This window comes from Diabrotica undecimpunctata, chromosome 2 (assembly GCF_040954645.1).
Source record: "Diabrotica undecimpunctata isolate CICGRU chromosome 2, icDiaUnde3, whole genome shotgun sequence".
NCBI classification, from domain to species: Eukaryota; Metazoa; Arthropoda; class Insecta; order Coleoptera; family Chrysomelidae; genus Diabrotica; species Diabrotica undecimpunctata.
The window spans coordinates 149,090,256-149,378,613 of NC_092804.1; the positions used below are offsets into that span (position 1 = coordinate 149,090,256).

At 32.7% G+C, this 288,358-nt stretch overlaps 2 protein-coding genes and 1 pseudogene across 3 annotated transcripts; 1 reads left to right on the plus strand and 2 right to left on the minus strand.

Annotated features, from left to right (window-relative positions):
* Nucleotides 1-8,575: 8,575 nt before the first annotated feature.
* LOC140435035 (uncharacterized) lies at nt 8,576-207,199 on the minus strand. 2 transcript variants are annotated; one of them, XM_072523715.1, is made up of 6 exons: nt 207,032-207,199; nt 181,032-181,251; nt 143,853-144,154; nt 132,762-132,974; nt 127,886-128,451; nt 8,576-10,498 (listed from the first exon to the last, which is right to left on the minus strand). In XM_072523715.1, the coding sequence occupies exons 2-6, from the start codon at nt 181,181-181,183 to the stop codon at nt 10,295-10,297; spliced, it is 1,437 nt and encodes a 478-aa protein (XP_072379816.1). In that variant the 5' UTR covers nt 181,184-181,251; nt 207,032-207,199; the 3' UTR covers nt 8,576-10,294. The 2 variants fall into 2 exon arrangements, with proteins under 2 accessions (XP_072379816.1, XP_072379815.1); XM_072523714.1 differs by having other exon boundaries at nt 180,954-181,251.
* Nucleotides 207,200-213,201: 6,002 nt separating this feature from the next.
* LOC140435036 (chymotrypsin-like) lies at nt 213,202-222,862 on the minus strand. The gene is made up of 4 exons (XM_072523716.1): nt 222,731-222,862; nt 218,372-218,607; nt 215,488-215,711; nt 213,202-213,630 (listed from the first exon to the last, which is right to left on the minus strand). The coding sequence occupies exons 1-4, from the start codon at nt 222,785-222,787 to the stop codon at nt 213,296-213,298; spliced, it is 852 nt and encodes a 283-aa protein (XP_072379817.1). The 5' UTR covers nt 222,788-222,862; the 3' UTR covers nt 213,202-213,295.
* LOC140433088 (small ribosomal subunit protein uS5 pseudogene) lies at nt 214,218-215,092 on the plus strand (annotated as a pseudogene).
* Nucleotides 222,863-288,358: the final 65,496 nt, after the last annotated feature.

Sequence of the window (288,358 nt, forward strand, 5' to 3'; positions counted from 1 at the left end):
TATTTAAAAGGAAGATGACACTATCTGCTTTATCACAACTAGCTGACTCCTTTGTGGAACCAATACTGGTAACAACTCTGGTAACTACTTGATACCAACTAATCTAAATATGAGCATAACTTTGGGTGATACTGACTTGCAACGATATGATAGATACTTGGTTTATATTATATACTGACATCATTTTTAATGAACATACAATATACACGTATGTACGTTATATGTACGTTAATGTTTTAATAAAAACAAAAATATTTGTTTACTTATTTTTTTTAATGACCCTGTATCAACTACTGAGAGTTATTATCAGGGGATACAAACACAAATTACAAGTATTCAATTTCTTACAATGTATACGACTTAAATATATTACCATGCGGTCCACATGTATGGAATAAATTCATTTTTATCGTTATTATGTACTATCTGAAAAAAACCTGAAACAGGTCAATTTTTATTCTTAAATTGACAATTTACAGTATGAAAATATTATCCCCTTTCAGCACCCCCTTTGAATTATAAGCACCCCCTCGAAAATTTTAAATGACAAAGGGGGTCGTGTGGCACCTTGTTAGAAAGGGATTTTAGTCCTCTGTTCAGCAATATAAAGTTTTTTGAGTTGAGTGCAATCATAACGGAGAAAATTGATTTTTACAATTAAATTAAATGTTCAACTTGAGCACCATTATTCACTTCTTGACAATAACCGAACTGATTTTGAAATTCTCGTACAACATTTTGTATGGCCTCGGGAGTTATTTTGTTAGTTTCTTCCGTTATCCTAACTTTTAAATCAGCAATATTGCCTTGTCTATTAAAATATACTTTAGAAATAATCAGGTATTTTCGTATCTGTTCTGCTAAACATTAGGGAAATAACTTTGAAGATAATAATATTAGTCAAAAAGCCAAATAAACAATTGATATGAAACAAGTTGGCTGCTGTCATTTAGGTATCTAAAGTTACTAAAAGACGTCAGTATATTTGTGCGCGTATTAAATTTAATTATGGCTCATTTGTCCGGGACTCAAAAAATAGACATTTTAATTTTGATTGGTTTTGTTAATAAAACAAGAACTCAAAAGAAGGTTTGTGAAATGTTTGTTTGATAAATACCCTGGTCAACAAGTTTCGCAGTCTACAGTAAGAAAAATTTAAAAGAAGTTTCGTTATACTGGACATGTAAAAAATATTGAAAAACCAGATACAAATGTTAAATTTACTGATGAAAAAGAGTTAGATGTACTTCTAGAGATTGAGGAAAATGCACACAAGAAAACTCGAAAACTGGCCGCAGTCAATGATGTAAGTAAATCATATATTTGGAGAGTTTTGCATAAAGAAAAATACCACCCGTACAAAGTTCAGTTGGTTCTGGAGTTAAATGAAGATTATCCCGATAGAAGACAAGAGTTCTGTAAAATAATGATGTACAGAATGAACGCAGATTTGCAGTTTATAAACAAAATAGTTTTTTTCTAATGAAGCGACGTTTCATTTAAACGGAACGGTTAACAAACTCAGAGTTAATCCTCACTTAGTGTGTGAGACTCACGCAATATCCTACGAAAATTAACATTCGGGCTGATATCATTAACAATACAATTATTGGTCCTTATTTTTTTGAGGGCACAGTTGATGGTGAGGTTTATCTAGATTTTTTGATTAACTTTTTAGTGCCTACATTACGAAGATTTTTTCCTATTGTCAATCATCCAAATAAGATAGATCGAACTATTTACTTACTACCAACAAGACAGAGCTCTTCCGCATTTTGCACCTATAGTTAGAAATTATTTAAACGAGGTTTTTCCCAATAGGTGCATTGGAAGACGTGGAACGATCGAATGGCCGGCTAGATCCCCGATTTGACTCCTCTTGATCACTTCTTATGGGGTTATTTAAAATCTAAAGTATATTTTAATAGACCAAACAGTATTGCTAATTTAAAAGTTAGGATAACGGAAAAAATTAACAAAATAACCCCCAGGTCGTACAAAATGTTGTGCGAGAATTCCAAAATCGCCTCGGCTATTGTCAAGAAGTGAATGGTAGTCATTTTGAACATTTAATTTAATTGAAAATTTCATTGAAAAATACATTCTAAATATTATGTGACATTATTATCTTTATTCAACCTAAAGTTTTGTGAAAGAGACATTATCAAAATTTTACATCTTCAAAATCAATTTTCTCAGTTATGATTGCACCAAACTTAAAAAACTTTATATTTCTGAACAGAGGACTAAAGTTGCTTTCTAACAAAGTGCCACACGACCCCTTTTGTTATTTAAAATTTTCGAGGGGTGGTTATAATTCAAAGGGGGTGCTGGAAGCGGATAATATTTTCATACTGTAAATTGTCAATTTAAGAATAAAAATCAACCTGTTTTCGGTTTTTTTCAGATAGTACATAATAACGCCAAAAATGAATTTATTCCATACATATGGACCGCATGTTATATTAAATATTGTAAAATTTAATGTCTTTTAAATATTTCAGTACTTGGTTGAACTGGCAGCTTAGTAGATCCTTCATCTTGGTAGTGATGTTATTTTTTCTTCTTTCGTGGATGTATGTTTTGTATTCTAACAGGATATGTTTAACAGTGATTGGGATCTTGTAGTTGTGGCAGAAAGAAATGGGTTCTTTATTAATTAAGTGGATATGGGTGGGTATAGTATGTCCTAGTCGCAGTCGAGTTAGTACTTGCTCACTACATTTGAGTGGGAATGGTAATGTGGTGCCGACAGTTTCTATAAGTTTAAATCACATATTTCTGGTAAATTAGGAATAAGAGGTGGGTTTGGGGCAGTGATAATTTAGAATAATTACATTGGTTTGGTCTCTTCCGTTGAAGATGTGTGAATGGGGTTAAGTTTTTTCTTTAACCTGGTGATTTTATTTTTTAATTTTGAGTTGTGAGAGTAGCAGTGAATAATGTTAAGGATATCGGTTAATTCGGAAAGTTCATTTGAGTAATTTTTTGAGATAATTTTGGGATGTTTAGCATACAGAGTATTGACTAGAAAGTAGCATACTTCATTATAGTGTATTATAAATGGGGGTGATCGGTTTTTAATTTTTTTTAATAATTCCTGTAAAGAAATAATGTCGTAATCAGAGGTTTTGGTTGGTTTTTTCCTTTGTTTGTGTGTGGTAGAGGGAGTAAAGATTTGTGCGTCTATTTGTGGGTAATTTTGGTCAATGTCAGGTAAGGATGAGATTTGTCTTTTAAACTGAATAGATACCTAAGTACGTTGTTTGTTAATATTAACTAAAGGTTGCAAAATTTTCTTTTATTAAAGAGGGTTTTCTATAGTTTCAGTTATGGTGTAGTCCGTTTCCATGTTTTTTGTATTTCAGAGTCTTTACCATGTGTTTCAAGTGTCGTATTTGGAGGAATTTCTGATGGTACGTTTGGGGAGTTAGTTATTTTTGTATATCCTATTCATTATATGGCAACTAAACTTTTCTTTTATATTAATATACAACTTTTACAAGATTACATTTTTTTCCATTGTTTGTGTTTTTTAAAGATAGCGCCAAAAATTTTTCGTCCAAAATTTACTGCTCCATGGCGGACAGTTAATGTTGTAGCATGCTGCATCTGGTACGAGGTGTTTAAAAATTGACTTAGTATTAGAAAGTTTAAGAAAGGTAGCTGACAAAACATTTCTACAGCACTTTAGAGTCTGCTGATGGAATAAAGAGAAGACTGTTTACAAACAAATGAAAAAATAATAGCCGAGGGAACGATAGAATTAGAAATAGAACAGGTAGAAAATAAATAGGTTAAAGTAATAAAATTTAACAAAATTCTCAGGCTCAGAGCTAGACCCAGAAATTATTAAATATGGTAAAAAGAAACTGTTTAAAGTACTTTGAAATTATTCTTAATGAAAGCGAAAATGTTCCAGAGGAATGGAAACAGTGCTACATGTCTTCAATGTAAGTGTGAAAGGCACAAAAACTGTTCCAGCAAATTATAGGGAAAAAGCAGTAATACTAACAACAGGCATATTATACTCAGAATGAAATCATATACAAAACTTAGTAGAAATATCCACAATATTATGAAACATAGTAGAAGTAGACATTAAAGACAAACAGCCTGAAGAATTAGCCCGGTTCAGAGCTAGATGATCTACCATAGCTAATTTATTTACATTAAAAATCGCGGTAGAAAAAAAGGTACAGAGAAATATTGATAGTCATTTCACCAAAGAAATCCTTACTGAAATCAGACGGCAAATCCTCAGAGTTGAAGGTGAACACACTGACTATGTGAAAATCGTGCTTGGAGTGAGGCAAGGCTGTATTTTGTCTTCCCTAATCTCCAATATGTACTCTGAAAGAATATTAATCAAATCTTTGCACAAAAATGAGAAAAAGTTTTCTACTAAATGGTTACCGGCTAAACAATATCATATATGCAGATGACACCATAGTATTTACAGACAACTTAGAAGACCTACAAGTTCTTATGAACAAAATCACGTATTACAGTCAACAATATGGACTCAATATAAACGTTAATAAGACAAAGCAGACAAGATAATTAGCACGAAAAGGATAACAGAAGGTCAACTCTACGTCAACCAATCCCCTATAGAAATAGTGACTCACTACAACTACCTCGGCACCATAATAAATGAAGAATGAACCACTAATAAGGAGATTAGAGCATACATCGGAAAAGCTGGATCCACCTTCAATCGGATGGGGGCCTTCTTCAAGAGTCACAACCTGTCTCTTGATATAAAAGTAAGAATGCTGCGATGCTACGTTCTCTCTGTGCTTTTTTATGGTGTTGAATCGTGGACCTTGAACGAAGATATGTGTGCAGAAAACTGGAAGCATTTGAGATGTGGCTATATCGGAGAATGTTTAAGATCCCGTAAACTGACCGAGTCATGCTCTCCTTCAAGCCATCCTGCAAGGAAAAATATTTGAAAAACGAGGTCCAGGAAGAAGAAGAACATCTTGGTTAAAGAACCTCAGAATCTGGTTCAATTCAAGATCTGTGCAGCTTTTCTGCACTGCTGCAGATAAGATAAAGATTGCCGTGATGATCGCCAACATTCGTAACGGGTAGGCACATCAAGAAGAAAAATATCATCAAAATACACTTAAAAAAGTATATGGTTTCGTGCTGATTTTATAGTTGTGAAAGGAAATGATGAACTTGAAAGTAAATCCAATTGTTATTAAGGCTACTTACAAATATTATGGGAAAAACTCTGTAAAAATTAAATTTAAAACAGAAATTACCATTCCATTTAAAACAATAAAGGTTTTAGACAAGAAAGTAGTTTACCATCCACTCAATTTTAGATTTATCTAGACAGATCTAAACCGATATGTAAAAAACTGTCGGTGTATGTCCCTCATACACTACTGCAAAATTTATATCAACATGTTCTAGACATATCTTAATAACTTTTTCTTCTTCTAATGGAGCTGCAACCCTTTATAGGCCTTAGCCTACCTAACAATTTTCTATGATTCTGCCCTGTCGGCTACTTTCCTTCGCCACTGCCTGATGTTCTTGGTTTAAGATCTCTCTCTACATCGTCCATCCACCTCTACGGAGCCTTACACTTATCCAATTTCGTTAGAGTTTTCATTTCTAAATTACTTTTACAGCTCGATTATCTGACATTCTTTCTAAGTGGCCAAGCCAGCTTACTCTTTGTGACTTTACAATTCTAACGATATCTGCACTCTACTTTAATTCATCCAGCTCATAGTTTATTTTTATTCTCCACTTACTAACGCTACAATGAATTGGTCCAACTATCTTTCTTACTATTTTGCGCCCAAATATTTTTACATAAAATCAATGTACCAAAGATCAGGTCTCAAGTTTCAATTGTTTTGTTTTGTTGGATACAAATTCCTGTATACAAAAAATTTTTAAATACTTATGTTGTTGACTTCTTAGATTAATCGTTTAAGCGATACTCTGAATTTAATATACGTTTGTTATTTTTGTGGTATACTTGTTGAGATATTACTTTGCAGTCTAACTTGGTAGTTAATGAAAAACGATATAAGTCGATTTACAATCTATTCTATTTATCAATGCAAAATTAGCATTGAGTGGTACACACTTAATAAAATTTTGTTTCTGTTCAACAATGTGTAGATAAAAAACTATAGATTTATGATAAGTTTCCCGGGAAGTATATTGTAAAGAGAATTTTGCAATATTCTGAAAAAAATATATAGTAAATAATAAATAAATTAAACGTAAAATAATTGGTTAACTATATACAATGTCAAGCAAATTTATGCAACAATTAAACATTTTTAGAAACGGGACAATTGGGATTATTTAATTTTATTTTATTTCAATTATTTCTATTTAATTTTAATTAATTTTATATTTTTTTTTAATTCTGTTTAACTCTATTTAATTTTATTTAATTTCTTTTTTTTTTATTAATTTTATTGAATTTTATTTAACTAGCGGACCAACTCGACATCGAGTTTTTTAAATGAAATTTTTATTTTGCGAGAAAAATATACAATATATACAATAATCGGAAGTAAAAATATTTTTGTCAATAACTCAAAAACTAGAAATGATAATTTCGTGAACTTACATTTTTGAACTCTACGTTGAATTCTCTATTGATTTGACTAATAAAAACGAAACCGGAAGTCGACCTCAAAACCGGAATGCAATTTTTAGTTCATCAAATGTCGACATGAATATCATATAGCAGTTAATTTTGCATGCTGATCACGAATCCGGTGTCAGATTTGCTCTATCTTGACGTTTTATGCGCGTTTCGGGTCACTTCTGGTGTCGGATCGCAACCGGAAGTACATATTTAGATTCGTCTCGACAAGACCTTTCGATCCATATATACATTGTGGGGTCTAAAACTTAAAGTAAATTTTATCTTCCGGTCATCTCAAAACCGGAAGTGAATTTTTGTACCAAAAGTATATTTTTCAATCACATACGTAATACTAATAATATTCCGAAAAAATATTTTAATTATCTAATATGGTTTTTGAGTAAAGTGGTGGACAAGAAAAGGGCTTAGCGTTTTAGTATATAAGATTTTATTTCATTTTAGTTAATTTTATTTAATTTTATTTATTTTTATTTAATTTTATTTAATTTTATTTAATTTTATTTAATTTTATTTAATTCTATTTAATTTTATTTAATTTTATTTCATTCTATTTCATTTTATTCGATTTTGTTTAATTTTATTTAATTTTATTTATTTTATTTAATTTTATTTCATTCTATATCATTTTATTTGATTTTATTTAATTTTATTTAATTTTGTTTAATTTTATTTCATTTTATTTAATTGTAATTAATTTTATTGAATTTTACTTAATTTCATTTAATTTTTAAAACGTTGACGTTTTGTTGAACGTCATTTTATTTTTATAATAAGTGTATATAATTGTTATAATAATCTTACCTTACAGTTACAGTAACCTACATTTTTAGCAAATTTTAACAACAGGACAAACAGTGTGACTTGTCGTCCTAGCATTTTATATAAATAGATACAGTTATTTCTTTTTGAATAAATAGCCCAGGCTGTGGGGGAAAAAAGGGTGATTTTACACTATAATCCAGGAATTTATGTAATGTGGCCTAGGTTATAAAGAGCAACCTCAGGAGCAATCTCTCAGTTCATTCAACAAAAATTTTTTGGTTATTGTTTATTTATGAGCGTTTATAGGTGCAAAATACGTATTTTTTGAGTTTTTTTCATATTTTCCTAAAGTAAGTATTTCTGTATAGATTATGAAAGTACACTAAAAGACCTTTAATTTGAGCCGGTATACGTTCAATTCAATTTATTTGGTATTTCAAAAATGACGAATGAATGTCAAAATTAAAAAACGTAATATTTACTGCAAAATTGCTTTTTTTATTTCAAATATATTACATTCAAGCCTATAAAATTACGAATCGAATGAGCCGTAGTATAGGTACCTAGATCGCTTAATTTGTTGCTGAGATACGTTAATTAGTTTATCCCACGATCTTCAACTTTGAATGCTCATAGGATTGCCAAAAAGAAAGGTAAAGGGCTAATTTTTGTTTCATTCTCTTCCTACAGCCGTAAATTTTTATATTCCATAGAAAATAATGAAAAAATTTTTTAACCCGTTAAAAACAATTATTTATGAAGTTGTAAAATTGCAGTTATAAACATTTAGAGCTGCAGCGCCCCCTATGTACCCTACAAATTTTTAATTTGCAGATTATTGTAGCTGGCTTCGAGACGAAGATTAAAAAAAAAGAGTTTTCTATGACCAATTGGAGCCGAGTTAGGATAATTTTTTTAAAATATCACAGAGGCTTTATTAATAACAATTAAGAAACGAATCTGGCGACGCTCGGAAAAATTTGCAATATCTCGGTGAAAAGTGAACCGATTTCGATGATTTTTTTTTTAAATTAAAAAATTACCCCCAACCCCCCTAAAAAAATTTTTTAATTCAATTTTTTTTTCAGTTTTTTTACTTTTACAATACTATTAAACGTAATCTACTAAAAAATTATTATTGAGAACATCCCCATGAAACATCCCCATTTCTAAAAAAATTTAATATTCTAAAATATAATGAAAAATTATGTTAAAGTTCAAATGATTAAAATTTCTATTTAAAAACAATCTATTTTTCAAAAAAAAAACTCTTGATTTTAAAAACTTTTGGTCAAACTAGATTTTTAGTATAATTTCATGAGAAATTAAATAATTGGTTTAATAAATTGCTTAGTTTTTATTTGTTTTTCTTTTTTTAGTAGGTTGTACAATTTCCTCAGAATCATATAACAATTCATCCAAACCATCTCACTCTCACATTCTTTTTCTGCGTCATCTAATTAATATTCAGCAGTATGACAATTTTTGCAACTCTCTCCATTACAATGTTCGCACATTCTCGTACATTTTAGGCCGTGCTTACGGCATCCGCAATGTTTGCCACATGCGGTTTCGGTACTACATTGAAAAAAGGTAAACTTTATTCGTCATTTTTAACAATAAATAATGATTTTAATTTAAGGCAAATACAAATACTTGAAAATATAGGTTTTTAAGTAGTAAATGACGCCAGGTTCGTTTCTTAATTGTTATTAATAAAGCTTCTGTGATTTTTAAAAAAAAATTATGCTAATTCGGGTCCTATTGGTCGTAGAAAACTCTTTTTTTTAATCTTCGTCTCGAAGCCAGCTACAATAATCTGCTAATTAGAAATTTGTAGGAAACATAGGGGGCGCTGCAGCTCTAAATGTTTATAACTGCAATTTTATAACTTCATAAATAATTGTTTTTAACAAGTTAAAAAAATAATTTCTTTTTCATTATTTTCCAGTGGATTATGAAAATCTACGGCTTTAGGAAGAGAATGAAACAAGAATTAGCCCTCTACCATTTTTTTTTTTTGGCAATCCTATGAGCATTCAAAGTTGCAGGTAGTGGGATAAACTAATTAACGTATCTCAGCAACAAATTAAGTGATCTAGACCTACTATGGCTCATTCGATTCGTAATTTTATAGGCTTGAATGTCATATATTTGAAATAAATAAAAAAGCAATTTTGAAATAAATATAACGTTTTTAATTTCGACCTTCATTCGTCATTTTTACAATAACAAATAAATTAAACGTATACCGGCTCAAATTGAAGGTCTTTTAGAGTACTTTTATAGTCTATACAGAAATTACCCATAACAATACTTACTTTAGGCAAAAAATGAATAAAACTCAAAAAATACGTATTTTGCACATATAAACGCTCATAAATAAACAATAACCAAAAATTTTTTGTTGAATGAACTGGAAGATTGCTCATGAGGTTGCCCTTTATAACCTAGGCCACATTACATACAATCCTGGATTAGGGAGTATTTTCTTCACCACAACCTGGGCTAAAAACCTATATCTCTTTTCTGGCAAAAATCTATTACCAATTTAAAAGTCTCAAATAAAAATGGAAGAGTGAAAATGTCAAAATGTGGTCCCGAGAAATCGTTCTCAAAATGATATCCAGAATAGAACTCTAAACATCAAAGTAAACGTATTTTTAACTAAAATTACGTTGAATTTTCATTAAATACAGTTAATTAAATATTTTATTTGAATACTGGCGATATTTTCTAACGTTTAGCGGGTAGTTTATTTCATTTAGTAATTTAAACTTATTCTATTAAATAAATACTAGTATTTTAAAACAAGGAAAATAATAAGGAACCACAGAGAATAGTATTTTTCATCGTCAAGTCAGTATCACTCTTTACCTACACCATTGAGCCGAACATCCTCTTTCCCCTCGTGAGGATCAGGCTGACTGCCATTACGGATAACAAGAAAAATATTAGGCCAAAAAAGGAAGTAAGAAGTCTACATCGGCATCGCCACTTCTTGTCGTTTTGCATTCTTTTTAGGAGATGTTCAGATCGTGGCACGTCCAACGTGAAATCTGCTTCGGGTCGACCACCAGGCTAAAAAATAAAAAGCATATTTTAATGCTTAAGTAAATAATTTAAAAAATAAATTGTTCATAGTTGGTATGTTTGAAGATTAACAAACAATTTCTTAAATTCAATTCGAATATTTCAAAATTTTATAAAAATGTATCACTAACGTTATCGCGATAAGATGTTACACCTTTATTACTTGGTCAAAAGTAAAAATAGTTTAGCCGGGATAGCATTTGACCTTTTATGACGAGCTGTCCCAAATTTTATTTGTTTAACTTTTAGGGGAGGTCAATAGTAGTGTAAATTTAAAATAGCGACTTATCTACACAATTATTTGTTGCTTAAATTTTTTCATGTAACATTTACTATATTTTTATTTAAATTTAATTATTATTTAAAGTGAATAGCAGGAAGTCTTTCTAAAATTAAAAAACATGACAAGGGGTCTACGAGGGAAAAAAGTTTGGGAACCTCTATTCTAGATTATGAATTTTTTACGACCAATCTAATAAAATGTCACCTAATGTTAGTTAAAATTAAGTTTGGTTCAAAAGTCAGGAATACTTCGCAAATTAAAGCAGTTACGTCTAGGGAATGCTTAATAAATAATAAAGTATCATCACATATCATTTCAATATAATACTAAAATACAGGGTGTTCTATTTAAAAAAATTCAGAAAATATTCATTCCAAGTTTGAGTAACTCTGTATAGAAAAATTAATAACGTTGTGTTAAATTTTTTGGACGATAGAAGACTATATTAAAAATCATTTAACTATAAATATTATTTTTAATGTCAGGTCTCTATAATTCCACAGGTTGTTACTTATGCTACGAAATTATATATAAAAAACACAAAAATATCGGGTCAAGTTCAAAAATGTACAAATATGCAAGGTGTTCCATTAAAAAAAATAAGTTTGTTCCACACTGTTAATATGGGTGGCCCTGTTTATTTGAAAATATTTTTAAAGTATCATCAGAGGTTCTATCAATGTTGCAACTTTTACCTAAATTATGTTTTTCTTATCTCTCTCGACAAATGAGTGAATGAACTTCCTTGCACTACTGTCGCACCCTGTATATGTACAGAGAGTATGCAGCTGCAATTCATTTTAACCAACATTTTTAAGAAAATCTGAAATGTCATTGATGAATCTAATATTTTAGTTAACGTATGGTCCTAAAGTTTTGGGAAAAATTTCACCTGGTCTGATTGAGAAGCAAAATGCATTTAACAAAGAAGGCCATGGAATTGAAATGTCATCAGTTATTGACATTTAATAAACAAAGAAGAATATTTTGGTTTATGCTCTGCAAAATGTCTTATAAAATTGATATTAGTCGAGGTGTTTAAAATATGGTTGGGCGAATGTCGAAACGAGATATTGTTAATATTTATCGAGATCAAAACATAAGCAAATCGACAATTTATCGCACAATCAGAGAATGTGAAGAAGATATAAGTACCATGTGTTAACTTGCGTAAAAGTGGCCGACCGCGGATTTTGAACCATATAGAAGAGGCAAGACTGATTGAAGCAGCTAAGAACAAAATTGGGGTCTCACAGCGAAAACTGGCCAGACGATTTCATGTTGGAAAGAATACAGTATACAGGACGCTATCGAGTAACAATATTATCTACCGGAAAATAAGGAAAGCTCCAAAATACACAGAGAATCAATTAGAGAGAATTCCGAGATGTTGCCGCGCATTAAGGCATGCGTTGATCGTGATGGACGATGAAAAATATTTTATTTTGTCCAACTCTGAGATGAAGGGTAACGATGGGGTTTACACGAACGATTACGAAAATGTACCTGATGAAAGAAAATTCAAAAGTAAGAACAAATTTGAGGACAAAATTTTGGTATGGTGTGCAATTTCTGAGGCTGGCTTTATCTCACAGCCCTACATTCAAAGATGTCTCTTTAAATTGCTTCAGTTTGTGAAGACACATCATGCAAATGATCAAATAGTCTTTTGGCCAGATCTTGCTTCATGTCATTACGCGAGAATCACAAGGGACTGGTAAGAAACTAACAACATTACCTTTATACCGAAAGCAGACAATCCCCCCAACCTACCTCAGGCTCGTCCAATTGAAGAGTTCTGGGCAATATTAAGTAGGAAAGTCTATAATAATGGGAAGCACAAAATCAGGAACAGCATATATACAAAAATTAGAGAAATCGACGCCAAGGTCGTCCAAAGGATGATGCAACGTGTCAGGGGAATTATTAGGCAAATCAAAAATAATGGTCCCTTGTCTGTCATTTGAATTTTGATTTATAATAAGGATAGTTAAGTTAAATTGTTGAATAATTTAAAAAATATATAAGATTATTGTGGTCAGAGTTATATGCTTTTGAAATTTTTGCCAAAACTTTAGGACCATACGTTAAAATTTTTAATCATCATCATCTATATATTTATTTAGTCTTCTTAAATTAATTGCGTAAAACAGTGACCTATAATATATTTTAAATTATAGTGGACATTTATTAGAGTAGAGTGTGTTTTACATAACATTACTCCTTATATCATAAAACAGAACATGATTTCGTACTAATAAAAGACTAGCCTTAGCTCTTTTTACCAAACCGTCAATTACTTAAAATTACCCACATTAATAATACTTTGCAATTTTATTAGTTAACTGGATAAATAGTATGCTAAATAAAGTGCTAATAATAAAATACACTGGAAATAATAATATGTTGTTTAGTAACCGTCTTTTTCTTTGCACATATCCTTATCAAGTAGTTTTAAAAATGCTGTAAACTTTTTAAAAAGGAAAAAGAATTTGGGTTATACTTATTGCATGTATAAGAGGTTTAAAATATAATTTAGAACTATGGGTACCAACACACTACCGGGTTTGCAAAATATTAGTTGTCACAACAATCTGGCATATAATTAATGAGATCAATGCGTGTAGGAATTACAATTAAGTTGCATACAAGATTAAACGACATTAAATCTAGGACGTGCAATGTACACAATATACACCATATAGGGTTAAATAGCTTCGTTTCTAAATTGGAATATAACTATTCACTTCCTCAACATGAAATGAATTGTCGATAATAACACAAAAGAGTTGAACTTCAAACATTTATATCATATATACGCTAAGAAGCATAAAAACAAAAAAAGTATTCTCAAATTCTGACTTTACAAAACTTTTTATTTCTAGCTCAATGTTGATAATTTTTTGAATAAGTAGAATGGAAATAAATTCAGATCATATCATCAAACTTTAGTTTACAGTGTTCAGATTTCGCGGAAAACAAGATATAGGGCCGATTGTTCGAACGCTAATCAAAACTTGATTTTAATCAAATATTTAATTACATTCAAATACGCCACAGCAGTTGTAAAAATTATTAAAAATTGCTTATTATTATTATTGATTTTTAAATAAAAACATAGAATTAACACCAGAAAGAGCTTAATTATGGTTTATTTTAAATTAAAACGCAAAATATTAAAATTGAATCAAATAAATCAGTCAACATAACCTCAAAATGTGACGTAATTGATTTTAATTAAATATTTGATTACAATCAAGTTTTGATTAGCATTCGAATAATCGGTCCTATAATAACAAAAAAATATGATACTATTTATAGTATGTTCTATTTCTTAAGTAAAATAGAGTAGGTAGTGGAATTTACACTTAAATGTCCACATTTTTATCAAACTAAAAACATTTATGACCCGTCATTGTTCGCGTATCAGGAAATGACGCGATTGTTCGCCTATGAGCGCTGCGCTTTGTTGCCATTTTACTCTCATTTAATTATATTTTATTAGGATACTCAATAATTAACGAAACTCATTCGGCTGCTGGTTCGTTAAAAATTATAGTAGTGATAATAACATAAATGTATGTACCTTTTATTAATGAAATAATTCATATAGAAAAAATTATATTACATAAAAGAAATGTAAACACTTTATTCACTCTCATAGCATTTACTGTAGCATATTTGAGATATTGTAATTATATGTTGACTACAAATAGGTTTTGAACAATCTGCACACCTTGAAGTGTTATTTCTCTTTTTACTTCGAGGACAGTAAAAACATTTGACTCAATCTTTAGTTTCTCCACTTACTACTGAAGTTTCTTCATCAGATAGACCTGCCTGGCGTCTTATTTAAAGTCGTAATAATATTGACAATGTTGTTATTGATGCACGACTTATCAGGTGAGGCACCAGGGACTATTATGTATCTCTAAGAGGCCTTCTGGCTGCTTTCTAGCATATACAATTGCTGTACAATTTTTATCTCATATTTTGCCGGCCTACTGAGTATATATTGACAAAAGTTAATTTCCCCCAAAAAATTTTAAGTTTCTCGTCAATGCAGCAATACATTCCAACTATAGCAAGCCATGCACTTTTCCAAAAACGCGTCGAAAACCTAATGGATGCAAGTTTGTCATGCTTTCGTCATTCTGCTCTGGACTTCTTTGATAACTGTCCGAAAATATTCAAAGCTGATCCATTTGTAGCCCAAAGATCGTTCAGATTTACAAGAGAAGCTTTGAAAGTACCAGATAAGTACAACAAGTCAAATAGTGCTCTAATTGCATCACTATTGGTACATAATACATCCCTTTCACGAGAAAACTGGTAACGCATCTTTACTAAATACGTATTGGTATGTTGCATAATTTCGTTTGTCATTTCGTCAGATAAAAATAATTTCCAGCATTCAATTGGTGTTCAACATATTTTTCACTATTTGTTTTACACCTGGTAGACGAGTAAATATGAGTGAATCCGATGAGAGGAAAAAATTTCTCTAGTTCTTTCATATTTGAATAATACTTTAAATATCTCGATATTATTAAATCGTGCATAAATCGTCACCTTCAGCACTTATTCTTATTAATGTCATAATATTGTCATTTCTACACATTTTTTTATTATATTGTAAGCAAGAAAACTAATGTGTCATATCTCAAATCCATATTATAAATATTGTTGATTAAGTGCTCACACAATTCAGTCCCTCATCCCTCATATCCTGGTGTTCCGCGTGGAAAAAAAATTTTTCGTTTTCTATCATTTTTTTTTTCTATAAATCATTTTTATTTTAAATTGTTTTCTTCCAATTTTTAATCAAGAGGATGAGTACTATTTCATGAGAGAAAGTCTTTTGTCAATTTCACTATCGCTGTAGGAGGTTATAATACTGAAAACATGACTTTATACGCGACCTTTGTTTTCAATAGCAATTGTTTATGCGAAGTAATAATTTTCAAGCTAATAATTTGTTTAAAATATTTTAATGATTTATAATAATGTTTTAAATTTTTGTTAATTACTAGGTAAATATTCTTGTATTTGTTGAAATATATTTACTAATACAATACATTAAATTATATATAAGCAACTTTAAGCTTATATACTTATTATATATATATATATATATATATATTATATCTGTATGCCGGAGGTAAAGGGCACTATGTCCATTTTTTTTTGTCAATATTGGGATTATACTGCAGTTATAATGAACTTTTAATTCTCCACACAGAGGTATAAAGCACTGTCCTACGTTATAAAATAACGAAGATAATAACACATTTTGTTTAGAGGCAGAGGGCACCATGTGGACATGAAACCCTATACCTCTGTATACATTGCTAACATTGCAGTATCATCTAGACATAGTGCCTTGGAATTGATTGTTTACATTTCAGATTTTGTTTAGTTATATGCAGTAAATAAGTGATTATAATAAGTGAATACAACTGATTATGGAGTGCAAAAAACATTCACGTGTTGCCAAAATATTGAATTTAGGTTTAAGGCAACAAAATGAAAATAATACAGGTAAGATAATATCATTATATTTTAGAGGTTATGTTTCGAGCTAAACAAAAGAGACAATTTATTAGCCTGAGTAAACTTAAGATAAAGTTTGTAAATTCAAGAAAAAATATACTAAATTTAAATTCCTGTGGAATCTTAGTTTTCATTAATAAATATTGTATGCATTTACGGACTATGTAGAATAGTGCAAAATGTTTTAACAAAAACTATTTAGTTTAAAAAATTGATTAGTTTAATAGCTTATTTTAAAACTCTCACATTTATTGCATTGAATGAATAACGTTGATTATGAAAAATTATTTTGGCATGTTTAAGGCATTTACGGAATAACGTGTTCTTAAAACTATTTTTCATTATTTGAAAAAGATTTGTTGTAAAGAGATATTTTTTCCAGATGATGGACTATTTTCCCAGTGATACATCTAGTGATACTGATGAAAAATTAAGATGTTTTTCGCCAGAGCTAAAGGCGGGAATCAGTAATAAGAGAACAGGTCACGAGTTAAGAGAACAACCAAATGATCAATTGAAAAAAGATCTCTATCCGATGATGAAGTATGTAGTACTGGTAATAATTCCAATGACGAAGATAGTAGAAATACCGACTATGTAAATGAGAACCCAACTAAGAAAAGGAAGTTACAAAATAAATTCAGTATTAAACAAGCCGGTAAAAAAGGAATCCGACATTCGGACAAGGCTGTGTAACCTAGGAAAACAAAACTCAATGTCCGGAAAAGAACAAAAGCGTATTAGAATGTTGGCGTTTGCAAAGTTATATTTTTGAATACTTTAGATATTTCAAATAAAGTGGTTGTAAACGTTTTACGAAAGACAGAACAAGGAGGTCTGGTACAACCAAACCTAAGAGGGAAGCACCCTCCTAGCAATAAAACGTTATTGAAAATGTTAAGAAACATATTTCATCATCCTCTAACTATGAGAGCCATTATACCAGACAAAAAACCGCAAAAAAAAATTTGGGATCAGAATTAAATATCAAGAATATGTACAGACTTTATACAACCTATTGTGCTGAAAATAATGTTGATTCAAAATTGGTTGCTAAACACTGGTTGTATTCTGATGTGTTTAACAAACAATTTAATATTTCCTTTAAATTACCCGGTACAAACACATGTGACGTTTGTGATTCATTTAGTGCTAGGCCCACGAATGAACTAAATCTAGAGCCAAGAAATAATATAACAGTTATTCTTGCAGAGTCAAAGAAGAGATATGATTTAAAAAATCGAGATATTAAACTTTCCACGGATAATAAAGAGATATAAAGTTTTGACTTGTGATTTCCAGAAGTGCTTACCTACACCTTTGATTACAAACAGCATCAGTTTTTATAAGAGAAAATTGTGGACATTTAATTTTACGATTTATGATTCCTTCGACTCTTCAGTACACTGAATGATGTGGGATGAAAGTAAAGCAGCTCGTGGCAAAAAAGAAATGACTTCGTGTTTATTAAAATGGGCAAATAGTGTAATACCTGACACTACTATTCAACAAATAACCATATGGACGGACAACTGTTATGGTCAAAATAAAAATACGTTTATTGTAATGCCATATTTCTGGATTTTGAAGACCTTCCCACAAATTCAGCAAATAGATCAAGAGTTTTTGTTAAAAAGCCATACTCATATGGAAGCAGACACTGTTCATGGTCACATTGAAAGAAAAAGGAAAAGAGTGCCAAACATGACAATACTGACTCCTTGGGATTGGCAAATTAAAATCGGCCTGTGTTCATCTTCAAGTTCGTCGAGAGGCTATAGGAAAGCTATTTTTTAAAACTTCTTTTGATGATAATAATTTCAAAGAACTTGATATGATGCGATTTCAAAGAAGTGAAAAAATTACATGGCCAGACGTTCTACTGCCTATTACTAATAACTTATTACCGATTTCTCGCCAAAAGTTCGATGACTTGATGTCACTGCTACCATATTTACCATCTGTATGTCATCAATTTTATAAAAATTTACCTACATCTAACAACGCTAGTGATTACCCAGAAGATGATGAAGAGGAAGTTTTTGATGCATGAGGGATATACATTATGTTTCATTTAGTATTCTAACAGTATTCCGGTCATAAAATGTAAACAAATATTAAGTTTTATACTTTACCCTGTAATGTTTGTCATGAAGGAGAAACAAATTAAAGTTTAACATTGTATATTGCATTTTTAGTATACATCTTGTACTATGACCCAAAAGATCTTGAAGAAGTAAACAGCACTATGTCCACTACATTGTGTTTTAATTTCTTTTATTAAAAATAAACCAAGTTTATTATCACAATATGTATTTTAAATAATATAATTTTGAAAGTTAATAATCTGAAGAATAAACTAGACAAGGGTTCGTGACATAATGTGTATTAACATACATCCTGTGAATAAACAAACACAAAAATAAACTTAAAACGCTTCTCCTGTAAAATTACAAATTTGTGACATAGTGCCCTTTACCTGCGGCATACAGATATAGCTTATAAGCAATTTCCTCTGCCAAGCTCGTATTCCCATATTTCTCATGTCTTCATCGATGTTATTAAGAAACCTTGTTATTTTTTTACATCTTTAAAGAGAAGAAGGCAAATCTGCATACAGACACCTGTGACTCACACAGGTAGTGTTGGGTTCCTAATACCCTAAGGAAGCTGCGCCAGGTCGAGATACCCGAGAGATTTAGACCTTTGACATTTCGTCCCGTCACCACTTCAAGACGGTCGGCGTCCAACTAAAAATCTCTTCCACCATATATATATAGATCCACCTGATATCTTTGGCAGCTCGACAGGCAAGGTTTGGGTCTACCCCCAATGTCCCCCGTATTGCCAATCGAAAAGCCGATGAATTGATGCTATGTGCCGGTATATTCCGCCAGTACTGCCCAGTCCTTGACACATCGGGCGGTTCCCTGCATAGCGAGGGTGACGTCGATGTACGATCTGGAATCGCCTCTCAGAAAAGTCGGCTCCAAACCTGTGTTTAAAACCACTAGATCTAGTGCCTCGATTCATTGCATTAACATTTGACCCCGAGTGTCAGTGATCGGCGAGCCCCATTCAGCAGATTTTGCGTTGAAGTCGCCGAGCACCATGCACTCGTTACCCAGTGGCCTCACCTCTTACATAATTGCAGTTAACCTATTCTCATACTCACCTACCACTATATTCGGTGAAATATAGCAGCAGCCAGATCCAGTCTCCTCTTCTTCTCTGAACAATAAGTCTATTAAGGAGCGTTTTTCTAGCTAGGTCATTTTGTTCCATCCGCATTACATGCCCTATTCACCTTAGACGTTCTATGTTAATATGTTTTACGATGTCTGATTCCTGGTATATTGTATAAAGTTCGACGTTGTTTCGTCTTCTCTTCACTCCATTGCCATTCACTGCTCTATAGATTCGCCTTAGTTCTTTTCTTCCGAAACATACTAACATGTTTTCATTATTTTTTGTTAGAGTCCAGCTGTCTGAACCATATGTTAGGACTGGGCGTACTATTGTTTTGTAGGATCTTATTTTGTATTTCTCGATATAATTGTGGATTTAAGGAGGAGATTGAGAGAAGATTGAGCCCAAAACAGCCCAAAATATTGGGCATTCAAATTCTGCGGTTTATCTTAAGAACATCCTAAAAGCAATGATGTTAACCTTGGGAATGCATCATTGTCCCATTATTTGATTTCATTGGATTGTGTAAACGAATTTTATTATTTTTTTTAGGTTAGTGGTCTAAGAGTCTTAGAAACTTAATTTTAGAGAGTCTTCTATAAATTTCTTCTTTTATTATAAATTTCAATTCAACAAGTTTTCAATAATTTAAAAATCTTAATTTTCTAATGACGTATGTCGATTGTCATCTTTAAATTTGTCATCAACTCCAATAAATGGTAGGGTTCGGACATCCGTACCATAACCAATTTTTTTAATGTGTTTTTATGGAGTCTAGTGTACAGTCCTTTTGGTGTTTTTTCAATGAAAAAGAAAAAGTAAATAAAACCAGGTTTTGTGTAATTTTGTTCCAAACGATCTCTCCAAGTAGTGATACTTAAATACTTGACGTAAATGAAACATTGTAAATTTAAAATTAGTTATTAATATCATTGTTTTGTTTTAGAAGCAGAGCTCTCAAGATGGCTTTGTAGGCCGAAAGCGCTCAGCTAGGAATTAAAATTGATACACACTTGGAAAATACTTTTCTTTTTCCATTTCTTGAATTATTTTATTACTTCCATCATATTATCTCTTTTTTCAAGTTTTTTTCTCCCTAGCTCTATGCTTCTCATAAAAACCCCCTTCTCATCATCTTTGTTTTCTTCTTTTTCCTCGTTCGTTAATTGATCCGACATTTTTAAAACTTTCTAAGCTTTCTGGCTAACCAAATTTTCTCGAGAGGCGCGTAAAAATATTGGTCCTATTCCTCCGTTCAAAGACCTCTGGTCCACAGTTTCAGAGTATATCTCGTTTTTGCCTCTTGATTGGCTTAAACCATATTTCTTCGAATTTAGAATATATTTCTATTCAGAATGGTTTGACAAAAACACTAATTATACTGCCGTTCTTCTTTTTCTTCGCGTGCCATATCAGAATTATCCGACGTTGGCGATCACCATTGCAAAGGCTTCTCGATCATCTGCAATATGTAATAATTGTCCTGCATTTGATATCTGTGTCTATTCTCGAATGATTTTTAACCAAGAAACTTGTTTTCTTCCTACACCTCTACGGCCCTCTATTGTGCCTTTGAGGATCAGTTGTAATATTTTATATCGACTTCCTCTTACTATATTTCCCAGATAAGACATTTTTCGATGTTTAACGGTCTTTAGCAGTTCTCTATCTTTGTTGACGCTCCTTAGTACTTCTTCATTAGTTTTCCTTGCTGTCCAAGGTATCTTTAGCATTCGTCTATGAACCCACATTTCCAATGCTTCAATTTTATTCATGATCGATACTTTTAGCGTCCACACTTCTGCACTATACAAAAGTACAGACCAAACATAGCACTTAACCATTCTTTGTCTTATACTGCCGTTAATTTTGCTATTTTTGTAATAGTAGTCAAAAATGAGTAAAAATAAAGCTGGGTCGAGTTTGGAGAAAAATAAAAGCAAACAGTAAAAATAATGTAAAATTGTTTTATAGAATACTGAAAAACCGACAAAGCAACAAACAAATAAAACTATCACAAATAATGACCAAAAAGTAAAGAATATTAACTGATGACAAGGATTTAATGTAAAGGTAGAGAGAAAGTTTCGAATAACTGTTGAACTAAGAGCAAGAAAAAGTAAACGAAAATGAAAACAACTTAATTAGCGGATCAGAGGAAAACATAGAGAACATAAAAGCTATACTGAAAGAAGAACTAGAGAAAGCAATAGGAAAGATAAAGACTGAGAAATCTCCTGGGAGCGATAAAGTTAGTCCAGAGATGTTGAAATACATAGGAGAAATAGGAAAGAAAAACTTATTTTAAATATATCCTACCTTTAATATGAACGAAAAAAATTCTGCCGAGTGAATGGTTAAATGCAATAATTATACCCGTGCATAAGATAGGAAACACAAGAGACTGATAGAACTATACATGTGTAGCATAAAACTATGTATACCAGCAAAACTAGACGAACTAATATTAGAAAAAATCAGGATAGAAATAGAACATGGACTAGAAGACGTACAAAGTGGATTCAGAAAAGAACATAACACACAAGACCGTATATAGAGATTAATAAAAATCCTTTGTAAAAGGTATATATTTAAAAACCCAAACGGGCTGTGTTAGACAGAACGTTTTCGGAATACATCATTCCATCATCGGTGTCCTAGAAAATATGTAACCACTTAATTGAAAAGGAACATGAAGTTAAAATTTTGACCAAGGTTAAAGAAAAGTGTGGTTTGGAATGCCTCCTGCATTCTTTCCGTATCTCACATTTTTTCAAAAACAATATAATTTTCTTTTTTCACTTAATTTCAACAGAGCCACCTGAAAACCATTTCTTTTTCATAATTAAGGTTTATATACACCTGCAAATCATCCAACTTATAACTTATCTCTTTACATTTCTCATGTACCTAGTGTTGCTTTATGACAGATAGGTCCTTTCTCAAGTTATAAGTTGAGTACTATACATACAACATACTACAAAACCATGATCCAACCATCAAATTCTGTTTATTTTATATAATAGCTTAACGAACACCTTAAGACCTTCATATCCATTAAGAATTAAAAACAAATCCCACAACTTAATTACCAGTAAAGCTGACACCATAAATTTTGTTTTACTTAATTTTAACAGAGCCAACCCACAACCATTCAATTTTCACATTTCAGATAATTATACACCTGCAACTCATTCAACTTATAACTTATCCTTTTATATTTCCCATGTACCTAGTGTTGCTTATGACAGATAGGGCCTTTCTTAAGTTATAAGTTGAGTACTATTCTATTAACATATTACAAAACCATGTCCCAACCATCAAATTTTATTCATTTCACATAATAGTTAATAAAATAAAACTTCCACACCACTTAGTCTGTTAACACCCTATCAGATATTTAATTTTCATGTACTTATAACTTAATAAGTTTTACATTTACCAGGTACCAAATGTTGTTTTTTGACATACAGGGCCTTCTATAATCGAGTTATAAGATAAATTTCACATGACCATTACACTACAAAAGTTTTATTCCATTCACACAAGTACACTTTCATATTTTAAATACATTCATTCTTATTCCACCAATATCAACAAAATATCAATAACTCAACCTTCTACATGTGTCTAGTTTCTATTTTCCAGGTACCAAATGTTGAAGAAACATAAAGGGCCTTATATTAAAATCTCTATTTCACTACACTACCACACACATGTATAGTTGGTTGCCTAACTATAACCACACAATCTTTTCTCCACATTTTATCTCATATACATAATTTAAAATAACAACATTGATGGTTGATACTGTTATATTAATTTAAAAAAAAAAAAAAATTACTCTAACAATTTTAATTAACGTTGGCTTTTGTCTTAAGTAGACACATACAGTTATATTGACTACTCTGTTACGACTTCCGTCCTAACTTGTCAACATTGTCATTTCAATCAGTTGCTTCCATAAAGTCCTCGTAGACACACCGTCTCAGGACTTGCAACTTCAACGTGGAGTCATATGTCGCCATGTTACCTAATCCAACGGTAACTTTAACATCATAAGTATTTATAAGATATAATGTCGAACAAATGTAACTAATTATTTGTTAACGGGATTTTACCCATATATTTAGTGGCTACATTCATGTACTCCTAGTAAGTATTAACCACACTTTTCTTTAACCTTGGTCAAAATTTTAACTTCATGTTCTTTTTAATTAAGTGGTTACATATTTTCTAGGACACCGATGATGGAATGATGTATTCCGAAAACGTTGTGTCTAACACAGCCCGTTTGGGGTTTTTAAATATATACCTTTTACAAAGGATTTTTATTAATTTTTTAATATATGGTATACAGCCAAATACAGGAACGTAGATTCCTTGTGGATATATAGAGATGTTATAGATGACACTACGTTATAGATAATAGAGAAAGCCTTAGATAAACACAAAGAAGTATACGGAAGTTCTATAGATATAGCTTTTTCCATGAAGACTACTCTTCCTATCAAAGAGTAGGGCTTTTCTGTAATTATGCATGTATAACGCGCAGTGAAACAATTGCCCTAATGGAGCTCAAATAATGAATAACGAAGAAGATAAAAATGGAGCCGAAAATGAGAACAAGGATAAGGTTCATCTGGAAAAGAATGGAGGTGAAGAGAAAGAGGAAGAGATTCTACAGATCTGAGTATATTTTAATAAGGGTTGTTTTTTAAGTTAAAATAAAATAAAATGATAACATTTTGATTAAAAAAATTATTGTAGTTATAGTTTCACTGAAAAAAAAATACTACAACTATTTGAATTTCTTCGCAAGGGGTGGTTTTTCTAAGGGTAAACATTATGTGGTAAAAAATTAAAAGAGTAGAGACATCTAAATTTACTGTCACTGTAATATTAAATAATTCCAAATTGCTTGAATTTACAATTATATGATTTTTTTCTAATATGAGTAGTTTTCACTCCTTAAAAATAAAAAGCGACCAAGAACACAAGTCCAGTTTTTAAGTGAAGTGTAAGTATAACCTCAATCCAAATTTCCATGCAAATCAGTGGAGTCAAGGTATTCGATGACATTGTTTTAATTATAACTATCCTAGGGGATCAGATTTAGGGGTTAAACTGTGATAAAATCTCAAATTATGTTATTTAATAATAATTGACATTTATTTACTTAATTAAAAGATGATTTGAATTAATTGCCCCTTTTTATTTACAATTATACGATACTTTTCTAATAGGAATAATTTCCTCCCTTTTAAAAATAAACAGCAACAAATTGCACAAGTCCATAAGTGAGATGGAGGGTAAGTAGATCCTAAATCCAAATTTTCATGCAATTCGTTGGTGACACAGAAAATTACACGGTACCTATCGCCGTATTTCACGTTCCTTTACTGGAGTAAAAGGCCCATGGTTCAAAATGGATATAAAAAGGCTTAAAAGTCCCGTGTCTCAAAATAGATAAAATACAGGTAATAATAGGGTTTTAGACAGTCATTATTTCACGTTATTATGTAATGTTATGAGAATACTTTCAAATACTATATTATTTTACTGAAAGTCATTACTATAATAGTTACGATGCTGTGGTTTCATTATTATGTTGGTTCTTTATTAAATTTATGTTTAAGTACACAATTATCATAAAAATTATTTTATTATATTATAAAACAAATAAAATAAAAACTAAGCAGATAATTAAGTTTACAGGGCTCACTCATTAACGACATACGACGACTAGAGTATTTAGCAACGGTTAGTATTTATTGTTTATGTCCATATTTCCTGAATCGTATCGAACGATGTAATATTTATCCAAAGGCTGTTGGGAGAAAGTATTTCTGATTGGGTGTAATCACAGCCGCATCAAAATACATAATAACATATTACAAACTTATTACAAACTACTTTCATTATATGGGAAGTTTGCACCTTTAAATAAAATAGTATACATGACATCTAAATTGAGTATAGATACAAAAAAAAATATTTAGCAGATCGATTTCCCAACGGAAGAAAATGTGTCCCCAATATAAACAGTTCAATACCATTATCAACAGTTTGGCGCAACACTCGCGAAATATGAGGAAAAATAAATTTTATCTAGTGCCTTTTATAACTCGTAATACTAATGTAGTAACAAAACTTAATGAAATAGCCAACGCTTTTACTACATGTTGAAAAAAGTTAAGTAGTGGCAACTATTACGAAGAGTTTATACAACACAAAATCGTTACAGAATACTAACAACTCGATTGTGGTGTTAAAAATACAAGTTTCAGTATCTCTTTAACTTAAATGAATTTAACTTTGCTCTTAATTCTACAAAAAACTCGTTCTTATTAAAATTGTCAGACAATACCAAATATTTTTTCTAAAATAAATAATGTCTTTCTAACCTTTTGGAGCAACTTAATAATTAAACCTATTCTCAAACCTAACAATCCACAAATTAAAATTTCCTCATACAAACCCATTTCACTCACTAATGCAATATGCAAAGCCATGAAAAAAATAGTGAATAAAAGATGGGTAATAAAAGAAAATCACCTCCTGGTTAATGAGCAGACTGGATTTCCATTAAATTGAACAACAAAAAAACAGACAGGAAATTTTAAACAAACATGAAACTATTGCAGTGTTCGTAGATATTGCAAAAACCTTTGACACAGCATGGCGCTACGATATTATCAAATCACTACACACATGAAATATTAGAGATAGTGTCATAAGTTGCATTGTAAATTTTTTTCTTTGTTCATTCATGCATGGTTCATGATAGATTATATGCAAATAATCTGATGTTATTATCTTCAGTGAAAAATATATACTTAGTTTCTCGTTACTTAAAAGCTGCTCTTCATCAAATCGAAATCCCGTCGAAGAGAACAGGATTGCTGTTTTCTTTCAGTAAATTAAAGTGTTATTTTCAAAAACCGCAACACTAAATATATATATATATATATATATATATATATATATATATATATATATATATATATATATATATATATATATATATATATAAATATATATATATATATATACAGGGTGGTATATATATAGTAGATTTTGCACTTTAAAATATTATGATTTAAGCCAACTTGCTTTTATAAAATGTTGATATTAAGAAAGATACAGGGTGTTAAAGTGGAAATTAAAAATTTTATTTTTCGCTATAACTTTTAAGTTTGTAAATATTTTTAAAAAATAATTTACAATTGAATGCTTTTGAGTATGATAAATTATAATTTTATACATATTTTAATATAACTGATAGAGGGCGCCACATATGTCACATATGTGGCATACATTTGCGCTTAACTTTTTTGCTCTTTAAGTAAGCTTTATTTTTTCAAAGAAAAGGTATACTTGTAAGTAACCTCAAACTTCAACCGTTTTCGAGATAATTGCATTTTATGCAATTATCTGCATTATGCAAGTCAGCTGCATAATAATATTTGTGCCTAAAACACTGAATATCTGTAGATAAGCATAATTCATAGTTTATTCTTATTAAAACAACTTAAAGATGATAATGTTACATCACAAAATGCTTTAATATGACTGCTAAATGTCTTATTGGAGCAAAGATTCTTCGTCTTCTTCTTTAGGTACTGTGTCCCTATTCAGACGTTGGTCGTCATTATGTTTACAATTTCCCTTTTCTATCGCTTCTTAAGTTTCCATACTGGCGTTATATTACTTTTTTTCTATTGTAAAATACTGGAAACCCAAAATATGTAATTTATGCAAGATGGTATACCTCCACATTCTAGGGAGAAGGCAGTGAGACATACTTAAATACAACTTTTCTGAAGGTTGAATTGGTCATGGTAGTCATATTCCTTGGCAATGTGGTAAGATATTGATATAATTATTTAATTCATAAAAAACCCAAAATAATACTTATTTTTCATTACACAGTAGAAACACAGGCAATTTAGTTCAGCATAATATTAGTTCGTTAGTAAATCATAATAGTCCATTTCTTCGAGATGTAATTATAGTTACTCGTAAGCTGTAACGTAATCATATAAATAAGTAATGTCATCGATAGGTTATTCCGTGTGTATATAAGTAACCAATCACAGTTTAATACATTACTTAACCTCTGCGACAAATAAGATGTAGTTCCACAATATACCATAAGATTTGGATATGTAGCCAAAAGAATATATTCATCCATTATACATTCTAGCCACTACGTAGCCCAGAATTTAATCCGCTTGATTTTGGTGTATGGGGCGCATTAAATCAACGTGTTAATAAGAATCCCATAAACATTCGCAACCAACTATGGGAAGAAATAAATACTGCAGCAGTTTCTTTAGCATCAATGATGCTATTTAATATGAGACGATCTTTTATGGAATATATTGACAAATGAATTAAAAAAAATGGTGGACATATCGAACCCTTACTTTAACAAAAAGTTATGTTATTTAGTTTAACTATTTAGTAATTTGGTTTTTAAACAAAATGTTTTAATTATGACTTTAATTTAACATAAAACGTAAAATGTTTGATGTAAAATCCTATTATTCTGTTATTTTGTCAAATCCTATTATTAATTATCCTGCTAATATATTTATTTTATTGAATATTTCGTTAACTATTAACTTTATTTAAAGGTATTTTATACCAAAGTTCCGAAGTATTATTGTTTTTGTCTATTATGTTATTATCTAATATGTATCTAATATATTATTATCTTGCTGCCGAAAAAAAAATTAACTTACTTTGGTTCATTCATCTGTGCTGATTCCAAAAATACGAACCTTTTTTTGTATCAGCTCTAGTTTTCGAGATATAACATAATCATCGAATACTTAAATATTCTTACATTTCTGTATATTCCACCACTATAATTGCAATATGTTTATTATCAAACTTAACAAATTCTAAGACAAATGCATACTAATGACTTCTAATTAAAGTGTAATTATTGGAAATGCCCATAACGTGAAATTAGCGCTAATTACTTGTTAGTTATTGTCCGATAAGTAAATAGTATTTTCTCTTAAATGGCCTTAACAAATTCCCATAAAGTTAACTGCATTCCATTATAAAATATAGTTTGAACTCGAGTTTCGTTGCAAGAGTTTGTTTTTGTCAAATGAAAATCATGGCTTCTACAAGCAGGCGTTGTTGTGTGAATAACCCGGACGTTTTTTGCTACATATGTGGCGAATACATTGTAAAGGAAAGTAGAAAACTAGTTTGAGATTTTATAAAAAGGGCATATTAAGCCTATTTTGGTAGCACATTTAAGAGATCAAGACAAATTCTGGGCTCCACATGTAGTGTGCAAAACTTGTCTTGAAAACTTGCGACAGTGGACGAAAGGACAACGAAAATGTTTAAGTTTGGTGTTCCAATGGTATGGAGGGAACCAAAAAATCATATTGACGATTGCTTTTGTGTCTTGTAAATATAAAGGGCATTAATCGTAACAATCGAAATATGTAGACATATCCTAACCTGGATTCAGCAATAAGACCAATTCCACGTCAGTTTGAGCAGATACCCATTACAATATTTAGCAGTCTACCTACGTTACCAGAGGATAATGTCGAAACGTTATCTAACGAACTACAGACTAATAGATTTGATGAAGATGACAGTGATTTTAAAGGGGATTCAACACGTCCTGAGCGCTTTACTCCGGAAGAGCAAAGCCATCGTATCAGAGATTTAAACCTTACAAAGGCTTCTGCCAAGTTGCTTGCATCCAGACTCAAGGAAAAGAATCTTCTTCACCTTGACACCAAAATTACATACTATGATAATAGAGAAAAAGATCTTTTGTCTTTTTTTTTTCTCAGCAAGATGATATGCTTCTTTGTAACAATATTAAAGGATTGTTAAAAAAAATGGGTGTATCGGAGTATACACTAGATCACTGGTGTCTATTTATCGACAGTTTCAAACGAAGTTTAAAATGTGTGCTTTTACATAATGGCAATGGAAGTATACCAATTAGGCATTATACATAAAGGGAAAAATAATATATCACGGATATATAAAACAATATCGCTAGTGCTAAAAACATGAAGTATGACCAACATTAGTGGACGATCTGTGTTAATTTTAAGTTGGTGAACTTTCTCCTGGGACAACAAGGTGGCTATACAAAATATCCTTATTTCCTGTGTCAATGCGATAGCAGGGCTAAGGACCAACTCTGGAGTAGAAGAAAATGGCGTTCTAGAGATGCTTTAGTTCAAGGACAAGCAAACGTAGTTAATGAAGCATTGGTCCACCAAGAGAAGATAATATTATCTCCGTTGTATATTAAACTAGGGCTAATGAAACAATGTACAAAGGCCCTAGGACCAGAATCGTCGTTGTTTTGAATACTTGTTCAGCAAATTCCCTGCAATTACTAAAAGAAAATTGCCAACAGGAATATTTGATGGGCCTCAGATACGACAACTTATAGAAGATTCGCATTTTACAGAATCGATGACTGACATTAAATGTAATGCATGGTGCTCTTTTGTGAAAGTTGTGGAAATGATTTTTTGAAAACAATAAATCGGAAAATTACCAGGATATAGTGAAAGAAATGCTCAACAATTTTAACAAACACGGTTGTCATATGAGTATGAAAATGCATTACCTCCATAGCCACTTGTCCGTTTCCCAGGAAATCTTGGTACCTTAGTGAGGAACAAGAGGAACGCTTTCACCAAGATACCAAAACGATGGAAGAGGGGAATACGGGACACACATGATGGCTGATTGGGCTACCGCTTTTAAGGTTTATCCCAATATTTGTCCTATTATCAGGCCGTAGTACATTAGTCTTATCTATATTTAAAACTACAAGATATCAGATACATGAAAGCTCTATAAACTAAACCACACGCATGAAAACACAAACCAATTTATTAAAATTTGTCAGCCTTTGTTTCAAAAACAGCCTTTGTCCTATGTTATATTTAACTAGAGCAAATCTTTTTGCTCTTAAATGGGATAGTGCAACCATCTCCTTATAGTTTGACAAGCAATCACCCTGCCAGTTGCTTACCGAAAAAAGCTATTAATCCTTTGCCCTTTGTATAACCTGTTTCTTCTTGCGGTGAGGACTATGAGACGATCTTGAGCTTAAGTTGTGGAGTTTCTCCTCATATTTACATGTTGCATATCCTGTCTCTAAACAGCGGTTCAATGCCCGGCTTACAACACTCGGAGACACATTTAGCCGCATATCGATTTCCACTTGAAGAAATATGGAGAATGATCAGAGGACAAAGAAAAGAGATAAACGAACTAATAAAAACGAAACACATTTAGAAGGAAACATTGGTAGACTACTTTCGATACCTATTTGCTAAAGGTGACGATAATTAACCACCAACATCAGAGGTGACGACAAACTAAGAAATAAATATTGAGGAGAAAGATGTAAAGGAAGCATTAAGGAAATTAAAAAATAGAAAATCACCAGAAGTGGACAGAATACCGAAGGAACTTCCAAAGTACGGAGGACCAGATCTAACCAAACAACTATTAAAACTTATCCAAAAAATTATAGAACAAAACAAAATTCTTCAAGAATGGAGATCAAGGAAAATTACAGAGAAATTAATTTATTAAACACGACACTAAAATTAACAACCAAACTGATAACAAATAAATTGAATGAAATGATAATACTAGCAGAAAAACAACAAGGTTTTAGGTCGGAAAGATCATGCACCGATGCTATATTTATAATGAGGCTAGTGCAAGAGAAATCATTAGAATACAACAAACCGTCATATTTATGTTTCGTGGACCTTACAAAGGCATTTGACCGAGGCAAATTAAAAGACGTTATCCACTTACTGTACGTAAGAGAAATACCACTAGGAATAATCAAAATGATCTAAAATATCTACCAAAACAACACAATAAAAGTAAAAGTAGAAGAAGAACTAACCGACCCTATTCAAGCTAGCAATGGGGTAAGACAGGGAGATTTATTGAGTCCTTTATTGTTCAACCTGATTATGGATAAAATAATAAAAAAAAAGTAAGAACTATAAAAGGATACCAAAGGGGAGAAAAACAACTTAAAATAATCTGCTATGCAGACGACGCAATACTACTCTCTCAAAGTGAAGATGATTTACAGCGTATGCTGCACCAATTTAATATAACCGTCACAAAATTTAACATGTCAATTTACCCAAAAAAGACAAAATGCATGGTTACAACATCAAATTTACTAAGATGTAAATTGGAGCTGAAAGGTCAGATAATAGAACAAGTGATGGAGTTGAAATATCTAGGTATCACATTATTTAGCTACGGAAAGCTCAAAACCGAAGTGGAAGATCAAGTGAATAGAGCAAACAGAGTCGCAGGCTGCCTAAATAAAACAGTATGGAGAAATAAAAATATCGGTAAAGAAACGAAAGGCAGAATTTACAAAACAGTCATCAGACCAATAATGACATACGCGGCAGAAGCAAGACCTGATACAGAGAGGATAAAAAGGATATTAGAAACAGCAGAGATGAAAACACTTAATGGTAAGACACTATGGGACAAAGCTAGAAGTACAGATATACGAAGTAGATGCAAGGTGGGGAACATCAAAAAATAGAAGAGTAGAATGGAACGATCACATAAGCCGAATGGCAACAAATAAAGTAGTAAAGACGGCAAGAGACGGTTCTCCAATAGGAAGACGATCAGCAGGAAAACCACGAAAACGATGGAACGGCAACTTACTGGAGGCACATTGAAAAACAGACAGAGTTATGTCTATATAAAAAGAAGAAGAAGAAGAAGACTTGGAAAAAAAACCTTATGTCTTCAAGCACTAGCTGTTTAAGTTGCACAGTCTCTATCGTCTAAGATCCGCTGTCATTATGCTAATTTCAGTACTGATTCCAGTACTAAAAATAATAATTAGTTGCGCGAGTCGATTTAATATCAAAAATGTGGGTGTGTGTTTGCAACTATCTTAATTTTATTTAGCATGAAGGCATGCTCTCTTCCAATTTTGTATTGATAACCTAACCTATCTGAAGTTTGTTTTATGATTAGAGTAAACAAAACAAACAGATAAATATTGGTCGTGAAAAAGAAGTTAAAATTATGTGTAGTAGCTTTAATTGTAATAATGATGCTTAGGAAAAAAAAATATTATTTCTATTATTCCATAAATATTTATATCAGGCAAATATGTACGTTGGCTCTATGGGAAATAATTAAATCTATTGTAAGCGGCATTTTCTCATATTTGCATCGTTTGCCTAAGATCAAGTTTTCTTTAATTACCCGCCAGATTTCGTATCTATATGTTTGTTTTCTTAACAATAGCTGATTGCTGTCATAAGTGTTATGAAACTTTTTTAGTCATCGATGGCAAAGTTCATAAGCATCATTAGCGTTATGCAATTCAATTATTAATAAATCTATATATCATTTAAAGTGAAAATATTCCAAGTATGTCAATAATATCATTTAGCAAGACGACTCAGTATATTCCCAGGTTAAAAAATTTATTTACGTAATCCACAATCATTACATTGTTACTAAATGTTCTTTTTACTAATAGGGCGTGGTAAAGAAGCTACTTCAATAATAAATCACATTATTTCAACAAATAAATAGTGTAATAAGCATTTACATTAAAATATGCCAGAAAAGGTCAAAAATAAATAACAAAAAATATGTAAAAAAAGTAAAACAACAAATGAAGCAATTGCTGACGTTATGAAAAATCCTCAGAAAAATGCGAAGAGGCGAGTCGCGTCCGCGACTCTCTTATGCGTTTCTGCCTTTAACGTGTCTTGGCTTCTTTATTTCTAGTGCATGTTGATTGTGATTTTAGTATAGGTAATTATTTTTAAAACAAGAGTTTTGTTAATATCATTTGCGACTTTCGATACCTATATAAATGATTTACCTTGCTCTTCTTCAGAATATTGAGTCTGTGATAGAGGAGAAGAAGACTGTGAATATTTTTTTATAGCCCTTTTTTTATCCGAATTGTCGAATAAAGGCCTCTCCCACTTCTCGCCACTCATCCCTGTTGTGTGCTAGGCGTTTCCACATTGGTCCTGCGACTCTTTTGATATCGTCGCTCCAGCGCATTTGAGGTCTTCCTCTTGGTCTCTTCGCATCGTACGGTCGCCAGATTCCGACTTTTTTGTTCCATCTACCATCTTCGAGACGTTCGTTGTGTCCAGCCCATTCCCATTTTAATTTAGCTGCTTGTTTCGCGGCGTCCTTTATTTTTGTTTTGTTCCGGATTGTTTCATTCGTTTGCCGATCTATTAGTGAGATACCAAGTATCTGTCGTTCCATGGCTCGCTGGGTTTTTCGAATCTTGTCCATGTTCTTTTTTGTGAATGTCCAGGTTTGAGCTCCGTAAGTGAGAACGGGAAGGATACAAGAATCGAACACTTTGGTTCGAAGGTTTTGGGGTATCTTTTTGTCTTTCAGTATGTATGAGAGTTTTCCAAATGCGGCCCATCCCATTCTTACTCGTCTGCTTATTTCGGTAGTTTGGTTTTCTTTGTTTATCTTGATATTCTGACCCAGATATATGTATTCTTCTACATGTTCCACTTTTGTTCCTTGGATGGTTATCGTCGGTTGATCATCTTTATTCGACATTAGCTTAGTTTTACTCAGATTCATTTTCAGTCCTTTTTTTATGGATTCCGTATGAAGCCCATCGATCATCGTCTTCAGTTCTTTCCAGCTGTCGGCTATTAGTACTACGTCATCTGCATATCTTAGATGGTTTAAATACTTTCCGTTTATCGATAGTCCCTTCGTTTCCCAATTTAGTGTTTTAAAGATGTCTTCAAGTGCGGCAGTAAATAGTTTTGGAGATATGGTTTCTCCCTGTCTTACTCTTCGGTTGATTTTTATTGGCCTGTGAATATTGTTTAGAACAAATTTGTTACTGATCGTATTCCTGGGTGAATGTATGTCTTTTAAATATGTTCGAGAATATAAAGATTTGGAGAATCGGGTGTGTGTGAGACATGTAGAGATATTAATGAAGGTGTTTACGTTTATTCAAAACGAAACACATCGAAAGTAGTCGATGACAAACGAAATTCAAAAATGTTTCAGCATGACTTCCGCAGACCTTCACTTACTAAAAATAATGCAATACAAAGCGCCCCGAACAGAATTTCTTTGTCTAGAATTCTACGGTTGCGATCCGTGTATCTTTTTTTCGATGTGCCGCGCGTTGCATCGCACAGATACGCGCTGATACATTTAACTACATGAAGAAAATTCCTAACAGTCTTTTTCTCCGTGCTTCACTTCGTAGTGCAGAGCATAAGTGAGCGACAAGCTTTATTTTCCAAATTCTTTTTAACGTATACCTGAATAGTTTGCTTCAAATGGCAAAGAATTATAACGATATAAATTAATATGGAAGACCACAAGATATACACTTTACATAATGAGGATGATTCAGTTATTTTTTCTCAGGAATACAATAACATAGAAAGTTATTTGAAGTTTACATAAAATGAGGACTAATATTTACTAAAAATGAATATACAAAAGTTAAAATCTGACAAGTTTGCATATTCATGCTCTCTTCACATTCAGTTCCCTTTTTAATATACAGAAGCAAGGCTAGACAATTTAATCATCGAATAAAAATCAAGCAGAAATCAGGCAACAAAAATCACTTTATGTTCTGAAAGATCTTATATTGACGACAATACGGCAGAAACAGCTTAGAGACATACAACTTACAGGCATGGCACCATATACCAAAACAAATAATAATCTTAAATCCAATGAGAATAAGGAAAATATGATACTCGAGGTTGAAAGAGATCTGAAGAGTGGATATGGACGGATAAAAACCTACAGAGAATGAAAACCGGAAGGTGACCATATTTTCTAAGAACCCTAATTAAAAGACAATGACCTTACTTAAATAATAACCTTATTTAAAAATATCATAGTTTATATTTACAACAAAAAAGATCACGAATTGGAACGACTTATTTCTTGATATCTTAATTTGCAATCGAATTTCATAATGTTATAACTAAAATTTCTAGAGCGAAACAGAAAATAGGTTAACAGAAAAGAGAAAATCTAATTGATAAAATGTACGTAGAACAATAGTTGTTACTCTTCTGCAGATGAAATTATTATTGTGATAATTATATAGAAGTGTTGCGTGTAATCGAGGTAATGAACTTGAGCTCTAACATGCAATTAAATAAATAAAGCAGAACGCAATGTATATAATGTATATATATATATATATATATATATATATATATATATATATATATATATATATATATATATATATATATATATATAGACATTTATATTTGAAAATCAACAAATGGGTAGGCCTTATATTCGAGGTGTTCTGGAAGACTTTTCACGAGGAATTAGAGAATATTTTATGTCAACTTTGATGTCTTTTTAAACCCATCTGAATGGTATACATCCTAGCATCCAGTTTACGATAGAGGGGGAAACTGATTTATCCCTACTGTTTCTCGACGTTATTATAAAGAAATACCAATCCCAAGGATTTCATCATTCTGATAATCGAAAACCCACCCATACCAATCGTTTCTTGCATACTAACTCTCATCATCCCCCTTCACAAATTAATTTAGTCATTAATACGCTTGTCTCTAGATCTGTACTTGCATCATCTGCAAAGTATACCCGCTGAGCTCTGTAGTTTTAAACAAGCCCTAATCCAAAACGGTTACCGCGAAAATCACAGAAAAATTATTAGGAGTATCCACAGACATCAATCTTCCACTCAATCTTAACTCAAAGACTCAGACCCTCATCATACGAAAGCTTTTCTTTCTTACATCAAAGGTGTCACTAACAAAATCGACAAAATTCTAAAATCAAGAGGAACAAAGGCAATATTTACCCACCAACAAAAACTTTTATTTATTGTCCTATCAATCAAAGACAATATTTCAAATGAACAACACGAAGGTTATAAAATTCCTTGTGCAGACTGCCCCCGATTCTATATAAGCCAAACAAGTCCTAGAATCTAAAAAAAGGATTTATGAACATTCCATTTCTATTCACAATTCCAACTCAATTTCAGCTCTCGGTCAACACTATCTTCATACAGATCTCAAAATTGATTTTAAAAACTCCAGAACCATACCCCCCCCCCCACTTCTATAAACCAAGTATTATCTGAGAAGCCATAGAAATTGGAAAAAGGTCAAATTGTCTCAATAAAAGAGATGACGGCATACGGTTACCCTCGACTTGGAGACCACTCATAAAGAAATTGGCGTCCGCTCCACTCGTCAATCAAAATCGTACTGTCAGAAATGTTCGAACCAACCGCCGCGCCAATCCTCATGCTGGCCTTCACGCCAACGTCCACCTAAGCCACGTCACCATCGACGGTATAAATGACCTTTCCTCTATTCTCAGCACCAGTAACGCATTGATAAGTGATCAGTGTAGTAGTGTTCGGGGGTTCGGGAGACTGAGACCTCGGAAGCCCTGAAGCAAACATCGAAAAGGATGTCGAAAGCTCAGCGAAACGATAACCAACGCGGTTTAACCCGGAAGACTGTTGAGTTTAATTCTTGTAATAGTTCTCTAGTATTATACTATTACAAGAATTAATATTAAACTCAACAGTCTTCCGGGTTGAACCGCGTCGATTATCTCTGCGCCGAGATTTCGACATCCTCCCTGATGTATTCTTCAGGGCTTTTTAAAAGATAAGTGGTCTTGCTAGATAACTGTATTTAGTTTTTAGATATGTTTATAGTTTCGTCTATAGGAATGTTTGTAAAGAGTGAAACGATATCTAGATATCACTAGAATGTCTAACGGTGAGATTAGTGATAAGAATTTTAATGAAGGATTGAGATTGTTTAAAAAGTTCGATAAAATGAAAAGAATTTTTGACGAATGATGAAGCATTTTGGATAACGAGAGGTTGTAGAGTCTTGGCCAAGTACTTGGCCAATGATTGTGTAAGGCAGTTGTGACTGTAGACACTGAAAGTGGGACGTAGAATATCGGTTTTGTGAATTTTGGGTAGGTCATGTATTCGAGGTCTTCTGGAAGACTTTTCACGACGAATTCGAGATTGTTTAATGTCAACAGAAAGAGAGGTTTTATTGATAATGGCTTTTGTTGTTTTCTCTAGATAGGTTATTAAATTATTTGAAATTGGTCTGTTGTCTGGACTATTATTTAGATTTGAGAGTTTATTAATGCAAGAAGAAGAGTTTAGGATGACGGTGGCATTTCCTTTATCGGCGGGAAGAATGACTAGATTTGGATTTGACTGAAGTTCTTTTAAGGTTTTTTTCTCAGATTAACTAACGTTCGAAGTAGGAGGCTTTGAGTTTCTAAGAACTCTAGTGATATCTTGTCTTGTTATTTTAGCATCTTCGTAAGCTAAGCTGTAAATGACGGCGTCCGGTTACCTTCGACCTAGAGATTTAAATTTTAAAATTTTAAAACTGCGCGTTAGTTTTGGGGCACAGTGTATTTTTTTTATTAGTGCCGATACTACTCTTTTCACATGTAATTATTTAAATATTTTCTTACTTATCAATATATGTTTTCATATTTACCTATATTTTGTGTCCCTTGACCTATTCTCTTTGTTTGCGCTAGTACTATAAGGTCTGTTTTGTTTACCAGTTTCTGTTAATTTTCCTTCCATCTCACCTTTGCATACATTTGTTAATACCATAAAATTAATAAAACAAGAATATTTTTGGTTACCATAAAAAAATATAATACTACTTGAAACAATATAAAATTTGATCGATCGTTGTGTGTGTGGTTGGAAATATGACTGTGGATTACTAGATCCATTCGCCTAACAAATTTGATTAATCGTTATTTTCTTTAAAATACAATTTCTTTTTTATTTAATTTAGACCATCGTGACCTCTATTAGCGTGCAAATATAGTATTTTTTATGATGTACCTTTCTAATTGCAAGTAATGTAGACCACATAGTAATTTACCAAAATCACCGGCGCCTAAGATACAAGTCGACAACAGCATTCCTTAAACATAAGTGTTGATAAATGCCTTAGGGTAAATTTTAACACCGAAACATACTCTATTAACATAACTGTTATATAATTATTTTAAAAAATATGTTACTAATTTTATTAACAAAAATTTGTCAGTTCTATAATTTATTGATAGTTACTTTCAGAAATATGATTCTTATTTCAGAGAGGTTTATTGTAAATTATACTAGCTGACCCAGCCACGCTTCGCTATGGCTTGGTTATTATACGATTATTATTATGTTTAATAATTATTTAATACAGTTAAGTAAATATAATGAAACCCAAGCATAAGAGTTGCCAAAGACTAGAATTAAAAAATAAAATTTTTGATAATAGCATTGAAATATTAGTACTTTACGTAACATTGTTTTTTTTTGTTTTTATACTTGTTTTAGAACCTTTAGCCACATAATTACATACAAAATATAGGTATTTATTTATTCAGGATTGTACAGGAAAGATACTTTTTATGCTCGAGGTCCATCAGACCGACTTTATTGTAACACACAAGACATAAATCACGGTTAGATAGGTGGGTAACAAATAGGTACACATGCAAAGAAAATATCCATGTAAACGATCAATATTTTACTCACACATACTATTGTTAATATTATTACACACGGCATAATAAAAATAAAATCTCAATAATAATAATACTTAGGAAACTGAACCCACGCGTTGGTTGTGCCTCAAATTTGTGTAATATATGGAAAAAGTTTATTTATAGTTTAATTATAACATTAAAAAAACATCCAGAATTTAACACAGCGCTATCTTTTAAATACTTATACCATCTCGATTTAAGAAAAACTGTATAACATTTGCTGTCGCCTATTGAAAACTTATGAAACTCAAAGGTAATTGCTACCTTTTGTTATAAAAATTTTGTTACAATTAAAAATAATATGGGTCATTTATCGAAATAACAAATATCCATCTTTTAAGTTTGAGCAAATAATACACGTTTACAAAGTTGCATTGGAATCGGTTCAGTGGTTTTGTAGATTAGCGTAAACGAACATCGTGACATGACAATTTTATATATAAAAATTATGTTGCTATATAAAATTGGTATTAAGAACCTGAGGCTCAATTACTAGCAATTTAAAGTCAATTGATCATTAATTTAATCCAATTATCTTCAGCTTGCTGTTTATAAGAATTTTGACTCTTTTTTTTTTAAGCTTTCTCGTTATTGTGTTAGAATCTGTTTGTTCATTACTATAGTAACCATAAATAAAATGATCAGAAACCATAGTCAATTATGCATTGAAATCTCGGACGTTGAGAGAGTTTCGAAATGGACTATTATGTAGATCCTCCTTATTATTTTTTTTTTAAAGACTAATACCTCAATAATAGAACAACTAACAAGTTTTGTCAAGTTATTTCAAATAAGAGATAGAATTTATACGAAAAAATTATTTATTTATAAAAACATATGGTATTAGTCGAAAAATAAAAAAAATAATAACTATTATTTCCTCCTCGGGTCCTTATAAAAACCTACATACGTCTTATCATTGTGGTATTACATTTTGAACATGAAGTTGCTACAATTCGTCTTATATTATCGGAAGAACCGCGCTAAGCTTAGACAAGTTATTTGGTCGGAGTAGACGAACTTAAATTCATCTTCATAATGTGTCCCAAAGATGTTTGATTGGATTGAGGTCGGCGCTGAAAGCTGGCTAATTCATACGCACAATCTTGTCGTCTTCTAAGTATTAATTGACGATTCTAGTACGGTGGGGACGCGCGTTATTGTCCTTAAAATAAAACTAGGTTCTATGAATGGAGCAAAAGGTACCACTTGTCCATTTATATGGTTGGTACATACCTTGCTCCTGTCATAGAACCTCCATTCACGAGAAAACAAAGGTAGTACGGGCTTCGGAACTTAGCCCAAACGATAACTGAGCCTCCCCGATAGGTTATCCTGTCGACAATATTGCAACTGTCTGGTGACCTCAAGAAAAACCTGGACTTATTCTAGAACAGAACATTATTCCAATCTGCGTTATTCCAATTTTCGTAATCCCTTACATACTTGCATTCACATGTTGGGCTTCATTCAAGCGATTTGCAAACTCAATTGAAGGTAGATATTTATTTCTTCACGAAGAAACCAAAAATTAATCATCGCGTGCGGATGTTGCTCTCCTACTGCCTAATCCTAACGTTTTTGTATAGTTGCCGTTTTGATTGTACCGCTTAATGGCTCTTTAAACAGTACAACGACTTAGCACTGGGGCGGCATAATATTGGCCACGACCATCTTGCACTAAAGCCAAGGCTCTTGCAGCATCGGTTGGTGTTAATGTCGTTTTAATGCAACTAAAAATTTTGAACCCAAAATATTTAATGCCAAATTGGTCTGGAATCATACTTCCTATGTACAAAGGGGGAGACAAACGACTCTGCAAAAATTATAGGGGCATAACAGTTTTAAATGTCATCTACAAGATATTATCAGGAATTATATATAGCCGCCTGGAATCGTTTTCGGAGGAGATTATTGGTGAATACCAATGTGGCTTCAGACCAAAGAGGTCAACTGTTGACCAAATACATATGTTAAGAGGTATACATGAAAAATGTGTTGAAGTGTTGAATATAACATACCTATTTACAACTTGTATATCGATTTCAAACAGGCGTTTGATGAAGTAGACGGATGGAGTAGATGGATGACAAAAGATGTTAAAGCAACTATCTATGTTAGGGATACCCAATAAGTTGGTTAAACTTATACGAATGACTCTGGAGGGTTCCAAAGCTATGGTGAGAATAGATGGAGATATGACGCAGGCCTTTGATATTGAAAATGGAGTTAGACAAGGGGATGCCTTATCAACAACACTTTTTAATCTAACTTTAGAAGCTGTTGTTAGAAAACTGGATATAAATGGCTGTATTAATACAAGATCTATGCAAATATGCGCATATGCGGATGATGTTGCCATAATAAGCCGCAACAAAAGTGTATTAAGCGAAAAAGTTATAGAACTGAAACGAGAAGCTGCTACGTTTGGTCTATACATAAATGAAAGCAAAACAAAATATATGGAGTGCACAAAATCGAATGAACATGAGAATCTGAAGGTAGACAACCATACCTACAAATATGCCTCCACTTTTCCCTACCTAGGCTCAATAATAAATGATAACAACAACATCAGTCAAGAAATACAAGCACGGATTCTTAGCGGTAATAAGTGCTTTTATGCATACAAAGACTTAATGAAAAGTAAGTTACTGAATCGTGAGTCTAAGCTGAGAATCTACAAAACAGTAATTAGACCAGTGGTCACATATGGATGTGAAACGTGGACCCTCTCAACTACTGATGAAAATCAACTGAGAATATTTGAGCGCAAAATACTAAGGAAGATATTTGGACCAACCCAATGCAGCGATGGTTCGTGGAGAATTAAAATGAATCACGAGCTGGATGAACTAATGCAGAGCGCAGATATTGTCAGATTTGTAAAGTCCCAAAGACTAAACTGGCTTGGTCACCTAGAAAGAATGCCAGATAATCGAGCTGTAAAAGTAGTCCAGAGATGGAAGCCCCAAGGAAACAGAACAAGAGGAAGGCCCCGTAAAAGATAAATAGACGACGTAGAGAGGGATCTTAAAACCATGAACATCAGGCAGTGGCGAAGGAAAGTATCCGACAGGGCAGAATGGAAGAACATTGTTAAGCAGGCCAAGACTCACAAAGGGTTGTAGCGCCATTAGAAGAAGAAGAAGAAATTGGTCTGGATATTAAAACCTGTACAATAACAAATTAATTTCTTGCTTTTTAGCGAACTTAAATTTTTGACAAAAACAAGATAATCGAAGACTCTACAAAACCTTCTACAGCTCGCAAAGCCAGCCTAATAAATCAACAAAAGAGAACGACAAAAGAAAAATAAAAATATATGAGTCATATGTGGCATATGACGCATATATACGGGTTTATGTTAGCCAGTGGGCGTGAAAAGTACAGAATAACGTAACTACGTAAATATTGATCTTATGATCATTATTTAAAACTTGGTTTTTGATATAAATTGTTCAAGTAAAGTACAAATGGAAAAATTTAAGAGTTAATTCCAAAAGACATTTCAAATAAATTCTAACTTTTTCTCTAGAGGCTTCCATATAAAATTTCTGTCTAGGTCAATTGCTTTCGTAAAAAATATCCAATAACAAGTTTCATAGATTTCGGATAATTATAAATAGTTGTTTCAAATAATTGTAAATCTTGAGGTTTTAAACAAAATTATGTAATATTATTGCAAAATATAAATGGAATTAAATTTTTTTTTAATTTATTTTGGTTAGTTGCATCGAAAGTTATTATTAGATTAGATTATTTCGTAATTATCTAACATCTTAGCTACTTCTGTACTATTTCATATTATTGAAATTTTAACTTAATAAACGACGTGATAAAAAAGGCAGTTAACATAGTAAGATTGGTTTAAGTTTGTAGAAAAATTTATTTAAATTTAAGTAAGTATTATTTGAAATTCAGAAAAGATTTGCCAATTAAAAATACATTACGTAAGGACGTATCGTAGACCTGAATGTGACTTTTAGACTATTTGATGAAAGCAGGTGTTCGTAAAACTCATTTACATAATCAATATGAACATTTGAAAAAGTGTAACTTATAACACGAAGGCAACACGCCAAAAGACATAAAGATGTAACAATATATCAATATAAATACGAGGCGTGTTTTTTAATTAAGTACCGTTTTGGAATTAAAAAAAGACGTGCAAAGATATGGCAATAATTTTATTTTTACATGAAATCCTGTACCTTAATCTACTTTTCTACATAATTTCCGTGAACATTGAGGCATTTGTTATAACGTGGCACCAGTTTTTGAATACCCTCCTGATAAAATTCTGCCGCCTGACTTGTTAACCACTGCATCACAAATGTTTTGACTTCGTTATCGTCTTGAAGACGCTGACCGCTCAGGTGTTTCTTCAAGTGCTGGAACAAATGGTAGTCGCTGGGCGCCAGATCAGGGCTGTATGGAGGATGATCTAGAGTTTCCCATTTAAATGATTTGATGAGATCTTTGGTCTGACTAGCCACATGTGGACGGGCATTGTCATGCAGCAACACGATACCCTTACTTAACTTGCCACGTCTTTTGTTCTGGATTGCACGACGCAGATTTTTCAATGTCTCACAATAAGACGCTGCATTGATTGTCTCATTACGAGGTAGAAACTCCACTAGCAATACTCCTTTTCTGTCCCAAAAAACTGTGCACATGATTTTCCGGGCAGAAATTGTTTGCTTAAACTTCACTCTTTTGGGTGATAATGAATGTCGCCATTCCATGGATTGTTGTTTCGATTCTGGTGTGACGTAGGCTACCCCCGTTTCGTCACCAGTAACAATTTGGTCTAAAAAATCTTCACTTTCACTGTGGTATCGCTCAAGGAAAGTCAATGCACTGGCTAAACGTTGGGTATTGTGCAAATCCGTCAACATTTTTGGAACCCAACGTGAACACAATTTCCGGTAATTCAAGATCTCGGTAACAATGCGATACAAAACACTACGAGAATACTGAGGAAAGCAGTCGGACAATGATGAAATTGTAAAGCGTCTGTTTTCTCTCACTTTTTCGTCCACTTTCTGCACCAAATTTTCATTAACGACCGAAGGACGTCCACTCCGTTCTTCATCATGCACATTTGTGCGGCCATCTTTAAATGCTTTCACCTATTTTCTTACCATTCTCTCACGATGAATATCGATCGGTTTTACGCCTTTAGCACTAAGAAATCGTATAACAGCCCGTACTTCACAATCAGCGTGACTCACGATTGTTGGAGGCATCTTAAACACTGGAGTAAACAAGTATACAATGAAGAATCATTCTGTAATGGCATCAGTGCGTAGACAAGAGATGTAGGTAACAAGCGCTCATGCGCGGAACGCCGACCGTAGCGCTGCGGCGGCGGAATCGCAAAACGGTACTTACTTAAAAAACATGCCTCATAGATAAGTAACCACAGTAATTTATAGACGAACAATAAATGAAAAAAATATTGTACAGGGTGTCCCAAATTGGTATGTTTTGCAGGGTATACCGAAAACTATAGGAGATAGAAAAAAAGTAGTTTGGATAGCATGACTTCTTTTTGCGGTAAGGTAAAGATTGCCCAATCAAATCATCAATAGCTCCTCACAGTAGCGAGATATAGGGCGAATATTGGAAAATGTATTATGGAATTACATATTATGGAACATGGCGATTATTCGAAAAGGTTAAATATCTTCTTTATTAAGAGAAATTTTAAAAAACTTCATTGGAATTTTTGATAGATATATTAAGGAAGAGTTCAGTGGCTCACGAGAAATTTTTTAAGGGGGTCTCACCAAAGAAATATAATATCATATATATATACAAGGATTTCCACAGTTTTCACTGTATTCCTTCACTCAACCATTTTCTCCAATTTTTCCTGTTTAGCCAGTCCCCTTCCTGTAGGTTTCTTCTACTCATTGCTTCGTCCACCTCATCTCTGAAAGATCTTCGGGGTCTGCCTCTCTTTCTTCTTCCTATCGGGCTCCACTCTGTTATTCTATTTATCCACCGATTTTGGTCTGCCCTTCTGACATGTCCGTACCAGGTTAACCTCTTCTGTTCGATGTAGTCTATTATGTCGGAGTTCATGCCCATTCTCCTCTTAATCTCCATGTTATTTATCCTATCTCTTCTTGTTACTCTGCAGCTTCTCCTTAGAAATTCCATCTCTGTTGCTCTTATTTTGTTTTTGGTTTTCTTATTTATTGTCCAATTTTCACACCCATAAGTGAGGATACTTCTTGTCATGGTATTATATATTTTTTTCTTTGTTTTCATGCTGATGTTCTTATCCCATAGTACCGGGTTCAATTTTCGTATGCAGTCTCTTGTTTGTCGTAGTCTATTTTTTATATCTTCCTCCGTTGTTCCTTTGTTTGATATTATGAAACCTAAATACTTATACTTGTCTGTTCCTTTGATTTGTTTACCTTCGTCTATTTCCAGCTGTTTTATTTCTGTATTCTCCGTTGTTAGGTATTCAGTTTTCTTTAGGTTTATTTCCATCCCATTCTTTGTATATTCCTGCTCCAGTTTTCTCATCATAAAACTGAGGTCATCCTCGTCTTGTGCGATCACTATTTGGTCGTCGGCAAAACTTAGCGTATATAGATATTCGTTCCTTACTGGTATACCCATTCCTTCGCACTTTCTTTTCCATGGTTTCCATGGGTTTTTTCCAGGAATATTTTGAACAGGGTGGGGGATGTGGAGCAACCCTGTAGTAGTCCCTTTGTCGTCTTAAATGGACTGCATATTCTATTGCCCGTTTTGATAGCTACTTCGTTATTCTTGTAGAGTGCTTTTACCGCGTTTATTAATCTTCGTGGAACTTCGATGTTTTCCATTGCTTCCCATAGCTTGGTTCTAGGTATTGAGTCATATGCCTTCTTAAGATCAACAAAAGCCAGATGGACGGATCTATTTTTGGCCATTCTTTTTTCTATTAGTTGTTCGACCGTGTAAATGTGATCTAAGCATGCTTTCCCCGCTGTGAAACCTGCCTGGTCTTCTCCGATTTTATCTTGTACATATATTTCTAATTTTTCCTTTATGGTCTTTCCATACAGTCTGCCTATAGACGATATAATGCTGATTCCCCGATAGTTTTCGCAGTTTTTTCTATTTCCTTTCTTGTATATTGATGTCATATATGCTTGGGTCCATTCTGCCGGTAAGTCTTCTCCATTCAGTGCTCTCTCAAATATTTTATGTATCATACGGAATAACTTTTCCAAACCGTTTTTTATCAATTCATTTGGTATTCCACCGGGACCTTCTGCTTTTTTGTTCTTTAGAGTTTTGATCGTTCTTTTTACCTCTGCTAGGCTTAATTCGATTTCGTCATGTGTGTAGATTTCTATTCCGTCTATTTCTGATTGTTTGAATTCGGGGCGGTCTTCGGTTAGCAATTTTTTATAGTATTCTTGCCATTCGTTTTCTTTGATTTGACCGATCTTGATTTTCTCTGTCTTATTTCTTTGGAGCGATTTTAAGATGCGCCATGACTCTGAATTTCTCGTTCCTCCTATGTGCTGTTCTATCTCTGTGCATGTTTTTTCCCATCTTTCATTTTTTTCATTTGCTACTTTTCTTTTCACTTCTTTATTTTTTTTTCTGTATAGTTCCAAGTCCTCATAGTTTTTTGTGTTCAGGTATTTTATATGAAGTTCTTTTTTCTCTTTTATGCATGTTAGTGTGTCTTCGGTTAATTTCGTAGTTTGGTGGGTGTATTTTTGGTCCGCTTCTCCAAGAGCTTCTAGGGCTGCTGTCTTCATGCAGGTTTTATGTGTTCGTATGTTTGTTCTAATGATTCATACCGAAACTCTTCTAGCTTTTGGTCCAATCTTTGCTTATATAGGTCTTTTATTGAGTCTTCTTCTAATAAATTGATTTTGAATTTCTTTTCTTGTGTTGAGCACGTATTGACAGGTGTAGCCGGAGCCGTAACTTGGTCAGACTCTCCCTGGGTCGGTTTCTGTTGGGTCCATATGAAGGGGAATTCCATCCAAGTGATTACTAGTTTGTGATCTGTGCCGCATTCTGCGCCTCGCTTTACTCTCACGTCTTTTATTTTTATCGAGCTTTCGTGGTTTACTATAACATAATCAATAATAGACCTCAATTTTCTTGTTTCTTGTGTCCAAGTGTATTTGTGTATGTCTTTATGTTTGTAGAAGCCGTTTGTGATCTTTAAGTTGTTTATTTCGCATAGCTCAATCAATCTCTCCCCGTTATCGTTCATTATATCTTCTCCAAATCTACCAACTGTTCTGTCGTTTTCTTTTCTTCCTGTTCTTCCATTTAGGTCACCGGCGATAATTATTTCTTGGTTCTTCTTTCTCTTTTCGATTTCTTCTTGCAGTTGTTCTATGAATTGTTCTTTTTCTGCAATTGAGCTGTCTTCTGTTGGACCGTATACTGCTAGTAAGATAATTTGTCTTCCGTATACTTTTAAGTTAAGCTTGGCAATTCTTTCGTTTATTGGTTCCCAGTTTTCGATTGCGTGTTCCCATTTCTTTTTCAGTATAATTGCAATTCCTGCTTTTGCCCTTTCTTTTTTATCTATTCCGGTCCAACAGTAAATGACTTCTCCCATTTTTTCGGTACCGTTTCCTTTCTTTTTCGTCTCAGTCATTATCATTATATCTAGTTTCATTCTTTCGAATTCCGCTATTACCTCTTTGTCTTTTGTTCGCCATCCTTAAATATAATATCAACTTATGCTTTTTTATATGGGACACCCTATATATTTTGACATTTTTCGTTTACATTTTTTATTGTCTTAGCTAATATAAAATATTATATATAATTTTTTAGTCGTTGGAGCTACTCTGCAAATACATTGGTTATTTGACATCACGTTATAGACACTTAGAAACAAAACGCTCAGTAAAACATTCTAACATTTTATTAAGTGGATAATAATCCTTCAGTTTTATTTACCAGAAATAAGATCAATCAACTTAAAAAATGGAAATTACAAATTTCCCCAGAACAAAAACTATTTAACAACCAGAAATAATTTTACAAAAATATTACCATTATAATAAACATAAAACCAACAATAATAAACAACGGAAAAACTAGAATACATTTTAAAAAAAATTTAAAAAAAGCCTTGGACAAAGGCAGATCCACACCTTCAATATCACAGCAAACAAACTTAATATGAGAATATCAGTAGAAAAAACTAAATGTATAGTGATCAGTAAAGAGCCGCGTAGATGCAAACTAGAAATAGACAGCAAAATTGTAGAACAAGTAATAAAATTCAATTACCTAGGAGTAGTGATCACTAGTGACAGGGATATAAAAACAGAGACCACAAGGCAAGCATCAAAAGCGGCAAGAGTAAGTGGTTGCCTCCGAGAAACCATATGGAGAAACAAATATCTGACCATGGAAAGCAAAATGAAAGTATACAAGACAACAGTAAGACCAATCCTAACATATGCAGAGGAGACAAGGACCGATACAAGAAAGACGAAACAACAAATCAACAATATCGAAATCAAAGTATTAAGATCAATAGCGGGCATATCATTAAGAGACAGACAAACCAACAGAAGTATACGCGAACAATGCAAAATTCAAAATATTAACAGGTGGATAAAAACAAGAAAAAAAAACTGGAACGAACATGTAAACCGAATGGGACCAGATAGATTAGCGAACATCTGTAAAAACAACAAGCCGTATAGCAGAAGACCCGCCAAAAAGGTAGAAAGATAATGTACAGTCAACAACGACTGAAACAGAATAAGAGGCAGACAAACAGGAGTAATCCTAGTCGAGCGAAGAAGAAGAGGTTTTACCTACCTCTGTATAGAAATATCGAAGTTGTCACCCGACCCCCGCAAATTCCTTGCAATAATCAGGTATTAAAAATCGAAATTTTAGTCAGTATAACATTGTATCCCAGCTTAGCTGGTCGCTCTCGCATATTAGTGTTTAGTTTCGTATTCGATTAAATTCGACGCATTTCTGGTTTAAAAGTTTAGACTCTCGCGTACAGTAAAAAGTTGTCTCCCAGCTGAGCTGGTCGCTTCTTGTTTAGAGTTTAACTCTCGCATTTTAGTTATTGTTACATAGATTATAGTTAAAAGCTGAATGCTCATTATTAATCAAGTATATTCATATTGAAGAAAACGTCCTTAGTTGAAGTTATAATTATTAGTAACATTTGAATCTGTATCAGTGCTAGTGTAGTGTGTCGCGGATTAGTGTATGGACAGTGATCGGCAGTTTCAATAAAATAACTTGTGCTAAAACTTTGGCTAGATATTAACTTAGTTGTAGTAATATTCAATTATTAAATTACGTATTGTTTGAACTGCTTGTGTTCTTAATTTCCACGCCATTGGGTGGTCCTTTGATTTGGTAGGACGCTCTAAACGGTAGGAAGATCGCCATCCTAATTTGTTGGATAAATGTCCGTTTAATTCTATCATATGTCTTGCATAAAAAATACAGGCATTGTGATATAATTTTGGGGTATATATATTCGAATAAAATTGTTCCCAGACGTCTACCTCAAGGAAAGAAATATTGTGATTTTTCCGAAATTCCTTAATCACCAACCAAAATGTTTTTGAGTCTTAAGTCAAAAATTGAGAATATAAATTATGAATGTATGTATGTTTTTTCTTTTTAAATTCTTTGCCTATAGGTTTTTTATGTTAGAAAATATGTTTTGTAGAAGTCGCAGAATTATATGGTTTAGCACTTTTAAGTCTTTGTTTTATATTATGTTTAGTTAAGATACATTTATGATCAAACCATTCGGGTCATTGTAGACTCAGACATTTTTTAAGCGCATGAACATTTATTGTTGTTCTCTATTTCTCTGTTTTAGACTTACTTTAAAAAAGTTAACACCCAATTTATATGTCCTACTACATTAGTATGTGAAAATTAATAATGGAAATTAAAAAATTAATCATATAAAACTTCATTTGTAATTCAGGTGATCAAAACGACGAACTGAAGATTAGCACCGCTACGTAGATGTGGTAAATAATCGAGAATTGTAAACAACTTTTACCGCTATAAAATCAAAATATCATCTTATTCTGATTCTTAATAAAGAAAGAAAGGGGCACAATATTTTCAGTATAATATTCAGTAACCTGTTTAATTTCGCATTGCAAAATTACTTTTATTTTTTAATGAAATTATAAACTCTTTTTCTCATATCACTTTGCAGCCTGGTAAGAGCTAATAGTTATAAGCTAGTAATAAGCTACTAATATGCACCATTATCAGCATCCTTATGTATATTTTATTAAAACTTTTGGTTATATAATAGTGGTCAGTGTGCCAATTGAATCTGGTGTATATTTACCAATAAAACCGCACCTCACAAATGACGAATCCTAATGTTATTTTATTTGAACTTATATCTGAAGTAGTTTTTATAGTCATTGCAACAATTTTATTGTATAACTGCTTTCAAATTTTATTATATTTTTTAATAAATAAGTTGACTTATTATAATGTGAATATATTTAGTCATTTAACTTGATAGAATAAATGATTTTCAAACAACGAAAACATAAATAACAGTATTAACACTGAACAAAAGCAGAAATAAAATTAAAAAAAAACACACAGAAGAGCTAGAAAGATAAGTATCAAAGAAAAATTTAATAGTATATGTTAGTACTTAGTACTCCTCTGGTAAGTACCTACTGAAGGGTCTTCTTTAAATCACCTATCTTCTCTTTCAAAATCGGACACTTCGATTGATAAGCTTAAGTAGTAGGTAGTTGAACATCATACTGCCCTGGCTTTTTTAAAGTAAACGTACTCCTTATAGCGCCACGAATAAAAAGTTCTAAAAGGTTCTTTCCTTTGTGCTTTGTTAGCGATACATTCAATAGAATTGATAACTTTTTTGTAGAGAGTGGGCTACCATTTTTGAAAATCAAGAGTGTCTGTAGTATCAACTAGCTTTACTAAAAACTTATGTTTCTTTCCAGGACGCAGTATTAGTTCCATGACTTCTATGACAGTGTAATAGCGATCTGTTAGATGTAATACACGCTTAACCATACCAAAGTCTCTATCATTCGGGAGGAATGAATGACCTCTTAAAGGCAATCTATAGAAATTTTTTTTGAATCAGCCCATATTTATCAATGACAAGAGAAAACGTAACATCGAATGATTTTTGTTTTGTTCTGCACAATTGTCACTGCACAGGCAGACATTTTCAACATTTTCAAACCTCGTTTGGTTCTTTCTTAGCAAGGCCTTCATGGTATAGGTAAAACATAGCAGTTCCATCACCAACGTTATTAAATAAGAATGGAAGCACGGATAATTGCCTGGATACACATAGTACATTTCCTGGATAGAAATGCATGGAAGTGAAATATTCTGCATATAGTCGAATGTTAAACAAAGTGATGTGCCCTTACTCGCTTTACATAGTTCTGTTGTATCCCTTATATATATATGTAAAATTTGTTACTCCGTCTTTTGTGGACAAGCAATTCGGCAACAGCAACACGTTTTGCAGTGTTGTGTTTTTCAGTCTTAACGTTAGTCTTTCACATTCACAGCACGTGTCCTCTTGTTGACGTCCAAAGCGGTAGTTAAACCTCTCTTTTTTTGTATTTAATTTTGTAATATAGTGGATATCCTACTTTTGTGTTAGGGTACCTAGTTTTAAAAAGATCGTACACAATTTTTATGTTCAGGGTTGAACAAAGATATTCGACTTCTTGCGTAGAATAATGACTTTTTTAAGAGAAAACATTAAAAATGTGATCCATTATTTGAGCAACAGTGTTGACTGGAATGGTTTTCCTGTTATTCTGCTGCCCTCTCTTATTAGCATAGTAATCTCAAAATTTAGAAACGTAAAAAACATAAAAGTTAAAAATAATCACAATACATTAATTATGGAACTTCTCGTCCTGTAGATAACTCAAGTACTTAGTCATGACCCTTAAGTGTTGTAAAATTATGGTAAATTAAAAGTTTTAAATTTTGAATTAAACGTTATCATTGTCTTCAGTTGTGTCAGGTTCTGGAAGACAATCTCTGGAAGTACTAGATGTACTAGATGTAGGTAAAGGTTGGTAATATTGGGGGTATGGTCTAGGTATTAAGTTTTGTTCACATAGTAATATGAGGTTTTTTTGTTCGCATCCGTGATTGGGAGCCTTTCTTCGTATGCTTTAACAAAGTTTATACTATTTTTTTTGCCTCTTTTTTGTTTGGTTTCAAGAGATACAAAGTTTTCGACAATTTCCGATACCGGTACCATATACCATCACTATATTTAAAATTAGTATTTCCATTACTTGTTTGGGCTTCATCTTTTACTTGATTTTCTTTTTTTATATTGTTCTTGCTTGTTCTCTGGACGTCTCCTAAATTATAAATGATCAAATTATAAATGGCAAGTTTTCTCGGATAAAAAAAGTCCCGCAGCTTCTTTAGGCATTGACAAAACAGATTGCAGATCAAAATTAAATGCTAATATTTTCATATTCTCCGAAGCCGACTGTTTATCTTCATCCCACTTGCATCTTTTCTTTCGAGGTGTTTGTGATGGGCTTCGAGGTTTAAAACCTTTTCGTCATTGGACTGCCATCATAAGTGACACAAACTTTGCAAAGTCATTTTTTCAGCTTGTGAAATTTCATAAATGTGACACATTCGTTATTTTGAGTTACACAAATATGCATTTAGTTATATATATAATATAAATTATATAGATAACAAAAGTATCGAATATTCCATTTTCGTCAGTTTGCAGTATATTCGATATTTTAACCAAAACAAAATGTTCATATTCGATAGTTTAAACAAAATATTTCCCGCGTTCTTTATCAAGCTACAATTTCGATATTTTGCTACAAGGTGTATCACGTCTAATGCAAGGACAAGGCATCGAATCTGCAAAAACCCGATTTTTCACATTCGATAGTTGGAAATGATAGGGACGATATGAAGTCGCTAGTCTACGCCGATAAGCCTGAAACGATTGACCACTTGGAAGGACAACATTCGTCGCGTTATTGGCGATATACAGCCATCAATGTTGGAAAAAATCTTTGAAAATTGGACCTTCAGATTAGACTACTTCAGGGCCACCCATTGCAGTCATATGGCAGAAATCATATTTAAATTATAATATTAACCCTTAACTAGTCGCTACATGGTCAAAAAGACCATGCACGTATTAAAAATTGCTAATATTTCGGGAAAAAATTACATTTGGCAACCACCTCCTTTAGTAGCTTACTCATTCGATACAAGAAGCCTCAGTACTAAATCAGAGTAGCGGGAGGTTTGTTGATTAGGAGTTACAGCGCAAAGGTCATAATTTCCGCGCGCGTCTTGTCAGCTAAAAAGTTTTTATAAATCGTTTTATTGTGTTTCTTATCACCTTAAGGTATGTATAAACGATAGTTTTTTTAAATAATATACTATTATACTTTTGTCTTATTGTTTAGTAACCTTTTGAATATACCTCTCTTTCTTTTACTATGTAATTAGTCATCAAATTTTAAATTACTTTGCAGCAAATTACTATTACGATATTTCATAATTTTCTTTGTTCGATTATTGAGAATCAAATATTGAGAATTTTTTTAAATTTTAAGCTACAGCAAACTTTTCTATATAACTTGTTTGGCTTTATTTTTAGAATGGACTCTGAGAAGCAACAACGGAGACTTCAAGCCCTCATGGAAGAAGAACCGCTTGATATAGAATATGACGACGACGATGACGAGAATGAAGTAAATCCGGAAGTTATTGATGAGAGGTCGGAAGATTCGGAAAGCGAACAAGAACAGGATTTAGAGGAAATACGAGAAGTTTTACTGAATAATGTACAAGAACAAAGTGTTTTTAGGGGAAAAGATGGTATAGTGTGGAGAACGCATCAAAGAAGGGATGCAAAGCTTATAAACCCATCTGAAATTCGCGCTCTAATAGGCCTTTTATATTTGGCAGGGACATATAAAGCCCATCACCTGAAAACAGAAGATATCTGGCAAACTAATGGCGAAGGTATCGAAATATTTAGACTAATTATGTCCTTATCCCGATTTCGGTTTCTTTTAAGATGCATTAGATTTGATGATAAGGTCGATCGTGAAGAACGTAGGAGACTGGATAAGATAGACGCCATCCGAGTATTTTTTGACAAATTCGGAGAAAAGTGTAAATCGAGATATAACTCTTCGGAAAATTTTACATGCGATGAAATGCTTCCGGGATTTTTAGGGAATTGCCCTTGGATACAATATATTCCAAGCAAACCCTCAAAGTATGGGTTTAAAATTTTTAGTTTATGTAATGCTGAAATGTATTAAAACATAAATATGGAGGTTTATGTGGGTCGTCAACCAGATAGCCCATTTACTGTAGACAATTCCCCGAAAGAAGTTGTAAAAAGAATGTGTGCGCCAATAAAGAATTCTGTGCGAAACATTACTCTAGATAATTGGTTCATTAGCATTCCTCTAATAGATGTTTTGAAAAAAGAATTTGGATTGACTGTTGTGGGGACCATTAGAAAGAACAAAAGAGAACTGCCCCCTGAATTACTTCAAGGATCTCGTCCTCTAAAATTAAGTATGTTCGCCTTTAGCGATACATGTACCTTAGTGTCGTATATCTCCAAAAAGAAGAAAGTTGTATTGCTTGTTTCAAGTCTACATGATGACGACGCTACAGATAGAGAAACATTTGAACAATATAAACCAGAAATTCTGACGTTTTATAACAAAACAAAAGGCGGGGTTGACGTCGTTGATCAGCTGTGCTCCTCTTATGATGTTTCGCGAAAAACAAGACGTTGGCCCATGGTAATTTTTAACACCATACTAAATATCGCAGGCATTGATTCGCTAGTGATTCATGCAAGTAACAACCTTGCTGATAATAAAATGCGTAGAAGAAAATTTTTGAAGCATTTAGCATTTTCTCTTATGGATGAACATCTACGGGTCCGAGCAACAGTAGACAATTTAAATAGAGATCTGAAGTTACGTATTAAGGCCATATGTAATATTCCTAACACAGACGGTACTCCAACGAATGAAGGAGTACATGGTAGATGCTACTTTTGCGACCGTAAAAAGAACCGGAAAACGACTGTTTCCTGCTGTAAATGTAAAAAGTTTTTATGCAGAGAACATACACGTGCAGTATGCGAAGAGTGCCAAACTGAACTTATTCGGATTAACTAAAAGTTTCCTTTTTTTTATCGGAGTAGAAAATAGTTTTTTTAATGTTCTGTCCAGTGTTTTTAACATTAGTTTACTTTTTATATTATTTTTAATATGTTACTCTACTTATTAAACCTTAATAAAATCGTGTTTTACTTAAACTGGTTCCAAATATTTTTATTAACAACAATTAAGAAGTAAAAGACCAAACAGTCGTTTCGACCGCGCGCGACTACTAATTTTCAAAAATTCCTAGCGACTACTGAAGGGTTAAAAGATTATCTTTCTAATAAAGGCAATTTGATTAATTTAAAAAAATCGTCGGTGTTTTATTCCATCTCAAAGTTCTATACCTCTAAAAAACACCCTTTATTAGAATTTTTAGGGTGTGCAAGTTCACAAGGGTCCCAAGTTCTGTACTCTTTTGTAAATCCATTCTGTTTTAATGGTTGGTATTTATCAAATTTCCGTGTAATCCTGTTGGTACTGACATTAATTTTTTGGGCCTGTAACCTTATCAATACCAAAATAATATATATGTATCCTCACAAAAGTATCTGGGTCATGGACTTATAAACACAGATATAAGATGTGATGCATTGTCTACTGGTGTATCTACAAATAATCTCTTACTACTAGTTTCTGATCTCAAAAGCAGTATGTATTACTTTTGTTTCAAGTTTTGCAATAATGATATTAAATTTAAAATTCTACTTATTACTTTTAGATTTATATAATTGTTGTGTTTACCTTAACACTAATTCTGAATCAACTTCAGACAATGGAATAGCACCAATTTTCAAAAAATTTTTGCCACTTGGTTTAATTTCAAAATCTCCTAATCTGAAGTGGGTAGAACAGATCCTGGAATATTTTGAAACCTTTATGTTTTCTCCTAAATTTGCTACCCAAATAGTTCGATCGTCAATATTATTTAAAAACCTACACAGAAAAATAAATGAGTTTTATTCATTTCACTAATTTATTTGAATCCATGAGAAATATTGAATTAAAAAGCTACTAAACAGATCTTTTTAATCAGATGATGTCTACTTACAATTTAAAAATGTCTATACTAATTTCATGAACTAATATCTTGTTCTTTACATTAATTAATATGAATAAACCCAATGGTACGCCTATGAAAGACATATTTTAAAATGTAAACACACAGGCTTCCTCAGTTCCTCATCTTAAATAATGTAAACAAACAGTACTTTCAAATTAAATGAGACATTGGGATGTAAATATTTCGTTTTCTTGCAAATGCAAAACTGTAGCACCATTATTATAATTTGTTTATTTCACTATTTACTAATATCACTTAAAATACAGCCAAAATATCGAAAAACAACTTTTCCTCATCTTGGGTAAAAAGTAAACAAACATGGACATGACATGGAACAGCATTTGAAGTTTGACGTAGAGCCATAAGACAGAGAAATGTAAACACCGTTGCCATTAATAAATAGGTTTCAGTGCTTCTACATATAAAATAATTGGTTGATATCTGTTATACGCTATAATTAAATGATATGCACACTATGTGCACATTTGATGTTTTAACCCTTTAAACGCCGAATCATTAAAAACTGTAAACAAATTTCAACTATCCATAAAAAAGATGTTATTGGGATATCTTTTATAATTTTGTTTTGTGAAAAAAAAAATAAAATGCTGTTTTTGAGAAAAAAACCATGTTCCCAAAATGGGAACGTTGGCATCTATAAGTCACAACATATAACAAAGTAATATCATTGCAGTAAAAACATATTTTATTCCATATATTATAACAAAACTAACAAAATTTAAAATAAAACTATAAATCTAATGTTACAAATAATATGTTAGCAAGGTGAGTGATATTTATCAAAACAAAAATTTTTATGTAGACGCTTTTCACATTTAGTACACTCTAAGCGTGTGTTTCTTTGGCATACAGTACATCTACCTTGTGATGTACTTTTAGAAATATGATTTATTCCATCAAATCGTATATCTCTAAGAACTGGACAAGTTGGACCACCTTTTCTTTTTCTTGAGCTTGCTCCAACTTTGATTAGCGCCATAGCAACATTTCTTCGAAAATCCAAATGAGTTATAGTACTTTCAGGATTTACGTGTTGGTAGAAACGGAATGCTGCTACCACCGCTAAATTTAAGGAGTGAGAAAATAAATTCCACCACCATTTTTTTGATCTTAATCTTGGACGATAACTAGCACACATTCTATCGCAAAGGTCGACACCACCCATTCCAAAATTGTACTTCTTGATCAAATTTGGTTGTGGAACTTCTTTTCTATTTTCAGATTTTACTCTTCTTGTCGCATTTTGGAGCGGACTGATGGAGAAATGATTGCTTGCTATTGTAACTGCAGCGTTGTCATTCCACTTGACGCAAATAACTGTACCATCGGATTTGTAATCAAATGTTCCCCGATCTTGCTTCTTTATTGTTTTTGATGATACCAATGGACATTTATTTATTCTGTTCTCACGCACAGTTCCACATGCCCGAATACCTCTATCACACAAGCTTGACAATAGTGAATAACTGGTGAAGAAATTGTCAAAAAATATATTATGGTTGTTGGGGTTCTCAATTACTTCTAACATTTTATTTACAACGTGGGAACCTAAAGGCATCTTTCTATCTATTGTTTTACCGCAGTATATCTCTAAATTATAGGGGAATCCATCTTGTCCGCATAACATCCATATTTTGAAACCGAATCGTATTGGTTTATTTTTTATGAACATCTTAGCCGAGTGATGCCCATGATACGGAATCATCGATTCATCTATGCTGAGATTTTCATGGAAAACTCCAAATTTTTTGAAGTTTTGTTTCAGCATATCATATAATTCTGCAACTTTTGCAACTTTATTACCAACTGGAAGGTTGGCATTATCACAAATATGAAGATAACGTTTTATAAGTCGGAACCTTTGCCGACTCATTATTTTCGAAAAAATTGGAGCCTGCATGTCATCTGCAGTAGACCAGTAATCATCCTCAGAAGGAACATGGTGATATCCGCTTATCAAAAGTAACCCCAAAAACTGACGAAGTTCTTCCTCAGAAACAGTAAAGTTGTGAATATTTTTATCTCTATGAGCGTAGAGTTCGGTATTATGACGAATAAATTGAACTATTTCAGATGTAAAAAATAATGAAAAAATTTCGAACTCAGATTTGCCCAAGTGTTCATCGCCTACTCTTGGTGGTGTGGAAGCTTGAGCTTGAATTCCAACCTTCTCACTCTTTTTCCATTTACGTTGAACCGATACATTTTCTTCCTTATCTTCGTCGGAAGATTCATAAGCGTGAATTTCTACTTCACCGGGTACTTCGTCTGGTATATCAGGAATATCTAACACCTGATCGTCAATAGTATCCTCGTCGCTTTCAGTACCTTGATCAGCTGAATCAGGTGGAAGAATAACAATATCCACTGGTTCTGCGGACGTTGAAGCTTCCACATCGTCGAGTGCATGTATTAGAAATCTATGCCTTCGTATAGATGATCTAAGTGTATAAAAATATATCTAAGTATTATGCTTTTTTTTGTTGCCACCAACTTACCCATAAAAACTTTTTGGATCCAAAGATATATCCATTTTTTCACTGAAATAAAACTAAAACTCAAAATTATTATAAACACCATGTGTTTTCTTCGTCGTAACGTCGTGACGACTAATCCAAGCCGTTACAATTACGCGCGGTCATTCTCTAGGGAACCTTGAATAACAGTGTTTCGCTGTTGCCAACGTTCCCATTTTGGGAACAATGAATGCTGAACGTGATATCTTTAGAAATAAGTTACGTAAATTTGTTTTTTGTAAATATTTCCTTTATATAATTCATTTACTGTATTTCTATTCAAAAATAAATCACAGTTTGGTACATATCGACTCCCAGTAACAACTTTAGCACAAAAAAGCAAGTGATATGAATTTGGACGTCATTTTGCGCGGTTTCTAGATGAATCCCGTACCGTAAACAGGGGTAACTTTGCCCCTGCCAGGGTAACTTTGCTCCATTACTAAAAAAAGTTTCATTTTAATTTACCTTTGAATTAAAAACCGTCTTCACAAAACGCGCGTCGCCGTTTTACTGGTTGCCTATTGACAAAGTCTCCCCATGTGCAGCATCGACTTGCTCTTCCATTTACATGCCTACATCGAGTCGAGAAGGTGGTGGTGTAAAAACTTCGGTAAAAACTACGTATAAAATTTGGTGTGTGTAGAAAGTTGTGCTATTATCTCACAAGTAAGTATTTGTGTATGCGTTAAGTGTATACTGTTTATCAACTTTTTTACTAAATTGTGACTTATAAATGAACAAATGATAAACTTTTCTTTTTCTAACCTAATTTTACAAATTATCAGGTGACTCGGGGTAACTTTGCTCCAAAAAAGTGGCGCAAAGTTACCCCGAAATATATATTATGTTTAATATATATTTTTGTTACAGATATGCCTAGAACACCTAAAACAGTACTAGGATCACGGCGCTATGCTGACTATAGACAAGAAACACTACAAGAGTGTTTAAATGAAATAAGAAGAGGTGAAATCTCACACAGAAGAGCAGAAGAAAAATATAAGATTCCAAGAAGGACCATTTTAAATAAACTGAAAGGGAAACATTCCAAAACGCCAGGGAGGCAAAACGTATTTACTCCCGGCGAAGAAAACCAATTTGTCAATTGCCTGATTTATATGGGAGAGTATGGGTTCCCTACTAACGCAAGGGAACTGAAAAACATTATCAAAAATTATTTAAACCGTTGTGGAAGAGATGTCAAAATTTTCAAGGATAACTTCCCTGGAGAGGATTTGATCAAAAAAATTATGGTGAGACATCCTGAAATTTCTCTACGTTTTGCAGAAAATATTAAACGTGTACGAGCAGGAGTTGATGAAAACATATTGAGAAGCTTTTTCGAAAATCTGGCAGTCGAGTTAGGCGGCGTTGCTCCAACAAATATATGGAATTGTGATGAAACTAATCTCACTGTTGATCCCGGCAAAAAGAAAGTCATTGTCAAGACAGGTTGCAAGTATCCAGAACTAATTAGAAACGCTTCAAAGACCTCTGTGTCCATTATGTTCTGTGGAAACGGCAAAGGTGAACTTTTACCATCCTATGTTAATTACCGGGCTGCTAAAATGTGGACTACTTGGGCTGAGAATGGGCCAAAATGATGCCGTTACAACGCTAGCAGTTCCGGATGGTTGGATGCAAATATTTTTGCAGATTGGCTTGAATTCCAGTTGCTACCTATGTTTAGGAAGCTGAATGGTAAAAAGGTATTACTATACGACAACCTCTCTTCACATATTACAGTACATGCACTTCAACTCTGTCGTGAAAACGACAATCATTTAATTTTTCTGCCTCCAAACAGTACACATTTGACGCAACCTCTAGACGTGGCTTTCTTTCGGCCCTTAAAAATAGCCTGACGAAAAATTTTGTCAGTTTTGAAAAGTACTGAAGATGGCATCCGCAACACTAATATACAGAAGCAACACTTTCCTCCATTTTTGTCAAAGGTGATGGACTTGCTTGGTCCACAAATCAAATCTAATTTAGAGGAAGGGTTTCGAAAATGCGGAATATTTCCCCTGAATGTTGAGGAAGTACTCAGCATAATTAGCTGCCTTCTTTTTTAGTTTTTTTTTGCACAAATAATATTTTTGGGGCAAGGTTAATATAAGCAACCCATTAGCTTTACTCCAACTATATGTTACTATACAAAATGGAGCAAAGTTACCCCACACTATAGGTAACTTTGCTCCACTTTTTATTAAAAAAAAATATGTAATTAATTATTTTTGAAATAAAAAATACCACACAATAATTACATTGTATACCTTCTTCATCAGTTATTAAAAAAAACCTAATACTAGTAGAAAGTTTATACACTTTTCCTCGCAATTCCTTTAATAACTCCTAAAAGTGGAGCAAAGTTACCCCAGTTTACGGTAAGTAAAAAAAACATTTCAGCTAACAGAAAGTAAGAATGGGATATACAGAAAGCATATTTGTTACAATATTTGAAAATATTTCAATATTTTCTGAATCCAACTTATTTTTTACTGTGTTCCCAAAATGGGAACGTTTAAAAGGTTAATTACAATTAAATATATTAATATAAGTAATAAATTATTATTTTGGTTTGATAGCACCTGTAGAGTATAAAATAAATATAGTAATATTTTCAGCGATACGTGAATAAGATATTTTAATAAAAAAATGTGACAACATTTGAAGGTGCTGAGAATGTGACCTAGTCAAATAATTTTGGCTTCACATTTTTATGTAAATAACTAAGTCCATCTGTGTTTATACGTCCATGTAAATAATTGAGTCCATCTGTGTTTATACGTCCATGATCTGGGTTATTTCCAAGAGTAAAAGCCTGCTCTGAACTAAGAGTCGATGTACTAATTTTTTCACATTACCATCCTATCTGATTTCAGATGACCTTACGATTTGCGCGATAGGTGTTAATTTTAAATTAAAGGTATGTCGTCGAAAAATCAGAATTACATAAGAGTACGGTATTATAACAATCACATGCTGCAAGTGCGACCGGTTCCTCTTAAGGTAATGAAATTTTTACAAAGTTGAAATGAAACGAGCTCTGCAATATACATGGGCGGCGACAAAATAAGCACATTCTTCACAATTTTACACATGTTTGACCTCATACGGAGAGACTGCTTAAATGTCGTTTTCAATATAAGAAGAAAGTGAATTCAATTTACTTATGATTGCATGCAGAGCTGATGTCACCGTGTTTTTAGATGCCATCATAATAATTTTTGCTTTCAAAAATTTAATCCTCAGCTACCAATTGCTATGTTTTGACTGAAAGTTATCCTACAGTATCTTCTTTTACAGTATTTACTTATTGAATAATAGTAATAGTCCAAAAATTAGCAAGTAATAGTTAATTTGTGTATGAGACAATTTTAGTGCCAATAATATTAAAGTACTAATATCAAACCCTAACAAAGTTCTGGAAACTTTAACTATGGGACAAAACAAAAGCAGCATAAATAAAAAGAAATTACTAAACAACCCAATAATTATTATACTATTAACCGAAAAGTAATTGGAAGCAAACTGGAAAATGTAATCAATATACAAAATATACAAACAATATGAACAGAAAACTTATTCGGTTTTATTCTGCAGAACTTTAAAAAGCTTTTGATACAGCTCAATATAATAAGCTAAAGAAACGTAAATGGAAAAATACTGGCATTTAAGTTATAAAAATTAATTTCATCTATATTACCGAGGTAAGAGTTGAAAGCCGGAACCTCCGAGAAACCGAAATACAGACAGAGCCTGTCAGTGTTTTGCAGTTCACTCGTACTCAATCTCTATAGTGAAGCTATTTAAAAAAAAAAACAATATTATCTTTAATAGACAGAATATCAACCAATGGATAACTTGCAAATAACTTAAATAACAATTATTTTCAGAAGTAATGAAAAAATTTAATGTATGCTGTGATAAATATGATCTTAAAATTAATTGAATGCTCAACATCAAGCCAGTAGCTCCGTGCCGATATAAGACTGATAATGAGCTCAGCTTTAAACTACGCAGAACAGATTGGGCGAGGAAGTACTCATCACAACACGGCTCTACTGAACACGTCGCAATAGCTAATAGGGAACTCTTCATGGATTATATAGGACCTATGGTATGTGAGAATAAGGTATATCCAAATAAACACCCATGGATCTACTGAGAACAATACATAAGGTCTTCAGCTATGTCATAAAATGTAATTTTTTTGATTAAAGATGACTTCTTCTTCTTCCTCAGCTTTTCCCTTTTCAGGGGTCGCTGTTTCTTATTCTTTTTCGCTACTTATTTCTGTCCATCACTTCTTCTCTGCCACACAAGCCTTCAATATTTTCCTCGGTTCTACATTGCTTTCCCTATACTTCTAATAGCGTTATCCTTCGTGCCGTATAATTTTTATTTCTACGTCTGGACCACCAACCAACCAATCAACCAATCAAACTTTTTTTCTCATGGAACCTTTCAAACTTTCTCAGGTATTCCATAAGGTTTTACGGCCTTACCAATCTTCATCCTATTTAACGCTTCCACAACATCATCTTTCATTATCCCCGGTATTACATTTTTATTTGTGGTCCCGCATCCTTTTTTTATCCTCTGGTTTTCTTCATTTGGCATGTTCTAAAAACCCCATACCATCTTTGCTTTATTTCAACATCGGATCTTAAAACTAGTCCATCCGCACTCTTAATCTCTTGCACGTCAGTCAAGTCTATTAATGACGGACTTGTGCCTTGCTTAAGCAATGCTGTATAACCTTTTTATCCCGTCGGGTGTTTCCAACTCTTTATAAAACTGTGCAGACGATATTTCCTTAGCAGCAGCTACAGCACGCTTTTCCTCCCTCGTTTCTACCCTGTATATATCCTTATCTTTCTCCCTTTTAGACCTGTCATACCTGTTTCTTCTTCCTAAACTTCTGTTGAACTTCATCAATTAATCTCCAAGTTTCTTTCTCCCCAGGAGGGCCTTTACCACATTATATTACACATAACATATACTAAAAAAATAAATACATGCTCACATAAACATATAAACATACACCGCCCATCAGCAGAAAATCATTAAAAAGTCACAACACAACTGACTGATCACTCCCTGTGCTCATGAATTCCGAGATTTAACACCATTGTACCCACAGTATGCACAGATACAGGTGGGAATGTATGCTTAAGTAATTATCATGACAGCGTGAGAATTCTAAATGATTATATGAGTGCATTACTGTGACAAAAAGAGATAGCTTTGAAGTGGACTCATCTTCATTTCAAATCTAGAGGGAATCGTCAGAGATTCAATTCCGGCCGCATACACTATCTCTTCAACTTATTAAGCAAGGTAAAATTGTAGGAAAGACGACTAAGGCTAGGAAATTGAAAACATATTTCAGACGCATGAGCACAATGTTATTTAAATAAATATATAAAATAAAATATTAAAGGGCAAAATAGCCTCTTAGTGGCATTTGAGATGTGGTTGTATAGAAAAATACTATAATATAGTGGACGGCGCAGCAGATCAACGAAGCAGTTCTGCAGTTCTCTACAGAGCATAAGCTACTCAGAAATTGATTGACAGCAACAAACTAAGGAAAATAGCATATCTTGGACATGTAATGCGGTGAAATAGTATAATATAATGAGAACTAAATCACTGTACAGTTAAACAATAGGTAAATTTATTTACTAAGACCAATGAGGATAATAATTTAAAAAAAAATCACTTCAAATGATTAAAATGCTCGCCGTTTACCTCCTGAAAACTCACTCTTTTCAAGACGTATTAGTTCACATTCATCAAGAATTATTTGTTTTAAATTCTGTAAACACGTTGATCGCTTAATGTAAACACGTAATTTTAGATAACCTTAAAGAAAAAAATCTAATGGATTAAGGTCCAGATAACGCGTAGGCCACCCTATGAATCCTCTACGTCCAATCCATTGATTTGGATAATTCGCGTTTACAAAATTTGTCGATAATAAGTTTTCATCTATGACAAATGGATCAATGAGCCTAATTTGGACAATTTCCATACAAACATTTAATTTTTTCTTTTTAATTCAAGTCCTTCCTTCTCTTATACTTATTTCATGTATTTTCAAGATCAGGAGGACTTTGTCAGAATCGCAAATTTGTGTGAAGTCAATCGATGAGAATTCTTTTGACTTCTGTTTTGACTATTGACATTATTGACTACTCTCAACTGTACATTATTCTTACATCTCTAAAAATCATCTAAAAGACAACATAATTTGTCTATATTTCCAATTGCACACTATTTAGTACAAAAATTTATTCACACAGCGTTTTTCTTTGATTTTGCCCTGGCCGGTCAGTCACAGTAAGTGATATTAAGGTTCCCTCAATGTATGGCCGAAATATTGGACCTTTCTTATTTTGATGATGTTGATCAATTCTCGCTCTTTGTTCATGGTCTCTAGGACACGTTCGTTAGAAATGTGTGCTGTCCACGCTATTCTGAGCATGCGACGGTAACACCACAACTTGAAAGCTTCTAATTTATTAGGATTTTTAATTTTTGTTGTCCAAGTTTCACATCCATATAACAAAGCGGACCAGACGTAGTACTTCAATACTCTGAGACGTATGGTCAATGACGGATTTCTATTGCACAATACCGAATGTCAGTTAATAAAGTTTTTTCGTACCCTTTCCAGGATTTTGTTATCTAATTTTAGTATTGAGTCTTCGATATTATTATTTCCGACCACCATCCATTTTCTTTTCTTTACGTTGATTGTTAATCCTTTTTTAGTGCATTCGTTGTTTATAGCATTTAACAGGGTTTAAAGATCTTTTAGGCTCTCTACTATTATGGCGGTGTCATCCGTGTATCTGATGATTAATAATTTGACCACTGATAATAACACTTTCGCGACGATTATTTAACGCTATCTCAAAAACTGGTTCAGTGTAGGTATTAAACAACATCGGACACATCCTTGTCTGATACCACGCTTAACAGAAACTTTGGCTGAAACCTCTTGATTCACTTTAATACAAGCGGTCTGATTGTAGTAAAGATTTTTAAGCAATATAATGTCATACGTGTCCAGACCAACTGTGTCCAAGCATTGAAATAGTCGTGTATGTGGTACTCTATCAAAGGCTTTTTCGAAATCTATAAAACATACGTAATTATGTTTCCTAAACTAAATGCTCCTCTGTAGGAGCCTCCCGAGTACCCATACCGTTTTGGAAACCAAACTGCTCATCACCAGATATCCCATCCCCTTACATAGTTTATTTATGCGACAATGCAATACTATCATAAACATTTTGAGCGTGTGACTCATTAAACTGATAAGTCGATAGTCGCTACACTGTCTGACATTCCTTTTCTTGGGAATAGCTATAGATATTAGTTCTAACCAGTTATCTGGTAATTTACCGCTGCTGTATATCTTGTTAAAGAAGGTGATAATCGATAACTATTACGCTAAATACCATTTTAAAATATTTGTTAACAACATAGACCTAGCCAAACTTGACATTGAAAATATCAAATCAAAACGTTATTCAGTACGATCAGTAGACTACTACTTAGCCGTATAAATATGTGATTCCATGGCCTACCTCAATTACAATTTTTTACGGTAGCTCGATACCTGAGATGCATGCATCTCAAAAATACACACGAGATGTTTTTCGGAACCCTAGACTTAGGCTCGTAAACGTACAGTGAATTGATGGTGATTAAATATATAATTTTAAATACTTTAAAATCGTCTATTAAATAACATTTTTCTTGTGCTAATGATACCTAACCGTTCTGTGTGTTGACGACCAGTATGGGAACTTGTCCTGTATGTAATTAAAAATAAAGATAGTGTTGGGTTATATATGTTATGCTTTATTCTTAAACATTAATTTCCAACAAGTTTGTTAGCAATCTGGTTCGGCTATTTTTCTACTTTTGGTTTGATTTATAGCAGCTTTTACTTACTAAGTTACACTTTGAGTTCCTATCATTTAATCTTAAGTACTATTTATATGATCCTTTAAGTTTCCTCGATATATTTGTTCCATTTATCTTTCATTTATTCAATATTACTTAATTAAATATTTAATTTCCATCATTATCAGTCAATATGCCATTTTTTCTCGTCTTAAATAACACTGCTATCTCTTTTTATCTTTTTGAAAATTTAATAAGTCATAAATCTACTAAAGCGTTTCTATTTTGATAAATTAATCAGATAACTACTATGTAGCAGTCGCATATAAATTTAAATTCTCTTTAACCACCGTATTAACCCTGCGGTGTACGGGTTGGGTCTGTCAGGCCCATTCAGTTCTTCTAATATCTCTATTCAGTCAGCGAGTCTAAGTACGGTCCTGGCGGTCTAGGTACCTTTCGTCGGCATAGCTAGCTATAATCCCTCAGTTACGAATGCGCATTGAAGCAATAGTGTCGATGATATATCTGTTTTCGTTCTCTCAGACCCAACCCGTTCCTTAATGTAAGTTTTTTTTTTATGAAAGTACAAAACAAAATTTGCAGTGTATTGTTTTTAGAGCTTAGCGAAACAATGTATTCTTACGAGAGAGAGGCAAAATATTTGCAACGTCTCTACGAGGAAGTTGCAACCGACGAGAAAGAAAATTATGAAGATTCAGATTCCGATGAGTCTATAGTTGGCAACTTAGAACATGAAGATGCTAATCATAACTCAGAGTCTGAATTGGATTTATCAGATGCCGAATTAAACGTACAAGAATGTATTCCACAAGGTAAGTCAAACCAACACCTTTATTACAATACCAAAGATGGAATGAAATGGAATAAGATATGCGGATTACGAAATGTTAGAACTAGACGAGAAAATATAACAAAACTGAACTGAATAAGTTATATACAAGGTGTTCTTTAAACATCTGCCATATTGTAGTATGTAATTTCTTTTATATTTTTAGTTTTAATATTATAATAGCAGTTCATTTTTGTATGTACATGTAAGTTGTCTTTAGTAGTAGTTCTAATATATGCAACGCAAACCTTTTGTTACAAAATTTAAGATAAAAAATTCTTAGTTTAATTTTTGGGCTTCTCAGACAAAACCCGTTCCTTCGTGTATCAAATTATCACCCGTTCACCGTAATGTTAAGACGTATACCTAGTGCCAAGATAATCAAGCTAAGCATTGCCACTTGGTGTGTTGTTCTATAAAGAGATCACAGAAAATATACAGTTAAGCTTTATGATATATTTGAACTAATATTCGCCGTAATACAGATCCAAAGAACCCAATAAAATAATTACTAGAGTGGGCCACTCATATTCGAAAATTCTAAATGTTTTAAATTTAAAACTTTACAGAGTAATAAAATGCAAAAAAATGCAAATAAGAACAAAGTTGCAATAAAACACAAAAAAACTGTTACACCAACTTCTAATAATGACATTAAAAAGTTATATTGTTCAGTTACATTCATATTACGTAAATCTTTAATAAGAAAAAAATTATCAATGATAAAAAAAAGAATAAAAATAAAATTTGAGCTAGTCAGTCTCTGTTCATAAGTACCCACTGCTTGTAATATAAATTGATTACACCACACGGTGAATAAACGTCCTTCTAAGGACGTACCAGTCTCTTGTTTAAGTTCTAAACTAAAATTGGATTTATTTACAAACGAACTTTAATTTGAATAAGTTAACAACCAGAATATACTACTGCGGTCAAGGTTAGTAAGATTTTTGCTTTGTGTTTATGTAGGACACTAGAGATCTCCAACATATTTGCAATACTAAATCAATAATTGCACTCTCTAGAGTTTTTTTATTTACATCCAACATCTTTTCAAAACTAAATGACATTTAAGACTTCGCCTTTATTATATCTAACGACACTGTACCGACAAACTTCTTAATATGAAGATAGTAGTAGTATAAAAGATAGTTTATGGAACTATGGGAAAATTACAAATGAACACTATACGAAAGAAACGAGACTTAATGGAACAAAATCAGATTATAATATTTCATCGGCGTTATAAGTGCAATTTGAACGATTTTGAGTTTTATCTTTCATTATTATATTTATGCTAAGATCTGTTATAGGAAAAATTCATTATAACAGTAATATGTATTAACCAATTGTCAGTTAGCCTGAAGTAAATATCATTAAGCATACTTTAGGTTGCCGCCTCTAAATATTGGTAAAACTTACTAAATTAAATAATGAAAAGTTGTCTCCTTAACCTTTCAGTAGACGAAGTTTAATTTTGTGTATCATTAGTTGCATAAGCTTTTACTTCTTGTTTGGCATAATGAGACCATGCCTTGTGAATGGTCTCAAGGCGTGATATGCCCGTTACATAAAAAAGGTGACCAGCTCCAGTGTGACAACTATAGAGGTATAACCCTGTTAACAACTGCTTACAAAATACTAGCAAATATTCTCTACGAAAGGCTGCAAGTTTACACAGTGGGCATAGTTGGTAAATATCAAGCTGGATTCACTCCAGAAAAATCAACAATTGACCAGATTCATTCAATAAGACAGATTCTCGAGAAAACATTAGAATTCAATATTGAAACCCATCACCTATTCGTCGACTTCAAGGCCGCATACGACAGTGTCAAGAGAACAGTGCTATACCAATCAATGCATGAGTTTGGTATACCAGAGAAACTTATCCGACTAACGAGAATGACAATGTCTAACTTAGAAGCCACTGTTAGAATACAGGGAGAGAATTCTAGATCCTTTGAGATAAAGGATGGACTCAGACAAGGGGATGCTCTGGCTTGTCTCCTATTTAATATTGCCTTAGAAAAGACAGTCCGAGATACACGAATTAAGGACGGCGGTACTATTTATAATAGATCGATACAAGTCTTAGCATATGCTGATGACATTGACATAATAGGGCGTAGCAAGCGAGATGTTGAGCAATATCTCCTAGAATTGGAAACAGCGGCGAAACAGGTCGGTCTAGTCATCAACGAAGACAAAACCAAGTACATGTTGGTTACAAAGGATCCGATAGCAAATGAGGAACGAGAAACAGTCTTCGGAAGTCATACCTTTGGACGTGTTGACAACTTTACATACCTTGGGTCGCTATTGACTGCTACCAATAAAACAAGCGAAGAAATCAAAAGACGAATAAATCTTACAAAGAAACATTCAAAGAAGAACTAAAATTATTATATACAAAACATTGCTGAGGCCGGTCCTCACATATGGAGCAGAAACATGGACTCTAACGCAGAAAGATGAAAGACTTTTGGGAATATTTGAGCGTAAAATACTCCGCAAAATATTTGGAGCTATAAACGACCAAGGGCAGTGGCGCAGAAGATATAATTTTGAATTGTATCAGCTCTTTGATGAGCCAGATGTCATAACGTTCATTAAAACACAGCGACTTAGATGGGCTGGACACATAATACAAATGCCAGAAAATACGATTGCTAAAAAACTAACCACAGGAACACCTGCAGGAAGAAGAAGCAAAGGCCGACCGCGAATTAGGTGGTTAGATGGAGTTGAAACCGACTTACGGATATTAAAAATCAGAAGATGGCAACATGTTGCCAGAAACCGAACAGAATGCCGACGAATCTTAGAGCAGGCCAAGATCCACAGAGGATTGTTGAGCCAAAGATGACGATAATGATCATTAGTCGCACACGGTCTACTACACCGGTCATAAAAATACTCATCTGGATGCATTTTGTTTAAATTTCAATAAAATATTCTATTTTTTGTAATTTTTTAAACATTATTTACTGTTATTGACATATTTTGTTTATTTAAAATGTTTATTTACGTAGCACAAAAAATAGTCCACGATTTTTGAAATAGTTTAATTTATTCTTTTTTACTAAACAATTTAAAATTAGATCATAACATATCAGTCTTTAATAACAAAAATAAAACATTATTTCAATAAGACTTATCATAAAAAAATTTAAGAGATGGCAAAAAACATAATAAAATTAAGCCGGAATATTTTTACAGTCATTGCAAATTAGATTTACATATTCCAAACAAAAATACTTTTTACAAATCGAACAAAAATATTTCGCTTTTCGATTCTTTTTTCATCCACAGTCACCACATCTCCCAATTGCTCCCGGAGTTCTTTGAACTGGCACGACATCTTCATCCAAATGACAGATCTCCTTATTGTCTTGGGTATATAGGCATTTTGGCTTCATGCTAAATGCTAAATTCGTCGGGTCTTTGTGGAATTTGAAATGTTACAATTGTAAATAACAAAGGAATTTATTGCTGTAACATTTAAAAGGCTGTACAAAACAATCATAAACCATCTTCTACTACAACGTGCCACATTATATTGTGCGCATAAATTAACACCGCTTTTGTGTTGTTGTATCCTAATATAATTTCCGGTTTTCCAGTTACAGGATCAACGTCCTCCCCATGATGCATAATGGAATAAAGCAGAACGTTTTTTTTTGTTTATATGACACTAGTGTTCCTCTTGAACCAAACCCAAATGTACTAGAGACAATAGGTCGTCTTTGATTCTTAGAGAAATATGCTGGAATTTCTTTTAAATAATGAGAGGTAAGATGAACAACTACCTTTAACTTCCACTAATCCTAACAAGACTAAACGAATACATGAGATTTTAGAGATATCCAATTCTCCACAGAATACACCATCAACTTCTAAAATGTATGATGACTGTTAAAAAAAGTTCTAGTTCTATTTTGGAGGAGCGCATACAAAAATACAAGCGAAATAAACCACGCCTTGTTGATTATGATGTGTCTTCACATGAATGTTACGATTTAGATGCAGATCCAGAATATGAAATGACAAAGATATTCAGAAATATGTTTATATAAATGAGATTTATAGAAACTGACTTCATTTACGGCAAAATACAAAAATTGCACAAGAAAGCTGCACTCTGTATCGTTAAAATGCATTTTGATTTTTGTCAATAAGACACTATGATCAAAAGATATCACATTTTTACCGTTTACTTAATACACATTTTATTTTACATTGATTTCGCGCGCGCGCAACTGGCATTTAAAATCGCCGGTCGCTGAGCAAGCATTGTTTCTGAGAGAACGGTTCATTCTACAGTAAAAGTGCTTATTAACATTTTTGTTCAAAATCATCCCAGCTACATTTTTTATTTTAAACATTTTTTTCTACAGCGTACAGGTTCTTGGTAAATGAATTTTTTTTTAATTTTTACCCCTCTACGAGGGGGTTTTATGGGGAAGCCCGGGGGTAAAAGTTGTAAACTTTGTTGCAAATCAGCGCTGACGAAAACCCGTTAAGTTGGATGAAGTCAAAAAAATCCTCCGCAGAACTGTACCGGGTGGTCCAGTAAGCCGATCTCTCGGCTATATATTAAAAACTATTTATGTTATAACTTTAAGAGAAGAAATTTCTTAGTAAAAGTGACCAAGAGAAATCGCTGGAAAAAACTTTTCCGGTTAACACAGAAAGTTTCTGTGTTAACTGCTAGGGGGCGTAACCTGTGAAGATAACAACTATGAAAACCAGTTTTTTGGGAAATATGCCCAATTATACCAAGTGTTAAATAAGTAAACTAGAAAGAAGCTTAAATTCTGCACAAAGTTGTTCAAGTACTTTTTTTTGTTTTTTCAAATAAAGGGTGGGGGAGAGTGGGAAAGTATTTGTGAATAAATACCTATAACTTTGGTTTGGATCAACCGATTTTAACTAAATTAGTGTCATTAGAAAGAGTGTAGATGAATTAATTTACATCTACTATAAAATAATTGCATTTAGTTTTAGTTGTCATAGGTAGAGGGTACTTTCGAATAGAAAAAATTAAAATTTGTTTTTCTCTAAAATGTTTAATGGAAACACCTATTAATTGTAAATTATAATAGAACTGGACTAAATTTGTAACAAAATAGCGCAAACCGCATGTTAATATCTTTTGTCGAACTCGAGATCTGAATAAAAACGCATAAATATAAGTAAGTATAGTATTGACTCACCCTGTATTATAAATTAAATTACAAAATAAGTCAGTAAGTACTTTCAAATTTTTTTATAGCAGAAGAATCTTAATTTTAAATGTGTTAAGCGTGCAAAATAAATTTTTTAAATTAAATTTCTCTACGGTAAAAATTCGATAGCTTTTGATGAGAGTGTTCTATTGACAAAAATAAAAATGGCTTTTAAAGTTGAAGAGTACAGTTTTCGTAGGTAATTTTTGCATTTTACCGTAAATAGTAAAAATCGTCAAAAGTAGAAAACTTTGAAAAAGCGTATCGTACTTAAATAATTAGTCTTAGAGCCTTCTACAGCAGACTATTTTAAAGGTAGATTTTTTCTTTCTCTTTAATGTACCATTGCATATACCTAAAAGTACGTAGAAAAGAGTTATAGAACAATTTTTGCAAAAAAAAATAGCGAAAATGACCCAAAATGGTGTGAGTGGCAAACTTTGAAAAAGTGTACCTTAGTACCTTGATACTGTGAATCCTAAAGATATCTTTTAAATGTCTATTTGAAGAGGAAGGATAAAAGTTTTCTCTATGTAAAGCAATGTCTATACCTATAGCCTCACCTTCGTGGAAAAAAGTTATGAAAATAATGGACCGAATAATTCGTATTGATAGTAAACAATGTGGTACCTTAAGCGCCCCTAGTTTAAATTGGATGGAAATAATTGAATTCCATATAACAATTTTAATTACTAATTGTTAGTTAATTTTTTTACTTTATTACTTCATTTCTTTCTCAATTTTTAAACTTCTTACAGTTAATATTACTACGGCGCAGCGGTAGTTAGTAAATGTTAGCTATAAATAGAAATATAATAAACGAAGTTTTATTCCCTAGGCTGTTACTGCAATATAAGACTCATTAATCTCGCAACAAATCTTATTACACTCTAGGTCAGTTATTTAAGAAAAGGAAATGTGGGCAGACTACAATATGTTACGTATGGTATGGTAAAATTTAAACAGTTTCTTTTTATATCTAATAACAATAATAAACTATGTAGGTGGAACTTTCATTCGACCGGTATCAAATATTGACTCCAATGTAATAAATCAAAATAATTTTCTCCATGCCGAATGGTAATATAAACTCATTAAAAACATGAAAAATGCAATTATCGACGTTTATTGTAAAAGTGTTACGTGTCCATTAACTTGATCATAGTAAAATATTACTAAAGTTTAGTATTTATTAGTCTTTTTCCCTAAAAAATTGTTCGAAACTTTTAGCGTGTTCACGCGGTTTTTTACACTCTTTATTTGAAAATATTTGAAAAAATTCATCGCAAAAATCCACAGAACTAAACTTAAAGTCAACGTTTTTATCGGCCACGTATTTCTTAAAAGGTGCCCATACTAATTCTATGCGGTTGAGATCTGGATGATACGGAGGCAGCCGTAATACCGAATGACCACTACTACCCAGTATTCTGTCAATTTCATACACCTTAAATCTAGGTTTATGGATTTGTACAATGCTTTAAAGATCTACTTTTAACATATCTTCTGAAAAAGGTAGATTACATTGTCTTAGCCACTCTTTCATTACATTTTTCGTTGAACTCATATTAGGACACTTTTCAACTTGCACGTTTTGATAAGAAGTATTGCCAACAAAAAATACACTACGTGGAGGAAGATTGGGAATAAACATTTCCTGAAGCCATTTTTTATAATTTTCGTAATTCATTTCACTGTGGTAGTCACCTGTTTTCGTGTTTGATTTAAATTTCAAATAAGCATTTTTTACAAAACCGTTTTCACCACCTGCATGCACTATTATCAGTCTCTGACCTTTTGAAATCGGAGCACGTAATCCCTCATTGGAATTGCCGCTCCAACTTTTCGAGTGAGTATGGGAAGAATGAATGTAGGTTTCGTCCATGTATATGATAGGACGCTTCTCTTCTCGGTATTTTTTAATATCTGGTTACGTCTCTTATCCACTATGTTTGTATTTTGAGAACGATTTCCGAAGTGGAAATTGAAACATCAATCAACTTACTTTCCGAACGATTCCGAAGTGGAAATTGAAACGTCAATAAACTTACTTTAACCTTTAATTGTGTCTTATTCCCATTTAAATAGAAATTATCTTGATTAATGAATTATGTTATATTTACCCATGCATAAATAAAGCCAAAAATTAGCCAGGCATAAATAAAACGATAAAACAAACAATAAGAAGGAAAATCAGAGAAGCAAAATAAAAGAAAGCAATGGAAAGACACTGAGAAATTGAGAGTCTGCAGTCAAAGTATGATAGTCACAATATACATAGAAAAGTCAAAGAGCTCAAAGGTGGACTAAGACGGAGACAGAAAGGGAATCTAACTGATTCTGGAGGAAACCGAGTAAAATGAGAACGTGAAAAGATCACCTAGAGAAACTATGTGAAGACCAAAGATATAACACCTTTGACCTAGGAGAAAACGTAAATGATGGACCAAGAATATTAAAACAGAAAGTTTATTCTGGAACAACCCTGCTGATATACAAGCATAACTACTTAAACTAATGGACAATGAATCAATCGCAATAATCATAAACATACTTAACAACATATACAACTCTGGAGAAATACCAACAGAATGGCTGAGTCTGAGTTTATTGTACTTCCAAAAAAAACCAGGGGTCAAAAAATGCACCATACGATAAGCCTCACGAGTCATCTCCTAAAATTATTTCTTAAGATAATCCATAAGAGAATTTACAAGTTCATAAATGCTGTTGATACGAGAGAGGCTTTATTTTAAATACAAGTCTTATTCTGTAACATTACAACGTCCATCTCATTTTATAATTTCTCCTATTGCTTTTCTTTGTATTTTATTTTTCATATTATAGCTTTTCTCTTCATTTTGTTTTTTTGACATTTAAGTTAATTTTCGTTTTAGTTTACATTTCATTCTATAGCTTTTTCTTTTCAATTAAGCTCCCATTCGCAATCCACATATTATGTTTAGCACTTTAATTGTTCTAGCTCTTGTTCTATTTTTTAAACGTAGGTACTTCACATACATTAACCGCTTAAAAACAAGTGCTTTCGTGAAATTAGTTCTCTTTCAAATAAAATTTTAAAGGTTTAAAATCAATGAAAGTATAAAACAACAAGAAGTTTTCTCCAATTTTTTGGGTATTATCCTAATTTTATTTTACCTTGTGCTTTTTGGTTAATGTTTCTTCCTTGGGCAAGGAAATTCTGTTTAGTGGTATTAGTTGCAACCGTTTGACTTTAGTAAGACGGTATACTTATACTCGAACTGGGTCTCCCTATTAAACGTGGATCTTATGTGCTCGTATGTCCCTAGTAATACGCACTGAATTTTGTTTCTTAGTCGCTGGGGAGAGCCTCATAATGACTATAATACCAAGACAAAAATCCAGCCGCCACGTTCCGTATTGGTGCTGACAACGTTACTATAAGAGCTTTCATCTGGGCACACCTTCATCTAACGAAGCCAAAGTCCCTCAAAATCTAAGGACGACAACCGAGATCCCTTGTCTGAGTCAACACAGATAAGTAGCCTTCTTGATGTCGAATATTAGCGAAAAATACTACTGAACAATTAGTTCCTTGCTTATCAAACTTCATTAATTAATAACTTTAATTTTCCTTAAAAATAACCATAAATGCATATCTGATTTCTTTCATCAGTGTTAATAAACAAATATATAAAGTTATTTTTGAATTTTATTGATTAATCTTATATCCTTGGAAAGGTAATTTATTTTCGCACAGCACAGAACCTACGCCCGGCTATAATAATCTAGCCACTGACCGTAATAAGGGTTAAAATTCAATATTTGCAGATATGTCAACTGCGAAGTATTCGCTTGGCTGGTTAATTACGAGAAGGCGTTTGACCGAGTACAGTATCACCAATATCTAAAAATAATTAGAAATCTTTATTGGAATCAGAGAGCAAATCTCAAAGTTTATGGTGAACACACTGAATATCTGAAAATCACGCGGAGAGTGAGGCAAGGCTGTTGTCTCCTCGAATCTTCAATCTTTACTCTGAAAGAATATTTATCCAAGCGCTGCACGAAACTGAAAAAGGCATTTCTCTAAACGGGTACCGGCAAACAACATCAGATATGCAGATGACACCATAGTATGTGCGGAACAACCTAGAAGACCTACAAGTCCTTATGAATTAAATCATGCAATAAAGTCAACAATATGGACTCAATATATACGTAAAAATGACCAAGATAGTTAGCAAGAAAATGATAACAGAAAGTCAACTCTACGTCAACCAATTCCCAATTTGTCATTTTTTCTGGTGTTGAATCTTGGACCTTGAACGCAGATATGTGCAGAAAATTGGAAGCATTTCAGATGTGACTATATCGGATAATACTTAAGATCCCATAGACTGACTGAGTCACAAATGGGGAGGTCCTCAGAAGAATAAACAAAATTAGATGAGTACTAACTACCATCAAATCTCTAAAGTTACAATGCTTCGGACACATTATGCGAAATGAATCTAAATTTTCTAAAATCTGAAATTTTTTTGCTGGTAGCAGTCTAAAATAATTATTTTTGTCATATTTCAGCCCTCTGAGCACTACAGCTCGAAGGGCAGAAAATCATAGATCGTGTGCTGGTAGCTGATATCATGGATAATGTTATTTTTGGCCTAGACTTCTTGTTTCATCATAACCTTAACTTTGATTTACAAGCAAATATTCTTTAAATTGAAGATAAAGGAGTGGCGTTGATGGCAACAAAATACAGTAAAACAATGTGCTGCATCTGTGTTGAAGAAGATGTTCTATGAAGCTATGAAGCATGAAGCTATGAAGCAAGAAGTCTAGTTAGAATGCACGACAGTTCGTACCCTATTCGAATAATTAATTTCAACGATTACGATGTTCGATTAAAGAAAGGAATTTCAATGGGTACACTCAGAGATTGTATTGTACAACCATAAAAATCACTGATGACTTCAAAATTAACAGCATCGATTTAAATCCTGTACCAAAAGTCTAGTAACCATCTCGACAAAAATCTGAAGAACAAACTTTACAACCTGCCGTAACAAACCCAACATCGAATAAACACTGCAAATGCTACTGACATCAAACAAGTTCCTAGAAGAGTCCCTTGTACAAAACGAGAAGTTGAGACAATGTTAAAGGAAATGCAGGAACAAGGTGTAATAGAATCATCGCAAAGTCTATGGAGTTTCCTAGTTGTTTTGGTGAAAAATAACGATGGCTCTACTAGATTTTGTGTGGATTACAGGAGATTAAATGTCGTTACGGTTCAGAATAGTTATCCATAATTTGTTTCGCTGATATTTACAAAGAAAAATTATTTTCGTAGCAGTTTTTTGGAAATTACAATTTTCACCTGTGTATTAGCATAAATTATATTTTTCGCAGTCACCCACTGAAATATAGTTCTTTTCCCTGCAAATATTTTACTAGTTATAGACTTCGCGAGCACACAAATAAAAATAATTTCTTTCACCGACGAGTATAATAGATAAAATCTAATTTGATCAGCATCAACTTTATTATGAATATATAGGCGAGTAGAACGAGAGTATTGATCATTTTTGTCTGATTGTTTTGATAAAACCAGTAATGGTATGTGGACTAGTTTGCAACACCAATTTAACATTCATTGTTTACAGTGGCGTGATAGAAAGGATATTTTGAAGGGATTTCAGTATTTAGTTTGTTTCTTTTTTCTTGACTGTAAAGTTGGCCATACTACCGTCATTCATATGTTTAACCCTTCAGTAGTCGCTAGGAATTTTTGAAAATTAGTAGTCGCGGCGGTCGAAACGACCGTTTGGTCTTTTATTTCTTAGTTTGTGTTAATAAAAGTATTTGGAACCAGTTTAAGTAAAACACGATTTTATTAAGGTTTAATAAGTAGAGTAACATATTACTAAATAATATAAAAAGTAAACTAATGTTAAAAACACTTGACAGAACATTAAAAAAACTATTTTCTACTCCGATAAACAAAAGGAAACTTTTAGTTAATCCGAATAAGTTGAGTTTGGCACTCTTCGCATACTGCACGTGTATGTTCTCTGCATAAAAACTTTTTACTTATACTAAATAACGGTAATCCTGCGAATTGTTAAAGGTGTCATGTAATGGCGGCCAGCTATACATTCTGGTTTTAGAACACATAATATAAATCCATAGCTATTAAGATAACATCGGGTCAATAAACATAGTTCTGACAACTACTAGTGTTTCCGGTAAAGGTCTAAAATAAATACTTATTTGAAAATATAAAAGAAAAAAGAATTTTTCGGATTACCTCGTCAAGAGACCACACAAAAAAATTTCGTTTTGTATGTTGGACCCAGATAAATTCCATAAAATATTTGGGAACAAATATCAATAGTCAGTGTAATCCAAAAAAAGAAATCCTATCAAGAATCGAACAAGCAAGGAAAACATTCATGAGCATTAAAACGTTTTTTACAAGATCAGACCTTAGTCTACAGCTTAGAATCCGAATGATCAGATGTTACGTTTTTTCTGTCTTACTGTATGGCTGTGAAAGTTGGACAATGGACTCTGAAATAGAAAAAAGAATAGATGCCTTTGAGATGTATATATACAGACGAATGTTGAGGATTCCATGGGTACAAAGAGTTACTAATGTTGAGGTACTTCGTCGCATGTGTAAACAGAAAGAATTACTAAGAATAATCAAAGAGAGGAAAATGCAATACTTTGGTCATGTGCTGAGAGGCGAAAGATATGAATTACTTCAAGTTATACTGGAAGGAAAAGTACAGGGCAAAAGATCAGTAGGAAGACGCCAGAACTCGTCGCTGAAAGACCTGAGGAGATGGTTCGACGGCTCATCCGCAGAGATCTTTCGCGCAGCAGTTTCCAAAACTACAATTGCCATTTGGATCGCCAACCTTCGAAAGGAGACGGCGCAATGAGAAGAAGATGTTGAACCTTCAGCGAGAGTAAAGGGAGATAATTTGCGGAATGCTCGGATTTTTGAGGCCAAAATCGGAACTACTATGAACACAGATGGATTTTTAGAGGCAATTTAGATGCTTCCGCATTCGGCGGATAAGTGGCGGCAGCAACATTAATTCAAATATTTACTAAAAATTATGTTAATAAATTTTTTAAACATTGAAAAATAATTTGAAACTTTTGAAACGATTACAAAAGTAGCCAAAAAAGAGTGTGTCATAAATGTGGCAGATAGACATTACTTACATGACACGATTTGCAATAAGTTGCCACCTGGTTATCAAAAGCACACAATTTGCTAAAAACTATATCCACAAACCAACACAAATATTAAACTATACAAGAACAATTTATCGTGAAGGCCAAACTTAAAACTTGAATCTGGTAATGATTTTTTGTATTATAAAATACTGATCGGTTACAATATACATCAGTCTATAAAGAGAATAATGGAAAAATTCTGGTCTAAGAAAATGTTTCCATGTAGCAAAACGGTGTATTGTTCCAAAACTTTGTAGACGTTGTAGACGTATTTGTCACTCCAAATATGTTGGAAATAAACCACAATTATTGTTAAATATTTTTTATTTAAACATTTGGACTGCATGCGCTAATTAATTTTTAAAATGAACTTTTAGTTTGAGATAGATCCACATCAAAATGTTAAATTTTGTTTATTTGTTATATAAAAGTTAATGAGATCGGCGAATATCAGCTTCCGAAATAAGCCGAATGATTACTGATATGAGAATAATAAGAATATATTCGCAGAATATTATGAAATCAGATATTGGTTTCAAACTCTGTGTAGGTATACATTAACGGAGGAAAAAAACAGAGCCGATTTTGTGAACATACACTACGCCTATGTTTATTGGCAACACTTTAAGCGACCGTCTAAACGGTAGACGGATTAATTGGTGACCGAATGGCAAGCCCAATCCATCCAACACAAATGTATTTTACGTAACATAAACTTTCTGTGAAGAAAATATTAAAGCGATTGCTTTAAGGAGTAATTGTGAGATGAAGTTTTGATTATTTATGTTGAAATGTTGGATTTTCCAAAAATCTCTAATAATTTTTAGTTTCAGAGAAACAGTTTTACGCAGCTTGTCTATCAAACGTTGAAAACAAACAAACACTACACAAATTGGTAAATAGAATCGTGCGAAGAGGAGAAATAATATGTAGTATCAGAGCCAATGAAAGAAAATAAAAACAATAATTATTTCTAAAACTAAATCTTAAAATAACCCTCCCTCGATAAATATATTAATTAAATAACGTTCTATTACAGAAATATTTAAATACTATGGTTGTATAATCAACAATACATTAGATCCAGATGAAGAAATAAAAATCAGCAGAGAATCAAGCTTGAGTTTATATATTTCATTTTTGTAAATAGACGAATGTTTTTTACTTTTTTGACATAAAATCACACAATATTATCATAATATCATCCAAAGTGTATGTAATGTAAAATGGGTAACCATAAAAATGCTTGAACAAATTTTTAAATCCCTTAAACTGCTTAAAAGTGCAATCAGACAGAACGTGGAGCTTCGTTCTTCATCGGCGAAGAAAAATAGAAAATACAATAGAAAAAGACAAAATATAAAAACGTGAACCAATCCAACGTGAAATAAAGGTTTTACCCCCAATATTTGTGGTTTATGATCCCTGGGATAAAGCAAAACTCTCTATTTATGGCCAACGGTTTAAAGGAAATTGGAAGCTCATGTATAGCACTTATACTTAAGTAGCTCACGTACTTACCCTTTCAACGTAAGTTCTTAGAACTATTTCGCTAATTGAGTTACAATATCCTAAAAAAGTGTTTTCAGAAACAGTTGCCACCAAAAGATCCCTTACTAAAGTACTTTACAAAAAAATATGTATATCATTATGTATAAAGATGTTTTTCAAGATATAAAAACTCAGTTCTTATACATTTTTGTGAATGAAACGATAGATGTTTGTGGTCGCCATATTGCAAAATTTTTAAGTTGGTGTTATTAATCAAAATATATTGTTCTAAAACTATGTTCTTGTGGAATTTTAAAGTAATTACTATATTATTGGGAATAAGCCACAATTAAAGGTTGAAGTAAGTTTATTAATGTTTTAATTTCCACGTCGGAATCGTTCGGAAAGTAAGTTGATTGATGTTTCAATTTCCACTTCGGAAATCGTTCTCAAAATACTATACTACTATACAAAATAGTATTTTGAGAAAGATTTCCGAAGTGGAAATTGAAACATCAATAAACTTACTTTAATCTTTAATTATGGCTTATTCCCATTTAAATAGAAATTAATCAAAATATATTATCAAAATCTTTCTTTAATCAGTACAAAAGAGGTAGAGAAACCAATAGTTACAGATTGTTCGATTTGTTAATGAAAGCTTGATGGCTATTGATGAGTCCAAGTACACAAAGAAAGGTTGCCGGATGTTCTTCTACCGTCTGAATCGGTGATTACCTGATGGATAACATGCTTAGATGCAGCTATACTTTATGCGAAAAACCATCATCGAATAATAAACATTGTATTAGTCTTTTTTTTATTCAGTTCAATTCGTTATTGGAGCTAAAAGTTTATTCGAAAAACGTGAGGGTATACATCAGTTGACGTATATTAAAACTCAATATTCTTTTTTAAATGAATTAATCAAAAAATTAAAGACTGATCAAATATATTTACTTTATGTTATCTAATACTATAAAAATGTATTCAAAATTTTTCTAGGTTGTACTGGTACCGTTATATTCGATAAATTTTATAATGTAATAAGAGAAAATAAAGGTTTTCAAATGGTGAAAGAAATATAAAAATATTTTTATTAAGGACTGTTGGTAATTCAAACTATAATTTCCAGTTAGGTAAATTGGATCTCGAATAACTGGCATCATTTAAATACTCACCAATCACTTCTGTTGACTTCGAAAGAACAGTTTTTCGACAGTTAAAAATATTTTTCCGTCGACCGTCCATTTATGAACAATTTTAACACCCTCAAAATCATTGATTAATTACCCCTATTAATGAATGATTTTCTATTAATGAACGATTTTTTTATAGGCAACACAACATACATTGCTTGCATAAATTAAACGCTCTATGATTGGCAGTGACCGGTGGTGTAGGCAACCAAACATATACCTATTTTTATTCCCACTAAAAAATTAATTTAAAATGAAGTAGCCGCTGTTAGTACTATCTGTCATTGTATGTCATTATTTACTTTATTGTTTAAAATTCTGTGTATTTGAAAAATCAAAGGATGGATATTGACGAGGAATTTAATTTAACTCCACCAGAATTTAACTTCTTCTATCACAGAATTTACAGAGGTCCAATAAGACTTAAATATAAATTTGTCAAAATGCTATACAGCAGATAGGTAATCATATACTTAAGATGATTTCGTGAAAACTGAATCGCATAAAAATATATAAATGATAAAAACAAAAATTCGACATATTTAAGCGAACAATTTAACATTGTAGTATTTTTTATCCCGTATGTATATTACAAAAATCTCGTAAAGTTTCTATTTCGAACTAGAAAGTAGAAAGTAGAATTTCTAACAGGAAAGCATAATCTAAAAGTTTAATTTTATAGCTAAATTCCCTCGGATTAAAGTAATCGCTGTGTTTCTTTTTAATTCCTGTTTCTCTGTTTCGCCCATAGTAATTTGAAAATAACAACTAAATTTTCCATCAATATAGGCCAGATAACGTCACAGATCTTTTTACGCGGTAAATAGATAACTCTGAGATCGCCTCACGAAGATGGTAAATCAGGAATCAAGTAGCGCCCAAAAAAAAGTTTTTTAAGTCACTTTTCGTCTGGGGTTCGAGAAGGCAAGTTCCATCTACGAACGTTATTCCAGAGAGGTGTTTACTCCAGCGATATAGGTTTTAAGCAAAATGTGGCAGAATTTTTAGATAAAAGTATGCAGTAGCCATCAAGAAGAGAAAAAGAAAAAGAAATAAAAATATTAATTGTATGCAGTCTAGTTAACTTATAGCTGTGGCGAAAGCATGATTCACCGTTAGTTTTTTGTCCTTTTTATACTCTGCTATTTTGCATTTTGAAACTCAATATTGCACCAGGTCATCAAGAGATAAAATTAAATGTTTATAAAAATATATGTTTTAAAAGTATCATTTTGTAATGAACATTTTTGTTTTTACAAAATGTAATTTAATATGTCTAGTTAGTTATCCTACTGAGTTTTTTATTTAACCAGTAATATCTACAGCTAGTGAGTAATCACTTTGTATTTTTTAATTTCTTTAAAAATCTTCCTTTCTTGTTGGCAATAAATAAATACTTGTAATAAGTTTATTTTAAAAGACCATATAAGTTAAGTGTAATTATTACTGTTTTTCTAAACAAATCCTTTAACATCCAGGATTCCGAGTTTTCCTTGTCTATCAGAGAAAAGATAAGATCTTTCTGTTTATTTTGATTTTCTATATATAATCTATTTCCTATTTAACTAGTACGATTTTTTTACTTCTTTCTGGCTTGGTTTTAAATAAACCATTTCCGTTGTGTTCTATAACAACCTAGCAACTGGTAGCATTGTGGACGTCTTTGCACCTGAGTTAATTCGTTTAATCTAAATTCAAAGACAGAACATCCCCTTGGGTTAATTTTTACGTTACCCAAAATAGTACCCAACCTCTGGGACTCCTTTTTACCCATCCAGGTTTATAGCACGGTACATATTTATGAACATGCTTAAACCCGGCGATTACACTTTCGTCCAAAATAATGAGTGTCATAAAAGAAGGTATACATTTTCGTCCAAGCCCCTAAAATTGAGGTATACAAGTTCGTCCAAAGGGTCAGGTAAATTTCCTAATGCTTTTCGAAAAAGCAATTAATATTTAATATATAAATATGTACGAATCTTCGAGTTTATTCATTTGTGAAAATATTCTCAAAGTGTTTATATTGCTATAGTCTTGAATTGTGTTATGAAAATCATATTTTCTTGAAACGTTATGGAGAATTTCGACAAACATATGGTCGTGAAAAAAAGTGCAACGAAAAAAGGTGCTCCTCTTATATACGTCAAAAACTAATAAATTCAGTTTTGCCGAAAAGTTAAGAAGTGGGGAATCACGCTGGAGATGTCGTACCAAAGGTTATAAGTATAACGCTGCCGTCTACACAATTGGGTATGATGTAGTAATTTCTTGACAAAACTTAAATCATTCTCATGAAAGTCTGAAGGCCAACTTCATTCAACAACAGTTTGTAAGAGTAGCAGCTAAGCATAAAGCTGCAGAAGATAAAAGTACTCAACCCAGGAAAATTTTACATCTCGTTTTAAGTGAAGAAGAAAATACCAATTTAACTATTATGAATGTGAAATCAGTGAAACGAAGTATTTATAATGTAAGAAGAAAATTACTCCCAGTTTTACCAAAAACGTTAGAAGAAGTACTAGAATCATTGGAAAAATTGGAGTACCCTATCATCACGTCTACAAATGAAAACTTTTTATTGGTAAATGATAAAAGGGCAAAATTGACTATTATATCTTGTGAGACAAATCTCAGATATTTATGTAAGTGTTCTAGAATATATATGGATGGTACATTTAAATATTGCCCAAAATTCTATTATCAAATGTTTACAATTCATGGATACTACAATGGCCTCTACATTCCACTAGTATTTTGTTTATTGTCAGATAAATTATCATCTACATATGAAGCATGTTTCAATTTGAGAAGGACCAAATGTTCAGAGCTAACTTTAAATTTTCTTCGAAAAGATATTCATAAGGCTGTTAAATCAGTTTGGGTCAATCTAAAATAATCGGATATAGATTCCATCTTTCGCAGGCTTGGTGGCGTAAAATTCAAGAACTTGGCTTAACAAATGATTACAAAAACAGAACTGAAGTGGGAAAATGGATTGGTCATTGCTTTGGTATTCTTTTTCTAGATCAAAAAGAAGTCGGTGATTGTTTAGTTTTTGATCTGATCGAGATGCCCGAGAGTGTCGAATTAAATTCTTTTGTTGATTATTTAGTTGAGACACTGGTTGATAAAAACTCAACATTTCCACCGATACTCTGGACTGCAAAATCATCAGAAACTACGAGAACAACCAATGCATGTGAATCTTTCCATTCACATTTACATAAATCCTTTAATACATACCATCTGAATATATTCGTGTTTTAGAGGCTATCAATCAATATCAAAATGAGATCTACATTAGAATTCAAACTATTCATAAATGTAACAGATCTAATAACAAAACTGTAGCTCGTGAGAAATTTTTGAAAAGTAAAATAGAAAATTGGATTGAAAAAACTATTACTAGATATGTTAAATATACATACATCCCATTATTTTAGTTTTTAAGTAAGTTTATTATTATTTGCTATTTATATTGTTAGTTGTAAATGAAATTCAATAATCTAAGATAATAAATTTTATAACGCAGTAAGACAACTTTTTCTTAATTATGGGATTGATCCCTGCGGAGCTCGACCCCTGGACGAAAGTGTATATGCAAAAATATTGACTTGGACGAAAGTGTTATTTCTTCAGGTAACAATTTATGGTAAAACTGAACTCATTACGATATTCCGGACGAAAGGTATCTGCTCATTTAAACCATTCCTTCTATATAAATATCCCAACTTTACACGTGATGGTTCTTTAGCAAATATTCATACGCACGTTTTTAAATTTAGATTTTTAAAATATCTCTAAATTAGGGTTAGGAATCAATATTTTGACATAATCTTATTTTAATTAAATGTGGTATTATTTTTGATTACGTTTGAGGAATTAATCACCTTATCTTCCAGCTCTGGATCCGTCCTTAGAATATGGCTATTTTTTCTGATTTTCTGAATTTAAAATGTTGACAGTAGGTACAAGATTTTTGACTTGAGAGATAGATGACAACTAGGAGAGAGAAAATATTTACAGTTAAAAACCCGATCTGAATTCTGACAAATGCATGATTCGTTACACATTCTATAAAATCTAATTATGTAAACTAATCTGATGACTTCTGCTTCCTTATTATTGTACACGGACACAATTAAATAATTAAAAACAATACGGCTTGACTAATAGTATGTTCGGTAATTAATTAATAAACTAGTAAATCTTAAAATTGTTAGCGCTATTCGACAAGAATGTATTAAATGTTTAACACGGTTCATTTAAGCGGATTCCAAAACTGTATATTGTTATAGCGAAAGTATATAATAATCATTGAGAGAGTAGTTATGTAAGTCAACGGACATATAAAGTACAAAAAATTCGCCGAGATGTACTCACGTAATTTATTTAATAATTAAAAATCAGAAAAATGGATTTGTCAAGATTTTTTTTACCAAAAAAAGGAACCAACTTTATTTTGAGTGTAAGTCGCTTACTTTTGATGCTACAAACTTTTTTTAAAACCAAAAAATTTAAACACTCACTAAAAAAGTTTTAACGAGTTTTCCCTGAAAAGTGCTTCATTTTTGGTTATTTCACGTTGAAATATTCGATTTAAAATTTGACAAATAAGAATCTACTTTTCATGAGCTACAACTCTGCTTCTACTGGGTCTACAGACTTCATAAATACACACTATTTCATAGGAACAATTTGACTAATTTTTCTTTTCTATTACATTTATATGATAACTACGAGTTAATGTACAATTTTTTTCTTTAAACCTTTCAAAAAGAACTAGATAAAAGTAATGCTAGAAAACTTTTTGAATATTTTACTTTATGAAAATAACAAATGGAGTTTGTCCACATTGAAAATAACTTACGAACACTATTTATCAAACTTATTTATTTTATTGAGATAATACAAATACTAGCCAAAAAAAGTTCACGAAGGAGATAAAATAATGGAGTGAGATGACAAAAAATTAGAAATTAACACTTTTCTTTATTCAAAAGTAGTTAATAAAAGTCTATCGTCTTCTTCGACGTTCTCACCCAACGTTTCATCTTCAACGGTTTCAGTGTTGGTGCTACATTGTCTTCTCGATTGTCTTCGATGATGATGAATTTGTAAATACTTAAACGAGGATCACTTTTCCAGATTTCTTCAAAATGACAACATAATTAATTTTTCACATCAACCTTTTTGTTGTTATTGACCACAACATTATGTTTTCGAATTTTGGCAGGTTTCATTCTTTCAATGTTCTTAGTTTTTTTGTTATTGATTTCCCCCCACCAAACTCCGTCTTATAAGCTAACTCGCTGCGGACTAACACTGTGCCTCGAAAGCTTTTACTTAAAATAATCCTCTTCATTTTTGAGAGAGCAAAATGCCATTGTCCTGGAGCCGTAACGTGCTTGTTTGTTTCATTTTTTCAGTCATATACTTCGACTACTTGACGTGGTTTTGGAATTATTTCCTGTTTTTAATATCCTTTTCGATATTTTAAAATCCCGCACTGGGGGATTGAAAGAATGTCCTATCACTGGGAATACCACTTAATTTTTTATGATTTTATCGTAATAAAAACATGACATATAGATATGAGTGTCGTTTTTTTTTGTTTTGGCCTCCGCATCCATCACACAACAGCCCGATAGTATAAATATCGTCTCCAAAATCAGCCAATTCAAGAATATAATAAATGCAGGGGGAACCTTTGTTCGAGCTCTTCTTGTAATCGTTTTCATTGCGCCAGAAAGAAGCGACAGTAGATCGATTTAAATTACTTTTTGAAGTTTGAATTACGCTCACAACAATATAATTGAACTATAAAATTGACGTGAATAATAGGCCTGTTGATACATAATCTTAGGCAAGACTTGATTTTTCTGACAGTCTAAAGAACACGTTTCTACACCTTCGTCCCCTTCTCTTAAAATGCCATAAAATGTTTTGGGCCTCAATGCTTGGCACGCTTTTATTTTCTCAGTCAATTGTAAGCAAGTCGAACATCCATCGGTTCTAGGAGAACCAAAACCAAGGTTAGATTGTGTATTAAAACTTTTTCCAAAATTGCTTCCCTTTACTGGGAGATTTTTATTTTTTTCTATGTACATTCTCCACATCGATTTTATATTTAAATAAGAATTCAGATATAACCGTTGGCTTTGTACTCGGCAATAACGAGATTCAATTACGTGGAATTTTTTAATAAATTCCATAACAGCATTTTTTTCAACATGTACTTTTCCAGCTTTCTGTCGCCACCTCGATTTTTTTTTTTGCAGGAATGGAAGTTCTATAGAATTTTTTTTGTAACTGTATCAATTCGTCTCCTTGTTATACCCAAAACAGCCATAAAAGCTTTCTTGCACACAGCGAACATTTTGTTTTGTTCGTCAGAATTTAAAATCGTGTTTGGAATGTTTTTGCAACATGTTGCAAATTTTTTGGGTGTTTACGCTGTATGAGAACTGTTTTGCAATATTACAGCAGAAAATTATCTTGAAAGGATTTCTCCTTCGTTCCATAAAATTTAGATTGGAAACGTTTTATTTCGTTCATTTGTAGTAAGGTACATTGAAAAGCACCACTTTTGTGTCCACATTTCGGATAAAATGGGAGCTAATGTGGATTATACCTAAAGTAAAACCCATGTCTGTACAAAGATATACAAAAACCTTTGATGAAACCTACCTCAGTTTTTTTGCTGACTTCTTTTGCACAATGTGGTAGGACGATGCCATTTTCGTGCTTTATTACTAGCTACCGGAGTAACGTTTACCTTCATTACATGATTGTTACTTTAAAATTTCGACAAAATACTATACTACTTTAGTAAACAAACTGTGCTTTTTCACAAATCACATGAAACTAACAACTAACGTAATAACGTCAGTAAAACCAGAACGTTGTTAGCGCAAAATTTGTATTGACGATTCTGTACAGTATATTACTCGCCAATTTGATTTTAAATAATGGATAGGAGATTGTACGGTTTAAAAATTTAAGGTCATTGGAGATTGTACGTTTTGAATTGAAGTCTAATTTTCTGCCTTCAAAATTTATTGTACGGTTTAAAAATTTAACGTCATTGGAGATTGTACGTTTTGAATTGAAGTCTAATTTTCTGCCTTCAAAATTTATTGGATCATGATCATTTTGAAAAGAGATTTAAGGGTCAGGACTAGAAACTCGACGTAACACTTTGAAACAATACCCCTCATTTTTACCATGAATATTTTTTTAATAACATACTTACTTTTTAAGGTAATTGTCAAAAACCGTATGAAAACGTGTTGTTTAATAAACATTTCTACTCGCAAATTACTCAAAAAGTATGGCCTGAGTCAAAAAACTCTATGGAAAAAAAAGGTTGCTTAGAATTAATCAATTTATCCATTTCCGGACTTATTTTAAACGTGTTGAGTATTTTTTCATTCCGGAGAAGGAGTAGCTTCCATCCCCCAAATAAAAGTAAACTTTGGCTTAAGTCCAAAAGTGAAGTAGTGGGTAAATGGAACCTAAATCCAGAACAAGGTTCCTTGATATCATCGACGAAGATATGAAAAATGTGGGAATACGTGCTTAGCGGAGGAAAGCGATGAATAGAGACGACTGGAGAGAAATTATTGAGGAGACTAGGACCTACGTCGGGTTATAAAGCCAGAAGGATGATGATGATGCAATTAAATGAAATTGTTTCTTTTTTTATTTATTATATGCAAATCTTAAATAAGGCAAATTTCAAGACGTGTGAATCATAAAAAGTACTATTAGCCACTGAAGTACAAACAATCCATTGTGATATGAAAGTAAAAGTAAGGATCTGATTTAAATTCATCACAAGACTTGATGCATCGTAAATTATAAAGAGTCTATTGTATTATTTAATTACTTGCCACCAATACATTAAGTTTTGAATGTCAGCAGAAGCAGGTCAGTTGCGCTAAAACAATAGCTCAGTTTAAATGAATGGCAATGTCGAAATAGTTGAAATACAATATTTTTCTTAGATTCCTTTCAATTTATTGTTACTAAACAAATTTCTCTTGTTAACCATTATAAATTTTTAAGCAGCGTGAAGGTGCAACAAACAGTGAATAGATGTTGCTATAATCGAATTGATTTACACACATGTAGACAACATAAGAAGCAACGGAAGATTTACTGTTGTGTTTGGCTATTATGGTGCTTGTTATTTCACGATCTGTGATTCAATCGATTATTTAATAAATAAGAAGAAAAGAAAGCTGAAGTGGATTGAAAGTAATACTTCATTTGTATTAGTTTAAAGACAATTAATATTGCAGTAAGTTTAAAAGCAGACAGTATTTAAATCTTTAGATTAATTTTAAATATTATTTTTAGACATACACACACATGTATATATATATATACATATATATATATATATATATATATATATATATATATATATATATATATATATATATATATATATATATATATATATATATTAAACTTAGAGCTAAGATTAATATTATTATAAAAATTAATATTAAACTCACCAGTCTTCCGGGTTGAACCGCTTCGATATCCATTTTGCCGAGCTTTCGACATCCTCTCTGATGTCTTCTTCAGGGCTTCCGAGGTCTCAGTCTCCCGAGCCCCCAGACACTACTACACTCACTAGTCACTTCTAGTTCACTCACTAGTTCACTACTGGTGAACAATATATACTGGTGGTAAATATATATATATATATATATATATATATATATATAGATCTAGCGGTTAATGTGGGCCCCGTACTAAAACGGTATTATACTAACTCCAGGCGAATATACACCGTGTATATTATTATCTGGGTAGCGCTGTATGTGGACTCCGACCAACACGTCGGATTAAGTGGACTCCGTAATAGGTTGAAACACTTTTGGGATCCGTATACATTTCTTTACGTACACAACTAAACTCCTCCGATGTTGCCAATAATTTGATTAGTCGTAGATTTTTAAATTTTACAGCAGGTACGTTTTGGAACTTGAAATTTATTTAAATATCAATCAATTTAGTCATCCCGAAATTTCACAAATACTTGGTTAATGTAGTTAAATATTTTATGTTGGTAATTTATATTACTTGCTTTAATTATTTTTAAACTTAAGTTAGTGTCTGTTATAAGCTTCTTCTTCTTCCTCTCGTGCCACTCCTAGCGGAGATTGGAAATCATCATGGCCACTGCGACTTTGTTAGCAGCGCGCCTAAAAAGTTCAATCGAACTACACCCGAACCATTCACGTAGATTACGAAGCCACGATATTTTTCTTCTTCCCACACTTCTTTTGCCCTTAATTTTGCCCTGCATGATATTTCTTAAAAGTGCTTACTTTTCACCTCTCACAATGTGCCCCAAGTATTCCATCTTTCTAGTTTTTATCTCATTTAGAATTTCGCATCTTTTGTCTAAAGTTTGGAGTACTTGCGTGTTAGTGACGCGGTCCATCCATGATATTCTGAGAATGCGCCTATAGCACCACATCTCGAAAGCTTCGATGTTTTTTGTGGTCAACTGTTTTAGTGTCCAAGCCTCTACTCCTCCAAGTTATAAGCTTGGAAAATGCAATTGTCCATTTTTATTTATTAGTATTTTTTTAATGCATTGACACTGAAAAATTTAATATATAAATGTACGTTCCGATGTTTCGATTGCTACGTTTTTTGATGTACAATATTTGTTTCACAAAGTAGTAAAATTTAAATTATAATAATTTATAAATCAATCTTAAAATTATAATTTTTTACTGTCTAATTTCAATATTTCGATTTTTAAATGTAGGAAATTCAATATCTTACTATAATACTTTATAGATACACATATATTATACATGGCATAACACCTAATAATTTCGCTTTTAACTATAAATGTATCGTATAACGTAACGTAGCAATCAGTAGTGAGTCATTACTCAGATAAAATATTTCGGTGATTTTATGGTAATTTGATTCTAGCCAACATATCTATTACAATTATTACATAATATAATATGTTCGGTCTTATTGTTTTAAAAACATTCATGTTTTAAAATAGGTCTGAAGTGAATTATGCTTTGTATTTCTTTAGTGACATCATTATTAACCGTGATTATTAATCTAAGATATTTAAAGTGTTGACTTTAATATTTTATCTAGATGTATTAAATTGCTTTCTTCTGTTGATTCGCTTGTATTTGGTTTTTATTTTGTTGATTTTAAGTGAAACATTTTTCGTGCTCTCTTCACTTTGTTGAAGATGTCGTTTGCGGACGGGAGAGAGTTTCTTATAAGATCAATATCATTAGCAGATGCTAGTACTGCTTTGTACCTTAAGCCATTCATGAATTGCATTTTAAATAGACGTTATTTCTATTTTAGTATGCTGTTCATTAAATTTTTGGTTATTTGAATCGAGAATCTGTATTTTATTCAACTGTTTTATAACACAGAGTTTCTTGGCGCCTATCTTCATCTCTGTTTTTTTTTGTTTAGCGTATCATTCTTCTTCTTCCTATGCCGTCCCCATTAACGGAGGTTGGCGACCACATTTGTAAAAGTATCTCTGTCTTTTGCAACGTGAAATAATTCGTCTACAGTCATGTTTGTCCAGTCACGAATATTTCGCGGCCATGACTTCCTCTTTCTACCTATTCCCTTTTTGCCATCGACTCTACCCTGCATGATGGCCTGCAGAAGACTTTATATTCCTTAGTATGTGTCCCAGGTATGCAGTCCTGCGTACTTTTATTGTTCTCAACAATTTTTTGTCTCGACCCATCCTTCTCAGCACTTCCTCATTGGTGACCCTGGCAGTACATGGAATTCTCAACATTCTCCTGTATATCCAAAATTCAAAGGCTTAAAGCTTCCTAACTATTTGCGCTTTTACTGTCCATATTTCTACTCTGTACAATAGTCGAGACCAGACGTAACATTCAACAAACCTTAGTCTCAGCGCAGTATTCAGATTTTTGTCACAGAACAATTGCTTGAATTTTCAGAACGCTGCCCTTGCCATTTCTATTCGTACCCTCATTTCTTAGTCTTAATCTAATCCTTTGTTGATGTAAGCTCCCAAATATTTATATTTTTACTCCCGTATCATTATTAAAAGGATTTTGCTGAATGTCGATCTAGGGAATCCGGTGGTATGTATTTGATGTTTCCATAACCAAAGTTCGAAAATTTGTATAACTGTAAAGTCATGACGATTTTACTAGGAAATATAGTGCTGTTTAATAATAATAAAGTTCAATTAACAATTCCTATATGCACTAACTTGGTACTGATATCTCTGCTCCCCGATACCAGGTAGCAGTCCCGAAAACATTAAAACTGCTACACTCATGCTTCCAATTATCCAACGATTAGCCAGTCCAGGACTATACGCCTTATTATGGTACTGATATTGCTGCTGTCCCTCATAAGTAAATATAATATGCAAGAAAGGTTTTAGCAATTTAATAGCATTTTGTATGTTAGAATATTATTTCTCCGAGAAAGTGAAAAATATCTATTTACTATCCGGATTTAATCCATAGATTAAATATTATAATGCTATAAAATAATGCTATTAGCAGTAAAAAACGGTCTGATAGTAAGTAATGAGAAAACTAAATAAATTTTCTTTAACATACAAGAGAGAGGATGTAGAGTAGGGCAAAACATAACACATAACACTTTTAAATCCAGAAGTCTAATACAAATCCCTAAAATCAGGATATATAAAAAAGTGATTAAACTATTGACTGAAAATGTGACGAGAACGCTGACAAAACAATGTAAGTAAAACTTAGGTATTAATTAGATCAGGATTACTAGAAAAGTTATCAGATTTATTTTCCAACTTACAAAGGTCCTAATAATAACCAATACTAATGCCAAGGTCTAACAGATATATAAAGATAGCAACGTCATACAAGAGACTAAATCTCAACGCCAAAGTTACGCTGGCTATATCCAAAGGCTTTCTAATAACTGCTTTGTCAAGTTAAACTGGGAGAATTCCCCGAGAGAAAAAATGCCCTTAGGACGTCCACGAATCAACAGGGGAGGTAACATATGGTCAGATTTAGGAATAATGGGACTACCTACCGACCCATCATATTTATCAACACATGTCTGTACAACCAACTGCTATCCAAACTACAATCAATCAATCAATACTTATCTGTTGGCAACTATCAAAGCCATTACATGTAGTCAAACGAACTAGGCTTAATAAAAGTTATCTTAGGAAAGGCACTTGAGAAATATTGACATATATTTTTAAAACGTTATTTACGTGGCTAAGTTTTCAATAGGAATGAGGAGACAAAAAGCAGAAAAGCCGATAGAACCTTGTTGCGTTCTGACTATACTATGACGATGACCTTTACAATATAAACAATACTTGAGACAACTGTTTGTCTCAATTTGGTCATTCAGAATTATGTCTGTATTTTTTAATTTGCTAATTTCCATAGATTCTAATTTCCATAGAATCTAAAGATATCTTAAGGCCTTTATTTTAAATATACTTTTTTAGTAATGCAAATACGTAAATAGAACCTGGAATATACATGTAACCTTTAATCTCTGGGATTAATCCATCTCCTGAACAATGGCGCCGATATATTTAGTTAAAATTCTGTGCACTTATTTTAACCGTTAATGTCCTTATCATTCATATATGAGTTGTAACCGATATTACAAACTCATTTACTTTTCACAAAGAGACTCCATATTAACTATAGTTAATATGGATTAATACAAATCTGATTCGAAATATCGTCGAGTATGTAAAATTATTTTTAATGAAAAGTTAATTAGCCATTTCTTATGGGGTTCAAAAGAGAAGCCTTTACGAAAATTTGAGTACAAATAAGACCACCGTAATCAGTTGTACCCTGGGTAATAAATAATTAATTAATCGGCTAATCAGAATCACCCGTTCGATCGATTATTCTAATTATGTCTATAAATGTTAAGGGCATATCTAGAGATAAAGACACTTTACTTTACCTAACCTTATCAGACATATGCGCTTAGCACAAATGTGACGTATTTCTAGTGCAGAAAATACATAGAGGGCAAAAAATAGTGTATTTGGTATTAAGCTGATCGCTGAAAATCACATAATAAATGTGAAAGTGCTATCTCAGCCGGCAAAGAAGCAAAGAAAAACTTAAAATGAGAGAGGACAAAACCAGTCAGCTGAAGGAACCTTTTAACGATGTTGAGCTTGGATCCACTATCTACGTATATAATAAAGAATAATACGGCACTGACTGAAGATCTGAGCACAAAAAAAAAATTTGGACAAAAAATACAACAGTTACTGATATCCAAAGTCTGCAGACAAACAAAGCAAAGACAAAGTTGTTGCCTTGCTTAAACCTGGCAAAAACTCCAACGACCACAAAAGTTATTGGTCAATATATTTATTTTGCTTTACAAAATACTCCTTAAGAGGTAAAACAGAAGAAAAACTCAAATTAAAAGACAAAAGTTACTACAGACAGGGAAGATCGTGTACGTCACAAATACTAAATCTTGCCCAACTCAGCAAAGATGGGTACGAAAGATATCAGTTATGAGGAGTGGTATTTGTCAATCTAAGCAGCAATTTGCAGCTTACGACACCTTAAATAAAAAGGCATTTTTTCAAAATCTATATGATATCTCCTTAGGTATTAATCTTACTTGTTTTACTAGCGTATGCCTACACAACAGAAGATTTTTGGTATTTCTCAATGGTAAGAATAGCAGATGGAGAACACAGAAGAAAGATCTCCTTTGGGGTAGCGTAATGGCACCTACACTGTATAAAATGTACACAAACCATCAACCCCTACCAGTAAATACTAGGACTTTATGTATTACGACACATCTATTATTGCACAACCAAAAACTTTTGTTGCTGAAGTGGAGAAAAATCTAAATCATGCTTTAAACACAATAAAAATAGACTATAAATCATTTTTAAGCCAAACCCCGGAAAAACTCAGGTGTGCTACTTTAATGTCCCCAACACAGACGTTTTCACAAATCTGAACATTCAATAGTGTCATGAAATCCTTATACTCTGGACTTGCTATAAATATCTTGAAGATAGTTTGTATTACACTTAGTCATTCACAGAACTTTGTTTAAAACTAAAAGCCACACTGAGGACCAGAAGTATTATTCTCCGCAAACTTGTCAGCTAAAAATGAGAAGCACATCCTTCCACCCTTAAAACGTAAACGCTTGCATTCTATGCCTCCGCTGCCGAACATACCTTGCCAGTATGAATGACACCAACACATACTTAACTCGTAGGTTTAGCTATAAATTGGTCATCCAAATTCAGCGGATATTAAGACTCACATCCATACATAAGCTTTACAATATCGTAGCTACCAAGACACCTAACATTCGAAGATAAGTAGCTAAGGAACGAAAGAAACAAAATCTAGATTCGCAACCTGTACTCCACGAATACAAGCCCATTTTATGGCTAAAATCGAGAAAAAACTGGCCAGATCAACACGTATGTAAGATATACCTAAAACAAAGCTAATCCTCGCCATCTGAACCCTCGGGAGGACTCTTGCCTGCAAACACCGGTTAACTTGTGTGAATGTGGGGTGGTAAAAGATTCTTCACACCTTCTTAGTTGACTTTGCTATTTAAATTGCTCTTTTCTAAAGGGATAAGGTTTAATTATTTAAACTGAACATGTAGAGTACAGTCAGTAAGCTATTGCTTATAAAAATCATTTCAAATTGGACACTAACTCCACTTATATTGATTACATATTACCAATAAATTACCTTACCATTCAGAAGTATGTAATATTGGTAAAGTGATATATTCTGGCTAGATAAATTAAGCATTCTTTCATTTTTTGCGGACTACTATCCATTTTTACACAAAAATATCTATTTTAGCACTTAAATATTTATTTTAAGATAACCTATCCAGAATTATATGTAGTATACAAACAAAACCAGAAATAAAATATTCAAGAAGCTACAAGATATCGTAAAACAATAGATGGATGAAATAAATCAAGTTCATATTAATCGGATTCTTAAATAAAACGTATAAAGACATACTGACGTTAACAAAATGCATTAGGAAATTTCCGCATATGAAAAAAACATCCAACTTGGTAACGAAATCCTTTTGTATCTATAAAGCTATTTTTAGAAAAGCACGTACCTACCAAAAACAGGTATTTGGTAGTAGACATATCTATTACATACTGTAATGCGTATGAATGATAACAAACAGAAGGACTAAGGAGTCCGTATGAACCGTTTAGAATATACGCTGAAAATATACGGCTTAATCGCATAGTTGCCAAACTATCAGAGCTTACTTAAACCGATATACTTATGGTTCCAATATACAGTGAAAAAGACCTGAACGACCCCTATAATATATACAAGTGAACTAAGCGATATACATTTATGATACAGGGGTACTTATGGACTCTACAAAATTTTTAAAAATTATGAAACTATACATGTTAACGAATCGACACAGCCAATATTATGGAATGGCCAAGTGAGCTCCGTATATCGGTGTCCACTTCACCGCGGAGCTCACTTGAACCTTAATTTTAACATGGGCGGAGTTTACTTTATGCCGTAGATATATATATATATATATATATATATATATATATATATATATATATATATATATATATATATATAGTGCTTTTGAGATAAAACTACCACCTTAAATAACTTTTGAACTTTTTAGGAAAAGCGCAAAAAATATGGGGAGACATTATGTCATATTTGAGCTTGCTGGGAAAGGCACCCTCTAAAGTGCTCTTCTTCCTCCTTATTCCTTGAGCCCTTGTCAAGGCGTAGTGATACTCTTAATATTGTTAGCTTGCTGTCTTCATTAGCCACGATCCTGTGCCATATGGACGGCTTCATTTTCCTACCAAAGTCGCCCATCTTGTTGGAGATCTTCTACTCAGTCTTCGGTCTTCTACTACCAATAATTCTATAGTTTCCATTTTTTCAGCTAAAATATGTGGCCGCATATGTAACAATGGGAAAAATAAAAGCATTGACCAACCTGACCTTAGTATTCCTTGTTACTGTTCGGTCTTTGCATATTTTAATTAATTTAGCTGTTGCGGTTCAAACCATTGCTAGTCTACATCTAATTTTTGAAGGTCTATGGCCATTGTTGGTTATCACCGACCAAAGTATACAAATCTGTTTACTATTTTGAAATTCGCCCCTTGGTGTATGTACGGTGCTGGTAGTCATTTCGACTTCTTTCGCTGCTAGTATAAATATGTCATCAGCGTAATGCAGGTTACTGATTTTTCTTACTCTGATAGTGATTTTTCCATCCCATTTGTCTAACACTTTCCTTATTATATATTTAGAATATATGTTGTATATTAATGATGATATTACGCAGCCTTGTCAAGTTCCTTTTTTGTTTTGAACGCATTTGAATATATTCAGTGTTCTTTAACTTGGGCTGAGTTTTTATCATATAGATTTCTTATGAGGTTAACTAGGTAAGTAGGTACTTCCATATTTCCATAATAATCCAAAAGGGACCCAGTTTTATTTAATCAAAACCTTTGTCTAATATCACCAAGTTCTTGGGTATCTCTTGCCTGGACATGCAGCAACTTGTTATGATACTACAGCTGCCACTAATTTTCCAATAAACATATACAACTTAAACGCACACTCACGAGTACCGAGTGCTATTATTACTGATAGAGATTATTACTGAACTTCTAAACCTTCTAAACCGTGACATTCTTGTCGAGTATATCGACATATACTACATGAGACGCGCGAGAATTTGTACCTTCTGTATCACTAATTTGCGACTATGTTTAAAGTATTTCATGAGAAAGACGATACTGCTAGTTCTTGTATGTTACAACGGTAGGCGACTGTCTATCAATGTTTGGTTGTTTCGTGACATGATGTAGAAAATGAAAGCTGGTATCTGAAGTCACAGATATCAGGAATATATCCTTTGCCTATTGTCCCACCGTACAATACACAAAGCAGCATTGGAATATTATGTTCCCTTGCATTTTCTATTATCTGTCTGGTATTCAATGTCTGCTCACGCGTTATTTTTCCTGGTATGAGTCCGCATTGTTTTTGGGTAAACTCTGAGAGTAGAAAGTTATTAAGGCGTTCATCGATTGGCACCACTTATCACGCCATTCTCCTGTCATCTATATCATGTTTCGCATATTCAGTATTACATATTTGCCAATCTCGTCTATTGCTTTAAGATTCTCTGCTGGTAAGCCATCTAACCCTGCGGTTTTTGTTTCATAATTGGTTAAGATTCTTCTCTACTTCTGCTCATAAAATGATTGATTTTACTTTTCGATTATAATCTTTAATGACTTGAAGTTGTGGCTTGAATTCCCGGGCTAAACATTTAAATTTTTTTAATGTTTTATGACTTTCATGGAAGTTTGAATGTTACTCCAATTTTTGATATACTTGGTTGTTTTTATCTCTGATGCACATACATTTTATTATCTTTTTATGCTTAGCTTCGATATTTCTTGAGTGTTCTTTCCTGTTTTTGCGGTATGTTGTAGCATATGTCTTCTTTCTTCCAATAATATTATGGTTTCCCCTGAATTTCAATGTTTGTTCTTTTGGATTTTATACGGTTTGCACTCTTTTTCCGCTGAATGTATGCATCTAATATTTGTAGTTTTTCCTCATTTATTAGTTTCGTCTGGAATTTTTCCATATTATTTACCCTTACCTATTTTTTATGACGTATTTTTCTAGATGTGTGTAGTTTAAGCATGCATTTCATTTTTAGCAATAACTTATGATTTGATCTACAGTATGCTCCAGGCATAGATTTTATGTTTTTACGTTTTGGAAGTGTTTAATTAGGACTTATTTACCACGCATTGACTACTTAGAATAGTTGCACAATAGAAAAATGTTCTACAATATTATAAATTTTAAAAGTCTAACCCTTAAAATGTGTTGATGTGCATGAAAATTAATAGAGGCTTACACATACACGTTTTCTGTTGAAATTTATTCACGATATATTTATAAATTGAAGATACCTCTATGGCTTAACCAAATACGTTAACATCAAAGCTAAGTTTTGGTATTTCATTCAGATACCTTTATAGCCTTAAAGGGTGTATGTTAGAGGTATGTTTATGAAAGTTGGCACCACTATTTTTTTACAAGCCGGCCTTTTTGACAGCTGTCAAGTGACTTATGTTTGGTTTTGGCACTTCAGCATGAATAGACTGACGCCTGAACAATGCTTCCAATTTGTGCAAATTTATTTTGAAGATCATGGATCAGTTCGAAATTCGTATCGCGCACTTCGGCCATTTTATGGTCAACATAATCGTTCATCAGAGCAATTAATTCGATTAACCATGGAACGTTTTCGCACCACGTTTACTCTAAATGATAATACGCATCCACAGAAGCGTCGTACAGTGCGTAGAGGAAAAGTTGTTGCTGATGTAGAGCGTAGCATAGAGGAAGATCCGAATCAGCCTGTCCGCCATAAATCACTCATTATTGAAAGAAACGTATGGTAACCGCATGGTTTCACTTTTCGGACCCGTGAATTGGCCTCCAAGATTGTGCGATTTAACACCGCCAGACTATTTTCTGTGTGGATATGTGAAGTCGCTAGTCTACGCCATAAGACTGAAACGATTGACGTTTAAATCAATTTCATGATCAATCAATGACATGAAATCAATTTCATGTCAATTTAAAAAATAACCAAAAAACATCCATTATAAAAACTCTTACCGATAAACGCTCCCATAACTACCAGCATAAAAATAAAATTGAAAGCAATCGTTCTGTTCAATTTCGAACGATTATATAATCTATCTGTTATAAACAGTAAATTAGTTATTAAGGTATCTAGTCAGTACTCTACATACATAGCTTGTCTACAGTTCTACTTTTTTAATAGTCGACGGCACAGAAGTATGTCATTTAATTAAGTAAACATGTTTTGAATAATCTACTATGAGTGGTAATAAAAAGCGACATTCGCAAATGTTTAACAAATTAAAAAATTCTTTCAAACAAGTCACTTAGTAATAATTTTTGGTTTTTTTATTACATAAATATAATATATAAAATATAAAATAAAAATTTTTATAGATTAAATAAAATAAAATCGCTTTCTATTACAAAATTTCTTCATGTTGTATGAAAAAATATATAAATTCAATCAAAGAGGTGTAGTTTTTCGTATGTATTCACATACTCCAGTAAATGACCGTTTTGGAGTGTAATTTTCTTCGTCACGAAGCATTTACTTGAAAATTTTTATTTAGCTGCCTCTTACCCTCTACTTCACTTTTTGACTTTAACCCAGGGTTGCTCTTACTTGGGGGGTAAAAGCAATTTTTAATCCATACAGTTTTTTTTAATGAGATAATACTTTTTGAGTTATTTGCGAATAAAATTGTTTATTTTTCATAATAAAAACCACATTTTAGACAGTTTTTCACAAATAACTCAATAAGAAAAAAATGGTGTACTTATGAAGTCTGAAAATCCAGTAGAAGCAGAGTTGTAGCTGATGAATAGTAGGTACTTTGTCAAATTCCAAATTAAATATGCATTTTAACGTGAAATAACTAAAAAATGAAGAACTTTTCTGAGAAAACTCATAATATCTTTTTGAAAGAGTTAAAAAAATAGCTTTATTTTTCAAAACTAAGTGAGTTGAGCTTAAAATAAAATTGGTCCTTTTTTTGGTAAAAACATCGTGAAAATCACCACCTAATTAATCGTAACCGCTTTACGATTTACTTTATTTATGTATTGTTTATACGATTTGTAAGTTTGACCGGTTCAAAATACTTTTGAAAAATTTTAGAAATTTTGAAAAAAATGCTTTTTTTTAAATAACTTAAAAAGTAACGCCAAAAATATTGAAGAGATACAAAATATTCGCGATAGCCAATTCCGACAGGGGGCACTCAAGACTTCAAAGATGGACGATCACTTCGGGAAAACAAATCATTTTGTCATTTGATCTCGAAGCTATAAAACGTTTAATATAAATCATTTACACGTATGTTTTGCCAAAGTAAAAGTTCAAAGGATTACGTCAAAGTTTATTTGTTTGTGATTCGAGTTTATACATACGGTAATTGACTCCCAAACCTGAATAAAAATAAAATTAAATGTTTGTTTTTTTACAGTATGTCTGAAACACTGAAAGTAAAATTTACATTATCTCAATTATTTTTGTAGTTGCAGAGGTCTTTAGTGTTTATTGAAAGTAAACTAAATGCACGACCAAATACTTATCATATCAGGATAGTATTGTGAGGTTTTTTTCCTGGTTTTCCCCTCATAATTTACTATGGAATCACTAACAGGAGATTTTTTATTGTCATCATGGCATGTGTTTGTCTTTTTTAAGACGAATTCCATGCTATGATTTTTTCTGACGGATATTCTCAAGTTAAAGTTGATTTCATGTAATCGAATGAACTATCTTACAAGTAAAGTCGTCCCAGAGACGCAACTCAACAATATTGGCAATATCATTTTAAAGTCGTCTACTTTAAAATGTATAATGTATGTCTGAATTGTAAATATAAATAAGTCAGATAAAATTAAATTATTAGAAGAATTTTTCACCAAGTAACAAACAAAATTTGTTTAATTTACTAATGTTTGTATTTTGAGAACGATTTCCGAAGTGGAAATTGAAACGTCAATAAACGTACTTTAACATTTAATTGTGGCTTATTCCCATTTAATAATAATGGTTTTATTGTTAAGTAAAATGAATTTCCATCAAGTAACGGTCGAATCCAGAGATGTTTTCCTTATTGTTTGATGACCGTATATTTGACATTCTTGTCAAATATACAAATAAATGTATTACAAGTGGGAAATAATACAAGTTATACAATGTCTCTTTTCAGCATGTCGTATCAAAGATTAATATTTATTATGAGATGTCTAAGATTTGGCTACTCAGTAACTCAAGAAGGAAGGAAACTGAAGTCTAATAACCCTGCTGATGTTAAAGAGATTAATGACATTTTGTCAGAAAAGTTTTGTTCCATATATTTCACGCTACAACAAATGGAAAGAAGAAAGATAGACGTCACTGAAATGTTATGTTACAGAAGAATGTTACAAATTCCGTGAACGAACCGCAGGACAAATAATTCAATTTTAAATGAGCTGAAGATCAGTAAACAGCTTTCCAGTAAAGTCTAGCTGTAACAATTAAAATACTTTGGACATGTTATGAGAGTAGACACAGAAAACATGGAAAGACTTATGACCCAAGGAAAATTAGAAGGCCGAAGATTACAACCAAGATCCCTAACAAGATGGATCGACCAAATTACCGGAATATGCAAAAGACTTACGCATGAGTTAAAAGAAATGATCAGAGACAGAGATCTTTGGAGACGGACAATACACGACTTTACGATAACCAATTCACGCCCTCCTAGAGGTCAGAACTGAAAAGGAAGATTCCACTGGTGTATATGTAAGAACAGATAAATATCTTGTCTTGTCTCTTCTAACAAATATAGTATTAAAATTCGATGCCACAGAACACTCTTCATCGCATCATATAACCGTTTAAAAAGTTTCAAAAATTTATTATTATAATTGCGAGTAAATATTCAAATTAATGTTGCTCACGCCATCTATCTGCCGAGTACGTTTGAATTACCTCAAGGACCCTACTGTGGTTCCTAATATCTCCGAACGTCGCATCAAAAACAGAGCGTTCATTAACTCTACGAAATTCATCTCATTTCCTCTTTTTCTCTTTGAACGTCCAACAGTCAGGACGAAAATTTTGTTTGAGTGGTCTTTTGACGAGGTAAGCTCTAAGTCCTGAGTAAGGTCTAAAAATTTCTTTTCTCTTATATATTTTCAAATAAATATTTATTTTAGACACTTACCGGGAGCCCCAATAGTTGCTCGAACTATGTTTATTAGCCCGAGGCTATCTAAATAGCTATGGATTTATGGTATATGTTCTGAAACCATCAATTCGATTGGAAAATATCCCGTTTGCTTAGCCGCACAAACCTATATATTTTTATGAGGATATTATGTTCCTGCTGTGATGGATCCAAAATTTCTGCCAGCCGAGTACCTAAAGGCTAAAAAAAATTATATCCTTTCTACACGCCACACCAGCATTTAGATAATTCATTTTATATTTTATTATTAAACAGTGAAGATTATCTATGAACTAAATAACAGTGAAGTGATTTATTATTGATATTTTAATATATATTGATATTTTAATTTACAATAAATATCTACATTCTACCTAATAAACAAATATATTTTTTATGTGAACGTATTTCGAAATTTGGGATAAAGTATAATTTTATTTTCATATATTTCTCATTCATAATCTAATGCCATAATATAAAATGTTTGTTTTATTACGATACGATTTTAATTTTAGTTTTGTATAAGCACTTCTCATGTGTAACATACTACTGTAAACATAATTCTCCTTCTTCTACTTTTTATATAAACATGACTCTATCTGTTTTTCAATGTGCCTCCAGTTGTCTTCTTTTCTGGGATGATGTAACTTTTTAACGTATAATATTTTAATAATTTTTTGTTCTTTGCCAAATAATAAAAGGATAGTTTTGTTTTAAATTTTTCATTTTATTTCTTTTCTGAGCTCTTTTCCTTAAAAGGATAAACTTTAAGGAATGGCGCCCATTTCATTTTAATTTTAAGGATACTACAAACAGCTTCTATATAATTTTTGAAAGAACCTCGACACGAGCAAAAAGGCCTAAATTGTTTGTATATCTAAATAAATAGTTTGCTCAAGTTACAAGCGATCCCTCTTTACACAGAGGATTTTTATTTTAGATCAGAAAAAAGGTGTACACTGTCGAAATTTCATGTGGAGAATTTATTACAGGCGCCTTTTCGTGGTTAGGCCCGGGACTTATGACTGACGAAATATTCGTATCAGAAATCTTACGATTTTAAACTTAAATGTTAAGTATCCATCGAGCAAGTCAGACAAGAACAGCTAAATTCCTAATACTTAAAGGCAACGTAAGATACGCTTTAACTCAAGCAGAAACTGGAATCTATTAGCAATATTTTCCATGGTATGATTATCGTCATTATTCTGGATTTACAACCCTGCCTGGGTCCTAGCCTCCTCCAGAATTTATCTCCAGTCGTCCCTATCCATCACCTTTCTCCGCCAAGCACGTATTCCCATATTTCTCATGTCTTCATTGATATTATCAAGGAACCTTGTTCTAGGTCTTTCCCTTCTTCTCTGACCAAATGGGTCTATCAAGGAGAGTTTTTTAGCTGAGTCATTTTGTTTTATTTGCATTACGTGCCTTATCCACCTCAGACGTCCTATCTTAATATGTTTTACGATATCTGGTTTCTGGTATATTCTATAAAGTTCAAAGTTGTATCGTCTTCTCCACACTCGATTGTTATTCACTGCTCCATAGATTTGCCTTAGTACTTTTCGTTCAAAACATCCTATTATGTTTTCATTACTTTTTGTTAGAGTACAGGTCTCTGTACCATATGTTAGGAATGGGCGTATTATTATTTCACAGAGTTTTATTTTTGTATTTCTCGATATAGTTGTGGATTTAAGGAGGAGATTTAGCCCGATTGAGCACTCCCAGGTATACAAATTTCACTACTTCGATGACGTCGTTTTCTATAATAATTAGTCGTAGGATTTGTGGTGTGTGCTTTTTTTTATGTAATAAGTTTTGTTGATGTTTGTTATTAAACATCATTTTATATCATGTTATAAAAACTCATTTTTATAATGCTCTCATAATGCTATATATATAGCGTTTTCCGTTCTCCCAACAAAATTGATATGATCAGCATAGAATGAAAAAGAAAATGTAAAGTCTACATCTAAAAGGGGATATTTATGACCGATTAGCTGTATGTTTTCTTATAAATGCGAGTGAATATATATACTGGATAGTATTCATACTGCAGTACATATAAAATTATTTAGTATAAATATTAGTAATAATTATTATTACTGTCAATAAATAAGTAAAATTTATTTTTATGGCAGTTATTACTTAAACGTTACACAGATAATTTTAGTACAAATTAAATTTCTCTAATCATCTAACAAGCTTTACATAAACTATTTAGTTACATCTTTTATACGTATGTAGCTGTAAATGAGTAAATTATGTAATTAAGCACGTAATAAATTGATTTGTTTTATGGCATCCTCTTATTTAAAATTTTATTTGTTTAAATTTTAATCCTTTTAACCTGATATAAGCGGCAGACATTATACACGCTTAACCGAGCTGAACCAATACGGAACCGAGTCCGACGGCGTAATTTTTTGTAAGCTTATATTTTGATAATAAATAAATAATGAAATTCGTAGCTTTTTATTATTAGTATTATAAACAAAATTTATTCTTCATAAAACAGAATGATTTTTTTTTCTTGGCAATCGGGCGTAAGTGCCCATCCAGCCAGCAGTAAATGTGTAATAACGTTCCCTTAAATTAACCTATTCTAACTAAACTAACTACACTACTATTCTGGAAATTAAAAGAAAACTACGATGGAAGAGGAGCTAGGATTACTTTTCGCACCTAGGGGTCATTCAAGGTGACTTACAGACAGAAAGTGTAGACCACGGAAAGTATAGGTTAAAAGGTAAAATATTTGGAGATTCAACAGAGGTATAGTCCATTTCCATCATATTGACAGCACATTATGTATGCAAATCCCTAAACTGTTGATACGAGTGACTCAATGAAAAATAGATATTTGTCAACAAGTTTACAGAAGTATATAGGAAAACAATTTTAAATTGAGTTTGACCACCAGGTATAAAGGTTGAAGCAGAATAGAATACAATAGTTTTGAGGGTTACTAATCCCTAAATAAAGTTGCCAGTGTCGGAGTGATCGAGATTAACAGGTACTAATGAATTTGCAAGAAATGTAAGATGTTTATTTTATTGGTTATATATAAAATAATTTGTGGCCGTAACAGGGGCCGATTTGTAAAAAAATGAATATTATTTTAATCAAATTCCATTTCAGATTCACTGCTTTCTTCAGAATCTAAGGAATCTTCAACTCCAATGTTAATTTTTACCGGTTCCAGCATTGCATCAGTCATATTATCCAAATTCCACATTTTATTTCTTCCTTGTGAGCATGACTAACAGCATTTTTCCAATTTTCTGGAGTTATTTTTGATAAGGAATGTTCTAATAATTGTTGTAAGTCTTTTAATTTAAAAGTTTTGTTGTTGCGTCCGACTTCACCCTTTACTTGAGACCATATATTTTCTATCGGATTCAGATCACAGTGGTATGGGGGTAAACGTAAAATAATTACATCACGGTTTAATGCCATTTCATCAATTATATATTTTTTATAAGCTGCTTTATGTTGCCTTACAATAGGTAATAATTCCTTTTTTATCGAATTCTCCTTGTACTCAATTGCGTGTTTATCCAACCATTTGATTATCTCTCCTTTTTTCCATGCCGTTGTTGGCAATTTTTCTGCTAGTCTTGAATGGTAACTAGCATTATCCATGACTATGACAGAATTTTTTGGAATTAAATCCAACATTTGCTCAAAATATTCTTCAAAAACGTCAGCAGTCATTTCCTCGTAGTAATCTTTGGTTGATTTTGAGCAAAACTTAATAATCCACCATTGACAAAACCGTATTCGTTTTCAATATAGGTTATTATGAGTCTGCGTCCTTTTCCAACGGGAATATTGTTTATTCCAGTAGACACACCTTCGATGAATACCTGACGGGAACTTTTCACATTTGTATCAACCCATAGATATGGTACAGTATGACCTTCATTTAGCCAAGTCTCATCCAAATAAAAAATTGTTTTCCCTTCTTCTCGGTACTTTTTAATAGTTCTTAGATAATCTCGTCTCCAACATACAATGTAATCTTTTTCAATTAAAACGGATTTTCTTCTATTCTTTTGCCAACGAAATCCCATCTCTCTCAATAGTCTCCATAATTTCTTGTTGCTTATGATTGGTAACTCTTCGTTTTCTCTAATTATTGTTTTGATTTTGTCCAATGTTGGAAATTCTTTGTTAAAAAAAAAATGAGTGGACGCTGCGTCTTATCATGTTTTTATGTATTTCTTTAATTTCCAAGGGTTTACTCCCTCCACTCTTCTTGGGAGATGAAACAGTTCCTCCTTTTCTTTCTTTTAGAAATCTATAAATTGTTGCTTCTCCAACCTCTGTCATATTTGAACACATGTTAACGATTTCACGAACATTACTTAAAGGGCGTTGATGTACAAGTGCATCGTGTACATTTAATATTATATTTTTCTCTTAGTCTGAAGGCACCTTTAAAACTACACTTAACCGGGATAAAACCTGTTTTCGACGTCATTTTTAAATGCAAATAACAAAATATCGACACCAAAAACGTAGGTAGGTAAGACATGAACAATGTACACCTACAAACTAAATGGAAGATGCAAACAATTTCTAATTTATATTATTGGCATAAGCTGTAATGTGGCATAAAAACCACTTCAACTATCATTAGTGAAGCCTTATCAGTAATTCCAGGTAATCGTTCAAAGAAGGTATTCTTTTTGTGTCAGGCGATAACTTGTATAGAAAACATTAATCACCTTTAAATTCCTGTTTACATTAATTTATTTCGTGAAACATTGAATTCTCTCGTTAATCACCCGTGTATAATTAACAATAATCGTGTGGCATATATACCGACGTTTTTTACGCACAAAAAAGGTATAGTGAGATTAGTGGACACTTATTTTACAGAAGATTTTTTAAAAGATAATGAATTGTTGACTGCATCTTAAAATATTAATTTTTTTTATTTATTTCAAAACAAGTATAGGGTGATGCCTATGGTTTTTTGACCTGTTGAGGATTTGCATATAATATAATGTGCTATCAATATGATGGAAAAGGACTATAACGGGCTTAACATCTACCCTAAAGTTGTAAGTTATACATTTTAATAAACTTAGGAATAATTTTATATACCTCATACATATTTAATGATATAAAATTAAGTAGATTGAAAGGGAGGTATAGTTTTTGCAATAATAAACCATTAGTAAGTTCCTGTCTTTGTATTTCAAATTTACTACAAGCATAACAGATGTGATCTAAGTCGAAAACCACATTGAAAGTTTTACAAAGTTCAATGTTGAGTACTCCGATTTTATAGAATTGTTTTGATGGAAGCTTGCATGTTTGAATTTCAGCCTACAAATAATCACAATATCATTTCTTGTGAAATCATCAATCTTCTGTAGTTTTTACGGTTTACGACACTAAATTGGTACAAACAGATTATTCGGGGTTTTTGGGGTTGCTCAACAGGAATATATAATTTCGAGACTTTTCGATACTAAATTGATGCAAAATTATTTTCCAGGATATTTACTGACCATACGATCGAGCAAATTCTCATGAGGAGAACGAAATTCCAAGGAGGATGTTAATAGGAACTATCAACATAATGATTCTACAGATTAGAAGCTAAGCCACAATAAAAAAGGTTTAAGATAAATCGAAAAAATTTTTACTTCTTTCCTGATTTATATAATATCACTAACATCGCTAACGAAATCAGTGGAGATAACTCAAAAGTAACGTGTCACAATGCGTTTGAATTAGAATTTTAAAAATTTGCGATTGTCTTTGACTACAGTCGGTTCACAATTTGTTGATAGCTCACTACAAGTTTAACCCTAATTAGAAAACTGAAATACAGAGAGGATAGGTAATACGATATAATAGTAAAAACCAACCTAAAAGTGACGGTTTAAGACGTTTTCGACTAACCCACCTTATATCTGAAGGAATACAATACCTTAGAATCCTATTACGGGGGTATTTTGAATGGTTAGAGATGAACGACCAGTGTCGTAGAGTATATGATTGAAACATTTATTTGAACTAAATAAATATATTTTTTAAATTGTACTTATGTAAATTGTATTTTTTAATAAAACTTATTTATTTTATTCAAAAATAAAAAGTTTCTTGCCATTTGTAAAAGATACATTTATTTAATTAAGAAAAAAGGCGCCAAATGTCGCCTGGCAAAATTTCCAATGTGTTTTAAATGTATCCATTATTTTCGAATCCGGAGAAAACTAATAAATATTTTTGAAAAATTTAAACGCAGAATGAAAGATTACATTATTACTCAGGGCAGAAAGTCCCTGAAAACTTCTACAATTTTTATTTTAATATGTTATGTAACAGGGGTGAAAATAAAAGAGAAAATATAGTATAATTTTTAATTGAAAATATTGCATGCAAAAGAAACTTTTTATTTATTCTAAAAAATATTTCATTCTGCCTTTAAATTTTTCAAAAATGCTGTTTAGTTTTCTCAGGATTTGAAAAAAAAAATGGATACATTTAAAACACATTGAACATTTTGACAGGCGACATTTTGCGCCTTTCCCCTTTAATACCTTACGATTACAATTATTATTACTTACCTTATATAATTACGATTAGAAAACTATTCAAATTCAAAATAAATAGGATCAACTTCGGAATCCGCGTCATCTTGATGGTTATAAATTAGCGGTTGTGTCTCTACGGTCGCATCAATTATGTTATTAAGATCCCACATTTTTTGTTCTTCTTCTATTACATGCCTTACTGAATCTTTCCAGTTTTGTTCTGTAATATGTTGTAAAGACTCGTATAACAATTCACGTACAGCTTGTATTTTATATAACGTATTTTTGCTAGCCACATAACTTTTCATTTGTGCCCAAATGAGTTCAATTGGATTTATTTCGCAGTGGTAGGGTAGACAGTGGTAGGCATTTTGTCAACTACGTATTTCTTTAACTTAGATTTGTGTTGCCGGGCAATTTTTAGAAGTTCTACTTTTACCATTCCATCTTCGTAAGGCAGATACTTATTCCGCAGCCAGTCAAGAATATCCTGTTTCTTCCACGCATTCGTTGGAAGTCTTTCTACTAGTCGTGAATGATAAGGTGCATTATCTAATACTATAATTGAATTTGGTGATATGTGTTCAATTATCTGCTCAAAATACTCTTCGAAAACATCAGCTGTCATCTCCTCGTGATAGTCTTTTGTGCTTTTGGACTGAAATTCCAACAAACCATGCTTAACAGATCCTTTTTCACTGCCAATGTGAGAAATTATTAATCTACTGCCTTTACCAGAAGGTGGGGAGATACCAGTAGACCAACCTTTAATAAAGGCTTGCCTGGAGCTTAATATTTTTTTATCTGAACAAAATTTTTTTAGAGTATGACCTGAGTTTACCCACGTTACATCCTGGTAGAAGATGGGCCTTCCTTCAGTCCGGAATTTTCGTATGGATCTTAGATAATTTCTTCTCCAACATATTATCTCCTCCCGGTCAATCAAAAGTGATTTTCGGTCTGATTTCTCCCACCGGAAATTTAATTCTTTTAAAACTTGCCACAATTTAGTTCGTCCGATATGAGGCAAATCCGGGTCGTCTCTAACTTCTTGTAAAATTTTGTTTAGGTTTGGTATTTCTTTTTTGAAAAAAAATCCATGAATTTTCCTTCGAATACCATTTTTGGCAAATTCATCAATTTCAATAGGCTTTTTCCCTCTCTTTAAGTGTTCGTTTGTGTTTGGGTTAGCTATACCGTGTTTTTTTTTCTTTCTGATAGGAACCTATATATAGTTGACTCTCCTACGCCAGTCATGTTGGCACAACTTTCGAATCTGGGGAATTCCATCCTAATTATCTTGCAACGAATAGTACCTTCGGATATGAATTCCAGGTTTTCTAGTAAAGTGATTAAACGCGAAGATTAGTATTGAAATATCCAAAGAGATAAGGTATTCTTATTTACAAAATTGTTAATGGTTAAATTCTTATTTTTATTAATATAATATAATTACATAACATTAGCCATGAAAGTTTTAATTGTTTTTTTGCTAAATATATTAGTATTAAAATATTATTAATATTATACATATAACAGTATTAAAAAATATTACATTATTATTTAATGAATAAACACCTCAGGAACGCCTATGGTTTACGACCGTTTTATGAGTTTGAGGCACATTTCGTGCTCTCAACAATTTATGAACGGAGAATAATAAAGTATCTAACATAGAACCACAAAAACCCACTGTGATTACAATCAATAACGAGAACTATAAAAACGTCGATCCTCTCGTCCTATTTCACTTTGCGTGATGAAAACATCTGACGATCACGTGAAATCCTCTTCATACACGCTTTTACTGGTTGTGATACAACTTCAGCAGCTGTTTATCGAGATAAACTACAAGTTTTAAAATTTTTGGAAAAAAAAACAAGAATTTTCACCAGCTTGCAGAACAATTCAAAAAAATTTAAGTATTCGTGATTTACTGGAACCAGGAGTGCAACTCTTCTTAGGGTCGCATGGTGCGCCCTACAGTTTCAGAACTGATTACGGAAGAGAAAATGATCAGCCGTACTTCGAGCTGACTAAAAGACACTGTCTCAGAATATATATGATGGCAGCTATGACGTCCAAAAAGCTGGACTCATTGTAAATAACAAAAGTGTATTTACAAGTTCAGGCATGGTATGGGCATGCCTTAAATGCGTTGAAATGGGGTTAAAAGCTGGAAAACAATGAGTTATCTCCCATACGGATGACTCAGGGCGCAGGTCTCCCTAACATAATGAGAATGATATTATGCAACTGATTGTAAGAAGATGTGCGGATGCCGGCCCTACGGACTATCATGTACATTTGCGTGTAAAAATTGTTTAGGTAGCAATTGCTCCAACCCTACCATTCTAAATGCTAATGGCAGTGGCATTAACGAAGACGAAGAGGAAATTCTCGACGAAAATAAAAATTAATGTGATAAATGATGTGATAAATCATAACTGTGTCAATAAATTGTAAATGTAAAATAATACCTTTTAAAATGTTCAAACTCTTGATTGTAAAAAAATAATGTGTTGGTTTTTAAGAACAAACGATTACTTGATTACTAATAATTTTTTAATATAATTATTATTGAAATAATAATATTTATTAATTATATACGCCCTCGACACCAGATTCTTCAGAGGCCTTCACCTACGTCATAACTATACGCAGCAACTCCGAAAACCACCGGAGGTTTGAAATAAATAGAATGTTTGCATTAATTTAGTGTCAAAAAACCTTAAAATTTCATAAGATGACATGCATAGCAGTCACCTTGGGAACTAGGTGCTCCGATGGTCGGTTTTTATGTCGTATTCGTATTCAGCAACCCCAAAAACCGCCGAGTAATATATTTGCATCAATTTAGTGCCGAAAACCCTCGAAACCTCAGAAGATGACGTGCCTCAGCAGTAACCCTGAGCACCAGGTGCTCTGATAGTCGGTTCTGATGGTATATTCATGTTTAATGACCCCAAAAAGTCCCGAGTATCAAAATCTGGGCCTTAATATACTGATTGGATGCATATTATGCAGTGTAAATGCAATTATGCATTTTCAAACAGTTTTATATTGTAGAGTTTTTTCTTGACATTATTCCAAACACAATGCAAAAAGTTGTAAGTCAATATTTAAAAATCGATCTATTTTTTCCAAATGCCCTGGTCTGTATGGGTTAATTAGGTTTCTGTGTTACATTAAGTGCCTAAATGAAATAGTTCTGAAATTTTCATGAATTTTGATACAATATAGTAAACAACTCAAGTAAAAAGTACTAATTGCATACCTACTTTAATTGTTGCTTGTATCTAATAATGCTAATACATTGGATCTAGTTATTTCTTTAGATTTAATTTATTTATAATACGACTAAATCAAATGGAAGTTTCAATGAAATAACAAAGAAGTTAAAATATATGTCCACATATTTTTAACCTCTATTAATACACGTACATATATCAAAAGGTTATATTAGCTGACAATTATTTTTGATAATGAAATATTATGCCTAATTTTGGAGAAAAAGGAAAAAATATGTGTAATATCTCACCTTGACTGATTATAAGATAATTTGTTTGCATAATTTTATTATATTGTTGTAATAAGACATATGGTAGACGTGGTTCTCGTAAAATATTGGAACGCCGATATTTCATGGACACATCCATTGCATATTTTTATTTAGATTTATTTTTAATTGCTTTAACGAGTTTTAAAATTTATTTAAAATCAATAGAATATTTGAAATGTTAATATAAAAATAAAATAAATATAAAAATAAATAAAAATATAAAAATCTGGAGCTGTTTTTCTTGTTTGTCTTTTAGTATTTTACATTTTAGTTTTGTAGGTACTATAAAACTGTAATGTTTATCATACAAAATTAAAGTAGTCAGTTAGCGCACTTAAACTTAAATTCAAGTACGTTATTATGGTTTAATAGTTAAACAATTTGTCAATGGACTTCACATTAAAATAATTGTTTTATGGTTAGGCCTGTCTGGAAGCTTTTTTTGTATTTTAGCCTTGGCTTAGAGTACGAAAGCTGATGGGCGAAAATGCGTCAACCAACCTATGATTATGTGATAAATAAATTTATAGAAGTCATAAAAAGTTAAACAAATATACCATAAACAAGAAACCATCCAAATCGACTCCACAACTACGCCCGTGATGCAAATTCGTTCCAAATAATGCCACAAACGACCTAAAATATGATGCAACCTACCACGAGATAAGCAGGACAGTATGTACCTTAACTACTGCAATTTGCACAACCACAGATGCTCACTGAATAACATTAACACAACAACCCCAAAACCTCAATTAATTTACACACGAAACGGGTCAAACGAAAAAAATGGGAAGCAGTTTCAAACAGAAAAAGGAACAGAAACAGTCCTGATAAAAGAACTGTGAATAAAACGAAAATAAATGATTATTGGTCAAATTTGTCAACCACCACTTCTAACAGATTTTAAATCTAGATAATGATTTAGAGAGCAAAAATGTCACAGTTCACAGACACCTAAAACCGTCAAACTACCTTTAATATTTATAAGTGGAGTTAGGAATGTTACTCCTTTAATATAATTGCATGACGAAATCGCCAAAGAGAGCTACGAAATTAAAGTTCTTAGCTTAGACTAAGTGAAAGTTCAACCAGAACAAGTTAAAAGAAGAACGTAGCTTCCTAGTAGCAAGGAAAAATATGCACTACTCAGTCAACGTAAACAACATAAAAGAAGCTATAGATAAAAATGGACACTGCGTAGAGAATATCAAACACTACATTACTAAAAATCCACTACCCATGTTTTATATTGATCTTAAACCAGTACCAAACAACAAAACCATATATGACCTAGAGCTTCTACTTCACCTTCTAGATAAAATTTGACCCACCTAGATAGAGAATATACCCACCACAATGAACTAGTTGTCAAAGATAGGAAGATTTTACCGCATACGTAGACTTCAAATATTTATTTTAGCAAAAAAATTAAAGAGACTAAAATTGTATAAAATATAATGCTCTCCATTGTTGTTTATGTAAATTTATGTCGTAAAGTTAATAATAAACGAAATAATTTGATAACTGAGGCGGTGGCTAGAATAAGGGCCTTTCTTCCGAAGAGCACAGAATTGAACTCTTTATGTTGTTCTCTGTCAGTCTATCAATTTTTGGCACAGCTAAGAAAGATTTGTGCCTCTAAATCAACTCTGTTTTGGTGAATTTCTGACAATGTGATTGAGATTATGTTATATTTTAAACTGTAAGTTTAAGTGTATTTTAAAGCAATGGCTAGTCGTAAAGCTATTTTAGATAACGCAGTGCCAAAAGGTGCCGAAAAGAAAATTGTTCAGAAAGACCGTTGGAAAGAAAACGTGCCAAAATCTAAGAGACAGGAGTATGTGTCAAAATTTACAGGAAAAACTGTAAAGAGTAAGGTATTTTCTGTTGTCCGTAAGAGTTGTGTAGAAAAATGTTTGGCAAAGATAACTTCGCAAGATCAAAAGCCTTTCTTTGACTCTTTTTATGATAATGGTTCAAAAAAGACCAAGACCCTCTTCTAGCAGGTTCTATGGCATTAGGGGAGTCTCTAGAAAGGTATAAAAAGATAGAAAATACCAAAATTAACAGACAGTATCACTGGAAATACAAGCTTAAAACTTCTGGTTGTGATGCGCCCGTGTGCCATTCCTTTTTTATTGACTTATATCAAGTAGGATTGAAGCGAATAAGAATGTTACAGTGGAAAATACGAAAATGAAAGAAAAATTGCAGATCATGTTTATTATATGGCTTTAGAACACTTAAATTCTTCTTCTTCTTCAGTGCCTTATCCGGTCCGGATGTTGGCGATCATCAAGGCTATCATGGTTTTGTTGACTGCTCTGCGAAACAGCTCCGCTGAGGTCATCCCAAACCATTGTCGGAGATTTTTCAACCACGAGATACGACGGCGTCCCGGTCCTCTTCTGCCAAATACTTTACCCTGCATAACAAGTTGAAGAATTCGATATTTTTCTTCGTTCCGCATCACGTGGCCGAGGTACTCAAGCTTGCGTTGTTTAATTAAATTAAGCACTTCTTTTTCTTTTGTCATGCGCTGTAGGACCTCAACGTTGGTGACATGGTCCACATAAGATATTTTTAGTATCCTTCTGTATATCCACATCTCGAAGGCTTCGATTCGTTTTTCAGTGGCTTGCGTCAGTGTCCAGGCTTCAACTCCATACAGTAACACTGGAAGAACGTAGCACCTCACTATTCGCATCTTGGTTCCCAAACTAAGATCACTGCAGCACAGCAAGGATCTCAACTTAATAAATGTAGACCGTGCCATTTCAATTCTGGATCTAATCTCTTGGGCGTAGTCCCATTGTACGTTGAGGGTAGTTCCGAGGTAAGTAAATCTGTCGACTCTCTGGATCTCTTCGCTACCCGCCATTAGTGCCCCGGGATCTAAATTTGTACGGCTGACAACCATGAATTTAGTTTTCTTAATATTAAGGTTCAGTCCGTATGTTACGCTCACAGTTCGCACTCGGTCTAGTAAGGCCTGCAGATCGTTTAGGCTGGTTGCTAGTAACACAGTGTCATCGGCGTAGCGGATATTATTGATGTATTCACCGTTCACTCGGATTCCCATGTCTAGGTTTGTGAGGGCTTCATTAAAAATCTCCTCAGAGTATATATTAAAAAGAGTCGGTGATAGCACACATCCTTGTCTTACTCCTCGCATGATCTTCACTTGGTCGGTCAGCTGGTCTTCGACCTTGACTTGAGCACGCTGGTTCCAGAATAAATTCATGATGATCCGAATGTCCTTCTCATCCAATCCAACTCTTTGTAGTGCGGTGACCATCTTCTGGTGCTGACAACGGTCAAATGCCTTGGCGTAGTCAATAAAACAAATATAGACATCACAACTGACATCGCGGCATCTCTGAAGTAGGACTTGTAAGGTGAAAAGTGCTTCACGTGTACCCATAGAATTGCGGAATCCGAATTGCATTTCACCGACATTTTCTTCGCATTTCTTGTAAATTCTGGCATGAATGATTTTAAGAAAAATTTTAAGTGCATGACTCATAAGACTGATAGTTCGGAAATCTTCGCACGTTTTCGCAGATCGTTTTTTTGGTAGCGTTACAAATGTTGACAATAGCCATTCCTCTGGGATATTACCTGAATCGTATATGACGTTGAACAGTTCAGTTAACTCCTTCGTGTCTTAAACTTCTTCGTGTCTTCCTAACTTAAAATCTATTCCACTTAAACTAAGTCATTACACACCTGGAAAAACAAACAGATTGTACTTTGAAAACCCAGACCTATCGATTAAGAACATTTTTGAGCAGTTTTAAAAGTTGTTTAAAAACACTCCTGGGAATAATCTTACCATCAAATACGAGACCTATTTTAAGTTTTTTAGAAAATCTAAATTTTACGTTCAAAAAAGCAAAGACTTACACATGTGATTATTGTAGTGAGTATGAAATCCAACTAGAAAAGAACCAGAATGAAGAATGCTGTGTTGATTACAATCGCTATAATAAGAGACTCGACGCATATTCCAAGCTAAAAAATGATTACTTGAGAAAGACAATAGATGATAGTGACATTCTTGTCCTGGAATTTAACTACGAACAAAATCTACCATTGCCAAAGCTCAGTATAACCAAACAGTTCTATACAAGACTTTTATGGATGTACGTATTCAATATACACGTGCATAATGAAGGATCATAATATGTATATTCCTTCATAGAATCTCAATGTAAAAAATGAGCAAGTAGTGTTGCTTTATTCATTTTTGACTGTATTCACAATAAATTAGCAGATTATCCTAATACTAGCATATTTTTCTTTTATCAGATGCAGCTGGAGACTAAAATAAAAATCAGACGTTGTTACGGTTTTGTTCTTGGATAACAATACAGAGTCGAAGTGACACATATTTATCCTGTTCGTGGACACTCCTTTTGCAACAGAAATTTTGGGGTTATAAGACAGGCCTTAAAAAGAGTTCTAGATGTCCAGGAACCCAAAGTCTACCTAGAAAAAATCGTATAGTGCAGACAAACTCCTTCTCCATTCTACCTCAATATAATTCCTCTATAATATATGATTGAGATGCAGCACTTCTTCCTTATTTTTACAGAAGCCTGTGAGTTTAAAATACAACAGTATCGCATGCGGAAATATAAACCTTGTGAAACACTGACTGCTTCTAAAACCTACTCTTAAATATGCAAAAAGGTTGCCACTTGACCTTAACATTACATCTTTGCCTCGGGTTTCTATTAACCAGTCTAAAATGAAAGACGTAATAGACTTGTTTCAGTATTTTTGAGAAGAAAGTAGAAACTTCTACAAACTTTTATTTCAAGTAAGCACACCGGCTGAAGAGTACAATGAGAGTAGTGCTGATGACTCAGATGGTGAGGAAATTTAGCATAAAATTACAATAAATATAATGTATTGTAAACAAAATAAAAGTTTTCTTGTTGTACAAAGACCTTGATTATTAAGGGGAAAAAGACAGTTAAGATTTGATTTCACGTATAGTGCGTCTGTATATCCGCTTATACGTATTTCACCCTAAAAGGGATCTTCAGAACGACTATTCACGGACGCTCTGAACATAAAAATAAGTCTTTCCTGTCTTGAGAAGCAACTCTAATATGGCTTCGTATGTACGCAAATAGCGACATCTGATAATGATTTGGTTTCGAAAAATTAGTTTAAGGATTTACCTTGATTATTATTTTAAACCTTTGTATACTATAATATATAAATATAATATACTATACAACAGTAGAAAGTTATAGGCCTTTCCTCTGCAGAAGACGTTTTAATCTACCAAATGTGTTCTCCAGAAGAAGGGCTTATGTAAATTTGTTTTAATACTCTTCATTTGAAAAGAAAAAAAGGACGTATTTTATAAAGGTGTTCTCTATTATGTTATCAATGGATCAAAAATTCTTAAAACTAAAACACTTATTTATATATATATATATATATATATATATATATATATATATATATATATATATATATATATATATATATATATATATATATATATATAAAACGTTTGTATTACAACAGGCTATTCATTAGACATTGTAGTCGTTGTATATTTTACGTGCGTAAAATGCAAAAATTAATCTTCTATTTTAGTATTTTGTATAACACCAGCAGGAAAAAGATGTTCAAAACTCATTTTGGTTGCTCCTTCAACAGGGACGCCCGCCTGCAGTGCATCTCTTGCGGTCCCGTTATCGCCGGCGTTGATTAATTTTCCTTTTTTTTTTAATGTTTTTTGTTCGTTCAAAATTTCAAATCGTTATACTGGCATCAAACATTTTTCAATTATATTAAGTATATGAGTATACACAAAAGTTTTGCGATATTAAATAAGTCTGCTCTAATTTGCAAGCTGTTTTTAAATATCTTATCTTGAACAAACCTTGAAACATAAAGAAAGTTGTGAAAGAACCAAAAGTATGCGGGGTATATAATACCTTATTTCATATGTTTAACTCAATGTCGTTAAAGGAGAAATTCAATACGTAAGTAGTTTGGCATGTGGTGAGGAATGTTTTATAAAAACTTTGGTCAAGATTAGTCAGTAAGTTAATCAACATAAAAGAGCAGCTACTTTAATGTTAATTTATGTGTTTAAAAAAATAATTAGTTAATGGTGTCTACCAATACGTGGTAATTAAATTTTTAAATATTTAAAGCTTGTTTTTTCTCATAGTTTTGTTAACCAAGTATGTTATTATTTTAATGGAAGGGCGCTATACTAGACATCTTTGCAAATTAACTTATTTATAGCTCTTGGAAATAAAATTTTTCTCGGGACTGTGATAAATACAGGTGAGAATCAATAATAGTATATTACTTTATGAGGCGGAGAAGCATAACTTTTCTTGACGCGCCCGATATTACGCGCCGAACGAAGTGAGGCGCGTAATAGAGGGCAAGTCAAGAAAAGTCGCTTCTTTGCCGAATAAAGTATACTATTTTTTCTTCAAACGTAGCAATTTTCAACCATAAATAGTACAATTCATACGCTATTTTTACTCAAAATTAACTGTGACAACTATCAAAGTCGTCTAGATGTTAGAAATTAAAATAATTAAGTCGTCGGTGGGATTTGCATCTCCCTGGTTACAGTTGCTTGACAGTTGTTTGCAATTATTAAAGACAGCTTATTGTTGTTGCAACCGCAAGCGCAAATTTAGTGCGAAAATGAAAAACCTAAACGAAATTGAGTCCGCGGCTAATGATGCAGTAGCACGTTTGGGGCCCTCCAAGTCCGATAAGAACGATAATTCTCAAAAAATTTTAAACCCTCATGATTCGCCAACATCGGGAATGATTGCTGAAAGTTGTTCTCGACCAGTCAGGAACATTTTTGCACGGTTTCAATTTTGAAATTGCCTCATTAACTAATTGTACTTTTAATATTACTATAAATAAAAATGATGTTTAATTGTTGTTAATGACATTTGTATTGTTGCTTTGTGACATGTTTCATATTGTTGCCATGACAACATTTTTCCCTCTGCCGTAAAGAAATGGGAAAAAAAAGCTGCTGCCGGCGGAGACATCAAACTTTGACAGGATCAAGTTAGATAAGTAATGTCAACATTATTTGACGTTTGAAGAAAAAAAACTTTACTAATTTTTAAGGTGAGAAATTGAAAAAAATGAGTTTTGATTGCTTCATAATAATAATTAATGAGCATCGAATTTTAAAAAAGAAACATTTTATTTGCAGTATAATTTACTTTTACAAATCTTTATGGTATCCGTATGACACAAATTTCACAAATTCGTAATAGAAAATTTCGTTCCTACTCAGCTCATCTAACTTTTCACGTAAGACGTCTTCAGCCTGCTTGACGTTCCTAATGAGTGTACGGACCATTGTTTACTACTGTAAAAGAGTATATGGAAAAGTGAGAATATTGGGATGTAAATGGTAAAAACAGTTGGAAAAATGAGAATGAAAGGGTTCGCATGGATTTGTGGTGAAATGTATATGGCTAGACTGGGATGCCCAAACAGTTAAAGAGAAAAGAGACTCATTACTTATGTAGTTCTCTACCATATAATCGGCCATTTTCATTAATGAAGGCAGGTTACGGATATCCGCATGAAATCAATCGCCGACTCGTTCTAGGTCTAAAAATGGCAAGCCAAATAAGTGGTGTAACCACTTGCCGTTGGAATCTCCCCTATTGTAAGTGGTTACCAAACCAAGTGAAATAAACATCCAATTCTCTTCGCAGTGGGCCAAACGGCCTTGTGAATCGAAATTTCAAAATCAGCCACAAACGAATTAATTGAGTAAAGACCGCGACGTAGGTTTCTATGCGTTTGTCGGGAAGAACACAGAGTATAAGAGATACCTAATGACCATTTAATAAACTATGGATGGTAAATAATTTCAAGAAAAATTTTGGAACATATTGAAATGTACCATCCATGTAATATGCCTCTGCTTTCGCCAAATAACGTAAATTGTCAAGAATGCCAAAAATAATAATATTTTGTTGCGAATCATTATGCAGCACAAAACATTTATCGCGATCCGTCTTTAGATTCATCTGTCGGATTGCTTGATGCGCTTCCCCATTGTCATAGGTACAGGTGGCATAAAAGCCAAACGATCGTTGCTCATATTTCTGTGAATACAAGTGATGTCCGTTGTTGTGAGGTGTTTTTTGAAAGAAGAAATTGCAATCTTTTGGTGAATGTTTTTTGTTGGCCTCTCTAATAAGTCCTCTTAAGCTTTCATCTTGCAGGAGTTGCTGATGACTTGACGACTTAGTTTTAGAAAATCGCTTACGTGATTGTGTTCCAAGTTACAGTGTAGAATATCGTCTATCACCAAAAATTATTTTCGGGTGTACAAGATGTTGCATGTAGCATGATTTAGTTTGTTTCTAATAGATCACCATCTTGAATATAACACCAATTCGCACTTATTATTATTACCGTACTTTTCTCAAATGTAACATACATATTTTATATACATACTTTGATTTGTATCAGTTTTGTGAACAATAATTTTCTTATTCTTATTGCAATTCAAATCCAGAAAATTTAACCAACAATCAAACTTAATTAATTAAATTGTATCTGATGTAAAACTGTCATAATAAAAAAACAACGAAAAATCTTTTGCGTTACATCCATGTGAAAAGTTAACGTAATATCTGACATATTTTTTGGGATATTCAATGCTTTAGAATGATCTACATAAAATCTAAAACTGTGACAATGTGACTCTAATAATTTAATCAGAAATCTAAAAATATAATATCAGAAAAGGTAATCTATTTAAAGCAACAAAGTAATATTATGACTTGTCTACAAGAAACATCTTGTACAGTTAACTTAAAGAACTTAATTAGGCTGATTTTTTTTTGTTTAATTAGAATTATCCGCTAATAGTGGGAAACAATTAAAAAAACGGTATAAAATCTACTCACCAGTTGCATGACGTTTAGCCTTACACCCTTTCGTCGCACAAGTTCACAAAAGGCAATTTGATTTTAGAGTCTTTAGCAATTGAAATTTGAAATTATTAATAACTATTATTTTTCGTCCGCGTTGGCTCAAAACATAATCAATGAGCAGTTCACTACCCATGTTAAAGGAATAAGGGTCAATGAAGAGAAACTTTTCTAGAGCAGTGGCATATACCGCTCTGATGAGACCTAAAGAGGTCGAAATACGTATCAGCGGCTTGCCGCTGCCCTGTATCGAAACAAAAATCTAATACCGTCATTATGTTTATTTTCTTTACTCTTTTTGGAGTACCAGAAACTGAATTCACTACGAATTTTGACCATTATGAACGGCAGGTGGAATGCATATTTTAGATTCCGTTGCCGAGTAATTCATCAAGCTGTTTGCTTTGCAAGTTATAGAAGGCACAGTGGTAAAACAGTGGTAAAAATTTGAATTCAGTTTCGCCAGGTAGGAAATCGTATGATTTCTTTTGTTGTTATTAGATGGCGTTGTTACGTCTGTAAATAGTTATTTCAATGATATTCTCAAAAAAAAAAACAAAAAATGTAGATAACCTGATCATCAATAATACAACGATTGAAAGAGTAACAACATATAAATATTTAGGAACGTGGCTAACCGAAGATGGAGATCAAACAAAAGAAATCAGATCTAGAATAGAAATGGCAAGAAACACGTTCATAAAATTGAAGAACTTACTTTGCAACCGTAACCTTAATCTAGAGATCCGCACAAGAATGCTACGTTGTTACGATTTTTCTACTTTACTATACGGCATGGAAGCGTGGACAATAAAACAGTCTGAAATCAAAAAATTAAACTCCTTTGAGATGTGGTGCTACATGAGAATCCACAGAATATCATGAACTGAAAAAGTAACTAATATAGAGGTGTTACAAAGAATGAAGAAATAATGTAAAGTCATAAAAACTGTTAAAATTAGAAAGATTTAATATCTGGGTCATAAAATGAGGGGCGAGAAGTACGTATTACTTAGGTTAATTATGCAAGGGAAGATACAAGGGAAGAGAAACCCAGGACGACGCAAAATATCCTAGCTAGGAAATTTGAGAGTGGTTCGGTTGCAGCTTATTAGAATTATTCAGAAGCACGACCAATAAAATTAAAATAGCGATGATGATTTCCAACCTCCGATGGGAGAAGAAACCTGAAGAAGAAGGAAATTTATAGAATTATATCCATGGTATTACACAAAGGCGGCATAGGGCATGGGCGACATGGGCCACAGCCAACGGTGTCGCGGTCCGAGCGACCTCACGCCATGTAGATTCATGTATTACTTAAACCTAAGCCATGAACGCGCCGAAAAAAAGTACTTGCGTCGCTATCGCCCGCTGCAATGCACGTCACCGCTGGCCTAAAAAAAATATTGCCCTGAAATTGCGTTCCTATCCCTATCGCATCAAAACAAAATAGGGTATTTCCCATTCGTCAATCACCGCAGCCTCCCTCTGAACACCGCAACTTTTTGACGATTTTGTTTTCTTGCTGTTGGTCGTCAAATCAAAGCGTATAGTTTATTTGGGTTGAAGTATGGTAGGCATACATAGTGGAGGCAAAACTCGAATATTAAATATAAATGCTAGGGAATTTTTCACACCTTCCGGTTGTTACAGCTGTTGGTATCTGCTGTTGGTAGACGCCGCTAATTCTTCGGTGACAGTAAGAACATTTTTTGGTTTTATCCAAAAAATGTATTTGTTGTTTTCAGGTACCAGCCAACCCTGGGAATTGGTCAAAGATAAATTAAAACTTACCATGAAGCCTTTATCGTAGACGAGATGGGAAAGCAGAATCGAGGCAGTTAAGTCCATACTATTTCAATTCGATGATTTTGTAGGACGCATAGAAAGTTTAAAAAATCAAACGGATCAATCAGACACTTTCAGTGATTGTGATTCAGTATTAAACGAAATGCATAGTTTAGAATTTGTAATATCTTTACAGGTATGGTATAAATTGCTATCGCGTGTAAATGTGATAAGCAAACTTTGGCAATCTGTATAAGTTAATTTAAGCAGTGCCCTTAAACATTTGCATACATTTTGTGACTGGATCAACGAATATCAACAAACTGGATTTGAAAAATGCTTGTCTAATGCTCAACAATTTATTTACAGAAGCTGTTATGATCTGCCTAACAAATTTAAAAACAAAAGAGTAGCGCAAAAGAAAAGGGTTTTTGATTAAAAGCGAGAATCAGCATATAGAGTGTCCCAAAAGCCGGTATGATGCAAATTTTTGTAACACTATGCTTGATTCAATTATTACCAATATGGGTTTGAGATTTATGGCTTTAAATCAACATTATAAAAATTTTAGTTTTCTGTATAATGATATAAGTCAATTAAAACATATTCCACAAGAACAAATATTAAAAAATTGTCAAGATTTACGAGTCCTACGAGTGGGAGAGAGCAGTGACTTTCAACCTTACGATTTATATGAAGAATTACAAATTATGATCCCTAATTTACCTAACTTTATAACAGACGTGAAACAGTTGCTTCAATATATTACAGAAAATAACTTAAAAGAAATATACACAAACATTTACATCGTCATTAGAATATTGTTAACAATACCAATTAGTACAGCCTCCGCAGAAAGGAGCTTCTCAAAATTAAAACTCATTAAGAATTATTGAAGGAGTACCATGTCACAGGAACGACTTTTTTCGGTCGCAATTTTGTCTATTAAGGTTGATATAGCATCCAAGCTAGATTACGAGCACGTAATTAAACAATTCAGCAGTGTAAAAAGTAAACAATTTCTGTTCCTGTAATATTTCAATTAAATTGTTTTTTAACGGTGGTAGATCTTAATATCTTAAATATTTTTAGGTTAGCTATAAGTTTGACTAGATTTTGCATGAATAAAAGTTTAATAATGAAATGACACATGTTTTTTATTTTAAAAAATCTATCTTTATGCGCGAGCAGAAGACCTCGCAAAATGTATCTTACCCACATAAAATTATGATCATGCGCCGCCACTGGTATTACATGTCGTCTTCAGTCTATAAAATATCAATTCGTGGGTCACAAATTATAGTTTCTGATTTGTTACCAATTGAACAATTATCTGAGGAAGCTCAGGAAGCACGAAATAAAAATAATAAAATATTTCGTGAAGATTTCTCGCCAAAATGCTCAAAAGAACATACAACACAAGACGTTTTGAATCGGTTGATGATTACATCGGATCCATATATTTTTAGAATAGTCTAAGGAAATTATTACTACAAAAATAATTGAGATCATTATTGTCAAAAGTGATATAATTATTAGAACCTCCAACAGTTTCTGATGCAACTCCAACACTTTCGATAGTGGATCTTTAGGAACTGACACTGAGCCTGATATTCATTGCGATTATGATACTAAATTGGATTTTTGTTTATAAATTAAAAATGTGTTTATAGTATACGCAAAATATATATGTATTGATTTTATTTTAGTATTATTATTTCGATCCAATAAGGTATTCCATTAAAAAAACTAAGAATATTTTAGGAGCACGATTGATACCATCCTGTACACACACTAAAAGTAATCAAAAATTAGGTTAACGTATGTATTAGATTAGACTAAATCGTTTTAATAGCTATTTGTCAATAAGTATTAACATTTAAAACCTACTTTGTTTTTGATTATACAGGGCGTAAAAATATTTAACAGGTTGTTGCGTTTAAAATGTCTTTAAAACCATTCTTAATTTGTTATTGCTTTATAAAGCATTATATTTCCATATTTCTCCTGTAATGAAGATCTCCGATGAAACTCCGTAATATCAGTTAATCATTGTGTATACATTTTTAAACAAAGCCATAAAATTCAAAAATATACTCACATATAAAGGCACATCCGTTGGTTTAGTTGGATATCTTACTTCTCCTTCTTCGACCGCCTTTACACCATAGTATTGCTCCCAAACACTAGGCCTGTTGTCACTAGTAGACTTCAGTAACGTTTTCTTAGGATACGTACCGATTTTCTTTGACTTTTTAAGAAGGCCCTCGTTTCCCATTTTCGCCCTACATAGAGTTCCGTAGATTAAAGCGTTTCTTACTATATTTGGTACACTAACTAGATTATCATGAATAAACACAGGCAAATTTTGATGGTCCTTTAAAGAATCACTAAAACCACTACTCGATGATCTTGAAGGAACTTCATAGGCATCCTCAGTTTCCGAAGATATGGTTCTATTCCTACTACTGGAAGTTTTGCTGGAGTTACCGCTAGAAGTTGAGTTGCTTAAAGCTCGTATGACGGAGTTCTTTTTACGGCAGTTGGTGAGATTAACACAAAGTCTCTTCATTTCTTCTTCGGTTGATGCTCTCAGAGTATCAAGTTTAAGTCGTATTCTTTCGTCGATAATCTTAAGCATATTTTCAGGTGGTGTTGCGTTTCGACCTGAAACGTATTAATAATTTAATGTAAGTTATTTATTGTGAGGTAAAATTATTATAAAAATACCGCAGTTATAAGGGTTATAAATATAGAACCATTAAAAAACAATCGTCAAGATAGGCAATGGAATCACTTATTTCTATGGGTCAACAGTAACGTTATAACCGTGCTTAATGACTTGTCATTTATGGTTTGACATATCAATACAGTATACTATTGGTATACCTTCTTTTTGGTTATAAATCTAATATTTTTTAAGATTAAATCAAAACGATGGTAGTGTACAGGGTGTCCCAAATTAGTATGTTTTGCAGGGTATACCGTATAGAGGAGATAGAAAAAAAAGTGGTTAATATCTCATGACTTTTTTTTCGTTAAAGTAATGATGCCTAATCTAAGAAGTAATAAGAAGTAATGATGCCTAATCAAACCAACAAAAGCTCCTCACAGTAGCGAAATACAGGGCGATTATTGAAAATGACAGGGTTAAATATCGTCGTCTTGTTAGTCAACAGGCGTAAACCACAATGTCGTCAAACTGAGAAATTGGTTTCAAACATTTTTAAGCCAATAAATTTCAATTGTTTTTTTATAACTTAGTTTTTAATAACTTAACTATAATTTGAATAATTATAAGTACTGTTTTACGACCTATTACATGTGTAACTGCAATATTTAGATAAATCACTATTAACCTACATCTGTATGATTTTACAAGACCCACATTCATTAACCAGATAAGAATTACGTAAAAATACAGGTTCCTTGTTAAAATGTGTAGATATCACATTTAAAAGAATTTTTAACATAAATAATATCGTGTCCTAAAAAAATTATTTAGAGGAGACTGTCAAATTGTGATTCATCAAATTTATCCCGTATAAAATCCATGCCTCCTAGTGGCGGAATCCGGAACAATAGGGAAAATTAAAAAGTTTATGATAGATATTGTAAACTAGGTTAGCGAAGGTACTGTGAATATAAGCTTACACAATTAAAATAACTCATACACAATAAGAGGTAGGAAGTTTTTTTTATTCGCCATTTTCACATTTTTACACGAATTCAAAAAAAAACAATGTCCTAAAGAGCTAGATTTAGCCCTTTTTTTATATTCACTGGGTCTTTGTTTATAAACAATAAGCAATTTAAAAAGAGCCATTTTAAACTTTAAAAGTTCAATTTTGACAAAAAAATTAAAAACGAGTCCTTTAAAAATTAAAAATTAAAAAAAAAAAGATGTTTTTTTTTTATTTTTTGTTACCTCATGGCAATATGATAAAAATGGAATAAGTTAATTTGTTAATTATTTATTTAACCGAGTAATTTATTTGAACAATTTGAAATAAATATTCTTTTTGCAAAATTTTACTTTTCTCTTATTATTAGTAGAAAATATTATGGAATAGTAAGCAACTTAAGTATTTTATTTATTATAGTAATAAATAGTATCTTTTACGCCGTATTTTACAAAAAAAATAATTTTTTATTTAAAAATCAATTGCTATAATTACAACAACGTGTTAATTTTTCTGTAATTATGCTTATTATTTTTATAATTACTTTTTCTTAAAAAAAATACAAAAATAATTTACACTAATTAATTAACATAAACTGTGTATAAAATATTACATATTACAATTTACATAGCTTTCTATGGAACAAATAAAATATATTTGTAGTGTTTTTCAGTCAAAACAGTAATTGTAAATATAATACGCATAATTGATGAAAAATTAACACGTATAGATTTGATTTTCAAATAAAAAATTAATTTTTTGTATAATCTATTAATAGTATATTACTTTATGAGGCGGAGAAGCATGACTTTTCTTGACGCGCCCGATATTACGCGCCGAACAAAGTGAGGCGCGTAATAGAGGGCAAGTCAAGGAAAGTCGCTTCTTTGCCGAATAAAGTATACTATTTTTTCTTCAAACGTAGTAATTTTCAACCATAAATAGTACAATTCATACGCTACTTTTACTCGAAATTAACTGTGACAACTATCAAAGTCGTCTAGATGTTAGAAATTAAAATAATTAAGTCGTCGGTGGGATTTGCGTCTCCCTGGTTACAGTTGTTTGACAGTTGTTTGCAATTATTAAAGACAGCTTATTGTTGTTGCAACCGCAAGCGCAAATTTAGTGCGAAAATGAAAAACCTAAACGAAATAAGAAATAAGAACGATAATGCTCAAAAAATTTTAAACCCTCATGATTCGCCAACATCGGGAATGATTGCTGAAAGTTGTTCTCGACCATCAGTATCATCAACAATTACCAATGCGTATCAAGAGTCGGGAACATTTTTGCACGGTTTCAATTTTGAAAATGACTCATTAACTAATTGTACTTTTAATATTACTATAAATAAAAATGACGTTTAATTGTTGTTAATGACATTTGTATTGTTGCTTTGTGACATGTTTCATATTGTTGCCATGACAACATTTTTCCCTCCGCCGTAAAGAAATGGGAAAAAAAACTGCTGCCGGCGGAGACATCAAACTTTGACAGGATCAAGTTAGATAAGTAATGTCATCATTATTTGACGTTTGAAGAAAAAAGATATTATTTATCACTGTAGTACATAAATATTTAAGTTAACTATCATTTCATACGCTTCTCTACTAGTAATAATAAAAAAAAAAGAAAATTTGACAAAGTAACTATTTATTTGAAATTATTTAAACAAATTACTTGGTTAAATAACAGTTCACAAATTAACCAATTTAATTTTTATAGTCTATTTAACCAGGTACTTTAAATTAAAAAAATATCAATTCCCGTTAATCAGAACCAGAGATATTGCGACTTTTATAAATTTGAATTTATGAATTCAGTTTTTGAAATACTAAAATCGGCAAGGGATAGTTCGAGTTCTAAGAGTCTTAGGACATTGTATTGATTTTTTAATTGGTGTAAAAATGTCAACATTTCGAATAAAAATAAATTTAACTAAAAATTAACTTCCTATATGTTGATGCGTCTGAGTAATTTTAAACATTTATAAGTTTAAAATAGCCGTACTTTTGTATACCTATTTTACAATGTTAAACATAATTTTTTTAACACTAGGGATTCTAAGATTAACTACTTTGCGAAATTAAATTCAGAGCAACTGCATATGGCGCTCTGATGAGACCTAATAAGGTTGAAATACTTATAAGAAACTTAGAAAAAAAAATAAAAGCGAAACTTCTTGAAATTTTTATAGCTGAATACAGGTGATGTCCCTATTATCACGCAAAGCTAAAGTATTTTGTGCAGTTTTTAAAAAGTTTCTGTGCAAAAAAAAGATTCAAGGACAAAGAACTGTATAATATTAAAACTAAAATTGCCAAAAAGGCAGTAAGAGATGCGAAACAAAAATCCTGGGAAGAATTTGGGATAAGTTTAAGTGAAGGTTATAAAAATGAGATTACATCCTTTTCGAAAGTCTGAAAGTTATATAGTTACACTATGATATAAGACTCCTAAAATACTTACATCACAAATAAATAAATTAAATAAATATCAAAATCAAGTAGTCTTTATCCAAATTGGAGATAGTCGTACTGAAAAACTACCCATCAAACGTGATATACGACAGGGTTGCATTTTGTCATCCAATCTTTTTAATCTATATTCCAAATAAATCTTAAGCAAGGCTTTGGATACCAGACAAGATGAAGTAAGACTAGGCGGAGAAGTAATCAACAACATCAGATGCGCCGTTTTTGCAGAAAATTATCCAACAAGATCTCCAAACATTAGTAAATCTAGTCTGTTAAAAAGATTAATATAGATCAAGGTCTGCTTTCGCTTAATGGAGAAACAAAAAAGAAGGAAAAAAAAGAAGAAAAGAAAGAAAAAGGGAATAGACACCAACAGAACAAAAAAATTTGACTTCTAGCGGGTAAAAGTAGTTTAGAGATGAATAAGAAGATGAAAAGGAATAAGAAAAAGAATAAGAAAAAGAAAAAAAGGAAGGAGAAAAGTAAGAAAAAAGAAGCAAAAGAAGAAGAAAAAAAAGTATTAGGAAATTTTATGGGTGGAACCATTTTGGAAGCTTAGGCAGAACATGTCGAGAAAGAGATTGATATTGGTTTGATAAAGGCAAAGAAAATAATGATGACTTACAAAATAATCCAATACTAGCATCACTTTTTATTCAGTATTTCCGTAATGTTACCCAAAATTGGTAAATTTTTACAATTTTCTGAATAATCACAAAATATGCAACATTAAAAATCTTTAGACAAAAAAGAACAGCTTCGTCATTGCAAGATGACTTTATAAAATATAAAAAACAGTACAAATTTTACTTACCTTCTAAGGTTTCATTAATTCCATTTAGAATTTCCAAAAGCAAATCCTTTACAGAAATATCAATGCAGGTTTCTAGGGGTTTTATCTTATCCGGATGATAGTTTAAGCTTGTATACAGGAGAAGAGCGTCATCAACTATAGAGTCATATTGATCTAGAAGTTTTTTGTCGTGAAGTGGCCAGATAGGTTTTGGCACAGGGAGATCAACTTTACCTTAAAAAAATAATTAAAACAGACACGGTGCAAAAATGGATTAAGTTTGTAATAGTATTAATAGTACATTGAAATGTTACATTTTTTATGCTTTAACGTGCATTTCTTAGAGGCCGCAATTTTTTTATGTATTAGGAAAGTAAGTATAAGATTAACTTCAAGTTTGTAGGGTCGCCACCCTTGTCCCCCGGCCGCCATCTTGGAAAAAAGAGGCAAAGGGTTTTCGCTCTGTATTTCGTAAGCTAGCAATCCTACAACAATTTTTATTAGACATTATTTGTAGCAAATTAAATTGTCTAAATTTTTATAGGATAATTATTTTCAGTACAAATTTGTTTAATTTCCTTGGATTTTACAGCGCTCCGATGTTGGCCGAGTTCTTGAGTACTCAATGAAATTAAAATTCATATCATTTTAAATCAATTTATTATTTTCTTAAGATTTGCATGTTGTTATTAATTTATTATGTCCTGATGAAATTCCCGTAGAACTGCTCAAACTTATGGACGATGAATCTATTAAAATACTCCTAGATCTATTTAACACAATATATAGAACTGGAATAATACCTAGGGAATGGCTCCGTTCGACCTTTATACTACTGCCAAAAAAGGCAAATACAAGGGAATGCAGCGAATATCGTACGATAGCTTTGATGAGTCATGCTCTAAAACTGTTCTTGAAAATAATCCATAATAGGATCTATAGGAAATTAGACGTAGACATCAGTAACACTCAGATGGGATTCAGAAAAGGGCTAGGTACAAGGGAGGCTCTGTTTGCAATGAACGTTCTCTCACAGAGATGCTTAGACATGAACCAAGAAATTTACACCTGCTTTATTGATTTCGAAAAGGCCTTTGACAAAGTACAACATGAACCACTAAGACAAATTCTAATAAAGAAAAATATAGACAGCCGAGATATTCGAATTATATGCAACCTATATTGGAATCAAACAGCAAATGTGAAGGTTGAGGGTAGGCTAACAGAAGAAATTCAAATCCGTCGAGGAGTCCGGCAGGGATGCATCTTGTCGCCACTTTTGTTTAATCTGTATAGTGAAGCTATCTGTGAACAAGCACTCGAGGAAGAAGATCTTGGTCTGATAATAAATGGTGAGACGATCAACAATATAAGGTATGCTGACGATACGGTTCTCCTAACGGGAACGCTAGTAGAACTACAACATCTCGTTCAAAGTCTCAATATATACTGTAACAGTTACGGCTTGAAAATTAATTTGAAAAAAAAATAAATTTATGGTAATCACGAAATCAAAGAACATCAGAGCTAATCTTGTAATAGACAATACAACGATTGAGCGTGTGTCCTGTTATAAATATCTAGGTGCTTGGATGACAGACGATACTGATCAAACAAAAGAGATTAGATGTAGAATAGAAATCGCTAGATCAGTCTTTAATAGAATGCGTAAACTCTTTTGCGATCGTGATATCAATATAAAGTTACGAATACGAATGCTGCGGTGTTATGTCTTTTCTACCCTGTTGTATGCAGTAGAGGCTTGGACACTAAAACAGTTGACCACAAAAAACATCGAAGCTTTCGAGATGTGGTGCTATAGGCGCATTCTCAGAATATCATGGATGGACCGCGTCACTAACACGCAAGTACTCCAAACTTTAGACAAAAGATGCGAAATTCTAAATGAGATAAAAACTAGAAAGATGGAATACTTGGGGCACATTGTGAAAGGTGAAAAGTACGAACTTTTAAGAAATATCATGCAGGGCAAAATTAAGGGCAAAAGAAGTGTGGGAAGAAGAAAAATATCGTGGCTTCGTAATCTACGTGAATGGTTCGGGTGTAGTTCGATTGAACTTTTTAGGCGCGCTGCTCACAAAGTCGCAGTGGCGATGATTTCCAACCTCCGCTAGGAGTGGCACGAGAAGAAGAAGAATTAATTTATTATAGACTAATTCCGCCACCACAAAACTTACCCCACTTAGTACGGTTGCGTCTCACTAAAAAGCACCAATATACAAAGATAAAAGTTAATAAGAGTAACGTACCAATGTGATTCTAAGATTAATTTATTAGCAATGAAAAGAACAAAACAAACTTAATAGGCCTTCTTAAAACTGCTGTATTAAAGTGGGTTTTAGTGTCAACCAGGCAGACTCAGAAGCAGATACAGTCATCATTCACTCTGCGCTTGCTTCATTCCCAGATTATTATTCTGTGACTGTCATAACAGAAGACATTGACATTCATGTCTGGATCACGGCGTTAGAAAGAAAGCAGTCCAATGTTGTGTGTCCAAAGTGTACAACTTTTTTAAACCTTAAACCAGGTGTAAGTAAGTTGCATCAATTATACTGTCCTTCAAGTTTTAAATAAAGCGACGTCATTGCAGAGCATTTGCTATTTCTCCACGCTTTATCCTTAATTAGGAGGCGACACAACATTGGTAGCTTAAAAAATCGGCAAACTAAAATTCATCAAAATTTTACCAGAACAATCTTAAGTTAGCTAGCGGAACAGCATTATTTCTCAGTGAGAAAGCCGAGCCATCTTTGAAGACTGTCGTTGGCGAACGTTTTTTATATGGTGAAAATAAAGATAATTCTCTTTTGAGGTACAAACGATTTGCCAAGATAGTGATCGAAAATACGCTGAACTTATCATCAATTGCGCAAACACAAGATGCAGCTCATTTCCACAGAGTTCGAGTTTATCATCAGAAAACATTACGATTCTGAAAATTGGGGCTAGAAAAAGCAGGGAAAAATTTAGATACCAGTCAAAAAATTCAAAATTCAGAGATTAATTTTCTGCAGATGCAAGGGAAACTGTAAAAGTATGTGTAGTCGCCGAGAAGCAGGCCTCAATTGTTCTGGTGAAACCTGCAGTAACATCATGGAAATATTCAGATATAATATAAGAACCCACTGTTGGTTAACATCAGACTAAAGCTGAAGAATATAGAGAGTGCAAACGCAAGAAAATACGATTTAGGACCATTAAAAAATGAAGACGCCAGGCACCAGATACAAACATATATAGAAAAAGAAATAATAAATACAGACAAAGCTAATGAATCAGATAATGAAATGGCAAAACTACAGCAAATTAACCAGACAATCCTAGATAAATATCTTTGCCCAACAACGGTTAAAAAGAAAGAGTGGATTACTGATAAAATCATAAATATGATGGAGAATAGAAGAAGAGCTAAAAACATAGACATGTAGGAGTATAAAAGAATTGACAAAGAAATAAGAAAAACTATTAGAGAAACCAAAAACAAATGGTTGGAAGATCAATGCAGAGAAATAGAATCATTGGAAAGTAGACACGACTCGTTTAATCACCACAAGAAGGTAAAAGAGGCAGCAGGAATGTACAAACCCAAAAGATCAGGACATATGACTGATGATCATGGCGACCCGGTACTAGACATTGAACAAAGAATATACGGAAGAGATACGTTGAGAAGACATTCGATGACAACAGAGATAACAACCAGATAATTTATGGAATACGACACAGGACCACCAATCACTCAAGACGAAGTCAAAGCCGCATTTAAAGCAACCAAAGCAGGCAAAGCACCAGGGCCCGACAACTTTCATTCAGAATTTCTAAAAATCATGGGAGACAAAGGAGTAAAATGGTTTACGACAACGTTCAATAAAATTTATGACTCGGGAAAAATCCCAAAGAGCTGGTTAAAATCTACATTTATTGCTATACCTAAAAAACCTAATGCGAAAAAATGCGAAGAGCATCGTGTTATTAGTCTAATGAGCCACATTCTTAAGACCTTCTTAAAGATAATACACAGAAGAATTTATCAGAAATGCGAGTCTCAGATCTAACGAACGCAGTTTGGATTCAGGGATGCGTTAGGTACAAGGGAAGCCTTGTTCGCGGTTCAGGTATTATTTCAAAGGTGCAGAGACGTCAACTGCGATATTTACGTATGCTTTATCGACTACCAGAAAGCTTTCGACAGAATCAAGCACGATAAGCTCATGAATATACTAAAGGCAACTGATCTGGATAACAAGGACCTTCGAGTAATCAAGAATATATACTACAACCAATCAGCAACCATTTGGGTGAATAACCAACCAACAGAAGAAGTTGCAATAAAGAGAGAAGTACGACAGGCCTGCATACTCTGTCCCTTATTATTTAACGTCTATTCGGAACACGTCATGAGCCAGGCCTTAGAGCATATCGAAGAGGGTATTCTCATAAATGGTAAGCGCCTGAATAACATCAGATATGCAGACGACACCATCCTCTTTGCAGACAGTTTAGAAGGTTAACAGACACTAGTAACGCAATTGTGGAGAATCAGTCAAGAATACGGGCTTGATTTTAACATCAAGAAAACAAAGTACATGGTCATCAGTAAGAAGCATATTCCACCTAGTCAATTACTGGTAGATCAGCAACAAATACTCCAAGTGTCCCGTTACTACTATTTAGGAACCACCATAAACGACCAATGGGACCACTCAGTTGAGATAAAACAAATAATTGAAAAAGTCAGGTCAATATTTTTCAGAATGAGCAAGATATTTTAGAGCCAGGACCTACCCTTAAAAACAAAAATCCGTTTATTGAGATGCTACGTATTTACAGTGTTGCTGTATGGGATTGAATCATGGACACTAACCGAGGCATCCATGGGAAGACTCGAGGCGTTTGAGATGTGGTGTTATAGACGGATACTGAGGATCTCCTGGGTGGATCGAATAACACACATTGGGGTTCTACGTCGGATGGATAAAACATGTGAAATTATATTCACAGTGAAACAACGCAAGTTAGAATATCTTGGACCTATAATGCGAAACGATTATAGATATAACCTGCTGCAACTTATATTACAGGGAAAGGTCTACGGAAAGAGGGGACCAGGAAGAAGAAGAATATCTTGGCTCCAGAACTTACGAAAATGGTGTTCCTTGGCCACTTCAGGACTATTTCGAGCTGCGATCAATAAAGTTAGAATTGCCATGCTAGTAGCCAACATCCGTAACGGATAGGCACCACAAGAAGAAGAATATAAGATGAATTATACACAATGACGCCAATTTACTCTAACTTCGTTCTTTCGCAAACATTCATCATCGATACAGAATTACATTCTGAATCGCAGCCTGGACCATCAAAGAAAATGATAAAAACAATAGCTGGAAAATAACTTTTTAAATATATAATTATGCTTAATAACTGGAAATTGTTAATAAACTAGGCCTAATGTTGATACCACTTTAAAAAACGCGCCTGTAGACTCATAAGTGGTCGGAAAAAGGTCGATAATAAACTAATAATACCATAAGAATGTGAACAAAATAATAAATTATATAAATAAAAAAATATATAATAAAAAACTAAACCTAATGGTTCGGTTTTATTGTATTCTAGGTCGATTCAAACACATCAGTCCCGTCACAGTCCCGGCGCCGAACCGGTCCCGTCTGGTCACAGAACTATTCGTTTGTCTATTCGCACACACCCGAAATGCATCAGTCTTCGGCGACCAATCTGTTGAAAAGGGAAAGTTTCTCGGATGAAGAATTAACAAATATTATTATTATTTCCTGCCAAATATTACTTTTAAAATTAATTTCAATGTATTTTGCATGCGACAAATCATATAAAACATTATATTTTCTCACACATTCTATTAATTGTTCGTCAATAATTTTATTTTGTTCACTTGTGCCGCCCGTCATGTTCCTGCAAAACCAAAAAATTCGTCGCTGAGATTATAAAATCGGCCGGGCGATAGACGTGTCGAAACCTGATTGCTGGGAAACTGTTCGTCAACTGATGAATGTGAATGCCGGCGGCATATTTCTAATAAAGAATATTTTGTATGACGGATTGTTCGGTTCGGCTCCGGGACTGTGACGAGACGTGACTGATGTGTTTGAATCGACCTTTAATGAGTATTCAAGAACCCGGTCAACTTCGGACTGCTGTAAAACCCAGAAAAATTAATGAAATGAAACACATTTATAGTAAAAATTATTTGTTGAAAACCCTTTATAATATTGCTCCAATGTCTTTTTATTGTAAAATGGCCAGAAAAAAGTTATAAGGCCCAAAACAAAATTTTTTCAAAAATGTTTAGTTATTTTATTAATAACTTTTTTATTTTCCATTCTACGATAAAAAGTAATAGAAATACAGTTCTAGTCAATTTAATATTCTACAAATAATGTCTCTAATTTCTGTAGAGCTGCTAAATTAGGAGATACAGCGTAAAAATCCTTTGAATCTCTTATTCCAAGACGACGGGTATTCAAGAACCAGGTGAACTTCAGAGCACCGTATAATTAATCAAATTAAAATTAATAACAAAATTAAATAAAAATAAAAATACAAAATAAAATAAAAATTATTAAAATTAATGAAATTTGTAGTGAAAACTATTCTTTGAAAAACCTCCTATTAGTCCAGTCGTCAGAGATTTGACCCCTAAAAATCATACGAACAAGCTGAATTTTACCGAGAATAACAATTTTGGGACCCCAAAAAGATGCAAAAAAATTTACCACTTTAACCCTCGGGCTTCCCCCTAAAACACTCGTAGGAGAGTAAAAACGCAAAAAAAATCGATTTATCAAGAATCTGTACGCTGTAGAAAAAAATGGTCCAAATAAAAAATGTAGCTGAGATCATTTTAAATAAAAATGTTTATTAGCACTTTTTCTGTAGAATTAATCGTTATCTCAGAAACAACGCATGAAGCAACTGGTGATTTTGAATGTCAGTTCTGGGCGCGAAATCAATGTTAAATAAAATTTATAGTAACTCGACGGTAAAAAATCGATACCTTTTAAATAGAGTGTTCTATTGAGAAAAATTAAAATGTGCTTTAAAGGTAGAGTGCAGCTTTCGTATGCATTTTTTGTATTTTGCCGCAAATAACGTCAGTTTCTTTAAAGCTGTTCAATAAATAAACTTTGTGCAATTTTTGCCATTTTTACGCTTCTCGTGAGATCAATAAAATCTATTACTTTTTTTTATTGATCGTAGTGAAATTTTTATTGTTGGAGACCAGTCTTCAAAATAAGCTGCACCCAGATCAAAAGATATTGAATTTTTACTGTCAAACTGATACAAAGTTTATTGAGCATTGATTTCGCACGCGTAACTGACATTCAAAATCTCCGATCGCTTGAATCGTTATTTCCGAGAGAACGGTTCATTCTACACATGTTAATCATGCTAATAAACGTTTTTGTTCATGATTATCTTAGCAACATTTTTTATTCGAAACATTCTTTTCTATGGCGGACAGATTCTTGGTTAATCGCTTTTTTTCCGATTTCCCCCTCTACGTGGGGGTTTTAGGGAAAAGCCTGAGTGTAAAAGTGGGAAACTATTTTGCATTTTTTAAGCGTCCTAAAATTAACATTTTCGGCAAAAATTCGGCTTCTTTGTATGATTTTTAGAGGTTCCGTGGCATTTTCGTCTCTGACGACTGGAGTATATAATGTTGATCTATGCCATTTTATTGTAAAATTACTAGAAAAAAAAAAGAAAGAAAATTTGTATTAAAAAATTTTTAGTTATCTTTGTTTATAACTTTTTATTTTAAATTTTAAGATAAAAAGTTTAATTTTCTAAGAAAATAGTGTTTTATACAATTTTTTGTAGGGTTGCTAATTTACGAGATACGGCGTAAAAACCCTTGGCCCTCAGTTTTTCCAACCAGGGCGGCTGGGAGATAAGGGTGGTGACACTACAAACTTGAAATTAAGCTTATACAAACCACCCTGATACACATCCAAAAATAAAATGTTGTTCTTCTTAAAAATGTAATCTCAATGTTACTATTTAATAGACTATAAATAAATTTCAAGTTTAGGGTGACACTCATCAAAAGCTAATATTTTATATAAAAATCTACTGATAGCAACTAAAACATAATTCTAAAAACAGTCTAAACTTTAGTTGAAATCATATAACATATGATATATGATCATCATCATTGGTGTAAAGCCCTATAAAAGAGCCTCGACCTTCCTAAGTTTATTCGTCCAGTCAGTTCTATCCATTGTCAACTGTTGCCAGTTTGCTGCGCCTATTTTTCTACCACCCATCTACACCATCCCTCCATCTGAGTTTTGGCCTACCCCTACTTCTACTTCCCACAGGTTGTGACATAAGGATTCTTCTAGGAGGGTTGTTCTGCTGTGATCTTGCCAGATGTCCTGCCCATCTTAGTCTTCCTATTTTTATAAAGGATGCTACGTCTTTACCACCAAATATATGTTTATATCTGTGATATATCTCGTAGTTGTACCTCCTTCTCCAAACATCATTTTCACAGATGCCACCGAATATTCTTTTCAGGATCATTCGTTCAAATATAAGCAGGAGGTTTTTATCTGCCTTGGAAATAGTCCATGTTTCCGATCCATATGTCAACACTGGTTGTATAAGGGTTTTGTATATGGTTATTTTTGTTTCCACTCCAATCCAGTCAAAGGAAAGGATAAATTCAAATACTTGGGGTTTATAATCACGAAAAAGGCAACAAAAGAAGAAGAAATTACACAAAGATTAGGACAAACAAGAACAGCAATCCGACAACTTAACTCAGTATGGTGGAATAGACATCTAAATATGAAGACAAAAACACAGATTTATAAAACATTAGTGCGAAGTATTATGACATATGGGGCTGAAATTGGATCATAAACAAGAAAAACAGCAGTAAGATGGTAGCAACAGAGATGGAATGCCTGCGAAGATGCTGCAGAGTAACAAGAATGGATAGGAGAAGTATTGACGAAATAAAGCAAAGAACATCGATAGAAACAGACACACTAACATATATAGAACAAAAAAGACTAAAGTGGTATGGACATGTAGCACAGCAGATGGATAAAGAGAATGGAGTCCCGTAGGAAGGAGAAAAAGAGGACGACCCCGAAAATCCTGGAGGAACGAAGTAGACGACGCCATGAGTAAGAGAGGCCTAAACGATGGAGAATTGGACAACAGAGAGAGATGGAAACGGTTGAGCGAGGAAAGGCAGTGAATACTGTAGAATCCCTGAATATATATATATATATATATATATATATATATATATATATATATATATATATATATATATATATATATATATATATATATATATTTGTTTTTTGGCCTTAGTTACTTTTTCTTCTTCAGTGCCTTATCCGGTCCGGATGTTGGCGATCATCAAGGCTATCATGGTTTTGTTGACTGCTCTGCGAAACAGCTCCGCTGAGGTCATCCCAAACCATTGTCGGAGATTTTTCAACCAAGTTACTGCTTCTCATATATGTCTACTCAGTTCAAAATAGCATTTGTTTGCTAGGATTATTCTTCGCTTGATTTGCCATTCTTAGTTTTCTCCTCATTTACTTGCAGGCCCGTATTCTTTGAGGCATTTGAAAAGGGTGGTATACATTTTTTCTAGCTTGCGTTGTTTTAGATTGAATGATTTATTAAAAATGTTTTCTCTGTTGTCTATTTGGGCATTCCTGACCGCCTTTTCCAGAGCTATGTTAAAAAGGAGACACGCCAGCGCATCTCCCTGTCGCAGCCCAACATGCGTTTCAAATGCCTGTGATTGTTCGCCCTGTATTTCGACTTTGCAAACAACTTTACGCATTGTAGCTTTAACCAATCTTATCAGTCTATCGGGGATGTGAAATTCATCCATGAATTCATACAATTTATTTCTTATCACACTATCATAGGCCGATTTAAAATCTACGAAAAGATGGTATGTGTCGATATTGAATTCATTGGTTTTTTTCAGTATTTGCCTTAGCACAAAGATCTGGTCTGTTGTTGATCGACCAGGCCTAAAACCACTTTGATATTCGCCAAGAAGTTCCTCTGAATATGTACTTAGGCGACCATATAAAATACTCGAAAATATTTTGTATGCTGTATTAAGGAGGGTTATTCCTCTACAGTTTCTACATTCCAACTGATCACCCTTTTTGTGTAGTGGACAAACGATCCCAATACACACCTCTTCCGGGATTTGGTCCTCATTCCAGGCTCTCAGTATGATTTTATATATATGATTAGTCAGAGTAGCACCTCCACATTTAATGAGGGCATACGATCACTTCCTGGAAATTTAATATTTTTTAGGTGTTTTATTGCATCCCGTACTTCTTGAATTGATGGAGGGTCCAATGGTGTATTGTTGCTTGCTCCTGGGGGTGGTTGATTTGGATCTTCTACTTCGATAGTAAGTAGTTCTTTATAGTGTTCTACCCACCTTTTCAATACTTCTTCTTTTATATTGAGTATATGCCCCTCCTTATCCTTACATAGTCCGATCCTTGGTTTAAATTCTTTTCTTGCATTATTTAGATTTTTATAATATATGATAGCTAATCGAAAATAAAAGTTTTCTAATATAATAATTGGCGAGTCTTCTATAGCTGGCACTGGCACTAATTTCCATCGGTTTCTGTCGAAGCAATCTTGGCGGTCATTGTATCTTCAACATCTCTCCATGACCGTCTTGGTCTACCTCGTTTTCTTCTAGTACTGGTGGAAAGTTTTCTTTTTAGACAAATATTTAAAGCAGATTGAACTGCCGATAATTTGTCAACTATATGAAAAAAATTTAGTTTTTCCATATTTTTTTTACAATTGTTTAATAAAAAATTTATTCCACCTTATGACGTCTCCGCATAGTGAAATTATCATTTCTACTAATATTTTGAGGAGATACAGACAACAGAGGACAACAGAGGAGATACAGATAACAGATACAACCTGGACTAATTTCGAAATTATTTATTTATATTAAATTTATATTAAATTAAATTATTTATATTAAATTTTCCTTAGTTATATAAATGTGAATTATATTGTTACCTTCTGGAATAGTTGTAAGGGTGTCTCCAGCAGATGAAGAATGAAATGGCACTGATTTGTTGGGTTTTGCACTACGAGTAGAGACTTTGATCGATTTTACAAATGCTGGATTCTGCTCCAGTAAAACTCCCACTTCCTCCATAAGTTTTAGATGCTCCTGATACGGATCTAATACGCTTCCAGTGTTACTATCCCCATATCCTGACGATGCTGATTTTTCTCTGGAACGAGGTGGTCTGGAGTGGTATGAGTATGGCTTTTCATGTCCGGTACTAGGATTATCAAGAAACAACGGATTGGTTCTGAAATTAAATAATATATTGTAATAATGTAATAATGTAATAATGTAATAATGTAATAATGTAATAATGTAATAATATATGTAAGAATGTAAGAATATAATGTAATTAGTGTAATTATTTAAATTAAAACATATACTGGTATGGCCACCATAAATGGCCGTATAAAATTGTATAGTATCATTATACAGCCTTCTGCATCCAACGTTGGACATATTCCTCCCGTAATTTCTTTTAGTTCTGTCGGTTTCGAGCTTCTTACTGCCAACTCCACGTCTGTCCATCGTGTACATAGTCTAAATCGGCTTTTTTTGTTAGCTCGTGGTCTCCAAACTGTAATTTTTTGGGTCCACTCCCCATCATTCATTCTGGCCACATGGTCCGCCCAGTTCCACTTCAGCCATGCTATACGCACTATGACATAATACAGGGTGTTTCAAAAAAAGGTAACCCCGTCTCTAGGCTAGGTAAAAAACTGAAAAGTAATTGGGGTTTGCTTAGTAAAAAATTTTTGTAACGCCATCCGTTTTCAAGATACAGGGCGTTGAAGAAAAAACAAATTTAACGCATTTTTTACGATTTTGCCGAAACTACTGGCAACATTGTAATAAAATTTTATAAGAATATGTTTTGGAAGCTGATACATCCCATGAGTTTATTTTTATATCTGATTCTCATAGAGGGCGCTAGTTACACGGATCGTTCTTGTTGTTCTTGGTCTACCAGAATTTATTTTATTTGGTCTCACATTCCCAGTTTCCCGACAACGTCGTTCAACAGCTCTACATGTTTTTTACTTGGTAAGTTTCTTGCAGGAAACTTTTCTGCATAACGTGTCACAGCTGCACTAGAACATCCTAAACATTCGCCTAAGGTTAATAACATGTCAGTGTATTCAACATTTGAATACATTTTGATTTGATTTCATGGAACACTTGGAAAAAATAGAGGTATACATATTAGAACTTTATCATTACTACCAGCATCAATTATTACTTCATAATTTTCAAATCAAAATATTCCGAAAACGGTACACAGTATCGAGTTTTACCAAGAGTACCTTTTTCTTGTAAAATTGAATGATGTTTAAGTTTACTTGAAATTTTGATTAATAATTATACTCTTAAAAAGGTTATATTGACTAATACTTATTACGATCCGTGTAACTAGCGCCCTCTATGAGAATCAGATATAAAAACAAATTCATGGGATGTATCAGCTTCCAAAACATATTCGTATAAAATGTCATTACAACGTTACCAGTAGTTTCGGCAAAATCGTAAAAAATGCGTAAATTTTTTTTCTTCAACGCCCTGTATCTTGAAAACGGATGGCGTTACAAAAATTTTTTATCAAGCAAACCCCAATTATTTTTCAGTTTTTTACCTACCCTAGAGCCGGGGTTACCTTTTTTTGAAACACCCTGTATGTGACTGATATATGATGAATAGTATATATCGTATACAGGTTGACAAATATTCCTGTAGCAGAAGATAATTGCAATAATGAACTTAATAGCATTAAGCATTAATTTCGATAAAGAATAAATATAAATCAAAGATAATGAAGAAATACCTTAATAAAAAATTATACAAACAAGCAATTAGTTTCACCTACAATGATATAAAACTGATAGATCTATTTATTTCTTATAAATAATAATAAATATATTCGAAATAAATAATACTATATACCTATTTCCAAAGACTAAAATATAAAGTTGAAGAAATATTAAAATCTATAAAAAATAAAAAGTCACCAGGAGATGATAATTTAGATCTGAAACTTTAAAAGAAATAACAAAACAGATTTTAAAACCTTCAACATACATAATAAATACATCTTAATTTAGGCATTTTTCCAGATCTTTTAAAAACTGAAATTATCAAACCACTATTCTGGCGAAGAAATATATTGTCAGAATTATAGACCTATCACTCTAATCTCAAACATAGGCAAAATATTAGAAAAAATAATTAAGATAAGACTTACAATTTTATTTTTTTTAATTCAATATACTATCTGAATGTCAATATGGATTTCAAGAAGGAAAATCCACTGACGATGCAATCTGTGCTCTAACAGCTAACATCTATAAAGCTCTTGATAATACAAGACCAGCTCTTTGAATATTTGTATATTTATCAAAGGCATTTGACACTGTCACATAAAATATTGCTAACTAAACTTTAAAAATATGGTAGTAGAGGGCTTACATATAATACCCTAAAAAGCTATCTTCTAAATAGGCAACAACATTATAGTTTATTCGTCTTCCGGGTTTGGACCGTGTCATTTGTGAGTGACCCAAAAGTGGGTTCATCTCGACGTTTCGCTACAATTGTATGTAGCTTCTTCAGGAGAACAAAAAAGAAAAAGAAAACAAAAGACAGGAAGATGGGTAGTTAGCAACGGTAACTCAGTTACTCAACGCAACCAGAGGCGAATACTAACTACCAAGATGGGCAATTGGTCACAGTAACTCAACTACTTAACGCAGCCAGAGGTGAAAATCAAATGCCAGGACAGGGATTCACGTCCAACAGCTCAAAACACTAACGCGTCGAGAGGCGGGGAGTGAATCCGACGACACACACACACACACACACACGCAGTGATCAACCCTGCCCCTAGGAACATGTGTATACCAATGTAAGAATGGGATCCACATGTCCGAAGATCAAACCGGTCATACCTCGCTAGTCGAAGTGGTACCTATCTGACCCCCAAGCTTTTCCACCACCCCTCCTCATCGTGTGACTTACGTGAGGAGGCTTATGATCTGAAATTTACTTAAGATGCCCTGGGTAATAGGACATCCTCGGTTTTTAGTGAATGTGGTTATGCCACCTAACTGTAGGGGTAGCCACATCTAGGCTTTTCTCCCTATTTACTTTACTGACTCAATTGATTTTACTCTAGCTTTACGTCGGGACTTGAGTCCCTAAAAAAAGAAAAAAGAGCGTGTGTTCCGACCATAGAGCCATCAGCCTGAGCTGATGACTCTATGTCCGGAAAAGAGTGTGTGCTCGGTCACTCAGCCGCCGATTTGGCAAAATAAATTTTGTTCTCCTCGCCGGCTGAGCACCCGAGAGGGGTCCGGCCACCAAGCCCATGCATGCCGCACATGACCTCAGTGCTCGGATTTCGCGAGTAGATCTTTCATTTCGATCTGCCTTAAGGGCCTAGTCCGCGGAGCGGTATATAGAAGGCCTGGCGGGCCCCTTCTATATTTGCTATATAAGGTAAATTTACGTTAAACGGTTTAATGAAAAGTATGAATGTATCAATATGAATTTATGTTATTTAATCAGAAAACACTTTTTTTTTTTTGTTTTTTTTTTTTTGTTTTTTTTTTTTTTTGTTTTTTTTTTTGTGGACTTCCTTGTGGCGTCGGGACTATAAAATGCCTGGGCAACAATTCTTTCCTTTTTTCCTTAATCCTATTTGTGTGCGTGTATTGGGGTGTGCATTCCCAAGTGTATAATGCTCTCACACACCCCGGTGTATATTGGACTTATAATTACCTAAAAACCTAAAAACCTAAAAACCTAAAAAAGAAAAGCGTACCCTCTCGCCAGAGTTTTTTTTGGTGTGTTTTCTGATTGACTGCATTTCTTTGTTCGTTCTTCTTGCAACCATCTCATTCTTTATTTATTCGTTCGGGTTCTCCCTATATCGAGCTATCTGTTGTTTTGGTCTTCTGTGTACCGTCCTTGTGTTTTCATTGTAGTTAGTCAGCTCTCTTAACATTCTGCTGGGGTGGTTTCTTAGTCCGTTAAAAATTTCATATGCTCTCTCGTCTAGCGTGCGTAGGATTCTTGTTTGTCCTGAGTCTCTATATACATATCTCAAGGGTACGTACCTTGGTATCTTAAGGGCATCTCTGACTATTTGATTTTGAGTAGTCTGTATCTTTTTCCTGTTTGTTTTACAGGTGTGTCCCCACGCAGCGGATGCATATGTTAGGACTGGCAGGATAATACTATTCGCAACCCTGATTTTGGTTTTAAATCGTAGTTTACTTTTCCTTCCAATAAGTGTTGAGAGCTGACTTTTCAACGCTTTGGCTTTGCGTATTTGCTGATTGATGTGCTCAGTGAACGTTAGCTTCTTATCTAGATGTACCCCTAGGTATTTAGCCTGGTTGGTCCAGTCTACTGGGGTGTTTTCGATTGTAATTTCGCGATTTGGTACACTTCTTCTGTGACTAAACATTACAGCCTGTGTTTTATCTGGATTTAGGGCTATTTTCCATTTTATGCACCATCTTTGGAATCTGTTTAGTGCTCTTTGCAGATGATTAGCTGCATGATCCGGGTTTCTCCAGCTAACAGCTATTGCTGTGTCGTCAGCGTAAAGACTCAACAGAGAGCCTGGCTCTTTTGGCGTGTCGGCCGTATAGATGGTGTACAGGTACGGCGACAGCACCGCTCCCTGAGGCACACCCGCCTCCAGGGTCCCGACTTCGGATAGGGTTGCCCCTATTCGAACTCTGAACCTTCTGTTGGCAAGATATGACGCAAGGAGGCATGTCATCGCCTCACTGTAACCAAATTCATTCATTTTATAGATGAGTCCATGGTGCCAGACTCTGTCGAAGGCTTTGCTGACGTCCAGAAAAGCTGTAGCTGTGTACATTTTTTCATTAAATCCTTTGGTGATGAATTCTGTAAGTCGTAGTACCTGTAATTCACAGGAGTGTTCGCTTCTGAACCCGAATTGAGCCTCTGGTATGGTTCCTAGCATTTGTGATTCTTCATTGAGTCTTTTTAGTATAACTCTTTCCGCTATCTTGCTTATAGATGATAATAAGCTGATAGGTCTGTAATTTTGCGGAAATGTGCCGTTTTTACCAGGTTTTGCAATCATTATTACGTGTGCCTCTTTCCACCTATCTGGGAAATATCGTAGTTTTAGCATGTTGTTTATTATGTTAGTGATATAAACAATAGCTTTTGTTGGTAGATTTTTCAGCGCCCTATTTGTGATGTTGTCGGGTCCTGGGGCTTTTTTGGCATTTGTCATTTTTATAAATTCCTTTATTTCTTCGGGAGATGTATGTGTAATACCTATTCTGCCCTTTTTCCTTCTAAGTCTTCTCGCTGTTCTTTCTACCTCTTCTTCAAAGTCTATGTCATCGTCGGGGTCTTCGTTGTTTCTACACGCCCTTTCTAGTTCGTCCTTCATGACTTCGGCTTTGTCGATTTCCGTATGGACAATCCCGTTTACTCCGTGTAGGGGAGGTATGGGTTTCTTGTCCTTTCGAAGGATTTTAGATAACTTCCAGAAGGCGGATTTGTTAGGATTTAGCTCATCGATATAGGAGTCCCAGCTTTCATTTCTATGATTTTGTAGTTGTTTTTTCACTTCCCTGTCTAGCTCATTTGCAATCCTTTTGTCTTCTACCATTCTTGTACGGTAGGCTCTTCTTCTTTTCCGGTTTTTCTCTTTGATTAGGTTTTGAAGTTCTATACTTATATCCCTGAATCTTCCTTTTTGTCTTGTGATTGTTTCGGTTTTGGAGCTGGCATCGATAGCATTGTTTATTGCTTGTTCTAGTTTTATTACACTGTCTTCTAGTTCTGTAATATTATTAATTGTTGGGATGTTACCGATGTTCTCGCTCACAATTCTTCTAAAGTTTGGCCAACTTGTTTTCTTTCTGTTGTGGGGCTGCAAATAGTTCAATTCTGTTGCGCCCAGGGTCAGGACGATTAGGTTATGTGTCGAATCGCCTTCATTTAGAGAGTGTATCTCGTATTGTTGACCCACGTTGTGTAGGATTGCAATGTCGAGATACGTAGGGAGTTCTCCGTGGAAACATGTCGGTTCTGTTGGTCCGATGACATATGTGTTCGGTCTGTTCTCGAGATGGTTGCAGAGATATCTTCCGTTTCGGTTGGTCGTCCTGTCAAACCAATTGGGAGATCTAGCATTTAGGTCTCCAATAATTATAGTTGGCTCTTCTGAGTTCAGTATTAGGCTCAAATCTTCGTTGAAAATCGGATCATGTGGTCTAACGTAAGCTGACACTATTTTTAGTGTTTCGTTGTTGGCCTTAAGTCGAATAATTGTGGCTTCCATTGTCACCAGTCCGTCTGGTGTTGGGATGTGCTCGTGTTCGAGTCCCCTTTTGACTAATATAGCTGTTCCTCCTGATAATGCTCTATGATCCGTTCTATAGATATCGTAGCCTGGAAATTTTGTTTTTTTCCTTTCCACTAGTTTGGTTTCTTGAAGGGCTACGATATCGAGCTCTAATCTGTTTATTATTTCATCCAGAAGGTTGATCTTTTTGAATATTCCGCCGGAATTCCATGACCCAATGCGTAGATCTTCGTTTTGGTTTGCTAACATTTTCGGACGGCTTCTCCAAATGCAGTCATCATTTTTGTTGCTTTGTCCATCATGGACATCATTTCCATCATTTTGTTATTATACTCTGTATGGAAGTTTGCGATGAGGGTAGCTGCGTCCTGTACCGACACTTCTTGTGGTTGTGCTGGAGATTCTGAGGTGGTTTCAGCGGATTTTTTCGCTGCCTGTGCGTGAATCCGACGATTACTCCGCTTCCGCACTATTTATAGTCGCGGTGACCTGTCGTGTCGGGATGTATCGGCACACTCCGTGGTGCGAACGTCAAGAAGCGCGCGCTGGCCAATCATGTGGCTGCATCGTGGTAGCGGGACCGGACGGCGGCTCTAGACTGAGATTCCAGATGGGAGACAAGTAGTATCCTTCCTCTCGATTGATATTATGTGGACTTTTTCGGATCTCTAGAGATTCGCGGATTTTCCTGGAATAAAAGAAGGGGCTCTTAGAAATAATATGGGTTTTTTCGAACAATATGGTATGACCGGTTTCTTGGCAGTGTTCTGCAACTGCAGAATGGGAGAAAAGACCTGATCGAATGCATCTTTGATGCTCTTGAATCCGAGTTTTGACGGAACGACCAGTTTCGCCAATATACACTTGTCCACATGAACAAGGAATAGAATAGACACCACAGGAAGATAGGGGCGGTAATGGGTCCTTAGGAGAGGGTAGATATTGTGAGATTTTCTTGGGTGGTCGAAAAGTAGTCCTGATACCTTCTTTGCGAAGAATTTGAGTTGTTGCTGAGCTGTTGGACGTGAATCCCTGTCCTGGCATTTGGTTTTCACCTCTGGCTGCGTTAAGTAGTTGAGTTACTGTGACCAATTGCCCATCTTGGTAGTTAGTATTCGCCTCTGGTTGCGTTGAGTAACTGAGTTACCGTTGCTAACTACCCATCTTCCTGTCTTTTGTTTTCTTTTTCTTTTTTGTTCTCCTGAAGAAGCTACATACAATTGTAGCGAAACGTCGAGATGAACCCACTTTTGGGTCACTCACAAATGACACGGTCCAAACCCGGAAGACGAATAAACTATAATTCTGACTCTGGCCGTGGAAGCCTACGATTTCATTAGGCAACAACATGTTTATATAGATGGAGAAATTAGTAAGGGAAGAATTATATCCTATGGAGTCCGGCAGGGAATAGTCTTAGGACCAATTCTCTTTAATATCTATATCAATGATCTTTTCTACTGAAGATTACAGGTAAGATAATAAGCTTTGTAGATGACACAGTTATTTTCTATAATGCAAATACATGGGGTAATTTAAAACAAAAAGTCGAAACAGACTTTGCTACAATTCAGAAATGGTTTCAGTTTAATAAGCTTACCTTAAATGTAGATAAAACAAAATATATGCCATTTACATCGTCTGTAAGTAACCTCCCAAATTTTGGCTTATTAAAAGTCAATGCAAATAATGAAATTCTATATACATACGAGACTAAATATCTAGATATAATCATTAATAAACATTTACGATGGAATCCTCAAGCATAATAAATATAGTAGTTAAATTAAGAAGGCGACTATCAAGATTCAAATTTTTAAATTTTTAAAAAATTTTTTATTCACTAACTCAACCCATCTATGACCTTTTAGGGTGGGGTGGAATACGGAATAATTACTTGCATTCTCTAAACATTATTCAGAAGAAACAAAAATTCTATATTTTGCTTCTTCTCATATTTGATTTTGTATAATCTCAATCTAATAAGGGTACTATTGGGAGTCCAATTTCTCCCATTTTTGCAGCAACCTTTATCCCTTTGGGAATCCATGTTTGTTTAATTTTTGAATTCAAGTTTATCACTTTGGGAATAAAAGTTTGTCCTTTGGGAACCCAAATTTCTTCCATTGGGAATCCTAGTTTATCAAATTGGCAATCCAAGGGGATTCCAAATTTCTATAATTTTTGAAGTGGTCTTTATCCAATTGAGAAACTAATTTTCTCATCATTTAGAGGTGATCTTTATCCTAATAAGAAAGGCCCCTTTTTATTCAAGATTCGGCTGATGCCATGGTTACCATCCAAATAATCTGATCAATAGATTAGTTGAAATATTGTAAGTACATTCTCCTTATATTCTAAGACAATTCGAGTGATGTTACTTTCAAACTAAGAAATTACTATTTAAATGGGAATAGGCCACAATTAAAGGTTAAAGTACGTTTGTTTCAATTTCCAATTCCATTGTTTCAATATTTGTATTTTGAGAACGATTTCCGAAGTGTAAATTGAAACAAACGTACTTTATCCTTTAATTGTGGTTTATTCCCATTTAAATAGTAATTACTTTAACATGCCACAAGAAAATAGCTTCAAAACAATATTAACAAACTAAGAAAGTTTATATAAAAATCCCAGAGACTGCATAATCAAAGTTGAATAAAATTCTTTAATACTTAAAATATTCTGTAACAAGAAGTGCATATTTCATTATTTTTTGCTCGTTATTTATTTAATATTTTTAACTAAATTTACTTATTACTAAAAAGAAAATATTTTGTTGTTGGCGCGTATTTTAATTTCTCATTTAATGTGTTTTTATTTTCAACACACAGCTAAATTGATTGTAAAGAGATATTTTATTACTTAATTTGAATACTTGGTGATATTTATGATATCTGATTAAGATGTTGGTATTAAATATTATTTGGAAAACCTTTCCGTAAGTGAAAATAAATACTACTTACTATGGAAACTGACAAGGAAACTGAAATCCCAACATCAAATTAAGATTCCTGTGAGAAAAGATGATAATATGATAGGATCCTCGAAGTGATGAAGACAAAGCAAGCATTTTTGCGGAACGTTAGAAAGAAGCTCATGCAGACAACATTTTAGACATCTCATATTTATATAAACCATATAAAATGAGTCCACCGGTCAAAAAAATAAGAATTTGTGAAATTACAGAAGTCATTGCAAAACTAAACAAAAAAAAATCACCCAGTTATGATTTTATCACGGGTCTGATACTAAAAAATTTACTTGAAAACGCTAACAAACTAATACTGTATATTTTAAACGCTAATATAAAAATTGGTTACTTTCTAGTCAAAGGAAAGTAGCCAAAAAAATTATAGTGTCAAAACCTGGCAAAGACCCAAATGAGGACTCATCATACCGTCCGATAAGTCTTCTACCAACTCTCGCAAAGCTTTTTAAAAAGATTCTAATGATTAGAATCGAACCAATTAACTTAGAAAATAGCTTAATATCAAACTACCAATTTGGCTTTCGGCAAAAACATGGTACCATTGGGCAAATACATAGAATAGTCAGAACAGCTAGATATGTCTTTTAAAACAGGTCCTACAATACAGCTGCCTTTTTAGATGTCTCGCGGGCATCATTTAAAAAAATCTAGCATGCTAATATATATGTATATATATATATATATATATATATATATATATATATATATATATATATATATATATATATATATATATATATGTCGATCGGATAGCCAAGCGGGCTGGGCGGCTGGCTTCTCCTTCGCTTCACTGCGAGAGATGTCAGTTTAATCCCCAGCTCGGTGTACAGAAAACAAAAAGGCTAACGCAGCAGTTTAAAATTCTAAAATGAATCTGCGGCTTAGTCTAGAATATGCTGGTATCTGATCGGCCTATGGTGGAGCAGTACGGCAAGAGATAAGGGCTTGCGGCTTGGTGATACTCATCCATAGATCCCTACCGGAAGGGCGTGTGCCGCCTAAATACCGGGTATATATATATATATATATATATATATATATATATATATATATATATATATATATATATATATATATATATACATATATATAAGCGAGGTTTCTACAGCCTCTGCAGTTTTCTGTCCATCCATTCGTCTTCTTTGATGGCTCTATCTCTCATTATGTGTCGTACTTTGTCTTCCCAGGCAACTGAAGGCTTTACCATTCTTCTTATTTGTTGTGGTATGTAATTTAAAGCTTTCTTTGGCTATCTATCTTTATTCATTCGCTTCACGTAACCATACCACACTAGTTGTCTCGTTTTAATTCTGTCCACACTGAGATATACAGTATTTCTCCTCCTTCTAATTAATAACTTCATTAATAGCTTCATTCCTGATATGATCTATTTTGGATACACCACACACTCTCCTTGTAAAATCCATTTCTACTACTTCTATTCTTTTTCTATCTTTTTTCGTGATCTGCCAAACTTCTGCCCCATAAGTCATAATAGGCTATACCAAGGTTCGATAGATTGTCAATATCTTTAGACCATAATAGAGGGTTTAAAATGTTTACCACTTTTTTTCCCTGCTGCGTTCTGTTTTCGACATCTGTTTTGGTAGCGCCTTCTTTAGATATTATAGATCCGAGATATTTATATCCATTGCATGTTTTTGTGTTTCGAATTTCTAACTCTGGATCTTCTTCGTCATCTTCTATTTTAAGATACTCTGTCTTTGACATATTCATATTAAGGCCCCCTTTTTCATATTCTTTCTTTAGTTTTCTAAACATGTGGTTCATGTCTTCCTCATCATTCGCTACGACTTTTTTAATATATATATTTTAAATAAAGTCGGAGATAGATAACATCCTTGTTTAAGCCCCTTTGTTATTGGAAATGATTCAGATATAAAGTTTCCTTCTTTAACGACACTTCTTGCATTTTTGAATATATTTGCGATAGCATCCACATACTCTCTACTAAGACCTACCTATGTCAATTTTTGAAACGTCTTTTTTAAACGTACCGTATCGTATGCCTTCTTTAAATCTACAAACAATAGGTGGGTAGATAGATTCCTTGTCTTCCGTTTTTCGATTACCTGCTGCAGAACGAATATACCATCAGTGCACGATCTTCCTGCGCGAAATCCATTTTGTTCTTCTATGTCTTCATAATCTGATTCTATTCTTTCTTTTATTATTCGACCGTATAACCTCCCCACTGAGCTAATAACAGTTATTCCCCTATAATTTGAGCATTTGCGTTTATCCCCTTTCTTGAATATTGAGCGGATGTATCCAATATTCCAATCATCAGGGATATTTTGTTCTTTTAGGCATTTGTTAAATAGTTGAACCAACATCTCATGTAATATTTTTGGTCCATACTTTACCAACTCGATTGGGATGTCTCCAGGTTTTGCTGTTTTACCGTTTTTCGATTTTTTGAAAGCATCGCTTAACTCTGTGGTTGTTATCTCAATTATCTGTTTATGTTCAGATATTTCTTTCATTTCGATTTCTTGGAATTTACATCTATCCTCTGTCAGTAAGACCACATAATGGTGTTTCCACTGTTTCATATTTATTAACTGTAAGTTAGATTTTTCCTTTCCTTCCCTCCGGAGAGACTTTATCACCTTCCCCAACTCTTGTTCCACCCATATAACTATTCACCTCTGCACATCTTCGATCTTACATCTCATTTTTAGGTTTCACCACTTCTCTTTTTACATCTCGATTTAATTTTTTATATATCTTGTAATCTTCCTCCTTTCTTATTGACATTCATTTCTGATAAGTGTTTTCCTTCTTGTTTACTAACGTTTGCATATTCTCGGACCACCATTCTTGATTTTTGATTTCATGTTTGTCTTTATATCCCAAAGCTTCACTTGCACCCCCATGAATGCATTTTTTAACTTGCTGGTATAATTCTTCCGCTGACATATTTTCTCGATCCATATTTTGTAATTTTGTGGCCAGTCGTAATTTGTAAAGAAATTTCGTCGAATCTTCTTTTAAGCTTTCTAGGTTATATTTAGAGGATGTTACTTTTTGTCACTTTTCTATATTCTGTACCTGAGTGTTATTTTTTTGCGATAGTTAACTATCAAGTTGACCATAAATAAACGATGGTCGGATCCACATTCTGATCCACGGTATACCCTTACGTCAGTTGTTTTCAGCTGGGAAGTTTGACGTTGGATTACATAGTCGATTATCGAGCGCAGATTCCTAGTAGGTTGTATCCATGTAAATTTGTGGATGTCTCTATATTGAAAAAATCCATTCATAATTTTGAGAGACATTGTTTCATAAAAATCTCTAAGACACATTCCGTTGTCATTGGTTATTTGTTCCCCATATCTTTCTACGACTCTGTTATTTTCTTCTCTTTCTACTCTGCCGTTTAAATCTCCTCGTTTAAAGATTTCACAGTTTTCTTTAACTATGCATGCTGATCTAACTTCCAAAATCAAGTCATAGCTACCTACCTTATTCCGTAGGCAAAATTCGACAGTCATATATAACAGATACCTCCTTATTAATTAATCGAAGGACGAAGCTTGCACTTCCCTACATCCAATCTCGGTAGGAGTCCCTCACATTACTGTACTCGGTCCAACTCTATACTGTCACAGTTGACAGTTGATACCGTCATAATGGCTACTCATATGAATCCAAGATTAGCATCCAGAAATTTGCAAAATCATTTAAACCAATTAGAAAATTGGTTAAAACTATGGCGTGTCAAAGTAAATAATACTAAATGGCCACACATCATATTCACGCATTATTTATCAAAAAGAGAGAACTGCCCTCTGGTAGTAAACCGAAAATTACTACCTGCTAGGAACGATGTCAAATATCTTGGTATCAACACAGATAATCACCTAAATTTGAGAAAATCTATATGATCCAAACGATCAAAACTGAGCATGCTTTACAAGAAAATGTACTGGTTTATGAATCGGAAGTCAAGTGTAAATATCCAAAACCAACTTCTTTTCTATAAGGCAATCTACAATGATTTCAATCAAAATTCTTTCGTGATAACTACAATGCTCCATGGAATGTGCCAAACTATGTTATTCATCATATTCATCATACAAACTACTTTAAGAGACCATCATCTCATCCAAATCCACTCTTAAACTACCCCCCGACCCCGCCACTCCTTAGAAGACTAAAAAGATTGGATCCTCTAGATGTCTCCACTGGTACGAATTAGATAGAAGATACTCATGTGTATAAAAGTCAGAAATTTGGTAATGTAAATTAAATGTAGGTTTAGCTCCCACTAGGTCATTTTTTCTATATCTGTCGTACATATTGTTTATTGTTATAATGATAACAGATTGCAATAAATAAAGAAAATTATAAAAATGATATACTAAATTTATAGTCGTTTAATTAAATTGTTTGTGTTTAAAAATTAAATTATTTGTATTTCTAAATACTCATTAATGATCATTAAAGATAACAATGGTTTACAAGATAACTACTTTAAATTAGGCTACGCTGATTTGCAAGTAAAATGGTATTTTACAATTAACAAGTGAGTCAAGAACTATTTCACAATTTTCCGAGATTGTTCATCTTTTAGAAACTTTGAAGAAACGAAAAGCTAACGCGGTTACAAATGCAATTAAGAAATCTTCAATTATTTTATAAGAGTAATAAAAGTCACGATGCGTAAAAATTAACGATAGATAATAATATTTGTTATATAATTTGAGACGATATAAACATTAGCAACTTGGTCTATTTTTTCGCATGAGTAAGAAAATTATTTATCTAAATGGTAATATCCTACAAGATATTACCATTTAGATAAGGAATGTTTTGATCATTAAATCACCATCATTCCGGCTTTACAAACCTGTTAAGTTAGTTAAATGGGCAAAACTAACAAATTTAAAACTTAAGCTCAAACACAACAAAGTTAGTTGTTAGGAATAGCAAACAAAACGCTCCATGATCTTCCACAAGACCTTAACAAAACTAGTTTTAATACATGGGGCTGAAGCATGGACTTTATCTCAGAACGAGGAGATATTACTCGGTATCTTTGAAAGAAAAATATTTTGAAAAATTTTTAGGGCCGATGATGCTTAGAATTGAAATCGCCAGATTAGTTTTGGTTTAAGTGTGTTAAAGTAGTTAAATCATTTTTCATTATTGGTTTGTTTGGTGGGCAATAAACAGCATATAAAATTAGTTGTTCACGCCAGTCTTCTATTGATGGAGGTGTTCTATATATACAGGGTGTTTCAAACAGGTATGTCATAAATTAAATCACGCATTCCGGGGACAAAAATAAATTGATTGAATCCAATTTACCTTAGTACAAAAGTGTACACAAAAAAAGTTACAGCCCTTTGAAGTTACAAAATAAAAATTGTTTTTTGCATTATCTCCTAAACTACTTGACATTTTGTAATAAAAATGAACACGTTACTTTCTTGTTTTGAAAATTTTTAAGGGGGGTGTGCAGCCCTAAATCCCCACAAACTTTTGAGTACGTTCAAATCAAATGAATTTTGTGGCATCATCAGTTTAACACATTAGTTTTAAAAATTTTTTGCTTCTTTTCACCATCACTTTTTTCAAAAAACAGTTTTTATTGAGTTACGGCCCTTTTCATTAACCTTTAAAAAATTACGTGCAACTAAATAAATGGCTTAAATGAATTAACAAGTACAAAAAATGCCTTTACCCTGTATTACAATAAATGTTCAAAATGACCCCCATTTTCTTCAAAACACATTCCGTATCGTTTTAATAAGGAAAACCGAATGCGCTGAAAAACCATATTTTTCTGACGAAATCGATTTGCAGCTTTAATTATTCTAACCCTCAATTGTTGTCCGTCCTCTATTGTTACAGAATACACTTTCTCTTTCATAAACCTTCAAAAGCAAAAGTCCAAGTTAAGACCTGGACTTCTGGGTGGCTAAGAAATGGGTGCGTCACGACCCCTTCCATTCCACCGACCAGGATACTGCCTGCAAAGGTATTTCCGGTCTTCATTACTGTAATGCGGTGGAGCGCCATCTTGTAGAAACCACATGTTTTGCTTTATTGCAATATTCACTTCTTCCAAATACTCTTATAAATCATTTGCCAAGAACTGCAAATAATTATCACCATTTAAATTGTTGGAAAGAAATACTGGGTCTATTAGATTATTATCCACAATTCCTGCCCAAACATTAACTTTGAAAGTCCTTTGGTGATTAGTCGTTTTTTTGGCGTAAGGATTTTCGTCGGCCCAAATGTGCTCGTTATGATGGTTTGTTATTCCATTTCTACTGAAGGTAGCCTCGACCGTAAACAAAATATTTCCAATAAAATGAATATTTCGACTGTTTTTCATTAACAACCAATCGCAAAATCCAATCCTTTTAGGATAATCTTCAACCAATAACTCTTGAACCGTTGTTAAGTGATAGGGTTTAAGCAGCTGATTCTTCAAACGCCTCCAAACCCTTACGTGAGGAACATTTAGTTGAGCAGCTATTACCCTTGTACTTGTACCAGAGACTTCTTCAATGATTTCTAAAATGTCTTCATCAGTTGCATCCATTATTGGACGACCACTATTGGCAGCAACTTGCGGTTGGCATGTACCCGTTTCCCGTAAACGACGATCAATGGTCAGAAATAATCGTTTATCGTGTGTATTTTGATTGGGGTATTTTACTGCATAACGCCTTGCGGCTGCTGCACTATTTCCTTGACATTCACCTACGATATTCCCGATAGTTTATTGAAATCATAATTTAATCTGATCCAACTTACCCAAAGTTAAACGCATATCTGCCATTTCCTGAAATGTGTAGGCCATTGTAATAGCAAAATTGTTAATATTAATCTTATTCACACAATAAATGATAGCTTCAAATAATTGACTATTATTGATGGAACTGTTTCTAATTATTGCATCCGTAGAAAATAATTGTAATTTTATGGCCAACTAGGAAAAAACTAGTTTTTCGAAAAAGTAATACGAGGCAAAAAAGTTTTAAAAATAATGTGTTAAACTAATGATGCCACAAAATTCATTTGATTTGAACGTACTCAAAAGGTTTGGTGAGATTTAGGGCTGCACCCCTTAAAATTTTTCTGTGCGCTTAGGTTTTGTTGTTTCTTTTGTATGAAAAATGCTTTCAGAACAAAAAAGTAACGTGTCTATTTTTATTACAAAATGTCAAGTAGTTTAGGAGATAATGCAAAAAAACAATTTTTATTTTGTAACTTCAAAGAGCTGTAACTTTTTTTGTGTACACTTTATTTTTGTCCCCGGAATGCGTGATTTAATTTATGACATTTTTAAAACACCCTGTACAATTCTCTAGTTTTGCTTATTTCATGGTGCCTCATACTATTTCCTACTATTATTGTAGTCTCGCATAAGCTTTGCCTTGTGGGTGTTTATTGGAATTAGATTTGATAATTTTCAACCTTCAAATAACTTTTGTTTTTCATATGTGTCTCAGAAATCAGCGTGACGTCAATATTATATTGGGAAATAAATGCTTTTACTTCTTGACTCTGGTTGGTTAAGTCGTTGATGCTCCAGATTCCAATCTGTAGATTTTTTAGCCTTTAGTTTGGAGATAATCATCAGGATGTTTTGTCATGTTGTTCATACGCTCCATCATTCTGTTCAAAGTTGCTGTGGGTTAATTGGGTAATAATACTATGTAGAATACCATCTAAATCATCTGAAGATTCTAAGGGTCAGAAGATAGCATTTAGTCGTCGGCAGTTGCAACTATCTTAAAACGGTCGAGTAGATTTTTCTTAACCATCATATTTTATTTGTGTTTTCAATGTTATTTTCCATCTTATCTGGTTTCAATTATACATTCAAATAGTCCGCTTTTTTTAGTGTTAATAAAAATTACCTTAGTTTAAAAAAAATTAATCTGACCTGTATAGCGTTGAGTTACCTTGTTTCGGATATATGGTAAGCTTCCAAAATCGGATCCCAAATTGGGAAACTGGGTAGAATAAAATTCTTACGATAATTTTGTATTTCAGAAGTGACTGGAAGGGGCAAAAAGCATAAATGTTGGACGGCTGCAGCTATGCTAGAGGCTGTAGAGGTAGTAAAAAGGAATAAAATGGGTTATTTAAAAGCGTCCCGCATGTTTTAAGGTTCAAAATTAATATTAGTGGACTATGTAAAAAAAGCAGTTCACCAGCTTCTCCGGGCCGGAGACCTGTGTTTCCATTAAGCTAAGAAAAACATTTGGTTTTCTATTCTTTGGTGATAGATAGGCAGTATTATGGTTTGACAACATCAGATGGTTAGCTTATCAACTTGCATTGCAGAATGGTATTTCCCATCCATTTTCAAACGAAAATGAGCCAGAGTTATGCTACAACAACTACAGCAAATAACATAGAGAGTCGGTTTAAAGATAAACTTTCGAAAATAAAAATGATAAAGAATTTCGTCTCCAATAAAGTAATAGTAATCGAAAAATCGCCCACAGAAGTTGTGGAAAGATTTGTATATTTGGGCCACGAAATAAGAATACGATAACTGGAGGCAACCAAAGATTTGAGCTACTCAGAAGAGTAAATTCTATAATCCGTTTATAAGGGAAAGCATTCAACCAGTTGTTTCTACCAATCTTCACATACGGAGCAGAAACCTTAACTCTCACAAAAACATCAGAGAAAAAATTGAGGACACAATATGAAATGGAGGGATCAATGCTTGGAATAAATTTGAGAAATTTACTAAAAACGAGAAAGTTCGTAGACAGACCGTATTGGAACACATTATTGAACTTATTACATGGCAAAAATGGAGATGAGAGGGACATGTTGCAAGAATGAACGACGACAGGCAGACAAAAAAATTGCTTTAGTGGAGACCACGAGCAGACAAGCAAAGCTGGCAGAGACAATTAACACGATGGACTGACGACCTCAAAAGAATTGTGACCAATTGGATAGCAGAGGTACAGAACAGAAATAGATGGAAATATGATGATCTTTTTCATCCACTTTTTCGCTTCTGCCAAAGCTTTTGCGTAATTCAAAAAACAAATGTACACATTACCACTAACATCTTTACATCTCTGAGTCATCACCTGTGTTGAGAAGAGAGCTTTCCGCTTTTTCAATAATATTCTCTTTATACTTAGTATATGAATCATACTCTAATTGTCCAAAATTCATTGCATAATTTAGCTTTTATTTGGGTTTCTTTGGTAATGTAACAATGTAGATATTAATCAATCTTTAGGTATCTGACCGGTGTTGTCACGATTTGATAATACCGGACAGGAATTAGCTGTAAAGAATTAATAACAAATAAAACCAAAGATAGTTTTGTTGTTGTGATTGCTAACTACCATTAGCAGGTTAAGTGCCACCATGTTGAAAATTTTAATGTCTTCATTGGTAGATCACTTTTTTGTTAAAAAATATTTTTATCACTTCTTTTAACTTTTAAATCAAAATTTAAAACTCTAAAATGCGAATTTTGGTTAAAATTTCATTTTTTAAAATGTTAGTCTACGTTGGAGTTTCGCGGCCACCAGCAAGATTTTAATTACAAAATACCTATGAGAGTCCAATTTGGCATCAAGCCTTGACTTGTCTATTGTCTATTCAGAAAGAGCATCAAAAACTTGAAAAATGTTGGCAAGAAATTCTGTCAGATGAAGAATCGGATGAGTTTGGCGACACGTATCTTTCAGACGAGTGCCAACCAACTGATTCTAGTGACAGTGAAAATCAATTGAGTACTCCGGTTTGGAATAAAAAATGAAAACGTGTGGCCAGAAATACCAAACCATTGGGACAAGATGTATCGGCGTCCACCAGTAAAGAAAAAGAATATACGAATTTCGGAGGACATGTTGATCCTGCTATAGAATCTGTCATTCTATATTTTACAAATATTTATGCATCGCATAATAACCGTCACGATTTTGAAATGAATAACATAGATTTATAAAAGAATTACATATTACCATATGTATATTATCTCGTTCACACTCTGCTTAAAATTGATATGAATTGGTCAAAGGATAAGGATAAAGAAGTGCACGTTATAAGAGAAAGCATGAGCCAACATAGATTTATATTTATAATTTATAATAGTGAAGAAACCGCTACATCAGTGTCAAACTTAGTACACGGACGTCAATCTAAACTTGCTTTACCAGATGAAACCAGATTCGACAATATTGGCCACATTACAAAAAGAGACGATAGTGCAAGAGTGTAGGATATGCAAAAGTAATACTATTTATGTATGTAAAAGGTGTAGAGTGCAACCCCAAATGTTTCGAAAATGTTCACCTTAAAATTTAATTTACATTTAAGATACAATATTTTCCTTAATTAAAAATTGTACTGTTTTTCATGAAAATGAGAAAAAAAATCTTTTTGGTTGTAAGTTAGTCTTAATTTATGCGTTTTTATTCTAATCTAATAAATTAATTGTCAAATTTCTCTTTGTATATTGAGCGGCCGTTAATGGGTTAATACTATATAAAGAATAAACTTGCCTCAAATTTATTTTATTTCTCTCTATCAAATTTCTCTCATTCCCATTCTTTCTAAGAACGTAAATATATATAGACCAGCAAAATATTGATAAGTTTACCGATCTTTCAAAGTATTCAATGAACTTGTCTCACTATACACTCGTGAATCGCACCAATTTATGTTGTTACGGGGGCAAATTTTATGAGACTATCTTACTTTTTTACTTATTTATATGAGCGGGGCATACAGAATAAAAATGACCCCGGTAAGAATTTACTGCTGACATTTTACATGGTCACCTTTAATTGAAAATTGTCAGACTATAGTAACAGTGTTTTTGGCTGTATGGATCCACTTCTAATGCCAAAAAGTAAAAAACCCACCATTAATGGAAATAAAACGTGAAAACGAAGAAGTTTATGATAAGAAACAATTAACTTTATATTAAACAAACATCGGAAGTTTTGAATATCAAGTTAATCCACATATTATTATATAAGTTCATTCACATACTATTTATATAAAAATTTTGTTCAATAATTAATGTAGTTTAATACACTTTTCTGCTATTCTTGGCACGACTAGCGTTTTAGCGTAATTTCGTAATGTATATGAAATACATTATTATTTATAAAAATGGTTATTAATGACTTTGATTCTTTATTTACATTGCATTTATTAAGCATTTAACCGGTCCGTGCTACATGAAATACGGATCAAGTATCATTTGAAACCGTTTCACTTTCTAATTGTACTTTTGTTCAGTCGTTGCGGTTGTTAAAACTAATTAGCTATGAATCGACGATATATTTATATTGTACAAACTGATACTGTTTGCGACATTTGAAATTGGATACGATAAAGTAAAATTAAGAGTGTGAAGTTTGTGAATAATCGAAGCCTGTGAAAAAAAATCTTAAAAAAATTGAAGTCGCGAAACTTTTTTTATTAAGACTTAATTAAATCTGATTTACACAACCAACAATTAATTTTGAGTAATATACTAAGAAATAAAGTAATTTCCGATCAGTTACTTGATGTTCTGTAATCTATGAAGTTTACATGGTTTAGTCCGAGTGAGTCTTCTGTTAATATTCTCCACGTAAAAAGGTCCGTACGCTTTGATGTTAAATTGAATTTTTAGTCTTTTCCGATTAGATTAATATGCCAAAAGCTGTTTTTGGATTGATGATTCAAAATAACGAAGGAGCAACCAATACATTTTTCTCGAGTTTATGATGAGTTATAGTCCAAATATCAATTGAAGAGGGAGAGTGACTGTTTCTTCTTTTTCTTTAGGTACCGTCTCCTCTAAGGAGGTTGGTAATCATCACAGCTATTTTCACTTTTGAGATTGCAGCTCTGAACAAGTCGACGGAACTGCAATTATACCACTTTCTCAGATGGTTGAGCCAGGAGATGCGTCTTCTCCCAATACTTCGTTTTCCCTGTATTTTTCCCTGCATTATGGTTTGTAGCAACACATATTTATCTCCTCTCATAACGTGGCCGAGATATTGTAACTTTTTTATCTTAATCGTATTCATGATTTCCATTTCCTTTGTCATCTTTCTGAGGACCTCAACATTTGTTATTCGGTCTACCCAACTTATTTTTAATATTCTTCGGTAGGTCCACATCTCGAATGCTTCAAGTCGATCGCTCGCCTCTTTCTTTAAGGTCCAGGCCTCCACCCCATACAGCAGCACCGAAAACACATATGAACGTAATATTCTTATTTTGAGTTGCAAACTAAGGTCTCTACTGCATAATACTTTTCTCATCTTATTAAATGTTGCTCTAGCTTGTCCAATTCTTATTTTTATTTCTTCTGTATACTCGTTATTTTCATTAATAATTGTACCAAGATATCTGTATTTTTTTACTTTTTCTATTGGAATCCCTCTTATGTTTAAAATGTCTTGTTGTGTTTTGGAAATTGTCATAAATTTTGTTTTATTAGCATTAAGCGTTAGTCCGCTTTCCTCACTAACATTTATTACATTATCTAAAAGTGTCTTTAGATCTTGTATATTCTCTGCAATTACATGCAAGTATAGTATCATCGGCATATCTGATATTGTTGATGGGTCTGCCGTTGACTTTTATTCCAATTGTTCCAATTCCGAAAGTTCTTTGCCTACTCTGACTTTTGCTGTTTGGTTAAAGAAGAGATAAGTTATTATTCTTAATTCTTTTTTATCAATGTGTTTATCTTTAAGTAACTGTATAAGACGGTTGTGTCGGATCTTATCGAACGCCTTATTGTTATCAATAAAACAAACATAGACTGGTTGGTTTACATCCATACATCTTTGCATGAGGACGTTAAATCCAAATAATGCCTCTCGTGTACCCATGGCATTCCTAAATCCAAATTGGGTTTCAGTGATGTCTTGTTCCACTTTTCTGAAAATTCTTAAATTCATCCCGGCCAATTTTCTGACTGCAACCCTAATAAACTGTGTTGTTTGTATATATATATATATATATATATATATATATATATATATATATATATATATATATATAGGGTGAGTCACCACTAACGGGACGGAAGATTACAGCAAAACGGTAAAAGATTTTGAAAAATTTTTAAATGTATAGTATGTAGGTTGATAAAGGCTACATTTTAAAATTATTCTAAAATATACAGGGTGTCACAATAAAGTGCGGCGTATCAAAGTTATATTTTTTCTTATGGAACACCCTATATTTTATCGGATTTTCTAATTATCTGCAAAAAATAAGGTATAGTTTCATAAGACTTCCCTATACCTATGTACAAAGTGTTCTGAGTTATGTCGAATTTTCTAAAAATGTAAAGCTTTAAACGAGGACTCATTCTTAATTTATTTAAGGAATTCTAATAAAATTACTCATACATCTAAATAGCTGGATAGTGGTCGAATGTATTTCATGATTAATTATTAAACATTTATTTACAGGGTGTTTAAAATTTGTAGTTTCATTATTGGATTATTCAATGTGTAATATAAGGCTTATTTTAAATGGAAGACCCTGTATATTAATGAATTATTAAATTAAAAAAAATTTTCTCTTTCGAATGATATACGGATGTCCTATAACTAGGACCAATAGTTTTGCCATAATTTAAAATTTTGTTAAACGGAAATCGATTTTAAATATTTATAATTTATTGTTACTTTCGATTTTTAAACCCATCATATTGACATATTGTTATAAACGAAACCAGTGTAGTTGTAAATACATTTTTTGTAAATAAACTAAAATTTTTATGTCTTTGGATTTGTATTCGTTGGGAATAGGATAATTAGTATTAACATATGATGAAAAGAAAATAAAAAAAATTTGTTGAAAATCTGATGTTTTTTAGATTTTCTACGATTCATCAAGTGAAAGGCAACTGCGCAAAGGTTACAGTTTTCAAAAATGACGTAGATATTAACGTTATGTTTAATTTTTTGTATTATTTTAAGTATTAAAATAAGTTTAATATTTAAATAAAAATAAAACTGTAAAATATATGTATTTTGTTGAATTCCTAATAATAATAATAATAATAATAATAATAATAATCTTAATAATAATAATCTTCAGCGAAAAGTACGAACACACCTCACAAAGGCACAAAAACACCATCCTCGAAGTGCAGTAGAAAGAACGACATTACCGCGGTATTTAGGAGGACGAGGACTTATGGATATAAGTGAGCAACTAGAAAAACAAATTACTAATTTAAGAACTTATTTTCAGGTGCAGGCTGAGACATCTACTCTACATCGCGCGATTTGCGCAGTAGATGATACAACACCGATCAAACTGATGGAACCAGAAATGCGCATAAACCATCTTACTAAGGACGAAAAAATGCGCACCTGGATGGGTAAACCTCTGCACGGGCGACATCCCCATGAGGTCAGTCAAGACCATGTCGACAATATAGCGTCGAACTATTGGCTGACATCAGGAAAGATGTTCCCTGAAACAGAAGGTTCACTACTGGCCATTCAGGATCAGGTTATACCAACAAAAAATTACCTGAAATATATCGTCAAAGACCCTCAGGTCCAAAACGACAAATGCCGATATGGATGTCAAGCCCAAGAAACCATCCAACATCTTACCGGGGGCTGCCAGGCATTTGCTGCAACTGACTATAAGGAACGGCATGACTCAGTAGGAAAGATCCTCCATCAAGAGATAGCTTTTAAACTGGGACTTCTACAAACAAACCATCTCCCATATTATCAATACGTTCCTGAGAGTATGCTTGAGAATGACAACTACAAGCTATACTGGGATCGCACTGTGCTCACAGACCAAACTGTAGCACATAACAGACCAGATCTCGTGCTAGTTAATAAACTTACAAGACAAACAACACTAATCGATGTGGCGATACCTAACAACAATAATATGCGTGTTAAGTACAACGAAAAGATCGCCAAGTACAGAGATCTGGAAATACAAATAAGGAGACAATGGAGAATGGAAAGTACCCAGACGATACCTATTATTCTTTCTACCACTGGAGTCATCCCGAAGAACCTTCTAGAAAACATAAGAAAGCTGGGTCTAAATGAACATCTATATAAGATCATGCAGAAAGCTGTGCTACTTTCGACGTCCAGATGCGTTCGAAAATTTTTGGGAGATACACCGATGTACCAAGTCACCTAGGACTCGATAACATGGAAAGAGTCCCACCAGAGCTCAATCCTTTTGATACCGTAGGTATCTGGGATGAGTGAATTTTCCCCTTAGAGGGAGTGTAAGCCGTATGGCTAAATCTGGATAATAATAATAAGATGTACCTATAACTTCTTACGTGCTTACGAGCACACACTCTTTTTTTGAAAACAATTAAATACATAACGAAACAGAAAGAATTTTAATAAAACAAATAATACAAAATGAATAATGAACATAAATAATACAACATAATCCAAAACTTATATGAACCACCTCTACCTATCCATCTGTTTGTAAATTTTCTGTTAAGGTAGTTCCTAACATTACGTGAGAAATGAGCAGGAGCTCCGTCCAACTGGACCCACATTTTTGTTCGTAGACTAAGTGGAAGGTTCTCAAGCAGTGTCCAAAAATCTTGTTTTAAAAAATTTAGGAAATTTGTCCCATTGAGATGTCCGTCAAAAAAATACGGGCCGATAACGTACTCGCCCATAATGCCGCCCCAAACATTAACACTCCATCGGTGTTGGCGATCAACAGTACGAAATAAATGTTTATTTTCTGTGTCATAATAATGAAAATTATGTCTATTTACTAGACCATTATTATAAAAAGTCGATTCGTCTGTAAATAATACATTTCTAACAAAATCAGGATCTTTTCCAACTTTATCTAAAGTCCATAAACAAAAATTTAAACGGTTACCATAATCTTGTTCTGTCAAATGCTGGTGAAGTTGAATGTGATACGGATGAAAGTGGTTGGTCTTAAGTATTCTACATACACTAGTTTGACTAATTTCTAATTCACCCGAAATTTTTCTTGTACTATTATTTGGGTTTTCCGTAACAGAAAGCAGGACATTAAGTTCGTTAACGTTGTCACCAATAACTGGTTTATTTTTGTTTACCTTTTTGTATGCAACATTACCAGTAGCACGGAATCTATTAAGCAATCTCTCAAAAACTTCCTTGTGTGGGTGTCTTCTATCAGGATACTTTTGAGCATAAACTTTAGAAGCTAAGAGACAATTTTCCAAACATTCTCCAATGCAAAGTAGCATGTCAACTCTTTCATGAATAGCGTAATTCTTCATCTTTAGGAACAACGAAAGTTAAATATTAAACACGAATGTTTATATTTTGACAATTACCAGACCGTAATGTCAGAAAATGACAATGTCATACAATGACATTAACTAACTATATCTTTTGTTTTAAAATCAATATCCCGATGAAGAGTTTAAATAATTGTAAATTACGCAAAAACTATGAGACTTAAGTATAGGACATCTTAATACCGTTCAAAAGAGGAAGCTTTTTTTAGTATTACGTGTTTGGGACTTTTCATTTTGTATAATATAGTATTTTAGGTCAGTCTTGCAACAGTGTGTACTTAGTTGCAACCTGTAAGACTAATGGACTCGCCCAAGTGGCAATGTACAAGGGGAGTAAGGTTGTAGAGAGAAGTTGTTATAATGGCGGAAATAACATAGCATTGTAAATTTGTTTGGTTAAATAAAAAGTTGGAAATATCAGTTGAGATATTAATTTTAGCAAAGAAAACCTACGTTAAGAAAAGTTAAAGTTCTTAGCATAATCATTGCGATTAATTAATATCCATGGTGTTCCATTTAAAATAAGCCTCATATTAGATATTGAATAATCCAAAATTGATAAGTTTTTAACACCCTGTATAAGTAAATAAATGTTTAATAATCAATAATGGAATAAATTTAACCATTACCCAACTATTTCGCTGTAAGAGAAAATTTGTTATAATTACTTAAATAAGTCGAGGATGAGTCTTCTTTAAAAAAAATTTTTTTGCTTATAATGTAGTAAGTTGTGGTTTATTCTGTATTATTTGTTTTATTAAAATTCTTTCTGATTTGTTGAAAAGTATAAAGTATACACATGTGTTTACAACTACATTGGTTTCATTTATAACAAATATGTCAAAATGATGGGTTTAAAAATCGAGAGTAACAACTATAAATATTTTGAAATCGAAAAGAAAATTTTAAATTACGCAAAATCTATCACTCCTAGTTATAGGACATCCATATATCATTCGAAAGTGAAAGATTTTTTTAATATAATAATTCATTAATATATAGGGTGTTCCATTTAAAATAAGCCTTATATTACACATTGAATAATCCAATAATGAAACTACAAATTTTGAACACCCTGTAAATAAATGTTTAATAATTAATCATGAAATACATTTATCCAATATCCAAATATTTAGAGGTATAACCAATTTTATTAGAATTTCTTAAATAAGTTAGGAATGAGTCTTCGTTTATAGCTTTACATTTTTAGAATATTCCACATAACTCAGAACACTCTGTACATAGACATAGGGAAGTCTTATGAAACTATACCTAATTTTTTGCTGACAATTAGAAAATGTAATAAAATATAGGGTGTTCCATAAGAAAAAATATAACTTTTATACGCCGCACTTTATTGGGACGCCCTGTATATTTCAAAATAATTTTAAAATGTAGCCCTTATCAACCTTCAAACTATAAATTTAAAAATTTTTCAAAATCTTTTACCGTTTCGCTGTAATCTTCCGTCCCGTTAGTGGTGACTCATCCTGTATATATATATATATATATATATATATATATATATATATATATATATATATATATATATATATATATATATATATATATATATATATATACTACATCCTAGTATCCCGTCTACGATGGAGGTGGAAACTGACTAAAAACCGACCCATATCGATCGTTACTTACATGCCAACTTTCATCATCCCCCTTCACAAATTAATTCAGTCATTAATACGCTTAACTACATATCAATAGGCCTTTGCGATAATGCAAGTAGACCCGCTGAGATCTCTAGTTTAAAACAAGCCCTCATCCAAAACCGTAACCGTAAAAATCACATCAATAGGAGCATCCACAGGCATCAATCTTCCACTCAATCTCAACCCAAGGACTCACACCCTCAGTTCTAGGTCGACAAAATCTTAATGCAGGTCACAAAATTGATTTTGAAAACTCCAAAACTATAGCCTCCAATAATAGTGTAGTTTGTAGAGAACGTTGTCTATATCTATAGATATATTGAAAATAAATGGAAAAAGAACGAAAACAATAACAACATTTGACAGTTTAAACGACAAATGACAGTGACGAAGATACGAAGAAGATTTGACAGACGAAAACAAGAAGAATTGACATCCCGAAAAGAGGACGAATTAACAGACATATAGAAGGAAAACTGTGACAGACCAAAAAGAAGAAGAAATAACAGTTGCGGTCTGTGAAGAAGACGACTTGGCAGATGGCTCAAGAAGATTTTACAGACGAAAGATTTTAAAGAAGAAGAATTGACATTCTGAAAAGAAAACGAATTGACATAAAAATAGGAGAACAGTGGCAAACCGAAAAGAAGAAGCATTGGCAGATGAAAAGAAGAACTGTGACAGTTGACAGACCGAAAAAAAGAAGAGGCGTTCATCTTGGCGGGCGAGCCTTTGTGACGTCAGTGGGTGTGTCTTTATTTTCCATTGGAGCGGGCCCACCATATTGGTTATTAAGCGTGGCTTACAATGCTATTGAGATACAAACTTTTCCACAACCAAGCGTCCCATCCTCTGCTATTATAAGTTTCTCCCTTAACTCTTGTACTCAGTTGTATCTTTTTTTCATATCGCTTTTTGAACTACTTTTTCCCTCGTTATCGTGTCTGAGCAAAATGCCAGGGAGCTGATCACTTTCTGACATACTTTAGGCAGTTATAGGGCTTTCAGAATCAGAAGAATCATTATCATCTGAGATTAATCATTTTGTATTGTGCTGAAGCTATTTTCTTGTGGCGTGTTAAAGTAATTACTATTTAAATGGGAATAAGCCACAATTAAAGGTTAAAGTAAGTTTATTGACGTTTCAATTTTTACTTCGGAAATCGTTCTCAAAATACAAACATCACTAATGTTTGTATTTTGAGAACGATTTCCGAAGTGGAAATTGAAACGTCAATAAACTTATTTTAACCTTTTTTGTGGCTTATTCCCATATAAATCATTTTGTATATTATATTTTAAGGCTAGCTTTTTTATTTTGCATAAACAAGTCAAGTCCAGGACTTGGCCGGTTTATGAAAAGTATTTAAATATAGGCAATCAACAATACCCTCTAGTGTCCATATTTTTATAGTGGTTCAGAGCTGCTTTAGGCACTGCGAGATTCAGAACTTTAAAATTTGCAAGAATTTATCCAACTCATTTGACCCAAAAATTGGACTTGACTGGTTTATGCACTACACCCCTCAATTGGTTTTTAAATATAAATTTGAATAGCATGTCACAAATATCTCAAAACTGATCTGTACTAATAAATATTCATAAAAACACAATATATAATATATGTTAATGATTCTCCATAAAAAAGTAATCTATACTGATCATTGTCCATAGTTTCCTACCAACATAAAAAATGGCGGCCATAGCTCAGTGCCTAGCCAGATAGCCTGGGTTCAATCCCGGTAGAAATTTTTTAATTTCTAATTTAACCGAGCCGCCACCGTGCTTCGGAGCGCACATAAAACAGTCTGTCTCGGTTACGTAAATAGTGTTTAACACAAAAGTCTGAGCCAGAATGTTACACGAATGTAAGATGTACTCGTACAATAAGCCAATTGTCTGCAGTACTTCCAGTGATGACAACAAGCGGCAAAAAAACATGAAAAATTAGTACGAAACCTTGAGTTACATGACCAAAACTGAACGTGTAAATTTCAAACAAGTTTATATTTATACAGCATTAAATTTATACAGCATCTGTTAGTTATTCTATTGGTAAAGGTTACTTAGCGCCTATGGTTAATCACCCATTGTTAAAATGGCCGTAAAATGGTTAACTTAAAGATCTTTGGTAATACAACAAAAATACATACAAATTCAAATTCGCATAAGCAAACGTTCTTATTAAACTTCCTTTAAGTTTCCACTAACCGCACAATATTTTATGCTTACTTTCTCAAGTACTGACTAACTGGATGACTGTTTAATTTTTAGCATTGTGAATATCTTAAGAATAAGAGGTAAATGAAGTGAACATGATATATTTCTCTAGAAAAACTGCACTCGTATGTAATTTGTGTGAGATTTAGTGCGAAACCGCTGACATTGGACATACTACACTGAACAAGCCCAGAATATCCCACACTATTGCTGCATATTCAGCTGTGCATTCAATAATGACCATGCGTTGGTGTTTAGCTTGCAAAATATCGCCAAGGGTTTGTTATTATTATTACTTTATATATATATATATATATATATATATATATATATATATATATATTATTGTGATATTTAAAGTCTAGGTGCGCCAAGCAATAATTAGCAAATTAATTTTTTTGATTAATTAAAATTATTTAAATGATATGATTATGACTCTATCACAATTTTTAATTCTTTTATCTCAGGGTTAAATTCGTGCTTCAATATCTATGCTATTACATGTGAAAGGTAAGGTCCAGAGAATACCGGGATAATAAAAAACACATATGATCTAACACTATATATTGAAATAAAAATAATGAAATAATTCACACTCAAAAGTTTTCAATAAACAAATCTCATATAAGGATTCTCAAAATTTTGTTCTCCGTACGTGAACAATCAAAAATTAATGGTGCAAACAATATTAATTGAAATCTCAAAATCCCAAACTATTCTAACTCTCCTAATCCAAATATTTATATCCTTTCTAAATTACGTGTAAAAATTTTGTTATCAATAAAAGAAAAAACTGCAGAAAACAAAATTATCTCTCTCTGATGATGAGTGGTCCAAATCCTTGTTCCTTGTAGATTATATTATCTCCTCTCAACCGCTCCCTATGTAATCAGCAATCTTACATCAGATTGTTGCAAGTATATCGTCCTTAATGATCTCCTTCAAAAGCACAAATCATTCAAATTATGATAGCCTTTCTCCTCTCGATAAACTGAATCTCTCGTTGGCCCGAGTGAAAAATTGACTCTTGGAATATCTTCTCTTTACGATAAACTGAATCTCTCGTTGGCCTGAACAGTGACTCTTGGAATATAAGTAGAGAAATATGACTTACAATATTTTGTTGTTTCTGCTTCTGTCAGATACACTAACTCCACAAAAACTCACTAACATTCAACACTACTGCTTGCTACATTTCGGGAACCGACAGAGAACAAACACTGTTCTTTCTTGAAGACTTGGAAACCAACTGCCTATATTTTCTCTCTCCTCAATCTAGCTAAACTTTCCTTATCCCACCTTCCTCAATCTCCGCCAATCAAAACTCGTCACAATTCCCCATTTTTTCATTTCGATAACAAACAAATTTTTACCTATAATTATAAAATTTCCTAAAACTTATTTACAAATATTATTTTCTATAATTCTTAAAACTAACAAAAACCTCTTTCTAAAATATCTTCTATTGTCTTTAATCACTGCATTAATGGATTTTGAAAAACCCCGTTCAATTCTTTGGCTTTCACTTAAACTTATGCGGGTCACTCACGTATAACAAAGAAATGATTGATGTAAAGCTTACATTTTGTTTGGTACAGGTAATTCAAGGATTTAATAACTTTCCTTCTCCGAAATGTTTGTTGGATTTTGAAATATTTTAAACAAACCAATATTTTCTTGATTTTACATATCATAACAAATCCCCGCCATTTGATCTGCCGAAAACTCTTTGTTAAATTTTAAAATGACAAAAGTTTTCCAGGATCAAATCATTTCACTATGTTATTAAAATCTATTCATGATACTGATAAATGTCGTGAATGTTAAAATACCCCGTATATTGCCTGTCTTTATACGGGATTGGATATATTTTCGTTTTAAATTTTTCCAAGTATTTTCCCTTCAAAGAAAGTTCATAATTTTTAGCCACTCGGTTTACTTTATTAACAAGATCTCCATGGTTTCTTAAAATCTTCTCTATGTTTTCTCCACAATTTATTTTTCTTTCATCCACCTTTTGTTCACATGTGTTCACTGTCCATAATACTTCTTCACAAAATTCTGGATTCTCGTCCATCAGTGCCATTTTTTCTTCTGTTTTCTTTTTATCCTCTAATTCCCTTTGGTATTCCGAGCACCATGTTTCTATTCCTTTCACTTCTCTGATGATACCTTTTTTTTCTTCCTGCTTCCATTCTGTTTTATCGTCGGTTGCCAACAATTCTTCTGTACCTTCTATTTCCTGTTTTTCTCTGGTCTCCATCTTATTTTCCTGCTTTCTTTTCGAACTCTTCTTCTTTTTCTTCCTTCTCTTTTTCTTTTCTGTTAGATCTTGTTCTTGTACTTTCGGTTTATCCTCTACAGTCATATCGATTTCTTCGCGTTTTTCCTGTGCATTGATCCTTCCAGAATTTGTTTTCCTATCTGTTTGCTTTTCTTCTCCTGTGTTGTCTGGTTCTGCTCTGATTTCCAGTTTATTTTCTGAAAAATTGATGGTGATATCTTTTTTTCTCAATTCATCAATTCCCGCTATCATATCATGATTTAAATCTTCAATCACCACACATTTCATAATATGGAATTTGTTTCCCACTCTTATCTGTACTCCCAAACCTTCGTTTACTGTCGTCAAATTTTTATTGTTTGCACCCACTAAATCAACCCTAGGAATCTTATACACAAATCTGTCCAAATTTAATTCTTTTACTAGTTTTTTATTGATTAGCGATATCTCCGATCCAGAATCAATCACAATTTTAATCGCTTTATGTTTTATAAATGCATCTAAAAATATTAGATTAGAATTAGAAATTTGTCTGTCGTTTCCTATTGCTACATGATTCATCTCCCTTCTATTTTGTTGTTGGAAGCTCTGGTTATTTCTATCGTCCCTTTGTTCGTTAGTATTCCTATTCGGAGGATTTTGTGCATCTCTATTCCTGTTGTGATTTTCATATGTTCTCTGTTGTGTGTCATTCCTGTTATCGTAATTTTGTTGTCTATTGTAATTATTGTAATTTCTCGGCCTATATTCGTTTGTTGATCTGGGATGTCGGTTTCTCTGGTCATAATTTGATGAATACCTTCTTTCCGGTCCATTATATTGGTCATGTTGTCTTCTATTTCTCATTTCTTTTCTTTTCGCTTCTTTTAATTGAAGGAATTGGCACAAACTATCAATATCTTGATAGTTTCTCAAAATCACGTGATCTTCCAACGTTTCCTCAAAATGTCTGCTGATCATTTCTACCAGCTGTTCGGTAGAATATTTGTATTCTAGATATTTTGAATTGTTATATATCTGCAAAGCATATCTTTCTTCAGATATTCCCATTTTTTCGTGATATTTTCCATTCTGTAGCTCTTGGTTGATTTCTCTCTGTTTATTTTTCCCCCAGAAATAGTTGAGAAATTTATTTTCAAAATCTGTCCAATTTTCAAACTCATCTTCCTTGCTTTCATACCATAACGCTGCTCCTTCTTTCAAATGGTTTCTAATTGTTTCTTTGCAATCGTCAAAATATCTAATATGTTGTAATTTGGTTTTCAAATTTTTGACAAACGGTACTGGGTGTGTTTTCCGAATATCCCCGCCAAATTGTATTTTCGCCTCGCTTGTTCCATGGATGATAACTTCTTTTCTCTCTACCCCTCTTAGTTCAATTTCTGCCATTTGTTTTTCATTTTGCTTTAATCTTCTTTCTACTTCCTTCCTGTCTTCTTGTAGCGCATTTTCAAATTTTATTTCTAATCCCTCCAAATTATCTTTAATTCTCATTTCTTGTTCTTTCATATTATTTTTAATTTCATTAATCTCTTCTATTTGTTGTATCAGTTCTTTCTTTATCCCCTCAACACATCCTTTAATTTCCTGTTCATAGTTTTCCAGACGCTGCTCTATATTTCTCATTGTTTGTTTTGTTTCCCGTTGGTTTTCTTCCATTGTTTGTTTTGTTTCTGCCATTGTTTGTTTTGTTTCATCCATTTTTTGTGATGTTTCTTGTTGGTTTCTATCCATTTTATCCATTTTCTTTGATGTTTCATTCATTGTTTGTGTCTGTATTTGCATCATTGCTAATAATTTTTCCAGCATTCCTGTTTCTTTTCTTTCCTCCATTATTGTGGCATTTCCTTCATTATCCGATCCTTCATCAATAATTGTTTCCTCTTCTATCTTATCCTCTTTCCTTTCTTGCGTTTTACTTTGACTCCTTGTGGTCGACATGTTGTTTCTTTTCGTTACTGTTTTTGTCCCCGCCAAATGTGAAATTTTACAACACTCTATATGTTTCAGAACACGATAATATTTCTCCCCAAATGTATTAAATTTTCACGACAAATATCAAATATACAATCAGTAAAATTCAAATAATTCAAAATAAATATCAAATGTATGATTGGTAAAGAAAATAAAATCAAATAATTCAATAGCAGTAAATATCCACTAACTACGATCAATCAATAAATCAAATTTATATTCCCTGGAAAAATTGTCAAAATACTTTCAAATTCAAATTCCCTCAATGTTATATGTTTTTATCTCTGGATTACCTGTACTTATTCCAGATCTCTTTCCCTTCCTTCAAATGTAAAGCTGCGATATTTTCAAGCCCCACGTTTTGGAAGCCAGTTATTGTGATATTTAAAGTCTAGGTGCGCCAAGCAATAATTAGCTAATTAATTTTTTTGATTAATTAAAATTATTTAAATGATATGATTATGACTCTATCACAATTTTTAATTCTTTTATCTCAGGGTTAAATTCGTGCTTCAATATCTATGCTATTACATGTGAAAGGTAAGGTCCAGAGAATACCGGGATAATAAAAAACACATATGATCTAACACTATATATTGAAATAAAAATAATGAAATAATTCACACTCAAAAGTTTTCAATAAACAAATCTCATATAAGGATTCTCAAAATTTTGCTCTCCGTACGTGAACAATCAAAAATTAATGGTACAAACAATATTAATTGAAATCTTAAAATCCCAAACTATTCTAACTCTCCTAATCCAAATATTTATATCCTTTCTAAATTACGTGTAAAAATTTTGTTATCAATAAAAGAAAAAACTGCAGAAAACAAAATTATCTCTCTCTGATGATGAGTGGTCCAAATCCTTGTTCCTTGTAGATTATATTATCTCCTCTCAACCGCTCCCTATGTAATCAGCAATCTTACATCAGATTGTTGCAAGTATATCGTCCTTAATGATCTCCTTCAAAAGCACAAATCATTCAAATTATGATAGCCTTTCTCCTCTCGATAAACTGAATCTCTCGTTGGCCCGAGTGAAAAATTGACTCTTGGAATATCTTCTCTTTACGATAAACTGAATCTCTCGTTGGCCTGAACAGTGACTCTTGGAATATAAGTAGAGAAATATGACTTACAATATTTTGTTGTTTCTGCTTCTGTCAGATACACTAACTCCACAAAAACTCACTAACATTCAACACTACTGCTTGCTACATTTCGGGAACCGACAGAGAACAAACACTGTTCTTTCTTGAAGACTTGGAAACCAACTGCCTATATTTTCTCTCTCCTCAATCTAGCTAAACTTTCCTTATCCCACCTTCCTCAATCTCCGCCAATCAAAACTCGTCACAATTCCCCATTTTTTCATTTCGATAACAAACAAATTTTTACCTATAATTATAAAATTTCCTAAAACTTATTTACAAATATTATTTTCTATAATTCTTAAAACTAACAAAAACCTCTTTCTAAAATATCTTCTATTGTCTTTAATCACTGCATTAATGGATTTTGAAAAACCCCGTTCAATTCTTTGGCTTTCACTTAAACTTATGCGGGTCACTCACGTATAACAAAGAAATGATTGATGCAAAGCTTACATTTTGTTTGGTACAGGTAATTCAAGGATTTAATAACTTTCCTTCTCCGAAATGTTTGTTGGATTTTGAAATATTTTAAACAAACCAATATTTTCTTGATTTTACATATCATAACAATATATATATACATATAAACCACTTATGGAATAAAATTGTTTGTGTCCTTATTATAGAAAATAATAAAAAAAACTCTGGGACACGTTAACTTTTAAATTTAAATTTACAGAGTGATCCACGCAAGTCTGACATAGTCCATAATCCTTATTTTTAATGACACCCTCTTTTTCGATTTTTAGGCATTTTCCACGTTGAAAATGATAATAATAGCTATGCTATTCGACAGAACGGGAAAAAAAACATAAAAAAACATTGTTTTAAAGTTGGCCAAAAATTTCCGACATAACCTAAAATATCACTGAAAATTTCAAATATTTTTCCTGGGCTCAATTTTCAAGCTAAAAATCTGAAAAAAATCAGGCAGTTTTGTATTATTAAAATACGCTTTCACGAATTTTTTCATATTTTTTTCAGCAATACAGCGTCTAAAAAATATATTTTTTTTGAAAATACTTGTTTTCCTATAGCGAACCCCCAGAGGCACCTAGAAACTTGAAAATTTAACTGAGTGAGTTTTTAATTATGTCCTTTTGAATGGCCAGACCCAAAACTGAATTGAGCATGGTGCAATTTTGACCATCTTATCCCGCTATAGCCTTTAAGTAAAAAGTAAATAAAATGAAAGAGATCTAATTTAGGATAATTTAAGTATAAAAATTATTATACTCTTCTCATCAAGACGAAAAGGAAAAGGTCTTAGAGCGTCAGAAAATTGAATTTAAAGTAACTAAGGGTGCCCTCACTAAAGAGTGCTCACTCCGATGTCATCTCTATATAACATGCAGAGCAGCATGCAGATTTTCTGAAAATTCAAAACATGTTATCTGTAAGGGCAGAGTAACCATCAACCATATCAAAAATAGCTGATCTTTTCAGAACCTTACTAGTTGAGAAATTTTTTGAAACGGCTTTCTTAGAAGACAATATCTGAACTAAATTTGAACGTAGTGTATACACAGAAAATCTTTAAGGGTGCTATTCTGTTCCTATTCTTTGTTTTTTTTTTGTCTAACATTTTGTAAAACCGCTTTTCAGTACTATCTTATTGGTTTCTCCTTTGTTTATTTGCTCTAGTGTTTTAATCTTATTCGTTTAAATGTCTTATATCTACCATTTTGCTTTGTGAAATTAATTTATTTTAGTAATTCTTTGTGTCTAATATAAATTCTTAACTTCTTTCAATCGATTATTAATATTTTTATATAATCATCCGTTATTATTTTTGTTCTGTAGAAAAAGAAAAGCTGTTAAATATGATATAATGTAATAAATTACAACAAAAATAAAAGATTACAATTAAGACATGCTCACGGTTATTATTTGATAGCCTTTTATCATGCATTGTTTACCTAATATGTATGTTGCATTCCTTTCTGTCGCCTTTAAGTCCATGCAATATAGCTATGAATTATGTTAAAAAATGAGGAAACAAAGATTATATACAACATAAAATTTAAACAACTAAGTTATACCAGAAAAATACACATAGTGCAAATAACCCCCTACTCACCCTCCACCCCTAACGATAGATGTGTCATCAGTAGGAAAAGTGCAATTCTTGAGAGATACCCTTGGTAATTGGACTGACCTGCTAACAGAGTAAACTTTTTTCTGTCCCTTATCTCCGGTTTTTATGGTGGCCAATGGATCGTCAGTAACGTTTTCCTGTTTGCCATTTTTGATAGAAGGTGCACCCTCTTGTCTTTCAGAAACTTTGGTAGGACCCAGCCACCTAAGCATATTTTAGCAATGCAGTTATTTTTGGAGTCGCTAAAAGTTGTGGTAACATGCTTGCGAATGAAAATGTCCTGAAAAAAATAAAAATATATTTTAAAAAACATATTAAAAATAAAACAACAGTTAAATTTTATTAATTATACTATTAATCTTAAAGTAACAGAGACATCTATTATCATAATTTTTATATTAGTCCATATAAAGGTAAATACTTACTCATTGTCAATGTTTTAAGAGTAATTTAAAATTGATTTAATATTTTTACCAATAGTTTATTAAGCTATAAATATAATTTAATACTCAACGATTCGCATTAAATAAATTAATGTAGCATCTCATGATTTTGTTACCTCAGGTGATAATATTAAAATTCAAACAATAAAACACTTCCACAAAAGTTATTATGAGTGCCTGTCTCAGCGATGTGATTTTACTATGCGTCTGCACTTTATAGTATTTAACTGAAAAAGTTAAGGAGGAGAGAGCTGTTTGTCTCAAGTTGGTCATTCACAATTATATCTGTATTTAATAATTTATTAATTTTCATAGATTTTAATATATATATATATATATATATATATATATATATATATATACATATATAAGGTCTCTATTTTTAATATGGAGCATTTGAAATTGATTATTAAAACAATGATTATGGTCTAGAAGATGAAGTACGTACGTAGAATCTGTTTTTCTATTATTAAAAGAACTTTTGTGTTCTGCTATACGTTTTTAAAGGTTCTATCAGTATGCCTGATGTAAGTTGTTGGGCATTTACCACATTTTTTAGTTTATATACACCGCTGTTTAAGAGCCTTTTTGTTTTGGCTCTTGTCCTTAATATAGTTAATTATTGATAATTTTTAAATCTAGAAAATTTATAGATTGATTCTGTTCTGTTTCTACTGTAAATTCAATATGATTATGAAGTGAATTAATATTTAAGATAAGAATTATTCAAGTTTTCTGTTAGTTCCTGTTAAACATATCAGCATATCGTCCACATATCTCCACCAATATAAAAACTGTTTCAATACGGGTTGTTTTAAAATATGTATGTCTAGATAATCCATAAAAAATGTGGTAGCAATCGGTTTAGAGGATTACAATGATCCACAATATTAAAATTTTTGAGTATTTATTCACTGGAGAACAGTTTGAAAAAATAATTCTATTGAATTTGATTTTTGGGCTGTTATCGGCTTAAGTTTTTTCTCTGTCCCTCAATCTAGTATGGATCATTGGTTAGCAGCATTTAGTGCTTATTTACTAAAATGTATAGTACCGGTTAGTTTTTCGGATATAGGTAGTACATTTGGTAGTTAACGTCGAGCGTCATAAGTGCTTAAACAGCCCCAATTCGATTTGTTATATATATATATATATATATATATATATATAGCAATTTTACCAGTACCGGTCAAAAAACACAAAACTCAGTTCATTTATCAGGCAAGCCTATTTTACCTATTACTCAGAGCAAACCTAAGATGGGTATGGTCCTGAAGGAGGTACAGATCATAGATAATATTACTGTAAAAATAAACGAAAAACTATCAGAAATAGACCAAATGGAAATAACTAGTCAAAATATAAATATAACACGGGATTAAATTAAATAAATTTTGGTGAATACCACAAGTGATAAGATTCTAAAAACACGATCAAGGGCAAGAAAATATTGATTGACATCACACATTTTAGAAATGATGGATAAAAGAAGAAAATATAAAAATAAGAGCACAATTAAATACACACGTTTGAATAGGGTAATACGAGGTAATATTAAAAATACGGAAGTGAAATGACTAGAAGAAAAATGTAAAGAAATACAATAATTAAAAAATAGAAGGTAAAAGCATTTTCATGTATCAAAAAAATCAACATTGCATCCTCATAAATAACAACGAACAGTTAATTTATAACACCAAAAAAAAATACACGAATAGGAAAAATTTATCCCTTTCAGGCTTAGTGGCTCCACGGTGGAACCACCTTTAAACAAACTTTTTCCTACTGCCCGAGTAATCGTACGCTGGGATCACTAGACGGAATGCGATGTAGACGTCGTGTATTTTACTTCCCACGCGATAACAAAATCCCAGGAACATTTGTGCACATTGTACATAACACATTTCGCGCGCTCACAAGTGAATGCTAGTGAGGTTATTTATTGTTGTAAATAAACAAACATTCTGCTACTGATAAAAGGTATGTATTATGTTAATTTGTTGATAAATAGATGTATTTATGTATTGCCGTATTGAGTCATTATGAACTACGTAGATAACTAAGTGAATTTTGATATTTTGATTGGTGGTTCCAATAGGTACCACTAGGCAGATCAGTAACTAAAATAATAGTTATGTTTTGTTACAGAATTCCAAAATGAAAAGACGTCTTGATTTGAGTCAATTAACAAGTCATGACGCTTATGATTTACTAGCAGATATCCCATCGGAGGGATCTGATGTATCCGATTTTGATGAGAACGAGGATGAAAACGGTTAGAATTTATCGTCATTCACTTACTAAGATAAGCTAGATATAAGCAGAATTAGCAGATTTCATATTATTAAGTCTTAGGAACCAAGTAATAAAAATTCTACTAATAGTTTGCAAGAAATGGTATATTATGATAAATTTTAATTCAGAGCCAGAATGGAGAAATGAGAGGTTTCGTTTTATCTACCAGTACCGTTGCAGCAGTGTTATGACTAACAAAAGAACATTTTCCTTTGCTTTGTAGATTTTAAAAAGGAATTTAATCGCGTAGATCATAATAAAATATTAAGTTGTTTACAGGACATTAATTTAGATGATAAATACCTAGCATTAATAAAAAAAACATATTGGAGGTGAAGTGTTAAGATTGACTAAAAAAGGATACCAAATGGAGTAAAATAACTTAAAATAATCTGCTATGCAGACGACGCAATACTACTCTCTTAAAGTGAAAATGATTTACAACGTATGCTGCACCAATTTAATATAACTCCCAGAAAATTTAACACGTTAATTTCACCAAAAAAGAAAAAATGCATTATTAAAATAGCAAATTACTAAGATGTAAACTAGATCTGGACGATCAGATAATAGAACAAGTGATGGAGTTTAAATATCTAGGCATCACACCATCTAGCTAAGGAAAGCTCAAAACAGAAGTGGAAGATCAAGTGAATAGAGCAAACTGAGCCGCAGGTTGCGTGAATGAAACAATATGGAGAAATAAAAATATTGGGAAAGAAATGAAAAGCAGAATTTATAAAAGAGTTATATTATCAATAATGACGTTCTCGGCAGAAACACGACCTAACACAAAGAGGACAAAAAGAATGTTAGAAACAACAGAGATGAAACTCTTAGAAAAATTGATGGTAAGACATTATAGGACAAAGCTAAAAGTACAGGTACGCGACGTAGATGCAAGGTGAAGAACATTAAGGAATGAGTAATAAAAATAAGAGTAGAATGAAACAATCATATAAACCGAATGACAACAAATAGAGTAGTAAAGACGGCAAGAGACGGTTCCCCAATAGGAAGACGATCAGTAGGATGACCACGAAAACGATGGAAAGACAACTTACTGGAGGTACATTGAAAAACGACAGAGCCACATCTACATTAAAAGAAGAGAAAGAAGACGAAGAAATTAGTATAAGTAAAGGCGTGAGAAAGGGTTGTGTATTGTTCTAATGCTGTTTAACATTTACTCGGAACTGTAGTTCAAAAAGCCTTTCTGCATGAATAAAAATTAAGGTAGAACAAATTTTTAACATAAGTTATGCAGATGATACTGTCCTACTAACTGATATGGACACGAACTTATATAAAGTCCTTGACCAAATTAATGATGCTTGCCGAGAATTTAAAAATATGATTACCGAGAAAAAAAAACAAGATAATGGTAATCCAAAAGAGATGGAATATCCCTTTACTGATACTATAATGAGAAGATATTATAACAAGTAATTCATTGTAAATACCTTGGCTGCTAGATTAACTGCAAGCTTAACTCAGAATATGAAAGTAAAGCGACAATTACTGAAACTAGAGATAGGTCCTTCAATATGTGGTCTAATCTGCGATACCCAAATCGATATCAAACTAATATAAAACTTGTAAAATGTTTTGTTTGTTCTGTTGTTTTATATTATGTAGTCAAAATTTGGACTATTAGTGTACCGGAGAATTTTTAAAATTTCTTAAACTATACAAAAAACATATACACAAGTTCTAAGTAAACTAAATATAGAAAAATGACTATTAAGAACGATTAAAATAAGAAAAACTAGTTATTTCGGTAATTTTCTATGTAATAAGTAATAACATTCCAAAATTGGACATTAAAAATGTAAAATAGAGGGTAAAGGATGTATAAGATAAAAAATTGTCCTGGCTTCGTAATTCGAAACTGGATATGACTAGGTTATCAAAAACTTACGCATACAGCCAAAAACAAATAAATGTTTCGTTCCATTTTCATCGATAATTAAACTTTTTAGTTTAAGTTGTAAAGTAGAGTGTTTTAATCACATAGATTTAATCTGCACCTGTAGAGTCGTTTTTAAATGATGGTATAACCAGTCTATATATGATTTTACTTTTGATTAACTAACAAATGTAATTAATTGACCAGGAATTATTTTTTATTTTAAAAATAACTAAAGCCATTAGAAAAATAGTTACATATAATTACATATCCACTGCAAATTAACAGTATAATTAATTTTCCTTAAAAAGGCAAGATTAGTTAATCATCCTTGTAGAGTGACTTAACACCCTAGAGTTTCTAGAAATGGTATTGCGGATTTACGAGGACTGTTTTATAATTAAATTTCATATTGATTTTTAAATAAATCTTTTAATTATTTTTTTTAAATATATCAAACATTTAAACAGTTTATGCAGATACGGACCTAATATATTTGTCGGGGGTTCAAAGATCAGGTTGCCGCCCGCCCAATGGCGCACCCAGGGGGGTTTTGGGGGTTAAAATCCCCCAGGGCACTATTCCGACACTGTTACTGACAAATTTTAAGGCCTCAAAATGGAGGATAAAAAAATAGCATACAAAAAATTTCGGTGCCCAATCAAAACCCCCCCACAGGAAAATTCTAGGTGTGCTACTGCGCCCGCTCCCTTCTCTGATCTCCCTACCATCGTCAAACTAAAATATTAGAAAATATTACCTTCGTAAGCTATTTTTAGATGTGGTAGTTGATATTACATACCATAAGTATTTGTATGATAAGTATTTTATTAAGACGTTTTATTTATAAAAAAATTATATTAATACACTTATACATATTAATACATACATTACACTTGCAAAAGATGTATATTAATACAGTTATACAAAAGTAATACAAATAGTTTGTATCGTAACTCAATTGCAATTACGCAAAAATTGCTTATTAGCCCAGTCTGGTTATACAAAAATCATCGATTTCACGGCAAAATGTTTCGCAGATATCTGAAGCTTTTAAGACATAGGTGGGGGTTACTAGATGACGAATAGATAAAAAGATACTACTATTTTTACCTTGCGTTTTTTTTAAACAATAATTTATGGTCAGAATTTGATTTTTTATCTATAAGTTTTTTCCCTTATAATTTAAATAAATAATATTTATACCATTTTTTTATATCAAGAATATCTTTATTTTCTCGTTTTTTCAATTAAAATTGATAAATAATTTACGGAGATATTTGCAAAAAAACAGTTTTTTTGCACTAATTTATAAATTTAATTAATTTTTTTATTAACAAAATAAAATGTTATTAATACATTTTAACATTGAGGAATTACCGTCTTTTAAATTTGTGTGAAATTTCCCCCCGATCGGTCAAATAGTTTAAAAGTTATTCAATTTGTTTATCCCTGGGACTAATTATTTAAACCATTGAACTTGCCCTATGAATGATGCTAGACAGATTTAACAAATTTCATACGATTTTTTAAGACTTAAACTATCTCAGAAGTTAAATGAATGTTGAGTTTTCATCGAAATTATTTACAAAATAAACGTTTGAAAAGGGGCATGTTTTTTACTTATAAACAATTGTAATAACTTCTATATTTTTTAAGCTACAGACTTGTACGTACAACCATTAGATAGCTGGTAAAAACTCATATTTAACAAAAAAAAATAAATCTTCTATGAACAATAGGAACGAAGTTAGCGACAATTTTTTTGTTAATTATATCTCCATTTTTTATAAACATTAAGAAGTAAAATTTGCACAAATCTTGAATGAAAATCTAAACTTTATATTGAATTTTATAGCTATAAAATTCATCCAATTTTTCGAAACTTCAAACCTTTCAAAACGAAGTTACTTTCGAAAGATCGACATAGGAAACTGGATGGGAAACTGTTTTAGCTCCTCGCTGCAAAATTTAATATTATGTTTACGGATGTATAATTCAAAAGCTTCAACAGTTCTGTAGGAATTTCATCAGGTCCATTTGTTTTCCATTTTTAGCGTTTCTTATTGCGTATTCTACTTCTTCTTTCAATATGTCTGGCCCAGTTGCATTGATTATCTGAGTTAAGTTGTTTCTATCGTCTTCAAATAATTCATTCAGGTATTCTGTCCATCTTTTTATTTCATTCTCTAGATCTACAATAAGATTTCCATCTTTGTCTTTAAGTTTACCTATTTGGCATTTCTTTATGCTTCCTGTTATCTCTTTTACTTTTTTGTGCACATTGAACGCATCGTACTTTTTCTCATAGGTTTCCATTTCTTCACATTGTTCTTTAATCCACTCTTCTTTGGCTTCTTTTATTCTCTTTTTTATGTGTTTATTTATTTCTTTGTATTTGTCTGAGTAATTCTTCATCTTTCTTCTTTGTTCCATCAAGTCTAGTATATCTTGTATCATCCACCCCTTATTCTTTGTTGTTGTTTTTGTAAGATGTTCCTGCTGTTTGTATAGCTGTATTTATGTACTTAACGTTGGTTAACGTTGTTTGTATCGTTAATTTGTTGCTGCACTGAACGGAGGTTTTCATTTATTTTTTCTCCTGTTTCTTGTCGTATATTTTTGTTTCTAAGTTTATTTAAATCTAGTGCCTTTCTATGTGGTCTTCTAATCTTTTTTGGTCTCGCCTCCATCACAGTAACTACCGGGTTATGATCTGAGCCTATATCCTGGGTACGTCTTAGTATATTTAACAGAATTATGATACCTCCTTTCTATCATAATGTAGTCTATTTGATTTCTCACTATTTTTTCTTTGGTATGTTGTGGAGATGTCCATGTATATAACCGTCAAGGAGGTAATTTGAAAAAGGTATTTGTTATTACGAAGTCTTCACTTTGGCAAAATTGAATCAATCGAATCAATTGATTTTCCGAGATTTATGGGGGGTGAAAATTATGTCATCATTATTAATACTGCGACAGACTATTCGAGCAAATTAAAAAAAAAGTAAGTATTTAGGGTGAATTTCAAATGGACTTAATTTTTCCGAGATTTCCCATATTTTCCGGCCAGTGAAAACTATGTAGTTATTCATATTTCGACGAGCTACCCCCCAAAAAAAAAGATGCTTGCAGCTGCAAAAGAAAGCCGAGATAATGTAAATTTTTCCTACGTGTTTCAATTTGAAGTTCCGATGCCGAAAAAAAAACGGAGCTGAAACAGATATCCTCTCCACTTTTCTATGTCGATCTTTCGAAAGTACCGTCGTTTCGAAAAATTAGATAAATTTTATAGCTATAAGTTTCAATATAAAGTTTAGATTGTCATTCAAAATTTGTGCAAATTTTACTTCTTAATGTTTATAAACAATGGAGGTAGGATTTTTTTAAAAATAGTCACTAACTTCGTTCCTATTGGTCATAGAAGGTTTTTTATTTTTTAATGTGAGCTTTTTTACCAGCTATCCAATGGTTGTAAGTACAAGTCTGTAGCTTGAAAAATATAGAAGTTATTACAATTGTTTATAAGTAAAACACATACCCCTTTTTATTTTTAAAATTTATAAATTAGTGCAAAAAAACTGCTTTTTTGCAAATATCTCTGTAAATTATTTATCAATTTTAATTAAAAAAAGGGGAAAATAAAGATCTTCTTGACATAAAAAAATAACATAAATATTGTTTATTTAAAATATAAGGGAAATAATTTATAGACAAAAAATCAAATTTTGACCATAAATTATTGCTTAAAAAAAACGCAAGGTAAAACTAGGAGTATCTTTTCATCTATTCATCATCTAGTATCCCCCACATATGTCTTAAAAGCTTTAGATATCTGCGAAACATTTTTTCACCTTTTTTTGACCAGACTGGGCTATATCTATTGTACCTCAAATTTGAATTCTTGGAACCTTCTTAGCTGCAAATGTACTGATGATGTAATGGCTAAGGAACGCTCGTTTGTGTTCAATTAGTATAACGCTTAGATTAGAGATTATCTCCTGTTTCAACGTACTTTTCTTTTAGCTTTTGAAAATTTTGGCTTTCCTAAAACTTCGTTCATCATACGACACTGTAACTGGCAGCGTGAAAAATATCGGTGCTATAGCAATGTTAGGGTAGCCTTCCTGTTGTTTATTTTCATAAATAAGACTTAACATTTCTCTTGATGTGGTTTCTTTTAAATTTCCATCAATCTATAAAGCATAGTGCTTAATACTTTCTATTTCAAATTTAAATTGTTCAATGTTGAGATCAGCAGTGTAGATTTTTTTTCTTTTCTAATATTTGCAAATTTTTCTTCATTCATTTTTAGGTGATCTGAGTTCCGTATTCATCCGGTCAATAACTTCTAACATGGCTGGTTGATAAACATTCTCAGCACTTGTCAGACTCCATCGCCAGTTAACTCATCAGGCATTTATTTCCTTTTTCTTTGTCTTTTTTCTGAGAACACTGATTGTAGATCATTCATGCGTGCTAATATTTTACCCTCAGTAACGGTCTCAGATGGGGCAAACTTTGTGTAACACTTTAAAAACGTTAAAAGACTTGATAGTTCCGGGCGGCCAAACCTACTGTCACTTTATTTCAAAAGGGTTACTCATAGTTTGAGGTGTTGAGAGATCATAGCTTTTAAGATCCTCAAAAACCTGCGCAACTTTACCGTTATGTTTATACACAGCTTTAATTGTATCTAGTCTTGCAGACCATCATGTCTTATTTTCGGGTTTCAATGTCAGTGGAAAATAGTCGAACAACTTTCCAAAGTGAATCTGAAGCCTCAAAGAAAGAATACAAACTGTTCAAAGTTCCGAAAAAAATCTGAGCATCAATAGTATCATTGGCCGCATTAGCACCAACTAAATTGAGGGACTAAGCAGCGCATGGAACAAAACATACAGGCTCGATTTTCTAAAGTAATCTGGACTGAACTCATTTAGACTTGCCCGCCAATATTGCCACTTGCCATATTTGCTCCATTATCGTAGGATTGACCTCTAGAGTTCTTTAAGTTAACTCCATTTTGGTCTAATTTTTTCAAGACAAGCTTCTATACTAGCGTTTTATTTCTTTTTTTTTCGGCGAGCGTCACAGAACTAGCGCCACGAAAAGGCGTCGTCACGGGTAGCGTCATAGAATAGCGGTACTTGACGAGAGTGTCTTTCACTAAAAGATTCGATTCGTAACGATTGTCAAAATTTAATGAAAGTCATAGATTTTATTCGATTAATAACAACAATAAATCATATGTTTAAATTTTTATAATTCCCGTTTTAAAGTAATTTTATATAAATACAATTATTATTTTTTAAAATTATTTAGTTTACATTAATAATTAAATTTACTATCAAATATAATTTATTTATATTTTCATGATTTCATATAAATATAATTTCATATAAATACAATTAGTAAAACATTTTAAAAATATTCATATGAATACAGTCACAGCAAAACAGTCCATTTGTGTACCTTACGAGGGGGTGGCTGTTAAGTATTCAAAATGTCAAAACTGATCATAATTTGTTATTTTGATTTTTGAAATGTTTCATAATTATTTTTTAATTTAAAAATTCAGAAACATAGTATGAAACTTGGCTTTAGTCTACAGTACCAACTACGGCACCATTTTTTTATTATTTTTTGGCTGAAATCTTTACTTTTTTGATACCAACTGGGAAAAAAACATAAAATCCTTTACTTCCGATATATTTCAGTAGCTTGGTTCTAAAAGGGCCAAAGTCATAAAACGCTGTTTTTGGGAAACTGCTTTAGAAGATTCTTATACAAAATGATCTACAGTTATTGCTAATATTTTTTATATTGCAACACTGTTTTTTTGTCTTGTCATTCTTACATAGATTACGGAATGTTTGGCATCAGTAAAACTGACCCACATTTGTTTTTTTTTTATTGGAAATATGACATTGGCCCTTTTAGAATAACAAAAAAATACTCCAAAATGTTACTTTGGCCCAATTAAGGAATAATAACATTGCAATAATTTGAAGAGATTAATGTTTATTTTATAAAAACATAGTCACAATCAGTAGGATTACAATGGTAATATTACATCTCATCATCTTTCGTACTCCTCATCTGCAATAAAATTATCCGTTGCAGATGGTGATGTAGTCAAAGTATTGAGAAACTGAAGGTAATATGGGCGACTACTCTCCTCAACGTAAGGTAACATGTCTTTCAGATGTTGTGTTTTATTCGCTGGTATGCCCAATGGTTTATCAGAGATTGGTAACAAACGAGTAGTTCCAGAATGTCTAGTTCTTGTTCTTAATAAGCTCAATGTTTTATAAGGCTCATCGTCGGTAAAGGAGTTTTTGTATTTCATCACGCCAAGATTTTCACTTGAATAGTAAATAAGTCTTATTTTAGACCACACCACTGGTTGTCCTTGAGTATTGGTTTTTTCATGCTGAAATTTGCCAGATAATAATGATTTAAAACAAAGAAATTCTTCTTGCTTCATTTCTTGAACAAAAATTGGTGGTTTTCTGGGTATTAGACGAATAAGGTTAGCCCAGTCTCTAGGAATATCTATCCTGGCAGTAGTAGAATTTTTAGTTTTTTCTATTGCAGCATGTATAGTGTCTGCTTCCATGTGAGTGTGTCCGGGTACTAGAAATTTGTGATAAATATCAATCTTCCTTCCTTGGTGTTTGGAATGTTCAATAACGGTAAGAAGCATAACTGATAGTAAAATATTTCGATTTTGCCCAGGGCAGCAGTCGCTATACATAATGATTTTATTTATATGAGAGGGAATACTATTTAGGTAGGTGTATAGACAGGAAGCAATTTCTTGTCCACCTCTTTGAGCTATAGTTTCATTCCATAGGTAGCATTTAGCTGAGTTTGTAGTTCCTTGCGTCTCAAAAATGGTAAGGTTCAGAGTCCATAATTTTCTTTTATAGAATGAAATGCTGCTTTTTAAGTAGGGAGTGGGCAAACATTTTTGTAGGTCAAAACTGAATACCACCAAATTTGGATTAAGTTTGCAAGCCAGTCTATCTTTCTTTTTCTCTTCATAAGCAAACTCTGCTAAGTGTTGATGTTGTAATTTTTCACTTTCAAGTTGGGCTCTTTCATTTTCATCTGTAACGGATTTAAGGAGTAAAGAAAACTTATCGCAAGTAGTACACGTATCATTATACGGTTTTTTAAAACACAAGTTAAATTCTTCCACGAAAATTTGTCTGTACAGTGATTCGTTTCTAGGTGTTATGTTGTTTTCTTGGCAATACTCACAATATAGCCTATACATTTTTGAAATAGAAAGATCGGGAGGCAAATATTTCTTTGCAGTTTTCTCTCGAGCGTAGTGACTTTGAAACGAAGGAAACATCAGAATGTGTTGCCTTATTACATCTTTCTCCTCTTCCTTTATTTTTGGATGGTTCGTATGTTTTCCACGACCATCGCTTGAGTAAATATTTGATGTTGAGGAACGCTTTTTGTTCATTATTACCCGAACTTTTTTTAAGGTTACATCTAACGTTGATAAAAACATAACTTGGCCAACCTCAATTCTCTCTGAGTTACAATCTAAATAATATTGCCTGCTATACTTTCTTCTACTTGTTTCATTACGGTCTCTTATTCTTTGTACTGCCTTCTCTCTTTCTTGAATGTGACTGGCAATAAACTGATTTTGAGCTTCCCAAGCAAGATTATAAAATTCACTAAAAATGGTCTGCCTTTCTTCATTTGATAATTTTTCAAAACATTTCTTTCGGCATTGACATGGATTTTTTAATGATTTCTCTGAAATCTTTTTACCTTGAATTGTAACATATTCTTTTCCAAGTGTTTTTAAGTTCTTTCTTTTATTCTTTTCCCAATTATTTGGATTACGCTTCCTTTTTCTAATTTGTTCTCCGTCCAGAACTTTTTTTCTTCCTCTTCTATAAGAAGTTTCATTCCAGACAGTCAGCGTATGTTCTGATTCTGCAGTAATATGATTGTCTTTTTGTATTTTACTAGGTTCTGAGTTGTCCGAGTCAGAAGCGTCACTATCATAAGGTTCAAATTCATCACTTGAACTTCCATCAAAAGTCTTAAATCGTTCTGAGTTATCATCTTCTTCTTTATATATCACAGAAGATTTCGACCTCAGTTTATTCTTTATTATATTTTTCGATGATGATTGTTCAGTTGTTATATCTTGTAATTTATTGTCTGAAACAAAGAGAGCAAAAAATTAATTATCTGAAACAAAGAACTATTTACATTGGTTTATCTACCTGGCGAAATGCTTAGTCCAGGATCATAGTTTTCTTGTAAAACAGTCGAATCATCCTGTTTTGGAGGCAGCGGCACATTATCTAAAATTTAAATAAAAATTGTTATTAAATTGCACTAAGTGATTTGAAAATAAGATTTATAGGACTGAAATGTCTTAGCATAAGTTACTAATATTCATACAGTCGGCCTAGTCACTAAATTTGTCCTACATGGTACATTTTTTGAGTATACAATTTTTTACTTAGTTATCATTTCCTCCTTACATCTAAATCTTGTAATATTACCAATTTTTAAAATAAAGTTAACCTATTTACTTACCGGCTTGTTTATTTGCTTCCATTTTGTCTAACTTACACAAGTTAACAAGTTTCTTTCCACGGTATAACTGCTCCATCACTTTTTGTATTATAAAACACACACTCAGAGGCCTCAGAGCCACTGTCGATTTTTTAATACAAAGATTAGGTACTACTTTTGCACTCACGATAATGTGTATAGACAGAAACCTAACCTAGAAATAAGGGGCCAATGTCAAATCAAATCGAAGAAGGTTTTGTTAAAAAAGGGCCAATGTCAACATTGGCCTGTATAGAAATAAAATTTTTAGAAGCATTGAGGCTGAAGTCTACATTGGTCCTTTTTGCTTTAAAAATTAGTGTTGATTAGAGATTGACATTGGCCAAAAGTAATGCTGTAAGTCTGTTGTTACTCTATCTAGACATTGGCCCTTTTTACACAGTTTTGTTTATTTGAAATCTAAGACAAAAATGCACTTATGCCCAAACAGTCTAAAATTGACATTGGCCCTTTTAGAACCAAGCTACTGATTTGTTTTTTGTCCATGCAAAATATCTTATAATATCTGTTGCCTTATGTTATTGACAATAATTTTAAGAAACTCTATGTAAAAAATACTAGATTTACCCTTTTTTATGCCTCTCAGCATGTTGTTGTAGAGTAACATTGTAATGCGACATAGGTTATACTGTGTTCAAGAACTTTTCACTGGATAGATCACTGAAGTCAAACTCTGCTTTAGTTTCTCGAAATGGATTCCCTTGCTTTTCTAGAAATAGAATAGCAGCGCAACACCGCCTTTCAGTGAGACTCTTCTTGATGAATCTGATTTTGGAGTTCTGCATTAATACCTCCCTTTCACAAATAAGTAAAGTTTTTCACCAACAAAAAATAATTTGGTATATAGTGTCAATGTAATAAAGCTGAAAAATTGTGCAACAAAATCAAATAAAATTAGACCATATTGATTGTTGTATTTTTAAGTTAAGTTTTAAGTTTTTATTATTAATATTATTATTAAGTTAAAAACTTTTCAAATTTTGCCGCCCATGAAATTTGCCTACTGGGGTACGTGCTATCCTGGAACGCCATAATTCCAGGCCTGAGTTTTTTTGGCATTAAGGAGGATTCCCATGTAACCAGAATTATTAATTATATTGTTTAAATAAGAGGATTTAACAGGGTTACACTCTTCTCGCCCAGGGGTCGATTAGGACATTTATATTGACAACACAAGTTAGACCTCGGATGGTGTAGGTATAAACGTTTAGAAAAAACATGGGGAGTAAAATGAAAATGATCTTTTAGTTAAATTTTTTATAACCTGAGGACCTGATTTTATCCAACCCGACATATTTGTCGAAAAAAAATTAATTTAATTAATTATCAAAAGATTAGGCTTGGGTTCCATATCTAAGAATTGGTATATTCACAAAATAGCCTAGACCAAAACAGCTAACACAAAATAGCGTCAAAAGACTGAAGTATTAAAAAAAAGTTTCGATAATGTGTATCATATATTGAATAATACATAAATTTTTAATTATTACATGAATTTGGGAGTAGTGTATATGGTACTCTGCCTGTATTATTTAAAGGGTGAAGTGGGTAGCTCTAAACTGGATACAGTAGGTCAAGAGCCCATATAAAAGATGAGAGATGGGGGGTAACACCTCTATAAAAATTCGTCCGGTCCTGTAAGGGCCCTTATTCTAGGGTTATAGATAAAGACTACAATGGCGATAAAAAATGTCTAATTGAAATGTGCAGACTCATTACCGGCTACATGAGACCAACTGTTCTGGATAAATTCTGTAAAGCTTCAGGTCTCTCGAATCTTGACTACCGTCAACGAATTCACTGAAATATCCAAACAAACCTTCGACAACCGCCAACCGCCACCCCCTTTTTGCCCACGAAGCATATTAAAACAAACTAAAATAAAGAAAGCGCGTTCTTAGCGCCTTGCTAAACGAACCACCAATCTGATATTCATAAACAGAAACTCCACAAACAATACTTGCTTTCAAGTGAGTCAAACCTTATTAAATGGGCCTGCTGAACAGAAATGACGATAAGTATGACTGCGGTGCAATACAGAACATCTATTAGCTTGCCCAGACTGCCCACATATATCCAACCAGCATTGGGTACAGCCCAGTACTGGGATCAGAAACTATAGTTTCAATAACTATAACTTTTTTTTGATTTCTATTAGTTCTCCTAGTTTAATTTTTCAATATTGCTAACAATAACTAGGAATTAATATTGAAAAGACAAGTGGTTTATCATTAAGAACCCTAATATTGAATTATTTATTGTTTTCGTTTGTTTCTTTATAATTGTTTAACTTCTTATTTCTTACTCGTATCAGTAACATATTGTACATAATATTTAAATAGAAACCTATATCTTCATTATTAAATAATCATCTATCTTTGACGTCATAATTATTATGATATAGTAATCAAAATCTCTCAGTAAATAACTTTAATTATATAACGTGGTGCACATTATACCGTAACACCAATAAAAGTAATACATCGTAGAATTATGAATTAGAAGATTTCTAATTTAAATAAAGAAAGTGTTGACACGGTCAAGGCCGCTAGCCGTAGCGAATTATTTAATATAAAAAGTAAATATTCAATGGTATATAATATTGATATTTTATAGTGAATGAATACATGTACGAGTATAGAATTTATTTAAATATGGTATTTATAATAGGAACAATTGAAACTCGGTCAAGAGACTACATGAATTAGTTTTTTTTTTTTTGGGAAAGATATTATTTACTAATGTAACAATCCAAATATGTTACGCCAGGTCAGTGACTAGCCGACTAGCGTCACGCAAAACAAATAAGTTTGTACAAATATTTAACGAACGAACTTGATTCATATATATGTAATTTTTATAGTTAGAATAATATTTGGTGATCAGATATCAGGTATAAAAGGAAAAAGGAGCAGGATAGATTAGATTAAATTATGTGAGGTCGTTAAGGCCAAGCAGTAGGCAACGCATTTTTGAGACTTTTTTCTTGTCTTTATCCTGATGGCATGTATTACCAATGGAATTTTAGTTGATTGAGTTTTCAGATCCGGAATTTCTCTCTGATGTGGCTTTTCGATAGTCCACAAAAGGATTCTGGATCCTGGAATGGGGTATTAGCCCCTTCTTTTGCGAGTCTGTCAGCTTCTTTCATTACTTACAATTCTCTTGTGATCTGGCACCCCCAAGTTACTCTGTTGCATTCCGCCAGCTTCTTTAAGGATTGTTTACATTCCCAAACCCAAACCAACTTTTACTCACAAGTAAACCAATTAAGAGCCTTTAAGGGGCAGCTTGGCTGTTTAATAAAATAAAGTCTTTTACCCTACGAGTGTTTTGGTTGAGACATTCTTAGACACTAATGTATAAAGCATGTTTTTCTACCTGAAAGATAGTTGGAGCGTTTCTAAGAGATTTGGATAGCCTTAAATTGGGCCAAGTAACTCCTACTCCTGCCCTTTTATCTATCTTACATCCATCAGTATACTATACGAATGAAGCTTCTTTTAGTTTCGATTGAACTTCTTCACACATTTGGAGGTTTTTATAACCACTTCAAAGGGTATTTCGAAGTCGAATTTAACTGGCATGGCGTCTGTCGGCCTAACCTTAGAATCCAATGGTATTTCTTCCAAGATTTTTAGGTAGCCAACTAGATCTCCAGGTTTCATTATTTGTGTCTGTCGCAGTTTTAATAAGGTGGTTAATGCCTCCCTCCTTATGCACAACTGCAAGGAAGGAAAATTCAGCATCGCCTCTGGAGCTATAGTGGAACATGTTGACATTGTACCTGATTCTTAGACTAGCTGGCCGCTGCACTTTTCGCAGCTTGGCATTAGCTGTTATTTGTGATGCGTATGTAACCATGGGCCTAATAATCGTTTTATATGATAAGAGAGTCATTTTCGGTTTTAAGCTCCAAGTCTTTTCAGATGTCTTGCGGCAGGTCCAACTTGCTACCAAGGTTCTAGATAGGATTTTTTTAATATGACTATTCCAGGTGAGTTTTTGATCTAGCGTTATCCACAGATATTTTACTTCTTTGGAATAGTCTAATGTGATGCCATTCATAATTGGAGCCTGTAAATTGTATTTATGTCTCCTTGTGAAAGGTATCACAGTCATTTTTCTGGGGTTGACATTTAAGCCCCCGAGCATTACCTTTTAATTTCATTAAGAGTATTTTGCATTAGACTAGATATAGTCTGGTCATGTTTGCCCCTAGTTGTAACAACTAGGTCATCTGTGTAATCTTGGGTTGTAAAACCGGAATCATGTAACTTAGTGAGGTCATCCACAAGCAGAGACCACAGCAGGGACGATAGTACTCCCCCTTGAGGGCGCTCCTTTACTGCTGTTACATTCACAGATTCTCTCCCAATACTAGCCGTGATAATTCTGGTTTTTAGCATTGACTGAATCCATTTTATTATTTAATCTTCAATGCTTCTCTTTACTAGTGCTCTTTATATGGATTCAAATGAGGTATTATAGAATGCTCCCTCTATGCCAATGAAAGCGTAAAGAGCTATTTCTTTTGCCACTATTGTCTTTTCAATACTTTCGACTAGGGAGTTCAAAGCATTTATAGTGGATTTGCCTGTCTAGTAGGCAAATTGATATTTGTAAAGCAATTTTCTCGTTAGAGTTTCGCTTCTTATGTAGTAGTCTAGTAGTTTCTCCATTGTTTTTTAGGAGAAATGAGGTAAGGCACATGAGGTGATAAGACTTCGTTTCGTCCGTAGGACGTTTTGGAAAGCCGCTGTAGTTGTGACTGTATTTGCATAAAGTTTTTTAGAGTAAATCAGAAAATATTCTGTCCTTTCTTGGGATTTAAAAGGTTTTAAGCTTTTAACGGCCAATTCGATTTTGTTTTTTGTAAAGATTTTATTCGTAAGTATCCTACTGGTTCCAAGTCCCTTGGAACCTTTGCCAGCTGGATACTTTGCGGTTTTTCTTCAAGTATTTATTGAGGGCCACGAAAATAAGTTTTTAACAGCTCTATAATAGTTTCCGTTGGTTTCTCGGGATTGTCACCATTCTGCTTTTTGATCAGTCCGATTTCATTTGTGTGATCTATTGAGAGAACCTTTTTGAGTCGTTGTGCTGGGGCTAATTCTGTTATCCTCTCAAATCACCTCGAAAAGAAAGAGTTACTTAACATTTGATTGAAATTAAAAGTTAATGTTTATTGCTTAAAAAATAACTATACTTGGAAAAAAAGTGCAAAAAATTGAGTTTTCTCTTTTAATTCTTTTTGACTCCTTAAACATAATTTACAGCCTTCATAAACCGACTAGAAAAAATTTATAATACCACTGAAATGTGTGTTAAATTTCATTAGGATCGGTTTAATATTTTTTGCATAATAATTATTGCATTCTAGGGTCCACAAAAAAAATTGCGAATTTGCAAAATTATGCTGGGCCGAAAATAAACACTTTAAATCGTTAAAATGCATTTTTTACATTTTGTATATAAATAAAAGCTTAGTCTTTTAAACGCATTTTGAAAAATTGAAATCGATCAACCAGAAGAGCTTAGTGAATTTTTTGGCTTATAAATAATTAAAATAACTTTACACATATCAATGTCAAAATGTTTCACTCAGCAAATTAAAGTGCTTGTTATTTACAAGAGAAACGTGATCCAATTAAATCACAGCTAAAATTATTCAACCAAATCCTAAATTACGCTGATGACAGTAGGTTTTTAGGAATGATCTTCGATACGAAACTGACATGAAAAAAACATACATAATAGAACTAATAAGATCTAAAATAGATTATTTATTACTGAATAATATATTGTTATATATTGAAAATAGGAATGTGAAACCAACATTCTACGAAAGAGTTAGGCAAACTCTCATGGCATTACAAATTCCGATACCAAATACCTATTTCAACTTTATAAGAATTACTCCTCATTGGACAATAGCATTCTTTAATCCGACACATCCTTAAATATCTTTAGAAAGAACGATACTTCCTACTCCTTCAATAAAAAATACGTTTATAAAAAAACAAAATTATCTAAGTTCTATCAAGTATACACAGATGCGTTTAAAACATCTACTAGAAGTGGGACAGCTGTCTTTACTTCAAATATTATACTTGAGTATAAACTATCATCCTTAAGTTGCATACATACCGGTGAGCTATATGCCATCTACCAAGCTCTGACTCATATTAACCCCGGTAATATAACTAAAGCTCTTCTAACTACCGCTTCCCTCAGTTCCATCATTACCATTAACCAGCTTTACAAAACACTTCAAATTACTCTCCTAATTAAAAAAGAACTAGCTACCATACAAAACAACAACCATACTGTACAATTTCTTTGGGTTTCTTCACACATTGGACTTCAAGGGAACGAAGAAGCGGACAGCTTTGCCCAACAAGCAAGAAACAATGAAACCGCGAGTAAAGTGAGAAATGTACTGCTAAATGGCTTAAAATCATTTGTTAAAGTGAAGGTCGAAAACTGTCCCACTGACAAAACCAGTGGGACAGTTTAACTTAAAAACTTCGCGAAGTGCAAACATATGTAAAACCGTGGAAATATCAAATTGCAGAGCTCATCAAGTCGTCATTACTCGACTTCGTCTAGGACATACCCGACTTACCCACGGGCATATAATCGGCCACACTAATCCTGCTTTATATGACAATTTTAATGTTCCACTCAGTATTAAGCATGTCCTTGTAGAGTGTCTAAGATACGAGTTGCAGAGACAGACTAACCACATCATCGGATCAACAAGTGAAACCTTAGGAGAAAAATGTAAAATTAAACAATTGGAAAAAAAAAGACATTAACTTAATATTTATAAGTAAATTATCTCATGTATAAGTTTATACATCGCTAATAACCTCAGAAGTTTATACGACAATATTTGTAAATAAAAAAAAATCAAAATTTGCAGACTTACAGAACTTTAAGAGATGCTTCATTAAAAAAACAATTCATTCGGTTTATTGGGGTTGTCGAGATACAGAAGCTTAAAGTTGGCATGCATTTGCCGTCTAACCTTAAGTGATAGAGGGCTCGTTTTTAAACAAACACCCTTGTTTTGGCAAGAATAGCTGTGGTCATTGAATATTTTAAACTCTTAAATATCTAATAGACGATTTTTTAAATTTTTACCTTGTTTAAAAGCATATTTTACGTCAAAGTGACGTTAATTACTGGTGGTGAACCCAGAATAGGTTGATTAGAATTAAAAAACCAAAATAAAATAAATCTATTTTAAAAAATAGAAATTAACAGTAAAATAGAAAATAGAAAGTAACAAAATGGAAATTATAGAAAGAAGTTTTTGCTGTTCTTCGAGTTTGGCAATTGCTTTTGTTTTCTCGGCATCTATCAAGTGCACTCTAGGCATTTTGGACGCGTTTAATACCTTTTTATTTTATTGTTCAATACGCGCGAAATTTTTGGCAAGCACTTTGACATTTAGCAAATTCGTACGACACTGCCATTTTACAGTATTACAATATAAAAACTAAGGTGTAAACTATTCAGTAATCGCAATAGTACTTTTTATATAAAAATTTTTTATGTGATGTATCCATTGACAGTATGCATAAATAGACAAAAAAATCGTTTTGGCGTAAAAAGTCGCTCGAAGTGCATAGCGGGTAGTGTTGGGGTAGCACTTTTTTCCCCATTATTGCTAGTTTTTAAACAATAAGCATTCAATTGTTAATTTCTAGCTATTTAAATGTTAAACATAGATGTAAAAAAGCAAAAATTTTCAATTTTTTTCAGACTTTGTTAAATAAAAAATTAAGCAAAGGTTTTATTAAGATTATTAACCCTTTCATTACTGTGAGGTCATCGATTTTACCATAATTTTTAAACGGGCCTCTAGTGTCGTTTTCTAACACAAAAGAGCTTTAAGAAGAAATTGAAAAGCTCTCAAATATTTCTGAAAATGAATCCGAGGAAAAACCTTATGCTGCCTCGGAGTCTGATTATGTACCTGGTGATGATTCTGCCCCAGATTCTGACGAAGTACCTGATAATACTCCTAACCGTGTGGATATAAACATCACTACTTTCGACGAAGAAAGTTCTGATAACGGGGAAATATCTGAAGATGAGTCTGAAAGGAATGAATTGACTGCACAATGGAATATACCAAATACAAACTTTGGCCCGAAAAAAGAAATTCCTACCCAGAAAAATGGTATAATAATATTAAATATTGATAAATGTTCTCGTCGTGTTGATATTTTACTAAAATTATTTCCGCGTAGTTTATTTAGGCATATTGCTTCCTGTACAAACCAAAGAATAGCAGGACTTTCAAAAAACAGAAATATAGAATTAAACACGAAAAAAACAGATATGTGCGAAATGATGACAGTGATTGGTTGTATTATGGTTATGTTTTTCAATAAAGTACCATCTATCTCATAGATCAAGATATGAGAAATATGGAAATACGTGCTTGGCGGAGGAAGGCGATGGATAGGGACGACTGGAAAAAATTCTTGGGGAGGCTAGGACCCACACAGGGTTGTAAAGCCAAAATGATGATGACCATCTATCTCACACTACTGGTCACAAAAATAATCACTTTTAAATACAAAAAAATATAAAAAATCCCTATTTCAAGAGATCGCTGTTTATTCCTGCTATCTAAGTCCCACTATAATAATCCTGAAAGAAATGATAATACATAAGAAATGTACTACATCGATGAAGTGGTTTCTTGTTTAAAACAAACTTTTGTAAAGGCGAGGATTGAGAGTTCCCATCACTCCATCGGCGAATCAATGACTAAGTTCAAAGGAAGATCTTCCTATGAAGCCAATACAAAGAGGTATAAAAATGTGGCAACGAAGTGATTCTTTCATAGGATATATATATATATATATATATATATATATATATATATATATATATATATATATATATATATATATATATATATATATATATATATAACTGTTTTGGATGGGTTGGAGTCAATAAAAGGGCTATTGGTTAACTATTTTTTATCTCGAGCTTTCAATTGTGTTTACAATTATTATCAAGAGCTGCTAAAAAAGACAAAATATCTTACAAAGTTGAACTAGACAGAAATAACAATTTTTGTTAACTCACCAAATAAAATTAGTTTAGTAAATAAAAATTGCTGCTAATACATCCCAAAAATAATTAATATAAAAATGTCCTAATCTAATAAATGCTTCTCTGAAATTTTAGTATAATTTTGAAAACATTTTTTTTTAATTTTTAATACAAAAAAAAATTGAATTTATAAATAAGTTAAAATAGCAACCAATTACAAATAATCCTCAATGTCATAAATGCCAACTTAAAATTTTTATTTTTGACAATTATATTGCCAAAAATAAAATTTTGTTTAAAAATTCTTTTTTGTTTAGTAACAAAAAAGAAGAAGATTTATTCACCATTGATAGATGTCTGAAAAAATGTAACAGATATATGAAAAATTAAATCAAAATGTGACATTTTACAAATTTTATATATAAATTATAAAGAAAGAATATAATTATAAATTTTGCTTAGATTTTAAATTTCTGATCTTTTGTTTAAATTATTATCACTTTTGCTAATACAAACCATTTCCAAAAAAGTCCTTTTGAATTTATTACTTTCACTACATAAAATTTTAATGTTATCAAAATCCATAATATGGTCTTTATCGATTACATGCTCTGCCAAAGCACAAGATGGTTTTTTAATTCTGCAATCACTTTTGTGAGAAATAATGCGATTTGAAAGATTTCTTCCGGTCTCACCAACGTACTCAGCTTCACACTGAGTACAACTAATGCTGTATACTACATTCGTTTTTTCAAATTTGTCTATAGGATATTTAGTTTTGGAATATAAAGATGGAAATAGTTTTGATGTTCTTTGTTGCTATTTTTATATTGTCAATAACCTTTAGTGTTTGTATTAATTTAGGTCTTAATGATGGTATAAAAGGTAGTGAATGATAATAGATGTTCTGATTGTTAGATACAATGTTTTGAGATTTAGCAAGTAATGGTGTTATATTCTTTCTTTATAATTTATGTATAAAACTTGTAAAATGTCACATTTTGATTTAATTTTCGATATATCTGTTACATTTTTTCAGACATCTATCAATGGTGAATAAATCTACTTTTTTGTTACTAAACAAAAAAGAATTTTTAAACAAAACTTTATTTTTGGCAATATAATTGTAAAAAATAAAAATTTTTTTGGTTGCTATTTTAACTTATTTATAAATTAAATTTTTTTTGTATTAAAAATAAAAAAAAATGTTTTCAAAATTATACTAAAATTTCAGAGAAGCATTTATTAGACTAGGACATTTCTATATTAATTATTTTTGAGATGTATTAGCAGCAATTTTTATTTACTAAACTAATTTTATTTGGTGAGTTAACAAAAATTGTTTTTTCTTTCTAGTTCAACTTTGTAAGATATTTTGTCTTTTTTAGCAGCTCTTGATAATAATTGTAAACACAATTGAAAGCTCGAGATAAAAAATAGTTAACCAATAGCCCTTTTATTGACTCCAACCCATCCAAAACAGTTATATATTTTTTCCAAACGAGTCACAAGTACTTCTTTTTTCTTATTCTTATATATATATATATATATATATATATATATATATATATATATATATATATATATATATATATATATATATATATATATAGATACAATTTTAATATTTACTCGGTATCAGATGTGTGTCTATCTTTTGATAGATTTTTCACTTTCGTTCAACCTACTACACACCCTAAAATTTCCATAGAAATTTTAGGAGAAAGTTTAGAAACCTATAAGGCCAATCGGGTAAACGTAGCTAAATTTGAAAATAACAAAAATAAACAAGGGGTGATATGAAGTTTTTAGTTTTTAGATTTTAGATTAGTTAGAATAGAAGTTTTTTTCCTTCATCAATGGAAAGATACGAAAGAAGTGATGCTGATGTCCAATTGTCAAAGTACAACTGTTGGAATTATCAACAGAAAGCTGAAAACTGAAGAAAAATCTGAGTTTACTTGTCCACAAGCAATTATTGTTTTCAATAATGTAATAACACGTTAGCAAATATGATATGGACCGAAAATCTGCGAAATGGTGGAGAAAAGTTTTTTATAGATGATGCATGTATGTAAATTCTTGGATTATTTACAAGGATTTGCATAAAATAAGTGTATACAAGATAATACAAAATTGTCAATTTTCTGGTGCCACTAGCAGAACAGCTAATAGAATTAGAAAGATTGAAATCAAATGTAAAAAGACGAATAAGTGGCCGTTCTGGAAGAATATCAAATCTAAACGACAGAAACAGATGATCAGCATGGAAGACCATTTGCCACAACAAATACCTACTATAAGAAAGTGTTTTAGAAAACAAGAAAGTGTTATAAATCAGAAACTCGAACTACGACTATTTGTACAGCGTGCAATGTGCCTCTATGCAAAAATTGTTTTTTACTACATTATTCATAAGAAGTAATGTTTTTTTTTGTGTAATGTTTTTTTTTATCTTGAAGATAAGTTTGTTTCTTTACTGATGGGATTTATTTATCCCACCATTTGTCCCTTCTAAGGATACAAGGATACACAACAATGTAAAAAAATCATTCGCTCTGTCAGGTCTCTAGGTATGAACGAATATCATTAAAGTCATTTTAAACAGTTTTATTTGCCTAAAATGAAATCAGTAATAAAAGGGGTTAATGCAATGTACATCCCGAAGTGATTCCAGTAAAAAATAGACTCTTATAGAAAATGTCCATTATGGGCTGCTTTTCTATACGCGAAAGCTGTTGAATCGATTTTAATAAAATTTGGTGGACTGTTTTATTATATTATAAAAATTTTTTAGCAAGGTTAATAAATTAAAACATTTTTAGCCAGTCGGATTTTATAGGAGATTTAATTATCGCTGTTTTATTTTATTATTACTTTGCTCCAAAATAAATCGTTTTCGAGTTATAAGCAAGTAAAATAGAAGAAAAAATTCTGTTTTAATTATTTTGAAATATTTAAATTTTTTATTAATTCTATTTGAAAAAGAGGATAAGTCCATAATTATTATTATTGAAGTTTTTATGCAAAAATCAGAACAACACTTCTCACATCCACCTCAATACAGTTCGGCCTTGGTCTATGAGGGCAAAACGCATCCTACTTGACTATTCATTCTTTGGGGAATGAAGAACACATAGAATCACAGCTGAACTCAATATCATGCTGATAGACAGTATTTCAACAATTATAAATTATTTTTAAATATTTATATAGGTACAAAATTGTAATATTTTATTTGATGTAATAAAGCTTAAATTTTTGTGTGAGAAATCCCACTAATATATCTGCTTGATTTATATACATAATATACTTAGTTTGAAAATAAAAATAAAAAAAAATTAATAGGATTTGTTTAAAAGTCCAGTCGTTTAATGGCATATGATAGTGTTTATTGATAAAAACAGCTATAGTTAAAAATTAAATTAAAATTAAAACAAAATTTAATTTAAGTGTAATAAAAAATCTTATTAATTCGGGACAGTTGATCAGAGGGACGGTTAGTGAATACGTGACAGATCTATAACCTTATTAATTAAAGGTTAATATTTATTAGCCTAACATCGCTAATGAAATTATTAATTCCATAGGCATTGTAACTTCAAAATAAATAAATTGTTTTTAATCCTTTCATCTAAATATTAGTTTAATTGTTCTTATGATAATAAACTTTCACTTGTTACTTATTATAATTTTAATTTTACCTCTTCTAAATAATTCCCATAGTTCCTAATTGCACTATAAACCCAAACAATAATTAATAATATTCAAACAACAGGTCAATGTATCACAGCCAGCTTAAAAACTTAAAACTTAAAAAAGAAAGTGCGAACTAGCGTGCGCGGGCGGCGAATCGAGCGAAACAGCCGGCTACTTCCAACCCGCCAACGAAACTGAAAGTGTAAGTCACGGTCTTCGTCGGATGGACAACCTACTGGTTGCTGTGTATCCAAATCTGGTGCACCAGATCAGATGGAGATGGTTAAGAATAATCGAATGTGCATGTCGACCGGAGTTACTGCATTTTTCGAAATTGCACAATTTTTTCTGTTATCAAGCCATCAGAAAAAGTATAATTGGAGTAGGATTGAAATTAAAAATTTTTGGATTGATATTAACAATACTTGCACAAAATGAATTTTATTATTTGACCTTTACGTTGTAAATATAAATTTTCAAGTTGACATAGCCGACACTACAACAAAAAATGAACAAATAATTTAGTTAATATTGTTTAATATTGAAATATATACACTGACCCGCAAAAGTAACCGGACACTAAAAAGTAATTTCCAATGAATTATTGAATAATGAATTATTAAATAACAAACCATAAAATAAAAAACAAAATCCAAAATATTGACTAACAAATTTTTTTTTATCTGAAATAAGATATTGTTTAAACCAAAGTCATAAAATATTTCTAAAATAAACATACTAAAATCGAGTATTTCCTCCTCGAGTTTAAATAACAGCTCTCATTTTTTTCTGACATAGACTGAATCAAAGCTGCAATCTTGTTTGGCTGTATTTGTTTCCACTCGTTTATTAGCGCCTGTTCTAACGCTACCACAGTTTCAAAATCGTCAGAGTTTTGCCTAACTACCCTTTCCAAATTGTTCCACAAATGCTCTATCGGGTTAAAGTCTAGTCTTCTAGGAGGCCAAGCTAGTGAATAAATACCAACATCTGTAAAGTAATGCATTGTTATCCTGACTATGCTTACAAAATGCTTATAAGGTAACACTTGTTCTTCCAGACATTCTCTAATGTACCTATCAATATTAAGGCCACCTGAGTCTGACATAACAAGCTCCATATGTGCTTCCAAAGAAATGTCGCCCCATACCTCCACCACCAAACTGCACTCTTTGGGGCCTCCATAAACGGACTGCTTATAGCGGTCGAGATCTCGCCAAATTGGACGAGAGCGTGTGAGACGTGTCGAGCAGCTCTTTACTGCAGGCAGCACGGCGAAACTCGACCGCACGCAAACTGCATTTTTGACTGCGACCTCACACGAACTGCTTGAGCGGTCCGTGTATTGCAAATGACAATTTTGTATTGAAACTGCAGATCGCCCAGCGGCAACCGCTTAAAGCTGTATGCTATAGCATTGGCATTGAAGCAAAATTGGCTATAGCATTCTCAAGGCCTTCCCCACACTCTTTGGTAAATATCTCGTAAAACGAGATTCATCTGTAAATAAAACGTTTCTCCAACCTTCCATATCCCAATCTGCATGAGCACAACAGAATTCAAGCGTTGTCTTCGATGAGCTGCATCCAATAAAGAGTCTGTAACAGGTACAACGATGATTAATTTTGTTCACTTAATCTTCGACGTACGGTGTCAGGTGAAATACTGGTACCGTAAAGACCTACCAGTCTCCTAGTCAAAGGTGTAGCAGTAACTGTCTGATCTCGAAGTAATTGAAGTCTTAGAAACAAATCTTCCACGACGTTTGTTGACCTTGGTCTTCCCTGTACAGACCTTCTGAAGTAAGAACCAGTTTCTTGAAATATTTGTAAAGCATGGGATATTCTGTTTTGCAGAACGCCAAGAATATCTTTAAAAGATTGAAGAAAACGGAATGGATATAAGTATGAAGAGCACGAGCCAGAGCAAGCTTGAGTAAAAATTTGGATAACAAATTAATCTTTGTTATTAAATACACTTTTTCCCAAAAAAATAACTAACATACACCAAAAGGAATACAATCAATTTAACAAGCATTATTTTAAGTAAGTATTCGATTCATCCAGGTCACCTTAGCAAAATCCTTTTTCCAGCCACAAAAAATGACAAACTTAATGTTTAAAATTTTAAAATATCAAACGAATGGATAAAAGCAACTTACAATTTAATTATTATACAAGGCAATTCAACAAAACTAAAAGGAGAAAACTATGGAATTTTACGTGTTGGTTTACTTTTGGGAGTCAGTATATATATATATATATATATATATATATATATATATATATATATATATATACATATATCAAATAATAATATACAAAATCAAAAACCGTAAACATATTCTTTTTAATTCTATTCTGTTCTAGTGAATTCGCCGCCCTTCTTAAAGAACCGGTTTGTTGTGGGATTCCTTCTATACTAGTCGAGAAGGTCACCGTCCAAATTACGAAGGGATTCTCGATTAACTGTATTTTATATAAGTGTTATAAATAGAACCTTTAATAATGAATAAAGACAATAAATTAGATTAATAAAAATACAACAATATATTCAACCTTAAGCTAAGATTAATACTATTACAACAACTAATATTAAACTCAACAGGCGGCCGGGTTGAACCTCATCAATTATCACTGCGCCGAGCTTTTGACATCCTTTTCGATGTCTTATTCAGGGCTTTCGAGGTCTCAATCTCCCGAGCCTCCAGATACTACTACAATGATCACTAAACAATGCCTTACTGGTACCGGGAATAGATTATTGTTCATTTATACCGTCGGTGGTAACGTGGTTTGAAGAACCTAAAATGACGTTTAACAAAAGTTATTTTAGGTTTGTAAAACGTTTTTTATAATAAATCGAGAACGAACGACTGAATGGATTTGGCTAATTTTGGTTTTGAAATATTTATTTGAAGTCCTATGAAGGACTAAAAGGGGAGAAAATAGTAAAAGCAACGGACTTATTTCCCATACAACCATTTACAGTTGTAGTTCATTTGAACATAAAGTGACTTTTAACAAACTTTAAGTCTATTTACTTTTTTGTTTCAACTAAACTCGAATAAATATGATGAAATTGTAAGGAAAATAGTAAAAGTAGTTTTATTTTCCCACACAAACAGTTAAATATACTCATCTGTACCATGTAACATCAGATATCAACTTTTATTAGTTGTATATAAAGTGTTTTAAAAAATGTGATTTTTACTCGAGAGTGTTAAAACATTGTTTATTTACAATATTAAAAACTATTTTTAACATTTTCTCTGCAATACAGTTAAAAAATTTTATTTGTGCATTAATTCAATTCATTTTATTTTAATAATAATTAATTTAATAAAACAATTCTAAATAGGTAAACTTAAAAAATGTTAAAATCTAATTGAGCATCCATTAAATTTTCCATATAATATATGTATTAAGAAAGTAAGCTTCTATTATTTATAAAAAAGTATATTTCAAAGAAAAAGTTATACTTGATTGAACAGTCGTTGAGTTGCGCCAAATGTAGGCAACTTACAGTTGTTGTTAGCAACGCAATATTATTCAATATTAACTCAAATTCGAAGTAATGAGTCTAAATAAGTTTCATTAAGTATTTATTAGAAATCGAGAAACACTGTTTTGTGATTTTATTTTTTTGATATACATATTGTTATACAGTGTGTAAAAGCCAAATGGAATAAATTCATTATTTAGGTTATTGTACATATTTATAAAAAATCCTGAAACACGTCAAATTTAAATTATAACTTGACATTCTTTAACGTAAAAATGCAACTCCTACCTTCAACCCCCTTAGAATGACAGGTACAACCCCCAATTTTTAAAATAGGAAGTACAGGCTTGTGATATATCGTTTGAAAGGTCTTTTCATTCTCCATTCAAAAATGTTGTCGCTTTCAAGTTTATTAAGATTAATTAAGATAAAATAAATTAAAATCATGTGGTTACCGAAATTCGCTACAGTACAATCAAAAACTAAAATGTAATGCAAAACGTAATAAAATGTAGAACACGAAAAAGAACTATGAATGTTAATGAAGTAGATGTTCAAAATATTCACCGCGAACGTCTTGGCAACATCCTAATCTCAAATAAAACTGTCTTCTAACATTATTTAACATAACAGGCGTGATCGACCTAATCGCAAGCGTTATTCGTTCTTTTAAGTCATTTAAATCAGAAGGTTTAGTTTTGTACACATGGCTCTTCACATCCCCATAAAAAGAAATCTAATAATGTAAGATCAGGTGATCGCGCTGGCCATTCACTCGATCCTCGCCTCCCTATCCACCGATTGGGAAATATTGTATCGAGGTACTGCCGGACATTAAGTTGGTAATGTGGTGGTGCTCCATCCTGCTGAAACCATATCGTATTCGCTGGAACTTGAGGGTTTCCTGGATCAGGATATAAATTTGCCAACGTTAGAATGACATCATTTTGAAGTAGTGCCAAATAATTGTTGCCGTACAAGTTGCCCTCAATGAAAAAGGGATCAATGATATTGTTTCCTACAATCCCTGCCCAAACATTAACCTTTTGAGGGTATTGAGTGTGTTCTTCTCTCATCCAGTGACGATTTTCCGTGGCCCAGTAGGGGCAATTTTGCCGATTAGCATGACCGTTAAGTGAAAAAGTACACTCATCAGAAAACATAACGTCTTCTAATTGGATAATATTGTTATCCAACATGTCCATCATTTGCTCACAAAAAAAAGTTCTCCTATCAAAATTGTCTTCCATGAGCTCCTGAGTAGGTATCATCTTATAGAGATGCAATTTATTTTCTTTTAATATGTTTACTATCGATGTATGGCTAGCATTGAATGTAGTGGACGCCTGTCTACTCGTTGTATGTGGATTTTCCTGAAACTCAAGCAACACATCTAATTTGAGTTCATCACTCAGTGCATTGACAGCTGCTTTTTTTATCTGCCTTACATGACCAAACTCGCGAAACTGCTTCTCTATTTTACTTATTGTTCCTTGGGGTATAGGCGGTAAATTAGGAAATTTCTCATGAAATAGGCGAGTTACTTCCTGTTGTGTCGGGTGTTATCTCCGTAACCAATCATTTGTAAAACTGTTATTTTATGCATATTTATATATTAATTTATTTTATCTTAATTAATCTTAATAAACTTGAAAGCAACAACATTTTTGAATGGAGAATGAAAAGACCTTTCAAACGATATATTACAAGCCTATACTTCCTATTTTAAAAATTGGGGGTTGTACCTGTCATTCTAAGGGTGTTGAAGGTAGGGGTTGCATTTTCACGTTAAAGAATGTCAAGTTATAATTTAAATTTGACGTGTTTCGGGATTTTTTATAAATATGTACAGTAACCTAAATAATGAATTTATTCCATTTGGCTTTTACACACTGTATATTTGTAATATACACCAAACAAATGGTGATGACCCAAAAACTATTTTGTAAATAAAGTACATTCATTTAGCAAATTCCCATCAGTAAATATGAGCACGTGTTGATATTCGATGTCTCATTCGTCAAGAGGCTATTAAATATAATTTATTACCTTAGCCAGCCAGATTCTCATGTTACAGATCCCAACTTGTCAGCATTTTAAATTCAAATTGTATCGTGTTGATTTTTAAGTTAATATATTGTGTTATATTTATGTTATTAGTTATTGTTAAGTTATTTACTGGTCGTGTTATTTTTTTAGAGTTTAGTTTAATTGTGATATAATGATTAAATTTCAAGAAATTCTTACACTAACAGTTTCAAAAGTAAATATTTTTAAAAATCATATGATACATAGGTCGTATATCAGTACGACCCTGTTTGGCTTACACGTGGTTCTATTGACGATTGGGAATTTGTAAAATGAATAGGGTTTAGTAATTTGTATTTGTAAATACAAATCTATAGATGATTATACAATTTAAAAAATATAAACATTAAACCTTTGATTTATTGTTTCATTCAGTTTTATTTTGCATATGTTCATTTTGCACTTTTATTCTAAGGCCAGAAGATGAAAAAACGTTGCTAAGATTCGACGGTAGTGGTGACTCCTCTAAGAGCAACCCAAGATTCACAAAGGATTTACATACTTTTATTTATTTTAACATATTCTGCTAAGTGTTTTTCTTTTATTTGTTTGTACTAAGGATACAGTAGATTAATAACACATATTATAATACCCTCTTTATTAATTTACAGATTAAATATACCTAACTACATATATATTTAATCATATTAGTTTATTATAATTAGAATGATACATGTTTAATCGCCTCTCCAGTCTGAATTATCTTCAATCCAATCAAGAAACTTTGTTGTTCTGCAATACACAGAAGGATATCCAGAGATACACCATCGCACTCCATATGAAACTACTCCTACTTGAATGTCTCCAATAACCAATGGACCTCCGGAGTCTCCGTTGCAAGCCGTTTTTCCTTCAGCTCCAGAAAGGCAAATTTCTTCATTTTTAACAATTCCGAAGACTTCATTACACGCGAAGTTACTTATTATGGTGTTGTTAACTTGACGAAGAACGTCAGAAACACTTCCACCACCACTAGTGGTTACACCCCAACCACTTACTCGAGCATTATCACCTAAAAATAGTTTATTTTCTTAATTAGTTAAAATATAATTAGATATTAAATAAACAATTTACAATTTAAGTCGTTTGTCCCATTGGGTGCCAGATTATCGACAGCTTTTAAGAACTTTACTTCAAGTATTCTTAGCAAAATTTCTTAATTTTTGCCAAAGTTCAACGATAGTGTATATTTTGACAGCCACGAGTTTATTTTTAAACAGACCTAAGTTTTAATACCTCATCATTCAAATCTGATTTAATGAAGTGGTCGATGATTTTAAATTATTTGATTGGCAAAGAGAACAGCTAGATTTCTTCAAGATAACGGATCTTTCCTTTCCATTTCTTTTGACCTTCCTTTCCACGATCACGTGCTTTACCGCGACCTCTACCTCAGCCTCTGGGACCAACTCTATCCCCTCCACGGCCACCACCAACAAAACCTCCTTGGAATCTACCGCGTCCACCGGTTGTAGCTGCGTTCGCCATTGTTTAGTTTCTTGTTATGTGGCGATCAGCGAAAGAAAAAAAGAAAGACAGCTTCCTAGAAAGAAGCTATATTTCATTTTCGTTGATAGCCAAAGACGGAGGTTTTTGGTAATGGTGGCTGTGGGCGGTTTCAGAGGCTGAGGAAGAGGTTGCGGTAGAGGACGTGGTCCTGAAAAAGGAGATCAAAAGGAATGGGTATCAGTAGCTTAGCTAGGATGTTTAGTCAAATATGGAAAGATCTGTTCTCTTGAAGAAATCTACACGTTCTCTTTTACAATAAAAGAATTCGAATTAGACCACTTCATTGGATCAGACTTGAACGATGGGGTATTGACAATCATGTCTATTTAGAAACAAACTCTTACTAGTCAACATATACGTTTTAAGGCATTTGTTGCCATTAGACACAGCAGATTACACATTCGATTAGGCGTAAAATGCAGCAAGAAAGTAGCAACTACCATTAGAGATATTATTAGTTTGGCCAAACTGTCAGTAATACCAGTACGAAGGGAATACTGGGATAATAAGATTGGTCAGCCTCACACTGTGCCTTACAGGGTTACTGGAAAATCTGGTTATGTTACTGTACGTTTGATCCTAGCTCCCCATGGTACCGGAATCGTTTCTCCCCTGTTCCTAAGAAACTTCTACAGTCTGGTATTAAAGATTGCTAAACTTCAGTTACTAGTTCTACTGGAACTTTATGTAACTTTGCCAAAGCTATATACTTAGCCATTGCAAAGACTTACGCCTACTTTACACCAGATTTATGGAAGGATACGGTTTTACCTAAGACACTATACCAAGAATAATTGCTCAAGTTTACATATTTTGTGATCTTTTGTATGTAAAATACATACAAAAACAGCTTAAAAGAGCTTTTGAGTTTTTGAATCGGCGCTTAAGTAGTTATTCGAAGGCGCTCACTTTCCAATTAAGGTTATCAATTTGGTTGTTTGGATTTTGTTGTCAGGTTAGCGAGTGAGTGCTCTCTTAGAGCTGGGTGCTTGGGAAATATGTAACGAGAATTAGAATATTTTTTGTATAAATCTTTGATTTATAGAATGGTTGTACGTCGACATTGAGATTCCGTGCCCGGACATATTTTGGGAAAGCTCGTTGTAGAGATTGGCGACGTCGTTCCTTTTTAGGGAAGACGTTAAAAAGGATCAAAAACATGAAGTACATAATCGGCTTTATGTCTGAGTTGAGTTTATAAAGAGAATTTTGTCTTGGAGTAGTGACAGGTTGTGACTGTATTTATGTGATTGAAGTTCATTTTCTGCTGGTAGATTTGTGAAAATATGTGGGATCTTTGCCACGACAGTTTAAATAGGAGGGTGCGATTCAAACGAATAAAGTAAAAAGAATTACTCACCTACAAAGTCCGTATTGACATCCGTCTTAGATGGTAGTTTTGAGTAGTTAATAGTGGGGGATACGGGAATTTCATTTGGCAGAATCACAACAGCGATATCGTTATCAATGGTAGAACGATCATATTTTTCGTGTTGTTTCCAACTAGCTGCGTTTACTGTGATTTGACCAGGACTCACCTGTTTAAGATTATGAGCACCAAGAGTGATTTCTATGGAAGTTGCACTGAAATATAATAATATTAATTGTTTATAGATAGATAGATAGATAGAACGTTTATTGACCACTTTACATAAAGTTTGAAGTCCGTATAAAAAATACAATAAAAGATATAATAATGTAAACTTAAAATTAACTTAACCATATTGGCTAAAGTAATATACATATGTAAGTATTAGCAGAAGAATTAAAATTAAAAATTTAAGATAAAAAAATCTCTAACCAAAAAAAAACAAACCTAAACTGTCACATAAAAAATCTTTGAAATATGGAAGTAACAAAAATGTGCAAATAATTAAGAATATTCCCGAATCGATGACTAAATAAACTAATACATAAAACTTAGTACATTTTAATAGCAATAATACAATGTGATATGTAGATAGTAAATCGACAGTATTCTGACCAAACTGGGTACACGTTATAAAGGTGTATTGAGGTATTCTGTCTTTGAGTAAAAACAATATGTTAAAAAATGCTTTCTGATCCTATTTTTAAACAGTGGTGGAGACAGAATTTTTATTTCGTTAGGCAGATAGTTATACAAGTGAATATCAATTGAATTCTTTGTGCTCTTTGATAGTCTGAATCGTTGTGACCTAATTAAATCCCTCGATCTTGTTAGATGATCATGTAATTGGGAGTTTATAGTAAACTTATTTTTATTATCGTGAATTTCCAACAGTGTTGCATACATATAAAGCGAAGGTAGAGGCATAATACCCATGTTCAAAAATAATGGTTTACAATGATCCCTAAAATCCGCTCCAGCAAGTATCCTCACCACCTTCTTTTGTAATTTAAATATTCTGTCGGCATGACCAGAGTTGCCCCAAACAGCTATTCCATATTGTATATGACTATGAAACAATGAAAAGTAACACATTTTAAGGGTACTTTTAGGTACCAAATAAACCAGGTTACGCATTACAAATATTGTACTGGCGAGTTTAGAACTTAAGTTGTCTATATGGATGCCCCAATCTAAGTTGTCATCCATAAAAATCCCTAACAATTTGATGCTATATCCAAAAATGTGTCTTCGATCTGAACTGAAAACTATATTTTGATTTTTATTCTCGTTTAGTTTTAGTTTATTATGTGTAAACCAGTTTTTAATTTTAAGCACATGGTTTCCTATTTTGTTATTTAAATTATATTGATTCTGGTCGGTACTAATAACGGTTGTATCGTCTGCAAAACATATACACCTTAAGGGGTGGGTATAATGAAATATATCGTTGAGATATAGAAGAAAAAATGTAGGTCCTAATATAGACCCTTGGGGAACTCCATGTTCAACATTGTGAAAATTGGAGTAGTTATTATTTAAAAAAACGGCCTGTTTTCTGTTTATTAAATACGATCGAAATAAATTAAGAGCATTTCCCCTTATGCCATATTTGTGCATTTTGTCTAAAAGTAAAGTGTGTGAGACACAATCAAAAGCCTTAGATAAGTCACACAATGTTAAAGACACGAAGTGACCTCTCTCTAGGCCATCAACTACTTCCCTTACAATTTCCTGAATTGCTTGAGTAGTGCTGCATTTTTTTCTGAAACCATATTGATTACAATGAAGTATTTTGTACTTTTCTATGTACTCTATTAAGCGGTTATTCAAAATACTTTCAAAAATTTTACCAAAAATGGGAATAATAGAAATAGGGCGATAATTTTCAATTTCTTCTGGAGATCCTTTTTTGAGTAGCGGTAACACTTTTGTTACTTTTAATACATCGGGAAAGATTCCTTCGATAAGGCAAAGATTATAAAGTATGACCAGTTTATCAATGATAATATCCAGAGTTTCTATCACTAATTGTTTGTTTAAGAAGTAAAAATCAGTGCATTTTGAGTTTTTCAAGCTGTATAATGTATTCCTAACTTCAGTATCACTAACAGGTGTTAAAAATCACATATAAAGAATATAGGTATGAAACTTAAGGCAAAAAAACAGTAAAGGGAAAAGTACGCATAGGCAATATAATTAGGTAATTTCGAACGTATTAAAGTAATATCCGTAAAAATATCGAATAAATAAAGATATATTGATACATTAGTCAAAGATATATATGTCAAAGAATCAAAATATATACTAAACAAAATAGAACTAGGACTAAAAAACAGTCTAACATAAACAAATCATCAATTCATCTTTGATACTTCGAGTTTTTAACAGCTGACAACCCTAATTTGCGACCCTTTTTTCTCAGGCAACCTTATTTTTTCATATAAAAAAAGTTAGCTTTAATTTTTGCAGCCACTTTTTGACTGTCAGCCTATTATCAATGTAGATATTGCCTAATGTATGATATTATTCTAATTTTTAAATGTATGGCAAAATGTTTATTGAATTTGGTTAACTACGCTATGAATGTAGTGATTTTGCAGTAGGATTTCGTACTATAAATAAAAAAAAAAAACAAAATATAGATTCATTTACATCAAAGTCAACCAGTACCTAGTATTCACTCTTAAAAGTTTGGCACAGACAGACGCACACACACACATACACACCTATACACGTACACACATAGCCACTACACATTGTTGTAGCTTGATTGGTTGGTTGGTTGATGCTTATAATTAAGATCTAAAAAGATACATTAAAATTAAAGTTTTCTATGATACTTTCTATAAAAACTATTAAAATAAATAAATACCCATCCACACAGTGAGCTGCAGTAATAACAGTTTTTGGTGAAATTATAGAGCCTCCACAAGACCAAGACTGAAAGGAACTTCTACCAATAAGATATATTTGGTATGGAATAGAATGGGGCTTTACTTCATCTCCGTGGATAATTTGCAAGTTAGGATCGTCTGGTAAATCATCTGGTGAGCCTACAGGATCTACAGTGGGATGTCTAAAAGGTGGTAGTTCATCTTTCGTGGAAAACTGAAATAAAAATTTTGTTTTTACTTTTAGAAAAACTAAAAGTGTGTGTGTGTGTGTGTGTGTGTGTGTGTGTGTGTGTGTGTGTGTTTGTGTGTGTGAGAAAAATATAGCACGTAATTAAGTCCATCAGCCACAGAATGTGTTATTTATGTCTAAAGTTACTTTTTGTTCTTTTTTGTTTTTAGTTTTTAGGTATATGTCTAAATCACTGAAACTATACTAATTCAGATTTCTACTGTTACGTCTTTAATAAAATTTATTAGCAATCCTAAGGTTTTTCTATTAGCGGTTGCCAAATATGCGATAGATTAGGGGAGAGCAAATATTTCATTTTACAAATTGTGAGAATTAATTTATCAGATTTTTCTGAATATTTGTGACAACTAAATAAAATTTGGTTAAAATCTCCGTAAGAACTTATATCACAACTACGCAGTGGTAGTAGGTTTCCGTAATATGTCAAGCTTAACTAAATGCGACGGAAATTCACCATGATTCGTTTTTAGGCAAAACACACTTTCCGAGAAGATTTTGGTGGTCAAGTCATAGAATATGTATTGGGATGGGAGTGGGTGTATCTGGAAATACGCCCCTTTGCGAGATTTGAACAATATTTTCTCACTGTTGGTCCCATTTTAACCTTATTTTATTTTTTATTGGATTAAATATTTCTCTTACTGTATATGTATTGCAAAGTACTCTTTTTTGTACTGCTTCCTTAGCTAAAGTATCAGCTTTTTCAATTCCTGGTATACCTACATAGCCTCTTACCCAAAATACATGACACTTACATGATTTTTACACAAACATGACAAAGGGCACGTCATAACAAAATTATTCTTTCTCTTGACAATCCAACACATGATTTCGCTAAAGCAATTTTTAATTTTATCTGGAGTGTGCTTAAACTCAGGGCATTTATAACACTGGTTAGCAAAAATCAACTTTATCTTATGACATGGAGAGAATATGGTGTTTATTATGTTCAATATCATCAGAAATCCTAAAATAAACGTGAATATTTTCTATTCCCCACACTTTATTTGCTACGAAAAATTGTAGAAGAATATTTCAATTTTAGTATGTCTCTCGCGGTGCGCTAGCTTTAAAATATTGTATCAGATCTTTTACGATAATACTTATTTGCTGGAGCATCATAGATAATGTTCATCAGTAATTTGCCAGCAGATTTGTCTTGGTGGAACCGTTCTCCTTGTTCATTACTTAAGCACCTAAATTTTGTGGAAATAAATTCAGATGAGCATCCAGGAGGCAAAATTTTAGAAACATGGTACATTTTATTTCTCTGTAGGTAGTAAGTAATTCAGTGACAAGATCTTTGTAATTGTCAGCTTGGACATTGCGGCGAAAATTGGAGACAACTATTTTACAAGCTCCCTTTTAAATTATTACATTCAGCCTCTGAAATTAGATGGGGTTTTGAGGAACATTCTGGTTTTTGAGATATTGGTTCATTGTCTATTTCCTCTTTTAATTGTATATCACTAAATAGAACTTTAAAACTTTCCAGTTCTTCTTCGTCCACACTCAAAGTCTTCAAAGGGTGGTTTCGTGATCAAAAGTTTTTGGTTATGTTCGAGGGAGGGAATACCTGATGGTAAATAGGGATACTGCACAGTATTCTTGTACTTCGGTTCTATGCTCTACATTTTTGTAAGACAAAAGTTACAATATATAACAAGGTCTGTCGGTTCTCTCAAGATCATTGGTATTGCAACACGCATTCGAAGTTCTGTAGCTTTTATCCAAGCTCTTTATAATGGTACACAACTCTAACAAAATATATGAGGAGCCCATGATTAATCTTAATGTCCTACTTTACATAACTTCAAAATAAAATTTGTAAGCTCTACATACAAGTGGGGTGAGAGTAAGTTTCTGCGATTTGAAAGTTAGTTCCTCAGACAAATAACGAAAACTGTTATCCTGATAAACATATTGCTTAGGCGTTTTATTTCGTCGGTAATTCATAGTCAATCACAGTATACTTATAAAAAAGAACAAAACAAATGTAAAACAAAAACACTTAACTACGTTTCCCGCCACGATAATAGGAAATGTACTAACTTGATACGCCGATAAATACCTGTAATGTGAAAAATCAGATGAACTGTGTACATCTTACATAGAATAGAAATAAACAGATTGAACTTGTCTTAAACTGAGACATTTTTGTGCGATTTTCACAACACGTAAAATTCACTTTTGAGTGTACAAGTGCGTTCTAATTAACGATTCATTTTTCGGAATCTTTTGAGGTTATGTAGTAAAAACATGGAGAAAACGGGGTTTTTCGGTTTTTGGAGCATGCTGCAGGAAAAAATAATAGTTTTAATATCTTATTGCGATTGTAAAGATAAGAATGCATATAAAAATATGAATTATCATTAATTTATGTGTATGTTGTTGAGGTTATGAGTCAAAAACTTCAGAAAAATGCCAAAAAAAGCAGTTTTTTCGATTTTTAGGTATTTTCCACGTTGAAAATGATAATAATACCTATGTCATTCTAAAGAACGGGAAAAAACCCAGAAAAAAACATTGTTTTAAAGTTGGCCAAAAATTTCCGACATAACCTAAAATATCACTGAAAATTTTAAATTATTATTCCTGGGCTCAATTTTTAAGCTAAAAATCTGAAAAAAAATTAGGCAGTTTTGTATTATTAAAATACGCTTTCATAAATTTTTTCAGATTTTTTGCAGCAATACAGCGCTTAAAAAAAATTTTTTTTTAATACGTTTTTTCCCATAGCGAACCCCCAGAGGCACCTAGGGACTTGAAAATTTACCTGAGTGAGTTTTTAATTATGTCCTTTCGAATGACCAGACCCAAAACTGAATCGAGCATGGTGCAATTTTGACCATCTTATCCCGCTATAGCCTTTGTACGATTGGTGTTTAATTGTCCTACTCTTACTATGTAACTGTGGTATTAAAAGCAACAAACAAATGTAAAAATGGTTTATGAGAAATGCAATCAAAATTAAAACAAAAATGAAAAAAAAGAATTAAGAGAAAATAAATAACAGCAGGTTGTAATAACCTCCTTATTTTAATTTTCTTTTAATTCGTCCTGTTTATTTTTTAGTAAGTTTAATAAAAAAAGAACACGCTCATTAAAAGCGTTAACCAAGGAAGAGGATACGGAAAAAGAAACAAAGAAATCACTATACTCTGTTACGCAGACGACGCATTATTGATAGCCCAAGATGAAGATAGTCTGCAAAGACTGGTCCACAGATTTAACATAAGAGCACAAGAATTTAATATGACAATCTCATCTCAGAAAACTAAAATAATAGTAGTCAGCAAAGAACCAACCAGATGTAAAATAGAAATTGATGACATCAGTATTGAACAAGTAATGGAAATAAAATACCTGCGAATTACACTGTCTAGCTATGAAGACCTGGACAAAGAAGTGAGAGATCAATTTCAAAAAGCAAATAGACTGGTAGGATGCCTTAATAACACTATATGGCGAAACAGACACATTAACACTGAGATGAAATTAAAAATTTATAAAGCCAGTGTAAGACGAATAATTACATGTGCCTCAGAAACAAGACCAGATACAGCCACAACGCAAAGGCTACTGGAAACGGCAGAGATGAGAGTACTGGGAAGAATTACAGAAAATACGCTAAGAGACCGAAAGAGAAGTGAAGACACTAGAAGAAAATGTAACGTACAGTGTATAAATGAATGAACACAAAATAAAAAAAAGAATGGAATAACCACATAAGTAGAATGGAGGAGACCCGTTTCGTCAAAATAGCAAGAGATAAGTCACCAATCGGTGAAAGAAGTATCGGAGGACCGAGTAAAAGATGGAGTGACAACCTTCAATGGAGCTATTAATCTACCAATGAACAAGCAGAATTGCTAATTAAGAGGAAGAAGAAGAATAATAATAAAAAACAATAGAAGCGGGGGAGGTTAACGATATTCAGTCACGAAAACATATATTACGAAATTGTAAATATTCAAGAAACTTATAATTTTACTTCTAAACTATAAAAATAACAAAGCTTAAGATCCACAACTAGGTGGAGAACAGATTTTAGATATAGAATTTAAAAAGGAAAATAGTTACTTACAATAAGATTGCAACTTGCTGTCGCCAACACAGTTACTAGCATTGCAAAAGTCTTCATCTTGAAGTAAGAAAAATGTCTACTATAACTTTTAAAAGTCTACGCTGCCTTATATATGTGACCATATTTGCTTTAAATAAAATCTGATATTGCAACAATTTACAAATCAATAAATTATCGGACAATTTTTTAATCAAGATTAGGGCACATTATTGCACCAATTATTGATTATTGAAATATTGGATTTTGAAATTTGTTGTTATTGAATAAAAATACAATTTAAATATAATTTCATAAGGGCATAAAACTTTTATTTTGAGGCAATAAACTATATTGACACATAACACTCGAATGTGTGATTACCGTAAAAAGCTATTTCTCGTTTATTATCTAGGATCTACGAGTATACTCCAGTCGCCAGAGACGAAAATACCACTGGACCTCTAAAAATCATACGAACAAGCTAAATTTTGCGGGTAATGTCAATCTTGGGGCACCAAAAAGATGCAAAAAACTTTACCACTTTTATTCCCTTGGCTTCCCCCTAAACGACCCCTTATAGTGGGGAAAACGGAAAAAATCTATTGATTAAAAATCTGTATGCAGTACAAAAAATGTTTCAAATAAAACATGAAGATTAGGCTAGCAAGCAAGCAATTTAATTCATGTGTAACAATTCATTGGAGCGAGGTCTATTAACTCGGGTAAAAACAGGAGTCACTCCACCGCGCTCCAATGCTCCAGACCATCTCTTTCACCCCTATAGCACTCTGATGCGCAATAGGGGCACAACTATCAGCCAAATGCTCTTCATGTGGAGATCCTGGGTAATAGAACCCCAACATGGTTTCCTAACCGAATTCAAAACTCAGGACAGCGCATTGTCGCTATATTCCTGTTATCTTAATGTGGCTTATCCGCGAACTAAAATTGCTTACTTGGGTTTCAAGCCTCCGCTCTGAGCTAGGCTCAGTTCGGCGACTTGGTACTCAAGGGGTTGGACCCTACATGCCCAAGTTTTTAGTGGTTTCTGTTAATATTTTTTTTTGTGGCTTGCGCCGGTTTTTGTTAGTAGTTTTTTGATTTTTTTTTTGTGACCGAAGCCGTTTTTTGTTGTTTTTTGGATTTTTTTTGTAGGATGCCTGAAACATAAAATCAGAATTAGTGCATATTAATATATAAATTATCTACATAAAATTAACTGGGTCCACGCTGTACGTTGCGATTGTCCACGAGGGTTATGAGCTACGAACTATCTTCATTGTGCGTTGTTGTTGTTTTTTGAAGTGTTTTCTCTCTGGTGTTTTGTTTTCTCTCTGGTGTGATTGTTGATTTTCTCTCTAGTATTATGATTGTATTCTACTATTTGTTATTTGGGTCTTTTGTGCTTCCATCTGTGGAAAGCGTCGTTCCTCAATATCTCTCGCAATATGTGGCTGGGGTGGTTCTTTATCTCCGCGAACTTTGTCCTAGCTTTTTCTTTCATTGTGTCAGTCACTCTAATTTGTTGTAGTTCTCTAAAGAGGAGTCTTTCTGCTACGTATCTTGGTACGTTGACTGCTTCTCTAAGGCTGTTGTTATGTGCCGCTTGTATTTTCTTTTTTGATGTATTGCATATGTGTCCCCATGCGAGAGATACATATGTTAGTATAGGAAGAATTATACTATTTATTAATATTATTTTTGTTTTCAGTCTAAGTTTGCTTTTTCTTCCTGCTATGCCTCTTATTGATGCTCTTGTAATGTTGATTTTTTATACTGTAGCTTCTACATGTTTGCTAAACGTTAAGCCTTTGTCCACGATTACTCCGAGGTATTTTGCTTCACTTTTCCACTCGATGGGATTGTCTTGCACAGTTACCTGTTCTTCTGGTTGTTGGTGCCTCTTTTTGAAAAGTACACCCTATCTTTTCGGAGTTTATAGCGATTTTCCATTTTAAACTTCATTCTTCTATGTCGTCTAGCGCTGTTTGTAAGTTGTTTACCGCTATGTCTACATTTCTGTGTTTGGCTGCTATCGCTGTGTCGTCGGCATAGAGGCTTAGTAGTGTACCTTGTGTTTTAGGTATGTCTGCTGTGTATATCGTGTACAGTAGAGGTGACAGTACCGCTCCCTGTGGCACTCTAGCCTCCGGGTTCCCGAGTTCGGATAGGACTTGTCCTATCCGGACTCTGAAACTGCGATTGCTTAAGTACGAAGAGATTAGTCTTGTCATTGCTCCGCTGTAACCGTATCGTCTCATTTTGTAGATCAGTCCTTTATGCCAGACTCTATCGAAAGCTTTGCTTCAGCTCCTGTGAATTGTTTGTCATTAAATCCAGCTGCTATGTACTCTGTTAATCTGAGTACTTGTAGCTCACTGGAGTGTTCTGATCTAAAACCAAATTGGGCTTCGGGTATTATATCTAATCTGTCTGTTTTAGCTTGGAGTCTGCTGAGTATTATTCTCTCTACAATCTTGCTGATTGCAGGTAGTAAGCTTATTGGCCTGTAGTTTTGCGGGAATGTGCTGTTTTTCCGGACTTTGGTAACATTATGACATGGTCCTCTTTTCATCTGTTTGGGAATTTCTTGAATCTTAGCATCGCGTTGATAATATTTGTTAGATATACTATGGCTCTCGCTGGTAAGTATTTTAGAGCCCTGTTCGTTATTTGATCGGGACCAGGTGCTTTTTTCGGCGATCTATTTTTAATTAGCTCGTTTAACTCCTCCGGTGATGTAGGAGGGATGATTTCGTTCGGGTTTTCGGGTCTCCCTCTTTGTCTTTCGACTTCTTCTATGAAGTCGATGTCCTCGTTGAAGATTAGGCTCTAACAATGGAAATTCCATTACGACAGGTCAATAAAAGTGATGAATTTTATTGACCTCATAAGAATCGTAAAAAATGGAAAAAATCGGGCAACATTTATATATTTAACACCTTTATAAAAACCGACTTTATTTGCAGCAAAATACAAAAATGTCGTACAAAAGCTACACTCTTCACCTTTAAAATGTATTTTTATTATTGCCAATAGCATACTCTTATCAAAAGATATAAAATTTTTACCGTCGAGTTGATACAAATTTTATTTAAATTTGATTTCGCGTTCGTAACTGACATTCAAAATCACCGGTCGCTTCAAGTGTTGTTTCTAAGAGAACTGTTTATTCTGCACAAAAAGTGCCAAGAAAAATTTTTGTTCAAAATTATCTCAGCTATATTTTTTATTTGAAACATTTTTTTTACAGCGTACCGATTTTTGATAAATCGATTTTTTCTGTTACAAGGGGGTGTTTTGGGGAGAAGCCAGTGGATAAAAGTGGTAAACTTTTTTGCATATTGTTTGGAGTCCCATAATTAACATTCTCAGCAATATTCAGCTTGCTAGCATGATTTTTAGAAGTCAAATCAAAAATATTAATTTTGCAGTGAAATAGTAGATCAATAACATCTAATAAAAATAATTTGTTAAATTACCTTAATAAAAACCATGTTGATATTATCATACTTTCCGAAACTTGGCCTAAGTCTAATAGTAATTTTAATATAAAGGGATATAATTTTATTAAAAGATGCCGTGATAACGGATATGGCGGAGTTGGTATATTTATCTTACAAACAATTAACTATCAAGAAAGTGTAATAATTCAAAATTTTTCAATGGGCATTGAAGTATGTGCAGTATTTATTCCAGATATAAATATTTCTTTCGTTTCAGTATACAAACCTTCAGACATAGCAGCCACAAAAAAGATTGGTTAAATTTATTGGAACAGTTTGATATCTCTCGTACAATTTTTTGAGGCGATTTTAATGTACACCATTACAGGTGGGTCCCTACTCCGGAAGATCGCAGGGGAAAGGTTTTAACAGAAGCTTTAGATTTTTTGGAACTAATTACTTTAAATGATGGATCGCTCACTAGAGTTAATCCCAATGGTAATCACCCTGCAGTTGATTTAACTCTTATCTCCCCTTTCTTAGTAGATTTGGTAGACTGGTCCGTATATGAAGACACTTTAGGTTCTGATCACTACCCTATTCAAATTCAGCTCCAAATTGCTCCCATATCTTTCGAAATCAATCCGGCAACCAAGTGGAATGACGGTCATGCTGATTGGTCAGCCTTTCAAGCATGTCTTCTTCTTCTTCTTCTACTTCTTGGAGATCTTTCAATCTGTTTAATTCTGAAGCTGCCTTTGGTTAATTTCCTGGGAGGTAGATTGCCAACTATCCCTCCATCTTTTAGGTGGTCTTCCGGGAGGTCTTGAACCGGGCGGGTTGTTTTCTAGGGCAATTTTTGGGAGTCTATTCTCATCCATTGGTCTTACATGATTGTACCACATCCTCTTACGCTGCCTTCCCCATCTTACAATATCTTGAATTTTTTATGTAGAAAAGTATATTATATAATATTATCTTGAATTTTGCACTGCTCTCTGACGTATGTATGTCTCACCTTGTCTCTTATTGTTTTGCCCACTATTGTTCTTAGGGTTTTCATTTCGGCAACCCTTAGCATCTCTTTCGTTTTGTTGGTATCTTCGCGCACTTCTATGCCATGTCATGATCGGTCGTATGCAAGTCTTGTAGATTCTAATTTTACAATCTGTGCGCATATACGGATTTGACCAGACTATCTCCCGCAGACATCCCGACAATGCGGATGCTTTGTTGATCTGACTCCTTAGGTCCTTTAGTGGGTCATGTGTGCTTGATATATCTATACTCAGATATCTGAATTGCATCACCTGTTCTATGGGGTTGTGCTCAACCACTACATCTGTAATACAGATAAGTTATCCGACAGATAACTGATGAATAACAAAAAATTATTTGAAGTTATATCTTCAGCAGCATCTGCATCAATGCCCGTTAAAAAACCTCTTATTCCTTCTGTCCCAAAGCCATATTGGTAGGACGAAGAATGTTCTGATATAGCTGAAAGTCGCTTCAACGCAATCAACGCTTCAAACTTTAAAAGACACGGAAATATTACAAATTATCTGAATTATCAAAATATTGCAGCAAATTCTAAACTCATTTTCAAGTTAAAACAAAAATAGTTGGATAACATTTCTTAATCAATTGAATAGAGCTACACCCCTTTCAAACATTTGGAATTGTGTAAAAGCTATAAGAAACAAATATCATCAGCAAAATAAACCTCCATTGCACGAAGATTTATTGTTCTGAATCAGCTGGCCCCGCCTTCGGTCTCTAATCACAGACAATCAAAAAAATTTGCATTTTTATTCTACTTCAGATACTATGTCTAAAGCTTTTACCTATTCAGAGTTAATTTTGGCATTAAAACAAACCAGAAGCACGGTTCCTGGTTTGGATGGTTTCACATATAAAATTTTACACAATCTTTCAGTTTCAGCTAAACAAATAATTTTAAAAATTTTTAACAACTGGTGGGTAAAACAAGATTATGCGAGATTATATGAGAATTTAAAAAATATTCGACCATCATCATATCGACCTATATCGTTAATGTCTTGTCTGACCAAGACTTTTGAACGCATGATTAAGTTTCGCCTAGAATATTTTATTGAAAGCAATTCTCTCCTACCCACTACACAGTATGAATTTCGGAGAGGCAGTGGTACTATGGATGCATTGACCCATATGGTTACAGATGCACAAATATGCTTATCTCATAACAAATACATGTTATGCCTATTTGTTGACCTAAAAGGTGCATATGATGTGGTTGATTTGAGTATTTTACAAAACAAAATTGTGTAGAATGGGTATCAGCAAACGGGTATCAAATAACTTAATAAATTTGTTTCTAAACAGAAAAATTTTTATTCGTGACCACAAAAATGTACTCCACTTACCAAGAACAGTATATAACGGTTTGCCGCAGGGATCAATATGGAGTCCACTTTTATTTAATGTATACACAGCAGAGCTGCATAGTTTGATGGATGACACTATAAAAGTTTCTATACTATCCATAGTTCATATGAACGATGTATTACAGATTTAGAGTATATTTTTTGCTGCATGCGTGATTAATTACATACTATGGGTTTTAGGTTTTCACAGTAAAAGACAGCGGTTATGTGTCTTACTAGGCACAGACTTAAAACACCTGATTTGTATACCATAGGTGATTTTACTATACCCCTAGTGAAAGAATATAAATATCTTGGCATCTATATTGATAATAAACTCCTATGGACCAGCCACATAAAACACGTAAAGCAAAAATGTGAGAAAGGGCTCAACATTCTGCGTGTAGTTTCGAAATATAAATGGGGTGCAGATGTTAAAATATCCCTTACTTTTTATAAGTCATACATCCGCTCAATAATGGATTATGGATGTACTATTTATGCCTCAACTAGCAAATCAAACTTATTAATCTTAGACAGAATTCAATATAAGGCAATTAAAATAAGTCTAGGAATTATGATGTCGTCACCGAATTGTGCAGTTCTCGCTGAAGCACAAGAACCGCCTTTGTGCCTTCTAAGAGAGCATTTAGCTAATAAACAGCTAATAAAGTATAGGACGTTTAGTACATTTATGGTCAAAAAAATATCAAATATAGCGGTCCAGAATCTTACAAACAAATATTGGAGAATTAAAACGTCTCCCCCGCTTGCTGATGCTTTTATTGACACAGAGAGACATAAAGAACTAATACATAGTCAAAAAAAAAACATTCTGTTTACGAAATTATTTTTGAAGCCTTAATATTTAAACCAACCATTATAATTCCAAACTATCCAGATAATATTATATATTTAATAATAATATATTTCTATCAAAATTAATTTTCAAATCTATACTCTGTAATTTAGGAGAGAATAAAATCATCATCTATACATATGTATCAAAAAAAGATTTAAAATAGGCTGTGCATTTTTAGTTTCTAATATTAACCACGTTGAGTAACCACATTATTTATCGATTTTTGATGCAGAAGCTATAGCTATTAAGAAAGCTTTAGATTGGTGCGAGAGGTTAGAGGTCATTCAGGGATAACTGGGAATGAAGCAGTTGATCTCGCAGCTAAAAAAGCACTTGACTCAGAATTGAGAGTAAACATGTGCAACTCATCAGATCTTATTAAGTTATTAAAGGCTGATGTTAGGGTTAGATGGGAAGCTCAGTACAGTAAATTTTCAACTACATCAGAGAACCTCTATTTTAAACTTCAACCGGTTTTACCGACGAACATTCCTCACATCACTTCGTGGGATTATAATAGATATAAGTCATCAATTATATCACGTTTAAAACTTAATCATGGTCGCTTTCCAGCACATTTGTTTACGATTGGTATCTTAGATTCTCCGTGTTGTCCTCTCACTGTCCAGAAAAACCTTTAGCCTATATAAATCACATTTTCTTAGAGTGTCAAAACTATACTGCACATACAGATATGCTGTACTAAGAACTGAAAAAGTTTGTAAGTCTACCAACTAACATCCCTACTTTATTAGCACAACAAGAGAAAGAAATATACAACATTTTAATCAAGTTTGTTTTAGAAACAAAAATAGATATCTAGCTCATATATGGTTAAATATATATGTATTTACAAACATTGTGTAATTAGGATACAAACCTCTGTTTTACCCCATTTGTTAATACCTCCTGCCCGTGACCTCGTCTAGTTTGTCTTAATAAAAATGTCTTGATGGGTCCCTAGACAAGAAACGAGTGGCCATGTTTTTATTCTCGTTCTTTATCCTATCCTTAATAATAATAAAAAAAATACAAATATTTTGTGGCAAATTGAAATTTTTTAAGAAAGAAAAGCCTTTCCAAATTGCTTGAATTTACAATTATGTGATTTTTTCTAAAAGGGATCGGTTTCACCTCCAAAAAATAAAAAGCAATAAACGGCCCAAGTATAAAAGTGAAATGGAGATGACAGGATATCGGCGTATTTCACGTTCATTTACTGGCCCAATATATATGTACCTATGTATACATTTCTATCAGTTCTAGTACCATAAAAAATATAAATTGATTGAAAGTAGCTGATTTTTAAAAAAAAAATAAGAATTGTTTTGTAAAACCGATTTTGTAAGAAAAGTTTTGATAAGATAAAGAGCGAATTACTGTAAATCTGATACGTTTTTTGTAACAAAAAATCTGACGTAATAACTGTTTTATGCAAGATCTATATTCTGATAAAAATGTGAAAAGGTCTATGGCACGTCAAAACGTTAAAAATATTTTTATTTGTTTTGGTTTTTGTTGCTTAATTTCTTTAAGGATTTAATAAGGATTAGTGCAACATTATTAAATTTACTTTAAAAGAATTATTGTATGATTGCAAACAAAATTCAATCAATCTACTCTTAAACATTGCGGAGAAAAGACAAAAAATTAAAATTAAAAACTAGCCAAGCTAGTTGAATTAATATAACATGAAGGAGGCTATAGTATAAGATATTTGTTATGCGAATTTTTATTTTGGAAGCAAAGTTGTGAACGAGATTATTTTAATTAAATCAGAAATCCGTTGTTAACACGTTCAATGCCGATAAGAATGTTGAGAGTATCGGAAAAGCCGGTACTAGTGTATTACTAATATGGACGTAAAAACCAATAAAAATTATCATAATTATACACATTTTAAAGTATATATATATATATATATATATATATATATATATATATATATATATATATATATATATATATATATATATATATATATGTCAAACAGTACTTTGAACCTTGACTCACCACTTGAGGCATAGGCATTTGAGAATGTATCCACACATATAGGCGTATGACTCAACAGTTGAGTCATGTAACTAAACCAATATTACAATCTAAATTTAGAAATAAAAACAACATACATCAATCATATAAACTTATATTGCATATTAAACAACAAATTTAAAAACCCATGAAAAATGTTTTAGTTGATAGCATGAAATAGTCTGAAGCAGTCTCCAAGGCAAAGTCCAGGATTATCGGGACACATAGCACAAAAAATGGAGTGTTTTTACGTATATTATTTTTATAGCATACTCTACATCTTTTACTCATTTGTCTTCCCTTGGGATCAGAATGGTATTTTTCCGGAAGGTGAGTAGTATAGCTCTGACGTGTATTTTTTCCTACATCGGCAGGTTTTTCCTTAATTTCTGATAGTAAAATCTTTATAATTGCATGCCGAAAATCGTAATAGGAAAAATTTTTGTTAATAGAGTGTTTGTTGAATAAATGGAAACTGTTTAGTAACATAGTTGACATTATATGTTTTTTGTACCATCTAATCGTTTTGCATTCACTGACATAATATTACAACATCTGATCTTTGCGATCAATCCCTGACATGTATTTGTTATACTGTACAAGCATTCGGCTTTTCGATCATCTGTCTTCTCTTGATCTGTTCTCTCCTGTCACGCTACTTTCCTATTGCGACTCCGTCAGCATGTTTAGTTATAACTCCCCCTTTAGTCAAATTTGTGTTTATAACTTCTGTCGGGTTTAATTTTCTGTTTAATCTTAACGTTTCTGTTACGTAAGATTTTTTATCAGAAGTTCTTTACTGAGAGCAAGGATGTTGTAATAATTGTTCATAAGCAATGAATACCCTTGATCAAAATAATTTCTCATCAATGAAAATACTATGTGAGCGACATGCCCCATGTCTCCCTGCGTATCTTTCTCTGCTCCACTGTATATTCTTCATTTTATTGTAAGTCCATCTGGTTCAGTTAACATATACAGTTTTATTCCAAATTTATGTCGCTTGTTCTTGATATATTGTCTAAATGCTATGCGCCCTTGCCAAAGAACCATTGGGTCAATTCGTTCGTTAAAAGGATCCTGTAGCCATTTTATCTTATTCAAGCGATCGTTATAACCTGGCTAGCCTACTTGTGGTGTTGGAGAAAAATGCGAACATCTGTAAGAAAACGATTTCTACTCACAGACTCTCTAAAACATGAAAGATTGTATACGCTATCTATTTTCCAATAATCTTGAATACGATTCAATTGAATATTGCCCATGTGCAACCTTCTTCTTCTCATAGCACTACAACCCGGGGTCGGTTTTGGCTGACTGCACAACTTGCTTCCATCTTAAACGGTCGTCCATAATAGTTGGGTCAGTGAGTAGCCCCATTGTTCTTAGATCTGACTATTGTCTCTCCATCGCATTCGTGGACGTCCTAAGAGTCTTCTTCCTGTGGGTGCTTCCTCCCATATTAACTTGGCAAGGCGGTTATTAGGGAGTCTATGGACATAACCAGCCCATCTTAGAGGTTGGGATTTAATCTCATCGACTATATCGCTCGCTCTATACATGTGCTTGACCTCAGCATTTGTTCTCATTCGGTATTGGTGGCTATTAATGTCGTAATAAGGCCCAAAGATTCTTTTGAGGATTTTCCCCTCAAAACATCTAAATTTTGTTTCAGTTTCTTTAGTCAGGGTCCACGTCTCACACCCATACATGAGGCTGTACATACATCTGTTTGCTGTCTGAAATCTTCCTTTAATCTCTTCCGAGATATCGTTATCTGCAGTGATTGTTGCTCCGAGATATTTAAAACTCTCCACTCTTTCAAAGTTATATGGGTCTATTGCAACATTTTGCCCTATTCTATCTCGTCCCTTTTGTCTGTTGATGCACATGTATTAAATTTGGTTTTCTCTTCGTTTACCCTTAAACTAGCTTTCTTTGCCTCTACCTTCAATTTATTAAAAGTCTCCTTCACATTGGTGACTGTGTTTAGCAGAATGTCAATGTTATCTGCGTATGCTAGTAGTAATTTTGGTCCATTTACTGTCAGTAATTCTGTTTTAAGTTGTGCTGCTCTTACTACTTTCTCCAGGATGATTATAGAGGAGAGGTGACAACGCATCTCGTTGTTTCAGGCCACTGCTTATTTTGAAAGATTCTGAGAGTTTGTTACCTATCCGTACTTTGGATCTATATATATATATATATATAGATCCAAAGTACGGATAGGTATATATATATATATATATATATATATATATATATATATATATATATATATATATATGGATTCACACATAACTTAACAAGCTGGATGAGTTGTTTTGAAACTGAAAGTTCTGCCATTGCATTTCACATCTGGTCCATTTTAATGCTGTCGTACGCTTGCCGGAAATCTATGAAGAGATTATGGATATTTTTATTGAATTCCCACTCTTTTTCAAGTAGCTGTCTTAGAGTAAAGATCTGATCTATGGTCGATTTATGTTTTCTGAAGCCGGCTTGGTATTCCCCCATGAAATTTTCTACAAACGGTGTCAGCCTACTTAATAGGATGTTCGATACGATATTATATGCCGTATTAAGTAGGTGGATGCCTGTATAATTAGAGCACTTGGTTTTGTCTCCCTTTTTATGGATGGGGATTATTACGCTTTCGTGGCATTTTGTTGGTACTTTCTCTTCGTTTCATATAAGTGTTATTAGTTTGTGTATTTGTCTATGTAGAGTTTCTCCTCCGTACTTAAGGAATTCAGCCAGTGTATTGTCAGTGCCTGGAGCTTTTCCGTTCTTCAATTTGTTAATTGCTTGCAATGTTTCATCCATTTTGGGGTCCTCTACCGGTAGGTCCACCCCAAAATATATATTTTCTCCATGTTCTTCCTCTTGATGTATGTTTAGTAAAGTTTTGAAATATTCTTGCCATGTTTGGAGCCGTTCTTTTTCATTTATTATTAATTCATTATTTTTTCTGAGTACAGATACACATCTAGGTCTAAAGCCTTTCTTTTCGTTTGAAACTGATTTGTAGAATGCTCGACTATTTGACTGTTGCCTATTCCTTTCCATTTCTTCATATTTCTGTTGTTCGTACTTCCTTTTTTTCTCTCTAATTAATTTTCTTCTTGTTCTTGTTGAAGCATAATATTTCTCTTTATCTGTCTGTCGTGTAGTTTTTCTTGACATTCTCTATCTAACCATTTCCTTGTTCTCTTCCTGCTTTTTCCTATTATTAGTTCTGCTGACTCCGTAATTGATTTTTCCATTTGTTGCCACAGCTTTTCGACGTCATTGCTTTGGTCTACTGTATTTAGATGCTGTTTAATTTCTTGTGTGCAACCATGTACAACCATAACCCCAAAAATACTTGTGATGAAAAGTGATGAAACGGTTAACGGTTTCCAGGTAGTTATTCTGGAGTGCTCTTTTGTTTTTTGCGCTCAAAAACAAATTTTCAGCGTACGTATTGGTTGTCGCCACTATATAATCAAAAAATTTATCAGTAAAAAATAATTTAAAAAAGTCATACGGGTTACCTGTAAGTAAACTTGTTTTTAGCCCAGGATTACCAGAACATTGAAAATTACTAAAATTTGGTAAATCACTCCATAAGAACACATTATTAATGTTACGTATATTTTTATTTGAACGAGCATGTGAGTCGTTAAGATTTTCTAAATTAGTTTCATCTACGACTTCTTCTTCGTAGGAACTTAGCTTATCATCATCGGGTTCATAGTCACTCCCACTTTCAGAAAATATTTCGATATCACTATCAGATGAATTCAGCAATTCTTCTAACTGTTGTTCAGATTAATTACATCGATTTATATATGTAATGACCATATAGACCTTTTAGGTCTAGATGGTCCTGCAATTTCACCGTCCATATTGAATGCGCTTCACAAACTATTTGAAAACCAGAACTGTAAATATATTTTAAAAATATATAGGCTGCAATAGGCCGAAATAAAATACACAACACTTCTTGAAGGCCTAAGCTATACTGAATTAATTATGTCATACGATGCACTTGACCCAAGAGTTGAGTCATCGGCCTGTAAGTGGAAACTGTCATGACTCAACTCTTGAGTCATCGGCAGTCAATGAGTTAAAATAAGTTGCATTGCGAGTTATACCGTTTCTATTCTATTTTCACGTGTCGGTGCCGATATGAATTCAAATTATTTGAATGATTTTTAAGGATGAAGGATAAGCATTCATCTTATAAAGTGTCCTTCTCTTTAGAAAGTCTAAACAATGTATACAACCCATCTATATGGCCCAGTTGATCTGTCGTAAGAAGATTCAAATTCATTAAAAATTTTCGGAAAAGAACGCAGTCAGCAGACAATTCATAACTTTGACTACAGCTACAGATGTACCTGCAGCAGAGACACGGGAAGAAAACTCCTTTGTAATCAAACATATCGGGACTTTACAAAACTGTAGTGGAAGTGCAGCAATCCACACAAATGGAAACAATAGAGATCGAGACGTAGGAAGTTTAGAAGTTCCTGAAAAACTAATCCATATTTTGAATAGCGAAAGGCTGGTGAGTATGTTCCATGTTAATGTTCAATGTTTAGCAAATAAAGTACAAATGATAGATTTATTTTTGTTGGAATTTACCTTCGATGTTGTTTGCTTCTCAGAGCACTGGCAGAGTGAAGCAGATCTCCGAGACATAAACATCGATGGGTATTTACTTGCTAGCAGTTTCTGTAGGAAAAATAAAAAGAACGGTGGTACTGTAATATATGTTAAAAATACTTTAAAATTCGGAGCTATTAACTGTGATAAATTTAATATAGGACAAACATCTGAATTTTGTGGAATTGTTCTACAAGTAATTAACACGTTTGTATTGGCGGTGTATAAATCGAGTAAATGTAACGATTTAAAGTCTATTTGTACAAATTTCGAAAATTTATTAGGTTCCATGATGAGGCCAAATTTAAAAGTAATAGTTTTGGGAGATTTTAATACTAATTTTATTGCGAAAACGGCAAACACTAGTGAGCCGACTTCTATATCATCATTTGGAATAAAACAAACAATCCATGACTATACTAGAATTACTGATACATCTGCCAATTGTATGGATAATATTAGAATTACATGACGTCTAGGTTTTTTGAAGAAAATCTTAACAATTTGTCGATTTTGTCCATCGAAAGTAGGAGAGAGGTTCTGTCAAACTCATTTGAGGTTGAGGGTTGAGGCTATCTTCGGTTTCCGTGATTGGCTTTTGTGGAGAGAGGTTGTATTATAATAGTTCTGTTCCTATCTTTATAAACTTTAATTTAATTTTTAGTTGTATATAAATAATTTTTATTGTTTAAAATCAATTGGAAAAAAAAGATTTAAAGAGGTTTAATAATGGGGGATAGCACAGGGGGGGTTGGTCCTCCTAGTGTTGAGATGGTAATAAGTAAGAGAGATGATTCAGATATAGAATGTAATATAAATTTAGACAAAACATTTGTAGGAAATAATGATAATTCGGAGACCACTAATCAACATGAGAGTAAAAAAGACAAAAAACAGTATTCTTATCAGTATACCGACACTGGCCCATTTGAGGTCTATATGGAATCAAAAAACAATAACGTCGGAAATTATAGTTTTTTAAAGCTAGCAAAATATATACATGATAAGAAAATTGAGAATATACAAAAAATTCATAAAAAGGGTAAAAACCGAATTAGCGTTATTTTTAAGAAATGGGAATGTGCTAATAAATTTGTTTCAAATATAGAGATTAAAAATGATGGATATGAACTCTTTATTCCTGCTAATAAAGTAACTTGTAGGGGTGTAGTAAATAATGTTGATGCAAGTATTTCTGATGTTGAATTAATTAGTTTTTCGGGTACATCCTCAGTAAATATTAAAATTTTGGAGGTAAGACGTTTTAAAAGAAAATCAAAATATGATTCAGGCAAATACATAAATACAGAGACAGTTGCTTTTACCTTTTCAGGAAAACAAATTTCAAAAGAGGTTTCTATATATGGGATTCCCTTTAGGGTAAAGCCATATATGATTCCGGTGGTTCAATGCTATCATTGTTTTCGTTTTGGCCATACAAAAAATCAATGCAGTGGGGATAAAAAATGTAAAAATTGTGCTGATAAAGCACATGAAGGTGAATGTATGATGAAATGTCTCCATTGTAGTAGTAATTTTCATGTAAGTACTTTTAAAGAGTGTCCTGAATATGTCAGACAACAGAATATTAAATCTGTTATGTCATTAGATAATCTCTCTTATTTTGAGGCAAGTGAAAGGTATCCATATGTCTCCAATAAAAAGTTATCAAAAGAAAATACATTTAGAGTAAGCCAGGACGAATTTCCACCTCTATCAAATCAGGTTAATATACCTGACAGAATTCCAATTAATGAGCGATGGATAGAAAATATTCGAAGTAACCCAGAACAGTGGTTTAGCAAAAAAACAGAAAATAGCGGGAACAAAAATAAAAGAAAAATTAACGAGTCAAATAAAACTTATGACAGAGAGCTTCACAATCAGAATTTAATATCTCCAAATGGCAGATTTGAAGAGGGAACCTTCTCTGTTAGTTCTAAAATTCCTATCCCTGGATGTTCACGTACAGAACAACTAGAGAGGGAAACGGAAAAAATATTGAATGAAATACTAAAAAAACTGAATTGGAGACATAAGGAAGACCTAATCACCTACTTGAACAAGCTAATTACACATGAAACTTCAACAAATAGAAAATTATTAGATCTAGATGGATCCCAAGAATCCATACATCCTACAATGGAACATAAAAAGTTTAAACAGTAATTATAATAGTTTAAAGATTTTTATACACGATTTTAACCCTAAAGTAATATTATTAAATGAAACATGGTTAAAAATAAATCATCATTTTTATTTAAGAGGGTATAAAATACATCGATTGGATAGATTAGATGGTTATGGTGGTATTGCTACTGCTGTTGATAATAGTTTGGATCATAAAGTAGTATATACTTATAACAATAATAATAGTAAAATTCAAATTTTAGCAGTTAAAATAATTGATTGGGACATAACAATAATTAATATTTATATTCATCCTGGGGCAAAAATAGATTTAAATGGATGGGTTGGGCGAATAGAAAAAATCAGAGGCAATAAAATTATAATGGGTGATCTGAATGCACATAATGCACTTTGGGGAAGTCAGGTAACTACTAATGCTAATGGAAGAATAATTGCTGACTCTCTAGAGGATTTGGATCTAGTTTGTTGCAATGATGGAAGATCCACACGGATTACACTCCCAGGTCAGAATGCTTCAGCAGTAGATCTAACACTAATCTCCTCGGAAATAGTGAACAGATGTCAATGGGATGTGTTAGAGGACTCGGGTGGTAGTGATCATTTCCCAACGATGTGTAAAATCCAGACACAAATTCAACATACATCTATCCAAAAAAGTTACAAAAGAAACATTAAAAATGCCAATTGGGAAAAATACTGTTCAAAAATAGAAGAACTAATGAAAAGTGGGTGTAAAGAATATAGCACCTTTACGCAAATTATGGAGAAGGTGAGTGATGAAGAAATACCCTTTTTGGAAACAAAAAAGCACACAGGAAAAAAGAAAAGTCCTCCATGGTGGGACACGGAATGCTCAAATTTAATTAAAATGAGGAAAGAAAAAATCAAAAAATACAAAGAAGATGCAAGTACAGATAATTATATAGAAATCAAAAAAATCTTTGCCTATAGTAAAAAAATATTTAAAAATAAAAAAAGAAATAGTTTTAGATGCTTTTGTAATGGACTAAACAGGGACACTCCTCTAGCAGAAATATGGCGAACTGTTAAACAGTTCTCCACATATCAAAATGCAATAATTCCTGCCAAACTTTCCAGCAAACACATAGCTTTGGATATATTAAATAAATTGGGAATTGATATAACAGATCCAGAATTTACTGTTATCCAATCCAATGACAATGTGGAGGACATTTCCAGAGAGGAAATAATAAGTGTCATTAAAAAAAAGGATAAGGCTACTGGCTTAGATCTAATAACATATAGTATGATTGGCAGACTTCCTCAGGTAGCATTAGAATCACTGTCAATAATATTTAATCAAATAATGAACAGAAAAGCTGGATTTCCACAAGAATGGAAAAACACTCTTGTTATTCCTTTCTTAAAACCCTATAAAGATCCATTATGTGCAGACAACTATAGAAATATTGCCCTAGAGTCATGTGTGGGCAAAATACTCCAAAATATAATTAAATTAAGAATTGAACAAATAATTGAAAAAAATTGTATATTGAATCCAAAACAGTTAGGATTTAGAAGAAATAAAGGGTGTAACGATAATTTAGCTTTAACAATAAATTATATTAGAACAGGATTTAGTAAAAATTTAAATACAATCGCAATTTTTTTGGATATTAGTAGGGCATATGATACTGTCAATACGTTTTTGCTATATAAATATTTAATAAAGTATGGTATTCCAACAACCTATACAAACCTAATTATGCAATTCTTGCTCAATAGAAATATTTATATTAAAGATAAATCAAACAATATACTAGGCCCAATCCAAGCATCAACTGGATTGCCACAAGGGTCTCCTCTCAGTCCAATATTGTTTAATTTGTACTCTAAGTCTTTACATGATTTAATCAAACCTGAAATGGAGTGCTTCCAATATGCAGATGATTTTGTAATTCTGGTACAAGGGTCAGATATATATAAATCAATTAATTGCTTAAATACTTACTTACAAAAATTACAGGAGTGGTTTGAAACACACAACTTTAAAATCTCAGCACATAAATCAAAAGCAATAATATTTAGAAAAAGAGCTCAAGCTAATAACTTCCCCCACCTTATGTACCAAAACATGGAAATCCCATGGAAAAATGAAATAAAGTATCTGGGGTTCCATCTACAGTGTAACTTGAATATGACAATTCAAATAAATGATATGATAGCTAAAGCAAACAAAGGAATTAATGTTATGAGAGCAATTTGTGGTACAAAATGGGGATCTGACCCAAACATTCTTTTAAGCTTATACAAAGGGATAGTAAGATCTCATTTAGATTATGCAGCCAATCTTTTAAATCCTTGCAGTAAAAGTCTGATGATGAAGTTGGAACAAGTACAAAATGTGGCCTTAAGGATTATAACAGGTTGTCTACGTTCTACACCAATTTTAATATTACAAGCGGAATGTTCAGTATCCACACTAAAAGTTAGAAGGGAAATATTGGCTCATAAGTATATATTGAAACAAATGTCTGAAAAAAATAACATAGTAATAAGAAGTTTAAATAAGTTAAATGAAGCTATAAACGCAAATAACCAATTTTGGAAGAATAAAGCTATACCAGACTACTCATTAGCATATACGGACATACTCAAAAAATCAAAAAATATAATCCGATACAAAATTAATCCCATATATGAAGTAGAAAGAAAAATTCTTTTGTATCCTATTACAATTAATAGCCTAGAATATGAAAAATATGAAATTGAATCTAATGAAATGTTTTTAGCAAAATATGGTGGAATATATAGTAATCATACCTATGTATATACAGATGGATCTATCGACCCACAAACAAACCAATCTGGATTTGGAATTTATATACCACAGATTAATTACAAATTTTCATCAAGGCTCCATAATTACACACAAATCTGTACAACTGAAATGATAGCTATATATAAAGCTATCTCTGTGTGCATTGAGAAGGGGATCATGAAAGCAGTTATCTTTGCGGATTCAAAAAGTGCTTTATCCAAAATTTCCAGTCTCAAATGGGATCAAATGGATTACGTAACCATAATGACCAAAAAACTATTGGTAGAAGCTAATAATATGGGATTCTCGATAGGAATAGAATGGGTACCTGGACATCAGGGGATTAAAGGTAATGAGGTAGCTGATAGGCTGGCGAATATTGGGAGAGAATTAAGAGTACCATATAATATAAAAAATGTTAGTACAGATATCTTTTGCGTTACAAAAAAAGACATTTTAACACAGTTCTGCAATGAATGGCATTCCCAAATTAAACATAAAGATCCAAACTATTGCAGATTGCAGTGTGATTTCCCCATAAAACCATGGTATGCCAAATGTGGGTATATGGGCAGAAATACCATAACAAATATTAATCGTTTACGTAGTGGACATAACAAAACTCCTTGCTATCTCTACAAAATAGGTAAAACGGAAACACCGATATGTGAATGCGGAACCATTGGAACAGTGATCCATATCTTCTTTGAATGTCCCATAAACAAACACAAAAATATGGATCTGTATTTAGAACTAATAAAAGCAGGAATAGAGAGTCCAATATCTTTACATAGTATTCTATATAAACCCTCTGAGAAAGTTATAAAAATAATTATTAAATTCATCAAATTTTTTCAAATCGATCTATAAAAAAAATTTTTTTTTTTTTTTATACTTGTCAAAATAATAAAATAAATCTAGAAAATACTGGAAATATCCTAACATACAAAAATGTACGTCCTTAAAATCCTTAATCCTAACCGAAGGTAGCATTACCCATATACCTAATGTGACAATGTTTGGAAGCTACCCCCAAACGAGAAAAGTTTAATCTAACCTTAAATGAAGAAGATAAACAAATGGAAAAGCTAATCTTTCAGTATCACCCAGTTGTCAATTAGCAGTAAACAGTAACCTTAAATGAAGAAGATAAATAAATAATGGAAAAGCTGATCTTTCAGTATCACCCAGTTGTCAATTAGCAGTAAACAGTAACCTTAAATGAAGAAAATAAATAAATGGAGAAGCTCATCTTTCAGTATCACCCAGTTGTCAATTAGCAGTAAAAAGTAACCTTAAATGAAGAAGATAAACAAATGAAAAAGCTGATCTTTCAGTATCACCCAGTTGTCAATTAGCAGTAAAGTAAACAGAAGTAGAAATTTATCCCTGGTTGTGCATTGCCTAGAGCAAGACGAGCATAACCTTACATGTACTGGGTAAATGATTATATAATCGAAACCCAAAAACAAACGAAGAAGAAGAAGAATGGATAATATTATGACAAATATTGAAGAACATCAGTTTCGGGAAAATGTTCTTCAACCTTGTTTCTCTGATCATCGCGGCCAGTATATCAGTATAAGCTTAACATCAATTCAGCAAAAGTCAAGTGTTTGCACTAGAACCTTTACGTAAAAGGGTATCTTAAAAATGCGGAACTTTTTATCCGTATTAGACTGGAACATTTTTAACGATAATCTTGATGTAAATTACCTAGCAACGTTTCTAATAAATAATTATGATCTTGCAGTATCGCAATATTTTCCACTAAAAAACTGGTTATCAAAGACAGAAGATGTCCGGTAAACTGCCCTTTAAGAAAGAACCCCGTATCTCCACTATAGCGAGTTTTGAGAAAAACGCGATTAAAGATTTTTGTTTAATCTCTTGTGCTTTTGGTACAATAATAACACAAAATCATTTAGGGTAGAGTGTGTAGCATCGTAGTTAACTTTTTTCAAAAAAAAAAACATTGCAAAATTACCATTTGGACATTAGTTATTCGAGATACGGGCTAACAAAGCAAAGAATTATGTCAAGTTTACTTAGTTAAAACCACGTATTATCCAAATTTGTCTTAAGCTTGGTTTTAACTATGTAATTATTATAAAATTTATATAACTGCCTCGAAAGACAAAACATTTAAATATTTTAATAAGATTTTTTATGAACATTTGTTAAATAAAACATAAGTATTTACGAAAAACGTTTATTTAAAAATACAAAATGAAAATTATTATTAATCGGAAGTTGGCAATTCTTCCCAAAATTGATTTTGGCGGTATAATTTGACCTAAGTTTTTTAATATTTGTTCTTTTCTCTTCTTAGCAATCCCAGAAGGTTTCGTCACAGGTGTGGGGTCCTTTATCCCAGATTTTAACACTCTGGCCTGCAAAAAGTCCATCTCTATCAACTCTTCGCTAACGTCAATCTTAACGTGTAAAATCTTGCTCTCTCTCTCTTTACAATTACTTTAACAATTTGTGATAGGTAAATACGTGACTCTGTTTTCTTTAATTTTGACTGTGATGATAAGTCTTTCAAGATAAGAAAATCGGAAACCCCATTTCTTTCACCACCACACGATTCAAATTACACGTTTTAACGGCCTCGACGAAATCATGATAATCATAAACTTTCTTCCTTTTCTTTAACGATAGTTCCACTTGGTGGTGGAAACTATTAGCGGTGTTGCTCTATTCCTTAGAATACTACGAAGCGTTAAATGCCAGGTTTATACTAAGCATAATAGTCATTTTTGGCGTTTACGGGGAAACTATTTTCTTTCATAAAATATTTAGAAATGTAAAATACGGGTTTTTCTCTATGTGAATATGTTATAAAAATCATAATTATTCATATGGTGCAAATATCCCAATTTTTCAAATTTTGGAGATACGTGGTTCTTTCTTAGTAGGGCAGTAAACTGGTTCAATGACAACTTAAAAAATATGAGAAATCATTTGCAAACATATAAAATACGTGCTGATTCTACTAAAAACCCAGTACATTACAGAACTACTATACCCAGTACACTACAAGAACGAAAAAGCTGGCACTGGCATATGATCAATTGATATTAGCTTCAAAGAGTAGATCCAAGACGTGTTGGAAGGTAATTAGCTATGAGCGAAATAAAACAAATGGTTTACATAATTCAACAACCAACATATCTTGTGACTCTTTCAATAACTTTTCTGTTGAAATTGCTGAGAATATTATAAAATCTCTTCCAAATACACCAGACAACACAATTTTGAACTATCAAAAATTTCCAGCTCCATCGAATTCATTTTTTCTGTGTCCAACCAATCAACAAGAAGTATCCACAGTTATAAAAACATTAAAAAATTCAAATTGTTTGGATACTAATGAGCCTAAAACATCTTTTATCAAAAGCACTAGTGAAATAATTACTAAACCTTTAACACATCTCATTAATAGTATTTTTTTAATCGGGATATTCCCAACTTCATTTAAATACTCCAAGATTGTTACTATTTTTAAAAAGGGCAATCGTGACCTTGTAGACAATTATAGACCAATTTCCATCGTTTCGATATTCAGTAAAATATTCGAAAAAATTCTAAAGAAGCGTCTTATATCATACTTCGAAACAAATAACTTTTTTGCTAGTTCACAATATAGGTTTAGAAAGGATCGTTCCACAACACATGCACTTTTAGATGTGGTGAGTGCCATAGTTGATGGTCTTGAGAAGCATAATCACTCTGCCATAACGATGTGTGATCTTTCAAAGGCCTTCGACTGTGTTTCTCATGATATTTTACTAAAAAAACTGCATTTTTACGGTATAAAAGATACTCCTTTGGAACTAATTTCATCGTATCTAAAGGATAGATACCAAGCAGTCAAGTATGCAAATTGTTTCTCTGAATTTAAGCAGATAAAACATGGAGTTCTACAAGGATCAGTTCTGGGCCCTCTATTATTTATAATATATGTTCGTTCAGTTTTAGAAACCACGTCTGAGTATGTAAATTCCAATGCTCAATCATGGTTCTTAGCAAATAAACTTAAACTAAATGATAACAAAACTCAAAATATAATTTTTTCGTCTACCTTCGATCTGAGTGTTGAAAAAAATAATGTCAAATTGTTGGGCATAATAGTTTGACAGAATAGACAACACATTATCTTGGTGTAACCATATTGACCATCTCAAAGGTAAACTTTCCAGTACCTTATTTTTACTTAGGCAATTAAAACTTGATACAAGTGTTGATACCTTAAAAATAATGTACTTTACTCTTTTCCATTCATTTTTAAGCTATGGTGTTATTCTGTGGGGAAACTCTTGCAATGCCCTAACAATATTTAAATTGCAAAAAAAAGAAATAAGAATAATTGCAAAAGTTAGCTACTTGGAATCTTGCAAACCGTTGTTTAATAAATACGTTAATGTAGAAATACATAAAAACGCTGATACTTTAATTAAACACTCTGGCTTACAGAACTATAGCACAAGAGGTGCAAATAACATCAGAACAGTTAAGTATCGTTTGAGTAAATCACAAAAAAACTCAATTGACTATAATATATACAATGTCTTACCTAAGGATTTAAAACAACTTTCGATAAATAAATTTAAAGTAAATCTGAAAAGATACCTTTTGAGATTTGCTTTTTACTCTGTAAGTGAATACTTTGATCACTTCAAGGCAGTAACATGAACATGGATATACTCACTATGTTGGTATATGTCTTATTTTGTATATTTTATGTTATGTGCATTAATGTATTTTCGTCTCCTATTGTATTTTGTGTATGTTATATATTATCTTTTTTACTTATACATATAATGCTACACTTGCTACAAACAAATGTAAAATTTGTAAACGTAGTTAAATAAATCTTGAATCTTGAATCTTGAATTTATTAATTATCTTGACCGGAAGTGAGTATTTTCGTTTTGAGAATTTTTTTCGTAATAACTTTAAGTGCTGAATCGGAATCCGTCATCAGTTTTTCTCTATTCAGTCTATTTATTCCAGTTTTGTTTTCAATCGCAGAATGACAGAGGGACGGACGGACAGACAAATATAATGAATAGCCTCGAAATATTATTTTCGTGTTATTGTTTCCCTAAATCACAAAAAGTGGTAAAATGCAAAGACCACAGACAGATCAGTTTAATTAGCCTAATCTTCTCATCCTTCACAGAATGTTTAAAAAAGCAAGAAGAGCTTTAAGCGGCGAGACACAATTTGGTTTACGGGTGGACTGGGAACATCACAGGATTTGCACTGGATAGACAATGAGAGAAACGCAATAAATAGGAAAGTAATGGTAGAAATTAGAATTGTTAATAAACCAAAACAAGCACAGTATTGTAGAAGCAGAAGAAGAGAAGTTACAAAGAGAACAGAGCACCTAAAAGTACATTTTTTTTTATTTTAATTTAAGCAATAACATAACATATAAATATTGTCTATAATAACAGGCAATCATGAAGTCAGTCAAGGAGACACGACTTTTTGCACATTATTTCCTCTAAGAATGTTTACTGAAAATGTTTAGAAGAAAAGTTAAATATCATCGAATTTAATTGATATTACGAAGAGGCTGAAAAGATTGGAGAAAATTGTATTAGAAATATATGAAAACAAATATAAATATCAATGCATTGCCACCCAAGTCTTGAACCTGTAAGGTCTATAGTATAATTTATATCATGTCACTACTGTATTTTGTCATACTGGCTTGCGTTAGGATATTATCATTATCCAAGTTTGTACGACATATTAGAAAACGTTACGCTCTACGCATTAACCAGTTAATAAATTCACTCAATATTATATTCGTTACAATCACACCAAGAATTTTTCACGCATATTATAACGTATACATACATGCCTGGTGTAGGTCACGGAGAAAAAAATCTGCTTTCACTTATGTAATATGTAAACGAAAGTCGCTGATACTGACATTACACTTTGTTAAATAATTTACTCGCAAAACAAACATTACAGGCGTGTACTTGGAAATTGCAATGCGGAAAATTCGGTTGAATAAGTGTTAACAAATGTTTTCTTTGTTTTCTTAGAGTGAAAATAATTGATAGTACTAAAATTTGTAGCGACAAGAACATGTAAATAATGTACAACTATCAGTCAAAATAAGATGTATCATTTCTTAGTTGGAATGGTACAGCGTGTTTATAGTTCAGGCGACCTCTGTTTAAAATAACGAGTTTTAAGTGTGAAGCATATAAACGCAATTTTTTACATAAATCGCTCCAAAATATCACTAAAAATGATAATTTCACTATGCGTGATTTGTAAAATGTGGGCTTACCTTTTTATTAAACAATATATGAAAAAATTATATTTATATTATTATATTATTGATATTTTTCTTCCTTTTTTCGCATATATGTTGGGCCGCCGAACAGATAGAATCCCAAAAGCGGCTTCATACACACCCGGTCGCTGGTTACACGGCACCGTTTACACGGTTTGGCGAGATTTCACACTTAAACGGTTTTGTGGTCCGTGCCGAAATGTTAGTCTATGTTTACCATGAATCGAAAACAAATCATTGCCATGATGATTCTCTATCGGCGTATATAGAGAAGAAAGAGAACTAGAAAGGTGTAGATTCATCCCATTAATATGAAAAGGAAAGATTTTTGTGTATTTTATACTCTTTTCTTCGAACTGCGAGATGAGAACAAATTTTTTAATTACTTTAGGATGACAGTATCCACGTGTGATGAACTACATCATCGGTTAAAGGATTCTCTTCAGAAGCAAAACACATTTATGAGAGAATGTATTAACCCAATGTAAATGTTGGCAGTTACAATTAGGTTAGTAAAAACACATTCGAATTTATTATTGTTTATTATAATATGGTGTTGACAATGTGAATGATATTTAACATTAAATGAAATCAATTGAATCTAATGAAATTTGGGAATCACTAAACTGTGACTGGGGTGATCCTATTGTTGAAAGAGGAGACGCTGCGACTGGTAAGAAGTGGATGGTATTATTGGTGAGAACAGAGTGGTTTGTATTTGTAGCACATCAGGGCGTACATGTTGCAATGTATGATATGATCGGTTTGCTGTAATATCTGACGTTGTTAATACTGACTTTGGAATGTTCAGATTTGTAGCAGTGGACAATGTTGTCTAGGAAGCATTTGCTGTCGTTGTTTAATTGTTTGTAATATTTGCAGTACTCCCATCTGAAATTCCAATATCTCAAATTCATTGAAACTTTGTAACGGAGGAATTATACCAGCAAAAAAGGACATGTGACGATCAGGTTTCTCCTTAAGAGCTTCAATCATTTGTAATTCAACAGGGTCTGCTTTACGTTTTCCTCCTGTTGGCGTTTTGGAAAATTTGTAAGCATGTGGAGTAGTTACATTGGCAGCGGTATTTTCTTTACAAATGTTGCTGTCGGTGAAGCTAGTGTCAGATGTTGCTGCTTCTGATATTTCTGATAGTCCAGTGTTAATTAAACTATCTTCTGTTTGGTGTTCCCCAAATACCTTTTTTAAGAATTGTAACTGCTCGTTATAAATATACCTTTTATGAGTTACTGCCCCAGCTCCCGATCTTGTAGCTATCTTAATTTTTTTCCAAGATTTTTGAATCGTATCACGGATTATTTCCCATTTTTTCATCACCTGTTTACCTGCAACAACAAAAAAAACCTGGTTATTACTACTACAATATTTAGTACAATATACTGTTTTTTGCAGATATCTCGCCAGTGGCTATACTTTCACGGATCTGCACTACAGTTATCGACTTGGTATTTCCACAATAAGCAGCATTGTTAAAAAGGTATGCAATAACATATGGTTAATTATGCGTTCTGAGTGTATTCCCGAACCACAGAAACAAGACTGGCTCAGAATTGCCGAAGGATTTCAAAATAGAGTAAATTTTCCACACTGTTTAAGAGTAGTTGAGAGAAAGCATATTCGAATTATTAATCCGATAGGTTCAATATACTTCAGTTATAAAGGGTACTCTTCAATAGTTTAAATGTCCTTTAAGTCCTTTAAGACTTGTGGCTGAGTTCGTAATTACGATTCGACCATCTGTGAACCGAATTGGGTGTTTGTTTCACTTGACTCAAAGTTGGTTTCGCAAAATCCAAAAACTTGGTTTGGTAACCACTTACAAGAGGAAAGATTAAAACGGCAAGTGGCTGCACCACTTATTTGGCTGGCCATTTTTGGACCCAGAACGAGTCGGCGATTGTTTTGTCAACGATTTCATGCGGATATCCCTAACCTGCCTTCATTTATGCAAATGGACGATTATATGGTAGAGAACTACGTAAGTAATGAGTCTCCTTTCCCTCTAACTGTTAGGGCACTCCCGTCAAGCCATATACATATCACCACAAATGCATGCGAATCCTTTTATTCCCATTTTTCCAACCATTTTTACCATTCTCATCCCAATATCCTCACTTTTGTATCTACGCTTCTGTAGTACTAAACAGTGGTGTACATAAAACTGCAGAGTTTACATGTACCTGTCATGTTTTCACAGGATAATGTTTCTTCAAGTAGGCTTTGACTTTGATTAATTCTGTCATATTAAATAGATTTCTAACTAGTTAATAAGTTAGGGACTATTTCCGATATAAACGGAAACAGCACATATTTTCATTATAAATTCACTATCGAAAACCTATGCAACTGAATTTTCAAATCTCAAAACCGTTTAGATTGGCAGATAAGTCGAATAGGCTACACCGTAAAAAAATCGATAATAATATATATTTTAAAGCAATTTGCTTAAAATAATTTCTGAATTTAATAAATTACCACATAAACGAGAAGTGTAACAGGTAACTGGCACTCTTCCGCATTAGAAACCAGCGCCTTGGTGCAAAAATGCTGGTGATGAGTTTACCTATCTGCGGTGATGAGTTTACCTATCTCCAAAGGATTCCGGTGATCAGTTTACTATATCTCGGAGGGTCTAATAATTTTATGGGGGGCTATAAAGTGATGAGTTCGTACACGTCCGGATAATTCGCGTTGGTTTGGGGAAATCTTCAGAGTCCGCCCTGCGATACGTTCTGACATTAGCTATTATTTATTGCTCATCTTTTTAAGAAAAGAACGTGCCCAGTTTGATCATTCATTCGTTCATTGGTTTCTGGTATTTTCCACGTTCCTTTATGGATATCTTTTTTTTGGAAGTAAGTACTGACAACTACATAATTATTTGCTGCTGCGGATTGTACTACTCTAAGTCCAATTTGATTGGCTTTTGTTTTAAATAAATACTGATTTCCATTTAAAAGTCAACAATTAAAATAAAAATTTATTATTTTATAGACAGAATATATTTATAGAACTAATTATATAAAATTTATAGGTATTAAAAGTTTATCAACTAATTAAATCATTAAAGAATGTCAAGAACAACCTTTTGATAAATTGTCTCATAATTTATATAAATCAAAATACCTTAATCAGCATAAACAGGATTATAAAACCAGTGGAGCTTAACAAAAATGCCATATTTGAAAAGCTTGTAAACATTTACATTCGCTCTAAGAAATATAATAAGCTACCAACACATAGTATAAATAAATAGTCCATTATTTATATTTTTTCTGATCTTACAATTGATATACCTACATGAATGGGGCAAAGGACATTGATAATTATGTCAAGAACATGGTAATATTTCAAATGGTTCTCAAGTTCGCTCCTCTTTCATTCTTTCATTCACGACTTCCAAACTACTGAAATTCTCCTATAAGACTATAATCATCTGTAACCGACAGATGGCTTTACATAGATATTTACCGATATTAAAAAACAATAAGTAATTACGCCAAGACGACTATGACGTAAATGCTACAAGCTTAAAATTTCTAAACAAACAATAAGGAAATTAGTTAATGATTAAAAGTAACCACAGAGTATTATATATACTACTGTGGACATTTATATATTTCAAAATAAACAAAATTTAATAATAAAATAAAGTATAAGCTTTTAGTGAAACTCGGTTACTTAAAAATGAGGTTAGTTATACTGATGGACATAAAAGAGTAAGGGCCGATTGTTCAAACGCTAATCAAAATTTGATTGTAATCAAATATCTGATTACAATCAAATACGTCACAGTAGCTGTCAAAATTATTAAAAATTGCTTATTATTATTATTGATTTGTAAATAAAAACATTAAATTAACATCGAAAGAGTTTAATTATGGTTTATTTTAAATTAAAACGCAAAATAATAAAATGGAATAAAATAAATCAGTCAACATAACCTCAAAATGTGACGTATTTGATTTTAAATAAATATTTGATTACAATCAAGTTTTGATTAGCGTTCGAACAATCAGATTAAAACTTCCGCTGTAAACACAATATTTTGGAGGATGTCAAAACTTATCTTTTTATTTTTAGCACTCCGTAAAATTTGGTTTGATTATTTTTGTTTGGTTATATTAATATAATTAGTAGCTTGTTATTTATATATCATCCCCTTAATGCTACAATTAGGTAACTCAAAATTTGCTATTTTTCAGGAGAGCAGTTGTAAATTTGAAAAGAAATAAACCGTGCGGTATTAGAGCAAATTAATTTTTTTCTGACTATTTATAGCAAGAAGGTAAAATAAATCTGACTTCTGATTAATTGTAAGTGTTCCAAAGCCTTGTTTTAGTTTTTTTTTTTTTGTTATTGAAAAACAAGATATCTAGCTACAATTCAAGAAAAAATTAAATATACCCAGTTATCGACTTAGCAATAAGTACAACTTTTTAATCCAAAATAAAATTTATTATTATATTTTGTTCAAAATATAATAAAAAAGTAGAAGAACTTAACTAATAATTATAACCAATATTTTTCTTTCACTTAGTCTCACTTATGTCAGATTCAGTTAATACTTCTCTCTATGTTGCTTTAAAATTCAGGTTTTTAAAATAATCCTTATTCTCCAGAGGAATTGCAAGAGATTTGGTGTTAAACAATGTCAAAAGATCTTTGTATTTTTCCAGAATAATAGGGATTCTCTCCTTATACAAAGGATTTGGCATTATTGTAGTTATATTTTGAGTCGATTTTGTGCTTCTCTGGCAATTTAAAGCTCTAAATTCTTAATTAATGGATCACTTGAGAAAGGCAATCAGCCGAAACAGCGTGTTAAGATTTTATAATAAATGTTGTGGAAGTTTTGAAATCAAAGTTTTTAGTGTTTTATTGTTCTAAATTCTTCGTTAAAGTTTACTTAAAATTTCATGATGGATGGTTTGCATTTATAAAAGAACATGCAACACATTTTCTGCCATGCTACTTGCTGTCCACTTTCGTCCTTACCACTGAAAATTAAAATGATATTTCGATATGACCACTTAATTTTTTTTTTGGACTTATGACATAGCTATTACTGTGTAATTCGAATCTGATGTATAGAATGGGTATATAACCTACCTAGCTGTAGTATTAAAAAGAGCGTGAAAAATTGTATCGGTAATGGTAGATAACTCAAAATTGCAAAATTTCGAATTACCTAGTTGTAGTATTAAGCGGACGATATTATAGTGGAGATAAACAGTTAAAAGTTATCAAAAGTGCAACGGCTTTTTATGATGTATTTGGGTAAGATTTGTTGAATAAATAATAAATAATAATGAAAGGTAAGTCTGAGTTTACGACACCTATAACAAAATTTAAGCTTTTAAAGCTTCCATACTTTCGTTGTTTTACTTTTGTTCTCTACAGTAAAATGATGAGGCAAGCGTCACGTAACTAGCGCCACAAAAAGGCGGCGTCACGAATAGCGTCATGGAATAGCGGTTCTTGCCATCGATTTACTGCTCTCGATCAATTCGTTTATAGTTATCATATTTTTGCTCTAAGCAGGTTTAAATTAAAATTTTCATGAAAAATAACTAACAAGATATAGAAAATAAGAAGTAAAAAATAAAAAAAAATATTTTTCACTATAAGATTCGATTGGTAACGATTGTCAAAATTCAATACAAGTCATAATAATAAACATTAAATCATTTGTTTAAATGTTTATAATATTTCTCGTTTTAAAATAATTTCATATAAGTAAAATTAATATTTTTAAACATACTATTTAGTTTATATGTATAATAATTAAATTTACTATCAAACGATATTTATTTATATTTTATTATTAATACTAGCTGACTCGGCCACGCTTTGCTGTGGCTTGGTTATTATACCCACTTCAACATTTAGAAAAGTTTTTCGTTTTAATAATGCAAGAAGATCAAAGAATATCTGCAATTAATAATGAACTAAGGATAAAGAATCCCTAAAGATCAAGATCAGAATTGCCATGTTGATAGCCAACGTTTGCAACGGACAGGGCACTTGAAGAAGAAGAAAGATCAAGAACTAAGAATTTAAAAAAAAAAATATTTTTGACATTTCATGGATCTTGGAGCACGAGACCTAATAAAAGCGAGAGAAGAAAACGAATATCAACAAAGCTTAGACAAGGAAAGAGAGGGGACGCGTAATCGTATGGCATTAACTCAAGCCTAAACCGGCACCAGAAAGGTGCATGGCATATTTTAATTTTTCAGTAGATTGAGAAAAATTGAACACTGACACAATGATCAGTTTTTGAACAAGATTTTATCATTACATATTGTTTTAGTAGATCTACCTAGTGTTTCAGTAAATCAGTAAATTGAAGTGGAAATCAGTAGATGAACTGAAAAATCTGTAGACCTGGTAACGCTGCGAGAGGTAATAATGGGCAACGTACAGGCACCAAAACATGGCGGTTACATCCAAAAGGGCTTCACTTTTCGAAGGTTTATTAAATGAGCGTTACCTGTCCTTTCTCTTTCCTTGTCTAAGCAACAAAGAATGAACACAAATAAAATAAAATATTGTTTTCTGCGAACTGTCAATTTATCTTCTTCTTCTTTCTCCTAATTTTTTTGGCCTCCGACAGTAAGTTTTTGGTCAATTTCTACGTTAAAAGTAGATTTAAAATGATCAACATACGACTTTAGGGTCGTTTTGATGTCAGTAGTCCTCTCAGGTCATAGCTATACTTAATAATCAGAACTATTCTTCTTTTTATTTTTTTGCTAACGTTGCTGTCTTTAGTCCATACCTTTCAGTTCCATATCGTCGTCTTATTAGTTTCGGTATCTGAATATTTGCCTGATATTATTATACTACTTTCTAAATATATGTGGTATTATTACACATCTATTTAGTATTTTAGGCATTTATTTTAAGTTCCATTTTCAGTGCAGATGCCTGTATGACAGAAATGCTTTAGTCAGACTCCTGTGAACCTAACAATGATTGGTAAATGAGGCGGTATTTAAAACTTCAACATGGACTTAAGTAATGTTGCAACATTTCTTGTTTCAAAACCTCATCAGCTATTTAGCTATTCGACTTACTGCCCAAAATAATGAGTTAGAATGAAAAGAAAAATAATAGTGTTGCAGAAGAAGATATTGTGAAGAAGGCAGAGCTTCTGGGGTCGACTACAGCAATGGCATGTTCTCCAACGTGATGTCAGGATATCATATTACAGGCATAAGCAACGACATCTGCTGTTGATGTCTTTAATGCGAAAAAGGGTAAAAAGGCGGGGAAAAAAATAATCTTGTTATTTGTAAAGTTTTCAGATGATGATTTGATGAAATGTCTAAATTTGGACCATAACCCAGCTATAGGACGCTATACATACATTCCTCTTAACTTCGAAGCTTTATTACTTTACAATATCAACCATCTCTCCTCTATTCTTGTGGGTTATGCAGCCTACTTGAAGGAAACATATACAAACTTAAAAGTACTCCTCGACTGAATCAAATATGATCAACGTAAATAGAAAATCTAACCTTCAAGAATCCTTAACTCTAAAGAAAAGAATATCAGTGCTAAGCCTCTCGTAACTCCAAAAGGTATTTTACTTTTCCACTTACATATTAAGCTAGGTTTAATGCAAAGCTCAAAAGCTCAAAAGTTCGAATAGCTATGATGATTGCCGACCTCCGCCGCGGAGATGGCACTTGAAGAAGAAGAATGCAAGATTGTGTCAAAGGGTTGGATGTAGCTTATAAAGTGAAGGAAACATTTAAAAAAATTGTAGAGCAGTGTAATTAGATAATATTAGAAGGAAAACAATTAAATTAGATAAAAAATACTAGATAATACACTACAAAAAGATTAATAGAAATTTTGCGTTGTTCGCTAACAACGGTCGTAAATTTATGTGGCAGTGATGTTACTGCTAATAATATAATTGAATGTCTCATCCAAGTGTTACTACTAAAACGTAATCTTGCTTTAAATTTATAATGTAATTTAAATATCGTACACATAAATTAGTCTTCATGTGCAATTTCATAATACTTAAACGGAAATTAATGTCTTAATAATCAATGACTACTTAAAGGAATCATGGATTACTCACAAGGTCTTTGGTCAGTATCAACCACTTCATCTTCGTCCTCAGCAGTGTTACCAACTAGACCGAAGCGGATGACCCTTAAGAAATATCAGGTAAAATAACATACTCAATGCAAAGTAGTCAGAATAATCACTTACACATATGAGAAGTAAGTATAGACAACGGTGTAATTATTATATGCGGGGTATATAATCCCTAGCGTCAACGATTCTTATCTTAAAAACTGATTATGCAATGGTTTAATACATTCTTGTAGAAAATTAACAAACCATTCGCTTTCGATGTATAATTTGTATAAAAATGTAATGTGGTAATTTTTAAACACCTTCAAAAAATACTTTAACGGTAGATAACGAAGCAGAGTAATGATCAATTACCACTATTTTTTGTTATTTCTTTAATAAAAGATCTATCCAGGAGAGTATTCCGATCAGTACGTTTCGGAGCACTTACAATAATTGTCATATAACTCTTCTAAATTACCTAAATCCTAAGAACCAGCTGATGAAAATAAAAAAAAATCGGTGTATCATCTCAGTTTTCAAATCAGTTCAGAAAAAAAATCACAAATAGTAAAATATATTTCTAGTTTCAAACTTGATAAAAATCTTTCAGTCTTAAAAACGACATGTCAAATAAACGTTGTATTTTACAATGTGCGGTGATATTTAAATATTTAAATAAAATAATACCGCTTAAAGGCATGAATACTCTAAAAACAAAATATATATATATATATATATATATATATATATATATATATATATATATATATATATATATATATATTGTTACGAAAGATTTATCCCATATAGGAAAAGTCCATTGACGAAAAAGATAGTGAAGTTTAAAACGTCAAAAAATTATTATATACTTGTCAGTTAGTTATATGGTATTGTCATATTGTTGGTGTTGAATAAATTTAATTTTAAATAAGTGTAACATTGGTGACAGCGGTGGGATAAAGAAATATTTAGCAGTTGTTAATGGTAAATACAAGATCCACTGAGTTTGACAAAGAAATGGATACGTCCGGACCCCCTGCATGGTTTTTAAAAATGAAAGAAGATGAAGAGAAGCGTAGACAAGAAGAGAAAGCGGAAAATGAGAAGCGTAGGCAATAAGAGGAAGAGGAGAAGGAGAGGCGTAAAAAAATAGAGGTAGAAATCATAGATAGTTTATCCAAAATTCACGAAAATTTTCAGTTAGAGATAAGTCAAATCACTAGTAGAATAGATAAGTTAGAAGAAAAACAAAACAATTTTGAAAATAAAATAGAACAACAACAAAATGATTTGAAATCTAATTTACAAATACAAATAGTTGAGTTAGAAAACAAGATTAATACACAAGCTTCTTTACCTAATGTTTCAGTAACTAACGTCGAATCTAAACAAACAGCTTCATCACCTTCCATAATTGAACCAGGTACAATTGGAACTAGTAAATTTTTAAAACCACCCACATTCGATGGTCAGACAGCATGGGAAACTTATCGTTTTCAATTTGAAGCTGCAGCTAGAGCAAATGGCTGGAATGAAAAAGAAATGGCAGCTTCTTTGGTGGTGTCGCTTCGAGGACAGGCAGCAACCGTTTTGCAATTCCTTCTCCAAGATGCACCCAGTTATACCTCTCTCGTTGAAGCTTTAGAGACAAGATATGGCCAACAGCATCTAAAGCAGGTTTTCCAAAGTCAGCTAAAAATTCGATATCAAAAACATAACGAAAGCCTGCAAGAATTTGAAGCCGACATTAAAAGACTATTGCACTTGGCATACCCCCAGGCACCTAAAGATTTTCTGGAACAAATTGGAATACAGGCATTCATAGATGGACTACAGGATGTTGAAATGCAACAAGCTCTCCGATTACAACATCACAAATCGCTAAATGGAGCACTAGTCTCAGCCCAGGAGTATGAAGCGGCAAAAAGCATTTCCAAATCTCGCCCAAAATTAAGAGAAATAAGATTTCAAGAAAATGAAGAAATCATAACCGCAGATAAACAAGAACCTATTTTATCCCAAATTTTAAACATACTGCAAAATCTTCAACAAAAACCTCGAAGTGAAAATAGAAGATGTTTTAATTGCGGGAGAATAGGACATTTTCAAAACAATTGCAGAAGCCGATCCCAAACAAGGCGAGAACATCCAAAGTATGAGGCTAGAAGGTCGCCTAGATCGACATCCAGAAGCCCATCACATAGTCCTATTAGAAATACTAGTAGAGATAGGTCTCTAAGAAATCGATCTCCCACAACTGAGCACAGATACGCAAACAATAGCCAGGGAAACGAATAAAAGTCGACACTAAGGGGCGGGCGTCGGCTGTATCTAATAAAAGCCCCCAAATTCACACTTATACTTTACATAAAAATGAACAGAATTTATTACTTAAGGGCTACGTTAAGAATCAAAAATGCACCTTTATTATTGATACCGGTGCAACCAGATCCTTTATTCGAACCGGATTTCTGAATGAGAAACTACAACCCACTAAAACAAACTTAGTTCTTGAAACAGCTTCAGGCCACACTATTCCGATTCATGGAGAGATAACGGCAACCATACAGATTGGTAACACCTTAATAAAACACATTTTCCTTGTAGCCGATATTAAAGACGAATGCGTTCTTGGGATGGATATTATGCAGAACAAATTTATCATAGATCTTCAAAATAAAATTTTGTTAATTGAAAATGAAGAAATTGTCCTAAATTTGGAAGAATCGGTACCTCAAGTAAGAGTTATAGTAAGCGAGGATACCGAAATTCCTCAAAATTCTGAAAGTATCATCCTGGCGAGACTGAGTCAAAAACCTGAAGGTCTACATTTCGGCGTTGTGGAAAGCGATGAACTAGTTAGTGATGGAATTTTGATAGCCAGATGCCTTATTAATGTAGATGAGATGATTCCAGTAAGGGTTGCTAATTTGTCTAAAAAGCCTTTTAAATTGAAGAAAGAACAACAAATAGCATTCTGTACACCAATAGAAAAAATAAGCAAGTGCGAAAAATATTTAAAAAAGAATACAGCTTCCAGTAACCCAGTTGACGCTAGCCTAGTGAAACAACTAATCAAAAATGTTGACCACTTAACAACTAAAGAATTAAACAAAATTAACGAATTTATCAATGAAAACTACGACATTTTTGAATCCGAGAAATCTACAGGGCGTACTAGTTTAGTTCAACATAGAATTTATACTGGAGATGCAAGACCAATTCGTCAAGCGCCACGGAGATTGCCATTTGCTAGACAAAAAGAAGTTGAAAACATAATACAAGACATGATAAATGCTGATATTATCGAAGAAGCTTCGGGCCCCTGGTGTTCACCAGTAGTCTTAGTAACTAAGAAAGATGGATCTACTCGCTTTTGTGTAGACTACAGAAGATTAAACCAGGTTACACAAAAAGATAGTTATCCGTTGCCACGAATAGATGATACACTAAACACTCTATCAGGTGCTAAATGGTTTTCTACCCTAGATTTAAAAAGTGGCTACTGGCAAGTAGAAGTACATCCTGATGATCGAGACAAAACTGCTTTTTCAACTGGCTGTGGTTTCTACAGGTTTCAGGTTCTACCATTTGGTCTGTGTAATGCTCCAGCTACGTTTGAACGTCTAATGGAGATGGTTTTAAGAGGACTTACCTGGAAAACGTGTCTAGTATATCTTGATGATATAATGATTATGTCCAAAACGTTTGACGAACATCTGAAAAACTTAAGCGAGGTATTTGATAGATTGAGAAATGCCAATTTAAAGTTAAATTATAAGAAATGTTCACTATTTCAAAGAGAGGCATACTATTTAGGACATATCGTTTCAGTAGAAGGCATTAAAACTGATCCAGAGAAGATTTCAGTTATTAAAGATTGGCCTAAACCAGGAAATAAAAAGGAAATTAGAAGTTTTCTTGGACTCTGTTCATATTACCGAAAATTTATTAAAGATTTTGGCCGCATAGCTAAGCCCCTTTATCGACTAACCGAAAACAACATTGAATTTGACTGGACACCGGATTGTCAAAATGCTTTCATAGATTTAAAAAAACGACTTACAACAGCACCAATTCTAGCATATCCACGAGAAGATGGTAAATTTCTGTTGGATTGTGACGCATCTCAGCATGGTATTGGCGCAGTATTATCACAAGAACAGGAAGGCGAAGAAAAAGTTATTGCATATTTTAGTAAAACAATGGGAAAGGCTGAAAAGAATTATTGTGTTACCAGAAAAGAGCTGCTAGCTATTATAAAAGCCCTAGAACATTTTCATACTTTTCTTTATAACAGAAATTTTATAGTTAGAACTGACCATAGCGCTTTACAGTGGCTAATGAATTTTAAGAAGCCAGAGGGACAAGTGGCTCGGTGGTTAGAGAGACTCCAACAGTATAACTTCGACGTAGTACATAGAAAAGGGCGTCTTCATAACAATGCCGATATTCTTTCTAGGCGACCCTGTTTGGAACGACAATGCCAGTACTGTAAAAGACTTGAAGAGAAAGAGAACATAACCGAAGAAGTAAATTTCCAGGTAACCACAGTTATACAAGAAGAAGATAATGATCAGACTTCCCTGGAAAACCTTAAAAAGAGTCAAAAGAAAGATAATGACTTAAAAGTCATACGAGAATGGCTTAAAAATGGAGTAAGACCTATTTGGCAGGAAATAACCAAATACAGTGGAACTATAAAAGCGTACTGGGCTCAATGGGAATCTCTGTATCTTTCCAATGGTCTATTATAAATATCGGAAGTGGGAAAGTCCCGATGGAGTACGTATAGTTCAACAAGCGGTACTGCCGAAATCACACATTAAAAGTGTGTTGCAAGAACTTCATAGCAGCCTTTCTGGAGGACATTTTGGAGTCAAAAGAACACTGGCCAGAGTTCGAAACAGATTTTACTGGATCAATTGTCGCCGAGATGTAGAAGATTGGTGTAGGAAATGCGATTTATGTAATGGTAAAAAAGGTCCTAGAACAAGAAGTCGTGGTAAAATGGCACAATATCTTTCCGGAGAGCCTTTTGAACGACTTGCAGTGGATATTCTTGGTCCACTTCCGATGACAGAGAGAGGGAACAAGTACTTAATGGTAGCAATGGATTATTTTTCAAAATGGCCTGAAATTGTACCCCTTCCTAATCAAGAAGCGACTACAGTATCAGAAGCATTTATAACACACGTCGTATCGAGACATGGAGTTCCTTTAGAGTTACATTCTGATCAAGGACGAAATTTTGAATCAGAATTATGGCAAGAATTAATGAAAATCTTGGGTATTAAGAAAACTCGCACTACGCCACTCCATCCTCAATCAGACGGAATGGTCGAAAGACATAATAGAACTGTTTGTCAATACCTTTCAATGTTTGTCTCTGATAATCAAAAAGATTGGGATAGTTTAATTCCTCTATTCCTGTTAGCCTATAGAAGTTCCGAACATGAAGCAACTGGTTATTCTCCATCAATGATGATCACCGGAAGAGAAATGAAGCTTCCTCAAGATCTTATTTTCGGAAGATTGCCCCCCTGCGAAGAAGAACGTTCATTCCCGACCTACATTGAAAATTTGAAAGAAAAATTAGAAAAAGTCTACGAATTTGCTCGTAAAAGTTTGAAGCTTCAAAGTGATAAAACCAAGGCCAGGCTCGACATACATGCTACTGGTACAACTTTCGCAAGAGGTGACCCAGTATGGTTATACAATCCCACACGTAAGAAAAGACTTTGTCCGAAACTTCAACGAAACTGGGAAGGCCCATACACCGTCCTGCAGAAAATAAATGATCTAATCTATCGCATCCAGTTTTCCGCTAGAAGTAAACCCAAGGTAGTTCATATCGAGAGACTAGCTCCATACCATGGAACTGATCCACCTCGTTGGCTTCAATCGATTCCCGATAGTCCAGTTATTCGAGGCGAATAACTATAAAAGAGAAAGCAGTGTTACGAAAGATTTATCCCATATAGGAAAAGTCCATTGACGAAAAAGATAGTGAAGTTTAAAACGTCAAAAAATTATTATATACTTGTCAGTTAGTTATATGGTATTGTCATATTGTTGGTGTTGAATAAATTTAATTTTAAAGAAGTGTAACAATATATATATATATATATATATATATATATATATATATATATATATATATATATATATATATATATATATATATATATATATATATATATATTCAGGGTAATAATTGGCAAAACTGGCAGTTTTGCCAATTTGAGTCTTCTAAATTACGTAAATCCTAAGACCAAGCTGATTAAACTAGAAAATAGCATCTAAAATGTCCCTTTAGATATTATACTCAACAGAAAAATCCATACTAAAACTGTTAATTCTTTGTATCATCTCAGTTTTTAAATGTGTCTTTAGGAAAAAACAGCTTAAATGAAGCAATTACAAGGGTGATTCGGCTAAACCAAGCTGCAGGTGGATAAATTGCATGCTGAAGAGCCCTGTGATATACATTGCATACTGAGGTTACAGTGTCAGCATATCTAGTCAGAGGCTGGCCGCAGTGAGAGTCATATTTCCTCTCTAGTAAAATCTTCGACGTAATAACATCAACGATGCGGATGCGGAATCTTATCATGTCACTTGGCCATCTTATCCCATTACAAAATTAACATCACAGTCCGAGATATTATGCAATAGACTCTGACTAGGTACAGAATTGACTTTAAATGTAGGGCTTAACATAAGCCTCCAGAAGTCCAATATCAAGAAATTTACCAGTAGGAAAAATTTAGAGGATCCCTACAACTTAAATGGTACAAGTTTAAGCCTCGTGGGTGAACTGAAGTATCTTGGGATATTATTATACTTATGGCTTAATTGAAATCGACCGATAGAATCAATAACCAAGTCAAGGGTGACTACCTTAATGGTAGCTTGATGCACTTACGGAAAAATGGGTCTACGACCAATCATGTTGAATTTGACTTATAACAGGTATAACAGGATTGTAAAACCAACGTTAACTTATCAATCAATGCTATGATTGCCAGAGAGGCAGCAAAAAAGGGCCATCCTCAAAGTAAACAAAGTGCAATGACTTGCTTGCCTGAGGGCACTGAGGAGTACCTTAACAGTAGCAATGGAAGCTGCACTGACCCTCCTCCTCTGCATATTGTTATAAGGGGGAGACGAGAATGGGGAGAATAGGGAGAACAGACTTCGAAAAAATTTAAGAATTATAATGGTTCTATCAGGACACCGTAACATCATAAACCGATGATAATTTCTGAAAATAAAATATCCAGATACTGGCCTTAAATACCTTTCCAGATGGACATCTACCCACGAGAGGGATTAGGCAGATAAAACATACAAATCAGACTGCACAGTTAAATGTAAGAGATACTTAATAACCATCATTGTAGCTTTCACTGATGATGCCTATATTGAAAACATCTTGCCTTTTCCTGAAAATAGGCATAATATATTGGATATTGTAAAAAGACTATACTTTGCCTATCAGCTGTTTACCCAATTATTTCCCTCCTTTGAGAATATATATATATATATATATATATATATATATATATATATATATATATATATATATATATATATATATATATATATATATCTATATATATATATATATATATATATATACTCAATATATATAATATATATATATAATATATATATATTATATATATAATATATATATATATATATATATATATATATAAATACGTTGGAATTATCGGGTAAAGTGGTCTCTAATGAAAATCTTTTTTCTCTTTTTTCTAAGATACTCATTGATAGCTTCCTCAGGAGTAAACTGAAACAATTTGAAGATTACAAAAAATTTAATCTTGGCATTCAATATTTCAACTACTTCAATGTCAGTTTTTATTTGCGAAATCTTTTAATTTCTGTGAGTGTTTTTAAATGTATTTATACGCCATTTTTTGTAATGTTCAAATTGTTTCAGTTTACTCCTGAGGAAGCTATCAAATAAATAGCGAAATATTGAGTATCTTAGAAAAAATAAAGATTTTCATTAGAGACCACTTTACCCGATAATTCCAACGTATTTATCAATTCAATTATATAAACTGTTTTTATTATTGGGGAATGCATTTAATTTATTTTGGGCTGAAGCTAAAAGTAAGGAGGAGATAGAAGATTTACCTATCATATCTTACTTTTCTCTACCATATATACCAACTTTATCCCGAAAATTAATTAAATTGTTTAAGCAAAATACAGAAATTAAGATTACCACTAAAAATATTAAAACCTTGAACAGTCTTTACACCAAAACAAAGACTTCACTGCAAAGTATGGAAAGCTTGAAACTCGAATATTGTTTACTCCGTACCGTGTAGCACGTGTAGTAAATGTTACGTCGGTCAGACCTCACGTAACCTATCTCTTAGATTAACTTCTCATAAAACTGAGAGAAATTTTAAATCTTGTGCCTTGGCAGAGCATGTGATCGATGAGGATCATGTTTTCATTTTTTAAGAAGTAAATTTTGGAAAGAAGTTTATTTACGTAATAGAGAATTTAAAGAAATGGTTTTGATAAAAAAAACCAAATTGTATGAATAAGAGATCTGATATTGATAATTTAAGCATCATATCTAATGAAATGTTGACTTATTAATCATCAAATAAAGTAACTAAGTAACTTAGTTAAAAGTAACTAAGAAAAAATATAATAATAAAAATTTAAATAAAGGTTTGATAGTTTGTTTTTTACCGCATCAACCCCTAGGGTTATTAGCGGGGTGGTATATCTTTATTTTAGAAAAGTTACACTAAGTATATTATTAAAATTTACATAACATTTTATGTTATGTTACAGTTTGTTACACAGTTTACAATTTTTGATAAAATTTATTGTATTACTGATGTCTTCTTTTAGAGTTTCGTTCAAATTGTGTTTTATTTTTGCTGTCGATCTTGCTGTTGAGTACACTGGACAGTCTATCATTATATGTTGCACTGAAAATGGTATTTGACAGGTGTGGCAAATCGGCTGGGGGTCCTTGGAGATGATATATCTATGTGTAAATTTTATATGACCTGCAGTCTGTTAATAACTACTTGGTCATGTCTTTGAGCTGGGAGCGGTAGTAAAGCAGAAGTAACATATGGTTTGATAATTTTTAATTTTGCTTCTATTTGGTTCCATTTTACTTGCCAGGTTTTATTAATGTAAGTTTTTATTAATGTTTTTTGGTCTGAAATTGGTATGTTTTGCATAATACGAATTGTCATGTTATGGATAGTTTCTGTTGCTGCTTTATCAGCTGCTTCATTACCCTTTATCCCAACATGGGATGGTACCCATAAAAATGTTATGTTTTTACCACATGTTTGGGCATTGTATAACATGTCTTTTATTAATGCTAAATTGGCATGACTAGGATACATTTGCTTGACACCATTTAAGGCACTTAGAGAATTTGATATAATAAGAAAGTTTGTATCAATGCTGGTACATTGGTTTAGTGCATTGAAGATTGCCTGCAGTTCTCCAGTATATATGCTACACTCCTTGGCTAGACAGGTGACAGAGGTGTTATCTTCAAAAATAGCTGCAGCAGCTACACAATAGTTAGATAATACAGGTTTGATAGTTTGTTTTAAGATCTGTCCGTATTTGATTTTTAATTCATTATTCTATTAATTTTACCTAAAGATTTTTATGTCTTTTTATCATTTTTGATAAATTATTATAGATTGTTTTTTCGTTAATATCTTTCCCAACCTACCGAATTATTTTATCAGTCAAACGACATTTGATTGATGTCAAATTAACATCAAATAATTATTTCTTCAAAATCTTATATACTAAAACGCTAAGCCCTTTTCTTGTCCACCACTTTACTCAAAAACCATATTAGATAATTAAAATATTTTTTCGGAATATTATTAGTATTACGTATGAGATTGTCAAGATATACTTTTGGTACAAAAATTCACTTCCGGTTTTGAGATGACCGGAAGTTAAAATTTACTTTAAGTTTTAGACCCCACAATGTATATATGGATCGAAAGGTCTCGTCGAGACGAATCTAAATATGTACTTCCGGTTGCGGTCTGACACCGGAAGTGACCCGAAACGCGCATAAAACGTCAAGATAGAGCAAATCTGACACCGGATTCGTGATCAGCATGCAAAATTAACTGCTAAATGATAACATTGTAACAAAAAACATTGTTTTCGACGAAATATTTCGTGATATTTAATACACTTTTTACTTGCATTATTATTGATGAATGTTATGTATATTCTTGCTTATATTGTTTTGTCTCGATGTCGAGTTGGTCCGCTAGTTATAATTAGTAGCGTAGTTTGAGATTGTAATTTGTTTAATTTTTATTTTATTTAAATCCTTCATGTTTATCGAAGTTATTGTATTAATTATGAACCACGAACAGTAAGTCTTTTCGTAAGGTTTTATTATACAATTTGCAATTTATTTAAATTTTGCTATGGATTGTTTATTCTATTATCTTCTATTTTGTGATATTGACCATTTATGTAATTTTAGTAAATTTTAGGTGTTATTTTCTGACTTTTTGTAAGCTTTGTCCATAAAACTGTACAATTTTTAGTGACAATAAAGCATATTTCCATCCTATTCTATGCCTGTAGTATATTCATATAAGTACTTACATGCCTGTTAAAGGAATGTAAACATCCAAAAATGAACTAACATAATTGCTTATAAATAAATAAAATAATGTAGAAGTTGTAAGAACGAATGATTGAATAATCAGAGAAATTTATACGGGATAAAGGAGTATAGAATGTTGTATGTGTGTATGCTCCTCAAATCGGTTTGAGTACGAATGAAATAAAAGTTTTTGATAATAAATTAGGAGACATACTTAGTGATGTTCCATCAGAGGTGAAGATCATAAAAGGAAGTGATTTTAATGCAAATGTGGGCCAATCCAAGAGAGGATATGAAGCAGTACGTAGAGGACTATGCGTTGGAACTCGAAATAAAGTTGGATTGTTAAAACAATATTTCAAAAGATAGAAAGTAAACTTATCTCATAAAAAGTAGACAAAATCATTTTTAAATACATTATTTTATGGCAATAAAAGAAGATATACTTGAGTGTAAAAACTACAAGGTAATAGTTAGTAAGATAGTAAGCCAAGTAAAAAACGAAGCTAAACAAAAATATCACAACCAATACACCAAAATACAATTTAGAGGAGTATGGCCACTATTATTAGAGACATTGCTATTGAAATGCTTGGAAGAAAACTTCAGGAAAGAAGTTTTAGAATAAAGAGACCTGGTGGTGAACAAACATAGTTTGTTCACCACCAGGTGAACACCAAAAATAAATAAAAAAGAAAAATTAATAAATAGTGTATATATATAATGTTTATATAATGTATATTATTTATTGTCTAGTAGTAGCTAGATAACTCTAGCTAATTACTTAGAATATTGTTTCTGCTCTCCTATTTTGAGGTAAGTTTTAGAATTAAGTTTAAATATTTCCTTTAACAGTGATATTTTTTTATAATTTAGGATTATTCTTTTTAGAATATAAAAATAGTTTTAATGGGCATTTTAATATGTTCAATCTGATGTTTCCAATCTGGAATGAGAATTACAGTAGTGATTGGAACATTGGTTTATTGATTTTAAATGAATATTAATTCTTTATTATCTGCCTTTAAAGAGGTCTTTTTATCCTAGTTACCCTTTGCACTTTCCCATTTTTGTTTAAAATATTTTCCTAATAGACCTGACTAAAAACATACATAATAAAAGAGAAGAAATATCATGTACTCCTAATCTGCTCTCATCTGCCGTAATAAATGGAAAACAAAACGTGAGTGATGATATGAAACACTCAAATGTCTATTTTATCTGACATATCTAATGTGGTTATTTGCATTTGCTACTTCATGATGTATTTGTAACATAAAAAACGTGAGGTGGATTGTTTGAATTGTTTTTAAATTGAAAAGGTGTGTAATAGCACTCCTTTTATAAATAATCGTTTTATTTTAGGATTATTTTATTTTGTTTCTCACGGTTATTTTTAAAAATTTTGATTTCCCAATAAAACAACACGATTCTCTAAACATGACACAAATCTACAAAGAAACTAAATTCTTGTAGCTGGCTGTATACTATGTATCACAAAAAATTTATTTAAAAATTCCTTTATAAAAGGTATATAATTAAAACACCCTATCGGGCTACATCACAGAACGTTTTTGTAATAACTATTCCATTATCAGTGCTAGCCTAAAATAAGTATAATTACTTTTTTAATGGCTTTAAACATGTGCATCCAGATAGCACTGACATTGAATAGCACATGAATTACTTCTTAGGTCATATCCGACTCACACTTGAGCAGCGTTCCTCAAAATATGAGAACCAAAACCATAAAATAAACACTTATTGCTGTAGGAATAGGATCATATTTGCTGACCACAGTATCCTACTTGACAAGCCATCTGTTTTTTCTTCAATGATATAATGAAAGGTCGAAGTATACAGCGAGTGCGGCGCGTCACAGAGAAAGGTACGTTCATTGTAAAATTATTGGAAGAAAGTCTTATTGTGGAGGATTAATAAGGCTCAAAGGTGGTGTTTGTATTGAAGCATGTATGAAGGTATGTGTGTTTCACAAAACAGTGTTTTCAATTTTTTTTAATAGGGCTCTAACTCTACGATCTGTTTTAACCTTATTTAATACAAGTCAATTTTAAAACACCTAGTACGAGATGGAGCAAATTATTGCCCCAGTGTTTTTTTTTGTATATTTATACAAAATTATTGTTTTTTCTTTGTGGCATAGACTTTCGTCATTCAGCCAGTCTCGAAAGGTTATAATATTATTCCTTAAGAAAGTATATACACATAAGTACAGATTATTTCTCTCGGACAAATGCATAGCGATATCCCTATAAAACGAAATAGACGAATAATTAATAGAAGAACACGTCGAAGGAGAATACAAGGACACTCGCTTCTCGTCTAGGGGTCCGTCAAGACATTTATTTTAACAGACAAACAATACTGGACCACGAATAAGGTATGGTTACATATAAGATAAACAAAGGGTACAAGTCTAATCCTATACACGCTCAGGAAAGTTTTCATGAACGACTATCAGATTTATAAAGCTATACATGTGTCTGACAAAAATTCTATAATTAAATTATATATTGTTACAGAACCTATGGCTAACAAGGACTGTATATTATATGGAGCGTATGTATTGCATTTAGTAAATTTTGTATACAGGCAGTTTGAATTCTTCTTCAGTGCCTTATCCGGTCCGGATGTTGGCGATCATCAAGGCTATCATGGTTTTGTTGACTGCTCTGCGAAACAGCTCCGCTGAGGTCATCCCAAACCATTGTCGGAGATTTTTCAACCACGAGATACGACGGCGTCCCGGTCCTCTTCTGCTAAATACTTTACCCTGCATAACAAGTTGAAGAATTCGACATTTTTCTTCGTTCCGCATCACGTGGCCGAGGTACTCAAGCTTGCGTTGTTTAATTAAATTAAGCACTTCTTTTTCTTTTGTCATGCGCTGTAGGACCTCAACGTTGGTGACATGGTCCACATAAGATATTTTTAGTATCCTTCTGTATATCCACATCTCGAAGGCTTCGATTCGTTTTTCAGTGGCTTGCGTCAGTGTCCAGGCTTCAACTCCATACAGTAACACTGGAAGAACGTAGCACCTCACTATTCGCATCTTGGTTCCCAAACTGAGATCACTGCAGCACAGCAAGGATCTCAACTTAATAAATGTAGACCGTGCCATTTCAATTCTGGATCTGATCTCTTGAGCGTAGTCCCATTGTACGTTGAGGGTAGTTCCGAGGTAAGTGAATCTGTCGACTCTCTGGATCTCTTCGCTACCTGCCATTAGTGCCCCGGGATCTAAATTTGTACGGCTGACAACCATGAATTTAGTTTTCTTAATATTAAGGTTCAGTCCGTATGTTACGCTCACAGTTCGCACTCGGTCTAGTAAGGCCTGCAGATCGTTTAAGCTGGTTGCTAGTAACACAGTGTCATCGGGCAGTTTGAATGCTGAATAAATTTAGGACATTCAAAGAAGATGTGATCGAGGTCACCTAGCTTACCGCAATGTTTGCAACTATCATTATCGATGACTTTTATTTTAAATAAATGGCATAGGTAGCATGCATATCCAAAGCGTATTCGATTTATAGTAGTAATATATTTACGAGGAGCTTTGAAATTCTAAAACCAGGTTGTTTGAGGTATAATTGGTTGTAAAGAGGTATACCTTTTATGGTTTGTAGAACAGTAATGTTTCCATTGCTCTTTCCATCTAAATTGCTGATTTTTTTTTGAAAATCGTAGTAACATCTGATGTATTAAGCATATATATATATATATATATATATATATATATATATATATATATATATATATATATATATATATATATATATATATATCAACGTAGAGCCAGTTGTTACACTCATATTAGGTAAATGATCTACATATTCATTATGTTTGAGACCAATATGTGCTTTGACCCAAATAAATTTTATGTTGACTCCAGTCGATGATAAATGTTACAATCGATCTTTTATTTCAAATATGTAGGGGTTGCTTAGTGTTGAGGGCAATTCAATGTTTTTTATGCTCTACAACACTAGAAAGCAATCTGACAGAATTAAAATATGTCTATTGCATGTGTTTTTAACATATTTTAGAGCTTCAAGTATAGCTATTGATTCCGCTGAAAAAATTGAAAATTCATTTGGTAGTTTATACTTGAATTCTACGTTTGTAGCAGGTAAAAAGTATGCGCATCCAGTCTCTTCTGTTGTTTTTGATGCGTCCGTGTATATTACTGTGGCTTCCCTATAACCCTGCAGTAGAGATCTTAGAATATTGCTACTCATAATGGTGTTCTCACTATAAGTGGGTATTATAACCTCAGTTCTGTGGAATAAAGAGAAGTAGTCTAAGCTTCCGTCAACCGTGTGCAATTTCTTCAAAAAAATAGGATTATTCTGTAATGCCATGCATAAAAACAAAATTATTGTTAGAATGACATAAAAACGGTAATTTTTAATGTTATAATTTTGAAGATATTATTTGAAGACATAATTTTTAATTAATTTATAATTATTTTTTACAATAATTATATGTATATAAAACAATGTGCTACAAGGATACCTCGTAAGCACACTAAAAATCAAAATTATAACGGAAATAGGTAAACTGTGGCGAAAACTAGCCCCCCTGGTATTAGGCAGATTAAGTAAAATAGGCAAATTACATGATCTTTACTTTCTTCAAAACAGTCGACAAAAATAAACTCTCTACTTATTTGTACCATTCTATTATTAACGAAACACAACAATGTTTTAAAGTAAGCATCTAGCTTTTTATCATATGTGTTAAGTGCAATCGGAATTATATTAATGGATTCCTTTTTGTAGTCCAATTGCATGAGTATGTAAAGTTCTTATGAACGTAATAAATATTTTAAATATTGGGACAAAATAAATTTAAATGTTAGTATTAGTTATTGACAAATTAACAAATTAGTTTAAAAACGGGACAATACACGCTTATTAGAACTTGTATTGGCTCTAATGGTATTATTTATTCCTATAAAAATCGTGGCTTATAAACGTGACCAAAATCTTGACCCATAACTTAGCCAATTCAAATAATAATAATTTTGATTATTTACAGGGTCAGGACATACATTCCAAATGTTCATCGTGTTTTAACAATAGATTTTCAACCATTATACCATAATAGTCATCTATTAATAGTGGTAAATATAGAGAGGTCTGATGACTTTTTTATGCAAGATTGATTCTGTAACCTTTAAACGTGTTTCGCAAGTTTTGGAATTCTCTGAAGTCAACTGATGCAATTATGACAAGAAGAAAATTGGTAATTGTCCTAAATAACTATAATCACGAAAAGTATATACAAATAAATAGAGAAGTCATGACAGTAATCATCTGCGAGAGCTAATACAGTGAGTACCAAAATAAATTAACCAAATTTATTTATGTTATGTAATCCGTTTTTATTGATTGCATACATATAAATTTAAATAAAAATAAATAATTTTGTTTAAGTTTAGACTTCCAGATCCGATGCTATTTTTAAAAGGATTTTTTATTTACCAAACTTACACACGTCAAAATAATCTAGAGGACAAAAAACATGCCATATTACAGAAGAATTTCAAATAATTTATTTCAAATATGTTTAATAAAATGTTATAAACAAGTGTCATGAATATAAAATAAACATTTTCTCTTAGAATTATCGCGATAGCTCTTAAGACAATTAAAAGAGAACTCTATAAGTCAAAAAATGCTAACAAAAAAAATAAAAAAATAAAAAAGGTAAAAGAAATAATAAATTAGACTTACTCACAATCAATTTAATTTAACTATCCAGACGATCGGTTTCGCTTTCTACAATATGCAAAGCATCTTCAGGTCTCGATACAAAGTTAAATAATGGCTGAAATAATAAACCCATATTAGGGTGTTGTCTAATAAAGATAAACAAAGATAGATGATACAAATTATATAAATTACAGTAATTATGCCAATATTACATGTCTGTGGTTTATCAAAATGAATAAAATGTTTAAGCAGACAAGGTAAGACCCACAAATTGGTAAAATAGTCTATTAAACTGTAATGAATTAATAAATGAACAAATGAATAAAACATTACTTACATGCCGGTACTGTATTAATTGATGGTTCAAAGAACATGGTTCAAACTATCCTGTATTGTTGTTTGGAGAACTCAAGTCTGCTATTGTAATTGTTTGACAGTAAACGGGGAAGTTCTTGAGGAGACAGATTTTATCCAATGAAGTAGAGATAAGTGTAATGTAATTGTTTGTTTGATGAAAGTAATGTTCTATACCATTGAGTTATTTAAAAGTTATTTATATTTATTCTAGAGATATATTTATGAAATATGTGTTATTTATTGAGATTTTATTTTTGAAGGTGACTGTTGTGAGACAATAAATGATATTAGATGTACAAATTGTGTGGGTGTGCAATTCTATTAACTTGTTAAGTTGTATTGCCTCGACTGTCCTACATATGTAAGTCGAACTCATGATCAGATCGTCAATGTCTTGTTGCAGTATTCTGTTCCACTCCATTGTAAGGCCCTCAAAGAGTTGCCGTCTTGCATTTAACGAAACATTTTGTTGTAAAATGCGTCTGTTCAATATCGCCCATACATGCTCAATTGGGTTTAAATCTGGCGATGATTGTGCAGGACATGATAAAATCTCAATTTCATTATCTTCGAGGAATGTTCGCACGATCCTGCAGATGCACATTGTCGTGCATTAATTGAAATTGGGGACCAGATTGTTGTGCCAAAGGTACAACAGTAGGTTCAAGTATAATATCGCTGTAGTCTGTTGCATTTAGAAACTGTTCCAGATAAACGAGATTGGTTCTTCTACCAAGATTGATACCACCCCATACCACCATACTGCCGCCTTGCTGTCTATGAACCTCCTACACGGTGACCAATCGTTCAGCATTGCGAGATCGTCTAAAAATTCTTGTCGATCTTGTATCTGGTATAAATCCAAATCGGGATCCATCTGTGAACAAAGTAGAGGCCCACTCACGTCTAACTCAGTTTGCTTGTTCTTGTGCCCACTGAAGGCGATGTGCGCTATTTTCTCTCGATAACACAAGCACTCTCACACCTTTTCGAGCATTTAACCCTACTTTATGCAGTCTATTTCTAATCGTTTGGTTACAAACGCCTGATGGGTCTCTTGTAGCCTTAGTTGTAATTGTGATGCAGTTACAGTGCGATCTTGCAAAGCCTGCAACCTAATAAAACCTTCTTTAATCTGATTGGTTATCCTTGTACGACCTGTATGACGTTCAGCAACATCACCAGTTTCTTGACACCTTAACCACAAACGGTTAATTACACTCATGTTTGTGTGGAGGACCTCAGCAATGTCTCTTTGACTTCTGCCAGCTTGAAGCATCCCGATAGCATGCCACTGCGTTTCGCGATTAAAAATGATGTCTGTTCATTATTGACAAATACAAAACTAAATAAAAATTCGCATAGACATCAAAAATCAAGTACTAATAAAGAAATATTACTTTTTATCTTATAGACAAAAAATGTATATCGAAGTTTTGTTAAATTTATAGCCATTCTTATCAGCATTACCGTCCAAGTTGGTATAATAATCGATAAAACAAGAAAAGATATTAAAAATATAAATTTATTTTTTTATTAACGGCTAACATTGATTTAAAACTATTAATATAAGTGTCCCCTAGATTATTTTGATGTGTGTATATTATTTGGTATAAGTATATTATGTTTTAATCAAGAGAAAATTAAAAAAAAAATGAGGTGATCATCTCTAAAGTCTACCCACGTTGTGTGGTGGGTAAAAATAACTAAATAAAAGAAATTAAATATAAGAATAAGGTATCTTTTGGGCCTTCTGTTACTGCATATATTGGGCTACCGCATGGCTATTGTTTCTTTATTATTCTTCTGTTTCTTTTCTGTATCCAGCTAGCTGCTGTCTGGGCCGCCTCTCCGTACGGCTAACGGAGATAATAGTACCACCAAGGCCAGATATCTCAGCCGGTCGTAAGAGGCGACCAATGGGAAGGAATGAGAGGTGGAGAGCCGTCGTTTGAGGTGTCAGGTTTATAGAAATGCACGCAGGGCGCTTCGGCGTTAAGGTCACCGGTCTACACTCCTAGTATCCGAGACGAGTCTCTCGTGTGACCACTCTACTTTCATTCCACATAACCAAAGTGCGGTTGAACGAGCTTCGACCCTTACACATCTTTTCCCCATTAAGGTCGTAGGATTGCTCTCTACAGGCTAGGACGAGTTGCTCTACTTAGGCTCATCTTTCCGCCCCGGGTAGTGTTCTTAAGGCAACAGAGGTACTACGAAAAGGTGGAGCCCCGTAATGCTTCATGCAACGCGCCGCCCTCAAAGGGTGTCGGACTCGTAGGGGTTAGTAGCTAGCTAGTCATATGCCGAAATGCCAGGTGGACCTGGTCCTGCTGATATTTTATACATCGGAGGTACACGAATTACTTCATGTCTGGGCCGCCCATATACTGTACTGGTTTTCGTCATAGTCTGTCAACTATTTTAATAGTCCACTCAAATGGTTCCTGAGATCGTTAAAAATCACGTCTGCTTTTTCGTCCGTTTTTCTCGGGATTCTCTTTTGCTCTGAATACCCAAATACTTACCTTAATGATAGATACTTATGTATATTCAGAGGATCTCCGATCATATGATTTTTACTATTTGTATTTTGTTTTTGTTGAATTTTCACGTGTGTCCCCATGCTGCCGAGGCCTATGTTAGTGTTGGCAACATTATAAGTCCAAGGAAGCATCAGTCGCTTGAAAAAGGCACAGAGAGTGAGATAGATGGAGCACGTGATGAGAATGGAAAGGAAGAGAAAGTCAAATTGATCTTAAAACGGCGCCCAATCACAAAAAGAAGGAAAGGACGGCCCAGAGAAAAATGGTTTGATAGCGTACAGGAAGATCTCAGAAAAGAGGGAATTGATGGTTGGGAAGAAAGAACAACAAACAAGGATAAATGGTGGAGACTAGTAAGTCAATTTAGTGAGCAAAGAGAATGATTGGACAAGAAGTCACACTACTTGATACAATAGTTGAAAATATAAGTATTACATTAATTGTATTTTAGACCTAGGCTTGAACTATGATGAACTGTGCTGCGTGAATTACCTTGTACATCTAAATTTATGTTTTTAAAGCTCACATTTAAATTTAAATGTTGAAGGGCTCCTTCATTTTTCATAATTTTCTAAAATAAGAACACAAACAAGTTTATTCCGTAAGTGGTTTCACACTGTATAATTTCAAAGTTTCACCCTGTATTATTCAGAATATACCCTACATGATATAGACCGTTGAGATCAAGTTATTAAACAGATTTTAAAAATATAAAAATATACAGGGTGTTTCATTAAAAATGCTAGATTATGCACTATGCTAAACTTGCATAAATCACCCTATACATTTAAATTTATATTTAAAAAGCGAACATTTTTATATAAAAGTTGACGTGTCTCAGCGTTTTTTATAATGTTTTAAAACAAGTACAGAAACAATTTTATTCCATAAGTGGTTTCCACACTGTATAAAGTATTCACAAAAGAACTTAGTAAGCTGCTGATATAAATATGGGATACTTGAATATTATCAATCTGGTTTCCAAACTAAACTACTGGCCAAATATTCACACTAAGAGAGATTATTCAGAATAGACCCTACATGATATAGATCGGTATAGATCAAGTTGTTAAGCAGATTTTAAAAATATAAAAATATACAGGGTGTTCCATTAAAAATAAAGTTTTTGGACTATTCTAGACTTGCATGAATCATCTTATACATTTAAATTTATGTTTAAAAAGCAAACATTTTTATATAAACGTTGACGTGTCTGAGCGTTTTGTATAGTATTTTAAAACAAGGACAGAAACAATTTTATTCTATAAACCAAAGTGGTATCCACACTGTACTTTAGTTTTTACAAAAGAACTTAGTAAGCTGGTGATATAAATATGGGGTACTTGGATATTATCAATATTGTTTCCGAACTAAAGACTTTACTGGCCAAATATTCACACTAAGAGTGATATTAGAAAAGTGTTAAGAGTATAATACAGATATGAATTAGCTGCGAATAAACTAAGAGTTACACAACGAGCCATGGAACGTGCAATGCTGAATGTGAGCCTCCGAGACCACATAACAAACCGACAAATCAGGCAAAGATCAGGAGTTCAAGACGTCATCGAAAGAACCACGAGACTTAAGTGGAACTGGGCAGGACACTTAGCCAGAACACAAGATGGACGATGGACAAGACGAATTATGGAATGGAGGCCCAGAAATTATAAAAGAAGCCGAGGACGACCACCGACTAGATGGACCGACGACATAAAAAGAGTAGCGGGAAACTGGCTACAAGCGGCCCAGTGTAGAGAACACTGGAAAGAACTGAGGGAGGCCTATGTCCAGCAGTGGACGGGATTGGCTGATTGATGATGATGATGAATTAGCTCTAAATAGACTAGAAAAAAGCATACTATTGTAAAAATAGAAAATACCTGTATGAAAACTAAGCTAATTTAATTTTCCGCAGAAATAAATACAACTGGTTAAAATCACTCTTAAATCAACGTGCAATATGCATGCAGTGTTAAAATAGGGAAGAACTCTCAGCATCTCTAGGAATAACGATCAGTTTAAGGAGAGGAGATGTACTATACACTGTGATACTTATCTTGGCTCTTCAATGAATGATAAGAAGTTTACCAATTAACTCAGGTGGAAAAAACTTTGTTTAACATAATGACCTTCAACTTAGGCTACGCAAGTGGCCTAAGTTGAAGCTCAGTTTAGGCAGAAAGAAAGAACAGAGAAGACTCCAACTCAGATGGATAAGGCGTATGATAAACATACTAGTAACAAGGGAACACCTCGGTGTATAATCACTTCCCAAAAATACTTTGTGTAATTTGCAACAACATAATATTCGCCACTGGAAACTTTCCCCCACTTTCTGGAAAACATAAATTTCACGGAACGATTCTGAGCTTTAAGTAGATTCGGCTTCACAAACAAGCCCAGCTGGCAACCGGTCTTTAGAACAGAACCTAAAGCTCTGGTTTCCTCGAATGCGGTATCGGCAAATTGCGATCGCAATATTGCGGTGAATGACGTCATAGAAAACTGTACCATGCACAATGATAGCAGTGGTTTTCAAGGAAGCGTTGGAAGCCACCGCAACGCAATATGACGGTGCCGGCATATTGAATGCGGTAGCCAATGCGGCGAGAAACATTCTGTTAACGGTTTATTACGGTGGTGAAGTGTGGTGATTCGTTTGTGTTTTTATATTGTAATAACTTTCAACTGATAAAATAGGTATACCTATAAAATGTTTTTTAGCGTATTGTGTTCTAGACTAAAACACGCTGAATGGACAAGTGAGCAGGACGAAATATTGATAGATTTTGTTAGAAACCATGAATGTTTGTATAATGTTCAATGTAAAGATTACAGAAAAACCCAACTAAAAAAGAATTTATGGAAAGAACTAACCCAGATACTTCAAATAACAGATAATACAATAACACAAATTCTAAATAATATCAAAAATATTTATTTATAATATTTTACATTGCTGTAATTCATTTATTTTCTCCATAATGTTGTTCCTGTCATGCTACAGCACCGGATTCATTAAAATACGTTTTAAATGTCTCACGAATTTGGACTGCTATATTTGCCCCACGTACGTTGTTTTGAATTATTGGAAGTAAATTTTCTGTAGGTAGTGGGTATTTCTCTCTACTATTAGTTGATGTCGGAAGTATGTCTGATTCTCGCAGAAGATTATATTAGATACAGGCACACATTATTAGTTTATCCGTGGTTTCAGATGCGTAGTAATTGCCTGAAAAATGCACAAAGAATGCCAAAGGCGTTTGCAGTTATCCTGTGAGCTCGAGAAAGTCGTTAGTTATATATTGCTTTAGTTTTATCAGTCACTGATTAATTTCTTGAGTATGGTTTCATGAGATGTTCATGAAGAGAAAATGCCTCATCCCCAAGAATAACATGAGGTACCAGGATATTCATACCAGGCAGTGGTTGTGGCGATGTAATATTAAATTCTTTTTGCAGAATCTTTTGTCCAAATCTGCTTTTTGAATATATGCCCAAAATGAAATATGTTGTATTAGAAAAATTAAAATTACATTAATTGTAATGAATTTACCTGCATCTCCTTCTCTCCCGTACGATCCTATGTCTACTGCAACAAATTTATTGTCTGCATCTACAATTGCCAACATAACCTCTGAATAAAACTCCTTATAATTGAAAAAATTGAAACCACTATTTTTTGGAGCCTTTATTCGAATGTGTTTACCATCAATTGCTCCAACACAATTCGGAAAATCCCAAAGAGATCTATATTTCCTAGATATTGTTTTGGTCATTTCCACTCTTGGTTGTAGCATTACCAAAGTGAGCATTCTTGTAACAATAGATTCAGCAACTTGCCTTATTATTATACTAATCCATGAATGACATATTCTAAACTGAAACGCCATAGATCTAAAAGATTCTTCTGCAGCCAAAAACCTAAAAAAATAACATCTAATAATTCATGCCACCTAACTCTTTGTTTTTGTTTTTATATTTATAGACAATGATGCAGCAAGAGGTGGGGATATGAAAGAGATTATTACATAAAAAGACGACGCAAGCCTAGCAAGGGTTCTTCTGTGGAAGCAGCGTAGAAAAGATCGGTACAGCTATCATTTTTAGATAGTATCTTTTCGGCCGAGAGAAGGTATTTCCTTATTTTGCTGACAATAAAATATTTTTATTTTATTTTTAGTACTCTCAGCAATATAGAGCAGTCTGAATCTCAACAGAGTGTGGAAAATAGCACGGCTCGTTGTAGAAATAAAGACAACTACATGGAGCAACAACCGTCTGAACTACTTATTACCGCAGATGAAACTAGCAACAACATTTTAAATATCCAAGAAGCCGAAGCTGAAATTGTAAAAACTCCAAGAGTTTTTAGCCATTAAGCCAAAGCTTAAGGGTTCATGTTAATATACTAAAATCCATCAATTAGCTAGAGTTATATAAAGTAGAGCCGTTGTCGGTCGAATATAGAACAGCATGTTAAAGAAATGATCGATTACAAGAATATTGTTGGAAAAGACAACCTTATTAAAATCAAAATTAGTTTGTCAAAAATATTTTTAAAATTTTCATAAATAGTTCTAATTAAATAAACAACATATTCTTTATTTATAATTAACATAACTACTATACTTTTATGGGCAATATAGTAGTCAAAATGCCTTAATACAAAAATCTAATATTTCTGTTTCAAGTATCAATTTTATTCCAGGTCGATAGTACAATTACAGCTTAATAAAATTAGTAACATCTTGATGCAAGAAAAATGCTTTTTATGTCAGTAAACGGGTATTTCATAATATCCAGGTAATATAATAGCCTAATGACACATGCCCTTGTAACAATTGGTTGTATAAATGATGCGGGTAATTTTTTACATCATTGTTATTATTTACTTATCGTTAGCAGTGCAATATTGGACATGTATCATAAGCAGGTATTGTTCTGTTTCTTTCATTCGGATGTTGGAATAGGTCAGAAATAAATAACTAATATACTAGGTCGAAAATTATCTGGCACATGGCATTAATTATAATACTATCATCGATTCAATTTGAGAAAGATATTAAAATGGAAAAATGATGGTCATATAGTATTTTTTTTAGTAGGTATATACTTATTTAACAAAAATCAAAATATACAAGCTGTAAGATTGTCTGTTGATCAGATACTTAAAATTGTGTAATAACTAATTAATGAAAGAAAAAATTTACTAGTGGAACTGAAGGAAATAAAGAAGAAAAATAGAGAGCACTAGAATAATCTAAGAGACCTTCAAAAGTTAATTAACACATTAAGAGCCATTTGTATCCTCTTAAAGAGGTTCTAAACGGTCAATCATTTTGATCAAAAGCTTGAGTCAATCAATCAAAATTGAGTGATATCAATGATAGATAGTGATTGATAGAAAGTTTGAATGACTCAAGCGGTTGTAAAGAGCGCTTGATCGTCTAGGGTAATTTTAGTAAAGCATCCACTACTACCGAGCTTCCTGGCAGTAGTGGATGTTTGTTAGTTTATTTATTTATTTATATCGCGATTTTACGGCATTATGGAAAGTAAAGAGCAAATACTACTTCAATAGAAATAAAAAAAGTGCAACGCTACAGAAAATCGTGTAACCTCCAAACTATCAATCTCCAAAGCAACTTCAATAGAGAGTTCAATGTCATCGAGGGAAAAAAGTGTCAGGGGCGTCTACAGATGGCATCCTTGAAACTTCTCTTTGGTATGTAGCATAAAAATTTCCTTATAACTATCGAATATTTAATGTATAAAAATTTATTTGATGCGCCCCTGGCAGGTACATAATAATACTCTGAAGTTTTCTTTACTAAGGTGTTTAGGCGAGACATCTGAGAGCTGTGTAGATAATATTTGCGTTTTAATGAAATAAATTCTTACAATTTTGAAAGCCCAGCACTCTTAAGGTCCATTATCGAATAAAAAGTGTAATTAAAAAGAGTTACGATTGGCTGTAAATTAGAAGCTGGACGGGAAGACAGAGCGAGGGCTGAGAGCGAAAGGTCGAAAGAATCAAGGAGAAGAAGATTGTGTTCGGAACAGTAAAGATCTTTCTCGGCAGAAAATTAAAAAAAAAACAGCAAAATTTTTGTTTAATTCCATGAGTTAGAAGGAGGTGAATTTATTCTGAAAATGCTATTTGGTAGTCTTTGTTTAGTGAGTTAGTTAATCACCGTTTTTTGGATGCTGTAGTCCATGTGAAGGGTTTTGAAAAACAGCGTTTCCAAGGTTTTAAGAAGTTCACATGATTGTAAGTGAAAATTAAGTAGCCGAGTTTTGAAGAATACATTTTATTATCATCTATGATAACCTGAAGCCCAATTCGATTTTTGACCTCCCCAAGATTTGTCCATTTTGTGTCTCCATTGGTCCTTCGAGATCATTTGAAGTGTGTGTTTGACAGTGTGTTTGTTTTGTACCCAATTCCAAGGTATTAAACTTTCTTAATAACTAAAAAAAAATACACAGCCAGTAAAGCAAAGTAGTTTTTGTTAAATTTTTTTAAGTAAAATAAACATTCTTCGTTAATATACTAAGATTTGCTTTCATGACAAATAAAAAGATTATCAATAAATATAAGTTTTATGAATTGTCATATTTTTTAAATAAAGTTAACCTTGATAATTAATTAATAATTCAGAAAAGTTTGATATTTCATTTCGACATATGACAGTCAGTATTATCCTTTCCTGTCAATTTGTACATAACCAAAATTTTCAATTCTGTTTTGTTAAAAGGTTAAACTCATTGTAAAGTTTGTTGATAAATTTGGATAATTTCATTTGTAATAGGTAACTGTTTATGTGAAATAATAAATATGTAATGTTTCTCTTTAAAATAGTTTAAAATTATTTCTTTTAAAAAGATATTCACCCTTGAAATTTGTTAGGAAAGAAAAGCTTTTCGTGTAGATCACCAAATACTTTTCGGTAAATTAATTAATTTAGGCTTGCATGTCAGGTTTGTTGAATGGATTAAAAACTCTCATCTGATAGAAGTCAAAGAGTCAAGATTGGTTGTCATCTGTCTGACAGTATCTCAGTAACATCCTGAGTTCCTGAAGGAGGCCACACTTCTCCACTTCTTTTTAATATCTTCGTTAACGACATCACTTTTTGTTTCCTAAATAGCAAATGTTGAGTATTGACTTAGACAGACTACAAAATTGGTGCAATCTGAACAAACTTCGCTTAAATGTAAAAAATGTTGTTTTATAAGTTTTTCTCGTACAGTCAATAGAATTAAGACAAGCTATATTATTAATAGTCAGCCAGCCACTGAATTATATTTCTTCTATTCAGGATTTGGGTGTAATTTTTAATGAGAAGCTTACTTTCTGTGACCACATAAACTATATTTCAATAAAGGCATCTAAACTTGGTTCCGTTACTAGTAATTTCAAGTATTTTTCCATTGATTCAATAGGATTAGTGTATTGTGCTTTTTATCGTTTTGGAATACTGTTCAGTTATTTGGTCACCCTATTTTCAAAACAATATTGATACCATAGAAAGAGTCTAGCATAAATTTTTGAGATATTGTGCTTACTACACTCACCGGCAAAATTAACGGAACTTCTTAACAATGGCCAATGGGTCATGTTAGATGTCTCGAATTTCCTAAACCTGTTGTCCGATTTGAGTGATTTTTTTAGTATGTTATAGTTATATTATTTAAAAATATCGATGTAATAATATATAATATATATTTTATACCGGGTAACAATCATACTGTATTTTTTCCTTAAAGTTCGGAACACCTTGTGGAATATTCTAGCATATATAAAATATTGAAATTAAAACTCAATTATAATTTCAGGCTTTCTTAACATTTTCTTTTTTGATTCATTTGCTTGTATTGGATAATAAAAAAATTAGATACTTTAACAACTAACCATGTTTTTCATCAATAAATGCTCATTTTCTGCTTAGGTTAATAAACAAGCCTAAAGTAGGCTATGAGAAGTTAACAATTTAATACACACACCGGCAAATTTAAAGGAACAAGTTATTAATGCAATATTTCTTTATATTTGTATTTTATAGACTATATCTACATAGCTTTGAATGCTCCTTGTCACAAGAAAGTCTGGATGTTGGATGGAGTATTCTGTGAACATACCAATGGTCAAATAATATCAAATTACTTGTTTCTACAAACTGCGTATTTGCATAGATCGCTGTTTCAAGAACTTAAGTTTTTACTCACAAGATGCCGCTGGCATCACTAAATTATAGAAAATTTTATATAGTATAGTCACGATAGTCACACTTGCCCCACAATTACACTTCCACGGGTCTACCTTATTAATGTTTCAGCGAAATCTTTCCAATTTAAAAAATTAGAAAAATCCAATGTCACAGTAACATAGTTGAAAGGATTCGTTCTTGAATTGCGTATAATCGTCGGCTATTTTCTTGGAGACGACACAGTTTTACGACGGCTGAAAGTTCAATGCTACTGTGCACTGAGTCTACGGGCATCATTGTATGTCCTGGTAACAGAAATATTATTTTTATATTCTTTATAAATGCACTTCTTTCGATGAAGTAGGATAGCATGGCCAGCATTGCTTTGTTACGATTCTGTCCAGAACAGCTGTCGCAATACTTATAGATATTTTTTTTCATGTGTGGCTTCAATATCTTTCTTTTTTAAATACATATAAACTATTGTACAAATTTCGTTGCAGCCTCTTTTTGCATCTGATTCACCCCACAAGTAACAATAAACGTTTGCAGAACCGCTCTCATAAAATGTTTCATTATAGAATGCGTACTTTTTACAATAAAATAAATTGATAGTTTCTCCAGATCAAAGCTGGCACACAGCCCAGATCCTTTTTTTGAAAGATTTTGGTCTTTCAAAAAATTTCAAGGCACTTTTCTTTATCTTTATGTGTCGATTGTAGGATTCTGTCTTCTTTTCTTCCTCTTGTTTAAGGCTAGGTAAATACATAATCTTCTCACAAAGATTACTTTTGTCTGTCTTTGGCAGTTGAAAACCAATATGAAAATCTGACCGGAATATTTTCCGAAACTTACTGAGTGATACAATTTCAGTTAGTTTTTCACAGTCAACGAGATATTTTTTGTATAACCGATACAAATTTGTAACGTTCTCAAACTCGGCTGGAAGATATAATTTATTGCTCTTGTTCCTACAGTAATGCGAAGGAATAGCCGGTAGTTGTTTAATGTATTTCTTTAGGGCTTCTTTTCCCCCTTTGGTTTTGTTATAAAACTCCACATTAGCAAAAACAGTTTTTATTGTTGGTATATCAACGACACTTAAGAGGCAAAGGAAAAAACGAATTTGTATTTAAATTTTAATATACATGTTCTCCAAATAACAATAAAAAGTTAAGTATTTATATTCCCGATAGAAATATTATTTGATAAGATTTATACGTACCTATTCCGTTAATAAATAATTCCAGAAACAAGACTTAAAAGAACGTTCATCAAAATAGTAATAAATCTTCATTAAGATGCAATGGTGCAATCCAGCATCAGAGTGCATGTTGACCAATGACCTAAGTATAAATACAAAACACAATATCTATTTCATAATACTCAACGACCTGAATGACTGACATAACAAGGCTACCTTGTAGAACTGACCAGGGGTCAACAGGTCAGCTCTTGAAAATAATACATTTTATGAAATCGTTGTTTGGCCTTATTCGACAACTACAACTTAGGTATAAATACTTTTTTGGATGTACAAGGGAATAGAATTCTTTTGTTTTCAAACATCTGCTTACCGAATGTGTAAATAGTACCACGTTTAAATAATGCAATAAATCTGTGAATATAAATATTGCATATTTAAGTAATTGAGCATGTTTTATTGTTGTTTTGTATTATTATGCTAGTTTTTGTGATTTTATAGTCTTTTTAATAAATAAAATTGTAATTGCCAACTAATTTTTTATCAGAAAAAAGACCTGTATTTAATTATTTAACTACAGTTTGTTTCACGGATTTGGTCCGATAAATGATATCGTACTCAAAGCACATTTAGAGTTACCTCTTTATCAGATGCAGTTAGGGTAAGAACACGTAGAACGCCAACGAACCGGCGCGCTTATTACTGGTGCTGACAAGCGCTTATTTTCAGCGCTTGCCTGCTTTTACGTGGACAAGTAAAAAGCTGGATATCAGCATCAGTTTGTTTAAAACTTTTCGTAGTGAAAGATGTCGTTGGATTCCGAAACTGAAGATGAAATGTTTTTATTAGAAAATGTCCACTTAAAAATTTTACATAGAAGGAAGGATGGTGTGCATGAAATTAATCGTGAACGGCGGGAATTCGGGGAGTACCACCACCTCTTTCCGCAGCTAAAAATGGACAGTCAGAGATTCTTTAGATACATGAGGATGAAGTTGGACACATTTAATTAGATCCTGAGTAAAGTAGAAGAAATTTTATCAAAAAAGTGGTGTAACTGGCATCATCAACCCATACTTCCAGAAGAACGATTAGTCATTTGTTTGAGGTAAGTATAACTTTATTGAAATTGTTTTTTTTTTTACAAAACAATGCAAAGGATAAAAACTACATATAGTATTTAATGGTCGCTGTCCTCCATAAATCCATATGTACTAATATAAAACTGTGAGTCTTGTTCCGATGGAATACTGTGAGTTGTTGATGGCGTTGAAGCATGGGACTGTGGTGCTGAAGGAGATTGCACGGATAGTAATGGCTGAATTCTAAGCAAATTACTTGGGTACGCAAATTCTTGAACTAATTGTTGGATCCTCCCGCGAAATTCTAAAATTCTTTGTGGCATAATCTTTTTTACGTGCAGAAGAATGCTTTTGAAAAAATGCAAGTCTTCGTCTTCAGGCTCCTCTTTATTTTTGTTATCGGTCTTTCGAGCCAGGATTTCTAGTTTTTTTCGTTTTATTTCCAGCATAGATGCGGTATAATGATTTGTCCTTTGACGTTTAACTATTCGTTCGAACATTGGCTGGGACTTACGAGTCTGTGACGTTGTTGCTGTAGGAGGAGTATTGGATGGAGTATTTTGCGGAATCGATGCTGCAGAATCGTCAGAATGGAAAAAGTCATTTCCTACTCCTGCATAATCTAATAAATCTTGGTCATCGGCAGTGTCTAGTGATTGTTCATGTTGAATGACGACATCCTCATTTTCATCCTGAGTAGCATCAAGAGCTGTCACAGGAGATGCACTGCACTGAGAGTTTTCTTGGTCCCTATGAGCTTCAGTTCGGATCAAATTTACCGAGCTAGGTCGTGATTTAATGATGTCTTTCAAAAAGTACAACGATTTAAAGTAATGCCACTTACTGGTGTGCTTTTCCCCACCTTCATCTCCAGATTTGGGGCGTTTAATTTTCGACAACTCTGTACTAAACTGATCAGACAAATACTTCCACTTTTTGCGCAGTTTGTCTTCTGTAATAAAAGAAAAAACGGGTAAAATATGTACATACAAGAAGGTTCAGTGTTACGAAACTAACTACATTATGGTTAGTCGAATTCCTGTCTGTGTATAGTATTCAGTATTCCTACATTTATGAATACTGAAGCTTAATTTAAATTATGCGAATTTATATTATTTTATTATTACAGGTACATATTATTTGGTTTCAGGTATTTAGCCACAGGAGCATCATTCAAAGCCTTGTCATTCAGTGTCCGAGTGGGTTCATCAAGTGTAGGGAACATTGTTAAAGAGGTGGTTACAGTTGTATGGGATAAACTTCAGCCTTTGCATATGCCAGTACCAACCAAACAACTTTTTCTAGAAACTGCTAAGGATTTCTTTGGTCTTTGGAATTTTCCAAATGGGCTTGGGGCAATTAACGGAACGCATGTCCGAGTTAAGTGTCCATGTAATTCAGGATCCATGTTTTTTAATTACAAACATTTCTTCTCTGTCGTCTTACAAGGCGTTGCTGATGCGAACTATCGGTTTATAACAGTCGACGTTAGCGAATATGGCAAACAAAGTGATGGTGGGACCTTCCAAGCATCTGATTTATACGATCTATTATTAAACAAGCAGGAACGTGACATTCCGGAACCCTCATTCTTACCTGGAACGAATGTGAAAGCTCCATATGTGTTTGTTGGAGACTAGGCATATCCACTGCTCCCTTACCTCCTTAAACCATATGCAAGAGATGCTTTGGGCATTAATAAGGAAAATTGGCAAAATGGCGTTTGCTTTCGAAGAGCATTGAAACATATATTGAAATTTTAAATAGTATTATTAAGTGTATATGTATTTTGCACAATACCGTTATTGATATGGAAGGCATAACACATCATTTAGCTGATGCAGCAGTAATTTCTGTGTCAAACAATAAAAAAACCTCTCGGAAGACCGACAAATAAGGCAAAAAGTGTTAGGGATTTATTCACCACGTACTTTGCCAATAATCCTTTAGTTTATGATGTGTAAACATATTTTTGTAATAGTGCAGAATCTATTTGACTTATTTATTTTTGTTCTAAATGTTATACATGATAGAAATCATATTGTTTAATTAAGAGTTTCTAAAATATGTATTAGGACCGACAGGCCGTATGTAACAACAAAAATTGTAATATAATAAAATAATAAAATCATTTGTTTACCTTAAATTTTCACTCACGTCCTTCCAGCCCTTTTCCACATAATTCCTGTTGGAATGTTGTTTGACTCGTTTATCCCATATAACCCGTCTTTCGTATACTAGACTGATCAATTGATCGTTGTCAATCATGTTAATAAATGGTTTTATAGCGTCAAATATTGTGTAAACGCACAAAAACAAACACTCCCAAATACTACTACCAGCATCCTAGAAACTGGAAAATAATGTATTGAACATTCTTGTTTGCTGGTCAGCGCCTATTACAAACGCCGACAAGTTCAGAAAAGCGTTTTTTGTGTACCGTTCCATATCAAAGTATGCTAATATACACATGCGCTTGTTGGCGCTTGTCAGCGCTTGCTGGCCAGCGCCGGCAACACGCGTTCTACGTGTTCCTACCCTTAAGTTGGAATTTTAAACGCGGATGTTCGGCACCTAGGCAACTGCATCTAGTTTTACCTGGAGGGGAGCGCCGGGAGGGTTTTGGACAGCGGGAGGCATTGGACACTCTAATAATTATTCCTATCCCATTCCGCTATAAATAGGCAACAAGCGTAACCGCAGATATAACTTGCATTTCTGTATTCTAATATTCTTAGTATCTTTCTAGACGCCTAGCCGGCAGGTTACTTTGTTTTAATACTCCGCCATTTTCGAAATTTTCCATGCTGTTGTTCTAATATTTAGGGTATGGACACCTGTCCAAACACTCCCACAAGTGACCAAAGCCTCTCTAATTTATAAAATTGTTACAGAAAACATGCCGTGTAAATATAAGCGACTAACCGAAGGACGATTTCCCGAATAAGCCATGCGAAGTGTAACAGCTGATGTTTTATCTGGAAAGTTTTCTATCAGAAAAAGCGCTCAATAGCATGAAGTTGAAAAATCAACACTATCTTTA

Excerpts from the sequence above, each read along its gene's own strand:
- LOC140435035 (XM_072523714.1), bottom strand. The coding sequence starts at position 181,183 with ATGCTTAGGTGGCTGGGTCCTACCAAAGTTTCTGAAAGACAAGAGGGT. Across the intron at positions 128,452-132,761 it reads AATTAATGAAACCTTAGAAG|GTCGAAACGCAACACCACCT; the intron begins GTAAGTAAAATT and ends AATACGTTTCAG. Across the intron at positions 10,499-127,885 it reads CAACGGATGTGCCTTTATAT|CCTGGTGGTCGACCCGAAGC; the intron begins GTGAGTATATTT and ends TTTATTTTTTAG.
- LOC140435036 (XM_072523716.1), bottom strand. The coding sequence starts at position 222,787 with ATGAAGACTTTTGCAATGCTAGTAACTGTGTTGGCGACAGCAAGTTGC. Across the intron at positions 218,608-222,730 it reads CAGCAAGTTGCAATCTTATT|TTTTCCACGAAAGATGAACT; the intron begins GTAAGTAACTAT and ends TTTTTATTTCAG. Across the intron at positions 213,631-215,487 it reads TGTCAATACGGACTTTGTAG|GTGATAATGCTCGAGTAAGT; the intron begins GTGAGTAATTCT and ends AACTATTTTTAG.